At 44.3% G+C, this 210,931-nt stretch overlaps 8 protein-coding genes across 13 annotated transcripts; 4 read left to right on the plus strand and 4 right to left on the minus strand.

Annotated features, from left to right (window-relative positions):
• The first annotated feature begins 944 nt into the window (after positions 1–944).
• Positions 945–84,211, plus strand: LOC139105037 (CD151 antigen). The gene is made up of 7 exons (XM_070660887.1): positions 945–1,282; positions 24,000–24,095; positions 51,366–51,545; positions 64,856–65,047; positions 78,595–78,768; positions 81,211–81,372; positions 82,047–84,211. The coding sequence occupies exons 3-7, from the start codon at positions 51,426–51,428 to the stop codon at positions 82,191–82,193; spliced, it is 795 nt and encodes a 264-aa protein (XP_070516988.1). The 5' UTR covers positions 945–1,282; positions 24,000–24,095; positions 51,366–51,425; the 3' UTR covers positions 82,194–84,211.
• Positions 84,077–86,536, minus strand: LOC139105034 (transmembrane protein 237). Its single transcript, XM_070660881.1, has 6 exons — positions 86,326–86,536; positions 85,607–85,937; positions 85,045–85,373; positions 84,854–84,972; positions 84,586–84,763; positions 84,077–84,526 (listed from the first exon to the last, which is right to left on the minus strand). The coding sequence occupies exons 1-6, from the start codon at positions 86,524–86,526 to the stop codon at positions 84,356–84,358; spliced, it is 1,329 nt and encodes a 442-aa protein (XP_070516982.1). The 5' UTR covers positions 86,527–86,536; the 3' UTR covers positions 84,077–84,355.
• Positions 86,537–86,546: 10 nt separating this feature from the next.
• Znt49b (Zinc transporter 49B) lies at positions 86,547–90,435 on the minus strand. Its single transcript, XM_070660877.1, has 12 exons — positions 90,162–90,435; positions 89,496–90,012; positions 89,252–89,441; positions 89,083–89,165; positions 88,834–88,960; positions 88,625–88,763; positions 88,224–88,547; positions 87,950–88,162; positions 87,674–87,808; positions 87,491–87,604; positions 86,701–87,357; positions 86,547–86,633 (listed from the first exon to the last, which is right to left on the minus strand). The coding sequence occupies exons 2-11, from the start codon at positions 89,971–89,973 to the stop codon at positions 87,313–87,315; spliced, it is 1,848 nt and encodes a 615-aa protein (XP_070516978.1). The 5' UTR covers positions 89,974–90,012; positions 90,162–90,435; the 3' UTR covers positions 86,547–86,633; positions 86,701–87,312.
• Positions 90,436–90,526: 91 nt separating this feature from the next.
• Positions 90,527–91,696, plus strand: Prosbeta3 (proteasome subunit beta type-3). Its single transcript, XM_070660890.1, has 3 exons — positions 90,527–90,682; positions 90,886–91,451; positions 91,542–91,696. Exons 1-3 carry the CDS (start codon positions 90,680–90,682, stop codon positions 91,588–91,590), a joined length of 618 nt encoding a protein of 205 aa, XP_070516991.1. The 5' UTR covers positions 90,527–90,679; the 3' UTR covers positions 91,591–91,696.
• Positions 91,697–91,874: 178 nt separating this feature from the next.
• On the plus strand, positions 91,875–92,870 carry LOC139105038 (uncharacterized). Its single transcript, XM_070660889.1, has 2 exons — positions 91,875–92,013; positions 92,204–92,870. Exons 1-2 carry the CDS (start codon positions 91,959–91,961, stop codon positions 92,824–92,826), a joined length of 678 nt encoding a protein of 225 aa, XP_070516990.1. The 5' UTR covers positions 91,875–91,958; the 3' UTR covers positions 92,827–92,870.
• Positions 92,871–92,948: 78 nt separating this feature from the next.
• LOC139105033 (facilitated trehalose transporter Tret1) lies at positions 92,949–105,027 on the minus strand. Of its 2 annotated transcripts, none has more exons than XM_070660878.1 (3): positions 104,834–105,027; positions 95,347–95,669; positions 92,949–95,265 (listed from the first exon to the last, which is right to left on the minus strand). In XM_070660878.1, exons 1-3 carry the CDS (start codon positions 104,902–104,904, stop codon positions 93,977–93,979), a joined length of 1,683 nt encoding a protein of 560 aa, XP_070516979.1. In that variant the 5' UTR covers positions 104,905–105,027; the 3' UTR covers positions 92,949–93,976. The 2 variants fall into 2 exon arrangements, with proteins under 2 accessions (XP_070516979.1, XP_070516981.1); XM_070660880.1 differs by lacking the exon at positions 104,834–105,027 and adding an exon at positions 101,641–102,627.
• LOC139105036 (homeobox protein ceh-19) lies at positions 95,657–117,765 on the plus strand. 2 transcript variants are annotated; one of them, XM_070660885.1, is made up of 7 exons: positions 95,657–95,774; positions 104,715–104,924; positions 110,449–111,210; positions 111,466–111,588; positions 115,499–115,725; positions 117,294–117,430; positions 117,513–117,765. In XM_070660885.1, the coding sequence occupies exons 3-7, from the start codon at positions 111,045–111,047 to the stop codon at positions 117,709–117,711; spliced, it is 852 nt and encodes a 283-aa protein (XP_070516986.1). In that variant the 5' UTR covers positions 95,657–95,774; positions 104,715–104,924; positions 110,449–111,044; the 3' UTR covers positions 117,712–117,765. The 2 variants fall into 2 exon arrangements, with proteins under 2 accessions (XP_070516986.1, XP_070516987.1); XM_070660886.1 differs by lacking the exons at positions 95,657–95,774; positions 104,715–104,924 and having other exon boundaries at positions 108,955–111,210.
• On the minus strand, positions 117,163–120,382 carry Cych (cyclin H). Of its 4 annotated transcripts, XR_011546120.1 has the most exons (9): positions 119,959–120,382; positions 119,217–119,441; positions 118,959–119,132; positions 118,655–118,880; positions 118,466–118,577; positions 118,272–118,406; positions 118,110–118,162; positions 117,787–117,918; positions 117,163–117,714 (listed from the first exon to the last, which is right to left on the minus strand). XR_011546120.1 is itself a non-coding variant. In XM_070660883.1 (8 exons), exons 2-8 carry the CDS (start codon positions 120,073–120,075, stop codon positions 118,141–118,143), a joined length of 1,011 nt encoding a protein of 336 aa, XP_070516984.1. In that variant the 5' UTR covers positions 120,076–120,080; positions 120,152–120,382; the 3' UTR covers positions 117,948–118,140. The 4 variants fall into 4 exon arrangements, 3 of the variants coding, with proteins under 3 accessions (XP_070516985.1, XP_070516984.1, XP_070516983.1); XM_070660883.1 differs by lacking the exons at positions 117,163–117,714; positions 117,787–117,918 and having other exon boundaries at positions 117,948–118,162; positions 119,959–120,080; positions 120,152–120,382; XM_070660884.1 differs by lacking the exons at positions 117,163–117,714; positions 118,110–118,162 and having other exon boundaries at positions 117,817–117,918; positions 119,959–120,379.
• Between the last annotated feature and the right edge of the window lie 90,549 nt (positions 120,383–210,931).

Below are 210,931 nucleotides of genomic sequence, written 5' to 3' on the forward strand. Positions count from 1 at the left end.
GGCAGCGCGAAAGTGTTTAATGATTATGGCAATAATGATGTCGCGCAGCGCGCGTCATTATTAAATCATATGAAGTCGCAAATGGAAAATCATTATCAATCGGGCGCAATTGAAATATTCAAGACCCGGTGCACGCATGCTGAAAACGGGGAGATAAAGAGGCGTTCGTACAATTATAAACGGCCTTTCATGGGATGATAATTGTGCCGGATCATAAAATTGCAAATTACATATCGCGTACGTGTTTAACCTAGCGAAGGGCTGTCAGAAACGAAAATAATCGCGTGATGCCGGGAGACTGACGGGACGTCTGCCGGAAATGCATCGCGATGGAAATTAAAATTATTCCGTTTTCAACGTGGCCGCAATGTGGTTGAAAGAGTAACGCGCCGGGCGGTATTTAATACGATTACGACTTCTTTACGGGCTACTAATTATAGGCACGATTGAAAATTAAACAGTTTCGAAACGACGACGGTAGGAGGAACGTTCGATGTTAACTTGTAAATGTCTATCCTTAAAAGGACTGATCTCCAAGTGAGAGATATTCACGCTGCAACGGCTGGCATCGAAGTGTCGCGATCTAAGAAAATGCGGCGTCTTATATACGGATCCGGCAAAGCAACTGTGCACCAATCAGCGCCTCGTATTCGATGATGAAAAAGCATTAGGTTTTGTGAAGGTGCAGATCGCCCCGCTTTATTAAACTCGCCGCTCGAATGCGAGCAATGTGCCTAGAAATAATCGTGCGAGACCAGCTGTGAGAAATTGAAAGGTATACGCATGCATGTATATGCATACAGTCGTCGCGGGATCAGATCGCACGAGCTAGCCGTAGCGAGACGGGGTACGGGACGGTGGACCGTCCACCGTGGACGTAGTGCGCGCGCGCGCGCTGCCATCGCGCACCAATTGCACGACGGAGCCGCACTTCAAATCAGTCGCGCTCCGACCTCCGTAGAGTGAGGGTTACGTCGGTCGGTCACTCCGCGCTCTGCCCGCTCTCGGCCGCCATACCGTGTCCGCGTGAACATCGTCCGCTTTGGCGCTCTCGGTTGTCGTCGCGAAGTGACGAGGTTCACGGCGGTCTCCCGCGATACGTCAGTCAGTGTCGCGCGATCGTGCCTAAGTTCCTGTCACTGGATCAGTGAAGACGCAACCGCCATTACGCGAGTTCCAAGGAGAATCCAGCGGAGGTGACGCGGGTGCCAAGGATCATCGCCAGTGGATGCTGTTCGTACGTCGCGGCGCTACCACATCTTTCGCCTTCGAGGACCGTCCGGTAAGTACACATTCACGTACAATACATACGACGGCGTCGCCAAATGCCAATCACGCCGGCGGGACTCGAAGTCCCAATTGAGAAACGTTCGCGATGTACGATGATCATGTAGTCGCGTTGTTCTTTTGTCGGGCAACCACTCGCGCGCTCCGTGTTTTTTGTCAGCGCTTAAAAAACAGCTGTTCAAGAAAGGTTACGATTTTATCTCCGATTCCGCAAAATAAGATTGCACCGTCCAGACTCTGGACTCCGGAATTACGCCGCACACACGTGTGTCTACATTCGTATATATCCATTGCACTTGAAAGTCCACGCGTGATACTCCAAAATTTTATTTGCGCAACGCATTCGCCGAGCACGCGCGTACGCAGTGCAAACAAGAGACGCGCGTCGAAAAAACAATGGAACGTCCGGCAAAAACTGTTCGTTGAAACGCTCGCCTTTCTCAGATAAACATTGGCCAGGCGGACGCAACTTTTTCTTTTTAGTATTTTTTTTTTCCGTGCTGTCTCAGCTGACGTGCTGCGACAAACCCGGCAAACGGTTGTACTTAGAATCCCGATCAGCATTTGAACGCGCAGCGAATTCAAATCGTTTATTCGAAGCGTGCAAATTTTTCACCGTTTGTAGAGGGAAAATTTTGCCTCAAAAAAAAAAAAAAAAAATGTTGGTGATGCTGCAGCCAGCCTTCGCATCTCGGGACCGCGTACACGCACGTTGACGGGCAGCTGAACCCGCGGCAAACAGAAAGCGCGAATTCTATTTGCGTCCCGGCACCGGTGACCATTGAAACTGGCATTATTCGCGGGACCAACGCGCTTTTATTTTTTTTATTTCTTTTATTTTTTTTTTTACCGTGATAAAACTAGTCTGCGCGCTATACATCATTTCGCCGTATTGACGTGGAATTATTGACATACCGCGCTTTTGCTCCCTTTCCCTCTCGTTCTTTATATCAATAGTGCAGCTCTCTCACGATTATTTTCCCTGCGAAAAAGCGGGGAGACAAAAAAACATCAATTACGGCTTCATTTTTCGCGAGGCTGCCGGAGTGTACGTGTTTTCGGTATTAGAAGCGCGCACGTTGATATTGTTCGCCGAGGCTCGTTCGCGATATGAAATCCCCGTCGTTTCGCTTTAACGCCGGGGACGAAATGGAAAGGACATGTCGGGGCTTTCGATACTAAAGTCACTCGCCGTGTTAAACGTGCTCGCGCTTATGGGACGAGTTCCGGAAATAATCCCGGAAGCGCGAACGGGGTACACGTGGCTGCCGCCTCGTTTTGCGATACGATTTCCCGCCGGCAGCGTATTCTTGACCTTTACGCGAGAGAGAAAAAAGGGACACGAGAGACTTGTGCTCGGCGCGAGTCGATGTTTCCTGAGAGATTCGTTTCGACAATGCGTCGGGGAAGATGCCGCGAATCGCACGGAGTACTTTGCCGGCTCTTTCCGGTCGTACCGGTTCGTGTAGTTCGCAGCCCGCGAAGGAGACGCGTGGATAGACGAGCGAATGCAACCAGAAGTAGTTAGCCGACAAGAAATCCGTCGTGCACAACACCGCGTCACTTCCTCCGCGATGTCCTCAGGTACTCAATGATATCGACGTGCCGTAGCTCCGAGTTGAGATCTAATTAGTAAAATTAATCCTGCACGCCGCAATAAGTTAGTCGTGCATGCGCGAACGGTGTTACGCGCGCTGAACATCTTCGGCGTGCTTATGAAATTTTAAATTCTCAACTCCGTTTAGATAATTGAAACTGAATTATTTAATAAAAACTGAATGGGGTGTGTAACAAGGGCTGTAGGCTGCAACGACAAAAATGTAGATCGGAGAATCAATTTGAAAGTTTAATTAATTCGATCGCAGTCAGAGATAAATTATTTTTAAGGACGGTAATGTGAGAATTTCGGCTGCGCGGCGACATGTGTGAGATTAGCAAACTTGTTGCGTAAATTATGTATTTGTGTGGAAATTTAGTTACGTGCCCTTAAGTAACGTGTCGGGCTTGTAAACTAAAACATCCCGCGGGTGCGTTATGTCCCGCCGGGACGCCGAAATATTCCGCGCGCGCGAGAACGCCGGAGTTTCGCACACATCGGGCGGGAATCCTCGCGTTAAAGCAGACGTTTGTGTTACGCCGCGGCCCCACGTGTGTCTCAGTTCTCTCGGGATATTGCGTGACGGTCGGGCACGCGGCACAATTCGAGGTTTATTCGAGTCCCTCAGAGTTGTCGTTTCCCACCTTCCCTCTCTCTTCCCTCCTTCGTAACCGAGAGGAAGGCGCCTCCCTCCGTAATATCCGTTATTCGGTTCCGCGAGCTCGGAAGTTGCCCGCGAACGTTGACGGGATTTATCTCTCCCTCGGCCGAAGTTGCCGGAGAAATAAGGCGAGCCTTCCGGTCGACGCGTTGCTCGCCGGAGCGATGTGACGGGGTTCAAATACAGGGTCTTATGAAAGAGCTTAGGTATCCTGGCCCCGAGATTTGCCCGCGCTCGACAGAAATTCGCCGTCGCGCTGTTCCGGGATTAAAGCGAAAATCGTTTTACGGAATTGCAAACAGGCAGCTCCAGTTTGATCATCCCTCTTTCCCTTCCCCGTGGGAATAGTAAATAAAGAAATATATCGTGAAGATTAGCAGCGTTACAGTAAAACGTGCACGTGCGAAGAAAGCCTTTGTCAGTCACGGAATGTTTTACAGCGTGCGCGAAACCGGCGATAAAGGGCTTTGAACATTTTCTAATGATATTGGGTACTTAAACGAGGATAACGTAGCGTAAATCAAATCGCTTTAGAAATATATTAAAGTGCATCTGGCGTCGTATATTAGGTTGAGGAAGAGTGGAAGCGTGCGGCTGATGATTCCAGTTTGGAAGGCATTTTGCGGTTTTCGCGGTGGTAGAGTTAAGTGAATCGCACGAGGGAAAGAGATTCGGATTCAGGCGGAGGGAAGAGGGTTCGCGCCAGGAGTCATTTTCTCGTTATGCAAAGCACTACGGCGAAAGGATTTAGAGTAACGATTCAACATAGTTCTTTCGCGCATTTCATATTCATTCGCCCCGGCATTTCGCCGCCTTGAGGCTGCCCCTTAAAATAATCTCCGCCGCGGATCTAGGCTACCGTGCTGAATACGTCGTATCGCGAATACGTTTTCTAATTTGATTTACCTTGCCCGCCGACGCGACGCGGCGCGATAAATTTACGCCGACGCTAAAAGATCTGGGTTCGTCGGTGCCAAGCGTGTATCGCGAATTGCGACAACGGGCAGTAATTCCCACGATTTACGGGATTTATTTCGTCCTCTCATTTTCGGGAGCTTCGACATATTTTTTTTTTTACGATAAATTTCAAACGTCTCAACTTTATTTCTATTTTACGGTAATTTAATTTTGTGAAACTGCGTTTCTTTCCCTGCAAGCGATTCCGAGTACGTTTCAGTGGTATTTTCGAGTAGATTTACGCTTTTGTTAAATTCTTTATGTAGCGGATAGATTCGCGTGAGCTTCCCGAAGCGCGTTACGCTTTGGCTTTCGCGTATGTTGCTTAACAGTCGCTTTATAGGTGCGATACGTCGCGCTCGTTTTGGGTGTCAAGTGTCTCGTTATCGTTGTTATCTACTGCGCATTAGCTATACTCACGTCATCGGTTTACGGCACAGTAGGTTGACCTGCGTGCGGCTCGCAGCCGGGCTGCGACGTTCGATCTCTAACATACGGAATTATGCGTTGGAATACGCTCGACGTGGCCGATGCAAAACTCGCGGCGAAACTTAAATTAAATCCTAGACGGCCTTTCTTTACCTCGCGGCACCGTCTCCGAGAGATCCTGTTTAAAATTTAACTCCGGCGAAAAGAAAATGAATATTTCACGGTATAAAGCAGCGCGACGCGAGATCACGTTGCGCATCTCTCCTTTTATTTCCGTCATCGAACGTAACCAATTTCCGGTTCGGGAGAGACCATGGAAATAATAAAAAAAAAAAGACTCGATTTTTTTTTTTTTCGATGCATATTGATACCGCTGAAATTATTTTTGTCGCAAGGCGCTCGTCGGATATGAATATTATTATTTCGGTTGTATCTTTACTTCGATTTTAAATGTTAAATATAATTTTCGCTGGACAAGGCGCCGTTCGGATTGCGAGAAAGCGTTTTGCTTTCGTTGGTTTTTAAAAAATTTACAAGATAAAACACGTAGGAATTATTAAACGCGAACGGAAAACGCCGTGCGATCGTTTTAGAATTTATTTCCTCCATTAAGCGCGCATTGCGGGAACGCGTTCTAAAGTGATTACACAGCTGTTAAGCGATACGTGTCACAGCTTTGCAATTAGAGATACAAGCCGGGAGGCGAGTCTTTGCAATCTTTGGCCGTCGTCTCGTTTTCCTACTTTCCGAGGTTTTCGGAATCGTGACTGCGAAATAAACTGGAAAACGAACGCGTGCTACTCTTCATCATTTTATATGAGGTCAGGAAAAAAACTTTTAATAAAGATTTATATGAAATTCTTTTGGCGTTTATATGACGCGTCCTTTTCGGGCTCGGCGGGTCTGCGAGATAGAGTTTCCACCGCCGACTAGCTTTGAAACTCGTTCAAATCGATTCGCGGCTTCCCATTCTTGCGTTCGTATTTCACCGAACGTGATCCCGCGTGCAAGAAATTAATTCAATTGTCCTCGGTCACCTTGTTTTTGAGTAACATTGCGGAAACAATCTCGTTATCTCCGGTAGTCATATCGTGACTCGAGGCGCTATTCGGTTTTTACCTGTTGCGAGCGCGGGCTGGGAAGGACGGGAAAGCGAGCCAGCTAATTTGGCTACGATGCATTCATTCGTAGCTCTGCTGGTTTTTTTATTTTTTTTTTATTTTTATTTATTTTTTTTTTTGCGAAATAATTGTTCGACAGGTTGTACGTTTCTGCGCGAAACGCGGGAGAAAAGTCAATACGCGCCTCGTGGCAATGCACAATATTCATTCCGATATAACGTATCGACACGCGTGTTATGTATATGAATGAAGGTGAGGCTTGTACGAGAAAACGAGCCCGCAAACACGACGCGAGACTGCCGAGTGGCGGGATTGGATTAGCAAAAATCTAAACGTTCCCCGCGCGATTGTTTTTACGCCAGAACTCGCACACGCGCGCGATCGTGGACAAATAACAGCTTTTATTTCGAAGGGAAAAAAGAAAAAAAAAACGCTATCTATATCGATAACTTTTATCTATAACTTTTATCATTATATTTCGCGTAAAGAAGCCGGAGGGAAAAATATGTAGATAACAGACTTGGATAGCTGTCGCAGGCTGACCTACATCTCCGCGGGCACCGCGGCCACCGTTCGCGAGATGGTCCTTAATGTATACATTAAAAATAAAAGCACGGCACGGTCCTCCGGAGCTCGGCACACCAGTTACGATTCTACGCCCCGTGTTTACGCACCGACATTACGAAGGTGCGCTCTTAACCTCGAACGTCGGCATTCTTCAGTCGCATTTAATCTTCTAATTTGCCGGAAAATTACGCGACCCGTATAATGCCCCCGATCACTGTACTCTCCGGTCGATAACGTAATGAAGTTCTTCCCCCCTCGTTCCGCGGTGCGCGATCTTGCTCCTCGTCGTCCACGCGAAAATCTCGCAGCGCTAGAAAATTTTCATCAAACGGGGAATTTTTTTTCTTTTTTTTTATTTTTTTTTTTTATTTTAAAAATATCAAAAGCGCTTCCGCGTTAACCTTTCATCTTTCGAGATTAACTCTTCTGCAAATCAAATTAATGCCACTTCCAGAAACTTTGTTATTGATTGCCAGGGGATTATTCTCGAGAATCAAGATTGTTTTATCTGTAATGAAATTTTCGTCTTAAAAATGAAGAGGGAGGAGATTAGATGGAGGATATCGATCTTGTAATGTTCCGGGGACGCGAAGTGATTCAGATTGATATCTTTCGCGAGGAAGATGAAAAAGAGATACATTTTGCGGTGAGGGTTCCGTTGCGCGTGTCAGGTTAAGCGATTATAAAACAGACGCGGCGTGAAACGTTAATGGAATGCTCGCGAGGAATGTAAAATAATTAGTAGTCTTTGATCGGCTGCGGTTACGTGCGGAGGAATGACTCAGGGTGATTAACGCCGGCCGGACTTTGATATTACAATACAACTCTCTCGACATTCTTAACACTCTTCTCTCATAAAAAAAAAAGAAGCACAATATTTTTTTCAAACAGTTTTTAGACATTTATTTTTCTTTTAAGTAAATGAAAAATTACTTGGCGAGTCGCTGAACGAACGACCGGCTTAATTATCATAATTAAAATTTAAACAATCGCCGTCGGGCGCGAAGGCGTAAAAGGAACGTCGGAACGTAGCATTTAAAATCGCGGGGGTTTACGATCGAGAACGTATTGTATCAGCTCGTAGCGTGCCGTGCGTGTGGCAACACGGATTTAATGATGCATTATCGTGCACGATAAAGAAGGCGTTTGTAATATTGCGCCACCTCGCGCGGCGCGCATTCCCGTGCAGGTCGCGAGTAGATCGGTGCGTTAAACGCCGGTGAACGTGCGTACGCCGTCGATTGCCGCAAGAAAATTTCACGCGCCGGGCGAAGTGGCGAGTTTCCATTAATCTCTTTTTGTTTATTTCGCAATAAATTTGTTTAGGGCGTTGCTCACGGCGCGTGATGGATTTTGGCATGCCTGCGTGATTAAATCCATATATGCGTGTAAATCCACTAAAACGCAACGGTAACGCAATGCAATGCGATGCGATGCAATGCAATGCGGCGTGTCGGCGCGCGCAGTATCCGCTTTGAGCGAAACAGCGTGTTTCGATCAAAGCGCATTTATTTATTTAACGGCTGCGAGTACACAGAAAATTTGTGGTTTCCTGCGAAATAAAATGAATGTTCCGCCCCTCCCCCCTCGCCCCCTCTTCTCATTGTGCATGATAAATTTTCATTGGACGACACGGAACAGAATCGCGTAAGATTTATCGCGTTGCGTTTGTGATTTCGCTCTTTTGTTTGCGTTGCAAAATGTTACGCGCGGTGTAAATTTGCTAGGTGATTATCGACTCATTGCTTCATCCTAGCATTTAACAAATTTTGCTTCAACTAAATTTATCAATTTCGAATTACGCACGGCGCGTCCGCGATCTCTCGCTAGTTTTTTTTTTAATTCATCCATTATTAATTCGCAAATAATTTATGTCCTCGCCGGTGTACACAAGTATCGATTTATCTTACAATTAAGATTATTGGCTTTTGTAATATTTCTTGCGCAACATTACGTGCTCCTTGCGATATCCGCGCCTCATTAACTTCGTCGCGCTTTAGCGATCGTTTCTCTCGAGCCTTCGACAACGCGAATTTCCGCGCCGGCGACATTAATTAAAACATATCTCTGCGATTTACGCTCCATTAATTTTGTTTCTCTTGTTTCGATATTTTGCGTGAGATCGCGGATTGTTTCGGCGACCGCAGGTAGCTCGGGCTAATTACGCTAATAGTCTTTTGTGCATCGCTCGATGTCGCCGCGGCTTTCCGTAAACCCTTTAAATCTCGCTGATTCGCCGCCTTAAAAGGCAATCCTTCCGCCCTTTTCTTTTTTCTTTTTTTTTACGTGTTCCTCCCGTCTTCTCATGCAAATTTGCGGTATGTTACGTGCTCCCTCTAACTATGCCGCCAATTAAAACACTCCTTTTCGAGCGGCAAGGCGGGTTCAAGTGCAATGTGTGCGCCGCACGATGTGTGTACGTGTGCGTACGTATCGGATCGTCTAAAAGCAAATGCGCTCCCAGGCGCAATACCGTAGAAAGAGATTTCGAGAACTCGAATAAATATTTGACTCAGAGTCCAAAGATTTGTCGCTCCCCTTTTTTCTCCTCGAATCGAATAATAATTTAAACGTCACGCGCCGAAGATAAAACGTTCCTCGCTTTCGCGAAGGATAAGGCGAGCCGGAAAAAAACAATAGGATCGACTTTCGTTTGAAGCGTGTATCGCGGGGCTCGTTACGCGTGTACATGGGCGAGTTAATTAAAAATAGGATTACGGAAGTTACGGGATCTAAGTAAGGCCGCGACTTTTAAATGCCCGTGGCATTGTGAAATTTTATGAACAAAGTTAACGCGGGCGGCGTTCGTCGCACAGGCGGGCATGTTTCACAACGTATCGCGCCCTTTGTGCGCGAAACTTTTCCGCATTTTCCGATATATGCGCGTTACGGAGATGCGCGATACTAATACGACTTGCATAGTTTACATATTCATGTAGATTTACTCGCCATACTTGCGCGATTTCCACGTGAATAGACGGCGGAGAGGCTTTTTCCGCGATTTCCACTTCGAAATCGTTTAGACAAAATCAAGCAGCTTCTCGTTTCTCCGTCGAGCGAGCCATATCCCTTTGATGTTTATTTCTCGATTCTATCACGGCGGCACTTTGCGAGTTTTCGAAAAATGCAAATGAAAAAAAGAGCAATGATTGGCAATGGAAAGGCGTTTTTCCGTAGTTTTTACTTAAAAATCGTTTGCACGGGATTAAGTTGTTTTTTCCTTTTTTTTCCCATCGAATAAACCACATCTCTTTGTGACATTTTTCTTTCTCGGTTTTATTACAGTGGTAACTTTGAAAGTTTTCGAACAATAAAAAGGAATCCGTACGTGTATTATAAATAATAAAAGCTATTTAGAAAATAAAATTCTGCTTGTTTGGCAAAAGTTCAAGCATTTTAATAAGTCTTTTTTTTTTTTTACCATTATCGAGTCTCAAGAAATGCTGTTAATGCGGCGTTCCGATTATTCAACGCGAATTGTATCGCGATAATTGCGTGCCGTGAATTACAACGAGAATCCAATTAAAGCACTTAAATTATCGTTAATCCTAACGCAATATCAATTACACTTACGAACACACGACGCCGCAGTCCCGTTGGAGCGCGGCGAGAGATATGATCGCAATTAATGGGGCAGGTCGAGCTTACATCTCGTAAAGACGAGCCTGCATTCGGCAAAGGGTAAATCTATTAAGTGCCATGCGCGCACGTGGAAAGTGTCGTTCTTAATAAATGTATATGCATCGCTATTATGTCGAGGATCGTACACAGGTACAAATGTAAACGCGGGCGCGATAAATTTATACCGAACCGGCGATTCGCGCAGCCCGCGCGATGCTGCGCGTGAATTTAATATATTTTCGATCTTGTCGTCTCGAAACTTCATAAATAATTCCGCTGAATAATTCAAACCCCGGGACCGAACTTATCGAGCCGAAAGTGTTGTACACCGCGAGAGCCGTGCGTGGGCGTGTTAAACGAAAGTTAAGGCCCATGTGTTGTTCGGGCCAATATAAAAAAAAGAAAGGAAAAAAAAAATAGAAAAGAGAGAAGACAACATGACGTATCGTGATCGATCCTTTCTTTCAGTTTCCAGACGCCACTTTTTAAAACCGGAGTTTATTTAACGGGGAAAGTTGGCGAAAGGGAGGGGTTTTTATTTAATTTTTTTTTTTTTTGTTATTGTTAAATTGAAAATGAAGTCAATTAAACTCGAGAGATATCTCGACGCTGGGAATTATCCAGATGTACGCGTTTATTATGGCGGGATTGAATCAACTCCGAAGTTTTAATGATGTAAAAAGGCCGGATAATTTGAAGGGTTCCAAACTTTAATTACGATGCGCGATCTTATTGCAATTTCGCACACTTTGATCGTGAGTAATGCCATTAGGTGGAATTAATCTCCACCGGCGATCAAATAATCAGAGCCCATCGCGCCCGGGTCTCTCATTTTTATGCAAATGGTAGGGTCTGCCCCGCGCTAAAAGTGACGACGTAAAATTTAGAGGAAAAGAATGATGATTGGTTTAAATACATTTCGCGCATCGGCGACAATGAAAATTGAGTTAAACCGAAGTTTCACCGAAGTATCAGCTTCCCGTTTAAATTAAATAAAGTAGGATGAAATCAATACGGGTGGTACGGGGAAACGGGGCGAGGACGGTCAGACGAAATTAATTGAAGATCGGATGCGCTGCCAAAGTCTAATTTAAGCTCCTTTTTCATTCTGTTTATTTTAGTCACGGGCGGAATATTGTACGGGATTTACTGCAAAATTAATCGTTAATTAATGAAAGTACATTGAAGCTGCAGCGTGTAATCTCCAGGAAATTCGATTTTACATCCGCGGCTACTTTCGGTGATAAACGCCTGTGTAATCGGTCCATCAAAAACGTCACTGAGTATTAATGACGCGAAGTCAGTAAACTTGCGCAGCAACACGGTAAATAAAATTGTAGTCGCAGAAAAAAAAAAAATTAAGAAAAGAAAGACACGTACGATATCAGTACTAATTAGAATGTCGCCTCGCGAGTAGTACGCACAGCCATCAAGTTAAACGCCGCTCGCCAACGCTCGCCCGCTGATTAATTGCGCAGGCTAATGTTCTCTTCCGCCGTGCGTTTTCCCAGTCTGCAATTTCTCGGAAAACATCTTAATACATCTCGTACGCGTTCGAAAAGTGTTCGCAGGCCGCTAGCTGCCCACGCACGCGCGTAGGTGCGTGACCGGTTCTTTTCAATCACAAGGATCCGTTCGCGGAACCAGTGCATCGAGATTTCGCGTACGACTGCGTCTTGTGTGCTCACGCAATCGCGCTTTCGCGCTGAGAGCCGGCTCGGCGATGCTGCATGGCTAATAGATACGTTGACATAAATCCGGTCGCGTGTATACGTGTGTAACGGCGCGTGTGCGGCCGGCACCGCTCTCCTCTCGCATATCGCGGGCGGCGACCTGTCCACGTTGCATTAATTCGGAGCCGCGTCCTCGCAATGTTCTCGCGCAGATGTGTCAGCTGTTGTCACGCGTAATGAGCGATTGACCGAAAGTTGCCCTCCGCAAAGTTTCCAGTTCGAGAGGTAAATGATTGACAATCCCATTTGTCCGGCGCGCAGAGTCGCAGACGTGAATTACGTAACGCGTCGCCGAGATTTTTCAACACTGTCTATCGCTATGTTACGAAGATTATTATTATTATTATTTTTTTTTTTTTTTTTTACGCTTTTTCTTTTGAGCTGGCGGAATAAATTCTTTTGTAGCGAAATAAAGTACGCGAGAGGAAAATCTATGTTTAATAAGGTGGACACCGGTGTCTTGTTATCTTTATGGCTTCGTGTTAGAACGTTTATCGCGTGATCCCCTACGTGTACTTAATGTGCGACTGAATATTAACATTATGGCAACATGTCCGCGGGAAGTTCACACGTAGCAGCGGGCGATGAATATTAAAAGCATTTCCGCGAGGCACGAGATTGACACGCGTCTCGGTCGAAGACCCTTTTCCATGATTTCCGATAGACTATTACTTCCGGTCATTGGTTCTTGCGCTGGTTTAATTGACAACGCGTCGAATCGCGTCGCGAATCGGCGGATCGAGTGCACGAACGAGAGAATAGAGAGCCATTAAACAGAGAAGAATTTTCTCGCTGCGCTCCGCACGCCCGTTTGAACATGACGCGTGATTTTCCGTTTACGATGAAAACCCTTTTCGCGGATTCGAAAATATTCGTTAATTGGATGTTGCTAATGACGACAGGATGAAAGAAAAAGAGCAAAACTGCGCGAATATTCGGTACAATCAACGGTTCGTTTTCGACACGGCGATTCTAAGAGTCTCGACAAAACCCCTTTTTACTTTTCTCTTTTTTTTTTTACGTGGAATATTAATTTTTTAATTGTGAAAAGACTGTCATATAAATATTTTAATTGACAAAAAACTTTGCTCGTTTCATGTTTCCGCTCTGTGTGAATTAATAAAAAGTCCCTTATAAATTTCGTAGCTTTTGGTCTGCGATTAGAACCGATTAAATAACGCTAAATTAATCGAATGATCACATGATTATTTATCGCGATCATTATCGTTGCTCATTCACGTTGAAACGTGGTTCGCCTACAAGCGGACGGGCGACCCTTTTCCGCTAGGATTCGTGCGCTAGGTTCCCAGGTATTTATACCTGCTGGGAAATAAAACCTGTCGGGATTCTTCTGTGAAGGGACAGAATTACGTGGTTAGGCGAGGCCCCGGCATGCCGGTAGGTCTCGTAATCTTCAGGTAGAGAGGAGCACGGGTGGGGGGAGTGTCAGGGTTCCTGTCCCGCGTCAGTGTTAATTCCCTTGGCTGGCGCGAGAAATCATCGTGCAGCGATACACGTTGCTTTTCCTCAATCCATATTAAATGTGACGTCTGAGCGACGCGAAGCTCGCGAGGAGGACGAGGGACCTACGCGGTAATTCATATACCGAACTCTGTGAAACAACCTGCCCGATGGCACCCGGCATGCATGCGAACAATTTAATTAACACAAACGCATTAATCTGAACGTGCGACAGAACGCCGGTGAACCCTTTACGCAAGATGTATTTTTGTTTGAAAAAAAAAAGACTTTCTAATTTAATTTACAAACTCTACTTTGACGCAAGTATACATATATCATAATTAATTAATCGAAGTTCGGCGAATTAAAAGTTTCGAGCAAATATCTTTTTTTTTTTTCCTTTTTTTTTTATTTGTGAGATATAACAATTTACGTGTCTTTTGGTCGACTTTATTATTATTTCACGGAAGTATAAATCACCTTTTTCCACCGAGATGAGTAATGGATAGTTAAGTTATTGCTTTTTCTCGCTGATGTTAATTGCGATGCGAAGTATGTAAGGTCGTAGCTAAATCATATTTCAAAGTGCCACGGAGATGTCTCCTGCGATGAGGAAGAATCACCTGTTACGCCTCCTAAATCTGCGGGGAATTTCTTCCCAACCGTTTCGACTCTTTCAGAGACGTTACTCGCGTCTACGCCTTCGGGGTGCTCGTACCTCGGAACTCGAATTTTTCACTCGGAACGTTATTTCCCTGCATATACATATGTACACATGTGTACATATGTACACAGTCTCGCACACACGTGCCGTTCGTTAGGAGTTACTACGCCGTGTTGGCACGGCACTCTGTTCTTTCACGAAAATGGTTGTAACCTCGGAGGAGTACTACGTGTCTTCTATTTGGCATCCCAATCGTGGGAACGAACTCACGGCGCGGTTATGTTAAACAGCTGCCTCTCCTTAATAGTTCAATCTCTCAATTTTCCAATTCAAATTGTTAATTACTGTAACCCAGACGGTTCGTTATTCATGGCCCGGTCTGCCTTCTTCAAATCTACATACTCCTCTAAACGTTTTTCTTTATAAAAAATTATATGTATATATCACGTGAGAGCATTTTGATTGAAAAGAAAATAAAAAAGAAAAAAACGCCATTATATCACGTTAAGAAATATGATTGCGCTATTGATTACTATTTTTAAATCGACGCTTATATCAAGCGATCTTTTATTGATATCGTTTCTGATGTGTTCTATCCTCTTATCGCGAGTGGAAAATATTGATATATGTATCGAGAAATGAAATGTCTTTTAAAAGCGATACCTACTTAGTTATATATATTACATACACGTTAAAGTGGTCAATGCTTTTTGAAATTTATTTTTAACAATTTTTTCTATAAAAAAAAAAAAAAAAATTATTTCTTGAAAAATATGAAATGTTAATATTTATTAATACATTTTATATAACGGTATTATAATAAATTAAATGTTTCTCCGTGGTTTTTTGATCTTGGCGTGTAATATATGCCCTTTGACGGGTACTCGAAGGACGCGAATTTAAGTACGGTTATTAATTAGTGTTACATAGGCATCGCTTTGGCGTACGCTCATAGTGTCAACCTCCTGTTAAGCCGTTTATAGTCGCTAAAGCGCATTAAGACACATGGCAGGAAGCTCTATATCTCGTCTTTTGAGCGTAAAGTTACCTCGGTTATTCCAACTACTGGTTCCGGCGCAAACTTGCCACCGGTCGTTGAGCTTCATTAGTCCGACCGCATACGTTAAATCCTAATTAGCCTCATTTACTCCGACCTTGCCGATTAAGATCGCGCACCACGGCTCATAGGAAAAGCTGCGCCCAAACTCGGTCATAAAAGATCGGAGCGTGCCGTTTTTGGTCCACGAATCTTCAAGCGTTTGGCTTTTTCGTATTAAATATAATAACGTAATAATTATATAAGTAAATATATTTTATTCAAATATAATCCTTTTTTTTTGTCAGCTGCAAGAACCACTCGCCTCGAGTCTTTACGTTGTTCGTCGATATTAACTCGCTTTGATTTCTTAATCTTTCATTTATTACAAGTCGGCGCAGGGTTCGAAGTAGAAGTAATTGCGTCGACGAGAGCTGTCGTCGTTGTCGCATTAACCACGTCCGGGAAAATTAAACAACCGCTTTACTAGTCGTACTCGTTGGAAAATTAATTTTCTATCGCAGCCGCTTTTAATCGCCGCGAAAATTCTTTTTGCCCCTCTTATTAAAACTAGAGCATTCGAACGGAAAATGTTAATTATGCGGATACAACGTGTACGCACGCGTATAAGTACGCAGCTCCTTAGATAAATGGTTGGCCGAGGCTAAATTTATCGAGTTGTCTTCGGCATATCCCGCGGCTCCGTTACTTCATGTTTTCGCGAAGCTAAGGTTTATCATTAAGAGATACGTCGGGGACCAATTGCTAGTTGTTCCTTATGTACAGATCATGGGAAAACGAGCAGCGACTAATGATACATCGTGAGTCACGACGTGAATCGTGACACGAGCTCCGATATCGCAATGCACGGCCGGGCCCTTCATCGATTTTACGATTCCTCACTCCCTTTTTACTCGAAACATCTCCTTTATTTCGCGAAACCGACGTTCGGAATGCTGAAAAAAAAAAAATCTCGAGCACTACCTTAGTTCCCGGAATCATTAATTTCGCTCGCACAAATGCTAAGTACTTTCGAAGCGTCGACGTATTAATGAAAGAACTTTGTTTTGAGAAAATATTAAATTGCGCAAAAAAGGAAAAAAAAAAAATGCATAAATTACCGGTTTGCGCGTATCGCCGCAACCGAGTTCCACGTGAACCGGTTCGCCTGCTATTTTTGCGTTGCTCGCGGACAGCGGGCGACGTTAAATTAATGAAACCATCCGTGTCGATCGAGAAAAAATTATCGTCGCGGCCGCGTGGCCGGCGCGCGCTGGCACGTACTTGCGCTCGGTCGTAATTAAGAATTCTCCGACGAATCAATTAAGCTACGTCGGGGTAAACGATATATTTTATCAGGCGCCGATAAACAGCCGCACCTCGGGGCTTAATGGCCGCCTGCGTGCTAATGACAGCTCCTTAATGCAGTACAATAGGCATCACTTATTCGTGCATGCACGGGCGGAGATCCCGCTCTGAATGGACCGCGATTCGGGGGACTGAGCTTTATCCAATGCCATTTCCATTTTGCTAATCACAGTTGTCGGTACCGCTGCGCGTAATGGACGCGAGATCTAATCCGCTCGTCCCACTTCCCAAATGAATCGTATCCCTTTGCGCTTATTCAATGAAAGGGTCGCGCCTCGACAAAGTGGCTCCGATTGCTTCAATCACGCGTCCCGGTATCTCACGCGCTCTCGCACTCCGCGCCTGCGGATCCGTGAATTCATGAATGTTATTGTGAGCTCTGTCCGCCCGATCATTGATTCAGCCGATTAGGTAGTCGCGAAGATTATACGGGCTTCTCCCCGAGCGGACCAGACATGCTGAGTCTCGGTACGCCGGCTCGATTCCGATTGATCGCTTTATTGTGCTGTTGTGACAGCCGTTGTTATAACCGGTGTGATAAATTGCGAGTATAATGCGATGCGGGTGGGAATTTAATCAAGTCCGCGTCTCGCGAGATATGAATAATATTGAATTTTTTTTATTTTATTTTATTTTTTTTTTTTTTTCAAACTCCGCCCGTAGGCTAAATAATTTGTTTGCACTGTCGTTTAATTAAATATATTCGCGCAACGATCGTATCACGCGAAATTAGAGACAAGAAAATAAAACGTAAATCATCTTGTTATAAATTACGAAATTTATTAACTAGCGCGACAGGACCTCCTCATTAATACGAATTAAAAATGCGTGTTGTATGTCGCATTAATTTCATACGGGATTAAAAATCATCACGTAAAAGCGACGCTTATTTCCGACGCGAAAAAGCTTACGATTGCACGTCGCGGCGGCACGCATACTCGAAGCGATTCTTAAATTTCGCTTCTAGCGCGAATATTTTTGGGACTGACGTCGCCAAAGAGCGCCGCGATGTTATTAGAATACTTGCTACCCGCTGCACCGGCCGGCAACGGTGGATATTAGCTATGTAAGTGGGATTGCACCCATGGGCCCGCTTGCGCTACCCCACCGAAATTTCTCCCGCTTGAGGTAGGTCGAAATCCCACATAACGTAGTTATCTCCCTGCTATTGGCCGGCCAAATTACGGCGAAGTGTCCGCCGCATTGTTAGACAACGTAGCGCCGTCGGTATAGCCTCCTTTTCTGAATCGAGCTCGGTTATGACTTCGCAGACCTGCGCTGAATATGCTCGTGATAAGCGTCGTTTCTGAGCGACCGCCGCGAGTTTGGTTTATTAATTAAACGTTCTGTTTCCCGGGGAACCTCGGGACTGAATCCGACACGAGCGGATAACCCCAGTCGCAAAAATTTAATATCGAAAGTTCGCCCGCGTGATTAGGACACGGCCGGGACTGCCGGCGGTTTAACAGGTGCCGTTAAAGGGAAACGTATCTTAAGTGATAACGCGGCAAGGCATCGAATGGGAAAATGTCTGATAAAGAGCCACAGGGCAATCACGTTCGAGCCCGGGGTCGGTCCTCGACGGCGGATACCCGCGTTTACTTCATTAAGTGAAATTGTCTTCGAGTTTCCTGAAATGGAAGGGCAATCAAACGGCTTGGAAACACAGAAGCCTCAATTTCCGCGTAACGAAAGACACCGGCGGCGCGTCATAGGAAATTTGACTTTGTTTGGAGTCCACGTAGCGTCTCGGTAATCAAAATTATATCCGCGTGCAGCAAATTCTTTTTCCGGCGAAATTTGTTGTAGGTGAAACCAGCGGTCTGTCTGATTAATCACCTGCATTTGCGTCTTTGCAATCTTTCTCTCTCCCCGTCTCTTTATCTCTCTCTCTCTCTTGCGTTAATCTCTATTTTGTTATTCTTTATAATCTTATAATCCCACAGTGCGTCGTGTGCCAAACGAGTTTGCGTTCGGAAAATCAAATGAATAATAAAATGTAATCGGATTTTGTGCCGGTCCTTGGTATGGAAAGAGCGTTAACTCAGAATCCATCAGACATGCCCGCAGGTCGATAGCAGCACTCGTTTTGCCGACGCAAAATAAGAGAATTCCATTGGTTAAAAGCCGTAGGAAACGCGGCGTATACCACGGCGGCGATACGTATCGCCGTCTCCGGGCGTCGCGGAAAAATTGGAGCCGGTCCACGAAAGTTTCCTTCCCGTGAAACGATTGGCGACTCGTTTGTGCCGGATTTCGAAATTGCTCCAGGAATTTCGCTTAAGAAACACAATAGAAATCGCCCGTCAGAGGATCCGCGGCTTGGCGAGGATCTTAAAATCGTTTCGCCATTCACTTAAAAGCGATCCTTTCTGGTAAATCACATTACCGCGAGAATTTTCGTTAGTAAACGATTCTACGTTAAATTAAAAAGAAAAAAGAAAATTAGATTTTACTGACAGATCAAGAGATGCTATAAATACATACGTATCGATTAAGTAGAAGAATAAATTAGCAGACGTCGTAAAAGAAATCCTGTTAGATTAAATTACATTTATCGCGTTTGATTTACGCGTGTATTTTTCTTGAAAAAGCCCCCCTCGGTTTTGGCGTCCTTACATCCTTCGAACCTTGCTTACACAGCGAGTAAATAGCTGATTGATTAAAATGACCGTCGATCCGCTACCGAATCCATGCTGTGCCTCCGCCCGTTCTCCTCGCTCGAAACTGGGTGGTACGCTCAGCCGCTAACAGGGAAACTGCATTTCCGCGCAGCCGGCGGTCGAAACGATGAAAACTTTATTACTCGCTACGGACGACGATAAAACGGATCTGGCTGCGGCTTGCAGCACACCGCTCTGTGAAAGATCCGGCAGATTTCCGGATCGCCGGCGATGGAAAGTGAACGCTCGACACTGCTACGCGGGATATCTAATATTTGGGGATCCGCGTAGATTTTCGTCGACGTAACCGAGCGAAGCGGTCGGAAAAGTAACTACGGGTCATCGGTGGATCCTGATTTTACTCTCCTCGTTCCCGCAACGGAAGGGCTTGATGAGTTTTAACTGCCGTGGGTTGTTGTATCTCGATTAACCGAGTTTCTGTTTGCTTTTGCGAGATCAAAAGCAAGATATAATTAATATAAAATATGCATACCTCGTAAATTTCGTATGATTTTGAAAATACTTCGATCACGATAAATGAAAGGAATAATGTATTTTTAATTACCGAATTTTAACAGCGGAAAATGTTTATTATTGAAAAGAGCGTCTTATGTTTTTTTTCTTTTTTTTTGGGAGAAAAAATTAATTTAATTTAATTTATTTATTTATTTATTTTTTTTTTTTTCTAATAAAGGAACATTTTCTGGAATGCTTTCTATACTTTTGCGCTTCTGTAACAGCTTCTATTACGTATGCATGGAAAAATATTTGACCACATTATATTTTAACAGTATTTTAGCTTGAAATAGATATTAAAAAAGTTAATGAGAATTTTTTCGGATATTATGCAATATTGTTCGCAAATTGTATATTTAAAAAAAAAACAGAAAAACGAATGCGGATGTGTTCTTAGAATGGAGGTACACGGGCGATTTCTCCGCGATTTCCTTCCTTTATTTTTCGTTTTACGAAATACGAATTGAATTCTATCTTTCTCATCGAACGTTTTTCTTTTGCGTCTTTTTTATTTTCGCTATATTGATCCGCCCGAGCACGTGCGTGATGTAAATGCGTAATCGTATTTAAAATAACGTAATATTATTTTTTACATTTCCTCGTAATCAAACTGCACATAATGCATTTTCGAAAGCATATTTCACATATCTAACTGTAAAAAAAAATATATATATACATACACTCGCGTTGGATATTACAGATGAAATGCGCGCGATTATAAAATGTACATACATTTATCTTAATTAAATTTTACTCGTTAGTCTGACAAGTAAAATTAACCGCCGTCCAGTCTTATTTGGTTTTCGCGATATCGCTCGATCGGAAGTAATCAACGACTGCGGATTTTTGCCGCGAAATATTTTCTAAAACGTTCGCGAGGACGTCGTTGTAAATTTGGCAAGCCGCGGGGGAAACGCGACTTGTTTATGAGACACGACACGCCGCAGAAGATCGAGCGCAATTTGGAATTGCAAACCGATGAAACGCGAAACTGGCCGTGTCATAATATTTGAATATCGTTGAAATGACTTGCGCATCGCTCGTATAATGGAGACACTCGGAGCGAAACCGTTCCGCGGTCTATACGCGGATTACCGTTCGCGGCGGCCGCGGATTTTCGTTCTCTATTTCAGCTCGCAATAAACCGAACGAGCTCCCATCGAGCAGATTTTTCGATTCGCAAATGGCGAGATTGGATCGCGAAGTATCGTCCGAAACACTGGCAATTACAGTAAAGGTTTCGAATGCTTCCGCGATTAAATCTTTACCCAAAGATCGTCGCAGCTGAACGTAATAATTATTATTGCGAAGCTGCCGTTGCGCGAACCAATTGAATTATCTATATCGCGTGTACGTATTTATTTTAAGAATGTAAAAACACGAGACGTGTTTATCTTTGCCTCCCGGCCGTGGGTATCTACGGGAAAAGCCTCGCGTTATTTTTCTGAGGGTTTTGATACATCGGATATTGTTGACGACTCGCGACGAGAAGCGAGTCAAAGGGAACTTTCCGGTATTTTTCAACGGGAGAAAAAGTTTCTTTACGACGCTCTCGTCGGGTCCTGCTACATCAGTTTTCTTTTCCGTGCCTGATTCTCTCTGCTGCGTGTCCAGCGCTACTTCGCGGTCCTTTGATATTCAATTCAAACTTCCAAACTTTCGAGGATCTGAAAACGTTAACTTTTTCCTGTATATATGTATACATTTTTTTTCTTTTTTTTTCCTTTCTTTTCTCGTATTGCCATGGTTAAGGGAACGAGATGAGAACTCGTAGGCCCCGCGGGAGAAGCGCCTATCGCGGAAATGATAAAAGGCCTGATAATGGTTCGATAAAAGATACAAAATGCGTCGCCGGCATATGCCGATGTCGTGTAACGACAGCAACTTCTCTGGCGTGAATACTTGCGAAGCGTAGTCGGAAAAAAAACTAGCAATAATCCACGGCGCTTTTCGTGGATGATAAAGGTAGTACAATGTATGAACAATACGTCATTTATGAGTTTTCCGAGAAAACGTCGCCTTCAACCGGGCCGCCCGCTCCCAGCGGGAAGCGCGTATTCCGTTGTTACGATTTTTCATACCGTACAAAGAACATTTCGCGAACCGTGTTCCGCACGAAGCGGGAATGAATCCAGTTAATGTGTTTTTACTGACTATGACGCACGCCGACCTCTCGCGTCACGTGAGGTTGATATGCTCTCGCGTTAATTTGCTCCAGATGAGAGAAAGAGATTCCTCTCCGGAGGCGAGAATAAATATGTAACCCGGATATTAAGAATTCCTGGCGAGAGTTATGAAAACAGTTCCTCGCATCTCCGTCCGTGTGAGTGTCACGAAATTTCTCTTCGCTGATTTCACTCTTAAAAAAAAAAAAAAAAAAAAGAAAGGACAATAACTCAGCGAAATTTTTTTCCCTCGGCGCTAATTTTTGTCGTAATTATCGCAAAATTGTATTATTGAACAAGTAGGAGTAACGTAACTTTAACTTTAACTTTTTTTTTTTTTTAAATACATCCTTCTTCTCGTACAAATCTCCCTTATATTCCGTTGACTAATATTTTAAGGGAAAATATCTTTGCTCTCGGAGTGAAATATACGCTTCTGCGAATCTTCGAAGCGCAGAGAGTCGATTTGTTCGCTTTCAACGAAGTTTACAGGATAGTTTGCCTCGCTTACTGCGCCCATTTTTTTCTTCTCAACGGATCGGAGCGTTATCGTTTTTCCGCGCGCCTCTCGGAGAGCGCACTCATCCCCGGGCAAGTTTAATATTACAAAACGGAATTGCAGACGGTGCGCCGGAAGTCGACCGGCCCAGGAGAGCTGTCCCCGATGCACCGTCGTCTCTATTCCTTCTGCATCCCGGATGATGCACCGGTACCGGGGATTTGCAGTCGCAGCTGATGCTGCCGCCTGCCTCTGTCGCTGCCGCGCGCATATGAGACTCCGTATGACTCGTTGAAAAATGCAAAGTGCAACGCGGTGTCCCCCCCGAACGCGACGCGATATCCATCCGAAGGAAAACAATCCGTTACAATGCGAAATTATGCAGCGGTATAGTTCCGTGAAAATGTAGATATTAAACCGCCGGGGCGTCTCCTAGTTTTTGAAAGCTGTTTCATAAAACGTCTGCGACGTGAATTCGCCCCGAGACAGAGCGTAAACTTTCCTTAATTTAACTTCGCGTAAATAAAAATAGAGTTTTTCGTTCAACGGTGCATTAAAAAGGAAAAAAAAAAAAAAAGCGACAGTTGTTCTTTAAATGTTTTATTATTTGTACGTATTGCGAATTATTTAACGTCACGCTTTTATTCAACGTTTTTATTCCGAAATGTCATAAAAGCTAGCTTTTTTTTTTTGCGAGTGAAGATGAATTCGGATCTTTCGAAAGGAAATATTTTGCAAGTAATGCATCTGGTTATTTTCTCTTTTTTTTTTGTTTTTTTTTTTGAAAGCCGTTTTAATTGTTGCGCCCGGGTAGTTAATTCTCATCAGTAGATCGTGGGTTATTGCCGCAAATGCTCGTAAATCTGATCGCGTTCGCGCGGCGTATCCGAGTTAACGTTGTTCCGAGCATCATTTATAACTCGCTTTACTCTCGCGATTGCGAACGACGTAGGTGAAGAGTTTGCTGCATGCTTGTGTTAACATTACCCCCCCCCCTCCCCCCGGTATCGGGAGGCATCTACTTTTATCGCCGTAATCTTCACGTTATTTTGCTAATTCTCGGCGCGTACAAGCGAGCTGTGCGAGCGCACCCGGTAAATCGCCTCATTTGCGAGGATTATTCCATCCCTCCATCCGATATCAAATTATATGTACATCTTAGAACTCGCGAACAATTATATAATATTTAATTTCCTCATAATGCTGTATAATTAAATTTTCCGAAAGCAAAACTAATTAATTAAAATAATTAAAGGGTAAAAATGTGTACGCTGAATAACGTTGAGAGGAAAAATATTAATTGCTATTAACGAGGCTTCAATATTCATTCCGTTAACAAGATCGCGTTCTACGTTTCGTTCACTTTAACTTTTTTTTTTCCCCCCCGCGATAAATTCGACCACCCGCGCGAATAAAAATATACGCGACGTGATTAATTTACTCGCGCAACACGCTTGGCTTTAAAAGCGTTTGATACAAGAAGCACGTTCGACCGTCATCAAATATCGGATTTCTCCTATGCATCGATGCTATTGACTTTGTAGATAAAATTTCACATGGCATAACCGGTTGGCGAACGTCGGTTCAAAAGTGCGCGCTGCTCCGCGCGCTCAATGCGATCATTGGCTAAATATAATTAAAATTTTTGTTTCAGGTCGAGTGGCTTGGTGCAGCAGCAAGCAGCTTTGAGAACTTTCAAATAAACATGTGCGTCGAGGATCAACCGGACATTGTTCGCCAATGACGCAGGGTGAGTTAGCATTGCATATTTATATTATCCATTCTTTTCTTTTACCTTAAAAAAAAATGGAAAAAAGAAATGCTGATTATCTCGTGCACTTGACTCACTTACCGCGAAAGCAATTAAATGTCAGTTTAATCTTTATCGTTTTGTTAATTTTCATTCTTTTTATTACGAAAATCTGCGGGGGTGAAAGAGAATAATGCGTTTTTTAGTTTGTTCTATAATTATTATCGCGCGTACCGTTCTCGCGACCGTAAATGGTCACGTTGGCGTATGTTGGCGGATATGGTTTCTCAATAGTTTCTCAAACCACCATTAGGTGAAAGGCCCTCTTCCGCGAGGAACTCTCGAGCCTCGATCTTGATCTCCCTTTTCATCGGGTGTGATTAAAGCCGATACCACTCTCGGCAACCCACGCAATATATGTATATATATAATAACTTTCGGTTTACTTCGCTCTCCGGCAGTGCTGTCCTTATTACAGCGCGAGAAACGATATTATTTAACGATTCTACTTGTGAAAGTACTCGAATCGCAACGTAAACTTTTTCTACGTTCTCCGGACTCGATGCATCTGTAATGCGCCCGTTTATAATAATATATTGGATTAGCGTTATACGTTTATCGGTCTCGAGCGCTATTTTCCGCGCCGCGGGTGCCGTGCGGATAACTAATTGGCCGAAATAACAGTTGCGAGCGGCGTTATATCTCGCGGAGGGCCATTCGGGACTCGCCTTGGCGCGCTTCCACCGTGGAAATCGATTCGCAAAGTGATTTATCGATTGAATTCTAATTTCCGGGCTCGCATAACTTTTATCTGCGCCATAGCGTAACGAATCGGATCGAATGACACGGAAGGAGCGTCGCGAATATTATCGCGCGAATCGTGGCATTTTTTACGGACACCACGCGCCGCGATCCATCTGCGAAATTTTCGAATAAAAAATGGCCCTCGCGCCGCTACGCGCGGCAGACGCGTTCCGATTTGTTGCGAAGAGCGCCGCGACGCTAAATATTTGTTAAAGCAGTGAACAAAATTGTCACGTAAATCCAAAATTTTGTGCAGATGGCACCGGAATAGCGCGCTACAACTGTATTCGCGCGGAATAGTTTTCTGCAAATTCTACACGGGACAGCTTTAACGTCGACAAAGGCACACGCGTTGCCGCGATTTTTTCCGCCACATTTTTCGTATGCCTTCCGCGCGGACGGTCCCGTGATCTTTTTTTTTTTTTTTTTATTCCATTTCCGATATCGTTCGAACAAAAGCGATATTTTTCTCTATTTCCCCGCAACGTCATAGTGAAACACAAAGAGTGGCAGTTCTGGAATTCGTTTTCAATTTGCGGACGTCAACGGTCAAATTGGACGTAAAACTTCGCAATTGATTCGTTCTTTGTCTACGGTGAATCTGATTTTATCGGAAATACGGTTCACTTGCAATATTCATTGCCTTCTGCTAAATTTTATGCGTAATTTTACACGTCGGGATAAAAATACCAGCGGCATTTCTCTACGCGAATCCCGCGTTATTTTCGTAAAATAAAGCCGACAGTCGCTAAAATTCTTCAATCGAGTGTCACGTAATTTTATCAATTTATAGAGAGCATTCGAAATATCTTCTCTTATCATTCCGCGCTCGAGAGGCGAGATATGAAACGTTGGTCGCGAGAGGCACAATATAAACCCGGCGCCGGATGCGCTTTCCGTCTCGGCCAACACGCTCGCGTACGCATGAATCCTCGCATAGACCTGCACCGTTAAATTATAGACTGCATGGCGCGAGCATATTTTCTTCCATGCATATTGCATACGGGATAACGAGGGACACATCCTCGTCGCCCTCGCTGAGCGCCGCCTCGTGGAAGCAGTTACCGCGACGCAATATGTCACGATTCGCACGAGTTCTCTCACGTGCATGGAACTTGTGCCGCGCGCTTCGTCTTTCTCTCTCTTTCTCTCTTTTTCTCTTTCTTTCTCGCGCTCGATAGATCAAACCGCTCTGATTCACAATCTCGCGGCGCGAAAAAGAGGCTCAAAAATTTTTCGCCTGCCCGCAGACTCCACGGTCTCACGTCTTTTCAAGTCAAACCGTCGTTCTTTTTGTGCGCCGCGCGCGGGGTGGGCACCGTTTTTGCCACGCAACCTCGGTCTTTCTTGCTGACACGCGAACTCCATTTCTAAACGCGAGTCGGAGTTTAAAGTGCCTTAATTCAGAAACGAAATAAGATCTGAATAAATACCAGCGCTCGCGCTCGCCTTTAAATTGTTTGCTGTACGGAGAGCTTTTGTTATCTATTTCGTTTTTTTCTTTTTTTGTGAAAACTTTTCCGAAACACCAAAGAGTGAGTTAACTAGTTACAGATTCGTAATATGTTAAAGTAAATAATCGATACGATTTTTGGCTCACACGTTGTTTATATCGCGCTAGGGTGACACTCTTCGTTCGGATGACGTCGCGCGACTTTGATGTTACGTTATCACGAGCCGTATTGGCGCTAAACGCGATTCGTCATAATTTTACTTGATGGCAAAATAAGCGGTCGCGACCGGGAAAATTAATCATACGAAAGGGAGAAAGTGGTCCAAGTCAGATGTTCCTCCGAAGGGACCCCGTTTCTCGTTTCTTTCATTTTCTTTACCCCGAGCTTGTTACTGGGGCTCTATAGTTTTTGCCGCCGCCCTTCTCGCTGCTTCTTTGTGCCGTCCGTTCCAGTCATCTAAGTATACTCGAAGGCATCGCCGTTTGTACCCTACATAGTTAGCGCGGGGCAAAGTCTTAGACAAAAGCGAGTTGCAAATCCCCCCGTGTTTCTAGCCCGGTAATTGCGTGCCCGGAGGAAGTTTTCGATTGCTAATTTAATTGCGGCCGACTAATTTGATAGCGAGCAAACGAGAGACTGACTGCGAGTTAATTAATGATTTTAACGAGTATTTGCCGTATTCACATAGTTTATTTACGGTGGAAGCGACAGAGGCTGCGAGAAAGAGGGAGGATCATAGATCGGGCTGCGGATCAGAAAGTTCTTGCAACAATGGCACGCGCTGAAACGTTTAGAAGAAAGCGCGTCGCGGAAAAGACGCTCCCTTTGTTTATGTCCCTCGGTTTTCATTTGATCCGCACAACGGCCGCCTCGTTTTATTGTATTACGTTTTATTAAGGCGAGTTATGAAGTTTGCGAATGCCGCGTCCGCGGTATTGACTCCCGGAGAAATACGACTTTGATATACTTCCGGCGCGAAGATGAACCCGGTCGGGAGTTTGGTAAATAATGAGAATTCCATTCGACGGAGGCTGCCCGCTTCTCTCCTCCTCCCCCCCGCCGGCGTTTTCTTCCGCGTAAAGTGTAGCCGGCGCGGCTTACGAATGTTCGTAATCTAGCAAACCTCGCGTACATCCAGCAGGTAATTCGAAGTTCAAACTGTTTCTCCAGTTTTTCTCTCGCTCTCCTGGGAAGGGGTGCCGCTCGCCCCCGGCTCCTTCCCTCCGCGCTCACCCCATCCCCTTTCTTTTTCTTTCACTTTCGCGCGCTTGCATTTTTCAACGACGCCGGCGAATTCCGCGCTTGAAATTTCACCGGCAGCTTTATACACCTAGCTCCGGCGGTAGCTGCGGGGAGGGTAATGCATTTCCGCGCGTGGCAGAAGTGTTCCCCCGATTGCACAAAGCAGATTGCATAATCAAGCCGAGACTTAGTTATAAATAAGTAGAAAAAGACCGTGGGGTAAACGGAGGGAGGGCCGCGGGTAGGATTATGCTCCGAGCGATTTCGTATATTGTAAACTGTTGAAGAGAAGTTATCCCTGTGCGGCGAAACGCAATTGCGGTTACCGTAATTTTACATCGCGAATCGACCTCGGGTGCTCATTAGTCTCAATTGGTCGACAATACATGGAAAATTTGCGCGCCGCGCATCAAACCGCTTATAAATATTAACGATCGGAAGTAGACGCGGGGAATGTAACCGGGAGTAAAAACAGCTGGGATTACCCTGCGCTTTAATTAACTGCCGTGCCTATCGCGCCGTCCACGAAATATGTATTTGCGCGATAAGCCGCGAGAAAATTAAGCTGAAATAATTAAACTTTTATTCGAAACGTTATGTACGAACAAAAAGCGCGTGCACGCGTCCAGAGGTAACATTAGCCGATCCACTGGTATCCTCTTTCGGAATTACATAGTCGGCATAACTCGAGAGGAAATATTTGTTTTCCAAATGAATCAAACAGCCGTGAGATTCTCCGTCTATCTTTCTCGCCGTTTCTCTTTTATTCCGTCAGAAGCGGTAAACTTTTTTGCAGCTTCCGTTACAAAGATGAGGGGGGAAAAAAAAGCGTTTGCTTTCGAGCAACGCGAGAGAGTTGAAGATTCGTTGCCGCGCGATCAAAAATAAAAATAAAAATAAAATAAGAATAAAAATAAAAATAAAAAACGATGGGAAGAAATCGTTTTCCTTCGCGTCACCGCGCATATAATGATTCCGCCTTTGCTGCGCGTGACCGCTTTTCAGCGGTAATGTAAGTCGGCTTTTGCGATGCAGATTGGAATCGATCGGACGTGTTCTCGCAGTTTAAGAGTTGGAAATTACTTTGCTTTCGAGAGGTTTGCGCTTGCAGCGTTGCGCGCCGCGCGACCGGTAATAAACCGACGCCAGGGATTTCCGTGTAACCCCCCGCGGCACAATAACGTTACCCCATTGCATCCGCACAATGCGCGAGCTGCCGCACGTGCACAAGGCGCCGCTCTGTGAAATCGCGTCGGGCCGTGTCAAAGCGACGATGTTTCGTGCGATCTGAAGCGCGAGTTTGCGGTCGTTCGCGCACGCCGCTTCTCGCGCCGGCATCGATTCCTCACAAGCTCAGCTTTGTGCGAGAATATTCCGTAGTAGCCGCGTCAACACGAAGCTCTTCATCGGAACTAGCGAGCGCCGAACATAGAATCTTACCTGGTTCGAAATTCTTGCCACGTGCGATTATGAACGTCGCCAAGTTCTCTAATTAGAAAAATAAAAAGGAAGCCGGGAGATCTCCAATTGTCGAACAATAGACTCCGATCGTCAAAAAATCTACGAGCCGATCCTCTGTTTTTTTTTTCTGTTTCTTTGTCTTGCAAGTTTCGTTTACCTGCCTGGAATCGAGTGCACCGAAATTGATTCGCCGTTAAAGCAAACAGTTTCGCGCGGTATCAGGTGTAGTCTCATCTCGCAATTGTTCGCGAATAAATTGTTTCGCCCGTCGGAATCGCAGGTGCGGTGGAAGGCGAGCAAACCGCACGGATTTCGTCTCTAGGCATGCCGAGGGTGGTTTCTCTTCTCCGTTGAAAGACTTGAAGAGGGAGGGGGAGGGAATTTCCGCGGTAATTAAGCATCGATCTGGCCTTGCCGCGCGCGTCTTGGGCCCGCACGTCTGTTTTCGTAATCGGTAACGAGAGGCGGTTTCCGTTTCCGTTCTGTCGATTCGGGCGAGGCGAGATGTGTTTTCTCACGGGAGCTGTCGAGTTTTCTTATTGAATGTCAGCCACATCGTTCGAGTACGGCGAGAGGAGGCCCGGGAACCAACGGCCAGCGGTTTAAGTATATTGGTCTCTCCGATAAGTTTCTCGATTTCTTTCCGTACTCCTCCGTGACTTCTCGCCCGTTCTCGCTCGTCTCTTCTCGCCTTTCCGGTATTACCTCCTTTCACGTGTTCCCTCCGACAAAGGAGAGCCGCGGCGGAAGGAAGGAAGGAAGGAAGTTCAGCGCCTTTATCGCCGTAAACCAACCCCTTTTGTTTAGCGTACCGTGAAGTCGGGCTCGCGCCTGTCCGCAAACTTTAAATGTCCTTTCATCGCTTCTTCCTTCCGGCGGGACAAATTGCTGCTTACAGGCTTCCTGTCTTTTTCCCGCCTTTTCCCTCCGGACGCGATTAAATCTTGGCGCACGAGCACCATTGTCGTTCCCGGCTGGCGCGGGCGTTCAGCGAAAGTCGCCGTCCCGCGAATTTAAATCTCCAGAGCGCCTCCTGAAGAATATCGATATTCTCGGAGGGAGTTTCTTTTATTCCACCGCAAAGCTCGAGATATCTTAATCGCATCTGGTTAAATCAACAGGAACTCCCTCCAGCAGTGTAATCTCACGCGATTTAATTAAAGATGAAAAGCCCCGGGGCGGAATATAGTTATTGCGGAGTAATGTTTGTTCTCTCTCTTTTTTTATTTTATTTTATTTTATTTTTTTTAAGCTTTTTCTCATTTGTCTGACAAATATAAAACTCGTCGTCAAAACCATCGTTTCGTTGCCTGTTTTGAACTTTCTTTTTGCACCCGCTCAAATGAAACAGCGTTATCGCTCGATGGCTATTGGAGAATAAATTTAAAAGCTCTCTGTGATGGTTTCGTCACTACCAAATATTTACACGTTCGACCGATATACCAGTGGCCTCTGTAAATAAAATAATCGCCTGTATTAATCTCGAATTTCAGCTGAAGTTAATTAAGCCGCGCGTGCGGATGACAGTCGGGTATTTGTCGTAAATAAATTGTAAAGCGTATTGAAATAGGGAAACATTTTCTACACTCGAAATAAGTTTTCCTGTATCCCGAAACGTTTTCACGTTTCAGGAATCGTATATTTTTCGGAATCACAGCGTATACGAAAGCGTCAAAATTTTTCATAATCGTCTCTTATCTGAAATTTATTTAACTGTTTCCTCGAATACCTTTTTTTAGGGTCGCGCAGCTCCACCTTATCTTACAATAAATTTTTTCTGTCGCTTTCGTAACTCTTATCAGTTTCTTGTTTGCGCGTGTGTTTTGTTGGTCAGGATTTGTTCTATTGAAGAAGTCGAGATACAGATTCAATTTGAAATTTACCGTCGACTAGAGGCCGCTGCTAACGTAAGATGAGAGAGAGACGGGCAAGCATAGCTGAATCAAAGCAATGTTGACACACCGTTCGATGTCAGGCCGTTGCGACGAAGTTGATTGGATCGTACAAAGTGCAGCTCTGATCTCCCGAGGGGCCTATTCTATCGGGACGCTGTTGCGGCCAGTGCTGTTTGCTCGGTAAACATTTTTGCAGTTAGCGAGTGTTGGCGCATCTCATTAACAGGAAAACGCTTCGCTAAATACCGCGCGAGTAACAAGACAAAATCAAAGTATTCCCCCGAGTAAAACAAGATACATATTAGCGTTTTCCACGCAGTTAACCGCGAGCGGCTCGTGAATTATTCCGCTGTCGTTAATGAGACAATAATGATTGTGGTCGTTTGAAAAATTTGCGAAACTGATTAATTGATCCACGTTTTGATATGAGAATAATTCTTTGAATATAATTTATATATTTTTTTTGCGCCAAGTATAATACGTTGTTAAAAAAAAAAAAAAAAGAAAAAGATTGTAATGATTGCGAACAATAATCAAGATTTTACAGAAAAATAAATCCCGTCTATGGTAAAAATGTAGGTAAACCACACGTCGATCATTAATGTTTACAAAAAAATTTTAATTGTCCGCTGTTCGAAGAATAATCAACGCAGAAATGTAGACTTTTTGCGCCTTACTTTTCATATCTAGCGATATTATTTTTTTTTTTTTCTACTTCGGGGTGGGAAAGAGCGCGGTGATTCCACAATTATTTGTTACCCAGGAATTAACATCGTTGGAAATTGTAAAAACGGTTTTCACCGCGAGATGAGGATTAAACTCGAATTGAAAGTCAGATTGCGTTCCGCCCCGCGCAAGCGGATGGCAAGCCGGCGTTTTATCGACGCGCCGACTTCTTAGTGCATTAATCATATGCGCGGAGGACAGCTCCTCAACGAATCCGTTGAAATCAGATTACTTTTCGTCTCGCGCGAGCACGAATGCGACTCAGGGACGCGAGCGACGTCGTTAAAGAAAATAAAAGAGAAAATGGCCGCAAAGAAGACCAGCCGGGAGGTGCTTTCTGTGCTATACAATACATATATTCGCGTTGAATGCCGCATACATTCACCTACGCGACGGTACTCCTTCTCGGTATTCTCATGAATACGGTGGTTTAAGAGCTTCGCGGTAACCTTGGGGGGAGGGGGGAGGAGAGCAAGGGGGTTGAAAGGGAACGGAAGAGCCGGCATCTCGTTTGGAAGCCGCGGAATTATTTTCTTAGCGTTTATTCCGGCGCGAGGACTGGGTCGTCCGCGTCTTTATCTCCTCGTTTCCACGAGAGTGGGTCAAACTTGAGACATCTCTCTTGATTTTCTTTCCGCTGGCTTCTTCGGGGAACCAACCCCGCCGGAAGAAGCGTCGTCTTTGCATACGACGCGTAGATTCGCGTCTTTCGGAGAGCCCCGATGGCTTAGACGATTCGAGACGAGCCTCGCCTCGCCAAACGCTTTTAATTATCGCGGTATTTTAATGCCGCTGCTCGCGAGATTAACTGTGGCCCGATCTCGGCTTTACTCTGACAATTCAGCGACGCCGGGAGAGCTTGATTTATTTTAATATTATACTTATTAAAAATAATTACGTGTTTTTATATTTTTACACGTGCATATTATTTATTTTATAGTTTTTCTTTTTTTTCTTTTTTTAAGTAAAAAAAAAACCGGTGCAAACGATATCAATTTAATTTTGCAAACAATTTCAAAATTTACTAAGCAATATATTATAGTTAGTTTTGTTATTACTATTTTATTCTCGTGATCCAATTTATTGTCTACGTCAAATGTAACGTGTCGCGTAGATAAAAGTGAGATTATCGTGTTATATGGCTCCTCCGTATTTTGAGTATACAATAGAAATCTGTACAAACATATCGTGATTGGCTTGACAAAAATGTATATCAATGTTGCGCAACGGAGTGACCGATTTAACATCAATGAATTAGATTTTAATCGACGAGTTAAGCCGATTAAACACATCTCTTTTCTTTAATCCATGAAAAAAATTCAGAAACTTGTTATCGCGAAGAAGTGTTTAAAAAGCGTGCCGTAAACTATATTAAAACGGTGTTTTTTTATATTTTTTTTCCACGATTTGAGTTTTATATCAGAGTAATATTTATTTAATGCAACATAGCACGCGCAAGCGGCTATTTCCGCGTCGTTAAACGCACACGAATCGCGCTAACTTTAACATAGGTTGATTTATGTCCGCGGAAATCTTGCCCAGCGTGCGTCATCGTGGGGATGATTTCTTCCCCCCTTTTTTTTTCTCTCTTTTTTTTTTTTTTTTGCTCATACATGGCCCGAGCTCATCTGTCACAGCCAGCATGAGGCGCGCGTCGTTCTTCTCGCTTTCGCGAGTAGAACAAATTGTACCTGACAGCAGGACACGGTCGGTGAGTAATGGCTTTTTCGAGGGGTGGTTAGCCCTGTTTGTACGTTGAGAGTCACCGCCGGATCACTCTTCTGTTTTCGCCGCCGACACGCCCCTTGAATACGCACCTCCGCGTCTCCGCTCATTACGATCGGCATTGTGCACGCGAGCTCGAAATAAAACCGTCGGAAGGTGTAGGAGGGAACGGTTTCTCGTTTCCGAGGAATATACGATCGATTTGACGTGACACATTGAAATTAGTTTTTTTCAAAAATCACCGGAAAAATTTATCCGTCTATTATAGAAATTAATCTCTTCTTAATTAGATATCGAACTTCTTTCCTCGACTTTTCTTTTCAACTTGGTGGTTATAATTTATTTTTCTTGAAAAGAAAATACAACGCACCCGCAGAAATGCGTAAGTAATTAATTAAGATTAACGAAGAAAAATAAAGGTTAATGAGTTTTAAGAGAAGTAAATAGGACAAAGTTGAAGTACATCTGGATCGTTATGAAATTGTGCTCGCGCGGCCGCTCCGGCCGCGCGATTAGAGAAGAGGCGCTAAAAAGTTCCTTTCAGGGAGCTGCACAGGATGGACAGAGTGGTAGAAATTCTTTTCACTCGGTGTGATGTCTTTCTATCCTCGCGATTTTTGTAGCGTTTTAAAGGCTTCTTTGCAGAAGCGTGGACGGAGATTGATGGAAAGGTACACTCTCGAGTTTGCTGGCTGACGGATTTCCTAGGCTTTTGTGTACGGGCAACTCCATCTCTCCTTCTTTCTTATCTTTTTTTTTCTTTTTTTCTTTCTTTTTTTTTCTCGCTCTCAAGTCGAAACGCGCTCGTGGACCGTCAGGATGTCCAAACATGTGTACAATTAGCATTTCAAAGCCAGACAAGTAGTTAATACTATAGAAAGTGCAATTATTTTTTTGTGTCGCTGCTTGCGACTTTTAACATTGCTGTAATAAATTTTTGTTTAAATCGAATAAGTTCCGCTGTCTGAAGACAAACAGTTTTCATACTTAAAAAGTTTTACATCGACAGGATTAAGAAGAGATAAGCAGATCGCGCGAATAAGAAAAAAAAAAGAAAAATAAAAAAGAAAGAAAAAAAAAAAAAAGAAAGAAAAAAGGGAAATAGTCGCGATAAAGTTCTCGCTAGCTTCGCACCGATCCTTTCCTCATCCCGCCGGGACGCTCGTTGTACCGGAAGCGGAAGCTTTTGTCAGAAAATTCAATAAGGAGTTTCAGGCCCTTAGGGTTCCTAATTATCTGGGCATTAATACGCAATTGAAGTTCTCTTCGTTAAATTTGTCCTTGTTTTCGCTTAACTTCGGCACTCAAAGGGAATATATTTCCCCGCTAAATAAGAGAACGGCGAGAGATGGAGCGGAGACGACGGGGCGGGAAGCTGGCCGGAAATGGTCGGCGCCCGGTTCTCTCCGCCTCTCGTCTTCCGCCTTTAGAGAGACATTATTATTATCCGATACCGTAGGAACGCCACCAAGGTTTCTCTTCGTCTAATGGTGGCTTTCACGCTCTTATAATCCGCCAAGTTTCGTGATAATTCATTCGATCCAGTTTCCGTCTCTGCTCCGACACAAAGGCCGCGGGATTGAACTGACGGCGGCACGGAAATTCATGTTCAAAGAAGACGATACACAAGCCTGCTGGCTCCCGTCTAGCCCGTCACTAAAAGGGATACACCTTCGTGGAGAAAATTGACTTTTAAAGCGCGTGTTGATACTGCCGTTTTACTTCCTTTGCGCGGGATATTGCGGAATTCAGCTCGGCAGCTCGTAGTATTTTTCCACGGTTTAACATTCAACATTCACGAGCTCGGAGAGGCCCAGGTGACTTCTGAGACACGTCGTACATCATATTCGAGCATAACGCGCTACGGGGAAACTCGTAATTAATTGCAATCATTTTCGTGACCGTAGGGGCGCGCAGTAGGAAGCTCGGGCGATAAATTCCAGCCGTTTCCGACGTCTGGAATCTGCGATGCGATAATCGTTCCGAGGGCTAAATGTCGTGTATCGATCGCGAAACGAGATGCACTCGCTCTCCGTCAGCATAAACCGACGAATAATATCTACGGCTTCGCGGTATTACACAGTTTACTGCGGGGATCTCGAATATCCATTGTCCGAATACCTGCATTTCGGTCTATTTTTCCACCTCGAGTGGTCGACAATATTCCGCCGGGATTTAATAACGCTCATTCATTTCAACGGACAATTTATCATGGAAATCTTCGCGATCCATCACATCGATCGGGATATTCAATTAATACCTGGGCCGATTCGTTCGATTTCTGCGCGTGAGATTAATAACACTCGGACAAAATTTAATAACGTACATTCAATTCGCGACGTGTAACTTATTACAAAGATCCTCGTGATCTATCTGTCATGTTCTCTAGGTCGAATATTCAGTTAACGTCTAACCCTCACGGTCCGCCCTATTTTCCGGACGAGATCCATAATATCCCGACGAAATTTCCATTTCCGAGAGGAACCACACGCTGGCAGTGATGAAATGAGCTCGCTCACCGCCAGCGATTCTCCTCAAGGAGAAGAGAGAGTGAGAGAGAGAGAGAGGGAGAAAAGGTGAGAGACGCAAAAAGAAAAAAAAAAAAAAAGAAAAAAAGAAGCAAGTAAAAAAACCGCGTTAACCACCCTTCTCCACCCTTTCTCGCGTCAAGGACCGAGGTAAAAAACGGTCTTCCAGGGAAAGCCATGAGATTTCACACCACGTTCCGCGGACCGAGGACCTCGTTTTAGTCAGATTGGATGGTTTCTGCTCGCGCACTTCGCTATCGCGCTACCCTCGGCTTCGACTCCTTACTTCGCTTACTCCCTTCTTCCCATTTTCAATCCTTCTCCCGCAGGAGAACGATAGAAACGCGTGCTCGGAATTCGGCGGCGATGAGAAGAACGCGATCGCGCCATGATCGGATGAGATTTTCCGGTGGATGGTCGACATTGTTTGTGATTCTCCGAGGGCGGGATGAAGGGTGTCCCACGGGGAGTGTCGAAATCACTGGGATTGTTTTGTCTTGGACGATCCGTAGAATGCGGTAACCTTTTCTCACGTCGAATTTTGTGTAAATCTGATAAAAATAATAATTCAATAACTATCCAGTAATAAAAATTTCGCGTGATTTTTGTATTATTTCGAGCAATGGGTTGGAAATATTGCAGCTTGAAAAGCGGGTCCTTTTTTGTTTTTATACGCGATAATCTGGCAACCTCTTTTCGCTCTTTTTTTTTTTTTTTTCTATGGAGTTTTCATCTATTCCACGCTCATCAAGCTTCCCTTCGGTCGGCCGCGTCAAACGAAAAGCTCCGTTCGCTTTATCGATGAACGCAAACGAAACTCCGTTAACGGCAGCTTTAATCGAGCGCCGATTTACGTTTTGGTCGATATTTTATTAATCCCAAACGTCTGGTGGCACGCAAGAATCTTGCTTTACCCCGTGACCCGAAAGCCGTGCCTTCAACAACGTACTGTTCTCAGCCACATCGCGTGCAACGAAATCAGAGTGTTGTTATCGGAGCCTCGCTGTTACCCTGCCGCTCGCGCACATTTCTTACGCTGTAATTTTCCAATTTTTACGCGGGTTAATACGTCGGCTGATTGCCATCGGTGAAACGCTTACATAATTTTTTTTAAAAGTATTCCAACCTTTTTCCGACTAAGAGAAAATTGAAAATAATTTTACTTAAAATTTATAATTAAACAAAGAAAACTTTTTTTGCCAAATTAAAATCTTACGATGTCATAATTAAAACTTTAATATGACGTCTTTAATAACTTTAATAATTTTTGCGTTTTTATTTAAGTTTATAAACAAAAAATGCGCGCGTGCGAAAGGCGACGCGGTTTTCAGGAATGCAAACGCGGAGAGATCGCCTTTCTTCTTTTTTTATTTTTTTATTTGTATTCTCAGCCAAGTGCAACACAGAGTTTCTTCCCGATTACCAAAATTATTTCAGCCGTATGTACTACGTCGGGCCAATAGGCGAGTGAATGTGTTAAATAGCGTGGATCGCATCGACGCGTTTAATTCCAGTTTCCCCGACGCGTCTACTTCTCCGCTCGTAACGCCGAACCAATCCAACTTTGGTGTTCAGGGTATTCAAGGCAGAAACTAAATGGATTCGCTGAACTCCGCAGAAGCTGTCTTAGACAAACCCTTCTATCTGCGATATCGGTACCCCGGGCCGCGTTCTCTTTTATTCAACACGGGCAGGATTATAAGAGGCTAAACGTGTCTCGTTACGTTCGTGGAAACAACCTCGGCGGGTGGGCATGAATTTTTCAATCTCAACGCCTATTTCTACTTTTGAGATAAAATCTCTGTGCCACGCTCGCCCGATAATTCGGGCGGCGGTGAAATATCCTCGTCACTTGAGTTACGCGAACGTCACGTGTCGTCATTATTTCGAAAATGTCTGAGCGCCACAACGAGATATTGTTTCAACCCTGCCGTTATTTCACGGTGAAACATTGTTAAATATATTTTTACGGTTTTCCCACAGGGATCTCTTTCTTTCTCTCTCTCTCTCTCTCTCTTAACCGTAGCTCGGGCGGTGTATGCTTATCAAGTTATCATCTTACGCGTGTGCCAAGCCACGTCGGCTGTAATATCGCGACGCAGAATTCCAAGAAGCCAGATGACGACGAAATTATGTAAACGATACGGTGTAGATAACACTTGAAGGTGCGCTCAGGCAGCTTAACTGTATATAACGTTGAGAGCGACTTCATGACGATTTAAAACGTTTTAGAACTTTCCGCCGTGAGTTTTATGAAACCGCGCGAGTAAGCTTTGTCTCTGGCGCTTGGACATTCCGTTCCGGAAATCTAAAATTCTATTTTCGCGAGGAAACCGCGACGAGAGCGCGCATTGCAGCGAAGTGATTAGCAGTTATAACATTATGCAGCTTCGCGGTGTAAATAGCGAGCTGAGCTGCCGCGAAATATTTATATTTAGAACACCGAATTATTTTCATTTATTTATGTTGCGCGGCAATGTTTTTAAAAAGTCGGGAAATTACACAGGAAAATTAATATCACGGTTTATAAAAATTGAGATGTATATATATATATTTTTTTTTTTTAACTGATACAACGGACGAGAAATTTGATAAAAATTTTAATTTCGAGTTTTGTGGAGATCGTACGGTATTTGAAAGGTCAAAATATTTTACGATCGCTCAATCATGCGAGTCTTTTCGCGCCGCAAAATTCAGCGAATATTAATCTGCATAGTATTTACATTTGAGTCGCAGTGTCGTCGATGAGGTACAGAGATCAGTATGGATATTCCATCGGCAAGATATATTCGTTGGTTTGCCTTAATATTTGAGCAACGTGTCCGTTGCCTACTGACACTGCGATACCGTCGAATTTCACGTACTTATTTTTTTTTAAAGCTAATATATCGTTATCTTTAACTTCGATGGAAGCATATTTTTATAATTCATAGAATTATTCAGCTATTAGTACGTTCGCTAAAGTAGCACATTCTTTCTTAGCTTTACATTAAAATTAATTTGTTGTAACAATTATATTAAATTGTTAATCAGATTCGCAAATTTCTCCCATGCAATTTTCTTCGCACCGATACAATTCGTCGGTCAATGATAAATTAATCATCGCGAACTTACGAGCGGCTTTGTGCGGCGCGCGGCATCGATCTCGATGCAAATTTCTAGCAACGAAACGCTTCTAGGGTCGATTCAAAGATCATGTACCGGTTAAGAATGTCTAGACGCCTGGAGGTCGCCGTTCACACCGACCTCGGGACATCTCAGATTTCCGACAATCGCGCACGTGGACGGTGGAAGATTATTCGACGACGTACTAGTGTGCAGATCGCTTTAACGGGCGATGCTCCTTCGCCATAATCGGTCTCTTCAACATCCGCCGCTTTAACTTCCCTCACGGGTGCGACGTCACGAGTGTCTCCATCCTGAAGTTGATTGTCGTCCAGAGATCGCTCTCGTTGTATCGCGGTATCATGCCGGCGATCACTCGGTCGACGACCCCAGACGGCGTGTCCGCTAAAGAAATCGCCGTTTGTCTGCGGCAAATGACTCCCGTGAGTGTTAGCACCTCGAAAGTTTGAACCGTCTCGAGGCCCCACAATTTATTTCAATCCGAATATTTTAAATTTTACGTTCGCGCGCGCTAGAGGATTTGTCAAATAAAAAGAAGTCGCTGCGTCGTTTAGGCGGCGCGCAAAATTTTTCTAATCGCATTTTCCGACTGTCTCGCCTCGTAACATTTTACGCGGTTTCTCAGCGACGGTTCGCGTGATGGCGGCGGCGAGCAACGATAAAAAGAGAAGCGAAGGGGGGCAGGAGGGAGAAAAAAAGTGATTTCGGCCGTACGCGTACGATCCGCGCACTGATTGCGTAGGGAAAAAATTCGCGCACCAGCTGTTTCGTCGACGGGGGTGTTAACGTCCGCCAATTTATCGCCCCTGCGTGGTGCGGGCCCGCACGCGTTAAATTTACGGCCGTCCCGGACTCGAAAATGTATTAACTCGTCGTGAAACTGTCCGCGCGAGGTGAGGACGACGAAATAGCGAGTAATCGTCGACAATTCGTCGTTCTCTTATTTTTTTTTTTTTTTCCTCTCCTTTCCCGTTTTTCGAACTGACAGCAACATCGATGCGACGCGGTTGGTTAATTTTCCAACGCTCCGAGACGTTCCCGACAAAACAGGGTTTGATCAAACTGCGTTGTTCGTCCGCTTTTCTCCCGACACGCGGGTTATCGTCCAACTTTTTTACAATTCGAACAGACGCATATTTGCGACAAAGTTTTAATGATAACGTTTACCTTTCTTTTTTTATTTTTTTTCATTTTTTAGACGTAAAAAATAATCAAAATGTGTTATATATTTATTTAATTTTGCAACGATAAAGAATTATTTTCTAATTACGTACACATGCATATAAAATATACATTAATAATTTTTCTTTTAAAAATAATTATCCGCTGCGAAATATTCGATAAAAAAAAAGAAAAAGATTCTTTAACTTTTCTTCGAAACGCTAGGAGTAATTTTTCAAATTAACTTTTTCAATTTTTTTCTACTTTCTACAATGGCGACAATACTTTCTATATTTTACGTTATTTTTCATTATGATTCTTTATGTTGCCGTCGTGAATAATAGTGCAGTCTTTACGAGCAATAAAAGCGACAGTGCAAGCACGGCGCTGAAACGGCGCTCTCGCATTGTAACCGCAGTCGCAATACGGTTACACGCCGCCCATATACACATTTTTTTTTTTCTTTTGTAACGCGATGTCAAAGCGATCGGCCGAGCGCGAGGAGTTTGCTTGCAGCTTTAGAAACGGCCAGGGAATTCGGGTCGCTTAATTAAAAGGACGGCGGAAAAATTGGGACTGGCACGTTCGCTGCGGTTTCCGCGTGCGATAAATCGGATATTTTCCCCGAGAGAAGCAGACTCGAGGTCCACTAGATTCGACGGCGAGTAAAAGCACGTCGCGGTATCGGCTGCTAACACCCGGGCGGGAGTGGCCCTCTTGGCTCTCATTTCACCTCGGCCTCATTAATCTTTTCTCGCCGCGCGCGACGCCCGTAATTACGCGCACCGTAATTCAGGGAAACAAGGCGAAATGTTCTTTATTTGCGTACGACTTTCTTCGCGACGACGACGACAATGGCGTTACACTTTTCTCGAGTGTCCCGACCCATATCGCGGGACGTTAGAGCGGATCGCTCGACGGAGAGGGCATTAACAGGGCCGCGAGAATCGCGGAATTTTTACGACCTTTATCAAAATTTTTTTAATTCCCCGAAAAAAATTAAATACCTGCGCAAAGCTCTTGATACGGAAATTGCAACGCGTCGGCTGTATGAATACCGCTATCGTATTTAACAGAGAACATCGACTTCGCAAGGACAGTAGAAAAAAAAGAAAAAAAAAACGCACACGCGGCAAAAAGTATTCTTGATTAATAGTTATTGATTAATTAGAATTTCATACCTCGAGCCAAATGCGGAATGAGGACACGCCGTTGCGCGAATGCATTTTTTAAACTACACTCATTTATACATTTTTTTGAAAATGAAACATATATACTATATACATGTACAATGTATATAAAATACATTGCAAACGCGAATTTGCGGCCACGCCGTACATACCGCTTTACGGTCATTAAAGCAGAAAAATTGTAATTCTAAATGGAAAATATTGTTTCAACTACGGCCAGTTGCATTTTTCACGAGCTCCGCGAGGGAGAACTTTCCCCATTAATTTTCACCTCACACGACTTATGAAAAAACATCGTTAACAGCTTGATTAATTAAGACGTAGATTGCACTACGTGGCAATTAAAGCGGCCTGCGTCTGCTCTCGATTATTTTAAAATAGACAGATAATCGGTGCGATCTTTCGGTTGTCAGCGTCCGCCGTTAAATACCGCCGCCGTGTTTTGCCATTTGCGGAATTAATCAGGCCGGTAATTATGCGAGCAAACAGCGAGTCTCGCAGGCGTACACGGTCCACGGGTCTCGGTGCGGCTTGTTCCGGTATAGGCCCCGCTTGTTTGTGCCATGTGGCGGAATTTTTATCGCGGGCAACAACCACGGAGCGACCCCGGACTGGAAAGACGGCGTAAAGACGCGCGGCCCTTTACGATCGCATAAGCGCGCCCGCATTATTTCCGTATCGTGAACGACATTCGATGTGATAAACCGATAAATAACGGTCCGTAACTCGCTTAGATACGGCGGATGCTGCCACGCTTTGCATCCCGGCGGGTTTTCGTGCACTCTTCATTACCTTCATATCGCCCGCTTAATTCGCCACGGTGGCGTTCGCCTGGTCGCGTAAAATCGCCGTGACGTGGGACGAACAACGCTCTCTTTTCAACGGTATTTCTTTTGACGAGACGACGTAAAAAAAAGAAAAAAATAAAGAAAAATAATAATAAAAGAAAAACGAAAAATACCGAGGGCACTGGCCGGCTCGAAATTTCGTCGGCGCTCATTCGATACGGTTAACAGGGATCATTGTTCATGAAAATTCCACCCGCTTCATTTCTCAACCACCGTTAATCGCGCGATAAAAGCCGAGAATTTCGGGAATGTTCAGCATCTCGCTCGTTACCGGCTCGTTATAGCGCCCGAAAACGAAGCGTGGCGGCCCGTCGTTTTCGACAGCAAGGCGGCCGGAAAAATTTACAAAATCCGTGCGTGCCACCCCGAGAAAAAAAAAATTAAAAAAAGCCCGCAGCGCGCAACGTCCCCGGCACTGACGACCGATTATATCCGCGCCGGCCGCGGTATCAACTAATTTTCCGCGATGCAATCCCGGACTGCACGCGCACCGAGCGGACGGCGTAGGCGTTCGTTCTCTCGCTGCACTTCTGCATGTCCAAGGCTGTGCAGCTGCTGGCGCAACACAACGCTCGCCGATGCCAATCTGTAGATACCCAAGCCGCTATTACACCGTCAATGAGCCCGGCGAGCCACGATGATGACTTCCGATTACCATCGTCGCTATAAGGGAGAAGGCTGTGCATTTTCAGGCTCGGGGACACGTTGATTTTAATACCTTTGTCTAATTGGCGCGATATAAATCAAGGAATTCTAGTAGCCGACGAAAAATTCCCTCCATCGACGTAGCGACGGTTTTGTCAGTCTTTTTCAGGTAAAAGGTCTCTCTCGCGTTTTGTATTATTTATCGTTCGAGCTGATATCGCTGTCATCGATATCCGTGTCATTAATCGCAGCGACGGCAAAGGGGGACTTTTTAAATCCCCGACTATCCTCTGAATAATAAATTATACGGAGGTAAGTCGGCGATCGTGGGAGTGCATGGTGTGTAGCTGCGCGACAGAGACATCACGAATGCACTCGCCCGCCTCTATGCAGCCGGCCCACGGGTTCTCTTCCTTCCTGTATCGTCGATTATTTCTATCGCTGCGTACCATCACGTCTCTGCGAGACGTGACTGCGTTCTTCTCCGCGTTGCCGTAATATACTTTCCATATTTTACAATATATCGCGACGCGCGACACATACCTCGTGTCTTTATACGGCCATTGTTATTCAAATTCGTATTTCTATTTCGCTCTGTCACGCGTCCAGAACCTCGCACGGAGACACGCGGGAGGCCAATATTAAAAATCGCAGCCTCGTGTTTACAACGAGATCAAACCCTCTCGTCCGAGAACACTTTTATTGAAGCTCCGAGCTCTTTTAAGTGGCGTCGAATTATACATCCGTGAAAAAGTTTCTCTCCTTCCGTTCTCTAGCACAATTCTTAGACTCAGTGGCAATAAAGTTATAAATGTAATAAAGCTGTAAAGAAAGCGCGGGATCGTATATCAGGGATGGTGTTTGCAGCGGAAATAAATGCGGATCAAATTTCCCGGCGAGCGAATTAAGGTTCGCGAAACATATTATAACTTTATAGCCCTATGCTCTTTATTACCTTCCTCCTGCAACTGGAGTACTTTTCTCGCGCTGATTGAGAGGCCGCCGGCCTGTAAAATCCAACGGTCCGCGTCGGCCGGCGTGCCATTCCGCCGTTTCACGCTGAAATTTTACGAGAATCCGCGCGCACGCACGTCGAACGATTCTCGCAACAAGAAACGCGGCGAAGGGAGAGAATCCGGATTACGATTTCGTTTTTCAAATCCGCGCGTGCTACGGAACCTGGTTCGCCGCCTTTCGCGCGCGTACGCAAAAATTCGCGGTTCAAAATCGAAAGCCCCGCAGCCGGGGGGCCGCGTATTCCCGGTGCCTCCCCCGATAAAAGTGGCCGTCGCAAAAATTGCCATCGAAATGAGCACTCTGCCGGAATATCGTCGAGAAATTATTCATCACATTTTCATCCATCTCTATAATTGATTGCGCCGCCAAATTCCCGGGATGAATTCTCCGGACGAGCGGCGGGTTCCAATATATCCCGGTTTAATTATTTCTGATGGATATCCTCTATAAAAACGCGTAACGAATTTTGTATTTTACGAGGCTCTGCAGTTTAATGTTAAACAAACGCGCGCGAACGTTTGTACGTTTATCGCGACGTTTATTGTCATCTACCGCCCTCTTCTCCTCCCCCTCTTTCCCCCTCATCCTCAATAGCTCGAGCGTGACTAGTGGATGCAACTGCGTTATGCATTACCGCGGCTTTACCCAAGCATACGTTGAATTGCATTCGTACCGGAATGCGCAAGCTGACATTATTGTCTGAACGATCGTCGGAAGGCGGACTCGAAGCGCACGTACTCGCGATCGCCGCGGACGTACGACGAGGAGAATTGCGCAAGATGTCTCTTTAACGTCACGTTTGTAAACGGTAATTAGCGTGAGCTCGATATTTCTGGGGCGGGCAATTAGATCCGAGCGAGAGAGCGGCCTCGCAATCTGCGCCGACGGCCTCACGGTCCTCGAGGAGCGTGAATTTAAAATCTGTCGCAGGAACCGTCCAATAAAAACGGGACCGGGGTCTCTGAATGGCCGGCAAGGTTAATGCGATTGGATGATTGGCTCGATTAGCAAATTGGCCGTCGACGCACAGAACATTGGGATAAATGAGGATATGTCTACGCTGGGAACATGGTACCGCGGCAAATTGATGGGAAGGGCTCGAGCGACAGTGCTGATGTCGCTGCTGATATATTATGAGCCGTGATTTTCGATAGCATTCGATAGCATCAACACGTGCGTTAACGGTTCGTAAATCCGCGCGACTGACGCATGAAATCTTTGCCGAAGCTGTTAGAGGAAATTTTAATTAATCATTAATAATTATCTTCAATGCACTCAAAGGATTATTAATCATATGTTAATAACATTCGTTTTATAACACTTTTTAATCTCCTTTCAAATTTTTGATTTTATTATTCGCCTTCTGCAAAATACACAAAAGTATTTCTACTAATCACAGATATTCAAGTCAAATAATCGGAGGAAAATGGTAATCAATTTGAAAGGCATTAATATTAAACACTCGGATATTTCAAGAAAAGGCGGTCTATTTGACGCTTGAATTATTCCGGCCTCATTTGTCTCGTCAATATCCGTGGATATTACAGAATCGTCTCGGGAGGGCGGGTAATGTTTGTTTAATAATGTCGCGGGGATCGTGGAAAAATCGGAAACAGAGGCGCGTGCGATCGTTAACTCGAATCAAGCGAATCGATATAGCCGCCGCCGCATCTGGAAGATGAAGCGTTCCGTCGAGAGGACCAGGTCTCGGTGGCTTTTTCTGGCCCACCGGGGGTCTATAAAAGCATCGAAGGCGCGCATATCGATGCGTCATCCGGTGCGACGTGGGTCGTATTTTCAAGTAGGCGTTCAGGCGCGACTTCCTAGCACGTGGGACGCCATAAGAAACGCCGCCGTTGCGCAAACGGCGCGTGTCCCCGCGCTGACGATGGGCTTTTTCTCGCCCCGTGGGTTATTACCATTGCCGGTTTTTCCCTCAGTTTTCCGCGCGAAAAGTACGCGCATTACGCGGCTTTTTGCGGGCAACGCGCCCGCGAACCGACGTCCGCGACAGCTGCGCGGATATTCGGCTTCCCGAACGAGTACTATATCTGGATATATCGCTTTGACGAGCTCCCGCTGGCCCGAATTAATCCATCGCAATCGACTTATAAATCCGCCGCTCGTCCGCGTAGAAATTAAATTCATCGAAGCAATTAAGACCATTGTAATATCTGCAAAGGGTCGAATTTTGAATTTCAAGCGCGTTTGAAATTTAATTAAATGGGGAAGGAGGGGGATCTTTTTGAATCGCGCCGCGAGAAAGCACGTGCGGCTCAACATTCGCGGCCACTCTAATTAGATTTTGCTTCTTTCTTTATTTTTTTTCTTCTTTTTTTTTTTCTTGCAAGAAACAAGTAGCCAAGAGTTGCGCTCTCGCGAGATGAAAAGTTCTCGGAAGGATGGAAAAATTATTGCCGAAGAAAGTCGAGGCCGATCGCCTCGCGGTTTACGGATTTCGATCACTGTTTCACGGCGATCGAGCCTTCAAGTCGACCTCAGCCGCGGACAATTCTTCACGTAATTCGTGCTCCTTCGAATTATATTCCCGGCGCGGCCGTAAATTTTCGAATCGTAAACCATGCCGGGTGCACGTCCATAAAAAATTTAGCCACGCCACCCGCGGTCGTGACTTCACTCTCCGTGAGTGCCGTGAGTATCGCGCAGCTGTGCGACTTTTTATTCACAGTCCATGTTCACCGTCGACCATTCATTTCTCGGACCATCAGCGAGGACCGACCATTCGCCTCGGAAATGTTACCGGCACGCCCGAAGAATTCTCTCTTGCCCGAGACACGTTGCCGCGACCGTTCGCGAATTTCGCTTCTTCGTGAAACTCGACTTTTTTTCCCTCCCCGTTTGTATTTGCGGCGATGGGGATTGCAATGCTCTTGGAAACAAACAATAATAAACACCCCGGGGTTGTTGTTTTTTTTTATTTATTTTTTTTACTCTGCGCAAACGATGGATTATTGAGCGGCGGGATTGTCCAACGAATATTAAACGACGGATTGTCGATATTCCACGCGCGAGTTAAGTTTTACATACGCGTTAAGATTTATGAACCCGGACTGCGAGCAGTTAATACTCCGAAATTGCCGCGCGATGCATTATTGTTGCTGGATATTTAGCGCAAATAAATGATGTTTACTCATTAATTTTCAACAGAACCAATATTGACTTTCATAGCAATGTACATCGGTCGCTAATGCTTGTCAAATATCTGTTACATGCATTACTTAATGTACCAACATTTCTTCGCGGTGCATATATATATGATTTCACAATTTTCCCACTGGAAAATATCAGTGTCACTAATTTTACAAAATATTAGCATTTCATGAGAATGCATTACGATTTATCGAGCTGCGCTCGTGCGCGTATAATCGGCAACCTGAAAATATTTCCACTTTGATATTATTATTACATTCAGAGCACATTGATGGGATTTTAAATTTAGATATCGTAGGTACTCCCTTTTTCTCTCTCTCTCTCTCTCTCTCTTTTTCATCTGCAGTTTCCATCAAAATTTCTACCTTATCAAAATACCAATTTTACCTTTTGGCTCTTTATTTTTTTTTAATCACGTAAGATTGTCCGGCGTACGTACCTATTACATTTTATATTTAAGAGCGGTATACTCAACAAAATGATATATCGCTGCAAAATAACATCGTATAATTACACATCGGTTAATCAATTACCTTGATTTACGTGACGTGGGTTGTATTGCTATCTCTGTCGAAGATACGGTATACGTATATAGCGGGTCTTAGTATGCGTTTAAACCAAACGAGTGTATTTTTCGTGGCCGTAGTATTTTTTTGTTCTTTTTTTCTATTTTTTTTTTTTTTCACGCGAGGAGAGCGGAATATGTGTTTTCCGATGCGGAAAGCCGCGAAGTTGTTTACGCCGTTGTCCCGATTCGCGTCCGCGTTTTCCGCAGAGAGCATCGGGGGATAATGCACGATATTTCCGGGGAAACTTCGCAACCCCGTATCCCTCTCATCGGAGTAACGACGCGAGTAGTGAAATTTCCATAGCGCGAATTAACGCGCTCCTCTGAACCGGAAATGGATAACGAATCTGTTAAAATCGCGCGAGCCGCCGCCGCTTAGCGCAAACTTGATACACCGATTTAATCGCCGTTACGCGCGATCGACAAATCGCCGCGTCGGAGAAAAACACGCGCCATTGCCAGCGATAACAGGCGGTTAAGAGCTCGACAACGAGCAAACCCGCGAGAAAATTTAAAACAAAGCGAGATGAACAGTGGAAATCCAAAATAAATATCACCGTCCCGCTTCCGCGGAATTCAACGCTGTACCATTACTTTAAGCATTAATTAACATCATCAATCAGAATTCATTTTGCTTGATTATCACAAAATGCATACGCACGTGTAATTTTCGATGAATCGATAACGGCAATTTGCATATTTACGTATTCCAATATCGGGTACTTTTTTTCGAAAATTACCCGTCCGTGTGTTCAAGTCGAATGACGTGTTTCACGTAACGCGTATAGGGCGTTGCATAAAAAAAAATTAATTTATTTCCCAAGAGGGAGCTAATTGTCCGCCGGGCTGCCGTTGACGTATCGCTTAATAAGGACTACGTCGGCGTGATGTAATTGAGCGGGAGAACAACTGTTTAGGTGGCCGGCGATCGCGGTGCATCGAACTGTCCGCCCTGCGGCTAAAAGCTTTCGACCTTGCACTCGGCGGAGAGAAATTTATTCATGCACACGCCGGGGAAGTTTTGTATGTACGCGAAACAGCTTCGCCCACACGTGAAACAGGTCACACCCATTTAATTTCGCGGTTTCTCTTCTTTCATCTCTCCTTCTCGGGTTTCTTCGCCCGTCGCTGTAATCACCTCTGTCTTCCGCTCTCCATCCGCCACCCTTCCAGCCTCCCCGACGACGTGATGCGCGCACTTCCTCGTCTGGTCCTCATTATGCGCCATTTATCCTGCGCTCTCATCGGCTGAGAAAGCGCCTGAAAAGCGGCTGTCGCCTTTTTTTTTTCTCTCTTTTTCTTTTTTTTTCTTCCTCTCTTAACTCTTCATTGCATAGTGTCAAATGGCGTGATCACGATTCTTGATCCCGAACGACGTTTAATATTAAAATATTTCTGACTCTGTAAAAAATATTTTCACGTGTTTTTTTTTTTTTTTTAATTATCTTAACATAATTATATTTGAAAAAGAGAAACATATTTATTAATATAAAATTTCAGGTGCATTTAATGTTTTAAGAAATCATATAAATATTTCAATAGAAAGTACAGGAATCGATTGCTTCTTACGACATGAAATTCTTACTTTTCTCTCATGCGATTTAGAAGATTTCGCGTTAACATTGTGTGTGTATGTGTGTCGATCGAGCAGATTAAACGGTCGCCATGTGTTTCGTGTACGAGTTCGAATACAAGTCACGTACGGGAGTCGACCACAACAAATGTAATTTTTCTTCACCGAAATTGTAATCGTTCCGGATCGAAACTCTCAATGATGCGATGCTATAATTATACCGCGAGTTAATTTTCCACAACGTTTTAGATTTAAACAAATTAAAAAAGAAAGAAAAAAAAAAAAAGAAAAAAGAAAAGTTAAACGTAATAATAAATAAAAATAAATAAAGAGGATATTCCGTTAAATGGATTTGCGATAAATAGATTGCGTTAAATTGTATATAAATTGCCGGGCTCGAATTCGAGAGGTAAATCCTTTATGTCGCTTCGACATGTTCAACTTTATCTCGCCGTTCCCTCGATGCGGGCATAATCGTCGCGCGTGGCGGAGAACTGAAATATCCCGCGTGCAATCTGTCGCGTCAGCTCTCGCGCAGTGAAATACTTGGCGTTCTCCTCGCATTCTTACGCGGAATGCGACTCGCGTACGCATACGAGAGAATCGCGGACAAGAACGACGGAGAAATAGGCAGAGATAGAGGGTGCGATGCATTAGAGCGTAGGTGAGCCTCGGCGTTTCTTGGCAATGTAAAACGATATTCTGCGCCAAATTTATTGGATACGGAGTCCGTGACCCGTTTTCGCTAATTCACCGGCATTCGCGTTATCGATTCGGGAAGGCCATCGGTATCAAAAGAAAATAAAAACGCATTACTCGTTACGTTTCTCATAAATCATATAAATTTTAATTGTTAAGATTTTTTATTATCTCGAAATTATTACTATTACGTTGCGGACTATTAGACGCGAGCTTGATATATTGTTCGCGTAAGTAAAGGCTGTTCGTAGAAGTAGGCAACGGTGGGTCTCCCATGGCTACTCATAGTCCCGGATCAAAATCTATGGACGTCTTCGCTTGGGCTCGTGCCAACGTGTGCTCGCTCCCGCCTAGAACCGGCATGAAAGTTGCGCTCCCGGTGCTCGATCAACGTCCTACATCGCCGATTATTCCCTCGTATAAGCACACATCCACGTGCAACGAATGGGAGGGGGGAGGGCATTGGGCACGCGGTTATCGAATTACGTCAATTTTCCTATAGCTCCGCCGGCATTCGCGACATAACGACGCGGCGGGTGCAGCATCCCTCGCTCTCCTGAATTCTAACGACATTAAAGTTAACTCGCTTCTTCGCAAAGGAAGAAGCGCTTCGCCATTCTCCGCCGTCTGGAAGGTGAGGGTCGCTCCCGAGAAAGCGTTTCCCGAGCGCAATTCCGGTGCAAACTAAATTGCCTGGACGAGAGAGATCTTTTTCTTTTTTTCTTCTTCTTTTTTTTTTTTTTTTTTTTTTTTTTCGATTTTTATTAAGTCTCATCCGCGGCGGCATGCGGGCTCGCGTGATCAAATGATACATTCTATGTCTCTTTATCGCCAAAGGCATAATTTAAAGAGAACGAACGCATGAATATTTACGGACCAGAGGGTTTCGAAGAGTGATTTCTCGGTACGTTGATACTTCTTATATCGAAACCGTTCGGAGCTCCCGTTGAACTACGGTTAGCGTGAGGTCGCCGCGGATATTGCTCCGGCAAAGTTTACGTCGGGCGAGAGAAGCTTTAACTTTATCTCGCAGTGTCCAAGCTAGTATAAGCAGGCAGCTATGAAAATTCCAACGCTGAAACTAAAGCGCGCTGATTACTTTCTCAGGCGATAGACAGTCGAAAACTTGTTGATTACTTTCTTAAACACTTCCTTTAGGCAATCGTAAAACTGTTTCTTTATTTTCGTTTTATTTCACGCGGCTCAGAAGTAATCTCACCCCGCGGAAGTTTTCCAGTTACCCGACTAGTTAACGCCTTTTTAATTACCCGAAGGACGAGCGGTTCTCTCTTTTTTTTTTAATATTTTTTATTGCGCTTATTTAGTCACGCTTATACTCGGGGACTGGAATCTATTTTTTATCTTTGCGCACAAATTGTTTGCCTGTCTGAAATTACTCCCTTTCTCTGACGGCTTTTTGTCATTTCTGTTTTACAGCAACAGCGAGCAGGTGACAACGAGGGACCGTGACACACGCAGCTAACAAATCGACTGAAAATGGCCAAAAGCGCCGAGAGATTACCCGGTACTTCCACCAGACTTAGGACCAGAGACGACGGCTGTTGTTCCGTGAATTTCCTGAAATACGTCCTTCACATTTACAACGTGGTGCTGTTCGTACGTATACACACAACTATTCGCTATTTAACCGCCCGCGAGAATAGCGCGGAACGAAAGAAAGGCATATTTTATTTTCGGGGAGACGCCGCGTTAACGCAAATGAAAGACGCGAACTGCAAAATCCCGCCTGTCCCATTTCGCCAGGGAATATCCCGACCGACGGTCCTCTTTGTACTCACCGACGAAGTTACTTTAATCCAAGTCTCGTTTTTTTCCGACCGCTTATGCAGTCCGCGGACTTCCCGCCGCGAAGATGTGAAATCACTCGACGGACGAAGCGCCGAAGCGTTCATTTTTCAAACTTTTCACTTTTAATAGCTTATGACTCGAAACTTGGCGCAGTTTAATATCTTTAGCAAAAAAGAAAAAAGAAAAAAAAGGAGCACTGTCAATCTTATTAAATTTTAAATAGCAACGATACCGCGTCGCGCGAAATTTTTATAATATTAGACGGTTATTGCAGGAGTTACGAATCATATCGAGATTTAATATGAAAAGTACTAGTCAATCGAGAAATACTCTTTCACGCGTAGCTTTTAATATTCAATTTAGTAATTGAAAATACCTGCGGTAATATTTCACGGTTAAAGAAACGCGCCTTTCGCAGGAAACACAACGGGGACATTTCGTATTCAGCTGTCCGCCAACTGATTGCCACTGAAATAAGGCGAGGGAGGGAAAAAAAAAGAAAAAAAAATTGCGCTATTATTCGACAATTATTTCCGTCCGTCTTTCGTTCTCGCAATTTATGGGAGATTAAAGCGACGAGAGCAGGATTGCTCGTTGCGAGGCACATTTATCGCAAAGACGAGCCGGTTCCCGGCCGTCACTTCGTCGGATATCCGGTAAGCTTTCGCAATCACCGGCACTTGCTAACAGACGAGCGCGCGGTTATCTATCTTTAATTGCTACTGCGAATATCGTGCGCGTTTCTATCGTGAATTAAATTAACAAACGGGAGAGAAAGCGCGGCACTTTTCAGGCGGGACTTTCTTTGATCGCGTGCGTGCTTCCGATCCTATAAGGGAACTTTATTCTACGTGGCACGGAGGGAGAGACGGCGGATTAAAGTGCAGCGCAAGAAATAATCTCGAGCCGAAATAATCGCTTTCATTGCAACCGCCCGCGCGGCGAATAATTGGGGCGCGGAAGAGCGGATATTGCGCCGGAAGAACGGTGTTTCACGTTAATCGAAAGGGAAGCTTCACGCTCGTACGCGGCTAATTACATAATAATCTCGTATACGCGGATAATCGTACAATGCAACGCGCTCCGCGAGTCATTAATCTCGGGCAATAAATTAACGCTAATCATTCTGACGAAGGTGTATCGTGTTGCGCTCGGAGTGTGCTCGAAAAATCGCAGCGCCGGATCTCCGCGGGATTATGTCGCGCGACAAGATGCTCGCTTGGATTACGAGAGGTCTTTTTATTATTATTTATTTTTTTTTGTAAGCGCGACACCTTCGCCTCGAGCGATCTTCTCTTCTTCTCTTTCTTTCGTTCTCGATATTACAGAAGAAGAAAAAAAAAAAATTGAGTGTATACCGACATCGACGCTCGCGCGAGGTGATACATGCCATAAAATGCTAATAAAGTCCTCGTAAAATGCCGACACTTTGTACGTTGTGGATACAAGCGAGTAACGACGCAGGAGAGAAGAGTTTTAAAGTGCGGTTGAGAGGGGAAAAAAAAAAGGAAAAAAAAAGATAAAAGAGGAATGAGGGGAAAAATCGATCGGTCGTCCCGCGCCTATCGGCTTTATAATTTCGACCCTAAACGTCGGCACCTCGTTAAAAAGCGTGATGTCGATGGATGACTTTTTGCAACCGCATAGATGAGATTCCCGAGGTCGATTGGGATCACGGTTCGTCGACAGTCATGGTCGGCCCTCCCTTTTATTTTTTTCAGAACTATTAACCGATATTTTAAATAATTAAGAACCCGTGGACCGCATCTCGTCTTTTCTTTTCTTGTTAATTAGTTTATTTTCTCTAACACACGTAAACAGCACATTAATTAGCCCCGCATTAGCTCCCATAATTCTGAGACAGTAATTCAGGCATCGCTCAATATTAACTCGTATCAAAACGCGAACGTGTGAATATCAGTGCCAACGATACGCATTCCTCGCTTTCGGCCGGGCTTGTACATTACTGTAAGTCGCGCTGAATGTGCGGCCTTAAACGTCTGCTCGTAATAAGGCTCAATAATACGAGCATAATGTAACAATAACCCGCCCCGAACAATGCCGGTGCAACAATGCCGGCCGCTTAACACGTGCGTTTACGCCCATTGATTGCATTCAGAGAGAAGTGTAGTCATTGCCAGGCCAAAGTCAGTGAAATCAATGTTACCGCCGTCGATGCACTGAACGAGACTGCAAGTGCGCAATTACAGAAGCCCGTCCCACAAATTACAACATCGGGAAATAATTTTATTTCAATTTCAAGCGCGGAAGCGTAATCGCCTGTTAATCAATTAACAGAAATCACTCTAAGATAAGTCGCTTTAATTTTTTTCGCGTAGCACGTTTTTATTTTATTTTATTTTTTTTTTAGTATAAAAAGACTGCGACTTTTTGAGGCACAAGTATTTTCCCGTATCTTTCAAACTTTTAATAAGCCATAGGCAAACGTGAATCTCGTGGATTCACGTTCAACAAGTTCCACTTGTTCTCCCGATGCTTGAACAATCTCGCTCTGCTATATATATTTACGTTTTCCGATATAAATTGCGCGTCTTTCTTTCTCGCTTTCGACTAAGCGCGTATTTTTTTTCAGTATTCCTGAATCGCGTTCAGTATGCTCTTTACGAATGAAGGATCTATATTATTTATTATGCGAGCTCGCCGTATGAAATTGTACTAAATCCTGGCATGAGTAATAATATGGCAGTCTCGCGTGCGCGCGGGGAAATTCCCGACGGGAATTCGGATACTCAGCCGAGAATGGCTTAATTGTAATAATTAACCATATCGCCGGCAGGGTTGCTAATTACCGGCTAATAAGTACCCGCGGTACTCAAATGAAGCGTACGCCTGGCGCTCTTGTCGCAGTTTCTCTTACTCGACCTTAACGTCGCGCTTTAATTTGATCAGCAGCTTTTAGAGAAACGGCAGGCTTTTACGCAAAGTCGAAATATATTCGCTATTACATTATAGCCCTCGACGTATCGCGTCCTTAACTCGGCTGCTAATTAGTACCTCCGAAACGCGCGCGCGTCATTTACGAAGTCCGTCTATGGATACGCGTCATTGAGAAATTTTCATAAATTATTGCGTTAATCCCGAAGTAAAGGCGCGACGCGTGATTAATTGGATCGTTTAAAGGTACGCAGACGAGAACAATAATGTTTAGAGACGACGAATAGGCGTCTCCCTAGAGTGGGATCCCTCGCTGAAACGCGATACTCTGCGCCCGAGCGGGATCGTTCACACCTGCTCGTGGAACTTCCTATTATCTCGTCCTCGTATCGTCGCCGGGAGACGGAGGTGGATCGCGCGAATTACTCACTTCGATCGACAATTTCACCCGCGATTCGGCCGAGCCCAGGCGCATTCTCAAGAGGTGCCGCGTTCCCAGGAGCCACGTCGCGCGCTTCGACGTCGGTAGAATGCAATCGGTACGCCGATCGCGGGTATCGAAGCCGAAATCCCTTTCCCGTAGCGCGTCGTGCGCGGAATTATTTTACGGCATCTCGCTTAATTAGCCCGGCCGTCGCGTCCCGTAACGTGCGGCAAATAAACACTTGTTTCTGCGTTACGATCCGCCCGAGCGGACACGGGCTCTTTTGATTAAACACGCGCGTGCACGAGAGAGCAATCGCGGACGTGGAAATATCCCGATGTAAAGGCAACAAAGCGATGAAATGTTTTGTTACGCTATTTTTTATTTTATTTTTTTTTTTTTTTTCTCTCTGTTACATTCGAAATATCAGCGGTAATCAGCAGCTTCGAAACGATATTTCCGTAGCGCGTATTCGCGAACATAATATCTCGCCACCGAGCGTGCATCGATTCAATAATGTATGACGGCGCGGTTCAACGACTCATTTTCCGCAAATATCAATCTAACAGCGGCTGCGTTACTTTTATACATGCAATCTAACAACGACTTTGCTGCTTATCGTAGTAAATACCCCGGAGTGATAACGCACGCAATTCTTTTCCTTGTGAATTCGTAAAATCCGTCAAACATGAATTTTACAATTCGCTCATGAATAACCGTATATAATGAGAAATAATTTAACGTATCCTGGCATGCGTTGGCCGGCGATGTTTAATTATATGGGTCAATTTTTTCGCGTAACCGGCACGAGTGAATTCTCATCTCGCGAAAGCGATATATATTTATAAAGACGAGATACTCGGAAGGAGGAAAAGAGGATTAACCGGATCTCTCGCCGCTAAATACTCCCGAAAGAACGGAGAAACGCCCGCGAGATTTCCTTAAAGTCGGTCGAGCAGCAGACGATGGCAAAAACGGGCTAGATTACACGCGTAATTATTCTAATTTCGCCGCGGGATACACTTGCTCACTTTCCCCCGAAGGTTTCCTCGCGAGAATTTACGTGCCACCGCGAGATTGGATCTTGGAATATCCCGGGCAGCGGCTTAAGGCCAGTTTCACGCTCGCCATCGCGGAATAATAATCCTGTGCGCCACGAAATGACATTTGCGGAGCCGGGTATCGGAGGAGGAAGGCAACGAAGGGCGGGAGGGGGAGGGCGGCGAATGGATAAATGACGATGTCTCCGGTGACTTCGACATTTTTAAATAATTTCCGAGCGCGAATCGTCGGCGCGATATAAAATCCATCGGCGCTCCATGTAATATCAATAATACATTATTATTTAATTAACTTGTCGCAAAAAGAGCCGCGCCCATTACCCACGTAATAATTATTAACGTCTGCGTGATCCACTCATCTCGCTCCTCTCTTCCACCTCGCGGAGTTCTGTACTTCGTTCGCTTTAACATTCCCATTCGCTCGCTCGTCCATAAATATTCAGAGTACTGATTCGCGTACTTGCTCGTTCAATTCCCTTATACATTGTTCTCTCTCGCGTTCTCACTCGCCTACCATTATCTCTCTCTCTCTCTTTCTATTTCTCTTTATTACTAACATAAAAGAAGGTTTGTAATAAAAATTTACAGCCGCCTTGAAAAACGTGATAATTGCAGATCGTCGTGCGCGCGTTTCGATTCGAGGTGCCGCGTTTAATGATAGCCGACGTTACGAGCGTTCCGTAGCTCGTTTCGTATCACGCGGGGGAGGATCTGGTTTTTATCAGGCTCCCATTGTGGGGACGGACGGCTGATTGGTACCGACTATATAAATAACGACGGAGCCCCGGCTATCTTCGGCCGGGGATCTTCTCGAGTCTTATGCTAATGGATATCCACCTTCTTTCATACCCCACGTACGTATACGTGGGACGACGGCGAATCGTGGCATCTCGCCCGAGAGAGATGCCGTAACGGCGCGCCGATTAAATGCTGCCGTTGTTGCCGAAGCGAAATTTATCGGGCCGCTATCGCGGGCCGAGTTTTAATCGAAGACGACTACCGGTTTACGGCGGATCAATAGATCCTTTGTGGCGATAAAGCGCCGGTCACGAGGCAAAGTAGCATAAAATACGGGATAGATAGAGGATACACGGGGAAACTGCCGTTTCCGCTCGACATAACGGCCGTACTTTACCGCTCCCGGGAGATCTCGCCGTTAATTCGAATTAAATACGCTTTAACGCAAAGTGATATTAACGTACGAAAGTAAACGCGGGGCCACGGCCGGCGGATATATCACTCGTATCGATTGCGCGCCCGCTGTAATGCACCCTCACCCTTTTATAATTTGGTAACGGCGCACTTTTCCTATTCGCGCGGCGGAGTGACACGCCGAGAAGCGGACTTTTTCCGATTCTATCCACGCCCGGCAATGAACCTGACGCGATTCGCTTTAGAAAGCATCTAATAAAGATAATAGCCCGTTTTCTCTCGGTATATTTAGCGCCGAGCGAGCAAGCGTCCGGATTCTCCGCCGTTCATTCGTGCAAGGGAGACAAGTTTTCGTATGAAAGATAGCGTCGTAGAGTCTTAATTAAACCGGAGAAACCGAGAAAGGGCGGCTGGACGAAAACAATATTCTCGACACCGTGCCGTGGATTTTGTCGAGAAATGCGTGCCGCGTACTTCGGCGAAGAGCAACGTTGAATGTTACACGAGCAATTTTGTACGTACGAGAACCTCGTAGGCTCCGATTATTATAAAGCTTTCTTCGTAAACGATTCTATTAAATTACGCGAGGCGATTAGGCGCCCCTCGCGGTCTCAGAATCGCGAGTCCGCCCGCCGCATGTGCGCGCAACGTCGAAAATGTTTATCATTACGCGGTGGCGGCGCTCTTAACTCGTTTGTCGTAAATCATGCGAAGTTCTGCTCTCTCGCGCGCGCGCACACAAATGCAGGAAACTCACGTCGCGGTGCCACCGGCAGTCATAAAGAGGACGAGAGGCTGGAGGAAAGTGCACGGCAGATGATATCTCTCGACGGCGCGGCGGCTGCAGCATCCGGACTGTATCTTTGAACAGGGCTGCCACGGAATTACCGTGTCGTACGTAATCATTCCGGATCGTAATGCATACTTGCGAGTTCACGGCGGCGTTTTATTCGCGGGGCGCGATACGCGCGAAGGAGAGGCGCGGAAGAGAGAACGCGCGACGAAAGTTTACGGGGAAACCTATCGGGCCGAGTAGATAGGGCACGCTTAAGGAACGTTGCGACAGCGAATATTATAACAAACTCGCGACCCGATTATTTATGTGCCCCGCGGCGGAAAAGGGATCGCACGTAAGGGCGGCCTGGGTGAATTTAAATTATGCGCCCGACGTCCCGGGCGAAATGTCTCCCGTGGTAGAAGCGGAAACATTCTTCAAATGATTTTTGTTTCGCCGGCGCATATACGCGCGTAACAAACTCGCGTTTCGATTATTTATGTGTTCCGCGCCAGAAAAGCTATTATATAGTATATATCAAGAAGCGCGGAAATTTATATCCGCGGGAAAAGGCGCGTCGCAATTTTTCCTCGCCCCCGAAGAGCGGCGGCGGGATCGTTCGCGGAAATTTCGGGCACGGCGGGTTCCGCGCCGTCGAAAGCCTAAAATTAGACGTAACCCCGACATACTTCGGAAGACGCGCCGAGCAAAACGACCGGGATTACGTAAGTGTATATTCTGAAGCTGATTATGTCAGTCACAGTTGTGTACCGGGAAACGCAATGCGATTTAGACGCTTCACTCTGCTCCGACGTGCAATGTATCTCTCGATGTGTAAAACGAAGCGCGAGATACGGCGTAATGTATTAGCCGAGTACAAACGTTTCGTTCGTTTAAACGAGAGGAAGGAAAAAAAAAAAAAAAGTAATACGGACTTTAAATTTAAAAGCACGGCTACAAATATTTCGCGAATGCGTAAGCAATTTTATGTCCGCGAAAGAGCCGGACGAACGCTTCGCGGGTTGGCGAAATTCCGCTGTTTTTGGACATCCGGTGGGACGGCAGAGTCGGGGCACGGTTTTCCGATACCGGCGAAGATGAAATCGCCTTGCGGAAGCGCGTCGCGAAACGTTGCCGGCGCAATTAAAATGGAAACGAGTACATCCGACATGAACGGGCGGCGACTTTGCACGACCGGCCGCGCGCGTTACGCGGCACAGATTTCGAACGCTGCCCCGGTAATAGGATGACATTCGCGTGTCCAGCGGTGGAGCATAAAAATTTATTTCCTCGTCGTCCGGCCGTACATCGTCGAGATATTGAAATTCTGACGTATAATGTAACAAAAATGCCGGCCGGAGATCGGTCGAAAAGTAAATAAAGAAAAATAGTTTGCTGGCGTCTAGAATTCCTTCGCGGCAAATTCGCGGCGTACATATTCGCGCAAAGATGAGTTCATCGCGAAATATAACACAAGAATTTCTCGGCCGTAAATTTGTAGAGAATAATAAAATTAAAAAATCGCTTTTATCAATTTTTTTTTTCTCTCTCTCTCTTTTAAACCACTTTTAACGCAATTTGTCTTTCTAGTAATTGTCTAATTACTCCAGCGCTAATTTATTTTTGATAGACCGACAGCGCTGAGCTGATTGGCGGCGCGCGCTTTTAATTAACTTCGCGCGATGCCTGCTATAAATAACGTGCTATTAATACCGAACGAGACACAAGGGAAAGTAATTAAGTACCGAATCGAATTACATTGCGTTTATGCACGTAGGCGGTCCGACCGGTCTTCGACGTCGATCGGCGCCGTCCCGAGTTTCGACGGCTGCGTTCGAAATAATGTCTGTTTGCATGGCGGAGATGATTTAATTATTTAGAGAACGCCAGGCATTTGCAGCAGAATGTCTGCGGAAGAGCTCGCGTAGAGTACTTAACCCCGTTGGGAATGCGAAACGTCGTTTGAAGGCGCTCGGAATTTCGTCCAGTCTCATACCAAGGCGAAGATATTACAGTTTTCCTTCTTCTTTACGCGATTTTGCCTCCTCCCGGCCGACGCCGTATCTCGTCTTTCGTCCGTCCGGGCTTGTGTGCCTCGAATCTCATTTCCTAAACGCAATTATTGCACCAAGACAATCGCGCGACAGTTGCGCTTTTTTTTTTTTCTCCCTCTTCCTTTTAGCCGGAAAAATAAAGCAGCGAAACGAATTTTTATTAGGGAGACAAGGACGCGCGTAGAAAAAAAATAGAGAGAGAGAGAAAGAGAGAAAGGGGTGGTCGGGATACAAATTCGAAGTATCACGTTGCCTTTAATTCCACTTCGCCTTCGTTTCGCTCGATTCTCCGTTTTGGTGGCGTGGGCATTTATCCTGCTCCCGAACGAGAGGGAAACCCTCGGTATGCCCGGGCGGGAAACAGATGCTTCCAATTCCGACGATAGATCTGCGCGAAGTCCCGGGCACCGGGAATAAAGTGGAAAAAGTCGAATCGCGAGGAGATGCCGCCGCGTCGCCGCTTTTCACTTCGCCCCGTCGTCTCCCCCCTCGTACCTTTTCTCCGTGCATCGAACAAAATTCCTTTCGTGGAGGTTCCGTCTGCCGGCCAGGCGTTTCCACGGATCGGTCTGCCAAGAATTATACGGCGGAATGCAATAAAAGAAATAAAAAAAAAAAAAAGAAAGAAAAAAAGGCGTAGAGCAGCGCCGTTACACCTTAAGAACTTTATTTGTCCTATAGATTGGTAACGCCGACTGTAGGAGGCGAGATAAGCTCGCGGTCGATTATCCGCCGAGAAAATAAAAAGTAAACCGAGACGCGAGGGAGAAAGAGGCAGAGGCAGGAGGCGTCGGCGGAGGTCGCCGACGTCCCTCTGGGAATACCAGAAAACCAGTTCGAACGAGGTTTCTGTGGCAGTCCGGACCCGCGAGTGTTCTCGATAGACAGCCCGCTGAAAAGTTACGATCCGTGGCGGAGATCGTAAACGCGCGTCCGCGCACGATCGATGGGTTAAATTAAAGTTGCATAACGTTGCGTCTAACGTATACTTTTCACGGGTGCATTTTGAATGCGATCGTCGCGAAACGTATGCCTCCGTCACCTCCGTTGCTCTCCCGAAACACTCTTACGCGAATCTTAATTAAATCTTTCACACGGGGCGAAAGGTGCCCCCCGTGTCCGGAATTTAACGAAGAAATTTAAGTATTTCCTCTCGGCGAGTATTTCATTATATCGGGCTTCCGTCGTTTACGATTTACACAGGCCCGCGATAATTTTTTCGGGGATGCTTGCCCGCGGAGTGATGCACGACTTTTAATTCCTCCGTTTCCGCTCTCCGCGCCGCCGTTGTCCGGCGAAATTTAGCGGGTACGTGAATGGATTAGCATAACATTGCCCCAAGTTGCAACGTGGTTCAACCCGGAGCTGATCGCGCGCCTGCATTGGCTGGCACGTTCGGCTCACCAGCTGTCTCGTTATATCCGATGCAGTTCGCGCGAGGGTTGCACTATATGCATAAGTACATAGGCGAACCGCTGACTGAAGTGTACCTGAGCGGCGTGCCGAAAGAGATTGCTCGGGACGACGGTATTACGCGGGAATCCACGGAGGAGAAGGCTGAGGGACCGTTCGAAAAATAACGCGATAAATCTTTGCCCCATGCGTTCGCAATTTACTTCACGAGAAGCGCAAATACGCGCGACCAGAAATTTTTGTTCATTTAATGAATATCGCGTCGTAAGTTTCGTTTTATCGAGCCCCAGCAAATGAGATTTTGTTCTCTTCTTCTTCTTCTTCTCTTTTTTTTTTTTTTTCTCCAGATCGTGCGTACCGCGGATCACCTAATTCATGCTTAATTCATGCCGGAGCCCGCCCGATCAATTATGCAAAGCGCCTCCCGCCGATCGGCGTAAGCGAAATCGCGGGGTGCGCGATCGAGGGAGTAATCCCGCGATCGTGAGGCGACCTTCGACGTTTTTCCGTCGCCTCTGTTTCCCGACCGGACGAGGGACGCGAAAAGGCCGGCGATTTGAAATACGAGCACGTAGACGCGAAGAATATCAGCCGGCGCGATACATGCGATTTATATACGGCGTATCGGCGAACCCGGCAGCGCACACGAGCCACCCCGGCGCTCGCGCGCGTGTAAACATCCATGTGCGCCGTCGGGACAATGATAAAATAATAAATTGCGGCCCTCCTCCCATAACCCGTCCGCGGGGAATCGAATCGAGTTCCTTTTCGCGCGTGCCCCGTCGTACGACTCGAATACGGGACCGGAATATTACCCGGACACATCGCCGTCGGTTCCTTAATGGATACGGCGACACGTTTGTTATTTATGCGCGGTAACGTGCCCTGTGTCGGCGATCGCGTTTCGAGAAACCGCGCCGCGACGCTGTGGATATTGCGCGACCCGGTCGCATATCGCGATATTTGCTACCTAAATATACCGCCCGGCAGCCGCCTCGCGACGACGCGCCTGACGTCGTTTTTTTAGATTCTGTTCCTTAAGACGGTATTTTATCGAAGCGATTAATGAATGAACCGAACGCTTGTTACTTTCATGACTTCTCGCACGTTACGACGCTGCGTTATGACTTCATCGCGTAATAAATTACACAATCGCGAGTATACTCGACCGAGCTAGTTATTTGCAGTGTAACGATTACGCGTTATCGATGCGTCACGGGTTGATACCGCGACAGTGGTATTCATCCATGTCAAATAATCCACGCGCGAAGCCGGAACACTTTCGTATCCAGAAAACGGTACTTGTTCTAAAACAAATTACCATAGCACGCCGTTAAAACGTCGCGCGTCTGCATCCGCGTGTTTACGCCGCGAATTCCGGTTATTTCAGCGCAAAGCAGCCGTGAGCTTTGCCACTCGTTCGCGTGAAACCGCATTCCTCGATATCGTAAATATCGACGACACTCGCATATTTTTCAAGCGTAATCACATTATTATTATTATTTTTCTTCCGGTGGTTTATTATTTTCAAAGAACATTTTATCTCGCGCGAAGAGCGACGCGGAATGACGAAAAAGGATGTCTTACTCAAAATCGGGAGAACTTATTTGACACGTTAAGTACGGTTATTAGAACGCAATAAGCCGGGGCATAATCAGAAGTTTTCTAATCACGGTTATTAGACTTAAGACGCAGCTGGCACATTATCGATTATTATGCAGTAATTGGCAGAACGGTTCGTGCGTTGATTCCGTAATATCCGGGATGCCGGATAATAATCGCCGCTGATATTACACGCTGCAATTACACACTTCTGTCAATCAAGCCGCTTCGATATTAATTATTAGTCCGAGTCGATCCAATTGATAATTAAACAAATCAACGGTTAAATAAATTAGTGATCGGAACCAGAAAAATCTCGGTCGTAGCGGGGTCGTTTTATAGGCGGCATTCCTGGCGGCATCGCCGTCGCGATCTCATGTTTCTCGCCGATACCCGGCCACGATCGGTTGTCCCACGATAATATAATTATAAAATTAGATATTTGCGCTATTTGGGGAACGCTGGACGCGCTCATAACTTGGTCATTGTTCTCGGATGCGGCGCATGGCGACCTACGTGAACCGCATTCCTCCGATATCGTAAATATCGGCGAGTGTCGGCCGATATTTACGTCGACGCGGCTCGTATATTCCGGATTGCCTTCGACCCGCGGCAACCTCTGCGTTTGTGCGTATGTCAACCGACGGTGGTATCGCGCGGCAAGAAAAACGGCCGCGAGAGGCGGAAACGAACGCGAGATAAATCGCGGCGTTTAATCGGATACGCGACAGGTGACGTTCGCCGATGACGCGCCACGCGCGTAAAACGCGAGGAAGAGAAAAACTCTGGGCGTCGCTCGGAAGGTACTCCCTTTTGGAGAACACTCTTACGGAAATTAAAGACAGTTGCTTTAGGAGAGTTTTATCTGGAGGTGGTTTAAGTACTCTCCTAATCCTTTTAACTCCTCCTTTTTCCTAAATCGAGCGGAAAGCTGAGAGCGACGATTTACCTCAAGAGTGATTTTTAAATCGTCCCCTTTATTCCGCGAAATCTCGGAATTAAAGTTCTCGTCGCCGAGAATGTCGCTCAGCGGTGACGTTGTTTCCACACGAGGCGTCAATTAACGGACACTTTGTATGCCAATGCCTACGTGTATCGGTGCGTGCGAGTTACCGAGCCGATATCCGTTATTCATTATCTTTCTGCAGCTGTCGTGGGCGGTGACGATATCCGAGCAGTCATCGGAGCGACTTTGCGGCCGCGATATGAGATTGAATGAAACGCACTGTCCGTGAGGTCGATCTTATCGAAAGTGCCTCACGAACCCACAACTTTCGCTTCGCGTTACCGCTCTCCGGTCGATCAGCGGTGTCGATTATCTCGGAGGTTTTCGTAGACGAGAAGGTGAGATGGGCGGCATAATTGTTCCTCGAGTTCCCGCGACTTCGAGAGAACCCAATGAGACCTGGTCCTCACTTTGTCAATTTCCAGAGCGCGTTTCGTCGCGGTTAGAAAATTCACTTTTGCGAGGAAAGAAGGAGGAGCACCGTAACGGGCGAAGTTTGAACGCGAGGAGGTCAGCTCGGTGCCGTTCACGTCGGCGACGTTAAAAATTCCTCGTACCGAGTACCTAACGCCGGAGAAAAATCCTTATTTGCGTCGCGCATTATCGAAGCGCGTATTATCGGCGCGCCAAAGGACCGGTTAACAAGCTCCGCGTGCGACTCGTGAATTATTACATCGCGGCCGAGCGTTTTGCGGCGTTTCCGTGAAAATTAAATTGTGGAATTTCTGTGTTGCAGCTATCCGGACTGGTAGTTGGTGGCATCGGTATCTGGACGGTTGCGGCAAAGCACAGCTACGTGTCCCTGATGTCCACGTCGACATATCCTACTTTGGCCTACGCCCTGATCGTCGCAGGTGTGCTAGCTGTCATCGGTAGCTGGCTTGGATGCGGCGGCGTAACTTCCGAAAATCGATGTGTTCTCCTCGTGGTAAGTCTCTCTTACGCTTCTACGCCCTCGAAATAATTCCCGCGACGAACATCGATCTCGCGAGCGTTGCATGTGTGCAAAACACTCGCATGTCTATTGCTGATTAAACTATCTTTTTTTTTTTTTTTTATTAAACTCGCTCGTTTGATTAAACTTTTCGGGTCTATTTCGTCGTTTGCTTTGACGCACGGGGTATTTGCTTTTACGATTATTCATTAATCATCATCCCGTCCGAATAGCATTAATCGACTTTCAGAAGCCCACCCGTAGAACGTTACGGGGAGTTTGACGCGAAGTAATACGGCTGGATCGATTACAGTAATAATCCCGTTCCGACCGTCGGTTCTCGCGGGGATCTTAATTCATTACGTGATAAATGGCAAATAAATTACGTGATTCGCTTTGCTTTCATCCCATGAGTGGATGTTCCCCGTTAAAGCTGCGGGAAATAACGAGTTTGTCAACTCTGGTTTTACTATCACTCGTAAAGATCGGACGGAATCGCGCGGATATTTTTCTTCCGCGTTATCAATTTAAAAGAGGGGCCATTTATCAGCGCGATAGTATCGGCTGACTAATTAATTTCCCGGGCTACGGGCGAGATAATCGCGAGAACGCCTTCCTGAAGGAGCGGATGTCAGAATCGAGCGCCGGACACTGACGAGAGGTATCGCTCTTAAAAGTATCTCTTGTCTCGGATGCTGGATGCGCTTTTATGCGCGCGATCGCCCCACGATGTCGCAATACATCAACCTGCTGCTGTTTGCAATCGATATCACGTTGAACACTTTAGTCGGTTATCGAAAGTCATCTCGCAACCATCGACAACACGTCTCGTTTATGGCCCCGCTTGGTTATAGACACAAGTAAGACGAATGAAATTTCAGATTGCACGAAACTTGCGTCAATACATTTTTTTGTTTTCTTTTTTTTTTTTTTTTTTGTAACAATACGTATCGGGTAAAGCCGAAATTGCGAACGGTCGGAGGAACAGGAAGAAGAAGAAAAGATAGCTCGTGTATATAAATAAGTCAAAAAATAGGAAATAAGTTTCTACGTTTCTCTCTCTCTCGGTTGTATCACAATTTCAATCGCATCCCCGGCGCGGAGCGTATAAGCCATGAGGCTTTAGAAATAGAATGGACCAGATATCAGAGACTAGATATGGGATTCGCAGATTAAAGAGCGAATGAGAGAAGGAAATATATGTATATTTGCACGGAGCGACATTTGAACTGAAATTTCACTCGACGAATTAAATATATATATATACATATATATAACTATAATTAAAACAACTTCTGCGATAGCCGGATGCATAAAGTTCTCGAACAAAATTTAAATCGACTGTTTAACGAATGGTTTCGCATCAATATTAGCCTGCTCTAATTAACTTTGCCTTCTTTTATACCGCGATTTCGCTCGCGACGAACGGATAAACAAGAAGCTCAATTACAGCCATCGTTAGCAGGCATTTGAGAAGTTATCAATTTTATGCCTTTCTCTCAAATCCCCCTCCCTCTTCCGCCAGTTGTATTAGCATCGATTTATCGAGCGCCCTTTCATCTCATTTAACGATCATTTGCCAGCGATCGAATAACCGCGGGAACCCTCCGGGATTTCAAAAGAATTTATTTGCACTGTTCATTGTTAACGTCATTCTTTGAAACTTTCAAGAACAACTTCGTCAAAGTAGCTCAAGCACGTTGCTACAAGTCGAGTCGCTCTTCACCTACGGGTTTGAACATTCCTTTGACTTAGCCGGGCGACTTCAACATTATTGCCCGGGGCGGCGCAGTCTTTGTTGGAAGCCAGTTAGTTACGTGACCAGGGGAAAAAAAAGCAGATACTGGTACCGATATGAGCTGAAGATTATACGAATAATTTAAAAATTGTTTGAGGCATACACACGCGGGCGGAAATCAATCTTCCAAATCAAACCAATCCGGATGTGTTTTAATTTTTTTTTTTTCCTTTTTTATTTATCAATAAAATATTCCGATCATGGGAATATTTCGGATCCACGAAACGCGAGCCTGTTGCAATAAATATCGTTATTTTTATTAAAAAAAAAATTTATTTTCGCAGTAATGATAGTTGAATCAATAAATCGTTCATTTTTATTTTATTGCGCGGGCGAGCGTATTTTTACAAATTGTTTCGCGGCCTTTCGAGTGTACGCGCGTCGTTATAAATACTATGGCTTTGGCCTTCGGACGATGTCGTGCAAGGAACCCCTTCTCTCTTTCTCAGGTTATAAATGAAAAATCGATAGCCCCGCGGCCGATTACAATGAACCGTGATGTCGATATGGGATAATTCACCGCGCTGGCGGACGCGACTTGGGCGCCGGACTCGCTTTCCCCTGCAAGTCGCTACTAACAATGCCCGGCCAGGCTCCTTTGAACCTTCAGGTAAAGGGAGTTCTCCCCGAGATCGCCTTTGACCTTACCATAGTCTACCACCTCCGACATTATCGCCGTCGGCCGACAAAGTCTCTCCTCGATGCCGCCCGCGGCCAGAGCCGTGGCCTTAGGGAGGCAGTGGCATATTTTTGAAAGCGGCTTAACCCACGCGCCACGGAGGACGTTATTCATCGGGAACCGTGCATACGTGAGCACACACGCGGCTCTGATTTAATACGCGTTAATACGAACTTATGGATGCGAGAAATAATCTCGCTGCCCGAGAATTCCTTTACCACAGCGAGCATTATGCATCGTGTTTAATTCAATTTGTTTACATGGCTGACGAGTGTTATTTAACACGGCTGCTACTTCTTCTGAGAAACTATTATATATTGCATTTAGAATATTGTATTAGCCTATTTGACAAATTGGATCACCCATAGGCTTCGGTCGCTTTAAAAGTTTAAAATGTATACGCATATATACGTATATATATATTTTTTGTTTTAATTTAATTTAGTTTTATTTTATTTTATTTTACTATTATTAATTTTGGCAGACTATAATTTTTCTTAATTTTTTTTTAGATCGTTAAATAATTTTGAGCGCCTTAATTGGTTTTTTTTTTTAAAGAAATGTTACTTTATCGAAGGTTGGACTTAAAAATAATTTTTTTTTTAGTCGACAGGAAAACAAATATCTTCTCATGAACTATTCTTCAATGGCAAACTTTTTTATTTCCGGAAATGATAACTGTTACCCACGATAAACTTAACGGGAGGTATATTTAGCGGCCTTCCCCTATCTCCGTTCAAAAGGGGGCACCCTTCGCCGAGTAATAAATCGACCTTAATCGGGAGTTAGCGCGACGACCGTAAGTGGTAGCTCGCGCTTTCGCTATATCTCCAACGACACCGACTGGATTATCTTTAATCCCACCTAAATGATAGTTAAATACCGGTAACGAGCTTCGTCGATCGTTACTAACCGCGGCGTTTCCGCCGCGGTGGTTTTCTCTAGAAATTACGCCGCTACTTCTCCGCGCCGGTTTATTTCCACGCGCGCTTAAACGAGCGCGCGCATACATATTTCATTGAAGATGCAAATGTAATTTAATGCCCGCGCTCTCGGCGGTGCTTGGTAGAAAGTTTCTAAAGCCGTGTAGTATTTTTAATGATCGCGAAGATACGGGCGCGTCATTGCTGCCACTTCAATTATTTTTCCCGCGCGATAAATCGCTGTTGACTGTGTGTTAACATCGCCACTTCCGCGAGGTGTCTAATCAGAGAAATTGAATTATCTTTCATCCAATCTAATCGGGCAGTTAAAGTCCTTTTGCAAACGGCAATTGCCAATAGGGCTCGCTACATACGTACATTCAAATCGTGATCTCAATCGCGTAAGTGTTCGTCGTCTCGAGGCGCAAGAAGGCACGAATTATTTTCTTTTATTCCCCACGGGCGAAACGCGGATCTCGATCCTCTTTCTTTTGCGCGCCGGCGCGCCAATATTACTTTATTCATGTATAAGTATAATTAGCGCAAGTGCTTAAGCGAATAAAAATCTGTTTGAGCTGCTTACGTTCGAAGAGGGTTCTCTCTTTATTTACGTATTCCGTTCTATCTCATTGAGCGCGTAATATGTTTTTAATGTGGCGTCCATTCAAATAAAGATGAGGGCTAAATCAGCCGTAATAACCGTCGCTAATCACCAGATAATTCCACTTAACCCGCGCCACCTCCCGAATCATTAGTTGAGCCTTAATTGCGCGATTTTCTCCCCCTGAAGCCGCCCCGCGGTTATGAACTGCGCTTTTTAATCGCTCGCTTACGACATCATTACAGCCGTAATCCTCTTATTATTTTTGCACGTTATCGGCCGCCTGTTTCGTGCTTTCGCCAACGTGATAAATCACCCGCGCCTCGAAAGTGGCCCCTCGTACGCGGCGCAAAAGAAACGACCAAGCCGTCCGGTAACAACCGTCACTAATCACCGAGTAATACTACCGCTCGGCCGCTCTGGAATCACTGCTCTATCCGTCCGCTCGATCTTAATTACGTAAGACTTTCCCCCCCGTGAGCATCTCGCGCGCCAATCTACCGTGTTCCGTCCAGCGGTACGAAGCGTACGGGATGCTAAACAAGTTCGTTTACACGGCGCGGACGTCTCGCGGACGCTGATCTTTTACAACCGCGTCGCTCGTGCCGCCAAGCCGCGAATTAGAGTCGTTACCGTATCATTACCGCGACGCTGCACAGCAATAATGAAACATCTTGAAAAATAGATGTTCTTTTAAAAAAAAAATTTACCTCTCGACGGAGTTCATCGAGCCGGGCGAGATTTTCGAAAGTTTATCCGAAAAAGGGAACGCGGCACGATAATTGGTAGGTTTAATTGGACCGTTCGGATCTCTTTCGCTCGAGCTACTCGAAGATACTGAAACGCGCAATTGAAGTCGCAATCGAAACTGGCGGTCGAGTTTTTAGAGGGCGACGACTCTTCTCTCGAGCGGGCTCGTCGCCGGTCTATACTTTCGATTTAACAGCCGCGGGAGTGACGTATCACGACAGCGGGATCTACGGAACGGAGCTTGACGCCTCGGACTGGCTTCGAACCAGTTTAACATCTTCCGGACGATGCGATTCAACTGCTTCGGGCGGGACTGCATTACTTTCTAAGTGTACGCCGTGATCCGCGGCTAACTTACGCAAGAACAATAGTCGCGAGAAATATATAAAAGAAAAGAAAAAAAAGAAAAAAAAAAAATAGAAACGTGCATGTTGACTTGACGGGTTTCGCGTAAGACCGCAAAATATTATTTACGGCGTGTTTATTATCGACCGCAACCGTAAAATTATTCAGGAATCGCCAACGAAAGAATATTATCGGTTAATATTCTCTCAGATTCTTTGTCTATTTTATTTCTTATTAGAAATTTTAAAGCACGCGTTGTTAAATTTAATCATTTCAAACGTACTAGTACGAAATCTCTACGTCTCCCTTTTCTAAAATAAATTAAAACGTATAATTTATTTCCGTATATTTTTCCACGGCGACATATTCTTCCTCTTAATTATCGTGAATCTTTTTAATTATTTTAAGTAGACGAGATAACTGTATCAAATAGCTTGTTATAGATACAAAATATCTTGTTTCTCGCGTCCATTATATTTTAAATAATTGACAATCTCGCGAAGAACTCCGGACGAAGTTTTCTTTTCGAAGGCACATGCCGAAGCTCGTTAGTGTTACGCTAGAACGTAAACGGAGATCCTCGAAGTTAGATGGTGAGCACCTTGTTAAAGTGTGTCCATGTCGAAGAATAACGACCTTCTCGATTGCGAATCTTGATATCGATTCGACGTACGAAAAATATTCTTTGTTTCACGCATATCATTATCAATATCCCGTACGAATAATTATGGATAAACCAAATTAATTTCTCGCAATTCTTTTAATGAGAAAACTGGCAATTTTAATTATTCAAATAAATGCCTCAAGTGATATCGCAGTCTTTCACGTTGAAATTAATTTTTAAACATCTCGGTGGCACGTACTTTAATTCTCTCTCTTTACTTTTCCATGTAAAACAAAATGTCTTTTTTCACATAAGACACGCTCTCGTTTCTTCCCTTTCTTTCTTTTTTTTTCCTCTCGAAATGAACACGATTACGGCTTCGTATTGATAGAAGCAATCATCGGGTTCTCTCTCTCTCGGTCGCGTCTTACAAAGCGACGCGTCCAACGTAAAGAACATTTATTGGAAGTTTAACGGCAGGATGCACTTTCAGGTCGATAAATTTGCGTGATGTGCACCGTCACTTCGTCGGTCGGTTCAAACGGTATTCCTATAAAATTTCCCGCTTCGTCTTGGTGAAACCCGGTCGCCGGTTACAGGAGACACTCGAAGGGACGTCGAACGAACGCCCTCGGGTTACTCGTGACGAAATACTCGTAAGATGGACTTGGAATTCAACGTCGCACCCTCTCTTTTTTTTTTCTTTTTGCGGCCGTGGCAATCTTCGGCGGCGGTAAAGATTCAATGAGGCACGGTCGGCACTCTGCGGGCTCGTCAGGTTTAATGTCTTTATAATTGCGCGGTTCCCTCGTCGCCCGCGGACAAAACAAGCCACGGCGTTTTCTTGCGCCGGCTCGCTTGGCCGGCTCCCCTTTCGGTGTAATCGCGATGCGAAAGGGAAAACAGCGCGCTCACGAGATGAGCCTGTTCCTTATCGGTAATTAACCCGATGTTGTTGTTCTTCAGGGAAGCTTTCGTAGCGGCTTAATAAAATTCTAACGATCGCGCTACGTTTTTACGGCACGCGGACAGCTCGACGTACCTTCCAGTCGCGTCGCGGAGCTAACGTATTTAATAGACATAATATTTTTTTTTTTAATCGCTGCTCAACGCGAGCGACGTTTAAGAATAATTTCGTCTTGACGCGGAGTGCAATTCGTTAGCCGTGCGAACACGGTACACGCGCGGGCGAGGATTAAGGCAATACTCGGAGCAAAAACAGGTAAAATCTCCGGCGATTAAAGCACGTTTCTTCTAATTTATGACATCGCTGTTTTGCACGGATATAATAAATCAGGACCCTGTGCCGTAATTACTACGCGCTACCATTTTCTTTGTCCGGCGTATTGCATACAATCGAAATTTCAAGCAATTAAACTTTAAATGAGCGCGGGGTAGCCCATTGTTACCCGGTGATAACAGGCTCCTCAAGATTTTTCAGCTCCTCTCGGGTAAAGTTTCAATCTACTCGGAGGATCGATCTACGGAGTTGTTTTCCGCGTTGAAAATCCAACGTTTAACTTTTAATAACGGACTGTCGCGAGAAGAGGCAATATGTCGTATGCATAACCCGCGACATAAAAATAGACGCGCCGTGTCATATTTCTGGGCGCGTTCCATTCCTGAAAATAACGGCTGTATAAGTTCACGGTGTAATTTAATTTAAAGCATAAAGTCGAGTTTCGCGACGGGCCGAAAGTACTTTGCATAGTATTAGCCGTTGTTTCATTTTTATGCTCCCGCTCACTTTGGACGTCTCGGATCCACGAACGGTATAAAAAGACCGTTCTCTTGGCTTCCGGAGGATCATGTCTCTCTTTAGCCTTTACACAGTTATTATTTTATATACGTCTCTTCGATCTCCTGAAACCATTTGATGCTGCGATATACAAATCCATCGAATATTTAAAATCTCTAATGTCGCATATTAATACTGCATATTAATCCGAGTGAAAAATTTATTTAACTATTCTGATTTTACAGCTAGTGGTTTGATATATTTTTTAATTAATTACCAGCTTGGTACTAGCCATAATTTGTAAGGAGATATTTATTTAGTGATTATCTTCCAGCGTGGGTCATATAGCGAGACAATTTTGTTACTGGCTTAATATCGAGCTAGAAAAGCTAGATGTTTAAATCTTTTTTACCGCATACTAATTTACTACGCGTATTGACCTATGCCAACGCGCGCTCGAACGTCGAGTCGCCGCGAGCACGTGCGTGTGTTAACATCGGCCGATAGCCATCGCTTTGCAAGTCCTCGTGGCGCGGGATCCGGCGAACTCGGCAATCGAGTGTTACATTTCTGACTTAGGACTGGAACAGTATTGCTCGACAGCCACGAGATAAATCACGGATCAGCTAATTAGTCATTTAGATAACGGTTAGACTCAATTTCCACTCGGGTTAAGTTCCCTTCTCTCGTCGCGTCGCGATATTTAAACGCGACATATAGATAGGTAAGACGTCGGAGATTTGCCAAGCACAATGGGACGCGAAGCGAAATTGTCCGTCCGGGAAAATGAGCTTTTTGCATCGCGCCGTGGGAAATGAGACATGAAAAAGAGAATCCTTTTATAGTTTGCCGCGACACTTGCGACAAAGCTCGGGGAATTCACGTGGAAAATCGCGCCCAGCAATCACGGGGGCGGCGCGCGAAATTTTTCCGCTCCGCATTTCCGCCGTTCTCCCGGCGCGCATCTACGAAAACGTACAATATCCTGCTCGATTGCGGCCCGCCGAGAAGCATAATTTTCACCCCGCGCAAAAATTCCGCGAGTCCGCCCGCTGCTAAACGCGCCTGCCGCAAAAGCGTAACGATTTTACGCCGTCTTTAACGAAGTTATATCGGTGATCTCGGAGAAGTTCCCTGCCGGTGCGCTTTCTTAACTTCCCCTTTTCCTCTCTCGTTCAGTATCGCCCTATTGTTTCGCGCTGTGGTGTTTTATTTCGCTTATTTGAATACTCCCCCCCCCCTCTCCCGAAGTCAGTAATCTTTCTCCTAATTACATTTCCGACTCTCGAATTGTCGAGTTGCATAATTATCGCGAGATAACGAAGTCGCCTGTTGTTCGGCTACAATAACGGCAATAATCTGACAAAGTAGAAGTCTGCTTTTTAAAGTAACTTTTTTTTTTAATCTGATAATCTTTATTTCAGTTAGAAAAATTTGAATAAAATGTATTCATTTATATTTGCATTAAATATCTGTTGTCGAATTTTAATTCTCTTATCTTGAAAATACCGTCTTGAATCGAATTGAATTTATCAGAATAAAAAAAAGGAAAGTTAAAAAAACCGTCAACGTTTATTCTACGGTAGAAACTACATAATATCTTTCATGGTATTGTACGTGCTAATGAATACAAGTGTGATATCGAAATACTAATGAACGAAATAGTCTTTAAGAGCACGAGTGAGCCATTTTGTGGTGCTTTTTATCGTATAGTTAACTCGTTATTTGGTGAATTCCAATGCCGCTCTCTTTGGCGAATAAACCGGTAGTTTCTCTCTAAACACGGACTTCGCGGCAATAGTTGCTTTCGCAAAGTCCTCTCCTATGCCTTGATCATCATAAGATAACAGCCCATGTTGTTTCTGGGGAAACCATCGACAATCAAGGCAAGATGATGTCTTCATCGTTTAGGAAATTGGCGACTCGTTTCTCTGCTTTCTCCTCAATTATCATACGCACGGCTTTTACTCGATAATTTTATCCGGCAACGCATCCTATGATCTATCTACGCGAAACGTCAATTTACTCCCGAGCTATTTATCTCTTTTTTTTTTTTTTTTTTTTTTTTTTATTTATAGTATATTATTCGTTGCTAGAAATTTTTCTACGCTTCCCGAGCTATTTATCTCTTTTATTTTTTTTTTATTAATAGTATGTTATTCGTTGCTAGAATTTTTTCTACGCTTCTACATCATAATACCGATACTCTATCGCCGTTCCTTTTTATGATTCACAAAAGCTTGTTTTCTAATAACGGCGAAGTAACGAGCTTAATCCACCGTAGCAGCGATAAACTATCGACGATCCTCGAGGCAAGAAGGCCGCCTCCCTTCTTGCCTTGGCCACCTTTTGCCTCGGGTTTCCCGTTCGTCCTGCTCCCTTTCACCATCTATACGCGGATGGCACGAGCGAACCGTCTCATTAGCTGAAGCCTTATATGGCGCTCAATTAAGATTTTTACCGGTCCCGGGTAGGTAAATCCACATAATGAACACGAGCCACACTGGCGGCTCGCCGAAGGAGAGAAAAGACTTTACGGGAACACGGAGAAAGTTCGGTACGGTATATAATGCATGACTCGCCGAGGCTCTTTTTACCGCGAGCGACCGATTTTTGTATCAGCTAATCGCATTTCTCGAGCTTGCAATTCGGTCAAGTGCTCGAACGCATATATTTTGACGAGCGCAAATACTTTTGTTTGACGCGAAGCTTCGGAATTACACGTTTTATTTTAAATTACATTTTTATTTATGCGTATAGATATCTTGTCGCGCTTCTGGACGTTTTATTTTAGTCCGGCAAAAATATTTTCAGTAACAAATTTATTATAAAAAAGAAAATGGGAGGAATCTTTGTAGCTTTTTTTTTTTTTAATAAATTTAGTAAACAACTAAATCTGAGTACTGAACATGTTACGTCATCAAGTTATCGAACGAGTTATTTTATTACTTTGATATCTGCTACGTCCAGTAGTTGTAATTGGCATTCCGTCAAATATATCCGTTCACCTTCGTGCATTTATGACCTGTCTTCCGCACGCGACCTACAATCCGGCGCTTCCTCTTGCTTCCATCACGGGTTCGCGTTAAGTCCAAGAACCATGACCGGCTTAAACTCTATTCTCAATGTCTCGCGACGGTAATCTCAAGACGAAGTTTATCTTGCCGCGCTGTGCATAACGACGGACACAATAGGATGCGCCATTCGTGCTCGGAAGATTAAAAACATTAACTGAATTTATTGCAAGTCCCAGCATTCGCTGCAATTCTAAAATACGGCGGATATTACGCGCGAAGGAAGGAGGAAGCTAGTATTTTCTTGCTAATTTAATAAAGGTTTACGGAACGACGTAAAAATAATTTTTTCCCCCCTTTTTTTTTTCCCCCGCAATTTACATTACGCTTTTTTGTTATAAAAAATAATTCTTTAAGCGTATTATAGTACTTTATTGTACGCAGCTCGTGCATATAGATGGTCCCACACGTAAGGGATCAAATTTTAATATTTAAAGCATGTAGGAAATCTCATACACGCACTTTAGATCTTCGCTCGCGATTCTGTGTGTTCCGCACGTTCTCTTTTTTTTTTCTTCTTTTTTTTTCACGGATTATTGCATCTAGATTTCCGCTTCGAGTTCCGATTTGTGTTTCAACAAGCTTTACTCGACAGTCGTTGTTGCATTTGCGCGCGCGTTGGGCCCTCAACAAAAGCGCGTCGATCTTTAACAATTATTCGAGAACGCGGCTCACGTTCGACCGGTTTTCGTCGCCCTGGACGAAATAGCGTCGCGAGCTCACGTTTTATTTTACGCCCGCGTACGTGTGCGCGCGGCATTTAAAGCCGGTGGAGGAGCAATCGGGGCGTTTGATCTATCGTTTCTTGCCTTCGGTGTCAGCCTCCTCGGCAATCCCCCGAGCTGTCGATTGCCATTCCACGCCGTACCGGTTTCCGCCGTGACGTATATACATCTCGGACGATTTATTGACTTAGGTACTAATATGTACGTGGCACTTGGGCGGTATATACGGGTACCAGGCGGACGTCGCAGTTTCTCGATGCACTCGAATCGTGAGCAGCGGCCCCGACGCGAAGGAAGCGAAACCGCTGCAATCCGCGCTCATCTCAGCCCGCTCCATTTCCATCGCCTCCCGCTTTATTAACTGAAAAGACCACCGATGACTAATGACCGCGAAGATGAAAATCGACGCGGCGCATTCGCTTGCCCGCCGAGCTGATCCGATGTTACAAATTACCGGACGTTATTCCGCTACGCGTCGATAAACGAGTGCTACTTGACTCGGTGATCGCGTACGTTTACGCGGAAAATTCATTCGATCATTACCGACCCGCTGCTCCAATTTTTCGCGCGTACATTCAGCCCGAACGCCACGATCTTATTAGAGAAACTGAAAGAACACGTTAATTAGCCTTGCGGCGAAGTAAGCTCGCTCTTCCGCCAAGTCGGCGTATATTGATGCCGGTCGATGCGGCCGCAATTGGAGTTTGTCTTCGCGCTGCTTTACGTTACGAGTTTACTTATCAAAAAAGCGCAGCTTTCATTATTATTATTATTATTTATTAATTTTTTTTCCAACGCGAGCTTAAATGATTTAATTGCCGAGCTACTAATTTCTTCTATCTTTTCCAACATTAATCTCGCGTGCTCGGATATTAAACGTCCTGGATCAGGAATATTGGCTATTTTTAGCGAATCCAATAACATTCGATGTTCCCGCTTCGAAACGCTTGCAGGCACTGTTTGCTCGCATGACACAGCTTAATTCTCGTAACCGAGAATCGATCACAAATTAGCTGCCAGCGCAGGTTTCTCTGTGCTCTCCGCTGCGCGCTTCCTCTTCTCCGCGCGCATCGGCCAATATTTCATCGATCTAATGCACAGCCTCGCTCTCGGCACGACTCGGCCAAACTTCCCCCGAGAAGCTAAGCCCGAGATGCATAAGCCCGCCGCGAGACGGAATTAATAACCGTCGGAATTATTAAATGCAAAAAAGATTCCCCTGTGTTTCTCGGTTGTACACGCTTTTCTCCGGCGGGTCGCAGAATCTTTGCGAAAGTATACGGACGAGCGATAGTCACCGCAACTTGAATATTCATGGAAGAGGGGTTGCTGCGCGCCCTGTCCCTCGGCAGGGGTTTATATTCATGAAAAGTCTGAAAAGCTTCGGTGGACATTACGTACGCAATTTTAATACGTCGCGCTAGCTCTTACGAGAGAGAAAGAGAGAGAGAGAGATGGGAAAGAAGAGAGAGATGGGAAAGAAGAGAGAGGAAGAGAGGATAGCGGCTCCGAAAGAGCGAATCTACGGCTACATCCCGGCGGCTTTGCCCCGTAAATCCGTATTACAAATTACGCGAAAGCGCGGTATTAAACATCGTTCATTTAAAATTTGCGCCCTCGCGCAATCTCTTTTTCTCTTGCACACTCCTCGTTCTCGGCGTACATGCGCTTACACACACGCCCGCGTATAGGGGAAAATAAATGTACAGGTATAATTTATATAGAGAATACATCATTTTTACGCGAAACGTTTCTCGATACGAGCGAAATGCGGGACGAGAGAGAGATATTCCCGTGTCGAGCGAATCGATAATTTGGCGTGAAAAAGCTACGGCGGGAGCGGCGGCGAAAAATAAATACCGTTATATAACGCGTGCGGGGGTTTTCCTGTGAAAATATGACGGTAGATCTGACAGATTCAATCTCGGGCTTTATCGCGTTTGTAAGGAGTGCGCGCGCGTTAGAAATCGTTCCTTCGCGCTATGTCATTTTATTATTTCGGACGTAGAAGCGAGGGTGCATTCGCGCGAAGATAAGCCGGCTCTTTTTTTCCCCTCTTCATTAAAAGCTGTTCGATTTTGCCCTCTTTCCCTTTTTTTCCCCTCCTTCTCCCTTCGATAGAATTCATTCGACAGCTTTTATCGGAATTTCCATTCAGCTGGCCGGCGGGCGCTTATTGCCGGTCATTCGATTCATTAACCAAGATAAAGGTGTTAAACGCCAAACTGTAACCGTGTAATTACGGAAAGACTGTCCCGACATTGTTTTCGGACAATCCTAATCCCTAGCTTTCTTTTGATACAGTACGTTTTCGTGGTGATGGCCGTGCTGGTGCTGGAGGCCGGGGTCGGTGCTCTGGCGCGTCTCTACGAGGAGCAGGTTGGTCCCGAGCTGAAGATGAACCTGAATCGCACCTTCCTCGAGAACTATTCCGTGCGGCTTCGCGAAACCGCGGCCATCGACCAAATGCAGAAAGAAGTAAGTACGACCGCCCTACAAATGATCCCTTGTTTCGCACTTTGTGATACATATCAGTGTCGAAAAACTCGAACGATCGCGGCTTCTATCCGAATTAACGCCAGTATCTCGATCTCGCGAACTCCGAAGCGCAGCATTCGTTCCCATCGCATCTCCGTGGACCCGAAATAATATTTTCTATCTCCGATGACAAGTCGCGTTGCAGTACAAAAAAAAAGAAGAAAAAATACGGAACGCGATACCGGCGTCGAGTATTCACCGCAAACGTTTCGCGTAACTTGTAAATACGTAACACGATCACCTTCGGTAAATGATGAAATGGGAGAGGCGGTCCAGAATCGTCCTTCTAATCACGGATAATTTGGGCAGCTCGCCGGCGATTTTTTTCTCGACGATAACGTATAATCTTCTTGGACCATTCGGTCCAGTTTAAAGCGATATCCGTCATATTTTTTTCTTTTATTTTTTATATAAATTTCTATGTCGTGTACCTTTACGCGCTTCTTTGATTGGAAGTAAACTACGCCCGCGTCATCTCCGAAGCAGCTCAACCTTAATTTACGAATGCAGTTGAAACGGCACGGCCCCGCAGCTTTTGTCCCCGGCGATATCATGCCGGCGAGCACTTTTATTTATGTCTCCCGGCGACGATGACACTCTCTTACCGAGGGCCTTACGACGGTAAATCATCGTTATCGCGTTGGCGGAGCAGTTTCCGCCCATTCGCTATAAATCGATTAGTGCTGCGACGAGCTCGCGGCGAAAAACTTTGCTTTTCATCTCGCGGCGATGATCGTAGCGTCTGTTTCTTCAGCCGGAGACGCGGTCCAGGACAATTCCACCGTCGTGATCGAAGTCGCTCCTAATCGCAGGGGATTATACCTGCTCGTTATATTTGCGGGATCAAGTCGGCGGATGACGACGGCCGGGATTGCGTACATATTGCCCGTTTCAAAGGGCTGATGCTCGCCGTCGCGTAGGAAATTAATTGCGCGCGCGCGCTGCCAGCGTTTATGCCGAGAGTGCAGCATCTTGATTTGGACCCGGATTCGCAAGCGCGCGTACACGTGATGCGATTTACGGCACCGATAACGGGAACCGGGAGCTAAGTCGCTCCCGGAGCACCCATCGCGCCCTGATAAATCGAGCCTTCGCAATTTCACCCTTCCGTCGGATCCTATTAGCCGGCCGGGGATTTTCGTTTCCATTTCTTTGCGCCCGACGAGGTGCCCACGGCGGCGTTCAACCTCGACGAAATAGGCGAGAAATTCGGGACCCCGCATTTTATTTATACGCGGAGGATCTACGTGCGCAAGCCCTCTCATTCCGTACGGGAAATCGAGTTTTGCCGCGACAGCCGCGCGTTAGCCGAGAATCTTTCGCTCGACATCGGAAATAAATGTCTCGCGTATGCATCTACGCTGATAAACGCGGCTACGAGTTTCATCAATTTTTATTTTAAATTCTTCGGATTTAGTTAATAAATTTCCGAAAGTATTTAGAAATTTTCTGGGGACTTATTAATATTAGTTATTTTTTTTATTTTAATATATATATATATTTTTTTTTTTTTTTTTTTTTTTTACAGACGTCGTTATTAATAGATCGACGAGTTTTATGGTATGCTAATTCGCCGGTCGATTTCGCGGTTAATCCAGTCTTTGGACTTGTTTAGTGCTTCTGAGGCGACAGCACGTCGAATTATGCGTGCTTGAAAAAGGAAGGTTGAAACTCGTTGACCGTAACGCCTGCACGTGTAAAGGATCCGTAGAAGTGTTTATCGCGACTAATGGTTCCGGCGCGCGATGAATCCCGCGGGATTACGTGCCCGCATTAAAGTTACCATTTAACTTGCTGCCGCCGCCGGAACACGTTTCTCACCTCCATTAATCTGCCCCTCTTCATCCTTCCCTCGGTCCCCTCTGACCCCGCGTTCTCAATGACTCGGCGGTACCCCGGCGTATAACGCGTCCCGCTATCGTTATTATCGTACGCGGCTATTATCATTGCTATCGTCGCTATCATCGTCTCCCTTCCTGTCGCGCATACTTTATTACACTCGTCGTAAACGCGAGCTGGAAAAAAAAAAATTAAAAAAAAGGAAAATAGCCCGTTATTATTAACGCAAAACGTTAAGCTTTTCACGGTTTTTTTTAAAGCACTATTTTTATTAACAAATAATGGTTAGTGTTGTTTAAAAAAAATTATCACGGTCGAGAGTATTTTATTTTTGCCTCTTCGTAAATTTTTAATTCTACCCGATGTAATTAAAGGACGAAAAAATTTCTAATTATTGAACCCCATTTTTTTCTTCGTCGCGAGATAATTAAAAGTTCTCTTTCGCAAAGGTGGCTGGAAATGTATTTACGTAACGAAAGCTTGGCAGGGAAACCACTCGTCTCCCAATATTATCGTGAGAGACATTATTATTGAAATTTGCAGTTCAAATGCTGCGGTGCCTTGAGATTCGAGGATTGGCTCGTGAGCGAGTGGCATAAGGATGAGGAGGTCCTCAAGAACGGCAGCCTCGTGCCTGACAGCTGCTGCAAGACGCCGACGTTACTTTGCGGAAAAAGGGATCATCCCTCCAATATTCAGTACACGGTACGTCTGCTACGGCTTCGAACTTCTCTTTAGTCGATTATTAGACGCGACATTAGCCTGAATTGAACGCCATTCAATTTACTTACAAAAAAAAAGAAAAATAAACGTTTGCAACTCCTTTTTTTTTAAGTGAACTCCTTTGCTATATTTAAAATATAAAAGAATTATTTTTTATTTAATATTTAAAAGAAAAAACTGTAATTAGAGTAAATTTCATTTTTAATTTAGAATTTAACTAGAGATTACAAAGCGCGCGCGTCATATTAGATTTAGATATTAGTTAATTATATTAATTTCTTAATAATTACAATTGAGGGATCTACGATCGACGACGTGTTGCCGGGGTTCACTTACATTTGTGTCTTCCGGTTAGATTAGGCTACTGTCCATCCTTTCTTCCTTCCTTCCTTCCTTCCTTCCTTCCTTCCTTTCTTCCTTCCTTCCTCCCTTCCTGCCTTCCTTCCGTGGTAGTATTGTAGATTATCCTGAAGCATTGTAATACTTGACACTATATTAATTTTTCTTTTTTAAAATCTAGCACTCGAGAGACAAACAACCGAAAATATGACTGTAAATTATCACGACGAATTTTTACAATTAAACTGCGTTTTATAAAAATGTATTCGCTAAAAAAAATCACACGTAACATTTATAGCTGACGTTTGTTCTTTCAGGGTTGTATTTACAAGTTCCTGGAGACGACCAAGGACCACCTAATAATCTTGGGTGCCGTCGGGCTGGGCCTGTCAGTCCTCGAGCTCTTCGGCATCGTTCTCGGCTCTTGCCTTTACATAAAGCTCAGGCACGACTTTGACGACTGAGAATTGCTTCAATGCCCCGAGGGCAACAACAACGGCCAGTCGTGGTGCAGATACATGCAGAATAATCCGGAGACCATTTGATCGTCGGAATAGGGGCGGGAGGACGCGCGATTACGGCCGCAGGGTCGAACGGATGAAAGGGAGCCCGCCACGGACCCTCGTTCATCACTCCCTCCCCCCGACACGCTCAGAAAGATATCAACAAGTGAAAATAAGGGTAACGATAAAGATACGGTGCAGCCTTCGGCGATTGTTGCCTCGCTTTCCGCGGGCCTCGCGCAAATTACGTGATCACGGACAATCAAAGTGGGAAGCGAGGGTTACGAAGATAAAAATGCAAATTATAGAAATCGATCCGACGTCTCGGACATGACGGGTCCGAAAGGTGAACGTTCCCGATATACCTGTGCGACTAAACCGGGTTTTAAAATTCGCACGCACTGCCGACGGTATTAAACAAGTCCAGGTATCTCCCCGTCGAAGACGGTATCGCTGCGAAACGAAAATCGACGGGGGAGAAAATGAAAAACTGAACGTAGAGATCGAGTTTGAGATCGATCGGTTTCGTTCGTGCCTTCGTAATAATTTTACTTCTGAAACGACGCTTTGCAGTGTCGCTTCGAAATTCTCACGAGCAGTGCCGCGACGAATTTTTAATTCTGGCTTTAGTGCCTTCTCGAACGGCCGTTCCCACGCGAGAAGAGTCGCCAAGATGCGAGGCACAGTTTTGAAAAACAAGCGCAGGACCATTATAATTATCTCCCTCCTCCCTCTCCTCCCTTTTTCCGAATATGTATCTAAGGTCTTTCGCGAACGACGCGACCGAATCACGATTATCCGAAATTGCCCTCGCTATCAGTGGTGTTTGAATATTTTCTGTGGTATTTTATCTCCCGAACGCGCCTGGATCCTTTTTATAGCGCATCGTCGGCCCCGCGCTGACGTTCAATTAAACACGAGCTCTAAACCGCCGAGCGTAATATTTTGCAAGCCCGGCGGAATTTTTGCACGGCGCGGAAGCGCCGATCCGATACTGCCATTACGCAATCTGCACAATTTTCAATCGCGACGTTACCGTTCTAAAAGCCATGACAAAGAAAAAAAAAGGAACTTTTCACGCCGAGGGAGAAGCCACGCGACGTCCCGGCTTCTCCCGCGCGACAAAAAGATCTAATCGAGTCGAGTGTGTCAACGGTCCTGTGATCGGATCGCACGTCATCGGGTTCAATTACGGCTCTCTTTTTGTTTCTATTGATTTTTCTCACTGCACGAATAAATATTAATCGAGAAGGACCTGGGGTGTAGTAAACATGATAGCGAACCAATCTACGTCCGGCGGCGATGACGGGACAAAAATGGACTCGATAGAACTGTAAACAGTGCCTTGATGATATTGTTAAGCTCAGAGATATTTTAGAGTACGCGTTATAAAAAAAATGAAAAAAAAAAAATAGAAGAAAAATACGTGGCGGTGTAAATTATTATTAAAGAGGAACCAGCGGAGAGAAAGAGAAAGGAGAGACTTTAGCGTGTAATCAATTTCACACATACACACACGAGCAGCATGTATATATCCGTTGCTTCGCAAATAAGTACAAGCCTTTGCACATTATTTATGATAAACGCTTTCATCCGCGTCGAAAAAAAAAGAAAAGAAAAAAAAAAACAAAATTGGAGCGCGCCGCTCGAATCGGCAATTGTAAGCTGAATTCTTTCTACCGATTGATCGTTCGTTTTCTACATTTCTCCATTGTGTCTTTGCGGCGTTACAAATTTTGATACGAAGCTTAATTCGCAAATATCGACCGACAACCTTGCAATTGCGGATTCCACCGCGCTCGAGAAGGTCCAGACATATTTTACTATTGTACCATTGCGTCATATTTTATTTTAATCTTAATATTATTGTCTTCTCTTTGCTATCATGTATACATGTATTATCGATTAGCTTCTAGATAACTTTATACATATTGTACATATCAAACGCTATTCTGTTACAAATAAATGTTTAAATCGTACTTCCGAAAAGAAACCCAAGCGCCAGGCACTCTATAAAGAGTCTGAAGTATTCCTGCGCTCAGTTTGTACGGCCTTCAGTCTGCACGATCGTGCGGAAGAACTTTGTAAGTGTAAGTTTCGTTAGGAAATAGTTTTATCAACGTTCATCTCGAGGATTCTGCGTACTGCACCATCGACTCGAGGTGCGTCAGCAGCATGTTGTCCCGCGTCCCGAGAGCGATGAAAACCCAGGCGAGGACCGCGAGAAGATCTTTCGACATCGTCACCCTCTGCCAACCGTTCAGCTGCTCCACCAAAGTTCCTTGCGTTGCATTCTGAAAAATCATTACATGTGTGAGCGCAAAGAACTTTTTGTTCTCCGTGAAATTCTTACGTTCGGCCACGTTTCATTGACATTTTGATAATGCATCAGAGCCAGCTGGTCGTCCACCTTCGACGTCACCTGATGAAGTCCGAAAGTTGCCAGATACAGGAGAACGGCGATCGCGGTCTTCGCGTGGTCCATGTAAATTTCCCGCAAGTGCTCCATGTCAAGTCGCGCCAGATCGAATCTGAAACACCCACCGATACCTTTCTTAAAGCTAATGTCGTTTAAATGCGTGCGTTTGAATTATGTTAAGCTCTCTAAACGGCGGACGTACTTGTCAAAGATGGAGATGATGCAGAGCGCGACCAAGAACGAGAATATCGTCGTGTACATTTCGGAGAAAGCCGAATAACTCGACGTGAACTCTGACGAAGAGTTGAAAAAGATGTGGATCTGCAATCGCGAATAGGACGGCATTCATTCCTTGAGGTTTGCTATCGGAAGTCAGGGCAGAAAGACGTTTACCATTATGAAGTGTAAAAATGCCATGCCGCCCAGGAGGCCCTGATAAACGAGGCCTGTGCATTTCCAGAACTTCTGCGCCGTGATAGCCACCTTTATGAGCGTGAACGTCTCGGCGGAATCGCGGCTTTCTCCGTCGTTTGTTGCGCGTGCCGTATCACTTCCCAAAGCACGTCTCGATCCACCAATTTTCACGGCGCTAAAGCCGCTTCTGCCCTGAATATAAATCGTGTCCGTAGTCAATTCTGGAAGCGGCACCGGCTGCTCATATTTCGTCCGCGCATTCTCCTGAGCCTTCTTCAGGATCTCGGTGATCGGCACCTCGTCGTCCGCTTGCGTGGAAAATTGTTAATTAACATTATAAATTTTATCTTTACGAACGAGACCTTTCAAAATATGTAAAACTCTTCGATCAAGAATTTTCATCGGTTTAAGAACTTAAAATCTTGATCAATCAATCGGATAGTTTGACTTATATTGCAATAAAAAATTTTTGAACAATTCTAACGATTTTTAATTTGTTTATTTTACAGCGAAACAGATAGAAATTAATTTTTTTATTTACCTCGGGAAATATTTCTTTTTCCTTTTCGCGATTTATCAGCGAAACTATCTTCTTTGTCACTGTAGCGTTTCGCGGAAGATCCGGTATCTGCCCGATCGTGATCCGACGTGCGGGGCCGCGTTCCAAGCCTTCGTCTTTCAGTCCGTTTACTGCGCTTCCTCTTTCTTTCAAGAGACTTCGAAGAGATTCTTTCTTCGCTTGTGTGAATGTCGGAATTACGCGCTTTTTCACGACCCGAGTATAATTCAGCTTTGCGTGACTTATTATTGCTCTTGGCATCCGGTGACTCGGTCTCTGTGTCTTCGGTGTTATCTCGTCCCCGAGAGAGGCTCTAAGACGTCGAATCGTGCGCTCATTATATCTTTTTAATTCAAATAATTTCGCTGGTCTCTTATTCCAGCTTAACAAATAATACGTAAATAAAAATAACGAAATATTAATTACCGTGAAATTTATCAGGTTACTAATTAGTTTAATATGATATCGCGTTTATTTCGACAGACGAATGTGTAAATACATATGTAAATTAATCATTCATTTTTAATCGAATATCAATCATAAATGCGATATTTGACTGGGAAAATTATTGAAATTTGTAATATGCCGCGACTAATTAAGTGATTATGTCAATATAATTGTTTAATCGCGCTAATGAGGCTTAAAATTATACTCTCGGGTTTAATTTACTTTTAGCTTTAATTGAAAACCTCGATACTGACTGCTTTGACGTCTCGGGTGTAGGACCGGCTCGAATCTTCCGAGCTGCTCCGCTGTTTCTGCGACAGCGTGCCGCTGTGTTTCATATAGCTGTCGTTTTTCACGACGCGAACAGAAGTCTCGTCTTCGCTGTCATTTTGATGGACCCGTTCGCTGACCACCGTAGACCTTCGTTCACGAGAAGCCCGACTTCCGCGTGTCATCCTGAACGCTCCGAAACAGCAATTGTTCAGCTGTCCTGTTGAGCCGCGTCCATCTCGCGATTGCTTTCAAACGCGAAGCATTCTTATGAATTTCTCCTTTGAAGCATCTGCACAATATTGCTTACTGTAAAAACAATCTCGTTAGCAAAGTTTAACTGTGTAGTTGATAGTTACAGGATCGACTGTCTGAGACTTGGTAGCTACGGAGTATGGACTACCGGCTACGACGTTATGAGACTTATGAGACGCCCATAGTAACGCTTTGTTGTGATTACAAAGCTCTATAGCGACCAGTTCAATCTATATTCCCAATCACTTTACTTGTCCAAATCAAATAGGTACATACATTCGTTTACGCAATAGTTCAAAGGCTTTTTTTTCTTGCATATTAAGAAATAAAAAAAGAAATAAATTCTGAAATCGTGCAGTTACTGCGCTGACTGCTGCGTAAACGAATTCACCCAAAAATATATTATCTCAAGATTTATATTTTGATATAAACGATTTAATAATTATTCGTTTTAATATTTTCTGAAATATAGAATATATATTTAGTATAATAATGTACATATTTGTTTAAGAAATACGTGGATTTATTATACTGAGGAATACGTACTTTTTATAAGATCTGTACAGCGTTCATAAAATTATTACAAAAGTTGATTTACCTTTACAACTAAATACTTAATAAAACTTGTCTTACGATGGACGCATCTATCGAAGTAATTATATTAAAATAAAATTTACATCCAGCTTTATAGTTTTAACTTCAAATACTAAAAGTCTTTATAGAATTTCTAAATCGCAATGCCGTATTTCTGGGTGATTTTTCTGAAAGGAAAAATATTAATAAATTAATAATTTCAAATTATTTATATATAAGCTCTACATAATATATATTACTATTATACGTTTTATATAATATATATTACTGTATATTATTATATAAAACATATATATTTACCTTCAGCTTTAATTCTATTCTATCAATTTCTCCACCAAGCATATCTACAATATTTTCACCGTGTTTTAATAAAAATGCCTCTAATTCTTCGATATTTTCCATACGTTTTACTTCCTGCAAAATATTGCACGTTATTAATATTTTAATATCATAAAACTTTTTTAAAATATATAATATCTTTACCTCCAGCATTGCAATAAGATCGTGCTTATCCAGATATGATCTTGTAAGTTCTCGCCCATCAAAATCCAACTCGGCTTTATATCTCACTAAATTATTACCCATATCGATCCCTTTCACATCATGAATCGCACGAACCTAAAACGTACAAAAAATATAACGTAAAGACGGTACATCTATTTTATCTGTAGTTTATTGCTAAAAATTAATTTTAGGAAAAATTAAATAGTAAATAACGCGCGCTTTGTGGTGTCTAGTTAATTAAAATATCAACGTTACCATTATATCTGCTTCTAATTCAGCATTAATTTTATCAAGATTCTCTTGCGATATACTTCTGCCTACAAGTGCAGCAACGTTCGAGTAGATTATGAAAGACGCCACCCCGCCGAGCAATCCACCAACCAAAAGTGAACCGATAGCGTCGAACATTGGGTTTTCTAAATACGAAGTTAAGCCCATACATCCAGCCGCGACAATAATTCCAAGCACCTAAAAAAATAACGCAATAATTTTTCCGAACGCATATTTTTAAAAAGTAAAAATGACTTACAGCTGCGAAGTCTTCCATGAGTACAACGTTCACAGATGGATCCTGCCCTTCCAAAACGAACTGCTTAAGACTTTCCTTTTTTTCTTCCGCGCCTTTCTTTATTGAATGTAACGCTATCATTAAAGTCGCTCCTTCGGACAGTAAAGATCCACCCAGAACAAAATACGCCCAAAAAAGGGAATCTAGTGGAGCGGGAAAAAGAAGACCGTGAATTCCATGGTAAAAGGAAAGACCAGTACCAACGCAAAATATTCCCACGCCTGATATCAATGAGGAGACATACTTCATGTTCGTGTAACCGTAGGGATGATCGGGATTAGGATTCTGTAAAATAATTTGCATAAAATTAATTAGCATTGAAAATCAGATCCTAAGATTATTTGCGCGAATAATTAATTTACCTGCACTGATTTGTAAATACCATACGCTAAAATCAATTGATTGCAGGTATCCGCAGCAGAATGTACACACTCGGAAAACATACTATGCGAACCAGTATATAACCAAGCAAATAATTTGCAAAAGAAATTAAAAGCGTTTCTGAAAGGAAAAAAAAATTAATTAATCGAAGAAATATACGTACGTATAAAAGTATAAATTCAATACGTACATAGTGATCGCAGTCAAAACCACTTTGCCCGATCTTCCAAACAAGCCTTCTTTCTGAACTATTTCTGATGACTTGCTGCCAATTTCCCGTCTGTAGTCCCTCAATCTCCGCTTGACTGTAAAAACATCTAAAACAAAAAATGTACATTACAATTTTTATATTAATTATTATATTAATTATATAATTCTACTAAAAGTATTTCTATTAAAATATCTTGCAAGATGAACATGTTAAAATAGATATACATACTTTGCTGGTAGATCTTTCTTCCTACTTCCTTTCTTAAAAGTTCCTTCATCAAAGCTTCTTTTGATCCCCAGACTTCTAAAGCTCTAAAAAAGTAAAAATTTTTAATACTCTGTTTCAAATTTTTCACAATGAAACAACTTATAGAAATTTATTCAATCAGATTTCTTACTTAGCCTCGACATCTCTTCTCCAATACACTGTAATAGGTGGTTCAAGTTCATAGGGGGAACGTCTTTTTGTCTTCGGCAAAGTCTCCAAATCAGACGGTTTTAACAAAAAATCAGACATAGCCCTCACAGGTGTAATAAAATTACGTTCCAGAGAAAATGTCGTTTTATCAACCCTGACCTTTTTTTTCACTGTAAATTAGAAAATTAGTATTTAAAACAAAAACGGCATTTGGATTCTCATACCTTTTTTTGACACATCATCTTCTAATGATTCTTTTGGTTTCTGTTCTACAGATTGCTTCTCACCAAGCTTCACCACTTGATCCTTTTCTTCCTTCTTTTCATCAAAAGCAACTGGTTCTATATCTAATAATCTTTCTTTCAGTTTACCTAGCTTTTCTTCATTCAGCTCTATTATTCTCTGCTGAACCTCCTCAGTTTTTCCTTCAGATTTATCCTTATTAGATTTCCCATCATCAGATAAGAATTTTGTCGTGCAGATCCATCTACAGTCTCCAAATCTATCTACTTTTCTATTAGCAAAAACCTTTTGAGAATTCAGGAATGCATTTGCTTTGTATTGTGTACCATACTTGGGCACAATTAATATACTGGCATGTCTTTTAACTAGGCCAACATGCAATATGCACAATTGGTCGGCATGATATCGACATGTTACGCTACGAATAAAATTAACGAGATTGTGGGGCCGATGTAACATCCTTGTTCTTTCCCGTTTCTCAGAGACACATCACTTAATCTAAAAATGAATAAGTAGATCAAGAAAAATATAGCCTTTAAAAACCGGATTCTTGCCTTAATAATTATAGAGCAATAAACCGTAACAGTGTTACAAAAATTATCTTTAAATTCAAAGTAATTTAATGGAAAAATTTCGGATGTGCGTACCTGCGAGAACGTTAGCTACAAAACCACACTTTTTTTGCCTGTCAAGCTCTTTTACGACAACAAGCATATTGTGAGCGAGCTTGAAAATACTATTCCAGTACGGTCCAACGACGAACTAATTATAATTGATTTAATGATCTGACGACAGCCAAACTGACATAAATATATACTGACGTACGACAATTCCTTAGGACGATAAAACGTCTGACTTGGCGTCGAAGAGGACGAAAAAATGCAGTCGGCATAAATTAAGTGGCACTAAATTATCTACACGGGCACCGAACAGGCCGGGTAAAGTTAGTTATTGCAAAGCCAGCGAATCGGCGCCGATTGGCTGTTTTGTGACGCAATTTCTATTCCACACCGTGTGATTTCACCTTACGGCTCGCGATTGACGTTCCACTTTTTTCCATCTATGTCATTCGCAGTTCGTGGTCGTGACTCGCATTTCGAGTGAAGCGTCTCGACCGGACGGCTGACGTTAAGCATTTTGAACTGTCGGGTACCTTCACGAAAAGATGGTGAGTGTTTATCTGTTAAAAAGTAATTCTCGCGTCGTGTTGGTTTACGACGAGGGTTCTCTCTCGCCGGAGTCCGCGAAATAACGTGGAAGCGCGATTTGCGACTTGAGGTTATGTTGCCAGTTTATGACACAGCATTTGAATTTTATTACGGGTTAATCCACGCGATGGCACTTCGTTTTATACTTTCCTTACCTTTGTAGAGCATCCTCGCGTACAACGGCGGTGCCGTGATAGCTATGAAGGGGAAGAACTGCGTGGCTATCGCAGCTGATCGCAGATTCGGCATACAGGCACAGACGATAATGTGCGACTTCCAGAAGATCTACGAGATGGGCCCACACTTGTACGTAAGTCTACCTGGTCTTGCCACCGATACCCAGACCGTCATGGAGAGGCTTCGCTTCCGCCTGAATCTGTATGAGCTGAAAGAAAACCGAAAGATTAATCCAAAAACATTTACCGCCATGATCTCGAATCTTTTGTACGAGAGGCGATTTGGACCGTATTTCGTCGAGCCTATAGTTGCTGGACTGGACCCAGTTACGTTCGAACCATTTATTTGTAACATGGACTTGATAGGCTCCAGAAATATGGCTGAGGACTTTGTGGTGGGTGGCACATGTACAGAGCAGCTTTACGGTATGTGTGAGTCCCTTTATGAACCAAATCTAGGTCCTGAAGAATTATTTGAGACTGTCAGTCAAGCCTTGGTCAATGCATTTGATCGAGATGCGATATCTGGATGGGGTGCTGTTGTTTATATCATGTAAGTTTATATCATATTATATAAACATAATTTAATATTTTTATTCTTATAAAAGTTTTATGATATTAAGATGCATTTTTTTTATTTCAGAGAGAAGGATAAGGTCACGAAAAGAACTGTCAAAACTCGAATGGACTAAATATACATTTCCTCTTCGTATTAATATACGTACGGCGAAATTTTTATAATTATTATTGTAATAAGTTTAAGAATACATAAAAACTTATAAATAGTTATCCATTAAACCCATGATTCCGTTTTAATGTCTTAAAATTTTGAATTGTTTTTTTATTAATATATATACTTGTTACGCTTTTCATAATATGTTACTTTTTTTCTGTTTATTAAAGTTACTAATGCGTGTCGTCGATACGGCGTCGACGGTATCGCCATCTGATATTAAACTCGAACATTGAAAAGATGTCGAGATAATTCGTCGAATGCTTGGATCGTGTCGTGTAATTGTAAATAAATATATATATTGTCGACGATAAAATTGTCGCTGCAATGATGATCGACACATTGTGCGGTCTATTTCGTAAGATCGCGGTGAGCAGGACAAGTATGTATCAACGATAATTAAGATTTATGTAATCAAGCAAGTATAACCTATCACTGCTATAAAGATTAATATATTTGTCCGTAAAACTGTCGTTAAAATAAAACGTACAGTTTAATTTAATTATTATATATACATTTTACATTTACATATATGAGATATTTTATAGCTAACTTTCCGATTTTTTTTTCAGGTATTATTACTGTTGCAAGATATTCAACTCAGTCTTCTTGCTTAACATGTAATACTGGCAGTAGACAATATGAAACGACGCAAAGCATTAAATTTATACCGAAAACACTTAACATTGACTTTGGAATGCCTGCCAGTGGAAATTTAATAAAAAATATTATTCAAACACCTACCATTAAGATCCCTCCATTACAAGAGCCTGTGAAGCCTTTGTCCATTCAATACGATTTTCCCATACAGGAAAAGTCTGTAGACTTACCTACAAATGGAATAATTATTGACAAACTGGCGGTGAACATGTTGAAATTAAGACGTAGAAAAATGAAGAAACATAAACGAAGAAAGCTGCAGAAAAAGATGAAATTTATATGGGAAAAGTTGAGGATTAAGAGAGAACAAAAAAAGGAGAAAATGTTTCAGGCTGAGCTAATTGCCAAAGTTAAAGAAGCGCAAGCGTTCGACGCCAAAGAATATGTTAATGAGAGATTGACTATCTTGAATAAAACGTTTGAACCAAGGACTTTTAGAGGCGAAATTTTACCTCCTGAAATGATCAAGCAATTAAGAGCAAAAAAATATGAAAGAAAGGAAAAATTACGAAACAAACCTCGTTTAACTCTATAATTCATGTATTACGGTAATAAAACTTTATTTGAATAAAAGAATTATATTCCTTTTGTAATTTATACTCTGAAAGTGAAACTAATACGAAACTAAAAGATAGGCGATTGAAAAACAAAATAGGATTAAATGAGCAACAGATTTATTTTCTTATAAAAAAATAAGTCACTTGATGCATTCACTCATCAAAACTCTCATATATGTATTTATAACAATCGCGTTGAAGCATTTATTTAAATATATAAGAAATTCATGTTCATTATTATGATTTTAGGTCGCATATAAACAATGATATTTTATCTACTGCTTTACATATTTCAGATTGGTCAACAAGTCTTTTCGTATTTTCGCAAAGTACAAGTACCTCAAAATATGAAAAGACTTTTTGACTAGCTTATTAATAAATATATATTGAAAGATCTTATCAATTTCTGTTAAATATTAGCTATCGACGTGCAAGATATTTTTATGAATTTATAAAATAATTCTATAGAACGCTCTTTGCGACTTCATATTTGCCTTACGTTAGGCTCACAACTTTCATTAGCACTGTCATACGTAGAGTACGCTTTGTAGTTTAATACTACGAATTAATAAATAGCACCACTTTTTTTATTTGCATATACCTCGTTAATTAAATCGTTAAAATATAAATGGTTTTTCGCGTTTTACATTTTTATGAATAAAACTTTCTACCTAAGGTTTTCTATACTTTTGTTTTATCATTTTGTTCAAATATCTCGTACGATTGAGAAAAATGAAAATATTAATGCCTACTAGTTTCGTGTAATTAATTATTTTCATGCTTTGCGAACAAATACATATAATGTACAACATTTTATAGATAACAATGCAATATTATAACATTTTCATCTTAAGAACTTTCGTTAACACTTGACAATTATAACGCTCACATATTTTTTTATCTTGTCAGATTTGATCCTGTCTAAAAATATTTTATCGTATTTTTTACAATATATATTTGTCACAAAGCAAACGTCAACGTTTTAAAGTACTTGCCCATTTCATTGTAAAAGTAGATAACGCTTTTAGTCGCTAGGAAGCAAATGCTTTCCACTCTCCTAACTAAAATAGATGCTTTTAGAGTAAGCGACAATTGTAAAAGATACACGATTAAGAATGGTCCTCTCTTTCACGGTAATATCTGGCCCTTTTTAATCTCTAAAACCTTTGGCTTGTTACTTATTCTGCCGGTCATCAAGGTGTTGCTCCTACCAGAGAAATAATCCTCGATCTCTTGTAACGTTTTATCTTTTGTTTCAGGGAGGCATATGTAAAAGTATATCGTACCGAACAAAGATATGCATCCGTAAATGATGAATGTACCGTGGCGGGTGAGTGTGGTGGCCAGGAAAGGATAAGTTTTAACGACCATGAAGACGAAACTGTGCCCGCACATAGTGGTTAACCCGCCCATGATACCGCGAACCTGCACCGGATAAACCTCGCCTATCATCACCCACGGGACCACCAGGAAGCCCAGGGTGCAGGTGATGATGTAAGAGAATATGCACATGACCGGGACCCACGTGGCGACTAATGGGAGGTCGTTCGTGACCCAGTGATCTTTCAACCACATGTAGCTGCCCAGTCCTAACATGGACAGCCCGCATCCGATGGACGACACCATTGTAAGCGGTCTTCGGCCGCATTTTCGGCACAGGAAGCAAGCGACGATCGTAGAGATGAGCCTGACTACGCCGAGTATCACCGCTGCCAAGTATTTGTTCATGCTCGTCCCGGAGTCCTTGAAGATCTCGACGGCGTAGAAAGTTATGACGTTCGTGCCGGACCACTGATATATCAGGAAGTACAGAAAAAGTAGAGTGAACGGTTTCAGCGCGTTGGGCTTCATTAGCGCGCACATGATCTCTCGAAACCCGGTAAGGTGCTTGATGTTGTTTTTATTCGAAAACTCAACCAGCGTTTCCATCTCACGGTTTACGTTGTAGGTGTTGCCGCGGAACTTTTGCAGCGCTTTTTTCGCCTGGTCTGGCTTGTTGCGCGATATGAGGTAGGACGGGGTCTCCGGGAAGAAGAACATCAGTAGCAGCGCGGTGAATGGTAGAATACCGCTGATGGCGGCGCAGATGTTCCATGAAAGCATGCTTCCTAGGGCATACTCTATTAGCACTCCGGTGCTAACGCCGACGCTGGAGAGCGCGGTCAGCATCCCACGTAGATGCGGTTGCGTGACCTCGCTCGTGTACACACGGGCTGGCGCGCCGACCATGCCTGATCCTAGACCAACGAAGAAACGGCCAGCGTATATCAAGCGTATGTCGACGGCGAAGGTGATCAGTAGCCACCCAAGAAGCGCTGGGATTTCCGTGATGATGAGCGAACGCTTTCTACCGAACATGTCCATCATGTAGCCGGATAGCAGGCAGCCGATCGGCGTGCCGATAGAGTACATGCTAGCTGCAACGACAAAAGCCAATTGAGATTGCGTGATATACGTAAGAATAATCTCCTTTTCGGAGATATAAAAAAGTGTCTCACCGATCCATGATTCTTCTGGCGATCCTTCCTTGATGGGAATGATGCTGTCCGGTTCCTGAAGCTGCGGTAAAGCGATGGCCGAGAAGCCGAATGCCATGCCCGTGTTGATGGTACCGAGTTGGGCGACTAGGGCGGCCACTATTTGTCTGACGGCGCTACCCCTGGGTGCTGGGCCATCCTCAGGATCGCGACCATTCGCGACGGCACCGTTCGCAGCCAGAGTCGCCCTTTCGTCATTGAGCAGCGCGGACGGTTGAATCTTTGGGAGCAGCGCAGAGTCCACCAGCGAGGTCTTCTCCGGGTCTTGCACGCTGCTAGTTTTTCTGCAAGAGACACGATTACTTTATTATGGGAACGGACGATAAAGCCTGTTATCGGACAATTATCAACTGGACGACGTACACGCGCGGATAATCAACGACGGAAAGGTAGGATTTTTGCATACCGTATTTATTACCAAGTAATTATAACGAGATCTCTCAAAGCGCAAGGTTACGTTTATGCGAATCACGTAGCGGGAAAAGAAATTGTACAAGCGCTATTTATTAATTTTTTTTACGTAGCAGAAACGTGTCGGACGTATTTAAGTAATATATACTTATTAAAACATAGTTAATTATCGTATTTTAATTGCTAGGCGTATAATGACAAGTCGAGCACATTAACATGCCCGCGCCGTGACGAACCGAAAAATCCGCTCGAGCGGACAATACACGTACGATCTTTTAACGTTTGTCAAACGTCGAAATTGTTTCGAGAATACGCAAGTTCGCGGCAAACATTTTTCTTTTCGGCGGGTCGAGGAATCGCAAACAGAACGACATAAACACTGGTTTGTTACTATTTATCACTTCGACGGAGAGATAACAATTATTTTCGTTCGTCCGCAGATAACGCAAGCAAATGTCGAGCGCTTTTACAAGTATAACGCGCGGAAAGCTTTCCGCGCTGATCGACAGATAAAAAGAGATCATTTCGCGGCCGTCAATAATCGATCCTAACGAGCGTCGAACACCTGCGAAGAAAAAAAAAAAAAACTTGTGGCGTCGCCGCCGCCGGTTGCGAATTTGGCTTGGATTTGACGGTACTAAAATTAAATCCGACCTATATGTTTCCGCGTTTACTTTCGGGACGTTGCCTCACCGGCGCCTTCGAAATGAACCGTGGACCGATCCAGCGTGCGTGCACGCTGCAATAATCGCCAGGGAAATTGTTATTTCTCACAAAATTCCGCCGACATCTGCGACTGTAGAGAAAATAATAATAAAAAAAAAAAAGTAAGGCAGGGCAAAAAATATTAATAATCGTGCACGTTTTACGTAAATATCTTATACATATTTGCGATACGATTTACGTTCTCTTCTGCTCTGCTTATCGATTGCAATCGATTTGCGCGTGCCGCCTTATCGGAAAGGAGATTTTTCTCATTTGCGAAATTACGAAGGGGAGAAATTACTTGCCGCGGTGATAAAAAAAAGAGATTAGGTATTCGGGGGAGACTTTCGCCGTGTGTTGCGCAAGCGTTATCGATCTTCGGAGTTTTCCGGTACTTTTACTCGCACCTGTGTTAACAATTACCGGCGACTTCGCGGGAACATTAATTCGTCACTCGCGGCTGCTCCGCACGTGACGAGAGTTAATTAATGAAAGTCGTATTTGCGCGCCTTTATCGCGTTTACGTATTAATAATTTTCTTCTTTATCTTTGTACCGAGCTCGTTTAATTTATCGCGCCCGGCTTCTCTTTCCTCGGCGCTTTATTAACTTATCAAGCTAAAACGATGCCGTTCGCGTGCATGCACTTGCAACGTGACGTCGGTCGAATTATCATATAAAGAAGGCTGCCGATGGTTCTATGTCTATTTTTATTCAAACGGTCGCCGAATAATTTGCATATCGGATCCAGTATGTTCCGGACTTTGATAATTTGACCTAGCCGGGACGGTTGGACGAAAGCCAAGTGCTCGCATACGCGTTAATGCATGCGAGTACACTCGCGTGTTCACGTCGCGCAGCTGCGGCCTCTCCTGATGAATTACCTCGTATGTCCTCGAATTCTTTCCCTTCGCGGCATCTATTCGCACCGAGTATTATTAAAATTCCATCGCGACAAGGCGGCCGCGACTATTGTTTCCGCACGCAGTTTCAGACGACGCGAGTCAGGAAATAAATATAGCATCGAGCGTCTTTACCGAAATGCTATTCGGGAGAAGACGCTGGGTGAAGGTAAATTTTTCAAACCCCGCGAGAAAGTCGCAGTAAATCAAATCTAAAAGATAAGCCCGGTAGGCACACTGCAAATACGAGACAGAAAATGCAGTTGCGTTATTTGCGCTCCCGTTGCTCGCCAGTCAGCGGAGAACTAAGTAAACTCTCATTTACAAAGTGCAATATATTATTTCAAGTGCGGTATTTTATTTTATTTTTTTTTTTCTTCTTCTTTTTTCTTTTTTTTCCCTGAGCGAAGTGTTAAGTCTCCCTAACAGAAGGTATATTGTTTACGATAATTAACAGTAGCTCTCTTGAAAAAAAAACCGTGCGTGACGCAATCGTCGAGTTTTACGATCCTCGAGCGTTTGCGGTGCGGAAGAATACGTTCTAGACGTCAGGCCGACATTCTCGTCAACAAAGAACGCGGCTGCCGCCGGTTCTCCGCAAGCGAAACGGTCCCGAGACAATGCGACGCGTCGTTCCCCGAGCTGGTATCTCCGCGGCGCCTTGACTTTGCGCGCTTGAAGGCCGCGAGGCAATACCGAGGCACTTACAGGGTCTCGCTCGCGCAACGAAATTAGAATGCGAAAGGGATTTCGCAAGAATCTCCCGTCGGATGTAAAGCGCGACTCGACCATCCCCTCGTAGCCGGCGGAATTTTCCGCGATTTCTCGAGCGTTACACGCCGCTTATCCCGCGGACGCGAGCAAAACGACAACCGGAGATAGCCTTCACCCGCTTACGCGCTAGAAAAGCCGACTCGCGGATCGCTTTGATGACTGGCGAACTTAAAAATAAATATTGGCAGCCGAGAAGCGTTCGGTAACGAATTCTTACGAGTTTTCCACATCACGCTTTTCCTCGCGCTCTAGACATCCGTATCGCGCGGCGGTTTGTTATTCTCGTTGTTTTGCGCGGAGAGCGACGAAGATATTTGACGAAATAATTGTCGGAAAAAGGCTATCGAAGGAGTTCATGCTCTGGTATACAATAGATCGACACGTGAATGATTAGCGGCTTTATCAGAGGCGACCGACAGACGCGCGGGAAAAGGACAAAGGTAGAGATGATCGTAGGAAAAAAACGCGTGACGTTACGCGCGTAGAACATTTGGAACAGATGCTGCGCGAGGAGAGCCGAGAAGATCGAGGCCTGGCAGCGTTTTTCGGCTTACGAGCGTAAATCGAGCCGTTTGCCCGCGATTGTTATTACTCTACGCAATCGATATCGGACGCCTCGTGGCACGCCTGAACTTGAGAAGATATTTAAAACGTCTTTTAAACTCCAATCAAGCACGCACGAATAATTAATTCAGTCTGAAAATAATGCCGGCGAATGTTCGTCCACAAAAAAAATTGCCGTGGATTATTACGCGAACTTGAAGGCACCGAATGGAGATAAAAGATATAACGCGGTGTAATAATTGAAAGTAACGTTCGATCAAGTGGTCCAAGGATTCTCAGATAAACCTAACCCAGCTCCCAATTATTCATCGCGTAAACAATGCCAAGTCGATTCTGGCACGATACGACGCTATCTCGCCGGCGCGATTATTTTCGAAGCCGATTCGCAGATGAAAGTTCAAGTGTAACGTATATACCTACGCACATATACGCGCGCGCTCGCGTAAAACGCGCTAGCTGCATCTCTCTCAGCGTACGTTGCATTCGACGAAAGAGGAACGAACAGACGAACGCGTCCCTGGTATTAATAGTCTAATTACCTCGCGCTTCAACGAAGGTAAATACGGCCGAGGAGACAGCGGCTGTAAATCGTCTCAAAAAGCGACGGCGACGTTGCAACGCGTTGCAAAACGCATAGTATGACAGCCTCCGCATCGCTGGGTGCACCCAACGATCACTTTTACGAGCCCCCGCGGTGTCGATTACTCGTAAGAGAGAAATGTGCTGACGCATGCACCGTACGCCGCATTGTACGATCGCACGAATGACGCACGCGACGAATTTCTGCGGGCGCGAGAGTAGTTTTCCGATCGTCGCGCTTCGGGACGGTGTCACAAAAAAAATCAGCCGGGCCCATCTCCTTTGTTCGTCGATTCGTGTCATCGTGCAAGTTCAATGTCGCTTCGCGCATCGTAGATTACGATGTCGTCGCTCGGAGATAATTTTAAAACACGCCGCGGAAGAGAGAAAAGGCGACGAAAGGGCCGGTGGACGTTGAAAAAAATCAGCAAAGCGGAAAATCTGATCCCGCCTTGAGAAGGCAAAGGAAAAAAAAAGATAAAAAAAAAAAAATTAAAATATAATAAAATAAGCCGAGTTTTTTTAGCCGCGTTCAGCAGAAGATGCTTCGTTCGAAAAAGCTGTTGTTAAAATCGCGAACTCGATTGACGTGCGCTCGTAATTTTTGACTGGTTCTAAAACCACACGCTAATTAGAAATTCTACAGCAGTTGGAAGAGTAACGCTTTTACTGGACGTGCAGCCGCTACGAGTTAGAATTCTCGATCGACCAACAACCGTATTATAATGTAATTGATCCTTCAACCGTGATGCGGTTGAATAAAATGGTATCAAATGAGCAAACACGCCGGGCAAACACTTTTACAATACAATCTGCGGTTTCGCGATAACGGTTTTAACTGCGGATTAATAAAGAGTGGGCGGATACGTGTCGTTAAAAGTCGGTTAACATTGCGTTAATGACGTAGCGCTGCTGATGGTGGCGATAATATCGTAAGCCCGTAAACACGTATGGGCCGGCAGCTGGTCACGCATCGTCGGCTCCGACCGCAACATTAATAGATTAATTGCATCAGCAATATTATATTATACGCCAGCGCTATCGACCGTCGACAGTATTATCTTTCAATCGCGCTGCGATCCGGCTGACAAATTTGTCAAATGTCAAGCGGACATTTGTAATTCTCGATCACCGATGGAATCGCGGTGCTAAATATATAATAATCGCCTGGCGGCGCACGTCGCGAAACGTACCGCCGCGGCGGTGCGACGGGGACGACAACAAGATGACACATCCTTTTTATATATTCAATTACAATTCACGTGCCGTGTTCCACTTCGGACGCAGCAGAAACCCCGAGATTTAAACGCGCTGCCTCATGCTAAGCGGATTAAAATCGAAACGTCTGCGACGAGGAGACACGTCCGGAGACGTGTCTTCTGGAGGACGTCGATCTTATTTTCTTTTTTTTTTTTTTTCAAGTCTTTCTCGTTAATTGATCTTGTTTTTTTTTTTATTTTATTGTTTCGATGTAAAGCGAGTTTTGCAGAAGTTACTATTATCTGTTTTTATTCATTTTATTTGTGATTGATAACGCGACGATCTTCAATGTGTCGAAAAGCATGCACATTTAAAGAAAAAAAAATGCTTAATCACTTGAAATGCAATTAGAAGTTAATTAATTGTGCATTTAAATATTTTTTAAGAGAAGACGAAGACGCAAATAATCTCGGGGCAAAGAGTGAGAGCTATAATTTTCACTGTCGGGGTATTCCGACATCTGATCATCGTAAATAAGAGCTCTGAGATAGAATCACTTGTTGATCGTGCGGCTGCAATCGAATGGACTTTGCTCCGCGTTTTCTCACCTTGCCTCGAAACTATCGCAAGCTTACGGCGATCTTGGTTTCGCTAATACATCATGCGGAGAACGTGCTGAGTAATACGAAATGTGCCACAGCTTTCCTTTCGGAAAGAAGCAGCCTCGTTACTTCGAATTAGCAATTAAGAAAACTGTTTGACGGCCAGCTTGCTTCTAATGTAACGATCATAAAGGCAATTTTTAGAAACGTAAATACAAAAATTCGTGGAGACGTCAGAAGAAAAAGAAAAAAAAAAGAAAAAAAAACCCGTCCACGTTTTGAATTTCTGTCTCGCATTTTCGAAAGCCTTCTACGATCGGTTTCCCAACTGCGAACGCCACGTGTTGGAACACGTGCGACCGCATCGGTATCGAAATAAACTCGCGCTTTTTTTAGCACAGTAGCGTGACTCGCGTCGTCCAGAAATTCCGGAGTTTCAAGGTGAGAGAGCGCGAGATGAGGCGCATTGAAATTGAGTTCTCAGAGGAGAACCCGGGGATGCTGTATTGGTTTACTTACTCTGCCATGGCGCACGTCGGTTGACCTCTTCCTTGCGAGGTGCGATACGGTACGGGTACGTAAATAACGTTAACGCGTGGTACAGGTATATATCACAGTTCGCTGATCACAGTGTAATATCACCGCGTGGTGCGCGGCTCATCGCCCTCTTCGGGACGACTTGTCCACCCTGCTCGATGGCCGATGGCGATCCGCGTGCCACGGGGATGATTGGGTCCTTTCGAGGATGTCGAGGATCCCCGAAAACTTTATTCTCAGAGGCTGGTCGGGAGGCCGATCGTACGTCCGATCTCGTAAAAGCCCACGAGGGTCCTCTTCCACGTCCGATGCATCTGCCTGATCCTCGCCGTCTTCCCCCGTTGCTCTCGTACACCCGTGTGTTTCCGATAAAAAGTTCTCCCCCCGTTACTCTCCCGGTGATTGCGCGTTGTGTGCTTCAAAAGCCGATACCGTCAAAGCCCACTGTCTACGTTACGGCTCACGCGGAGCGAATGTACTGACTGCAACAGGTCCCGAAAGCTTTATATGCGAGGCGGTCGCCGCTCGTGGAAGAAAGAGAGAGCGAGAGAGAGAGAGGCCAGCTGAGTTGGTCTACGAGAACGTGATAGCAAGGCGTACGCGGACGTATACAGGAGAAATTAACTTAAATTTCGTCCGGAAAAAAGTTGAGGGCACGTATAGAACGAAAAAAAATTTTTTTTTTTATAAAATAAAATAAAATAATACAAGAAAATAATACAACTTGGACGAGAGACTTAACACTTTGAGACACCAGGTTAATTTTGGTAATAATTTAAATTTGATGTATTACGTTTAGTATTTTGCGGCCTTTTTTGCCGTCCTGGTAAAATTGATATTGTTCTTTGAATTTTAAATATTTAGCAGAATTACTTTTTAATTGAATAAACAAGACCATCATTCGTACGCGATGACGAAGGCCTCTTTGCGGAATACACGTCATCCCGATATGGATGGTGCTCAAAGTGTAAAGAGCGAAGATAGAACCGCGGGTGATTTGCCGAACCTTTTTGCAAAATTTAATAATGTAGAGAAGAAGTCTTTTTCTTTTTTAATCATTACTGACGCTAACGACAAGTCAATAAAACGAACAGATTGCATACGGACTACAGAAATATTAAATTCAAGTAGGCAAGTAAAATAAAAATAATTGCGTAATTAAAATTAATGAGAATTTGTAGAGTGCAGAAAATTGAAATATCGCAAACATTGTCAATATTTCTCGCTAATGACGACAATAAAGAGATTGAAAAAAAAAAAAAGCACCTCTGATATGGTAGCACGTGATTGCGCGATAACGACTACGTTCGCCGATAATGCAAAGTTTTTCGAATAACTTTTTACTGTTGCAACTTAAATATATATTTCTAACACCACGGTCGTCTCAATTTTGCCGCGTTTTGAAAGAGTTTCAGCTATTTGTGTAATTTAGCGCAGGCATCGATCGATAAAAGCTATCGACCGTGGGACGCACGGTCAGATCTCTAATCTGAAAAAAATAGTGTTATATCTCGCAACATGAAATTGTCACGATTGTTATTCGTGAAACACTCTCCTCGTATTTACGTAAAAGGCAATAAATTTCACCCACGTAAATTTAGAGGACACTTAACGCGGTAGACAATCGCCATTTGCTTTCTACAAAGTTCAAAAGCAAAAAAAAAAAAAAAAGCAAAGGGAACATCCGACTCTCGCGGAGCTCCCGACGTTTTAGAAAACTCTTTAAAATAAGAACTTGAGCTCAAATAGAAATTTGTTCTACGACAATCTCTTCGTAAAAATGTGCGAACCCGAGCGCATAAAAAATAACACGACGACGTAACGTAAGCACTTATAAATGCGTGATAAGGTCGAAGTGGAGATAATTATAACGACGGACGATCTCTCGCCTCGGAATCGCGAAGATGATTTAATATTTACTTGATACGCAGCTTTGACATATCGCTCTCGATAAAAGAAGGCCATCTCGGAATTTAATCAAACAATAAAGAAAGTGGAGTGAAGATTGAAAAATCGAAACGTGACAACTGATAGAAAACTTTAGGTGTATACAACAAATTTTTATTTAAATTAACATAATTTGTTCCGTGTAATTAAGCTAAGCTTTTACTGTTTAATACGTGCGTTTTGAAGGAGGCTCTTAATAAATACTTAAAATAATTTAATATGATGGAACAAAATTTTACGCTATTAAAATTAAATTCGAGAAATTCATTAAAGAACTCATTCGAGAGCTGCCTTGCGCTCTGGGCACGCTTCATCCGGTATTATCAGTCAATATCGTTGCGGTCGACGGTCATTACCGCAAATTCGAGCCTGACGAGTTACGCGTTTACGGTAAATGAAATCTGGCAGACGAGATAACCTCGACCTGCAAAAAAACAATCACGCGGATTTATGCAAATACTATAATTGTCGCGTATGTATGCATTTATATATATACGTATATGTCGTTTGATTATCCCGCACGAGCAACGTGAAAGCCTCTTGACGAAGCTGCGGACTTGTAGAAAAGTGCGGCCACTTTATAAATGCCTGCAGCTTTCACGCGCCTAATGCATTTAAAAATTATAGAACATCAAGGGCATAATTTTTTTTTCTTATCCCGTCGTAAAAAAAGAAAAAAAAAGAAGCACGAACTTGTACCCGTTCTCCGCTTTTTCTCGCTATGCCGAGGGGTTTAATATTTTGTAACGACGCTATATTACACAGCACACTCGCTCGTTCACAATCGCATCTTTTAGAGACAAATTCGAGATACAGCAGATAACACAGTCAAGTAAAATGGCTAAAATAATGGAGTTTTATTAATGAAAGTCGTGGATAAAGAGCGATTGTAGAACAAAGGAAAAGGAGGCGGCTTTTGGATGTCGAGAAATATTGATAGAGACATATCGTCGGTCAGAAGCGGCGTGCACTGCGGTCGCGGAATTACACAATGTACCGAGTAATATTTAATACCTACTTACCTTATTGACAGCGGCTTTTATCTTATCCGCATCGAAGGCACGTATAGCGAACGTCAATGCGTACACGCACGGTCGTTTCCGTTTCAGATAGACGGCGTTCACGGGCGGGAACGACATGACGCGGCGCGGCTCGACGAGGATGGCGACAATGATAACGGCGATAACGCAGCGAGAGGGTGAAAAAGAACGGTGCTCTGGGTACTCACCCGGGTGGAGGCGGCGACGAAACGTCTGCCGCGCTACCGCCGAACGTCTCGTAATTCCTGTTCCTGGACATGCCGGCGAAGGACTGAACACGTACGTCCGCCAGCTTTAGCCGATGAAAATGTTTCTCCGTGGTTATCACGAGTCACGAGTCACGAGTTTACCGCTATCAATCCGAGCAGTCATGTGCTCCTTCGCTTTACGCCTTGTTTTCTTTAATTACGCTTATTTTCGCGCCGACGTCTTACGTTCGTTGCACTCCGTCGTAGGCGCGGGGCAGACCGCGTGTCGCGCACTTTCCGGGGACAGATCGCCTGCTGATTTCCAGCTGATTTTTCCCTGATAAATTTTTTTCGGTTTGTTTCCGTTTCTTTTCTGCAAAATTGGGAAGCTTTTTATTTCTCTCATTAACGGCAATGGTACTTATTATCGCATTACCGCCATCGTCGTAAAATTTAATATTTTTTTTCAAAATAAATTCAGCCTACTCGAGACGGAAATTTAATATTACTTTATTAATTTTTTTATTCTAAAAGATACTAATTTACGTGGCGATTATTGCGATAAATATAAAATTTAATGTTTTAAATATCTTGGAACGAAATAAAAGACCGACCGGGTATAATTTCAAAAATTCACGACGTTGGCAGCATATAAAATGCAATTGAAGCAAATATATCGCGTTACAAAGTGAAAGAGTCAGTAAGAAATAGGAAGATGCAATGATTTATTGATATTTATTATTTGCTCGCAAGCACGTTGGCCAGCAATCATTGTAACATGCGCCCGCCCTCTTATCAGCACAAGTGATTACAGACGGCATGTGACCGTCGTCGATAGATTAAGACATATTACGCAAGTGACAAATCACATGCGATTTGTTTGGCGAACACGGTGAACGGAGTTTCGTAACGATAAAGTATTTTAGTCTTTGGTCTCGTCCACATAAAAACAAAAAGAAAAAAAAAGGAGAATTATTCTCTGACTTGCGTTTTCACCTCTCATAATTTTAGCGACATTCGTAAACTAAAATATGCAAATTAAAAAATTCCTCTAACACGTCGTTCGGTGGTCGTAATTTGCTTAAGGTAATTTAAGATAAATACTTATATAAGAAGGAAGAAAACAGTTTAAAAATTGATTAGATAATAAATCAAAAGAAAAAATAATAGGCAATTTGGGACCGAGACTCGCGAGGTTTAAACAATTTTTGTGGTGATAAGGTTTCCTATTATTACTGTGTTTTGTCACGCTTCGTCACACGATGGACTGCAATGTTGAAAGAAATCGTAAAAAAAAGCAGAACTATTATTAATATTTGAAAGACATTTTCAATCGTAAACTACGATATTCCCAGTTTATTCTAATAGTTCGAGGTGAATGATTCTTAATGATGAATCATCCACTAATTAGCTACGATGGTTGCGTAAGTGTTTATGAAATGATACGATTACTTAATTCTGCGAATTTATCCGCAAATATGGAATTTTATTCATCTCGGCTCCCCGATGACTTACATAACATTTTAGTGCAAGTTAATTCCTCTGTGTCAATGTGAAATAATAAATCTACGATAATAACGTACTCGGAGGATCTATTAAGGAATTTACGTACGTGCAAGTACATTTAAAAAAAGAAGAGAAAAAAAAGGACGATTCTGAAGGAAATCGTTCCGAGCGATTCAACAGCTTTGAGAAGAATCAGCTCTAGTGAGCCGAGAAGAGCGTCGCTTTTCAGAGCGGTGCTGATTGGTATCGTGAGTCGGCGAGTAATTAATCAATTGAGGGGCTTGTTAGATGGTCGCGTGCTACGAGTTAACTCGAGTTGATGCCCGCGGTACGTGCATCTCGATACCGATCGCATTTCGCCGCTCGCCTTTCTTTAAACCAGTCTTTCTTGACGCTCATTTTGCATCAATTAATACGACGGCGTTCTCGTAATTATTTACGTGCAAAAGTAATGTCCACGGTACAGGGAAGTCGTGAGATAAATCGGGGAAAGGAAAAGAAGGCCGATTTATTTGGCACGTCACTCGGTGACGCGGAGGTTGATTTCGGTAAAGATTTGCGCCTTCGCAATCGGCACCTATCAACTAATGCCGACGAGCAACAACGGCAGCCGGAGTGGAAATTCACCGATGTACGCGTGCAATTTGCCATATGTCAATATCGACCGGTTATTTACGGCTGCAAAGTAATCGAACGTGGATCGGCATCCGCGTGACGAATCGCCGGCCGCGGGCTTGACTTCGAGATTTGAATCTGAATTAATATACTGAATTACTGTATTTCTTTTTGCTTAGATCTTGGGACTATTTTTTATTTTTTTTTTATTTTAACTTTTGAAAATCGTACGAGGCAAGGTCTGTACTTCCTTCTTTCCGATAAGGCAGAGATAATTTTTTAGGAAGGAAAAGACTGGGCGACGGAAGATTACGTTTCACCGATTTAAACGAACGTTATTCGAATGGAGGACTTTGATCTAATATTTTACTCATTGTTAAAAAGAAGAAATGACGAAACGGTTATTTTTAACCGTGGTAACATGTGGCTGGCGATACGATTTTTTTCTTTCCCCGTAAACAAAGAATTGACAATGTCTCGCTAACAAGGATGTGACGTTAAAATCGGACAAGGAAAGAAATTATTTCTTTCCACTTCAGCCGGTGCATGTGATAAGTTTAGAAACGTTGTTTCAAAGTCCGTGTCAGTAACGAAATAAAAATTTCCGGAGGATGTACGTTTAATGTGTGCGATATTTCGTGAATTTATTGCATACTTATTTGACAATCAAATAATGTATTATATACTCGTCTATGTTTTGCACACAGATAATTATTTTTTTTTTTTTCCAAATTAATTGAAAGCTATACGCGAGTTTTTATCGCGAGTCCAGCTTTAACTGGCTGTGTAGATAAAATACATAATACATAATGTCTCATCCAGACATTTAATTGGGAATAATTGGTACTTATTACGCTCAAAGAAATAAATTAATCAACTGTGGGAAATAAATGTATTATACGGCATAATTTTGTAAAAAGCTTAATAAATGTGAACCGCGAGGAGAACGTTTTTCTACACGAATAAATAATTAAAAAGATACAAAGCCGTTAATTTCGGGGAATCGACAGAGCGGTTTGGAAAAATTACTTTACTATTTTTACTTCTTTTTTTTTTTTTTAATTCATAAATAAATTCACGATTGGTTTGCAATAGACGTATTGACGCGTATAGTTACTTTCGCATTAAAGTTTCGTTCTAATCGTTCACATAAACAATAAAACTTGGCGTGGCGATGAAATTCGGTGCCGTCCGTCTTTCTTTTCCGATCTTTAATCGGCGGAATCGACGCGCGCGATTGAGGATCGGCCGACGTTAATTAATGGCCCCGTGACAATCTTGTTAGCGCGATGACAAACAATTCGATAAAAGTATAGAAATAAACGCGCGTGTACGTGACTCATTGGTAGAAACACGATGGGGCCTCGTTACGGCAAAGCCACCCGCCGCGAGACAAATACGCCGAATGAAAGAGCGGAAAGCAACCGCGTGTCTCCGGAATGCGCTCGGTACCTCGACGTTATATCGGGTGTGAGTGGAACTGTCCGACGGAATCGTTCCAGGCCACTTTTATCAATCGCCCGAACGGAAAGAATTAGCGGCTCTTCCGTCCGCAGCCGAGATTCGAGCGAGTTTCCGATGCGGTATAAAACTCGCGCCGTCGATCGGATCGCTTGGGATAAAATTTGTGGAATTCGATCGCAAGGATGGTGTCCGTTTTACGTTACGCGGACCTTTAATAATTTTGCACGTTACGTAAAGTGTAAATCGCCCGCGAGAAACCGTCCGGCGACGTGACCGAGGGAAAACATTCTTTAACGAGGCGCTACGTAACCGCGAGAGAAAGACCGGCGTTGTTTTTTCCAGGCACCGGGTACGTGGCGGCACTAATTTGATTTTATTGACGTGCGCGCTCACGCGACATGCCTCTCGCTTCGCGAGCACGTGAGTGACACGTGGTGCGGGCATGTGCGTCCCGCACGTCAAAGGACAGCCACTGTAGCGTTTCGCTGCGAGTGAAAACCACCCGCGGATAAACGAGCGAGATTGCGAGAGGCGCAAAATGCAAAACGAGCTCGGTATCTATCTCCTACGAGCTGCCGAGCTGAGAAAAATTAATTTTATAAATTTTATTTGATGTGCCATGCCATATTTTTGATCGTGACGTACGTCGTGCGTTTGCGCGGTTGCTTTATTATCAATACAAACGGCAGTTACAGTCATCGTTTTTGCAGCCTTATCGTTATGGTTATTGTAACACAAGACATTACTGTACCGATTTGACAGTTTGAATTAGCGCTAACGATACGAACGCTATATAGCGTCGTGATACCAGCGGACAGATTCGGATAGTCGTATTAAAAATGCAAGATGCGCATTTTCCATAGGTGTGCTGCTATCTGTCGCTACTTGAATGTATTGTGAGACAAATTTTGATATAATAAGGAGAACGAAAAAATAAAAAGAATATTTTTACGTATACATATTTCTTGTAAAGTATAAGACGAGTCAAAGTAGATGAATAATTTTTTTACCATAAGGGATAAGGCATCGACTTCAACTAAAGATAATTCCACCGTGAATTTATAGTATTACGTGATGTAAACTGTAGATCTTTAGCTGATTGTAGTCGATAACTTATCTCCTGTGGTAGAAGCCTGGTTCATCCACTCTGGCTCACGCTGTAGAAAAAAAAGAAAAGAAAAAGAAAAGAAAAATATTTTACCGTATAATAAATAAATTAATAATATGGCAAATTAATCGAAGATAAATTTTATCAATTAGTAATGTTGCTCTTTAATAGATAGCAGCACACCAGCGAATTTCTTGGCCTGCGTAAAAATACGCGGCTGGTTTTCGACGTGCCGTACATTTGGCGCGAGAAATAGGTATCGCGTCTCTTAAAATTGAAGATTTAGTTTTTCGTATTTTCGGCAACGCGTTGAACCGTCTCATTATAATGCGCGATAATCTGAAAATGTGTGCATCATAAGATAGACGATATGCGCCACAATTGCCAACGTTAAATAATCACGCAAATAATGGTTTAATAACGTGAACACTTTGGCTCGCTGCATTAAGCGTGTTATCGAATTAATTAGATAAAAACATGTAGTTATTAAATTAACAAGTAACATATTTTCCATAAGATAATTACGTGTTTATTGTTACGCTTTAAATCAATTAATTAGTTGATGGCATTTATTTTCAGCATGATAATGATAAAAGTAGTTTTTTTTTATTTTTTATTTAAAGTTTATTCGATCATTACTTACGAAATTATTTTTTTCCTCTTAATTAAATAGATGTAGTTGGCAATTCGTGGCTGCGTCCTTTTCCTCTTTCTCTCCTCCCCCTCGCTCTCTCCTTTCTTTTTTTTTCTATCAAATTACATTAGGCTTTATAACTAAATCAGTTTCGCATCGCGTCTGCTACCTATCGTGATTATTAAACGGCGTTCTATGGCAGTGACAGAAATTTATAGTCGCCTCATTACCACCGTTTAGTGATCGCTACCGTTTCCACGATACGACATCATTAAAAGCTCCTTCCAGAAACGCACGTGCTTGCCAAGATCCGCCCAAGAACTGGTACGATTGGCCGATCTCTCGGTGACGTTGTGAGCACGTGGCTTCAAGATACCGCCTCAAGAAACGAAGAATTTGACTTGAGTGCCAAAAAAATATTGTTGGACGCCGTGAGTAACCCCGACAAAACAGTCTCTGGTTTCGGCTCTAATCTTCCGAACAGATCAAGGGAGTACCAATGCTGTTTAACCAGTTTCGTTATCGATTCTTTCGATTATTACCGCTATTATTGTAATTTTCTCATTTAACTCGAATACAAAATAAAGAAAAAAAAAATATATTAACCGGTAAACGAGGAATACCGCAGTGAAATATAAAACTCGTGCGATCAAACTCAGTGCAGTTCTACCGCCGATATACTGATTCTTGAACCCGCTGATTAGGCAGCGTAAATAAAATAATAAAATCTATCTTCTTCGAGTGCGTGATATTTAAGATTAATAAAGAGACTTTAAAATGTCGGTGAACGCAGCCCTGTTTATGGGATACACGAGAATTTTGAAGTTTTTTAGACGCTATTAGCTAAACATCTGAAGTACCGTATCGGCAAGATATTGTTCAAGATGTCCGATGAAGAAACAAGGAAATCGGATTCTAAGGGGACGAGCGGTGCCGTGGAAAATCCGAGATTGTGCTCCTTCAGCATCGACAGACTATTAGCACCGAACAAGATAGACAAAGACAATAAGCTTTTACAACGCACCGATTTATCTTCGCTTTGCCAGAAAAGTGAGTAACGCAAAAGTATTTAACGTTCGTTACGATCGATTATTACCTTTTAAATTATCTTCCAAACAAAGCAATAGATAAAAAGAATTTCCCGACTCGTGATGGTTTAATCTTACAATATTTTGAATTAATAATTAATCATTATTATAAATATGTAATTTTTTTCAAAGGGTTGCTTTCAGCCACAATAGATTTTGTATATGATATCGTTGCAATACAATTCACGGCGAAAATTAAATTAATCTCATTTGCCAGATAACGAATTAGAGACGAGAATGGTTGTCGCACCCGATTCATCCATGTCAATGGCGGAGGAAATCGAGCTCGACGATGTGGACATGGTATGTTCAACATCACCTGAGCCAGAGATGTATTATGGTGAGTTTCATTAGCATCATTACGGTCTATTACATTTTCAGACAATCGTATAAATATCTGCGATGTAATCTCGCTTCAAAGAGAATTATCCTCTCTCTTTCCCTTTACTTTCTTGTTGAATTTAAATTGAAGCAACAGTAAAGAAAACTATAAAAATAATTACGCGCCAAACTGCATTCTCGGGATATTTAAATCACAGACAATACCGATTACATAATTAATTAAAATTATGTTATAATTATACTGCATTGATGGGTTTTTTATATGTAAAATAATATTTATTTTGAACGCTACTCTTTCTCGGCTTATTTATTATAAGATGAATTTAATATTGGTGAATTAAATATACACAAGTGCATATTTCGATAATATAATGGATACATTTAATGCCTCGAGCAAGCTTGTTAAACGATCTTTAAATCTTAAAATGTCTTCGATATTTTCAACAATATTTCTTGTTACATAAATATATATGAAAATAAATTGCGCAAAGGCTTATGTGAATACTAGTACCAAAATCCATAAATTGCACAGGTGTAAAACACTTGTATTTATTTTGTTAAATCGCCTAATCAATAAAGACATTTTGAATAAAAACAGGCATTACAAAGATTTGAGAAATATTTGATTTCGCCGATAACAGTTATTGAAATTATTACGGTCAATAATGTTACACTTTATTTTGGTAAAAAATTTAATACACGTGTTTTAAATTCCTGCAAATCAAATAGAGCTATACACAAGAGTTGTAAGCATGATCGTAAAAAAAAAAAAGAAAAAAAAAGAAATATTACACGTTTAACAGGAAATAAATATACTTTTAAAAGCTTAAAACTTTCTTCAAAATTAAAGATATCCAAATTTTTATTTGCAATAATACGTAATGTATCATCCGCAGACTTTTGATAATTCTTAGAAAATAAAAATAATTATCGCGTGCTTGTAAGATCATCGAAAAAGGTCCTCGAGTCTTTAAACCAGTTAAGAATTATATCGCTATCCCACGGTACCGATTTTGCACCGGCTAGCTTGGCAACATTATTAGAGAGACAGCTGGTAACATTATACCGATAACTAAGGGGCACTAATTGTTATAAAATCCACACGGGGACTTCTCACGCGGCAATGAATCTGTAAAATCGTGCAAAGAGAACCGTCGCCATGAGTTTGATCCATTACTTCCTGCAGGCTCCACGCCTACTCAATGTTTCTGCTCTTCGTCCACTATTTATCTGTCTCCCCTGCTAATTCTACATGCGGTAACTCTCTTATTTAAAGTAAAAGAGCCTTTGGTAGAACTTCTCTGAAAACTTTTCTCGAGACATTACTCTCAAAATATGCTAGATCGTTTGTCGCGTTAAAGATTTATCTTTCTTTTTTTTTTTTCTTTTTTTATCGCAGATTTGTAGATTTTGAAAATCCGTAGGCAAAGCTTCTTTTTTTAAACACGATGGTTAATTTATTATTATTACATACCGTTTATCGGCGCGATAATTTGTTCGGCGAGTTGCTTTCCAAAAAAGTTATTTCTGCACGTGGCGTAATGGAGAATTGGCCGATGCTCGATGGATAATTAATACGAGAGCATTCTGCACGCCTACGAGGGTACGTAACCGCGATTTACACTCTGTAATGACCGATGCGATAAATTCGAGATCTAAGGAAAGGACAATTCTCTTTCATGCCGTGCATTAAGGCTGAAATATATCGAACGTCACGTCCAACCATAAAACTCATCAATGCAGTACGTAAATCTTGAAAAAAAAATTGTATAAAGAATAAAGGGAGAGAGAACGAGAGAGATAAGTTTGTTAGGAAGCTGGAACAATCGGTCTTGGCCAAGTAAATTAAATTCGTTTGCAATCGAAATAATTCCGCTATTCGCGTGGATTTCCCAACGAAAGATGCGTCGCGAAATCATCTTTCGGGGCAAGCTTGCCGTACCTCACGATGCAAATTAATTACACTCGGGAAGGGGATGATCGCGAGAGCACGAAATGGCCGGCGATGTCAAACGAGCGGGATTCGGACGTGCTTTATCGCGTATTTCTGCGCGCTCCCGTGCCATTCGTCACCGAATAATTAGGGGACAAGTTCGTTGCGGCTCGCGGCAATTAGGTAAACTAGAAGGCGTGGTGTTCTATTTCCGCAACGTTCAACGTGTCCCTCGAACTTCGCTTCTCTTTGCCCTCCGTGTCGTCGACTCCTTTTTGCGGTCGCTTCCTCTGCGCCCGGTCCTTTTCCCACTGCTTTCCAGAGCTCGTTCGTCAATGCAACCGAGTCAGAAACGCGACGACAAATGAGCCGTGCGAGACTCGCCCCCTTTGCGAACCCTTCATCCTCTTTCCGCGCGATTCTTAGCCGCGAGAGCGGGTTGTGATAATTTTACGTGCGTCGGATATTGTCGAGAGAATATATATCCACCGAGCTTTAATGTTCATTAAATATTCAAGTACGTTGCGAATTACATACGTATTACAACTAATAATTATTTTATTTTATCATTTATATTTAAGTAAGCGTAATATGCTTAAGAAAAAAAATATTTAAAAAATAATGATAATGTAATAATAAAAAACGCTTGATGTTTATCGGAATGAGTAATCTAAACGTTTTCGTAACGAGCAGACTTTTGGCATTTTGCAAGCGTGCTCAAAAGATGTACGGGTAGTCCGAGAACGAAATATCGCCACTGCTGCAACAGCTGACATGATTCTCTTTTGAGACATGGATAACTGCATCGAGTGCGCACGTCGGTGGTGTGTTTCGCGCGAAGTGAATTAGAGGTGGTACGGTTTTAGCCGACAATTCCGCCAGCACGGCCGTAAGCGAGAAAGCTGCGAAAAAGGCGCGAGAAACGCGACAATTACGTCGCCATCTGACAATTAGTAGCCAGTAAACGGCGCTCCTTGGCATAATGTCGCCGCGAATAGCTTTTTCGGAATATTTATCGTCGTCGCACACGAGAAACCACCTGGACCGTAAGTTAAACGGTTCTCCTTTTCCCTCCCCCCCTCTTCCTTTCCCCACCCCATTCTTTCTCCCGTGAGTTTAAACAGTTTTCGCGACAATTTATTAAGCCGAGCTTAAATAGCCACGAGTCAGGCGCTTCTTTTTTTTTTTACTTTCCGCGCTTTGAAATTTTTCATAACGCAAGCGAGATAATATTTCGGGCGTTAATCGCAGGCGAAGGGTGAGCCTCGGTTAGCTGTCGCGATGCCACCAGTTTTTCGTCGGATGACGAATGGGCAGATAATTAGAAGATGATCCTTCGGCGTTTAGAAGACCGCGGTCTCGTTACCAGCCGCCTGAAAGCAAGCTCGGGGACATTCTTCATGACACGCGGCGGCGACGTCGTGCACGCCGAGTCTTGTAACCCGGGATAAATATAAAGATAAACAACTCGGCGTGGAAGGAAAGAGAGAAAGAAAAAAAAATCCCGAGATTGATGAGAAAGAGAATCTTACGAGGGGTAATTGGAGCCCAGGCTCCACGTTCGGCCGAGTTTCTCTCACACGTCACTCGGCCCATTCGAAAGCAATTAAAGCGATGAAGATGTGATCTGTGACCGCGACGCATGCTGCGAGACGCCGGGTGATTTGGACGCTCGCATTAATTGCGGACGACAATTCTCGTTTCCACATCGGAAAATTTCGCGCATTGCAATTTGCCGTCACTTAATCGGCCCGGACTTGAGACGGTTTATTCTCGATACTGATGCGATCGTTAAAGATTAAAGAACATTTACCCGACGCGATTATTAAGACGCGATCGCACCCTTCGATGTCGTAAATATCGCCAAAGCGCGGTCGTTGTTAATTACTAAAAGCTTGCAGGAATGAAGGACTTATATCTCAATCTGTCTGCGATATTTAACCTGGTGAATAAAGGGCGGAATATATTCTTCCAGAAGCGTGCACCAGCAGCAGTGGTGCGAACTCGACCACGAGCGCGGACAGAGATGCCCAGGAGAAGAGCGTCGCCGCTATTAGCGACGACGAGAGGAAGAAGAGACCGCGCACGGCGTTCACCGCCACGCAGATCAAATCTCTGGAGGCGGAGTTCGAAAGGAACAAGTATCTGAGCGTGGCGAAGCGGCTGCAGTTGAGCAAAAATCTAAAGCTCACGGAGACGCAAGTAAGAATTTCTTTGTTTCGCGTTGATAATTAATTTTCGACGATTACTTTTTTTAAATTAACACCGTTGTCAAAAAGAGTTATTCTCTGACGAAGACGTAATTTCAATTATCTCACCAGCTGCGGTATATTTCGATGTCGCGTCGTAAAATTTAATTGGTACACGGAAGACGATACGGCCGCGTCCCTACCGGAATATATGTATATAATATGAAATACTATACTCGATAACTTAGGAATGCTTCTGGGCTTCCGTACGCTTTCGTCAGCGCCTGAAAGAGTTTAAGTCCCTTGTACTTCGAGTTCCTTAAAATCAACCGACTCTGAATTATGAGCCTGTGGAACACCATATGTGCAGGCGCCAGATCATGGCGCCATAGAAGAGGATCGTCCTTTAAAACCAATTAGCACTTCTACCCTTCTTTCTCGCGAACTGCCTTGGAGAAAAACCTTCGGCTACGCATTTAACCTTTACTAAAGTTTCTTTCTTTTTTTTTTCTTTCCTATTCCATGTAACCGGAACTCGATTATCTGCTCAAAATAGAATATACAAAATATTTAAGATAAAAATTTATTTTATAATTTTTTTCTTATGGAACGGCAGGAGCAGCGCGTTAAAATTTAATAGTTTTATAACGCTGGTCCAAATACGACGCTTTTCTTTTTGGCGTTATTCGCGTTATCGTACATTTCGCTTTTATCCCCGCATTATCCGTAATCGCCGCGGACTTCCCGCGAATATTATCCCCAATCTAATATTAACCGGTCCCGACGGAGCGCTCCATAATTTCCCGACATGACGATTCTCCCTCAAAGCTCGCGGAGTGCAACGGTTGCGTAAGTCTCGGCGGGCACTTTGTAGTGCGCGCTCTAAACTAATTAATTTACGGCCCGCACCCCCAGAATATTCGCCATCGCGGAGATTGCGCCACGCCGTCATCGCCGTCCGGCCGGCAATAATTGCCAGCGCCGGTCGAAATATCGCGAACGAGCCGGATAATTATCTCCGCGATCGCGGCCGAAAGGAGGAACGATCGGACGACGGATCGGAGGCAAGAAAGAGACGCGTCGTGCCGCAGACATAACTGTCACAATATTTCTCGGAGTTAACGAGCCGACTCGGCAGAGCCCCTATTTTCCCCTTCTCGCAGCCCATCTCGTACGTCCCGCCGTCGCGAGGCTTGCATCCGCCGCGCGAGCGAAATGTACCGAGCGACGGATGCTGCGCGCCGTCGAGGCGGCGAACCGGAGAGGCGTCGATTTTTTAATTAGAATATGTCGTCGGCCCTTTATGTACGCGTAACTGGCTGCCGGAGGCCCCTCGAAAGTCTTGATCTGTATACGAGACAATATTTTTCCGCAATATACTATCGTGTATTACTATCTATCCGACTTGGCCACCAAAAAAGACAATAGGACGCGGCAGTTTTACCAGTCGATGTAATAATTTAATAATATGGACTTAATTTGTATTATTTAAATGCTTTAATTAAACGATAAGTCACACTCCGCTCGTCGCGTATAAGTATTTATTAATCTTGATATTAATTTTTTTTCTTTTTTTTGTAGATAAAGATTTGGTTTCAAAATAGGAGGACCAAGTGGAAAAGAAAATACACTAATGACGTCGAGCTGCTGGCGCAGCAATATTACTCGAGCTTAGGAATCCCGGCACCACGACCCATTTTCGTTGGCGATCGCTTATGGTCTAATGAAAAATGCTAATATATACATTTTTTTTTGTTTGCTTAACAAGACATATACTGACGTAAGTTTGTTCTTTTTCAGGTTTTTTAATTATCCGGGACAACCGCAGCAATTGCTCCCACAACATTTAACGCCGTTACCATTACCTCCCGCATTGCCTATTGTTCAACCGCTGCCCAGCAATCTATCGATGCGACAATCTATCTTTCAAAACGTACCCGCCAGTCATATTGCACATCATCTAACTCAGAGGCTGGACTTCAGGCATCATGATCCTTAATTTCTGGATAATTTAAAACAATGGCCAGTTATATAAAACTTATGGATTGTGTATGCAATATAAAGCTAGATTTACTTGCGATATCATTCGCGTCGCCCACACCGATGATTATGAAACTGACTAGACGTTACAGAGCGCTCATTATTTACTCTTTTTGATAGAGCGAATGTATTTGCCATAAAGTTCAAAATTTGACACAAAATTTATCTAAAAGGTAAGAAATAAATTAAAAGCGATTAAATTTTGTACGTGCTATCTTTGATATTATGCATTTATAAAAATACTTAGAGTATATGTACAAAATAATTAATTTCTTAATCTTACTGTACAACATGCGAATTTAAGTACTATATTTGTGACGCAAGTTTCTAGAACACGAACAAAATAAAAATACTTACATATTTAAATCAGTGATAAATATCGAAGATATCATTGTAAGATTATATATTTACTGTAAGAGTGAACGACAAATAAAGTTGCAAAATTTTCAAGAAACGTATGTATAGAATTGGCATGTGGAATTACACGAGAAGTTATTATTATACAAAATTTATATTTACGATTGAAAGGCGGATGGAGATAACATTTCCAAAACTTTGTCATCAGAAACTGCTTGATCCTGTATAATCTTTGCATATTTCTCATTATCTTGCAAATCCTCTTCGTCCAGCATTTCCTGCATTCTCTGTTTGTATCTAAAAAGTGTCAAGCTTGTACAAATGTTTTCTATAAAAAAAAATAATATTATACTTACATTTCACTGTCGGGATTATTTTCTTGATTTCTACACTTATCTAGCTTCTTCTCTAAGGCCTTTACGAGCTCTCGTGAAGGTGGTTCTACACATTTAGCCATCGAGCGTATTTCTATAATCAGTTTTTAAATATAAATAACCTATGGAGCGGCATACGCAAATAACACGCAATACGCAAAATGTAATTACTTCGCACAGCTTCTATAATCCCACCCAACTGCTCTCTCGAGAAGAGTATGTCGGTGACATAATTGTCGAGGTTTGCGGAAGCTCTAGACGCCGCATGTAAGGTTGCGGCGAGTGCAACTTGGCTTGGAGCGTAAAGAAGAACGCTGTCTGTTAGGAAAACCCTCTCTAAGAATTCGTCTATATGTTGCCTCAACTTTTCGGGATTCTCCAAGGATGTGTATCTCGTCTACAAAGGTATGTGCAAAAAAAAGAAGGTATTTAGTTTTGTTCATGCATAAAACAATTTCAATAGAAAGCTATGTACCTTTATGTCGATCATCAATCCTTCCACAGGTCTAAATGGATTGTGAACTGTAAGATTGTAATTCAATTGTTGCATCAGAAGTAATTCATTATTAATAATGATGTCGGATGCTTTTTCTCTGTCCCCCTTAATGTTTGCCACAAATTGAAAGATGGAAACATTGAATTCTTCTACCTAAAATGTAATAGTTTTCACGTATGAATATTGGAAATTATGAACGATTGTAAAATGTCGTAAGTACGAACAGAGAATATTTACCTTGCATGCTAAGTACACGCATGTGACTAGAATCTCCTTTGGATGATAATCCATCACGCTGTTTCTAAGATAAAATCTTTTAAAGTAATGCAAAGCAGTGGCTACGGTAGCACGAGGCATTGGTGGATTGAATCGACGGCAGAAGTCTCTTAATTGTAATTCATAGAAACGGAGTAGCGTGCGCTCCTCGGTGTGTGAAAGAAAATGTTCCTCCTTTTCCTTTGCCTAAATAAGAATCGAACAGTCGTAATATTTCATATATTCGTTAACGTAATAAATTTCGTCCGAGATAAATACAGTAAAGGTCTAGTAAATTGAAGAGATAATAACAACGTTAATAAAAAAAAAAAGTATCTTGTACACCGAAGAGCAGATATGGCATTTTCTGCGGCGACAGCAGCTAGCATACGTAACTCTAGGCGGCAGAAGCAAGAGATGAGAGAACAGAGGGAAAAGAATCAGTCATCGGCAATCCGGCCGGCGCGGTATATAATACATGCGGCGCATGTGAAACTCGACAAACATTACGCTAAAGTTGCGTTCGCTAGCTGCCGTCGCCTCAGCAAATGCCATATCTTTTCAGTGTACACCTTATGTGTATCTTATGCAAAACATAACCTAGCTTTTTGTCGGCGGTGCTTAATTCAGTAAATTGAAAACTGACACAAAAATGAACATGAGAAAACAATATTGAAAAGATGCGGCGATTCCTAAGCAAATAGCTACGAAGAAATAAACTTACAGTCATATTGACACCGTGCTTTGTAATAAAATCGGCGTTGGTTTTCTCTCTCAAGGCGGTCAGATCGCTCTCGTCGCTAAATATCCAGTGTTTCTTTTGCGAGCTACTCGGGAACATCTCGGCTAAACAAGTGATGGAAACGAATAAAACCCGAAATGAAAGTAAATCGTGACTAATTGTTGAAATTGCAAACCGATATACTCCAAACTAAAGTAACCTCAGCTGATGTTATGAACTGGTGAGCTGAGCAAGTAACGCCACCGCGCAATAACTTTCATACTTAAATCAAGCTGCGAAGACTCGGCGGATAAAAGTGTTGCGCCTGCAATTTTTAATTCTGCTTTTATTTTATAAAAAAAAATATTTTATACTAAAATAAAAGAAAGAAAAAAAAGAAGTACATTAGCTCGTTATAAAATGTTTGAAAATGTTCGAGCTGTTGTGTCATTAAAATATTTAGACTTTTATAAAGTAATTTTTTTACAGTATAATTATTAATAAATAAAAAAGAAGATTCCCTTTACTCAAATCTCGTAAAACGTGTAGAACTAATTATAAATACAGTGCGTTATCTGGAAATATTCATAACTGCACGAATTCAACGTTTCACATGCCTAACTTAATACGCAAATTTTTACAAGTACCAGATTAATTTTTATTTAAAATACAAACACGTTTACTCTTAAACTGCTCCCTGATTTCACAACCAAATCGTTTCATACATATTATTTGTTCAATAGATATTACTTTCTGATGGAAGCGAGTTAAAAAGACCCATTCTAGATTGCAGCACGAGTCGCATCCTCGAGCTTTCAATATTTTATCAGTGCGATAATAAAATATTGCGTGTCTCTTCATCCCCGGCGTTATTAAATTATTCACATGTATTACGCGCGAGTGTAAGAACGAGGAGAGAAGGGGGAGGGGAATTATTCGCGGCTCGCGTTAGAAAAAAAGGGTTGCTGAGTTTTCTGGCAACCGGCACGCACGTTGCGGGTAATAAACAAGATCACGGGCACGAGTGGTAAGAGCAGGAGGGATGAAGGGAGGAAGGCGGGTGGCCGATTTTAATATGGACGCCCTCGCAAGCGGTTGTGCGTCCGATCTGAGGAGGCGTTCCTGCGACCCTTTGTCAACCGACGACGCCGCTGCATCTTATCGCGCGATCGTAGTCGGGGATCTCCCCATTCCGCCACGTACAGCCCTCGAGGCCATCGCTGTCGCTGCCGCTTGTTCAACCGGAGAGACGCCGAGTATCTCTTCTCTTTCTCTCTCTCTCATTTTCTCTTTCTCTCTCTCCCTGTTGCATCGGCGGTTATAACTCCGCGTCGTTTTTTCCACGCCGGCTTCCACGTCCCTGCGACGACGAACTCGCGGCTGCGATCGCGCATCGATCAGAGACGGAAACTGGTCTAGATACGCCGTAGGATTTACATACGGGGGTATCCCGCGGACAGAGGCGCAAGTCTGATTTACGGGTTACGATATTTTTCGAACGACTAATTGTATTCGGCGGCGGCGGTAAATCGGCCGATATTTATGGATCCGACTACCTGCGAACGTCGTTGATTTATGGCTAATTAGACATGAGGGATTACAGTTTCTCGACCTTCGCTGTATACGCGACGTGAACAGGACGGCGAGACGGGTGACGCCGGAACGTCGCGGACACCCTCTTGAGCGTTCTGATTTTAAATCATCCGAATGCAAAGTCGAGTTTAAGATCAACGGTTGAACTAAACTCCTCCCGTGCGTTTTGACTTCAATTGCCGAAACGAGATATCCAGAAATCGAGATCAAGGAGCGAACGACCCAGAAAAAAAATCTATCGGCCGCGCGGGCGGTTTAATTTCGCCGGAGGATTTCAGGACGAGGGAAAGGAGCGACCGGACGCCTTCCGAAAGTGAAGTACGTCCGCCATTAATCTAATATTGCGGTCGCCGCCACCCTCGATGTTGCGTGCTGCAGCGTCAAGCTTTCCTCCCTTTGAACGAACGAAGGGCACGTGAGGGCTGAGGCGAGTACTCGCGCGCTCTGTGTACACGTCGATATCGGCGGCGAGAAAGAGAGCAGGAGGAAACGGAACGGGCACGATGTGTCGGCCTCGCTAATGCGAAATCAATGCCCGGGTTAGCTCGCGAGGTGTGACGAATAAAGTGGATTACCACTCGCGCCCGGCCAGCCGCAATCGAGAGGGCACTTCCCAGCGAGTCGGAAAGTATATCAATAAATTACGAGCGATCGCGAAACGCGGACGTTACTTAGGGACAGACATTAATATCTGCACGGACGCTAAGAAATGAAAAAAAAAAAAAAAGAAATTTGTCTGACACGTTTCAGTTCTAACGTTCAAAATATTGTACTTGTCCGCGCTTTAAAATATTCCGCGCGCGGTGTGCGCCTTCATGAATAGATTAAAGAAATTTCAATAAAATACGCCCGACCGCGGTCGCGGGCGTTATTATTTAAGAGGTACCCCGTAATCGTAATATCTTTATCGTTAGAACGTAGCTTAATTTCCGGCGATGAGCTTTCGCCGATAAGGGCTGCTGAAGCTACGCTTCTCAGAATCAACGTGCAAACGAGCATGCGAGCTGGTAGCGGTAACGGCGTTCGTTAACCGGCAGGAGTACGGTATCGGGCTCGGTTTTTAATTCTCGTGATCTCGGTGCGATCCTAACGTTTGCACGCGAACCCGGATCGAAAACGCGTCGCCCGGCGTGACAGACGTCGTGTGCTGGCATATTATATTGAGCCTGTGATCACGGGCTGTCTGCCGAGCAAGTCCCTTTCAATATGGTGCAACGCTCGCGTTCTTTTAAGTCCGATGCTTTTGACGGTATATTTTTGCGGAGAAACAGCACCCGGCTGTATCGAGGGCTAAAGTGCAGTTTAAAAGTATGAAGGATATCTATGTCCTTCGATTAAAAAATTACCGTTTGTTGGCGAGACTTTTAAGTCGATTATACAAAAAAAATAACCGCAAAACGGTTATAAAATTTTTTAGATATTTAACATACGCGTACTTGTAATAAAAATTCATTTTGCAATGACAGAAAAGGATAAGATTGTAAATTGTAATCTGTAAAAATTAATCAATCGTAAATAAATATAAAAAAGAAATTAAATAATTAAATATAATTGGTTAAATCTTATGGCTTACAGTTTGTAATCTTTATCTTTACTGCCATTGTAGAACGGGTATGATAATGCATGGATTATTTAAAATTGAACCGCCGGACACTTTCACGTGACAGAAAATATATATGCTAATGCTGTTAAATAACTGATGAATTAAACAACGTAATTATAATAATGATAGCAAATTAGATTGATGCACGTAGATATTTTATCATTGAGCTCTCGGGTATTGCATTTCGCGTGATACGAATAATCACCATTTAATTTCACATAATTAGTAAACGGTCAATTAATTAATTACCCGCTGTGTGAAGGGACGCATTTAAAAAATATCTCGCGCGTATACATAAATAATGACGCCGCGGGGAAAGAATCACTGCCGTTCTCTCGTACGCGTGTAAGAAAATTAAAATCTATGGCCCGAAGAAACGTTTCTCACCAAATTACGGCTAATTGAGAAACTCGGGAGAGCCGGCAAGCAAACGCGTAAATACGTGCGAATAAATATTCCGATAAGAAGAATAACATAAAAAATAAAAAAAACAGAGAAAAATCAAGAAGAAAATAAATCTACGTCAGATTTATGACGAGATTGTGAGCCAGGAGATCTCCGTTAATTCTTTAATCCGTCGTTAGATTCGTGTTAAAAGGCAATATTTCACGGCAGTGGCAGACACCGCGCGTTATCTTTTATCAGGTGCCTCGGATAGCGTTAGTTTATTAGTAAAACGATTACGTAGGTACGTTATGGAGCAGCGCGTCCGCACGCGGCATCTCGGATGTGTGCAACGGCACATAAATCTTCGTACTTGCAAATGTATACGAAATGCACAGTCGAGCCGGCGCACAAGTATGCGTGCACGCACGTTTTTCACATGCATGCATTCTCATTTATTAATCATCCACATTTCTGATATATTCAGTTTAAAAAAAAAAATTTATCTCGATGTCTGAATTTGTAGTTCAGACTAAATGATACAATTTTACGATACAATTTAATCGCTCCCTTTGAAACGAATTTTCTTTTTAAATATAATTTTTTGGTGTATGCGGAGGAATTAAAAAATTAAGATAACGCACTTTTTACAGTAATCGATTGGTAATCACTTGTTGCGAGCGACAGTGTTTATACTTGTATGCCGCAGATGCATGAGAATTATACGCAAATCACGGCACATGCCCGTATACTGCCGATTGTATCATACGATATGACTCACAGCGTTTAACTGAGATTACGGCAATTTATCAAAGTAGCCGTGGACGCTCGTTATAAATCGAGCCGTACTTGACTCGTCGCGTTCGACTGGCGTCTTCTACGTGGACGTCGGCTTGCGAAAGCTGTGACACGAGTGAGGAATCTAACGTTTTTCCACGCCGAAGAACCTACCAGCTATAAATAAATATTTCTAGTTTATGTAATAAATATATTCCAAGCGTTTCATTTTTTTATTAAATCGCGAAAATAAAGTAATTAACAGTTTATATAATAAACCCGACACAAGTCAAGAACGGCGCAACGAACCCGGTCGTACCTTTTCTTTTCGTCCCCCGTGATTATATATACGGTGGCGCGACGCAGATGGCCGTCCCGATAATTTACAGAATAAATAAGCCGACGGAAAAACAAAACGAGGCGGATACCCGAAGGGAGGTTGCTCGCCCATCGGCCGTCAGCAGGCGTCCGGCGCGTTTTTCACGAATATTAAATCGGAGTCGCCATCGCGGCCGCCAGGGACGATGCCGCTAGATGCGTATCGAGATGCGTATCGGGGTGATCGCGCGAATGAAATGGCGCTCCCGAACCAATTATCTTTCTCTCGAATATCTACACAACGGGGGACCTATCGCTTCGGGCGGACGGGAGGGTTGCGCGGCTTGCCCTCGACGCGTGTATGCGTGAAATAATTGCTCGCGCGATTTTGCGTAATGCGGTAGATACAAGATTGCAAAATCTCGAGCATCAGAGAAGCACCTCGTGAAACACGCAGCTGAGCACGCACTTTTCTCCATGCCGTAAATCAAAAACGCGCGCACGCTCGCGTCACTTATTACTCCTCGGTGCTAATTACGCGCGCGTAAATTCGATCTCGATAGGACGATAACGAAATAATTACGATAACTTTATAGTCATGCTTTGGGAGTGTCGCGGCGGGAGACGAGACGCGCGACGACTTCGCGCTCCAGTCGACAGAGTTGTTTTTACCTCGGCGGGGCTCTCGTAAAAATAATCCGCGTACATCGGCAGCTTGTGTTTTAGTAGTTTTAGTATGTTTAGGCTGCTCTAATCCGTCGCCGAAGAAACGCCCCTTCATGCCCGGGACGTAGCGCGCGGCTCTAGCGTTACCGGAGGAAAAGGAAATGGGATTTAGTATCTTAGGGAAATCGTAATTTGAGCAATGACGTGTACGCGAAAAAAAAAATAGCACGAAGAAAAGGGAAATATTAGGTCTTGTTAAAACACACTCGGTCCGTCCGAAATCTGCCACGTTACTATTCCTTCTTTCATGTCTTTCACTTACAAAGACGTTACTTTATCCTATAAATGACTCTCGCCCGGGCCAACATCGGGCATCTGAATTGCAAAGGAGACGCGGAGAAGAAAGAACGCGACGGACAGAGGGAAGGGCGTAGCGCGGGAGATTCCTGCCAGTCCTTCCGCCGTTTTTCGAGGCGTATCCTATCTGCTACACCCGGGGCACGAATACGAATTAGGACCGAGTCGCAGCGGGATCGGGGGCCCCAGCCGATTTCGTGTATCCTGGCGCCTTGGGCAACTGTAAGTTGCTGCAGTGGGTCTAGCCACTGCTCTACCCTCTGTAATTATACCGCGTACAGCCCACCGCCGCTTTACTCTTTCTCCGAGAGCGTTACTCCTTTCCCTTCGCTCACCTCTCTGTCCACCGTATATTTCTGTTCCTCGGCGATACCTTGTGCCGTTCCAGCGTACATTTCGCCGTGGTCCCGCCGGGGGCGAAGGTTGCGCTCGGCCAGCCGTCTTCGAGTGCCTCTCCCCCTCCCCCTGACATCTCCCGCGGGTCCCCCGTCTGACTCCGACATGCCGATTTTCTCCCGATTTACCTTCGACAATTAACTGCGCCATGTTACCAGCCGAAACGTTTAAAGAAAAAAATTGATTCGAGAAACACAACATCGTTATTCATCTTAAAAGAGCAAGTGTTACGTAGTACTATCTTTATATAATTATAACCCGTTATTATAACCGCTACTAGCCTCGCTTTTACTAATTACACGGTGCTGCGATACTGCTGCGAACGGGAGCCGAAGGTCTCGCGGCGATAAAACCGGGCGAGCGACATTGCGAGAGCACGATTTGCGGATTCAAGTCGCGTGAGATGTTCCTCCGCGGATCGTCTACAGAAAAGTAATGCGCGTGCAACACGTACGCGTATAATATATAAATACGTTCGATATCTAAATACGATGATGGACGATGTGCGCCGGGAAAATTATAGAATTTATTACTGACAAACCCTGATTCGTATTCCCGAAATTGCCGGTGGGCAATGAATAATAATGATTTGTACGAGTTTGCAGTTTAAATCTTGCGTCGTACGCGCTTTTGAGTACGATTATACGCGGTCTATTTTTCACGCTTTCAACTTATTCCCGATGATCGAAAAGGCGAGGAATTTCTCCTTGCAGCGTCGAAATCTTTAATAGCATCCAGCTCTAGATCAGATAAGTTTTAACGACGTTACGTCATCTGAATCGCCTCAGAGGTTATAGAGGATCATCGACATCCTTCTCGAGGGGGTTTTTTTTATTCGCCGCAATAATTTCGATATCCGAAATTCTTGCGCAGGGTGGAGAGACGCTCACGGCTGAATAAACGATGAAAAAAAAAAAATTAAAAAAAATTAAAAAGAAACTTTGAGCACAAAGTGAACACCCCCGTGAGGACGTAACTTCCAAAGGATATAAATCTCCTGGGACAGTGATGCTTTCGCCGCCGGCAGGGAATTCGAGAGGAATTCATTCGGGGAGGCGCTACACGTTGAAAACGAAGAAGCCGTGCGAGATAGCGCATTCTTCCCGTCGCGACAACTAATAATTAAAAGTCGTCCATTAACGGCCGATTGTTTCTATCAACCGGATAATTCCACGCGAACCGTTTTCGAACGATTGATCAGATAATAAGTGCTCCGGTCTTTCGATAGAATAAAATAGTTTCGGTAACTTCGGGAAAGTAAACGTTTAATCTTTTTTCGCAAAGTCGTTCGTGAATAAACATGTGAATAATTCAGTTAAATATCGATCGCCAAAGTTTTATCGCGTGGGGTCTGATATTAAGGGTTTCTTCTGAGCAAACCTAAACACTGAAACAACATATCGTTGCGAGAACCACGTGGATATTAAACTATAAGCTATCGGGAAGACCGGCTGGAGTCACACGCGCGTGTTTTCCATTACGCCGAACGTACGAAGGCGCTTGGAAATAAAATAGCAGAGCGAGAGGGCGGGAAATATTTTTTGCGAGAAATCTCAGCCGGTCATTTCTCATTGTCACAGGCATGCCGGGGCCGCGTATAAAAATCATGCGTAACGCCTAGCGGCGGACAGATAAACGTTCTCCAAAATGGCGATCATCCGTCTGCGCCGTATACACTTGATGGCACGAGTAATCACGCACACGCCTCGAAGCCGTAAGATTTTCGCTGACGTTTCACGATTGATTCCCGCGCGAGCGTAGCACGAGCTGAAACACTTTACAATTATTACGTTACCGTCACCTGTCGCGATTCCGATGCGATTGCGAAATCACGGATCCGCGTCTGCAGTTTCCGCGTGGCTTGTCTCCCAAGGCCGTCAAAATAGCGACCGAGGCTTGGGTGCTAAAGAGGTCACGGAGCCACCCACCCCCACCGATCAAAGTGACATTCGGGAACACGTTAATCCCGTTGCGGATCGGAGCACACGAGGCAGACAGGTGTAACGCGCAGCGGCAGTAGACACCAACTGATCTCACATAACAACGGCCGATAAAATTGTTGCGTTTCCACCAAAAATTATCCTCTTTTTTTTCCCTCGCGGTATAAAAAGTACAAAATTGTGGTAATTTAACCCCCACCAGCGGCGACGATGGCGGCAGCGCGCCGCTCCGCTTGTTGCTCACGAGGAGAGGAGCGGTATCGGAAAGACCGCGAGCGAAAGAGAGGGAGAACGAAAGAAGGAATTCCAGAAAGGAGAAGCAGGAGAGCGGCAGCACAAAACGAGGAAAGAAACCACGGGGAAAGCGAGAGAGAAAGAGCGGAGGGGCTGGATAGAGGGATGGAGGCGAAACGGGGGCTTTTCGCCTGTGAATACACCGCACTAACAACGTGGGACAATTATGGTTCAATATAGCCGATGTTAATAGCGATAGCGGCTGCTTCGCACGCTCGGTATTCTTCGTGTTCTGACTTCTATTTTTTTTTTCTTTTTTTTTTATAAAGGAAATAAAAATTACGTGAGCTGCGCGGAATTTGCGTTTGGTACACATGTGCAGAGCCGCATGTAACTTGAATTCTGCGGAGTCCGTCCGACAATCGTCGCGTGGCCAGGCTCAAAGACGAAATTCAAAATCGGAACGCGACCGGCCGCGGAGGAGACTCCTCGTACCGCTCTGTATTTCGCGAAGACTGTTACTCCTGACTCGCGTCGCCGTTCGTGTGAACCCGGCCGATGCTTTAAGCCACCGAGAAGGGGCATACTATGAAATTAGTATAATCACGATCAAAATTACTCGCGCCGGGTAACGCTGAACCACCAACCGCCGCTCAAATAACCCGCCCCGTCGTCGCCAATCCGGACTCGCGAGTTAGCAACCATCTTGCGCGTTGCCGCATGGGCGTCGGAAGCCACGAATTACCGCAAAAGTGGATAATTCCTGCTTTGCGGGGTTGCGCGCCCGGTCGTCCATCGTTCGCCGCTCTCCTGTGCTCGATCCAGTTTTGAAAACTTTATACGAAAGAACTTTGATCGAGCCGAGCGAGCGAGAGGAATCGATCTCTACGAATAACCTCGATAAATTAACAACCGCACGAAATAGCTACGCTCTATGTCATTTTCTTAGGGAGTGATTACGATAAGAGAATAAAAGAAGTGGGGTGGAGGGAAAAAGAAGGGAATGCTTGAGTGCTCGAGGGAAATGCACGCAGAGGAAAAAGGGAATGAGCAAACACACGGGTTTGTTGGAAGAAGTAATGAATGGGGGAGAGATAAACATATTAAACTTGTCGCAAAATTGCAGGACACAAAAACAGGCAAGCGAAGGAATAAAAGAGCACGGCAAAACTATCCGCGGAAAGATAAAAAAAAAGGGGAAATAATGAAGGAAAGTTAAAGAAAATAATTAAAGGAAGTTTGAATTATTCTCTGAATAAATTTTACGGCGCTGAATTCTGTCGCGCAGCAGAGAGAAGCTTCATCAAAAAAGTATTTTATTTATGGACGTACCGACTCATTATGCGATCGAAGTCAGTCGCTGCGAGCTGAATAGTATTAATCAGCATTAAGGGACGACGGTTCTCCGCAATGACTCGCGGCGCTTTTCCGCCGCGGGCGCGCGAAACGTCAGAGTTGGTGGACCAACGTCGAAAATGGGGGAGAGGAGAGGCAATAAAATCGCAAGGGCGAAGAGGACAGAGGTAAATAACGGTGGAGGAGGCGTGGTTGGCGCGATGCGGCGCCCTCAAAGCGGCGGTCGGTTCCTCGAGGGTATATCCTTTAAGAGCTCGGGGTACGGCGACCGCCGAAACTGGGAGCCCTTGAGATAAGATCCTCCTAGTTATCGAACGGACTCCCGGTCTCGATCAATGTACCGAAAACCCGTTCACGGATTTTTCGACGGCGCCGCGAGCGAGATTCGGTCCGCCGCCTGATTTCATTTCGCGTCTGAAACACCTTCAGCCTTGAGCCACCACAAGGACGCTTAATCGCGATCTCGGCCGCGTGGATGTCCTTGATTGATTTTAAAAAATGTTCCTGATTGAACTCGCCGCGCGCAATATCACCGTCGGCGATTTCTTCCGTGCGCGCCGGCCGTCGCGAAGCGCTCATTTGTCTTTCCGACGGCAAAAGCATTTTGCACCTGCTACCACCCCGTCGGCCGGTCCTTGCGACAATTTTGCCGCGATAGTTTTATAAAAATTAAATACGACCGCCTCAAGAAAAAAAAAAAAATTACGAAATTCGAGAATGGAACGTTGCAGACGCGTCTGTCTAAAACCGTGCGCGAACAGTGACAAGCGGCAACAAACGTCTGTGCGTTTTCTAATCGGGCACCGAGTGTTTTTTTTAATCGAGAAATAATTGGATTGTTTCGTCGAGAAATTAATGGCTCGTGACATCCACCCATATTCTGTTTCTTCGAAAATGAGACAGCGCGCGTCCGCGCGGGGTAAAAGAAGACGGCCGAAAACCCACCTAAAGCCTCGGGGCTCTAAATGGGCACCTTCGACCCGGGCCGGCCGCGGAGGATCATTTTAACGATGATACGATGAACCCGCGGCCACGGAAACAAAGACTGAGACGTAAGAATGAAGGAATATACGTCGTTTAGGCCGGTAATTACAGCCTCTTTTTATATCTCGGCTCTCGCAACCGCGCGGCAGATGCGAGCTAATGATAGCCCGAACGTGCCGATGTGTCTCAGAGCGACGCAGGACGCGACCAGGTTCCTCGGATTGTAGCGCCGGCGATCAAACATTACTACCACCAATCGGTGTATCGCGTGTGATCCCGACGACGGAAATGTCCGCAGCGAGGTAACCCGCTGTCGAGTGTGAAAAGACCTGGCCCCGGCAAATTGGCGGGATTCAACGATTTTCTGCCGGGTCCTTCCGCGTATTCTGCGACGCGTGGACGCGTGCGCGATAATAAGTCGTCATTAATTCGCTGTTATTGGTCTGACGTTAATTACAAAGTGGCTTCCACGTTCCCTGCGATAAATTTCGAAATTAAAATTCTTTTCCTACCCACGGCGAGCCGATTCGCGCTGCCTTTGAACGCCGAGACGAGCCTAAAATATCTCAAAACGGTTCAACGGCGACTGCCCCGAAGCGTTGATTCAACTTACCGCGCGCTTGCTGCTTTCTCGCTGTATTTTTAAACTTATTATAATACACGCGCATGAATTATGAATCGACTAACCCACTTCGTTTAACAATTTGACTCGGGGAAAAAGAGCAAGGAAGTATCTTTTCCGTTCGCAGTAATCAATTCTACGAAATACGCCGCAGCGTGTGGAATTGCTAAGCGTCGGCGGGATAATTATAAATGATAACGATGTATTAAATTCTCTGTCTATTGTTCGTGATAAGAACGATCTCGCGCGTAACAACGCTATATCATTCGATCTGGGTAGCATCTGGAAAGAAATCACGCGGCGTCTCGGAACATGCGCTTCACGCGAGACCGGTGGAGTTCCGAGAAAGTCGAGAAACGGTTAAGTTTCGGAAGAAAAACTTGGAAACTCCACGGGGAATTTTTTCATTTTTACGTCTCTATTACGCGGGATGAGCCCATCTATATGCAGATCCGCCCGGGACCTGCCTAGGTTTTGCCGCCTCGCGGCGGAATTAAACTTACTCTACGCCGTTTTTGTACGCGATCCCGTTCACGGCGGTGTACGCCGTCCACCCGAAGAAACGATGTTAGGCCTGGTCCTGACCCCGCCCTGCGCCTCCAGCAGCCTCTAATTACCAAAAAATTTTACGAGCCGCGCTACGAGTTCTGTCATTTGTTTGCTCAGGCACACCGGAAGTTCAAGCTAATTGATTATCCGCTAATTTGTAACGTTGTCCGCTTAGAACCTTAGAAGATACCGATGCATAGAAATCGCTCCTGACCGTCACTTTATTTTCCTCTCGGCTTCCTATTATCTGTGCGATTCTAACGCGTCGATTTGTATTATTTTAATTTATGCGACGTTACTAAAATGTATTTATACACAATTTTTCTTTCCGTCGCTCAAAATTAAAGAGCGTACTTTGGAATCTCGGAGTAAAGCCAGCTATACCGCTTTAACTTGAAATTACTTATATTAATTTTATTTTTAATTCGAAGCCGTAAATTATTTTAATCACAAGGCAAAACGCACACGCGTGTTATTTTAGCAATCGATGGAATTTGTGGGGGGAAAAGAACTTTCGTACGTCACGATCCGGACAATGCATACGCGTGTTTTCAGACGGCCGACACGCGATCAATGATTGCGGCTAGGTATAGGCCAGGTGAATATACAGCTGTTCCGTCCATGAATTTCTAATGCCTCAAAAATCGCGGCTCACTCGTATGAATAATAAACGACCATGCAAAGTGTTCATATACAAGAAGATCGATTTGTCTTCTTCCATCAATGTTCGATGCTTGATAACTAAATAAACGATAAATTAATTAATACCCTCCCCAAGAAATCGCTCACTGATTTATTATAATCTATTTAACGCCGAATGACATTGCTGTTGTCAAGAATTATTAAAAATAATTATTTAAAGCGACGTAAGATCGCGACAAAATTTTCTGAAAGCTCGCGTCGAGAACATTTTATCAGGCGAGAAACGGCATTTACAAATGCATCGACTTCCATTCATATAAAAGTCGAAGAGAGCGATGTTTACCCATGTCTCATTAGTGGATTGGATAATTGTATCAAACCCGATCTGATAGGAACGATGTAATTTAAGGTCGTTGACTGCGCGTTTCTACGGGCAGTGTTACTTGCGTCTACGATAATGAGATTTGTCCGTCATTATACTATTTTTACCGTACGCTGATTACTTTGCGCTTCGCGGGAAGGGGAAGGGAAATAGTGTTTAAAATTGCATCTACGATGAGGCGTGATTAAATGTCGTTGATGATTAAATAATCATTACTTTTGAAGCATTAATCATTCGACGCTGGATACTTAAATGCATCGAGCGCTTCATTGAATGTACATTAAATGTTAATGTTCTGTTTTCATGGATATCGATTCCGTTCTCACGGAGATGAGAATTTTTTTTTTCCTCAATCGCACATTAATATTATAGAAACTATTGAGTTTTCTTAGCTCGGCTCCTCTTCCTCTCGCTTAAAAAAAAAAAGGCAACTACTTTCATTACCGTTCGCGAATCGTATATTTTCGATTATAATATTTTCTTTTGTAATGCAATTGCGCTCGCGCTGTTCATAAAGATTATCGGCAAGCATTTATATATTGATTAAGAAATTATGTATTCACGCAACTTTATTGAATTGACCGGCGAAGCGTTATCGTTACTGCATACTCATACGGTTATTACGTCTCGCAGGCATCTTACGTACTATCTACGCAAATCATCAGTGATATAACATGCTATTACTATCTTACTATATAAAATATATATAATTTGTTCATTACTGGTTATCTAACGGATTGCTACTTTCACCGTACCGTATGGCGCTCCACTAAAGACATCGGTCTAAACAAAATGGAGCGTCATTCCCGTCGATCGACGTCGCGTCGTCGGAGGAGCGCGACGGCGCGGCCAGCGCGTTGCATACAATAAGGCAGCCTTAAAGAAACGCCCGGTCTCGAAATCGCCCGGGTTTCGGGGTCAGAAGCAGCCGCGGTGGCCGCGTTTTCGCCGCGAAGCGGCCAGGGAACCCCGAGCGCTCGACGTTGACCCACTCTACGCGGGTCCGAGCTGTAATAACACGGCAGCACGAAACAAACCGACGAATTAGTACTATCGGGTTCTGCGAAAGCCGGTCGACAGACGGACGCTGCCAGAACGAAACGAAGGCACAAACGGACAGACGAACAGACAGCTAGCGCGAGGGTCGTGCGGGGCGAGGCGGCGAGAGATCGTGGGGAGCGCGAGACCTGGAAAGGGCCTGGTCTCGTGCAATTACGGGGCCTCGGCAACCCCGACATTATCCCCAATTATCCGTGTGCGTTTTTGAGGCTAGCTTTTCGGGGCCCCGAGGGGGCCAGAATCCGCGCGAGAGCCACCGCGAGGCATCGCGACGAACGTCTCGGAGATACGGACTACGGTACCACCGGGAAGGGGGAGAAAAAGGGGGGGTTGTTGCAGAGGGAGACTAGAGCACTGGCGATCCATTATGTGGCGTCTGCCGTCAGACACGGATCGATTTCACCGTTTCGGCGCGGTGTCTGGTCCGCAAAGTCTTTCTCCACAACCGCAAAAGCCACGCGATCGAGAGCGGTCGCATATCTCGCGGCGACGCGTCGCGGGGAGATTTTCCACGGCCAGGGTAAATTCTTTTCTTTTTTATTTCTTTTTTTTAATGCGCGAATCCTTTTTCACCGAGTTATTTTTATTCGTTGATTCGATCTTAGAAAAAAAACCTTCATACTTTGTACATTTATGTACGTAGATCTGTTCGTGCGGGAAGTAAAAGAGCGGATCTACAAAATTGAGTTTGACTAACTTCCTATTCGATCGTGCACTAAATCGGAATAGTGGCGATTCTATTACGCGAAGGCCTGACATTTGCCCCGAATCGATACGACGATGATTCGAGCCCGCGTATTTCTTAACCGCAAGGCATGCGACCAAAGAGAGCTGATGCAAAGCTATTTTGACGACCGCACGTAGAATGCCTCCGGTGTAATTGCGAGCGGAAGGACGAGCGAGGGAAGGTCGAATAGACGATTATGGCCGCTGGGTGAAAACCGTTACAAAGATGCAGTTAACGTAGCATGTCGATTATGGGATCCTTTTTTTTTCGGATTTGGCGCGTCGCTGGATGTAACGCGGAAAGATAAACGGGACAGCGATGCTCGAAACGGCGATAATGGACCGAGATAGGCGGGGGTCGGCTGCAATTGAAATTTATCGCGATATCCTAACGGTGAACGTTACAAAGCGCGATGAAATGTATCTCGGAAATAGACTTTGAAGGTAACAGGACTGAGAAAGAGGAAACGGCGAACGAGTGACAAACACCGGAGGTAGAAGCGGCTGTAAATGCATTTTTGCGGTGGGCTTTTTCAGAGCCCGGAGCGGCGTTCGCGTCGGGAAAACGACGCCGAAAGGCGAGGCGGAGGAGATACAGCGAAGGAAAGCATTCCACCGGCAAACCGTTATGACGGCACGGCGTTAATAGCGGATTGTTTATCGCGCGTAATTTTTTTGCACCGTTATTTTCTCACGAATATATTCACAATTATCGTGCTTATAAATAACCGGAAATCCAAGACTCTGACTGGTAACATCTAAATATAACGCCTGAGAAAAGAATAGAACAAATAGACTGACGATCGATTTCAATTAGTCATTAGGCTCATAATTATAGAAGCGACTTTATAGAAATTTCGGCGAGCGCGACGTTAATGCGGCTCGTGTACGAAAGTTCGGGCCCCGAGATACCGACGCAAAATTCTACACGTAATCCCTGCTCATGCATAACTCATAAACGTAAAGGGCGGCTTACGAATCTTCTATTTACGCGTAATTAAGTATGACCGATGAGCGCGGGATACCTGGTATTACAGCCGGGCTCTGTCTGCGCGAAAACGAAACCGAATAACACATTCGTAAGTGCGCCAGTCAACTTAACCACCGTATAGCTTACCGCGTTCCGGCGGAGAACTTCCTAGAGGCCCGGGGAGGGTGTAACCCGCCGGCGCGGTATCTCCGTAAGCTTTCGTCGATCGGCGGAGATGATCTAAGCCGCTCAATCATGGAAGGGCAGGGCTCGGGCCGGGCCATGAAAATAGCGCACTTTCGAGGACTCGAGTTCTGCGGAACGGTTGGCGTGCCACGGGAGATTTACAGTCTCCGCACCGGAAAAGGTACCGAGAGGGCGGCCGGTGGAAGAATGGTTTCCGGTGGCGGTAGCTCATAGCCCGGGCCGCTTATACACATCCACCGCGGCCGATATACCTGGCGTACCTGACGTCGGACCGCCCGGTCGGACACGCTTGGATACGTGCTCGCATGCTAGGATTTCTATCTAAAACAGATTCCTCGTCCGCATATATCAGAGCGCGTCGTATATGAGGGACCCTTCGAGGAAACGCGCGCGGTTTTTGCTCCGATGGGAGACCTCTCCAAGCGTTTCCATCCGTCGGAAGTCGCCAGTTCCACAGTTAGCACCACGCGATTCTTGCCTGCATACGCTTTGCGCTTTTCTGACGCGGCCTGTACTTGGAAAATAAACCGAAGATTTATTTGTAATTTTTTTATTTTTTTATATAAATTTAATACTTTTCGTAATATTCTGAAATAAAGTTTTTCTAAAAAAAAAAAAAGAGAAAAAATTACTTGCGCTCCGCCTGATCCTTTACTTTCCGTTTCCCTTTGCCGGTTCTTTTCCCGGGACGCGGAGTTACTAACCGACCCCTAGAATCATAACGCGCAACGGCGGCGCGAGCATTGTTACTTGTTTCGCAAGGCGTACGGTCTGTTTACGCCGGCGATTACACGCGAGGCTAGGAGTTAAAGTGTTAAAGGGTTTCCAGCTTTTGTTCGTTCCGCGTTCGGGCGTGAACCACGTGTTGGTTACGGCCGTGCCCGGCATTTCCCCGCGGACGGTCCCTTCAATCGGGAATTACACGCGGCACGCCAGCACCGCGGCTTACACCTTTCGAAGCACAATTTTCATAATGATATGCGAGAGGCACTCTTGCCGGGTCGCGCGCAGCCTGTTGGTACGGCTCCACCTGACATTCGGAGCAGACCGCGCAGCAGATGACCGCCGGTCCCTTTGCATCACATGCCTTCGAAACCGATACTCTTCGACGATAATGAGCATTTCGGTAAGCGACCCGCCCACCGCCGTGTCAACTGCGCGCACGATATTGACACTGCACGCCGTCCTTGTTGCTGTTACCAAAAATCGAGCGAGTAAAATAAAATAGAATAAAATAAAATAAAATAAAATAAAATAAAATAAAATAAAATAAAATAAAATAAAAAAGAAGAAGGAAAAGACAAAGAAAGAAGGAACCCCGACATAGCAAAGTGCAACGAACTCCGCCGGCCGCGCGCGGTCAAATTGCTACCTTCTTCAGCACACCCTCTTTATTGCGGTTCTAGTTCCGTCGTGGAAAATCACTTTGAGGCAGTTTCCGACGGAATTGGATTTGAGGAGCGACAACTATGATTGGACGAAAGTATGACGAGCTGCGCACTCGCGTGGTTCGAGAGAACGGTTTAAGAATTTAACGTTAAGATCTTACGATATGCTCGGCGCACGGTAATTCGCTCTTAAACCTTTTCCGATACGAGATTAATCACGATAAATAAAAATCAATCGATAAACGAAATATTTTATGCCAAAAATAATTTTGATAAACAAAGTCTGCCTAGCGGCGCAAAATAATTGTCAATACCGCGCTGGCATGCAACGTCTCGTTATCCATCGGCAGATCGAGAAGAAGATCGAGAAGCCCAGCATCGGCTCGGAATAAGATGGCGTGTTTACGCCTCGCGAACGAAATATCTGACTATCGATTTTTCCCTGTCCGCCGCGAAGCAACGCGGCCTTGATCGTTTCACGTAGGAAGTTCACGACCGTGATCCAGGAAGATTGCATCCGCGGGCTGACTCGGGGAGGCCGGGATACGGAGAGATTCTCACGCGAGTTTCCGCGTGCAGGCGTACCGCTCCTCGCATCACGACGGCTCTCTCCCGGCCGGTCGTTCGTTCTCTTGCCGGCGCGCGTGCAGCTTGCGAAATATCGTGGCGCTTCGCTCTACGGTTCGGTGCCTATCAATCACTTGACGCATGGTCCGACAATAAGACTCCTCGAAAGAGCCGAGCTATTATCCTGCCAGACTCTGGTGATGCACGACCTCCGGGCCTCCACGCTGGACCTCGCCGGACGACTCTGCGCGCCGCGAACGAAAAATTTCACGTCCTGCGAAATGGCGGAAATAAAAATTTCGACGTGGCGTAATGGAATGCCCGTGCACGTATTACGCTTCATTGATTAACTCCGAGGCCGAAATAACGTAGTCGTATTGAATTTTTAATAGTTAAGAAATTTTATTTAATTTAGAAAAAATAATACCGCGAGGATAATGCTGCGATGGATACGCGTAATTTTTTGAAAAATTCCTTCGAATCGCTTGGTTGCGAGATCGATATTGCGGGGCATATCTTAGAAGTCTCCTTAAAATGGATGGAGTAATATCAGTAAGAAGTACATGCCAGAGCCGAGGGGGAGGGAAAGAGAGTTATGACGGGCTCCCAGGAAGGCCTCGCGTCCGTATTAAATCTCAGGCCAAGTACGAGGGCATAATGAAAAATCCGACAGTAGACATAAGTCAGAGCCGTCGCGAGGAAGAGCGATCGGGCTCGTTCTCCTCGTGAATATTCATCGATCTCCGCCGCGTTATACAATGGCAAGGCTGAGAGCGGCGAGGAGAAAACGAGATTCCGCACTATTAACGCAAAAAGAACGTTCGCAACGATAAGATATTCCTCCGTTATTACAACATGCCTCGATTCTTGAAGCACGTTAGAATCTGCGCCGATTAACTATTTATGCGCACACAAACACTTGACGCAAATAATATTTTTATTTAATCTTTAAAAGTTATTAAAAATATTACTGTTAAATTTACGACGATTATTACTTTTTAAATATTTAGAATAATTCGTCGATGCTCTAAAAAATTTATGCAGTCTTCAACTTTATTAACTTTAAACGCACTCGTAGCAAGTAGCTGCGTACATTTATCTGTCATAATGCAAAATTAAACTGCAGTTTAAAGAATCGCGGCGTACTCGCCGAAGCAACAGCTTTACGAATAATTCTCAAAGTTCTCGAGGCGGGAATTCGATGCTGATACTCGAAGAATCGCGTGACAAGCTAGCATCCACGTAAGGAAGAAAACTCGTGATACGTGTGTCGACGTGTATGTTGAAAGACGTGCGCACACAGCACCGAGGCGGTTTATCGCTGCGTAGAGGAACGCATGCCGCGTACTCGCCGACGGTGCGAATCGTCACGAACGCAAGGCACGACGAAGGCCTAAAAGCCAACCGCGGGGAGTTGACGAATCACGCGACACGCGTTGCCTTCCCGAGATTAACTTCCTCCCGCGTACCTTCATTAATCCCATTAAAAATTCGCGGAACTCGCCTCACCGCGGAATTGCCGGCCAATTATTCGCCATTCGTCGCGCTTTATTGCGCCCTTGCGCGAAAGTATTTGCCGTTCACGCGCCAAGATACATCTTTAACCATAAACTTTATTTGCAATTTTATTCTAATGAGACTTCTTAATTAAACGCGAGGCCGAATTTTTAAGTCTAAGCCGCTCGCGCTGAAAATATAATACCGATGGTTGAAATGGGTTAAACTATAACTAAACTTTATTCGCGCAATGCGCGCGAGGAATACGACGACCTTTGCCGGCGAAGAGTGATTAAATGGCCACGCGTCGGGCGATTTTATTCCGCTTATCGTTCATTTTTATTTGTATTCGCCTCGGCGGTATGGTTTTCTTCGAAATCACATGCAAATGCAACGGGGCATTCGGGACGAGTCTGGTTTTTCAGGGCGTAACCCTTAGAAATTCTGGTCGGTTGGTTGGTCGATGCGGAACGTCGAGGGCGGTGCATCTGTCAGCGGAAGATTTATATCCCGAGGCCCGAGGTTCTACCCATTCTCGACTCCGCGGCCGTGCACGCTGGCAAAGAGCAAAAGTTCCGTTTCGAAATTCGCGGATCGGCGCTACCTTTGGGAAAAACCGTTTCCCATATCGCGCAAGCGGATCGGAACGCTCAGGATAAGATTTATGCGCGCCGCTACGTATGTGTAATTATCGAAGTTTGATCCCGATTGAATGAGGCTGAAAATGCAAACCGAACGGAATTATTTTTGCTCGCGCAAGAACGGGTGTGACGAGACACGCCGGGGGAGAAGGTTCAGAACGATTAAACGGATATTTATAACGCTTATTAGCAAATTGAGCGACGGCCTTTGTTCATTAGCGATCCCGGGAAAGTAATCAACTAGCGGTTAATTAATTATGTATTTACGGGTATCGTTATCGCGGCACGCGAAACCTGGCGACCTGTATTTTAATACCTTGTAGATTACGATGCAGATTCGAAGCCGGATGCGGCGCTGTGAAGTTAAATACGTCAGGCACGTCGGTATTAAATGTATTAATACACTAACTACCGGGCACCGAGACAAAATAACGAATATAAAAATAAAATCTTACTACCATCGTAAACCTTTCTATACGCGATTGTATAAATCGAGCTCGAGACGGTGCGAATCGTCGAGCCGGGCGAAGTGATCGGCCGCTGAAATTCGAAACGCGAATCAGTTCTCGATATACTCAAAAAAAAAAAAAAAATGTGCAATTAGAAAACACCTAGCGCGGTGTTCGCGGTAGGTAATAATCATAATTTCAGAAGTTGAAATCCAATGGTCCCGGCGATCCTCGCCTCGGTACGGAGACCGGATATTAGCGTTACCGCGGCGCGCATCAAAATGGAAGATTCCGGCTCGGCGAGAAAACGATGCCGCGATTATAACTCGGCCGCGAGGGCCGTCGGGTCTATCAAAACCCGCTCGGCCATACATCAATGCCACCTATACGTATAATTTCGATGTCGACTGGGCTCTTGCTTTTATTTGCCACGCGCAAAAGCGAAGGCGTACGCGTCGCAATGCGAGATTCGATGCCGAGCCGACGTTGCGCGCTCGGTTTCGTTCTTTTTACACAATCGATCCCGATACTTTCAAGATGTTGCATGCAGCGAGCCGATGGTAACGGTTTGTCTAACACATTTTGTATTTTACGTCGCTACGTTATAAGATTTCGTACGTGGATTTTTTTATTTCTTTGCCGCTGCAATTAATTTGTCATTGTCATTTTTTGGATTACAATACTCTATGCGCGATCTAATGACTGTTATTATTGTACAATTTGACCAACTGAAAGACCGATCGGTTAAATGTGAAAAATACACGACGCTCGATCGAAGAAGACATAGAACACTATTGGCAGTTAAATGATACGGTATTACCCGAAAGTAATAAATGTCACATTGCGGTTTAATAGCCGTGTAATTTCGGTCGTTTAACTGTCGTCGTCCTACGAATTATAAAGATACAAGTGACGCGATATCAATTGGCGTTTTGCTACGATTTTTATTTCTTCGCCGAAGTATGGTTATTACGCGTCATTAATTTCTCAAACAATTTTACTTTTAACAGCGTCAATAATTTGCAAAGGCCCCATGCGTTACCTCGAGAAGTGTCGTTACGCGCGAAGTTTACCCGCGAGCTTTCCGTCAAGCCACTCCGCCAGTCTATCTATCTATCGTTGCTGCATTCGTGGAATTTGCGTACGCCGAGCGATATTACTCTCCGCCGCCATTTTGACGAGAACCTCGAAGGACCAGGGCACAGGCCGAGGATGCCCATACACCACGCGTTCTTCTTGCGCCGAGATCGGTAATAACCCAATAAATCAGGGTACCCCAGCCGGTGCAATTACGTTCCGTGGCCGAGCCTGGCTCGCAGAACCCAACCCCTCTCGTAAATATTGCCCTCTGCGCACCGACGCAGCATCCTCTCGCAAGATTCACCGCCGTTTCTTCCCCCCTTCACCCTCTCTACCTTTGGTGTTTTTTTTTTCATTTTCTTTTTTTTTTTCTCTTTCTTTTTTTTGCCGCGGTCTCACGACCCTGGCCGCAACGTAGGGGATCTTCCTCGCGCGCATCTACGCCGGGGTTGTCGACGATACTTGCGCCTCATCCCCCTCGCGAGCATCTCGCTCGTGTTCTTTTATTATCGCCCGCCGTTCTCTTCCCGCGCACGAACACCGTAACGCGGCCATGGGAACTCCGCGCGGTCCGCTTGAAATCCCTTTTCGAGGGGTTTAATTGCCACTGTGCGATCTGTTAATTCGCGAGTGTCAGCTTGAGAAAGCGAGCCCGGTGGAAGCGGGTGGGAGAATTTATCTGCCCCGCCGTCAACGGCAACGACGTGAAGATTCTAAGGGAACGCGCGCTCTCGCGAAAATATCAGGGTCGAAAAAAATGCGACGAGAAAGAATGCCGTCCGGTTTGTATGGGAGAATCGCGGGCAGTAAAGATAAGAAAAACAAGGCCGCGGTGCCTTTATTACGAGATATACATATATTAAATAAAAGAAAATCTTTAATTCTACTGATAACATAGTTTACTTGATAGATAAAGTTACCAAGAAGTTCGTACGATTGGCTTTTAGTGCAGCTATATTTTTGTATATTAAAAGACGATTAAATTCGGGGTTTTTTTTTTTTTTCTGCCTTCTGACTTTGTCAGATACATCATCGCTGATGAACACTCGCATGATTATCTTTCAGGGTGACGAGGAGCTGCGGGAAGGGCCCTGCCAGTGACGTTTCCCGAAAATTGTCGCCGGCATGCGATACCGTGCAGACTTCACACATGGCACACGACAGGTATGCCATCACAGAAAGCACAATTCTATCAATTTCGTCATTTTCGAAAGGGTCGGGAGATGCGCGTTCGTTACTTTTGACAGTTGGCCTGCACCATTACGCCAATAATACATCATCGTCGAGCAACGACCCATTCGTTATTCAAAGGCGAGGCATTAAGTAGGAAAGCGTAAAATGACATGAGGTAAATTACACTGTTTGATGGCAAGTTTGCTCGAAAAAAAAAAAAAAAGAGGGGGAAGAAGAGACCGGTCGCAATACGCCCAAAACGGCCGCAGTATCGTCAATTATCGAGAGAAACGAGCGTGAGACGCAACGAGTAATAGTTACAATTTGTGGTACACCATGCAGGTTGACACTAAACAGCCTTAAAACAAATTTACTTTTCTGGCCTCGTTCGCGAAATTAAACGCTGAGTTTCACTAATTTTTCTCCGTGAGTTTTACCTCTTTCGTACTTTCCGCATTTATCGCACGTCTCCTAACATTCGCGCAACTTAAATTAATCTCGCTGCGAATTAAACGCGAAGATAGGTTCTCTTTTTTTTTATCGTACAGCCGGTTGGAATGTCGGACAACAATGGTGCCTCTGGAGCTTTAGGCTCGCCATCGGCGTTTTGGCGTTAGGCGATAAATTTCGGGACGAGTGGAGCCCCCCTCCCCCCCCTTCTCGCGGTGTTAGAAAAGAAAAAAAGTGGAATGCGAAAACGAGAGAATGTGCGCTGGCAATAGATTTACGAGGCCATCCGTCTTCGTAGTGCGCACTCGATGCTCACGCTCTCGCGATAAAAGCGCAGCTCGTCCACACGTATATCTTCACATGCGCGTCGCAAAGGACGTATACACATGCACGTACGATTCTAAAGGAACGGTTCGTTATTATAACCCACGAGGCGTAATTGTTTCCAAGGAACCGACATGGAGAAGACCTTGCCTGAGAACCCAAAGATATTAGCAGCCTTTCTACAGGACGTTTCAGCGATACTACCGGTAGTAATGCCTCGCTCAATTCTAAATAAATCCCCGGTGGCACGAAAAAAAACCTCGCATCGGCGTCGCGATCGCAATTGTTAATGTCACGAGACGAACTCGTTGCGAACAATGCGTATAATTGCGTGCGATATATATTTATAAAAATAAATTCGAGAACTGATCCCTCGATCTGAAATTTAACATTGCGACGAGGTTGCGACGATGTCGGAAAACTCTGTGCTTGTTGGGTTTAAGTACCTTTCGCGTTTAATTGCCTCTACTGTTATTAAGCTCAATCTCAATTTCTAAAATCTTGAAGGAAACGCAGGAGGAAAGTTTTCAAATTAGAGTGATTGATTAATCGACCACTCGAGCTCATTCATCTTTCGGTGCTTGTTTCAACTTTTATCAGGAGAAATGCGCGAGCACGGGCGGTAATTTAAATTCGACTAAGTTGTAGGCGCGTAACATAGTTCGAGATGAACGCGATTGCGGCCGGCGTGATTAACATAGCCGAGTGATAACACGGAATGGCACGTGAGTCCCGGCGGCATTTTGTTCGGGATTTAAATTCGGAAGGTCGCGAACACGCTTTCGACGGCACCGATATTGACGAGACCTCGCTCGAAAATGTCGTGATATTAGTTCGCCTTCGCGGGAAGCTCGAATGATAGTGCCGCTAGTCACAATCACCTCGGTCGATTGTAATCTCGCGAGCGCGAAGGAAGCCCGCGGTTGCATTTTTCTTTCTTTTTTTTTTATTATTATCAAAGCGATCATGCAAAGTTGCCTTTATTCTTTACGAGGCGCGCAACATCGGAAACCCGGGGCTGCTTATTGATGTCACGACTTTATTCGAACCCTGTATAAAGATAACACTCCTAAAAATAATGAAACCCGAAAAACAGCCACGATTAATTTTGTCTGTTTCCAGATTTGTCCACGAGGAAGATAAAAAAATAAGGCTTGAACGAAAGACGGCCGCAATTAGAAGATTACCCTCGGAAAAGATGTTTCCAACAGCAGTGACTGCGTAATTACTCAAATAATAATGATATACAAATGTAATTTTTTTTCTTTTTTATTTAAGCAATAAATACCGGACTTTAAATTAAATCCGAATTACCATTAGTTCCCATCGTAAAAAAAATAAGACACGAACTAAACGCGATTTACATAATTTTATGCATTTATAAAACATATTATTACGTATTTCAAGCGTACGCTGTAACAGAATTAATTACTTTAACAGGCGGAATAAATATTAACGGAGTAACGCAGTGCTGGCTTCGATCCGCGGATAGATTCAAAGTTATCCAACGTGATCCAGAACGTAACGCAGAGATAAGGCACAGAATCTTTTTAGTTTCATCTTCGTTATCAATTAATAACTGTTTCAGATAGTCTCGTAAGCTATTCTTTTTCTTTCCACGCGGACTGCATTTTTGCAAACGCAAGGTTCGTTCCGCGCACGTTTCACGGCGCGAGAAATCCGCGCGATGTTTATGCGCGAGATTTTTACGCATTTTGCAACGCTCTCGCGTGTTACGAGGAACTGGCAGATACATGCGTCAGCGGGGGAAGGGAAAAAATAAATTTTTTTTTTAGCGCGAGCCCAGAATGGCGCCGGCGGTCCGGTTTAATCTCGACACGCCCATTACACACAGCGTACATATTACATCACGATCGCACTCGATAGCGAGCATATCTAAGCGAGCCCTATTCCCTCCCCCTCCCTCATGCGCTACCTACGATACGTGTAAGGCGCAATTAAAATTCAAGAAAAATTCTCGAAACCTGTTTCGAGACCGAGCGAAAAATATTTTGCCGCGGGGTGGTCACGCAGGAACGCCAGTCACGGACGATCTTGTTTAATTGTCCTAGTTTACAGACGCTTCTCTTAAAACTTCCGTCGTCCCGATATTCCTCGCTGTCACTTTCGTTTGAAATATATTTGCTTCGAGATTATTATAAATATTTCTCCGACACCTCGGTATGAAAATTATATTGATCGAAAACGATTTCAACGGCATGTGTGTCTAATTTTCTTTTCATGATTTAATCTAGTTAAAAAAAAGCTTGTAACGGAGAAGAGTTGATAAAAATAAAAAAAAAAAAAAAAAAACGTTTAATAGTATATGATCTTTTATAATATTAGGGTTTAATAAATACGTGTAAAACTGAGATTGATATTTTACGATAAGTCTCTCGTTATTTTGTGTCTATTAAGATGATTTGTTACGCTGTAAGTACTCAATAACATAGCAGGTGAATATTTACGACGCATCTGCATATGGAAACTGGTATCATTCGCGCAATGTTAGAAACATTCCTACCGAGCATTCCGAGCATACCGTGTTGCGGTCGCAATTTTTGCTCGCTGCTAATCATACGATCGTCGATAAGGTCGTCACACCACGGCAGTCACGTTCCCAGGAAACAATATTACTTATCCGTCCATTTTTACACCTTGCCGATATTTTTTCTGCTCACCGTATTGGAACGTTACTGCACCGCTCGCGAGCAAGCCTATCGATTACGCGCAGCGTCGGGCGAGAGAGAGGAAATTTCTTCGTGGAAGTCATTTTCTAGCGTGAGTATCTTGATACTCGGAAAATGTTGCGCAAGGGGAAAAAAAAAAGAGAGAGAAAAAAAAAATGACGATACGCCCGCGTGTGGGACTCCGAGTATTGTTGCGATTTTGCGAAACGGCGTGCATGCCGCACGAGAGCGCGGCCGCACGAGAGACCCGCGGATCTCGAGAGGACCACCATTTTGAAAGATGCTGCATCTTGCGGACCGTGCAGCCCACGCAAACCCACGGAAGAAACTCATACCGCCGCAACCACCCACGTTCCGAGCCGATTGGTCGAGACGTCCTTATCCATTGGATACTATACCACCTACGGGCCCGTACCGTTTTAAGGTTCGTACGGAACGACGCTTGTGCACCTCGAGATGAAACGTTAGAGAAGCCAAAAATTGCATCGTTACTATTACGACGTGTATACGTATAATATTTTAATATTATTCGAGAAATCAGGGACGTAAAGTCTTATTACTCAAATCTTTGTCGATCGATAAAAACCTGGTACTTGAAAAAAATACTGCCGCACTCTTGCATTCAGTATTCAATTTTATATGCAATTTTTTAAATTTAGGATCTGCCAAATTCAAGCGAAACAATTGCCATATCGGGACGCCTTCTTTCACGGGCCACAAAAATTTCTTTATCGCGCTCTCAAGTAACAATGCGATATTGGGAAATACAAAAGCGATTGTAAACTGCGGCGAATAGAGTCGTCTAAATTTTATTCAACAAGCCGGACCGCGGCTAAGCCGTCACTCGAAAGTACTCGAGAGCCAGGCCGAGAACGGTATATCGAATTGAACAAAACACGTTTCGTCGGGCGAAGAGGAAGGTGAACTCCGGTGAGCCCCGGCACGAGAGTTCGCGGCTTCCCCTTCGCTGTTCGGATTACGGTGGGTTAGGCTAGGGCTAGATTATCTCAGTGACGGTAAGTATAGGTTGGATCGGCAGTTCTAGCCATCCCGCGGCCATACCAGGAGCATTGCTTCTCCGAACACGTAAGTCCGCCGCGCTGCGCCGAGCCACGCGATAATTCATGGGACTTTATGCGCACCTTGTGTAATGCCAGCTCCGTCGGCTTTTTCTCGGCCTTCGCTGCATCCTGAGAAAGGGGGGAAGGGAGCGGGCAAAACCTTCGAACCGTCGACTCCGATGGATTGCATAAAGCATAATGTAAGATTTCGTAAAAACAGTTTTTTTTTTTTTCTTTTTTTTTCTCTATAAACATCTAGAAAATCTATGAAAAATAAGAAGCCGCGAATACTAGAACGCGAGAAGGATACCCGAGGTTTGATAAATCTCGTCCGCGTAATTATATTTCCTTTCATTAAACCGCTCAACTGTGTAATTCGTTATTACAGCAGACTCATACGTGCCATGTGTAATTTAAATCGCTGATGTATATGTTTCGGCAGAAGTAACCTCAGATTATGCGCTTTATATTTTTCAAAATTAAACCTACTGCAATCGAGGCGGCGTATTTAAGCAGCGATTAATTGAGTACAAACTTTACTCGTGCGCTTTGCTTAAATTAATATTCGCGGCAAATTATCGGATCAGCTTCACCAGTTGGATAATTTAATATCGCGGTGATACCGCAGCTTTTTTTCCACCTGAAGAATTCGCGAAAGATCTATGAAAACGAACATCGCGTCGAGCAATGTAAAAGAACGAACAAGACCCGAGGCAAGACGAGGGAAGACTTTACTTAAAGTACTTACTCGCGCGGACTCCGACATTACTCCACGACGGTGAGATAATTTTTCCTCCGATTACCGGCGCGAAGCAATATTTCAATTAGTTGTCAATTTAGTTGTCGGCGCCTGACGGATACACGCGCTGTACGCGATCACCGCGGCCGGGAATAATTAACAATAAATTATCCGGGGGAGCTATCATTATGCCAACTAATCGCGGCAAATTGGCCGTTATATTATTAAGCAGCTCGTGGACGCTAATTGCGTGCCGCGCGCGAATCATTCTTAGAGACTTCGATGCCCGACGAGGGGTATCGTCGCAAACGACTTAGGTGAATAATTGAGAGCCGTATGTGATCGCGCTCGAGATCGTAGATCACGCTAATTGATCGCTGTGCACACGGCGGAGTTGAAATTGCCGAAAGAAAAGACGCCGCGAGGCTGCAACAGCGTTTGAAATCTTCTGGCGTCTACGATCCGTTCGCTAATTTTTCTCTGCATTTTATCTCGAACGTTAGAGATTTTTTTTTTTTTAATAAAAGTGGAGTTGATAAATTCCACGTTTCGATTCATGTTTTTGATATTTTTGTGGTGTATTTTTGTCGCGTCGTAATTAAATCGCGCTACAGTGCTATAATTATTTAATGTCCATAATTAAAACAAGTAGCCCTCCCAAATGTTATCTCGCAAATATTAATTTGCGATTAGCGTTAATTCTAGACAGTTGTATAACAAATTTTACAGGGGGATTATATAAATTTCGTCAAACAATTTAAGCAAAAATTAAAATTAAATAAGCATGCATTAATAATAGGACAGTACCTTTTTTTTTTTTTGAAGGCGAAAGAATGAATGCTTCCTTTCGATTTGTAAAGAGGCCGCCACGCTGCTCGAATGTGGTCGCAATGTGTAACCTGCAACACAAGATGGCGTAGTTAGTATCGCGAAATATATAACAAGTCGTTTATTGATCATAAAATTTTTATGCAAGTCGTAAAATATATCGATATACATTTTAATAAATATAAACTGAAACTATAACAGATTAGAATATTAATGTGTAGATAAAAAATTTCATAAAAAAAAAAAAAAAAAAATAAAGAATTATGTATGTACAATTAATATAATAAAACACAAATTAAAATAAACGAGAGATAAAAGTGGTCGCAATTACACCAAAGGTGGTTTAAATTATACAGCCGAGCATTGATCAATAAAATATTTTTTAGAATACAGATTATATTTTTTTAACGCACGAACGACGAAAAGCGATTGCAAGTTATTTATTGAAGAAAATATAACGGCATTAGATGATTAATTACTTGTCGTGCAACTTGTTTACGTAACAAAGTAATGACAAGCCTATCGCTTCCGTTCGCTATCATCGCCATTACGCCAAGTAAATGGAGAATTAAGTTGTGCGACTAAGTGGTGCTATTTATGACGATAGGCGCGAGTCAAACGGGCCCCCCATTACTCTGCACCCCGTAAACAGATACCCGCGAAAGATATTCATTCATATCGAACAACGGACATCGCGACTCCGTTAAAAATAAAGCGTGAGAGGAAATTGGCGGTCACGCGGCGGCAATTGCATTTCACGGCGTCGTCGCGGCGTAACCACAAGGCGATTTATTCGTTCGAGATACAATTTATTTACTCGGCGTAACTACGAATTTCATATATTATTTTAACGCAAGAGATTTCACGTTAAGAGTACAACCGCTATTCCTCTTAAATACCGTAATTCGCACCGAGTTACGTTCACTCGTAATATAATTTAAGCGATAATACATTTTTCTTATTACGGGGTTTATCTCAAAAGTGAAACACGCGCCAATATGCAAACCGCGTACGTTAAGATGAATAAAGAAAACCTCGGCGCGGTAAAATCCGCACTCGGCAAGTTGCTCTTCTGCCGATCCAGTAAACGTGAAGAGAACAAGGCGAGTCACGTAGACTAGCATTGCGAAATAAATGATTGTGAACGACGTGCAAGATCTCGCGGACGGAACAACAGCGGCGGCCGTCGCGTTTTGCGATGCCGTTGGGATGCCGCTTGTACTCGTCGACTTTAGCCGAGGGGAGAAGCGAGCGGATTTCAATTTCTTCCTCGCGCTCGTCGCGACTTAACTCGTAACGCGAGTCCTCCTCTCCCTCCTTGATCGGAGAACGCGGAGAGCCCGCCGCTCACGATCTCGCACAATCGCATATTCGAGCGGCTCGAAAGTGCGAAAGCGTTTACACCGGTATTTGAACTTCGCTGATGACGGTAATCACGCCCGGCTCGACACTTCAATTGCACGTTTCGTCGGGTTCCTGCGCCTCGGTTATTTTACGATCGAGAGTAACCCACCGCGGTGGTCAGGATTCGCGCGTCCTTCCCGGCCCTCCTTCGGTCACGAAGCTGAGGTTTTCCATCCGATTCCCCATACGATCCCGCCTGTTTTCGCCGGGATCCGTTTTCGCGGCGTGCCTCGCGGCGCACTTCGAATTTATCGCGCCGTCATAAACTAGTTCGATATCAACGTATTAGACGACTGTAATGACAGCGGCGAGCCCATCGCGTATCATTATCGTGTCGCTTCTATGGATAGTCGGCGGGTGACAAATGTCGTTCAAGGAAGACCGGGCGATATGTAGGTCATTACGGACAGTACACCGTCGTAATTTGCATTTTATCATGTTTCTATAGCCGGTCGATTTGAGGAAAAAGTAGATAAAGTTTAGTGGAAAATTATAACAATAAAGGCGCCTCCTCGATCGCGAGTGGCTTCTCGCTTGTTCGCTTATTTTATTTGATTATTATTTATTTTTTCTTTTTTTTTTTTTTTCTTTTTTATTTCCCGACGCGAAAGCTGAGTGCTATGGTTTTCTGTCGGTGAAACGCTGCGAGGGATCCCGTGCGCGGCCACATTGGCCATATTCGAAATGTTTCTACACGCGAATGAGTTATTATAGTGAATTGCCATTGTTGCGAGCTCCCACCGCGGACCGCCGTTACCTTTTTGACACGTCGCGGTACAATTCAATCAAAATGAAATTGAAATTAGCCGTAGTCCGTAATGTATCCTGCGTGTGGTTTTGTGGTTCTAATAGTCGGCGATAGATAATCGAAGAGAATCGCGGGGGAACAAATATTAATGCACTCGGACTCAGTCACTTAGTCAACTATTTCAAACAATTTTATGTAACATTAAAGAAATTATTGTAAATAGCGAAAGATGGGTAAATTATTCAAAATTAAATAACAAAATAATGCAACTCACAATTTCGCTCGTAAATGCTCAATATTAATATTATTAATTTCTCCTGCTTTTCTCGATAAAATAATTTTCATTTAAAAGTTCAATTAATTTCGGACTAATACGCGATGCTCGTTGTCGATATTATTTCCTCACTTCTCTAAAAAAAAAAAATTATATAACAGTCCTCGTGGACTCGCGCTTTTCTATACTTTATACATTTTCATTGTGTCTCTCGTTAATTACACTTCAGAATCCGCAAGAAGATCCTTCAGCGATCCACCCTGCAATTTACCACGAGTCCCGCCATCAATGTACTCCACGCTCTTCCATTCCGAAGCTCATATAGAAGCTTGACGTGCGCACGTATCTATCTGTAATTAATGACGCGCTCCAAGGTCCGATAATGGGAACCGCGCCAGCGTCCTTCCGCCAGCGCTCAAGGATACGCGCGCGTCCCGCTAAAAAGGAACGAACGAGCGTCCCGCTCGCACGGGCGTTTTCAGGCGGATGCTGCGACATTATCCCTTCCGTGTATACGCGACCGCACGCACACGCGCGCGTCCAGCGCGCCGGGATCGCACCGGTCCGACCGGAATCGAAGCGCGTTTCTCCCAGAGCCCGCTCTGGTTCGCCTCGGAGCACAGCGCCGGGCTCTCACGGGGGCACGTATCCGCGGGAAGACGCGCGGAAAGCCCGGGCAGTCGGTGGGCGCTTTGATGTGGCCGCCGGTCTGCTGCCACCGCCATCCCGAATACCTTTATATACGTCCCGCGCTCCGCTTTTTCAGTCCTCCTTTCTCTCCCCCGTTTGCTTCTTTATGCGCGCTAACGTATCCGCCGCGATCCGTCCGCGTTTACTCTTTTTCGTCCGCGCGATGGACACGCTGTCTCTTTTCCGCCCGCGCCCCTTTTCGTACGAGGCGGTAAGCGTCGCCTCCGCGATTTATCTCACCTCTCGCCCTAGCGATTGGGTGAACTCTTTTTGCACGTCGACGTTCAAAGGGTGCCCCCTCCCGCCACGCTGATGCGTGCGACACGAGAGATCTCGTGAGTTTGTTGAAAATTAGACGGATCAAAAACGGTGCTAAATTTGTAGAGAAAAGGGATTAGGCCTTTAAATTTCTTTATCAATCTGACGGACTGACTGTGCGGCCTTGGCGTTTATTTTAAAGGGTTAGTAATAATATGATTTTTAAGCCCCAGTTTCAACCACGTCGATTAATTCTTTTTAGTATACATTTGTGATAATAATATTTTAAGACAATATTTTTTTACATTTATAAAAAAAAAAATTAATTACTTAATAAAATTAATAAAAAAAAAAATTATTTTTTAATCTACACGTTGCGTTAAATAATTAAAAGAAAAAAAAAGTTTTAATTTCCCCATTTATTTACACCCTTGATCCCGCATATCCCTTCAGCAGGGCAGCAGCCTTCCCTTTTTCAGGATTCCATTTCGATCCAGTTAAACGAGTCTGGGACCGGCGTTAAGCCATTTTCAAATGTCACGCGTCGCGCACGAACGCAATAAATCGTCCCTTAACAGGAAAATCCCCGAAACGGAGCGGTATGAACCGGCGGGTTGGTGTTGCACGTCGATCAAGGGAGTGACAGAAGGCAAAATCCTATGCGATGAGCGGAATGTGGGGCGCAGAAAAACCGGCGTGACCCCTCGCCCACCGGTGCCCGGGGTCCAGGGATACCGTACGGCCTACGTTTCTCTCCTGCGGGATCAAAGAGAGTCAACCAGACGACTCTGAAGCTCGTCTCCTCTCTATGCAGCACCTGTGGCGCATAGCCGCGCGTCCATCTGTCCGTTTCGTGGCATCGGCGGGAAGACAAGGCCTGCTTCTTGCGGTGTAATCAATCGAGCCGCCACCACTGCCGCTTTTATTCTCCCTCCCGACCCCCTCCTCACCCGGCCTACCATGTCGCGTCTCTTCCAGTGACACGATTTGTACTCGTAGATCACGTGTATTTGCTTTTTTTTTTGTCGCATCTAGCGCTTATCTTGTACATCGACACCCATTCCGCGGGAAGGCGCGGGAATGAACTCTCGTCCCGGAAAAAAATTATCTTCGACGAGTATCGGAGGCGATTTGATCAGTTATTTGAACGGAACGCGTACGGTTTTGATGCAAGTTAAAGAATCACCTCTAATTATATCAATCGACGTTATCGAAAGTGTATCGTGGATATAGGCCATCAATCTCGAGTCTCATCTCTCCGATTTCAACAAGGATTCAAGCTAATATTTTATGTCATACATAAAAGATACTCATCATATATAAAGACTGTGATAAAGCTCTCTGAGATCCTCCCTTTTTACGTTCCGCGTTCACGAGTGATGTATTTGGCGATTCTATGTACTTGATATATAATTTTATAGTTCTTTTTTTTTTTAGATATAAATGTCGTGCGTATTTTTCATTTAATATACATTTAGCTGGATAAAGATAAAATAGGAATACGAGTAAATGGCGTAACATCTAGATAAATAAAAAAAAAAAAAAAAAAAAAAAAAATACAACAGCAGAAAACGCAGGTAGAAATCTGCATATCGGCCAACCTTTTTCGGATTTCCGTGTCGAATTATAGAAATGATGAATCAAAGAAATGAACCAAGTGACGGAGATAAAATGAGAAAAAGTCACGCTTTCAACTTTTTCTATCTCCCGAGAATTGGATTAGTTCTACGATTTTTTTTTTCTTCCTTTTGAGATTTAAACTATGAAAGCTTTTGCTCCATTTGATTAATATCTTAAAAACAATTTTAATAAAATCCGGATACTGTTCCATTAAAGCATTTATAATTAGAGACTTTACTTTGATCAATATACTCTTAACTGACAGTGCAAAATTAAAAAAAAAATTTAATAAATAATAAAATTAATCAAAATTCCACTTCGATTTATTCCTCGCGAATAAGTCCTTCGTTTTTATTCACGTATCTATATTGATTCCTTGAAAGTTTTGGTCATCTTTTTACAGCCTTTTTTTTTTATTAGAATTCATGTCTGAATCGACGTGATGCGGTGAGTGATGCCCGCCGTATTCCACGGCAGGATACACACAACGGCGGCACGCCATAATTAACAGTAGCTACGTTATACGATAAAGCACAATGGCGGCGCTACTTTGAGAACGGGACCCCCACGAGAGAGCGTTAATTTATTATTTTTTTAATATGCTATTCATCCCGAAGCTGTTCACCTCTCTCTTCAATTTGCAGTCGGCCTCGTTTGTCTCGGAGACCAAAAAGAAAAGACGAACGTTCGTTGCTGTAAGGAATTTTACTGTTCTCTTTTTTTCCTCGTACGAAGAATGCCCCTTTTTGCTTTTTTTTTTTTTTGCAATTAAGTAATACAGTGCTCGAATATTGCCAAAAGAAATTAATAAAATTAATAAGAATTTCTGAAGATATTTGTGACGTTTTATTGATTTATTTTTATTTTTTATTATTTTACTATGTTTTATTTTTATTATTGAATATAATAAAAAATTAAAAAGATCTTATAGCAAATTCAAGTCTAAAAGTTAATTTTTTTTTTTTTTAATTAATTCGAGGTAGAGCTGCTATAATTTTTATTAGCCAAAGTTATCTGCGCAAGAATAGCGATGCGGATTCAGAAATTCCTATTCAGAGAAGTCGCGCTTTGACTTTCCGCTGCAGACTTTTCGACGCCGCGACAATCAGCCTGATCACTTTGCTTTATTTGCATTTAAATGGGTCGCCACTGTTGACAAATGAATCCGATATTATCGAACAATCGATTGCCATCTCGGCGGAATTGCTTTGTAAGGGGCCGACCGACTGACGAATCTTTTAACTTCACGCGCCTTGTTTTGGGAAACGAGAGAGAAGCGGGAGGAAAGAACAATCGGTTCCTGCGACATGCCTGTACAAACGGAGCACCGTGTTCCTCACGTTTCTCAACCTTTCTCGCTCCTCTTTCTCCCTTTGTCGCCGTGTGATTTATTTCCTCGCTCGTTTGAATCTATGGGAACGAATGAAAAAGAGGCGCGTCCGTGGAATTCGGAAGTTGCTGTTTGAAAACGCAATCTCTATAAACGGAACTTTAATCCTAACGATTTGATAAATTATTAATATTTTAAATCCCTTCCATTGATGTCGATAAATTACATTGTTCATTTACCGTAAAAAAAAAATCCTCACAATACTTATATTTCAAATTTTTGCATTAAAAAAATTTTTAATTAAAAATCAAGCTTTTAGACATTAATAAAAAAAAAAAAAATTAATGTTTCAAAGCCAGTCAGGTGGACTTGCAGGCTGATACGTGGTAACGACGTATTGGTTTTCAAGGGCATGAGGTTTATGAACCTCTTGGGAATGAAATCGGGTAATGTTCGGGCGGCGTGTGTCACGGAGGAAACTCCACGCGGGGCAATTACAATATTTCCTACGTTGCGAAAGAGGATGGGCTTGGCTGACACTCTGACAGCCCGTAGTCAAATGTTCCACGCTTCCTTGCGCTCGCTTCTCGAGGCACGGTGGACGTGAAGATCTGCGTACGCACATGCTCGCCGCCTCAACGACGCGATTCCGCAAAAAGGGCACGGGCGCGCAACGCGCGCGATTCACAGTCCCCCTTCCCCCCGTCGCTCCTCTAACACGCCCTACCTTCGATAAGCTCCACAAGAAAAAAAATGCGCGAGAGCGCGATAACTCATGCCGTCGCGGTAATCGCGTAATTACGATGATAGAGCGGCGAACGTCTTCTTAACACACTCGCCAGGAACTACCGATCCTCTTTACCCGCCGCCACGAACGCGATTGATCGATCGCGGGGTAAAAACTATTTCCGCGATATCTTCGCATCCCGGCGTAACGAATGAGAGAAGTCACCAGCGCGCGCGGAACGGCTTTTCCCAATCGTCCGTTAATGACATCGCACTCCGGCGTCTCGTAATTCACCGAAGCCCCTCTGATCCCGCCGCTACGTTCTTCCCCAAGCGCTTTGATATTTCTAATAGCGAGCAGATCGTCGTCGCCGCGAAGGGCAGGCCCGTCGCCGAGGCGGGGAGGGTATCGAACGGATCGAGATAAAGGGCAGAGAAAGCGCGGCTCCCGCAGGTGGACGCGCGTTGCGCAAACCGAAATCTCATTATCGCGAGACAAAGGTGCGACGATTAATCATCGTCACCGGGTGCGGCGTGTAGCTCGCGGCGGAAGCGCGAGATGCGAGGCGCGGCGCGGAGGAACGCGATGGATGAACGGGCGGGAGGAGGGGAGGGCGAGAAGCGTCAACGCACGGTGGTCGTCAAAGGGTCCATGCGGAACTAAGTCGCGCGCCCTTTGTTGCCGGTCGTCCCCGTCCGCCTCCTCTCACCATTTTCTTTCGGGGCTCGATTCTCCCCGCGATTCGACGCGGTTCATCTGCGTCCGGAGGACCCGCGGCTTCGTGTATTTGCCGACTTCGCGGCGTCGTACGTGCTAAATTCGTAATTACGTTTATTACTCCCTGGAATCATGCATCTTTCGCGACGGCTTTCGGTCGGGATTAATCGATAGCCCGAGTTGTCGCGCGTCCTTCTTTGGCGCGAATGTAATTCCGTAGCGGGACACGCTATTCGTTGTGCCGGCTTTGTGGCGAGGAGAGAAGGATGAGCGCGCGTAATAATCACTGACGTAATGCAATTATTGAGTTAACTTTGAACGTCGGTTAGAAAATTGTTCTAAATAACGCTCGAGTTGTGTTTAAGTGAAAATTCTTTTGTTGTAAATCGCGCAGAATATATTTTCGTACAAGTTCTTGCGTGCTACTTTTTTTCTTTTTTTTTATTCCAGTCAGCAGTTAGTTTAAATCTTACATTTTTGTCACCGAGATAAAAATCTTATCTGTCGAGGAAAATGGAAATCGCCTGATTAAGCTCTCTACCGTCAATATTTCGACTTTCTTCGAGAAACGCGTGTATCTACGCCCTATTTAATTAACCGCATTATCATGGAATTCGCCTTATTACACGAGGTATCTTTTCGCGGCGCGAAGAAGGCGACAGGGCAAGGAGCCATAACGTCTGTCGTCTCGCCACCGAGGTCGAGCCGATCGAGCGCCGCGTAATTACCGGGTTCGGGAATGAACCGGTCGGTGTCGACAATGAAAAATCCCGGGAGAAGGATTAATCCTCGCCGGACGGCACCCCGACGTGTCCCGGCGCGTCCTCGGGAAGACCGAAGGACGTTTTTCTCCTCGCGGAAGTCCCCGCCCGTTCGAAATCCTTGCCGTGCACGTGGTGGCCATCAATCTTGTTTATGCATATTAGAGATTACGCGTATATGTAAGTGTACCGATACACGATATCTCGGCGGAGAAAAAGAAGAAGGATTAACCACGTTGTCGTGCATCAATCTCGGCGGAGGCTCCTTGGCGCCGACCGGTTCCACGGCGCGTCTCACAATGTTATTAACCACCTTCGTTTCCCTCGCGATAGTCCGCGCTAATTTCTTTTTGCTCTCGCGATAACTGTCTCCGTAATGCCACCGCCAGTCAGTATTCCCGCGCCTCGTAAGTTGTCATTTAAAATCGAGCCTTTCATTATCGGGGAAAATCGTCCGGTAAAAAGGACACCGGGGGTTTAAGAAAGAGCGACGCGAGAAAACACGTGTAGCGGCGTTTAATGCGAGAACGCGACAGTCTTCTCGTGAAAATATACATTCACGGGTAATTAATCCCGCGCAACTGTGAGATGAGAACGGAGAAACGCGCGGGGATGCGCAACTGGAATTTCGATAAGCGTAAGAAGGAGCTGCCGGACGCGGATGCCGCGTTAATCTCGATATGTCGTGTCACCGGAGGTGGTCCGCGATGATAAATGCGAGGCCTCGGGCGGACCTTGTGAGAGGATGGCAGGTAGCCGGGTAACCCGACAACACGCAGCGGGGGGCTTCTCTCATCTCGGCGATTCAGGCGTATTGAGTCGAACGGCGAAGTAACGTCGGCCCCCGTAACACCGAAGAAAAGAAAGCGCGGCGCTGCAAGCTCGGCCGATGTAACTCATAATGTGACGACAGGTGGAAGATGCATTACAGAATTAATCCTTTCGGCGGCGAATTAAATCTATCCCAGGATCCACGGGCGTTGGCAAGCTTTCGCGATGAATTTCTCTCGCGTCTCGATATCGCTTTTTGATTTCCCGACAAATAGCAGTTTTACGAGAAGACATCGGCGGCTTAAACGGAGGAGGATGTTATCTATCTTATTCTTTTAAGGAGTGCCCGCCTGTACAAATCGTGGGAGCACGGTCGGAGTGGAGAAAGGAGAAAAAATCGAAGTTAGCGACACGATCCGTGCGTAGGTGACTGCGCGGATCCCTTGATCGTTCAACGCCGAAACGGGAGTCCCCGCGATCTCTTCGACGCCGGAAGCGAATTAACTTTACGGGTGTGCTCGCGCGCTGTACGATTACAGATATTTAACGAAAGGAAACAACGTCGTTCGGATATATTTCTAATCGAACGATTGCTTATTACTGAGGCGACGAAAATGAAATTATATTCACCTGCTGATTTCCGGCGAACTTAAAATAACGAAGGCACTTCCTGAAATGGCCGACGAATCTATTCCATAATTATCACCGTTGTTATATTTTAATTTATTATCGAAGGTGAATGTATCGTGCGAATCTATGTAAGTTTACCGCATTTACTGTTTCAAACGGCCGGGTAATGTTAGCTCCGAAATAACAATTAGGGAAGTAAACGCGCAAAGAGAAATTTCGCGGCCATATATCTAAAGGAACTGCGTTCTCGCGTGTATTCGAGAGGTGAGGGAAACGGTTTTCGAGAAATGCGCAGGTTTGCATGGGGCTGGCATGAAGGGCGGGTCGCATCCCCATGACAACCGCTCGCCCCGCTGATGAATCGACTTCGTGCGCGGCACATCGGGGTACACCGGTGAAATGCGATTCCTGATTACCTCGCAAACTTGGGCCTCCTAATTAACAATCCACGAGCGCATTCGTTGCTCGAGTTACAACTTTCGTGGGTTCTTACTCGGCCGCGCGCGTGCAAGCCCGCTTTGTAATCCGAGCGCTGATAGGCGCTTTTTGAGGATAGACTCAATTATCGTCTGCCGTTACCGGGGTATGAACACCTAATCTGGAATTCCAATCGTATACAGCAAAACACTCTACAATTTGAAAACATTCTGATAATAAAAAAAAATTATTAAAAAAAATTACTTTAATTCGTTACGAAATTTTTTAATTTGTAATAAATATTTCAAAGTATTGTTTCGTAATTGTTTACTTATATTTTATTGAATGGAATTTCAATCGTATACAGCAAAACACTCTACAATTTGAAAACATTCTGATAATAAAAAAAAAATATTTAAAAAAAATTACTTTAATTCGTTACGAAATTTTTTAATTTGTAATAAACATTTCAAAGTATTGTTTCGTAATTGTTTACTTATATTTTATATTTATCGTTTACTATAAGGGATTTTTTTTGTACGTAATAAAAAAATAAAAGATATTAAGGGAATAAAAATATAAAATATATCGACGGTATCGGACGAAAATTTCATCATTCTTCGGGAAACTTTTCGTGGGGCGCGCCTCCGGCAAATGTATCGTAAATTGTCGTTGCGAAGTACTTAATGCGGTCGTCACGAGAAGGTGCGAGTCGCGATGGCGGAAGGGAAGAGCACGGGAATGGAAACGAGGTGGAGAGGAGACTCTCAGAAGGGAGACGAGCCATTTCGTCGCCTACGCTCCGGAATTTTGAATCCGATGACGAGTCGGTGTGCAAGAAGAGAGAGAGAGAGAGAAAGAGAAAGAGAGAGAGTCATCGGCTGAGCTCTAATGGCTTGATAATGCCGCCCGCGGAGATAATCGAGCGTGAGATCGTTCGGCCGATTTTCCTCCGCTTGGATTTTAAGGGACGAACCGATTTTCTTTGCCTCGAAAGTGCACCGCGCACTTCGCGGAAATGTGAACGTGGACGACATTGCGCTTTTAAGAAAATGAGAAATATAAAGTGAAGCAAAATTAACCCTGCGCTTCCCGCATATAAATTTTCAAGCGTGTTTGTACCATTGTAAAATAAAAGATTATTTTACTATTTAATTAAATTAATATTTTTATTTGCTTGCGCGAATTATTGGTAGATTTTCTAACTTACAAAAAACTTCAAAGTTCAATAAAAAAAAATAAAAATTGAAGAGCCCTAGATTAAATTTTTATTATTTTAATTGCAAGTGTTATTCAATTTTCTCATTCAATTTTCATTAAAATAATTTCCTAAAGCCTCGTGTTTACCGTGCAGATAATGTGTTAATTTTCGGCAAAGTATTTGGAAATTACAGTGCCGATTGATCTAACAGTGAACTTGACAACGAACCAATGCTCTGGCGATATAATGGATCCAATAGTCTACAAGTGTGCGAGGGGCCGGGTCGGTGGTTCAGTTGCCCTCAAATCATCGCGGGGGTGTGAGGTAAATGACGGTCGGCCATGCGGAAGTAATGCGATAATGGTTGCCATGAAAGGCTCCTACCGTGATATCTGTTGCTTTGATGTGTCCTCTTAGCACTTTTTTCTACTTTTCGCTTCTGAATCGATTTTGATTCTTCTCGCCGATATTTTAAACTCGTATAATAGTGTGCTATCGGTCTGGCAATATTTACTTCGGCAAATTTGTTCGTTACGTATATTTTATAATTGTAATTAATAACAGTTATCAAAAACTAGATTAATAATCGTGCGCGAAAAAGAGAGATATTTAAAATAAAATTCTAGAGTTGTCTAAAAATATATAAAACGTTTTGTATTTAAATTAATAAATTACTAAAGTTACTACGTTAATTTGGAAAAGTAGCAGAGTATATTTTTAAGAATTATAATGTCGAAAATTAATACGACGAGAACGATCATTGAATATCACTTATCTTGGGAAAAGGCTTTAAAATAAATCATCATAGGCCACCGGCTCACACGTTCATTATCGACGTGGAAAGAACCGATAAAAGCGAACATTACCGCGGATTCTGTGAACGCACGAGTCAGTAATCACCCATTCAGAAAAGTTAACCGGGCATCCCGGGTTAATTATACTCGCATTCCGCTCAATGGCCACGCGTGAGTGCCACAGATGTACCACTGTAATGAATGGGCGCGGGTCGAGATGCGAATGAGGGTTGATCTCGCGCAGAGAGGTACGTTACTCAAGTCACTTTATGCTTACGTGAATTTACATTGTTATTAGAAGAATTATATAATCGTTGGTATAATTCCATCTTTAATGCTTTACATTTATTTTTATAATTTTTATTTTTTACTAAAAGAAAGCATGCACGCGTTTATTACATTCGGAGACATTAGTTAATTATGATATTTTTTATGATAATTGCAATTAAATAATGTACAACTGACGGCGTGTCGCCGGTTCACTTACCTTTGTATCACTGGTTAAATTGAGAGGTAGGTCAGGTTATTTTCCGTCCTTCCATCCATCCATCCTTCCTTCCTTCCTTCCTTCCTTCTTTCTTTCCTTCCTTCCTTCCTTCCTTCTTTCCGTGGCAGTATGCTGGATTATCCTGACGTCTTTCTGGGTTATCCTGACGTCTGATAGCACTGTAAATCACTCGACACTACACTGCTCTGCTTTTTTTTTATGATTACTAGCACCAATCACTAACATTATCACTCGAACGACCGAAACAATGACGGTATCGCGGCGATTTCGTCCGATTAAAGTTAAGAAGCGCGACGAACGATTGTTCTTTGTAGAAATTTTCACTCTCGATATTCGCGGCGTTACCCCGTCCACCGAGGTATCTTCACTCGAGTCGTTCAGAGGCACTTTTTCGAGCGACGAAATCAAGTCCAAAACGATGAGCAGAATAACCGGCCGCTACACGAAATGTTTCTCGCGCACTTTTTCTTCCTTAAGTTCGTCGAAAGTCACTTGTTGTAAACGGGATGAGAGTCCCGGCCGCGACGAAGAAGGCGGGCGAGGTGCACATCCCGCACTCCATACTGGCGATCGCCGGAACCCGCCGAAGGAGATGACGATTATGGCGGCCGCGATAGACAACGTTTCCCGCGCACTTTTTCTTTCTAGAGTTCCGCGAGAGCCACTTGTAAACGGAACGAAAGTCTCGGCCGCGACGAAGAAGGCGGGCGAGGTGCAGATCCCGCACTCTGTCACTGGCGATCGCCGGAACGCGCCGAAGAAGATCGCGATTATGACGACCGCGATAAAAAACGTTCCCCGCGCACTTTTTCTATTTCAAGTCCTTCGAAAGTCACTTGTCGTAAACGGAACGAGAGTCTCAGCCGCGACGGAGAAGACGGACGAGGTGTCGATCTCCTGACACTCTGACTATGGCGATTTATCGGAACCCGCCGAAGAAAATTGTAATGGAAGCCCGGATGTCGGAAATGCCCGACGCGAGCAACGCGGCTAACATCACGTCGGACGCTTCGCGCGCTGCATCCGCGACGTAACTTTGTCGTTCCGAAGCACTTTTTCGAGCGACGAAACCAAGCCCAAAACGATGAGCAGAGTAACTCAGAAGTACAGATAATAGTCGTTCGTTCCCGAGTCGACGACGTCGACACTTATTCGGACGCGATACTTTCCTATCCGCGGTCGAAAATACGCGTAATTGCGGAGCGATTAACTACACGTCTACGCGCCCGGATCTCCGCAACTAGACTGACCGTCAGAGATTTCGGCTGTTGGAGTGAGCGAAAGAACCGCGGTAAAAATGTGAGACAGTCGATAGAGTAGCTCGTCAATTGCGCGCTGTCCTTCTCGCACGGAGTTCTCGGAAAAGCCGAGCTCGACGCCGAGCTCGTCTGTTAACATTTTTTTATGTGCTCGCCGAGCTCGACGCCGAGCTCGTCTGTTTACATTTTTTTATGTGCTCGCCGAGCTCGACTTCGTTAAAATAGATAAATCAAGCGAGCTCGAAGCATCCTTTATAGAGGATAAACCAAGCTAACTCGACGCTCGAACATGTTTTTTCGCTATTCCAAACTCAATCTTTACTTGCAAGCTCTGAAATCGTCGCCGTTAGAAAACTCGTATTCGAGCAATGCTCAAAAATAATATAATAACCGAATACATAACGAAATATTTTGCCAGTCTTTCGATGCATTTATCAAACAGAAATTTAAATACATTTTTATCTTCTCGTAAAAGAGATTGCGCTGATAACACCTCGATGCAGCGCCGTATCTTAACTCTTTAATCAAACTCCACCGCCCGTGAATCGGGAGAAAAAAAAAGAGAGAAAATAAAAAAAAAAGAAAAAAGAAAAAAAAAGTACAAAGCCTCTTTTTCGCTTCTTTTTTCGCGCGGAGCAGCAAAAATCGATAAACACAATCTTCATCGATCCGGGGTCCTCTTTGAGAGTACTTGCGGCCTCGACAATCGAAGCCCGCGATTACCGATCCCTATCAAACGGTGGATTCGTCCAAAAAAAAGGGGAATATTACTTAGCCCTCCACCAACCGGTGCAGATCGCCCGCCGAGGGACAGACGCGTCCCGTAGTCGCAGTTTGTCGGCCAATGGGACCAGACAGAAACGCAATCGCAATGCAGGCCAATCCCTCTGCTCCGTTCGTCCACCCGCTCTCGCTCGCCCTCCCGTGCCCGGTAATGACAATCATTACCGGGGAATGATTGCAGCGTCGGGACCGCCAGCGCGCCAGCCGCGCTATTGGGGGATGGAAACCACCTTATAGAGTCTCTCCTCGGTCCTCGATGCGAGCGGATTGTCACATGCTCCCGCTTGCACGGCAGAGCCGCGTTTCCTCTTCTTCGTTCGGGTTCGATTTTGCGGTGGCGAACTTTCTTCGTGGTGTGAGTGACCGAGGTATGGCGGTCAGTCAGTCGGGGCGAGCACAAAACAAAAAAATAAAGAAAGAAAAAGAAAGAGTCAGCGGTCGGAAGAAAGTTACCGGGGCCATATTGGAGTCGCACTATACCGGAATTATCACGCATCGCGCTGTCCGCGGTACTTCTTCCCTTCAAAGTGCACCGCGAACAAGTTTCTCTTCCTCGAATCCCTATAATCTTTAATTTATTCCCCGTGGTGTATTGTGCGATGGAATATGGCGACCGCTCACGTGTGTTACTCGGGACAGGTGTGACGTGGTGAAGCTATTCTTCAGATACTTTGCAGTCTGTTATTCGCGTCCAGCCGCTGATTGATTAAATATCATTGATTGATCGATCGAAAGAAAGGTCCGAAAAAAAAGAAAAAAAAATAAGAATAAAAACATCTCAATTGTCCAGAATTTCACTTCTGTAATATCAGTTCATGTCCGTACGAGAAATATCAGGTTTTTTTTTTTTTTTCACCAGTTGCGTTTCTGATGACTTATTTTGTGAATCGATTGCGGTGATGTATCGCCGACTGTGCGCGACGTTACGTAGCGTTGCCGGTGGCTTTGTTTAGAGTGGCCCTCGACGAGTTCCAGTAAAAAGGTCTCGTGCGTGTTGTACGCGGACGCCTACATACCGCGCACATGTCGCACCGAATGCACGTACGCTTCTGCGGTATTGTCGTCGCGGTGGAATTGACGAAAAACAAATTGTACACTCGGATTTGTCGATTCTTGAATTTCCACCGACATTCGTACTTATCGATCTGTTGCAGTCGCGTTTAATGATAGACCTTATCACGCGACCATAAAATGATCAAGTTCGTATAACTGTTAGACATGAAGAAGGAATAAAAAGAAAAGAAAAAAAAAAAAAAATACACGAAAGAAGATTGAACAACAATTGCATTTTTCAATGAGGAGAAGATATAGTTACTAGCGATTACGTAAAAGCGATTGTTCATTCAGCTTTCATGTAAGACGGAAATTATTCGACAAGTAATTATGGGAGTGTCATTTGATTGTATCGTTATAATTTTATATCAGAAAAAAAAAATGTACGTAAAGAATTCAATTACTTAACGTATAGATCTATGTATGTAACGTGTAATAAGTCACTTCAATTGCGCAAGAAGAGAAAACCCACGTAGCGTCTCTTAAATGTCAAACTTATGCGAATGTCATTCTCTCTGCGGCGCTTCAACGACTGAGATTTCTCTCTCTCTGCTGTGTTAGCGTTGCATGCATATTCACGAAAGAGCGTTTAAAAGATCTCATCGAAGCAACTGTGTTAATATATCGTCATGGCAATGGAATAAACGGTGAAATAACTGGGCTTGCCCGAATAACAGAATCGTTTCACAAACTTGTTCTTTTCCCCTCCGATCTGAATTTCCCATCCGCACGATCTCAACAATTAGTCGTAATAATTACTTTCGATATTCCGCTGCAGCTATTGGCGTCGCGCCGAGTTCATCGCGAAACTTAGAAATCCAGGCCGGTCGTTTTACGATACGAGAATAATTTGTCGCGCTTAAAAACCGACCGTTTGCGGGATACCTGCGAGTCACAAGCGTCTGCTCTGCTGCAAAGGACATCCCCTGAATTTTCAGAAACAGCTCCGAGAAACCATTTCGCAAGAACGGCGGAGATTCAGAAGGTAGGAATTAACCTTTTACGCAAAAAATATAAATACGTGGAAAAAAAACTAAACTCTTTCTTTTTAAATTTGTTGCGCATTCGAAGTTATCGCACAATCACACAAATGAAAGTATCGAGCAATAATTTCGGCATTGTTCCAAACTAAAAAAAATTTAATTAATATTAATTTACCGTAAAAAAAGTATCTTGTATTGTAAAATATCTATTTATCTGGACGAGAGTTATCCACGACTGATCCACTCCATTGATTGTATCTATTAATTATATTAAACGCAACGAAATCAGGTAACGTTCGTTTAAGGCTCTTCGATAGCGTGATTGGGAATCGAGTAATAATGGACTAACTGTATTCTAGACGAATAGGAAGCGAGGCCCGACAGAGATGGGAAACGAAGTGGAGCTTAAACGGAATTACGCCGGGGAAATAAATCACAATAATTATCGCGTACCATCGATTCTGCGGATGCGTCCGAGAAATGAAATTGCCGTTAGAATCAATCTCGCTGACGCATTAACTTTTAGATCGTGTCGTGATAACGGAAGCGATTTAAAACAAACTCGGCGCGTTGTTATCTTCGCGCCGGCACATCGCCGTGACGCCGATCGCCTTCAATATTATCTGATCCCGGATTATAATGATTCGCGCCCCTATTGTACTTAATCGCTATGCGCGCGCGTGATTTCGCGATCGAGCGTTATCTTGATCCTTTCTGTGAAACTGCGATTTCTTCCGGAAGGCAAGCAGCGGCGCGATGGCTCGGCTCGATATCGTTTTTTCGACGTAAAAAGGCGCCTGGTGTGCCGAGAAGTTCAGCGGAGCGAATTAAAAAGGAACAGTGACAGAAGCCAGGACAGCTTTCGCGAAGATTAACGCGAACAATTAAACGACGGCGCGACGCGTTAATTTTTATTTATTTATTTTACTCATAATCGACGAGCCTTTCCTTTCTACCTCTGCGTCAAACTAATTTTTTTTTCAAGCGAAGGGTCTTGTTTCCTATTCGAGCGCGAGTCGCAAAATTATTTCTTACTTTCAATTGCCTTCGTCTAATATACTTGCCCCGCACAAATGGCATCTAGAGCGTATAACTTTGGATGTTACGAAAGGCCGTGCTTTCTCACTAAATCTTGGGAGAGCAAACGTCAGCGTTACAACTAAACCGCTACGCTAAGCAACCATTATTATACGCAATAATGACAGACGTCCGCGCTTCTGCGGTCTGCCATTCCGGTCAGTCCAGTTTCTACTACATGCTTATACCTCGGCTCGCACAACTATCGATTACAAAGTATCGGGGCTCGCCGAGCTGTGTTTAAGGAAATGAAAGAACGTACGGCTGAATGGTGGTGACCGCGTTCTGGTCCACACCCAATACGCTCATGTCGCGCGGTCGCGTTGCAATTTCTGCAGTCGCAAAAAAAAAAAGGAAAAAAAAGAGGAGTTTAAGAAAGCGACACATATAAGTCGTCCTACAGCCGAGTTCGATTCAAATCTCGCGCACCGACGTCGGCGATAACGCCGTACTCGCCGAGTCATTACGCGCAAAATTCTGTCAGTAATTAAGACTTTGGACTTAAGAATTTAAATCGTACGGAAATTTTCGGCGTTAGCTTAGGATTCAAAGTGACTTCTTACGTTCTCAATTGCGACTCGCCGCTTTTCTCACGCTGCGAAATTTACATTCTTATGGAATTTTATGCGCGATGATCCTTCGCGAGCTCGCGGCTCTTCTGCCGCTGTCGCGAATAATCGCTCGCGTTTTTTAATATCGGAAATTACATCGGTATCGCGTCCTCAGAAATAACGCTTATCTGAGTTCTCTCCTGCGAAACTCTCTTTACTAGCTTACGAGCGTGTAAAAGCAATCGTGTTTTCTCTTTTAAAAAAATTCGCTACATTACTCGAAGCGAAATGCAAAATTTAGATGAAGCTCGCTTTTCATCTGGATGCTCAGGCCTTTCACCGAAGTACCTAAGTATTAACCGCGAAGCGTCGAAGACCGCGCAGTGCATTTGAAAATATAAAGAGAAAAAAAGGAAAAAAAAAAAACGGAGGGGCGGGAGATTCGATCTGACTGGTATCCACGCCCGTGTGCACGCGCTCGTCTCTCCATCGTAACGCGCTTGTACGTACATGCACGCGCTAGACATGTATACGGAAATGCAGTACCCGTTCCACTCTCCTTTCCTCTCCTCTCCTCTTTCTCTCTCTCTCTCTTTCTCTCTCTCAATGTGCGTTCTTGCCCGCCGCGGAAAACATAATGATGGCGAGCAAGCGAAGCTGCGAGCGAGCGTTCGTTCGTCTGGGACTCGTGCTGGAAACCGGCGATAAGGAGGGAGTGTCTACTGCCGCCATAATGATAGCCCTGAGCGCCTCTCCGACTCCGTTGCGCCGCGCCGCGCCGTTCTCCACCTCGGCGATGCACATGCACCGAGCTCGCGGTGCGTCGCTTCGTGGCTCGCACGGCGATATGCGTTCATGCACGCGCGCATGCAGCTACTTTACATGTCGCGTCGCGGTCACTTCGGTTCATCGTGGACCGCAGCGGCTATTCGCGGACCTCTCGACGTCCTCGTTCCCTTTCCGAATTTCTTCGCGCGCGCGGCGACTGCGGCTAGCGATTCCGAAAAGCGAGACAGCGCCTGATATCGGCGCAATTAAATTTGATAAAGCTGAAAGGACGAGCCGCCCCTCCGAAAAACGATCTCCATTCATTGACCTCGATTCACAAACGCGAACGAACGCTGGTGGTGCACGGCTGATCACCGCTTTCGGAGGAATATCTTAACGCGTGGGAGGCGAACGATTTCGACGTACGTCGGCGTTTAGATGAAATTTGAGTTTATTGCTTATGCATCGTTGCCGACGGGCGAGCATAATGTTTATGGGATAGGGGTGGGCAATAAAGAATTCATGTAGTCGCGTGAGTGCTCCAATGTCGGCCTACTGCGTACACCTCTAGGGCGGCCTTAGGGACGACGTGTGGTTACTTATTGATAGTGCGTATTCATTTTTAAATGATCGCTTGCGCCGCTGCACGATTCGCGGAGAGAGAAGCTACGCAGGGAAAAACTTGATACTTTAGTTTTATAAAAGGAGGCAATAATTATATTGGGAGATTGTTCCGCGATCAAGGTTCATTGTTTTTTTTAACGTCCGTCATTTTTACAGAGAAATGGATTGATTAAAAAATATTTATACGCACGGATTACAGGATCGACTTGACTATTTCGGGTTCATGCTCATCTCGGCGTAGCGATATTAATATTTTGACCCCCCGGAGCAGTTAACGTTATCGGGCGAAAAATCGTGCCGCAAGAAACTCTCCCCGGTAATTCGCGCTCAACCCCGATCTCGTGCGATACTCGGGTTCCCCGATCGAAGGGCACCACACCCTTCGCCGATTCCACGGTGTAGCTGCGAGGGTTACGTCGGGCACATAAGCGGGAACGGCGGACCCCCACCATTGGTCGGGTCGGTTCAGATTCATTAGCACGCGAGCGGCGATTGGCCGGCCGCGAGGCACTCGTCTTTTTGCTTTCCGCGCGCGTAATGACGTGCTGCGCGTCTCGGCCTATATGCAACCGAGCGATCGTGCATGGCAGATACGTTCTGCCCGCGTCTGGGCTGCATGTGCATCGCCCACCGCATAGGTATATAGGAAGCAGCCCGCCGAAGATATCTCGGGGGGTGTGGAATTACTCGCATCGCAAATGGGCCTCCACCACGCAGCTCTGCCTCGAGCGAGCGAAGGGATATTCTACGCCCTTTCTTCCCCCTTTTACCTCCTCGCCGCCCCACCGTTCACCCCCCGGACCGGGGCACGACTCTTCAAGGGCGGCTAAATAGTTCGATCGGGATTTTCGCTCCCCGCACGAGGCTGTAATCATAGCGGAGATAGGGTCGCCCGGAATATTGCAATTTTTTTTTTTTGCGGCGAAGGAGGAGCCCCGAGATTTTCACGTCTTATTTCCATCCCTCCCCGGTGATCGCTTCTCTCTTTAGCTAAATTAAACACGGCGGGGAATTTAATTCTGTCAATTTTCAGAATCTTAATTGTACGAAGACCACAAGTATTTTCCGTCTTCTAGGAAAGAGAAAGGGGGACTCCGTTCGGTTATTAAAGTTATCTCTTAATATGCGCGATAAACGATATAAAATAGTATTTTTCTGAAAGATAATAATTTTGTTATTTTTCCCGCCGAGAGAAGAACCAATTTTTTTTTTTTTTTTTTTTTCTTTCCGCGTTGTTTCATAATCGCAAAGGAAGGAATAAATTCGCTTTTTGTCATTCGTTTTTTCTCCCGTTGGCCATTACATGCGTAATCGAGCGCGAGATACGGTAAGGTATACTCCGGCACTTGTGAATGTATAAGAAATTAGATACACGTGTATGCAAAAGAAAACACATTAAGGTGCAAATTTTTGTCAGCGGGGAAACACCTACTTAAATCCCGGGGAGATATTTTTAAATAAGGATTTATGTTAATTCGCGCTGATAATTATGCGTAATATATTAGGTGTCTTACGGCGAACATGTGTTCCTCGTTTAACGGCCAATTTCTGATATATTGCGTGTCATCAGACTTTTTATCGTATATTAATAAGTATATTGATATTAAAATAATTTCCGATCGCACCGGAGACATAAAAATAGCTCGGAGCGATGTATAAAAATTTCGATAGCATCTCCGCGTCGCGAAATCCGCCGTGTGTCAGTCTGGTCTTCGGTAATTGTCCGCGTGATTATTTCCTCTTAATGTCGTAACAGGTTGTGAGAGCGTGACTCTTAAGATTGGTGCTCGAGGGCCAATGCAGGCGTATCGCGACAGAGCACCCCTATGCGCTTTCGAAAGGGTGTCGCGTTGAGTGCAGAGTGGCCTCGTAACGTTCTCAAAAGCGCCATTGAAGGCACTACGTCGAACGCTCGCGAGCGCGGATTAATACGCTGGAAACAATTGCTTCTTAATTATCCGGCGACGCTTCCTCGCCGCGATCCTTGCGCGCGAAGAAGTGCGAGCGTTGAGAAATAATTAATCACGTGGGACATTATCGGCGTTGACGGTCTAACTGCCGACGTACGTTCGTTTAATGATACTAGCGATGATAGCCACGAAGCGTAATTAATAATTACCGTTCACGGACATTGTGTTTCTCTCCAGATGCTATTGATAATCATCTGAGCAATCCAGCTTTAGCATTTTTCATCTCCGCGGCATTGCGGCGAAAATCTTAACGTTAATCGTAATTACAGATTTTTAGAAAATTTATCTTTTCTTTTGCGTATTGAATTTTCTATAATTGTGTGTTAATTGCAATCATATACGTGTTAGTATTTTTTTTAAATATTTTTTATTTTATATTGTTTAAATATTTAAATCGATAGAAATTCTGATTCTTCAAAAGCACGTTAGAAAATGTACTTTGATAGATATTGTTGCGCGGTCGCTAGAAATCGAAACTTTAAATGCTTGACTCGTGAAAAATTTAAATTTAACATTTGTTTCTCCCTGTTTTTATAGCCGCGCGGCTTCAAATATTAAAGACGTGTGGTGTGATGTGTATCAAGTGCATTAAATAATTCCTACTCGTTAGAGGTCATGTGCATCATCGCTGTGCAAATTCACTAAGTCTAAGCTCGGTGAAGATTATATAAATACGAAAACACACAATTACGCGACTACATGCAACATTGTTTTTAATCGCCGCTTCCTCGTTCTTTGTTTCAGAATTTTTCCCAGTCAACTTTGACACGCGGGTTCTTTTGTACGCACCATTTATGTGTGAAGCTTAACTTTTTGCTTTTAAGCCGCGCCTAGTATTATCGCACTCTATATTTATTCTTTATGTAGGAACAATTTGCTGGTTTATTTCAATGGAAACGACTGCATGGAAGTAACTGAATGAGTGAAACAAATGTTCCCTTTATAGTAATACCATTTTATAATAGTATAAGCCAAAGTACTGCTCTTTTTCTGCTCTTCTAAATTTTTAACAATTTTTGTAAAGCTTTGAACTATTGTACAATTTATTAATAAAGATTAATTGATAAATATAAAATAAAAAAATTATTTTTACAAAACAAACGTGTATCTTAATTAAAAAATATTAATGTTTTAAGTGGAATAAAAATTGGTAATTAATCGAGATCAATACCGAGTCTGTCAGTATTCAAAATTATTGTTCGACAGATGCAGACACAAAATGGCCATTCAAACGTGACTCCGCGTTAGCAGATATAGATCGCGCCCTCCCTGATGGTCGGAGGAATCCCTCTCGGGGGAGGAGGGATGGCAAACGACCAGAGGACGGGGTTGGTGTTACCATGGCAACAACGATCCCTCAGTAGCCGAACCCTCCTACACCCTTCATTCAACTCTGCCATCCATATAATCCGCTCGAACTCAAAGACAGCTACTGCACAATTTTCGCAAAAGGATACACGCTTTCATGATGTATCGCAAGAGGAAATTTTTCGCGCACGTCTGTCGGGAATTATAAAAATATGCATCGATAAAAGTATAAAATAAATTAATATTAAATATTTCGCTAATATTATTTAATCTATTAAAACATTTTGTTGCTTAATAATGTTAATTAAATTAATTAAAGTGGAGAATCGTCAAATTCACGTTTGCGCGATATTTTTCGATTGGCCAATGATATTTCTCACACGTGAGTTAACCAAGTAAATTGATTTGATTGAAAGAGAACTTCAATTTAATTCGAAATCAAACTCGTATCTGTTCACGATGAAAATAATAATCGGAATGTCAGTCTATCGACATTACTGTGACTTTAATTCACGGGGAATTGTTTCGTGCTAGCATTTGAAAATGACTGCGACTTCGATAATATTCAGAGATAACCAATGAGAGAGGCAATGAGGCCTAAAATTAGCTCTCTCGGCGGGCAGAGAATACAATTTGTGACGTAATAGTAAGTACAGATCGCAGATATATTTGCCGTAGCGATTACGTATGTGATTGCAATTAAAGTTACTTCAATAATTGATAGCCCCGTGCGAGAACGCGTTGATCCGCAGAAAGCGATGCAGAAAATCACTTCTAGGAATTTAACTTGTATAATCATTCCTCCACGTGATTGCGTAACAATGTTTCCATCTAACTTGTATATTTCTCCCCTCATCCCTTTCCTTTAAAGAATTTTCGCCCAAAAAAAAAAGAAAAAAATTGCTTCGCAATCAGCTTTAGAAAATAATATGTAGATCAAGAATAATTACGTAAGTATGAAAAAGTAAATCTAATTTAATACCGGTTAGAAAATGAGATAAATCGATAACCTTTAATGACATATTATCTAGTTATTAAAAATTAGAATTATAGAATAATTTAATTATACTAATGGACTTGGCGACAAGAACAATTTACTGCCGCGGGGCGTATATATATCTCGCAACTATCTTGCGACAAATAACTTATTAGAATATAATATTTTATTCAGTCGCCGATCGAGCGATTAACCCTTTTGGTACAGCAATTAGATTCCCCTAATCTGCAACGACGGGACGCGAGAGGTGACGTGAATTCGAAGCGACGTTTTCTCTCTTTCGCTCTCCTTTTTCTTCCTCTTACATCAGACTTACTCGTCTCGATCATCGCAACCCTATCGGCCTCGCGCATTCATTCCCGACTTCGGCGAAGCGGACGTCGCGAGCTAGGCGACGACTAGGTGGAACGTCTTCGCGACGTCTAATTACTCCGTGGAAGTTAAAAAGGGCACGGCCGGCAGACAGGCCCCTTTGTCGGTCGCTTAACGAAGCGTCAAAAGGCTACCCGAACAGTCCAAGTCTGACCCAAATAAATATTCATGAGATGCCGTTGCGCCGCTCTCCTTCCGTTTATTAATTATTTTCCTTCCCTCTTCTTTTTAATTTTTTTATTTTTTGTTATAATATTGCTTTCTCGCCCCGGAGATTACGCGCACACGTACACACACATACAACGTAAGCAACATTACACGTGGGCGAAAAATCTGAAAAAGGGCTCTTGTGAGAAGGGAGCAATGCGGCCGATCGCATATTGTAATATCGTCCGGCCGATTAACATAATATCTCTGCTCCTTTCGTATTCAAAACGGGCCACCGCCGCGGCACGGATAATGGTACTCCCGATCCGTGTTTATACTAATGCTAGGTTTGCCGGGACGAGGTCTAAGATCATAATGAGGCTTCGATCGAATTAGGCGCGGAAGGGTGTCTCTCGTCGCGCTCCCTCCCGATTCCGCCGACGCTCCGGTCTTCTTGCCCTCCGAGGCGTCGAATTCTCGATACTTTTTTACGGGACGCGTCGTCAGACGAGAGAAGGAGGCAGGGTGACCACTGGTATTGTTTAACATCGCCCCGCGCCGTAATCTTATTAAAAACGGCTCGGCAAAATGATAGTCGCTTCGACTTAAATGCCGTTTTCTATTCGTCCCTCGCGATACTTCGTGGAAGCCGATCGGCGGGCTTCGTAAGTATAACTTGCGCGTTCTATTAATACCTAATGCTCGATGTAACATGGCAAATAAATTTAAATAAGTGACTCCCTAACATGCGTGTTCGGAAAATTGATATGTCAATTTAAGTATCACAGTTCTTTTTTTTGAAACTGTATTAATAAAATGAAACAAAGTTAGTTTAATTTAATTTAATTTACGTATAAAATACGGTTCTTTTTTATTTATCGTGCTGTAATTCTATCGAATGCGAATTTCTTTCCAAGGCTGTAAACGTGCGTTCGTCAACCGATCGATGATTCGAGAGATGACGCGACGGGAAAGTAACTTCTCGGTCGGGGAAAATCAACAGTTTTCCCGCGAAACGAGCTTAAAATCTCCCCCTCGTCGGTCGGAGAAGTGCCATTAGCGGCGGCGACGGCGAACGGAGGCTTTAGAAGCTCCCGGCATCCCCCCTCCCCCTCGTTATTCTCTCGTTGTCAATGACGTTCGTAATATCGCATCCATTCCCACCCTCCGCCGGGGTTGACTGAATCGTTGCCTTTTAATCCTAAGTGCGGAACAATGCCGTTGGAGTCTCGCGATGACAAATGCAAACTTCTTCCCGCTGGTTCCCCGAAGTTCTCCCGTTAAAGAGGCATTTTCTTTTTCTTTCTTTTTTTTTTTAATTCTTTTTAGTTTAAGAATTATTCGCGGTACGAAAATATTAAATAATTTCGAGAATAGAAGCAAACGGTGCTTTCGCGTTTTGATCTCAAAGCGTCGTGTATCGCACGCGCTGAACTTACGCTAATGTTAGTTTTACGTATATCGCGCCACCCTTTTATCCGTGGGAAATGACACGATAACCGCACGCCCGGCGTGAACCCTCGCCGCGATGATGCGTTCGGCGAAATCGGTGCGGTTTTCTTCAACATAAGCGCGAGCAAAAACGCGAGTACGGTAATAGCGCGACGTCGGGCATTTCGCGCGGCGTTAAAGCGCGCCGCGATACGGGACCACGAGGAATTTCGGGATTAATGCGTTTTTAATAGTGACATAACTGCGGTCGCTCGCCCGGCGCTTTTTTCCCCCCCGCCCTCCCCGCGCTTCGCGGAAAGCCCGGGACTTACATTTGGCAAAGAAACGGCGACGGCGGAGTGGATTCTTAACGACGCCCGAAAAGGAATCGGGTACGAGCAGGAATCCAGAAAACTTGCGTGCATATATGAATCGTTATGGACGCGGGAATGCTCCACTTTCTTCCGGGCCGTCACGAAGGACACGAAAACAAGAGAACACGCATCTTGCTCGTTATATGCTACCGACCGCCGCTGATTTGACTGAGAAAAGAAATCATGACGCGCCGAGCGATTTCACATCCGTCATGTCCGAAAATGATTTTTTAAACCTGCCGGGGGAGGCGTAACTCCCTTCCGTTAATTTTCTCTGTTGTGCGCGGCTTTCGGTTTTGCCTAAAATAAAAGTGCGCTTTTATTTCTTTCGTTTTAAGATCGTTAGTGTCTCGAGTACCGAGGGTGTTACTTTACAGTCGCGAAATAAATCCTGTTATGCAACAACGCCGAACGAAACTACGCGAAACTTTAACGTTTGCCACCATTTTAGAAAGCAGCTGAAGGTGCTTCGTTACATGGCTCCTTCTCCGTCGTCTTCCGTTCGTTTTTTTATTTTTTTAATTTCTTTTTTTCCCCGCGGATTGCTTCGTTGTCCTAATCATTGTTATTATGAAAGGTCGCCCCGTTCGCACACGCGTTTCTTTTCTCTCGTTCGCATCCCCATGCATCCCCCGTTCGCGCAGTCTCCTCCACCCTCGACGCTAGATTTCGGTCAAGCCAATTACATTTTTTCCCCGATCGTGGAAAGAATAAAACCATAATACTCTCGGCCGATATCAAGCCGTTCTCCACCTGCCTTGAACGCTCGAAAAACCTCGAAAGCGCGCCCGCAAAATTCGTAGACGCGACAGACATGCCTAATGCTAATAATCATAGCGGCGGATCATCATCTCGTGATTTTCGTAGTATCGTATTTAAATTTCCAAGCGTAATTCCTCGACGGGAGAACGGGGGAAAAAAAAAGAAAAAATCCCGACGCCGAGTTTCTATCCTAATTAATACGCTCTTCTTAACATAATCTCCAGCTAAACCTAGTAATTTGTCTAACCTGAGCATACATAAAAAATAATTATGCGAGAGTCCTACGAGGTCCACTGGTGTCTCCGAACGACATCGACAAACGTGCGAGGCACCTACGCAACGTAACACAGTTGAATCTCGAGAAATCCAAGGTACATCGTAACGTGATCTCGTTAGAGACGATCGTGCGAGGTAGTTATTAAAAAAATCTAAGTAGCGGGGCGTATTATCGGGATACCACTGGGGCAATCGGGACTCACGAAGTCGTCGTGCTTCACACGCGAATCTTGTTACTCTCCGATTACCGAGGCCTAACGAGTGCGTCACGGCGTCCTCTTGCGATCCCGAAGACAGCTGGCCGGCCGGAGGAGGCAGAGAGGGCCTCGTCAATTTTCTGCCCGACAGATCTGCGAATTCGCGTTGCCAATCCCCTCCCTCCCCTCCTCTCCCCCGCTCTATCTAAGGCCCGCCACCCGCACCCGTCGGCTCTTCCTCTGACGCGTTCTCCATCCTCGCAATGTCTCCCTCGCTCTCCCTCGCCGGCCCAGTAATTGATATTATTATGGGCCAGAGGGGCCCTCCCATTACGTTATAAATGTTACACGGGTCGATTACCGCTCTTTGTTCCGGACATGCTTACATTGTCCGCGAACAATGCTGGGCCCTCTTCCTCCGCCGCCTCCTGTTCCCTGGACCCGGCGCATCGTACGCGAAGGAGGAAGAGGAGAGAGAGCGAGGGAAAGTTAACCCCGCGATTTAACCCGGGAGATACTAAGATATCGGTAACACGGTCTTTTTTTTCCCCCTTCGGCGCGATAGTGGTAGCGTTCCCTCCGATCATCCCCGAACTCGATATTTATTGGACCTATTTGTACTCGTCAGTGAAAGTCCGAGAGGGTCTACCCTCGTTGGGCAAGAAATACGAATTATTCGTGTGCTAAAAAGAAATTTAACAAATCTTGGGGGATTTTTTTTTAATGAGTATAAGGCGATCTCGGGTTGAACGGCGGCGTACTTGAATTACTAATTGTAAGTGAAATATGAATGGAAGCTCCGCTAGGCGAGTGCCATGAATTTTTCAAGACTTGCCGCGATGCGGTTATGATCGCGTTATGCTCCAAATGCGTCACGACCGGCTCAGCCGAGCTGCACTCTCAATCACGGTATAAGCGACGTAGCGTAAACAGCCTGGGTACTTGGAACTGTTGAGAATCGAACTGCAGTATTACCGAGATAACTGTTTTAGGCGGTTACGTAGTTAGTGCAACGGGGGTGCAACCCGACCGCGAGGTACCGCGTGGAGTATTAGAAATATATAAAATAAAAAAAAAAAGAATTAACTGATATTCGGCTCTTTTTCTCGGCCACGTGTGAGGAACAATTGCAGGTGCGATTCGGGTCGTAGTCAAACAAGCAGATGCTTGCAAAAGGAGCACGCAAACCGCAACAATGCCGCGGCAAGGCCGAAAACACGCGGCGAAGGGCCTGTGGCCCTTCGATTTTTAATTTGATCCCTCTTCGGGCAGCACGTTTTGTTTAATGGCGAAGGCGGTAACCGCGCACGGACCCGCCGACCAATGGCAGACCGGCTGGAAATCATACACGAGATCGCCGGCCGTGCAGCGGCCTCCGAGAGTGGAGGCGAGGTACGGTTAGACGAGGTTTATGCTCGTTCCCCACGTCTCCTTAACATTCGACGGGCCTGTCCCGGCACGGCATTGCTCTTGCAAGAGGTGGGGCTCCCTCTCTTCGATCGGCGTTATGCTATTTCTTCTCCTTCTTCCACCATCTTCTTTACCTCTTCCTCCACCTCCTCCTCCTCTTTTGCATTCTCTTGCTCTTTTTCCATTTCGCAACCGCGCGCCCGGTATCCGTATTATTCCAACATTTGTCGATTAAATCTTGAATTCGTCTTTAAAACCTTTGGTACCAGACGCGGGGTCCACCTCGACTCGCAGAAGCCCGAGAATTATTATTTATTTTTTTTTCCCCCCACAAAATTAATAATGATCACGTATCGTTAAAATAAAATCACAGTTGAAAGATCTCGATAAAAGTTTTGATAAATTTTTTTAATTCAAGAAACTGTATTTTACGTAATAATCGGTATTTTGTATGTCTTTATTGACCGTCGTTATCAAATACAAATGATTAATTAGCAAGATGAATGGAATCCTCGTCGATGAGTTTCCTTTTTTTTTTTTCTTTTCGGTTTTCGCCGCTTTACCCCGCAATTATCCCGCGGGAAATTACGAAACTCTTTTGTCTGATATTGTCGGCGGCCCGGGACGATAATTAAAACGCCGTGACAACATCGGCGTCCGATAAACCGATCATTACACCGTCGTGCGGCACGTAAAATTTAAATGACCAATTAGTGGAGGCCAACGGAGCCTTCCTTCCGTTAATCCGTTCGGGCAGCAATTTGCAACGCGACTATAGGATAACCGCGGTGACCGGTGTACAGTGAAAAAGGGGTTTCTCCGCGAAGGGTGACCGTGCGCGATCGCCCTTTACACTGCGAAGTCGAGTAGAGCCGCCTCGTATACCGACACTCCGGCAAATCACGCGCGGCCAGAAGTAATTTCTCTCGCGAATCGCTGTCGTTACACTCGACGCGCAATTCCGCCGCATTTCAAACTCAAGTGCACTTGACACCGAGCGATACATCGCTAAAAGAAAAGCGGGATACAGTTACTTTTGGACTTAACTACAATTTTATAATATTTTTAACATAAGATATTATAATTGATTCGAAGGCACTAATTATTGACTTAATCATACTTATTGTTAAAAATATTACAACGTTATAGCTGATTCCAGAAGCGACTACATCTTCCACTCAGTGCGCTGAAGTACCCGACGATGATCGTCGCGTTAACAATAATGAATCTCGCGAGTCTCGCGAATAATTAAATCCGCAATGTCTGAATAATTGCGCTTTGCATTTGGAAAAATGTGTCTTCTTAAGAAATTGAAGAGGCAAGGATTTTACCGGACTCTGAAACCGATCGCGTTGACTTTAATCTCGCTTGTATGCCTTCAGTGATTTTTTTCAGGAAAGAGCTCGGCGCGAATTTAAACGGGGTGTTTCTGTAATACAAACAAGAAAATCGGCGCCAGATTTTTGTTGCAGATAGTGTAATTTGCAACAATCACGTGACAATGCTTCGCTCGCGTGCTCCGCGGTTTCGATCGGGCCGCAATTTTCGCCCGGCCTATCGCCGGCGAGTTTAATCGTAAATTGTATATGAGGATAGAATGGTGTCTTTATCAGCTCTTCACCGTCATTTTGAATGGGCGATTTATCGCTTCCGCGTAATTACGAAATCGTTCCGAGCATCAAAGCGAGCGACGTCGTCGCGGATCTGCAAACCGTTCCCTCCTCCCGAGCGAAAACCCGCAGATAAAATGTAGGAAGTATCGTCTCATTATCGCTTATTATTATTTTAATTATTGCAAATTAAAAGTAATTCCGCGTAACCGGCAAATTAAAGGAACCGCACGTTTATTAACGCGGAGGGCCGATTGATAAATTCTACCGACAATTTGTTTAATTATTAAAGTGCAACCTTCGCGTGTTGTGTTGTCGCTAAAACATTCTAACCGCGATTCCGATCGAGGGGAATAAAAACAGCGCGTTTATCAACGGCCATTACAAATCTAAAAAAAAGGAGAGAGAGAGAGAGAGAGAAAGAGAGAAAGAAAGAAAAGCGTTGCCACATATTATAAGAACACGCACGCGGGCAGGTCGACCGTTGCTGGTTTCACTTACTTCTCCGCGGAATCTTTTTTTCTCCCTTTTTTTTTTTTGGAAGGGAAGCTAACACATGCGAGGCTTCTCGGTAAACGCTGAAAACGCCGCCGTGCGAGAGTGGTCGCTGGAAATTAGCATCGCCGCCATTGATGCGCCCGCTGTCCCTTTGTCGATTCTTGGCGCGTATTGATCGATGCCACCGTAATTTTCGTATCGCGTGCCATATCACCTGCCACCTCGCCTCTCCAGCGCGAACCATATCGGACGTTTTTCCCTTAAAGTCGCGTTTCCTTTTTGCTGCGACGCGGCGCCAATTTTCTCATGCGTAAGGTCTCCTCCCCTGTTTCTTTTTTCTTTCTTTTTTTTTCGATAACTTTGCGCGACGCAAAATTAAATTAATCGTGGAAATAAAAAAGTGCCTAATTACCGAGCGAACTTGCGCGACTTAATTACCGCGTTAAACACGTCAGACAAAATGTGACGATCGCACAGACATATATGTATGTACGTAATGATACGTTTCTTTCTTTGGTATCTGCGGGTTTGCCTAAGAAATGTGCAATTAACTGTACAAATAAAGATCCTCAATATAAGATCTCAATAAAAGACCTCAATATAAATATTTTACTTTATATGATTATAAATTATTAATATATTGCACCTTAAATGAGCTCGGCGCTTTAGAGGGCAGGGAAATATATTACGTTGTAATTGAAGAAGAGGTTTTTTAGTTGTACATCTCGATTCGGGATACTTCTTTCTCAGGAGTGCCCCCATCTTTTTCCACCCTTTCGCGCGTTTCGTGGTTTCTCTTATTGACGTCGTATCTGGGCAGCCCCAACATCGTAATCACGTTTCCGTGTTTTTTTTTTATTTTTTTTTTCACGTTGCAGGTGCAGCGCGCGGGGACGGAAAAAAAGTAAGGAACGAGAACCTTGAACCAATCGTAAATGGCGTGGAGTGAAAGCGATCGGTCACCACGTTTTTCCCAGAAGAGTGCGAGCCACGAAATTATCGGCTTGTAAATCGAACCGAAGGATCTCGTTCCTTTTGCGGCAAATAAGCGGCCGTCCAGTGATCCGGTAGCAAATCGCGCTCACGAAACGTCGAAAGTGAGGAACGCAATCCCTAATTATTAAATCGTTTCACTAGACAAGTGCCTTGCGTTATTCATCGTTTACTTTACGGTCGGAATTCCATTTTGATTTCTACGAGATTTATAAGCCATTTCGTCAACTTTAAACAAGCGCGCCGTTCGATGGAAAATGTAACCGCAACATTAACTTTTATAATTTGTAAAAAAACGTATCGAATGCTTTTATTAAATCAACGAACGTGCCAACGTGTTTCAAAGTCTCTGTGAGATTTTTCGTAATATTTTGCGTAAAGGAATCTATCGGATTTATTGCGAATCGCCTAGACGAAAGGGAGCAGAGTCTGCATTCGTGTGGAATACTTTTAAAAAGAGATTGCAGACGATACGTCGCACCTTCGTTCGAGAAACGAGAGGCGAGATAGCACGGCGACACTTCGCGGACAATACTCCGTGACTCGCACGATTATACGCGAGCACAGCTTAATCACCGTAATAGAGCAGCCATAATAGCTGATACGATCTGTATTTGCTCGTTAGATTCGAGCTATGCTCTTCCACGCGTGCGAAAGAGCGCTATCCGTCTCGCCTACGCGTATACAAATGGCAATTACACCGGGGAGTGATCCTGCGTATAAATTTCAGCGTAATGACACGTCACGATGGCGATATGTGAAGCGAATTAAACGTTACAATTAATGCAAGTGCCCATTTGCATTTTTTTTCTTTTTTTTTTAAAGCTTTATCTTCGGACGCTTTTATCTCCCTACGCGCGAGATCATCTACTTTACAAGCCCACCGCAGCGGTTTTAATTAAAAGAAATAAATTTCTGAAGACGTTACGGGGGGGGGGGGAAATCAACCCGAAGCTCGGCCGGTTTCGATTACATTTTCGAGGTAATGACCGGTCTTCTCTTCGATAGGTAAACCGAAGAGCGGGATAAGGCGCAGCACGTTACGGCGGATAAATTACGAAATTATTGAAGCCGAGGGCGTAAACGACGCGCGCGTGAGCGTAGGATTCGATTCCGAGGCGTCTGAATTCCGCGGGCACGTCGCCGCCGTCGCCTAATTGAGTCATCGTGTCATTAATCCCGTAATAATCGCGCGTCGCAGATAATTCACCCGGTCCCGATGGATCAAAGTCGCGACGCGGACAACGGGGGAAGATCGTACGCAGATCGATGTCCAATTAGGCCCAATTACACGCATGGATAATCGGTTACGGTCGGCGAAAGACGGCTTATCCCTCGCAGCAAAGCGGTACATCTACGGGCGACAGGTTTTGCAAGATTGCCCGCGCCGATCAGGACAAAGAGAGGACAGTTCTGCGACGAAAGGTGGCGTCAAACCCGAGGGCGCTTGCGAAATCCGAGTTTCGTCGGTGAAATAATTAGTAACTAAACAACCGACGTGGGCGCCGCAGATTGGGGAGATGTGCGCTAAATTGCACGCGGATTAAAATTCCTTTTCGAGATAATTTCACGATTTCCAACGAGTTTTTCGCTCCAAGAGACAATCATTTTTCCCAAGTAAAGCCATTATACGAAATTAAAATAATCTCCAGTGATAAATTATCCGCGCGCGTATAGGTTTTTTTTTTCCTCTTTTCTTTATTTTTTTTTCTCTCTTTTCTTTTTTTTTTTTTTATCTCCGCCGAGTGTTGCATTTATTTTCCTTTTGCCGAGTTATTTTCCGCTATGAATTGATTATTTCGTCGGAATTCACGAACGACTCGTACAACGTGCCAGCATCTGTCTGATTTTTAACAAAGTTCTCTCTCGCCGGAATCCGAGCGGTCGCGAGGCCGCGCGGGGCACGAGCGGCCGGAATATCGCGTGCTTCCGAAATATTCCGGGAATATGCTAATTACCAGTTAGTCAGTTTCTTCTGTGGCACTGCGACCGTTTCTACAACCGGCGATGCCCTCTTTAACCGCTGCCCGTTTCTCTGGTCTCGTCATAGCTTCTCGCGATATTGCCGCTCTTTGTCCGCCGCAATACCCGCCGGCTGCGCTTCGTTAAACATGCGATGGATCGCCTCCTCCGTCGTTACCTCTGACTTTTGTTTCGCGGCGACATTGTTTATCGAACGGCTTTCGTGCTGGATATTTGCGACAGTGCTGATTGTTTTAAGACGTCGTATTTTGTGAAAAATTCGACGACGTCCTAAACGTGACAATTACAAAGCCATTACGTCGTCGGAGGTTTTTATTCAATAAAAATCTGTCGCTTCAGTTTAAACGATTAATTAATTCAGCGGATCGTCGTAGTTTAAAGGCCACGTATTTAATAATAAAATGTTTTATCCGGGATTAATTCAGCCGAAAAAAATTCTCTCACAATTACAACGATACTGCAAGGTCTTTAATAAAAGATGATCTACACGCTACATATTCCATCCATCGGCGCATTTTCTAAGTTCTACTCTTTGTACTTTCGCGTGTCACGCAAACGACGAACTCTGCTGTCGAAGGGGAGCCGGATAAATCTTAAATTTTACAGATAAATGACGTTTAGTCGCGCGTAATCGAGGGCCGCGAATGGGATATATATATCGCGTGTAAATGCTGGCGTATTCAATTAATGCGGAGCGGATGTTGTCGAGCGGACGATAGGGACGCGCTTCTCATTCTCAAAACAGGAGAACGGCCGTGTACGCCGCGGAGTTAATTAATGAGAGCGAGGAGAGAGAAAGAGAGAACGTGCACGAGTGCGTACAACAAAGGGGCCGTCAGTAAAGAGCTCTTCGGGTGCTGCGGCGACCATCCGCAGCATCTACGACGAGCTAGTTCAACAACTGGCAGTCCGGTACCAACACGGACGCGTCCCAGACGCGCGGAGTGTAAAAAAAAAAATATATAAAAAAGAAAAAAAAGAAAAATAAATAATCCGATTGGCGGTGTTCGTTTTACGCTGTACGCTAAGGCTCACTCCATCGCCAACGCAACGCCCTGTGACGAATCCACGTTTCGATTCGCGGCGTAGAATCGTTACAAATACGCGCCTCACGTTCTACAAATAGTCTGCGGAGTATCCGGAAACCGGGGCGGTTCTATTATCGCCCGGAGGTTATACGAGCTAGCTGGAGTTCCATCGCCGCGGAGTTCCAGGTACGGCAATATGTTGTTTTATGGCGCAATCATCGGCGCGGTAATAATCATTAAATCCGGTGGACGGAGCCGAGCGGAGCCGCGGGTCTCGCCGGTGCCTGTGCTTCCTCTGACTATCTCGTCTCTAGCGTGACATTATCCGTCAAATTTGTCCCGTGGCTGTTTACTTATTTTTTCGCGTCGGCAGGTTCACCGACCTTAACCCCCCTCCTCCCCCCTTGCGGTAGGAAACAACGATAAAAATGTCGCGTACTCGCGATAATAATTTGAACGAAAATCTGTATGCTACGAGAAAAAGTATAAAATAATAATAGTAAATAAAAATTAATATAAGAAAAAAGAATCTATGTGAATTTTATTTTATCTCCTACGTATTTAATTAAAAAAAAAAAAATCTTTGGAGAAAGTAAAAATCTTATGTTTCATCATTACGACAAGCTTTACAACTTTTCTTTCGAACTATCTGCAAACTTTTTTCTCCGCAATCCAAACAAATAACCGTTGATCCGGTACCCAGATGCTTGCAAATTAATCGCGGGCCGATTAGTCGTTCGTAAAACATCATTCGCGCTTATAAGCCTTCTTTTTCTCCCCCGTCTTCCGGCGATTTGAAAAGGAAATAAGATCGAGGGGAGAGAAAAAAAGCCAGCGGGGCGGGGAAAGCGAGGAGTTCGTGATCCGCGACGAAGACGACGCGGCGGCTAGTTAGTCGGTTATGGTGGGCATAATTGCGGTTTACTGTCTCAATAAATATATACGACACGCACCGCTCTCAGATCAAGGTGAATAGCGAGGGCTTCCAAGGATTTGAAATCAACCGGGGCGTATACGCGGCCCGGCAGGAGTGTTTTACGGCCGCTGCTTAATACGGCTTATGGCGTTTTGTTCTGCTCACGCCGGCTCGCCGCGGAACCGGAAGACGCTTAATGATTCGACGAACGGTCCCCGAAGAGAAAACGCCGAGAGTTCAAACGGAACCTGACCTGATAACGAGATCTCGTTACCGGTCGCGACTCGCAATGCACTCGGCAACCGAAAGGGACACTTTGCCGTGTCCCTTCTACTATAAATTCATCACAATAGTTTGCCCAGCTGAGCTGCCAAGGCTAAACCGATACGCGCGATACTCGGTAATTAACTAAATGACCACTGTAAACGTTCTAGTTTCTTAATCTACCGTGCATTCGATACGGAGTGCATACGTGCACACGATACCTTATCTCCAGACACAATTGCAAGTTCGCTGTAATTGCGATTGCAACATTGTGTCGCTGTATGACGGTCGATATGGAAATTATCGACAACCCTATACACGAGCTATTAAATGCGACGAGCACATACTTTGCCAATAGTTTGGAAGGCTTAATAGTTCGTCGTGTGTAACTTCCCGTTTACGTAAGTCTTGAACTTCGAGCCGTAGATTTTACATTAATAATCACGTTTCAAATGTAAGAGTGAGTAATAATAAAAAGAAAAAAAGAAAAGAAAAAAAAAAGAAAACCATAAGACTAAAATTTAAGCTGTTAGACGCAGTTATACATTTTGTCATTATACAAATATCAATATGCGCCCGTCTTAATGGTCAACTCGAGATAAGAACAATAACGAGGACTTCTCAATTATTATAATACGCAGTCATGTAAGTAACGTTATAAATAGTACCCGTTATCGAAACTGCGCTGCCGAACGTCTCGATAAGTGTACACGATCCGCTAAATTCATGCAAATAATGCAATTGCCGTTTTTTTTTTATATGCGGTAACCATTTTAAACGACGTCGTTGGCGCCTCGTATAATATTAATAACGCGCATACTGATTTCGGAAGGTCGATAAAGGATGGGACTTTTAGTGCCTCATTATTCTTATTGCTTACTAGAAAAAAAAACCATGCGCACGCGAAGCGTGCGCTATTTTTCGAAACGTCCCAATTCTCGTGCGCGTTATTATAATTGGGAACTTTATTACGAATAAACTACTAAAAAAATTATGAGCCTTATCAATCTGTACGAACTTCAGCGGAATTATAAAGTTTTGCCGATGACTGGTGGTTGCAGGTGAGACGCGGGAAAATCGCGAAGACCGTCTTTGGCTGGACGTATTAATTAAATATTAAAATTAAGTTTTCAAGCGGCAACGATAATTATTTAAGATACTTAGAACGCGCTAATTAAATATTACAGCCGGAGTAATTAGCGGCATTTATTAACGTGTAGTACACGCTCGAGTTAGGCAACCATTTCATCGGCATGTAATATGTAAAAGGCAAGTCGATGACGTTGAGAATTCGCGAATTAACGGCCATTACACTCAAACAGCTGTCATAATAAACCTAATGCGCTCCGTTTGACATTTGTGTACTAACGATCATTCCGCCGTTGTACTACGTGATGTCGGCTGTGTGTTTTACGTGTTGAATGCCGCTCTCATTACAACTTTGACTATGTAATTTCGCTGGCCATATTTACTCTCGTCATTTAACGAAAAATGTCGTGCTTATTCTCTCCGGCGCGTTAACTTACGACGTTATTTGGCCCGCTGCACGCAGATCAATAGCCACATAATTTGCGAGACGTGCTGTACGAATCTATGAATATATTTATTATGCAAATTAAATTTAATCACAGTTTAAGAATTTTTTTTGCTGACGGTCCACTTTTTTTGCGCAAAAACGGTAATTCGTAACAGAGACAACTAATATTTAGCTTCTTAGATAAAAATCCAGAATACAAACGTTAATTTTATTTTTATAAAAATTAATTTTATCGCCTCTTTTTTTTTTTCTTGTACGTGAAGAGAATTATAATTATGTCGCACATAATGCACGATTATGGTTTCGTTTGAACCTCCCTCGTCCTTTCGAATTTTCGACAGAAGCGTTTGAGTTTTCATTTTCCAACCGGGTACAGCAATCTCGTGGCTTTAAGCGCGGTTTCGTAATACACTCCACCTGCGTTTCGTCATTGTTGGCGTGTTAATGTTCGCCGCAACTGTTCTTTGTTTCATCGCAGTTGGGAATTTCGGTATCGAACTAACTCGGGCGACCCTAGCATTAAAAGCCGGCTTGCTTTCCCGTAATGACAGTCCACCGCGGGCTGTACAAAGTTAAGAATATGGTTTCCCGACCAAAGGCCCAACTTCCAAAACCCCGTAACACCACAGCCGATATCAATATTTCAATCTGGCTACGTGCGTATATAATTTAAGCGCGACAATGACGCGAGTGAGAAAACGATTTCTCCAACGCGCAAAGGGTGCGCTTAACCATCGCCGAGTAATCGCAATACTCGTCTTCATCGCGGCGGTTTTTATCTAACATTTCATGAAACGATCGCAAGACGAAGCGTGACAAGAGGAATGCGGACGATGCGACAGGAACGCGAGTCGTGCATTCTTACATAATAATCCTAGCCGCGGCTTGTGAATCGCGTTCGTATTCCGGAATCGTACGTATGCGACGGTGAAAAACAGGAAGACAAAGGCGTGAGATAAATAAAATTTTATATTTCTTCGTCACGTCGTTAATCAGTACCGTGTTTTTTTTCTCTACTGAGTGACTACGGTATGTCATATAATAAAAAAGAAAAAAAAAATCTCAGAAAAAGGAACTCGCGCCGGTGCAAAAACTGAATGAAAAGAAAAAGGAAAAAAAAGAACATTCTTCGATAATATTAAATTGCTGAGAAGTTCTGAATATGGGTCCGTCGATCGCTTCGTTTTATTTCTGCTTCCCGTACGTGCATAGATAGCACCGGCAATGGCATTTTCTTAAGTTCGACTTACGTCGCTCGATATATTCGCGGACGTACACGATATTCGGTCGCTATTCGACGCATGTTCTTCTCGCGGTGTTCACCTACAGATACGCTCGATAAAAAAAAAAAAAAAGAAAAAAAAAGGAAAAAAGGAAAAAGAAAAAAAAAAGTTGCCACCCGTAAAAGGGCAACGTATCCGCAGCGCGTCTATAACCGCGGGGACACGTATTCCCGATAACTTTCCCTTCCCTCCCGACGATCTTTTTCGCGGTGAATGGAGCGCGATGCCGCGATCGACGCCGACGGGGAAAAAAATGCGGTCGATGTTGCAGGATGTGGACACGCTCGAGAGAGGGTGCAGCAGGACCGGGCGCTTTCCGTGAATGCCGGCGGCTCCGTTTGATGCTTTTTATCACGGGGTTCTGGATACCGTGCGTGCCCGCGGCGCGATTGGCTCCTACCATGTACCTCGAACGGGCATTGGTCATCTTCGGCGAATTCTTCACGTGAGATATGAAGCTCGTTCTCGGGCGAGCTGTCGCGAACGCTGGATCGCGGCGACGCGTTTGTATTTCGCGGCGGAGCGGGTTTATGTGTTTTAAAAATTGACCGATTAAGTGTTTCGATGTGTGCGGTTTCGAAAACTGGTACGCGTTTAATATTATATCACACGCCAGTCCAGCAACGAGGAAATTTAAGAGTTATCTATTAAAAGTCAGTGGATACGTAATTATTCATTTGAAACGTGATTACGTACTTCGCTTCATTAGGAAATTGTAAATCTAATTGTACTGATCGATTGTTTCTAGCCCCCGTAAAGTTTTTCGATTTAACGGAAGATAAAAGTGGAATGCGGAATACTTCGCACATGATTACTTTCGGTATTTGATTTACGAGACGTAATAATCAGTTAGGGGGCAACATTTCATCGTTTCTAACCGATCCTCGTGTCCACGAGAGTTTGGTTCTCCACTTCCTGAAGAGATGGCGCCAGGAGGAGCCTTCGATGTAATTTCAAACAAACTTTAAACTTCTCTTTTACTTTTTACTCTTTATCTTGTTCAAATGAGCATTCAATTAAAGAACTAAGACCTTATCTATTAATTAAATATTTAAAAAATCATAATAAATTAAGCCTAGCACTTTCTTCTTTTTTGCAAAGAAATACAACAACAAAAAGTATATAGATAAGAATAATTAAAAATGTGCCACTGCTTCGTTCCGTAACTTTTTCTCGCAGTCAACGTCCGCGGAGCAATTAACTTAAATTAATTAACAAATTATCCCCGGTAAAGTAACGTGCCGACAAAATCCCCGGGTGAGCCGCTATCGGGAAAGAAAGTTCAGGATGTAAATCATTAGGCGAGGGCGGTAATAGTCCTCTCAGTTTGTTTTTCAATTTTCATGATCGCGTTGAGGCCTGACGGCTCGGTTAAACGACCGCGAACGATAATCTGCGGGGCGCGATAACGCGGCTTGTAACGTCGCGCAATAAAATCGCAATCGCCTTGCCGGCGCGACGAATTAACCACATGCTATCCCTATTTGTAGCGCACTCGTCGGCATATCAGCGCGGCGATTAATTATGCATGTGGCGCTATTACGCCACGAGTGCCCGGGCCGCTTGAGGTGAGCGGCGCCCGCGGATTCGCCGCAAATTGGGCCGGCAGGTAGTTAACGCCAGCTCGTGGATGGGAAGCACCTTAATCGTGATTGCCGGCGTACGCTCGCACCGGTTAACTGCACCGCGACGTGATCCTCGAAAGAATTGGCGTGCCGGCCCCCGCTCGTGGGCGCGGGAGGGACGGAAATTACACGGCTCCGCGGAGTAATTAGTTTCGCGCGTACATCGTTTGCCCCGCCGCGTTTATTTCAATCTTTGATCTCGAGGGCCGGCGAAAAACCCACGCGCGTGTTATCTAGGCACGAGATATTATTCCGCGCGACGGAAATGTGACGAGCGGGCGGCGAGACGCGGTGAAATTTCGAGGCGACGTCGCCTTAGGATATTTGGAGCGTAGCTGGGACGTCGGGGACCAGAAGACGAGGGTGACTGAGACCTACGCGGAGGTTGCTAAAGTCGACAACGAGGTGGTTACAAAACGTCAGCCGGGTAAGCGATCGAGGAGGGCTCCCCTTGCCCGTTCCTTCAATTCAATTGAATTCTATTCCGGCGTGCAGTTGATATCATTGAGGTCGCCACTTAAATCTTCATTGTCGTCCGTCGCTTATTGTTTCACCCTTCGGGTACCGGGGCGTGCATACGCGTACGTTTCTCTTTCACATCCGTACCCGCACCTCTAACCGGCCTGAAGGAGAGCGGACTCGAGGGTTCGTCGCAGGGCATCGACAGCGAAATAGTAGCGGATACTTAAACGATGCCATTTCTCAATGAAGAGTATTATCGCGCTGGCAAGGCGCGGCTCTGCCCGCACAAATTTGTTTTGCCCGGTCAAAACTTTATATCGCTAAGAGAAGATGTTTCTATGTTTCTACAAACTGCCATTGGACGCTAATTATTTTTTTAATAAATACTATTCCTTCAAACGTTCAAGGAGCACGACCGTGCGCAATTAACGATGCGTTAGTATCCGCGCTTCCACAACGGAAAGTGGGCCCGCCAATCTCGTAACTTAATCCAATCCTAAATTGCCCACGTATCTTAAGTGTACAAACGAGGAAGTCGTGCAGGAGCATTGTCAGCGGCTAATGATCTTAAAGGTCGGCACCATAATTGGGAGGGCGACGGGGGAGGGTTAAGGAGGACGACGCGGAAAGACGAGATTAGAAGAAAAGGGAACGGCACGCGGGAAGAGGAAGAAACGGCCTGCCGGCGTTCCCATGTGCTCGCCGCGAGGTCGATCGGCCCGGTTTGTTCGAGCGGAGCATGTGGGCCAACAATGCCCACTTCGGGAGAGCCGACCGCGACGCACTTCACTCCAGCCATTATATTCCGCGCACGTTTCCATGCGGCCGCGAGTATTTCCCCTCTCCGTCGCGGCGTCGACGGCATCGAAGGGTGCTTCACTGGCCGCGCGGCTGAAAGACTACGCTAAAGTGCACTCGTGGAAATTCGCAACGTGGCAAGTAGCGTCGAGTCGCGCAACATGGGGCCCTACCTGTGCCTTATCGGCGACGAAGTCGGAATTCAAGTTCCCTAGGCGGAAGTCCGGCGGCGGAGTCTGCACGCGATTGATTTCGATCCCGGCGCTGAGTACGAATTTTAAGTCGGAGAAATATTTTACTACCTCAAACGCTTTTTTTTCTGTTAATATTTATATAACTAATTCGTCCTCTTTATTAACTGTTTCTGGATTTTTTTTTTTTTCTAGTGATTGTAGATGAAGATTATTTATCTTTGTTGCAGATATCAACGTGGTAATTATTATTAGCCGCAAATTTCTACCGACATCCGTTGGAAATAAGTAGTACGCGTGATTTATAAACGGATATAATAACAGCGTTGCTACAATTATAATTGTATCTCCAATACTCACTAACGCTTGTAAGTGCAATTATTATTACTCGCGTACTACTTGATAGAATCTTGAGTCTTTTGTATGCGGCCGCATTGATTACCGATGTGTATTAAGCAGTCGAGAGATCTCACAGCTCCCGTTGGCTGTCGCGCAGCGTTATTTCACATTATTGTCATCGAAACCCGATCGCAATCTTTCCGTTTCAGCTAATGATATCGTTAATTATTATTATCGTCCGTGTCTTTGTTATCGCCTCTTATGGATGCAAATAGCAGACGCGGCATAATACCAATTAATATTAGTTTCTGCTCTTTGATATCACGTCGTTACGTAAATAAATAATCCTTGGTGAAAAAAAAAGAGAAAAAAAAAAAATTAGCAACGTAATAAATTTTATTATTAATCTCGGAAACGCGATGGATATGCGACGTAGGAATGCCGTTAACCTTCGAAGCCGAGCTCGATAAGTATCAACGTGTCGGAGATCCCGCGGTGGCGATCATGGAAAGTGAATTATCTCATCAGATTATATCGTCGTTGTCATTAGGGCTCGATCTCCACCGCCTTCTCTTCTCTCAGCCACCTACGGTGCCCCCGTTAACAATTCCACTTGATTCCGTCATTGGCGACGTTGGAGTTCCTGAATGAGTTCGTAACGAGATGCACAGCCAGAGGGCTGGACCACGTCGGGGTTGCCAGCACGTGTCCTCAATGGACCAATCAAAGCTCACCCTCTTCCCTTCGAATCTCTCCCCGGCGTTCCCTCCGTCTCTCTCTTTCTCCCCCCCTTCCCCTCGAGCCATCGACAGCTTATACACATCGGATTAATAAGGCGCCCTGAATCTAATAAATCGAGAACTCGAATTTCTTCGGAAAGTCCCGCGCTCTTTGCTTGCCTCTGCGTGCGCGGAAAGTTTTCGAATTTACGACTCTATTATATTATAAACTATATGTTCGTCGATAGGAAAAGTTTCTTTAGAAACAACGTTAGCATTATTATAAAAGTCATTGTAACTTTTAGTGCTGGTTAAATGGTAAATCGTTTTACTCGCTCGCGTTGCGCCGTATGTTTAACAAGCCGCAAGTGACTGTGAAAAATAGCAACGAGGAAGCGCGACGAGATGTACTGGTCTTTAGAGCGTTTTAATTTACATAACGAAGACCCGGGTGCGCCCGAGTGTTTTCAAGTCGGTAAAAATCATTTCGAGAACCGCTGCGAAGCCCGAACGATCGAACGAGATCGCGGCTCGGCGTTTCCTCAGTCGGGAGGGAATTCGAGAGAGTCCGTCGCCCGGCGGTTAACGACTCGTGAAGTCGTCGCTCGCAATTAATCATCGTAATGCTAATGGCGTTCCTTAATGGTAAAATCTCACCGCTTGCCCGCAACGCTCCGGCTCGAAAAGCAGGGTATCGCAGATACCGATGATTAAGTCTTATCCCGCTCCTCGCGTTAAATCTCCCGCAATTAACGGCAAATAGTAACAAACGTGCGCCTCGGAGTCCCGTTTATCGATACGCCGGATATAAATTATCACGTCAAATTGTTTGCTTGCACGGCTAATTTAAATGTAACGTTACCCAATGGTGCAAATTACGCGCTGTGTACAATTTTGAGATTAAATGAAAACTAGAAGTTATACGCAACGGTATTTAAAGTCGTCTAAAGCAACTTATATTGAGATGTAAACAGTAAGCGCTTTATTAAATGCACGAATCGCTCGTACTTTTGTTCCCTTTTTCTTTCCTTTATAATGCGTGTAACGAGGGGTGTCTTAATACGGCCTGTTGAACGTGGGTGATTCGAGGATCGACACACGCGGTGAGGCGGACGAAAAAGGCGCGAATCGCGCGAGCGTGAACGAGTTCGATGGGACTCGGCCGATTTCGCACGCTAATCAACGGACCATTTAATTGCTGGGGTACATCGAGGCTCATTGTTGGAGCAACAGATTCTGCAGATTCGTTTCGATTCGGTGAACACCCACCCGAATGAATATGAGAGTTAAACGAGAATGAATTTAGCAATTCTAAGCTTGCTTTTGTGTACAAAATATATGTAATAAAATATATATACATGTATTAGAAAAAACCATGCCCGTGTTATTTTTTAAGAGACCCTAAACCACGGAAAAAAAAGCATGCGACTCACCAATCTGCATGAGCATCAGCGGAGTTGTAAAATTCAGCCGGTGTCTGTAACATAAAAAGAAATATATTATTATAGACATGTAAATTATTTATAAGATTAATACAAAAAAAAAAGTTAAGGTTTTTTTTTAAATAAAGATTTTATTTAAAGAATTGATTCTCACCTAAAAGTTGCTCCGCCGATGCAGGATGCCCGTCCCGGGCCTGCTCCTCCTCTCAGTTTGTGTGTCGAGTCATCCTTCCGCGCACAAGTAACTCGCGAGCACTCCGACCGTGATTTTAATACGCGAAAATTTACTATGATCACTTTCGCGCGTCCCATGCTCGGCACTCGCGTTCAGAATAATGCGAAAAAAATACGACCGACAACTTAACGAAACTCCCGGAACGGCCGACGAACCGGCTGCGGTTCGTAAAATAATTAATTTCGGCGGTGACGACATTCGTTAACGACCGGCGAATGCAGCTGCGTCGATCTGTAACAAAAAATATATATATATATATTAATTTTAGAAATGCCACAAGTATAAGCTATTAGTTCTGCGTCTTATAAAAGTGTAATTCTTACCTCCGGGGTTGCTTCGATGAAGCACGATGCCTTTCCGAGGCCTCCTCCTCCTCTCAGACCTCCTGTCAGAGTGGCCAGCTTCCTCTCAGATCGTCTGGACATTGTCCTTGCCCTGGTTGCCTGCAAAACAAGCCCAGACAAATCATTAAAACACGCGTATCTACGCAACACATCTGATATAAAAGGATTACTGCGGAGAGATAAACGCGGGATATAACTCGCTTTACGGAAAGGAGATGTACTCACACGTGTTCTCCTCACACGGATAATCGAGAGGAGAAGATAGTTCTCGTGCCGGGCGGCTTTCGTCAAACGGAAGTGCGAATTTCGGTACGGAGACACGTGCTTGCCGTGCTGTGCGTAATATGTGTATGCTCGCGCGACCGCTGGAGAAGGACAGAGCGAGAGTGGGAGTGGTGGGGAATATACCTAGCGCGCGGCACGTAAGGCTCGCGTTCGCTCTCGCTCCGTTCCTCTCACCACTCCCCGCCGCCCCCGCGTCTATCTATACGTTACTACCTATACGTTAGTCTCTTTCGATTTAATTGTAATATTAAATTCGTATGTCCAGAGAAAGACGGTGCTTTTTCTCGAAAATCACAAAGACCGTCTTTGCCTGGACATATTAATTAAATATTAAAATTAAATCAAACCTAAAAATCGTGAAGCAAGCCTTTTCTTTTTTCTTTTGCTTTGCTTTTTGACTTAAAACTTCAGCTTTAAATTCTCGAACGACGCCTAATGTTGCGGAGTCGATGGATTCTACGAAGCTCGTCGAACTGAGGAGAAAGAGAAGCAGCTACGCGCCGTCGTAAAAACACAGAATTATAATTCCACGCGGTGTGGCGGCAATAATTTCGTTTCCCTCGCTGACGGTCGCGCGTTCGCGGGAGTGTTAAAAGTGCAAGCGCGTATATAGACGCCGCGCTTAAGAGATTACAGAAAGACGCGAAGTTGCGCAGTCGGGCGCAGCCCCACGTCGGTGGCTCGCCGACACCGACGATTGCGACACGACTTTTAACAACCACTCTCGACATCCAGGAGAAACTTGTGACATCAAAACTTTGGCCACGATTGCCGCCGACTCGGCGATTTCTAAAGCTCGCCGTAAGAGCCGCCGCGCTCTGAATGTGCTCGGGCGCCAAATTGTCCTTCGTGAATAAACCATCGCATTCATTGTCTCGGGTTATATTATATGGGACTCACAGGAATCACGTACTTTACTCGAGAGTCTGATTAAGAAAAATATTCTCTGCTTGGAAATCAAAATATCACTCGAATCTGATTTTAAATATTGAGAAGTTTTGATAGCTTAAAGAAAAAAAATCATATTTATAATTCCGAACGGAAAAAAAATAGAATTTAAATTCAAGTAAGAAGTTTTTAAAAAAATTTATATTAGAAATGAATGCGTCTAAAATTAAAGTATAAAGTTTTAATTAATATTATGATATTTAAGAGAATTTATCCGCTTTCATCGACTGTTTCAATCTAGTAATGTACGGCGTTATAAAAATTCGACCTGCACGCCTAAAGAAATATATACACCTAGCGAACGAATACCGAACAATTCATAAAATAAAATAAAAAAATTAATACAAAAATAGTGCACCAGCAACACACATTGACAACGAATGTTCGTCTTCCCTGTGTTCGTTCGCCAAGTGTATAGGTGCACACCTTTACAATCGCGCACTCCCTCCGCCCGTCGTAGAGTATTAAACCGTCCAATTGGCCGCATCTGTTGACTGGTTACCGGGTGACCTCGGCTCTTATCAAATGCGTCAACGCGATAGGAGTCGAGAGAGCCAAACCGATAGAATTTGTTGCGTGACGAAACAGAAGAAACGAGGGAGTGCGCGAGGAGAGCCATGCAAGGGGAGAAATTCAATACTGATTGCGCGGTCGGTGTCTCGGACTCGACCCTTCCGAGCCCTTCTCTCTTCTCGTCGTTTCGGGCTCACGAGCGACCGCATCAATTAAACAATTAGCGGGAGAAAGTCCCTTCTGAATCTCCGCGGCTGACCCAGTCATAGACGGAGCTGCGAGGAGCGCGTAGGCCCGAGGTCGAACGAATTAAATTTGTCGGTCCTAACGCGCCAATACGCGCGGATAAGCGTCTCCGCGGGATTCGTGCGTCGCGGTTTCGCCGTGTGGGATTCAACGTGCGTCGCGGGAACTCGTTAGACGCGATGAGCTCTGCACTATTCGCCCGCCGCGCCGAGGCCCCCTCGCCGCCGTCGTAAAGTGGCGGTTTTGTTCTTGTTACCGCGTACCGTTTTATTGGCCATAATTTTGGAGATTGGGACGCGCCGAGTTGATAAAAAAAGAAAAAAAGAAAGAGAGAGAGAGAGAGAGAGAGTAAAGAAAAAAGATTCAATAGATGCCTTTTCCCAGAGCGCCGCGCCGTTTGATAGAGAGCTCATTTGCTTTCCCTGTCGATCTCAAAATGGAAATCGGAAATTAACAAATAAAACTCAACGATGATTTAGTTAATATTTAGCGCTTTATAAATGTATCGCTTTCTAATTGTGAATTTTGGTCTTTTAATAAAGATTTGTTACAAGATCTTTAGGTGGATCGAAGAATTATGAGAGTCGTATTATAAATATAAAACGTAATGCAGAAGCGTTGCTTTTTGCTTCGAGAATTTATTTTCCGGTTAGGAATATATATGCGGATAGCGTTGCTCTCTATAAAACGTAATTTGTGATTTGTCATTAATCAAGCTGTTAGCGCGGTGTTCGCCACAAAGGCGCGAGTGCCGGGAGGAAGCTGAGGGCAGTACGGTTAATCGAGGAAATTCAGTGAAACCGTAATTAGCGGCAACGATCGTCGTTATAGCGAAAGTTTGCCGGACCGGCAGCCTAATGAACTCGTTACATATTTACACGTTGTTCGTGCCTACCGAGCGGCCTGGTGAGCGCAGAAAACCACATCGAATTAAGAGGTCCTCTCGTAAATTGCAGACGAGACACGAGAGAGCGATTTAAGCTCATCGATCCACGACCGACCTCCGAATTCGCTCGCACTCGCCCGTGCTAAGAATATTCCGCGACATAAGGTCGTCTTTTCCCCTCACGCGGTTCAAATATATAATTTTTAATAATTTTACTTTATGTATTTAACATATTTACATAATTTGTAAAAGAAATAAAAAGTCGTTTTTGCTCGCGCAATTTTCGTCTATTGACTTCCCGTTTTATTTTCCAAACCCCGACGTTCGTTTCAACACGAATGCCTGTCCCCGCCGTCTCTCCATTGAACGCTCATTCAAAATACCTGTTCCCGTCCAACCCCGGCGACTACGGCGCGTAATGAACGTACGACTGCGGGCGCGCCATTCTCCTTAAACCGGAGGATCAATCGCCCGGGCCTCGGAGAAAAAGTCCACACGTCGGGCATTCATGCGGAGTGCCGCCTCTCAATCATAATTATCGAAAGTCCACTAATAATCGCGCCGGGGCCTCCTCTTCAATGAAACCGGCCATTTTTGCGGCACCAAGTAGCACGCGAGGAGTTATGCGGAAGTAATAGCGGCCGTGACGAGCGGACAGCTTCGACGGGGTGGTTTCGTGCCGTCGAAGTCGCCGCGGATCCACGACGTCCATCGTCCGGTCTTCCGAGTTCAAGGTCACCGGGTGCTTAGGGGGGTCGCATGTCCAAGAACGAGCGACGATGTATCGGCGTTCAGCGGCCGGCCGCATGGTGAATTAAGGGTCAGCCCATTACCGATTTGACCCCGGATGACCCGGCAGTGTATACAGAGCTGGTTGCGTGCTGCTTGATTCAATTAACCCCACGACACACGAACTACGCGCGCGCACACGCACGCGGCGGGGCCGCGTGTGCATACGCGATCGCGTTTACGCGTGTGCACCACATCGCGGATCTAAAGTCGTCGTCGTGTCGTCGAAGAAGAAAAGACGCGCGCGATACAATAGCGGGTAGCTTCCTTTCAAGGAGTCGAATAAACGCGATTTGTTCATCAATTATGCGGGAATCCAGTTTACTTGGATGGCTCGTTCTTTTTATTTTTTTTTCTTTCTTTTTTTTCTTTTGCAATCGATCCAGCGTTTTTAATAAAATTCCGACGACGATTTTAATCGAATTAAATTACGCGATTAACGAGTATCGGCTGATCCATTCTCTCTAGCAATTAATATTTCATATTTCTACCGTGAGGCCGTACTAATTTATCACATTTCTTATTGAACGTCGCAAAAATGATATGTTTCTTCTAAGGCGTCGATTTTGTTGAAAATGTACATGTCAAGTTTCCTAAGCCACGGGAGCTAAGTGTGACCAATATTTCTTGATTAGAAAGCCGCGCGGCACATCGGATGCGAAGGCGTTCGCGGAGAAGAAGAAGACGATGAATAAGAAGAAAACGTGAGGAGACGAGAACGAGAGAAAAAGAGAAAGAGAGAGAGCGGGGGGAGGAAAGGGGAGTAGCGCACGTTGGAGGAGAGGAAGACCCATCTGGTTCGCCGTGGACCACTCGTAGAGAGGATCCATCAATCACACGTGTCCCGCACCTTTTCCCAGTAGCAAGAACCTGCAGAACGTCTTTGCCTTTGCAGCACGGCGTCGCTGAGGAAGTCAGGCCCCATCCTTCGCCTTGATCGTCCTAGGGTCTCTCACGTCGCGCAAAAAGCACGTAATAATCCGCGGGCATTGTGCTTCAGCGGACGTGGAGAAAATAGTATGCGCATGTTCTCAGTCACCTATGCTCGCCCGCTGGAAAGCCGGTAGAGATTGTACGACTATTGACAAATGGTTCGGGCTCCCGCGTGTTCTTCTGCGTCGGAACGAGCGATTGTCGGTCTGCGCCGTACGTGGCTTCTTTGTTGAATCGTCGTTAAACAACGGCGTCTTACGTTCTAGCGGTTCATTATCGCGCTATTTCAAGCCCTCGTCTTCGTGATTCGCGGAGTCCGAGGGTTTCCTCTCGATTCCGCGGACCTCGCAGCGATGAATTTTCACGTCTGGAGCCGCGTCGGAGGCAGCGCGCGAGGAGAAAGTAACGAATACGAAGGAATCGGGAGGAGACCGGGCCAGGGGGAGAGAGATTGTCCGGCGAGGAAAGAAGAAGACGACGGCCCGGCTCTCTCGGAGGCGAGATTGTGTGTTAATGTATGGCTGGCATTCGGACGACAACCGTGACAAATTGCTTTATTAGGTTGGCAGCCCGGGAGCCTTTCCACTCGCAGCTCGCACCTCACGGCCGCCACTCATCGTGATTGTACGCTCTATTCTCCACCGCCTCTTGTTCTTCTCCATTCTACTTCGTCTTCTTCTTTCAACACGCTGCGGAAGATAACGTAACTCCCGGCTGGGATGAATGGATGAACGGGGATGCGCGCCGCGGGAGGGCGGTCCTTTTTTGAAATCGAACCGATCAGCCCGATCCCGCGGACCTACACGAGGAGATCGCACATATCGGCCCGACACTCTCGAGAAGTCAATTGCAATTTTTGTAATTAATTTCTATACCGTCCGTCGGAAAATTATATTGTCCGGGGGGGGTTGAATAATTCGCGGTCTCAAGCATTTGTATCTCGCGTTATCTGTCACTTGAATAACTCACTACATCTCTCGCATATTTTATATATATTTATATGTATTTTAATTAAATAAATAATTTTGCCAAAAATAATTAATACGTTCATTTAACGCACATGTAAAATTCTCCAATGCTCCTCTAATATTTATGCCTCTCCAATTAAATCCGTATCGCGTCGAGTTCAAACCTTTGGTCTCCCGCAATATCGTACCGCTCGCTCGGCGGCCTCACAAAAACCGGGCCCGATCCGGCGCGCCGTTCCCGAATCTGATTTATCGACGCCATCTGGATAAATCACAAAGTGCGATTAGCTTTGACGTGGTACAAAAGACGCGACGGCTACCGCGCGGGGCCGGCTTCAGGAAGCCGATATGCCGCGGATCGGCTACCATTACGTCACCCGAGCAAGGCTGCCGCCACCTTGCAGCTCGTGCGTCCGCGCCGGCAATCCGGGCGAGAAGGCGCGGATTATTAATGTTCGCGCCGGCCCGTTAATGGATCCGGGGCTCTCCCATTCGCGCACGGACGAGCGTAGTATGCGGGTCCAGCTGTGTGGACGCGTTATAAGATCCTTTTTTGCGAGGTACAATGTCCTGGCGACTCCCGGATGCGGCGTCATTAAGTCACCCTCCCCCCCTCTGTCCTCCTCGCCGCCGTCTACCTGCGATCTTCCTCGCTGTACCTCGCTGGGTTCTCCGTAGCTGGAACCGACGTTTTCTCGCCGGCGACCAGGCCGCCGAATACCGACCTGGCCGTTTCTATTCCCGGGAAGGTTATTAACTCCGAGAGATTAGCCTTCGTTACTTAAATCAAGTCAACTGCCTAATGATCTATCGTCACCTCCGTCGGACTCCTGCTATTCCTCGCCTCGGTAGTTCTTTGAGCCTCGTAATTAACGGAGACGTATATGCTCCGCGCGATCTTTAATTACGTCGTATTCGCATTAATTCGTAATTTGTGTTCGTCGCGGGCAAATATTTTTCGGCAACGGACGTGCACACACGTGGCTGGCGAAGGTTATTTTTTTTTTTTTTACGAGATCGCCGATTTAGACGGAGTTGTTACGCGCTTTCTGCGGCGTGTCCGTTAGCGGGAATCTAGCGGTACCGGCGGTGCCTACCACGAGAACGTTTAATGAACGTCAACTTGACGCGTCCAAGTGAACGATGCAAATACACTTGTGGAAGTCGCGGGAAGGGTTTTGACGGGGACGATTAGCGACGACAGTTTCGAAAGAGCACGTCCAGCTGCCCGCAGAGCTTTCAGCGTATAAATATAGAAATGTTTGCGCGCGATCGTTATCGGGAGTAACGTTGACGCTGCGGCTATCAGACGTCGTCTGAAGTCAGACGCGTGCGATTGGACCAAATGCTATAAGTGGAACATGGGAACAGTCCGGATTTCTGGTCCACGATCACGTCGCGCACGTCGGGCTCGTCAATGAATAGATAACGAAGGAGAATGAGCTAGTTGAGGCGGTTTGATACATCGGCGACATCGCCGCAACATTCATCTGCATAATTCATTCTTATCAGTACGATTCCCTCAAGCAGAGATTCTCAACCGGCAACGTTAGATACCTGGAAAATATTAACCCCACCGGCGCGGTTCGATCATCGATATTTTATTGAGTTCGTGATTAAATAATGTACCGTAGTGTTGATAGATATATTATCTGATAGATAAATGTGATTAAATGAACATCGATACGTTTCAAATTTATGTTATTAAATTTTAATAATTATGATATTATTAAAATTATTTATTGTACGACTTAAACCGTGATAGATAAAAAGATAAGTTATCCGCTGGTAAATATATATGGTCAGGTATATTCGAAATATTTTATAGCTGTCGGCAAATATCTCGTGACCAAGAAAAGCGACAGCTTTGACGCAATTACGCACATTATGTGATATATTAAACGTGGTTCACAGGTCGCACGGAACGCGTTCTCCACACGTAAGAATAAGACGCCCACCGTATTTACCCGCTCTGAATTCCTGAGTTGCGGTTCGCCCCCTCGCGAATTGTTGCGCAGCGCAAACCCAAACTCTTAACTCTTAAGCTCGCATGACTCGCCAACTTCGTCATGTACAAGGTGACTCGATATCGTTGCGCAAGAATTAAAACTGCAGAAAGCGGCTACCGAGTCTAAAAACATTTGGACGCGCGAGAGGAATTTAAATGTCACGTATATTAAAAGCTAAATAATAAAAAATAATTCTTGTGAATATTAATCGATTGGTTGAATCGGCTTGAAAAATAATAACGTAACAGCCGGAATTTTTAGAAGACAAACTTTCAGATTAAAAAAATAAAAAAAAAAAAAAAAAAGAAAAATAAGAGAAAAAAAAACGTAGTTTTCCCGATTGCGTAACGCTTGCGATCTTTTACGGCGATGCGCGAACCGATATCGTGAATATTTAAATAGGAGGTCGGAAGTCGACTGGCAAAGTGGACGGAGAGAAAACGAGATACTTTAAGCACACCCTGTACTTACACAGATGTTTAAGAGCTAAGCAACTACTCAGAGCGAGTGAGTTGATGCGAGCCGCGTATCACGAGAAGGAAGTTCAATTTAACCCAATAAAGGACAATCAGAGGCCGACGGCGACCAGAGACGAGTACCTACTACTCTTCTGACGGTTAAACGGATCTGCCGAGTGACTTCGCCTTCGGCTCTTTTCCACCCAGAAGACGAGAAACGCTCGCGAGATATCCCATCGTTGAGAAACGTAACGCGTTATTACGAGTTACTTTTGCGGACGATAATAACGGAAGTAAACGAACGCCGCGGCCGGTTCGATTTTGTAAGAATCGCGGCCGTGATTCGTGTTAGATAACGGCTACGGAAATATCACGAGAGATATCTCGTTGTAATATGTCTGTTAAAAATATGCGAGCTATCAACCGAAATGTAAAACAATAATATTTAAGAAACAGGCTGCTTATATTTTTTACGCAACGCGTGTCCCTGGCAAGCCTCCGCGTAACAATGAGGAGAATGTTCACTCGGCGTATCGCGAGGCTTCTCTATGGCTCGCAGAAACGTATTATGGGCAGGCACTCTGTGCGAAAATGGAAAAGGCCAATTCCATCCATTCTTCGAGCTCGGCCTCGTGCGAACGGCGAGGAATACGGGGCTCACGATGCACCGAGGCGTAAAACCGGTGACATGGACCAAGTGGGATTTTCGTGCAGCAGATTTCTCACAAAAGACCGCAAAAAGGACGTGCGCATCGCATTCTGAGAGGCCGCTAGAGGCAGATGGAAAAAGGGTGCGACAAAATGGCCCTTATAATCCGCGACTGCGTATCGATCACGAAATTGATGGCCGAAAAAAATCTTTGCCCTATATATATTTTTTTTCTACTTAAAACAAATCATTTTTAAAAATATTCTAAATTATCTGCGACACTATTTTTTTTTCTATTTTTTCGTTATAATATTGAAATATTTAGCAAAGCTTTTTTTAGAGCACTTTTACGTGTCGCGTCATGGAATTATCGGGCTGACTTTCGTCACGTAACGCATAGGCGTTTATCTCATATGCGTATGCACGAGAGCAGCATCGGTATCGGGATCTCACGAGGCCTATTTGGGAGCTGGTGATGAAAAGAGCGAGAGATACCAAGTAGATTAGCGGGGGTCCACCCTCTGCCCACCCCGCTGGTCGGATAAGGGGGTTCCAGCATTAGCGATTATACGCATCGCGACACCCATACATCGGGTGTCTCCGTGTGGAACTAAACAGACAAAATGGCCATGCTCTGGATTCACCCCTCAGATTTCGTTTTCCTTTTACAAGAAGCGTTTCTCTCTTTTTCTTTCTTCTTTTCTCTTCGCCCCTCCCCCCTTTCCTCCCGCCGTATCTCTCGCTCTCCTTCTATCGCTTTCATTTGTACCAACGAGAACAATTACTTTCTTCGTCTAGGAGATACCTTCGCGACCGGCAGGAGTCACGAGATTTTCGAAAGTGTTCCCTCGCTCTATGCCGGAGGGATATGTCTTCGCGAGCCGGTTAAAAAGCGTAATGACTCTCGCGCACCGCTGTTGTCCAACATCCTCAGTCACGCACTCATAACACGAAAACAATTTATGTCGGAATACATTACGGACGATACGAAGAGTGGATAAAGCAGCGCTTTGAATTTTTAATCAGAAAAAACTTAGAAATTAAAGAATTACTTTAGAGTTTAATTACTTCTTTTTTTTTTTGTAATTAATTGCAATCTGGTATTTTCGAATAGAAAGAAAAGACGTGCCGAGCGTTTCATTTCCTGTACGGCTCTGCGCGATCTCGAGCGTATGACAGCTATTGACCCAGTTTCCGGACCCACTTCACCTCGTCGCCGAGGACATCGTAAGGATGAGATCACGCCCTTTGCACACGGTATCGCACATGCCACCCTTTCCCCGCGGGAGACCGACGGAACACTTTCATGTGCAACGGATACACGGCGCGGTTAATCCTCTTTTCACCGGGGCCCGGTAAACATCGGCCGTTCGAGGCTTCCCTCCCTCCTCCTCCCCCCTCGGGCAAATCTCGGTCCACGTTTAACGCGATCGCTTCGGAAATCGGATTTGCCGGCATTGTCCTCGTGAAAAGGATGACACCGATCTTACCCTCCGCGCATTTTTAAGCTACTCTTCTCCGCTGATGCATACCGCAACATGGTGCGACAGTCCTTTTAGAAAGCGGATCAATCGGCGGGAAGCGAAGCGCGTTACGACAACGACGAAAATGGAAATGCCTTCTTTTCCAGTAATGAAAAGGTGAATTTTTCTCGAAAAAATACGCTTATGTAAAAGTTGGACAACTGTGATTGCGGCAGATACATTTTACTCGTTGCAGTCGGGTTTTTCTTTTTTTTTTATTATTTATTTCCGCGGCGATTCAAAGATAACGCTTGCTCACGGCATCCGCCGTCGCTTTGCATGAAAAGTGAGCCGCAAAAAAGAAGAAAAAAAAAAAGAAAAAAAAAATTACTGCCATGATTTCATCGTTTACGCAAGACACGGGTTTTTCTCTTCCGTACAAATGAATGCACATTCGTGAGCTAATGCAATTACAGGCTACTTTATAAGAGGTCGGCGCGCATAACGTCTGTCAAAGGACGCGGCGATTGATCAATTATAATACAGCGTTTAATAAAGTAGTTACAAAGTTTTCTCCGATGCCTATCTCTGTTTATTGATTACCGATCGATAACGGTAATAATATTTCATTATCCGCGCGCACGGCAAACTTTTTCCGCGCCTGCTCTTTTATTACAATCGCGACATTTCCGTGAGACGCGTGTGATATTAAATTTAAATACTAATCGAGAGAAGCAGCCGTTGAATAATAAATTATTGCATGGGCGGCAAGAAACACCAACGCAGCTGGCCTTCCACGTGTTCGTTCTACAATTGAATTCGCGCGTACATCGATCGTATTTGCGATCGGGTCTGGCCGAACGGAAGTAGAGTTTTATATACGGGAGTTATTACGTAATCGTTCCGTGTTATCGCATGGTGTGACCGTCAATTGCGTGGGCATCTTCGCAGGCCGACCTTCGAAACAATTACCAGCAATTAAAGTCGTCGCTGGCCGGAGGCTTCAATTTCTATACGAACTTTCGACGCGAAGGGAAGCATAAATTCGGAAGTGAAACTACGAATTAAAATATTCAACGTCTTCTTTTTTTTTTGGTTTTTTTTTTTTGTAATAATTCTCTTCTTCCGCCGATAAAATATTTCGGCAAAAAATCTGTTACGCGGCAGGAAGTATATTAAAAAATAAACCAAACAGACGATCCACGTAGACGAGGTATGATGATATCGTCGTTACAACCACCCGCCCATCGACTTTCAGTTATCACAGTCATTACGGCTTAAAGACCGCAAGTGTTTTCAAGTTTAAATATAGTAACCGTGTTATTATTTCGCGTAAGTATCCGAGCTCTTTAGACCCTAATAACTATATATGTGCGCGAGGTAGCGTATTCAGTTCGCATACGAAATAAATTGCGGTCAATGTGACTCCTGTCACGATAGGAAATTACTGTCTCATTATCGAGACGCGTAACGTCTGACGGCCGCCTCGATTCGGGCGCGGGAAGAAGAACCTCGCGCGCCTCTTCGGCGGGCAAAAAAAATAAAAAAAAAAGGCAGCCGGAAAGGCAAAAAGACATCGCATATGAAAAAGGCATTAGAACACTACCGACGTGCACGGCACCGCGGATTCTTTCGCTCGCTTTGATCCCATGACGACGGAGGCACCGAAGCCTCCAAGGCTGGCGCGTTTCGTGCGCCGCACGCAGATGTAATTTGGCTTTCGGCTATTGTAATATCTGCGCGAGCCGCCGACGGAATTTCGTACGCGGTGAACTTGCCTTCCGCTAAAGCCCGGAGGCAACTGCGACGAATCTTCGCTTCTGAGGCGAGAATAATTACCGCGGGGAGGTTGCGTCGCGGATAAGAACGCGATGAAATCGAGAGCCGCGAGAGGATCACGAACGAAAGTAGCGTCGCTTTCGGAAAAAGAAGTTCGCCCGCTAACGAACGTCGAAACAAGGCGCTCCACTTTTTACTGGCCGCTCGGAATTGGAGAAAACGTTTTCCCTGTCGTTAAAATGATATGCGCGGTGCACATGTAATAACAACCGGCCGTAGTTGGTAAGTAGCGCTAATGGCGTACGCTTAGCCGCGGCGGTCACGAAGGCAGGATCCGTCGACGCGGCTCGATACCGGCGATAGGGTTCGCGAAACGCCTTCGTGAATATTACGGTGGAAGAAAAGAAGTACGAAGTTTGATTTTACCGTATCATTAAGCCCCGCGGAATTACCAGCGATCCGTTCGCCGAGGCTCGATCCGGCAATCGAAAAACACCTCCTGCGCGAAATAAACACGGAGCGGGATGCAAAAGGCCGAAGGTGAACAAGACATCCTACTTGTGACGAAAATCTTTGGAAAGTTTTCCACGCGCCTACTCTTCTGCGCGCTAACACCGAAATTTCTTTTTATTCTACCGAGAAAGATTTATTCCCTGAAGGAATCGCATCTAATACCTTTTTCTTTCTTTTTTTTTTATTTTCTACATACCTATTTTTCATTTTCTGCATACCTATTTGTTTTAATGTAGTTAAAGAGTTATTAGCATAATAATCAATTGCAGATTTACATAGTACAATGATGCTTATTGTTAGACGTGCTTGAGGAAGAACAAAAAAAAATTACACACCTTAATCAGATACTAATCCCATCGATCGCACAATGAAGACTTCGCGGAACGCATGAGAACTTCATACGTGCGATGCGGAGAATCGCAACTCAGTAGTTTAATTATTATTTAAAGCGCGCTACGGAAACATCGCGGTATGAAAATCACCCATTGTTCGAGATTCATCAACTTTGTAGAAAATACCAAGCTCGCGCGAGAATCAATCAAGCTCCTTTTTTATCATTTCAATTTCAATTGATTCGCGAGATAACAGAGCGTTCCAATTTCTATTCGTCACAGTTTAATCGGTATTTCCGCGTTGTGGATGAAAGCAATCTGGGTTAGAATACGCGGGATTCATTCCAAAAAAAAAAAGAAAGAGAAAATAAAAAAAAAATAAGAAAAATAAAAGAAAGAGAAAAACCTGCGTGTGAAGGCCGTGAGACAGCAAGTTTCCTCGCTCGTCAGAGCGACGCGACGGCCAGGTATAAGACGAAGGGATTCTGGGATTCGTTAGCGTAATTAACGGGCCCTCATTAAGCGTATTACGGAATAAACGGTCTGTCCTTACAGGTCTTGACACCGGCTTTCTGCAAGCGTAACCTCAATTACATTCGAATCGTGTGCGTTCTTCTCGCGGCGCGCATTTCTCTACTACTAACACTTTACTTTGAAGGAAATTTATATGAAAGAACTTAAAATCAGAACCACGTTCTAATCAGATACTGTTAAAAAAAAAAAAAAATTCTATACGCAATCCCGATTTTTTAAATAAAAATTATACAGTCTTCTCGATGTTTATGCATCTCTTGGATAAAGCGAAATATTGTTTTTCCACGCAAAGAAATTATTTTCGATAATACTTCTCCGCTACGTGAGTAAGGCGCTTATGTAACGGCATTCCGTTGCACGTGGTTGTACGTTAACGATACATTATTCGAAGAATAAAAAACTGTGACCTTTCCAGGACTTTAGCCGCGAACGCTTCATACACTGCTTTATACGGCTTATTAATTAGCGTTTCTTCAATGATAAAATAAATCTGCGTGCTCATACGTAAGATTATTTATAGTTATCTACCTTAATATTCCGCGACGTGTAATAACGATTGGCGTTAATAAGTACATGATTACGCTCCCGCGACTCGTAAGATTACGAGTGAATGCAAATACCCATCTAGATTAGAGTTTGTCTTTGGAATGCCGAAGGTGAATCGAGTATTTAAAAAGCGCGGAGGTACAGAAAAGTAAATTATTACGGGATGTAATAAAATGAATTATATATTATGTACACGTGTGGTTAAGATCCAGATCCATTAATTAAAAGGATGCCGCTTCGACGCGCATCCGTAATAAGTAATAATGCTATCGTCTCAGATGCTTTTATTGACACCGTCGCGACGTTGCTTTGATCTCGTTAGCGTTTATATTCGAAAATACTGCTCCGGAGGGTCCGAATGTAAAACGAAGCGCGCGACGCGTGCGAGCAACAAAGGGTTAAGGGCGACGACTTCTTTGGGGTTGACGCGTGCCACTCAGCCCCTGAAATAGGAGGCGATGATAGGTTGAAACGGTGATCCGACACCATTCCTACGAATTATCAAGCTACCGTGAGGGTGTCTATTCCTCGGTCGTCTTTTGATCTCGCTCGGTAGCCCTCATATTTACGCGTTATCTCGTCAAACTCGACTTTTAAAAACGCGTAAAAAGAATCGACTCGTAGACGCGTGCAATAAATTCTACAAAAGTAATAAGAATATTTTCGCCTTCTGCTACTTGACCGAAAGCTGATCTCGTTACCTTCTGGAAGACGCTTTCAATAATGGGGCACATTCAATGGCAGGGCGAGGGGGAGGAAGGGGGGGGGGGTTAACGGACGGGTGTCGCCGCGAATATTTTATAAATTAATGACAATGCGCCCGGCCGGATCCGATTACACCGGAAACGCCGAGCACAATGAAACACGCGTGCGACTTGTGATCGGGTGCTCGCAAGGAAAAGATACGAGAGGGCAACGGGGCGGGAGGACAGGCGAAAAAAATGCTTTCGACCCGTGCATGGATTTCCTCCCACATTGTAAAGTAACCCCGTACACCCTCCGCTACGGGGCGGCTTTTTTTATCGGCAGTCTGCTCCGCGAGTTTTTTATTTTTTCTCTCTCCTTTGCCCTCCCTTCTGTGGCGCGACCCCCTCGCGATTGTGTTCGAGGTACCGGGGGGCGTGAACTCTGACTGCCACGAACAACCTCGAGGCGTTTTTCGCATTTGCAACTACCGCCGAAGTTAGGCTCCAGAAACGACCGTTGAAGTTAATATGCAATCCAGCTGGAGGAAGCTGGATATTTCTAATAAAAATATGCGCGTAACGTCGACATCTAATATTTATTCTCGCTTGATATAAAGCAAGTAGGATACGATTGTTCGCGAGCGGCAGACGACGTCGTCGCCGTCGATCGATAATTTTTTGCTTATTCTCTAATATGATAAAACACGAATTAGTGGACGGCAACCGTTCAATTACACCGTGCGTTCTGATCTTATAGTCTTTCCCGAGTAATTACCGATAAAAAAATTATTAGCCGTTTCCGCTGGTTTGTTCCCATCAATACACTCCCCCTAAAAACCGCCTTAACTTCCAATAATTTATTCAGATCTACCTACCGCACCGTTTTGCTTTCGCTTTTCTATTGTCCCCCCTAGCGGAGAGAGGTTTACATCTCAATCTTCTTCTACTTGAAAGGTATAACTTAAACTTTAGAGATATGTAAGTAAATTCTTTTTTTTTTTTTTCCCTCGCGCAGGGTATATAGCTCCGCTTGGAGAGAAAAATCCACAAGATTATATCTTCTGAATATACATTGAAATTGACTTGCAAACAACGCGTTTAAAAGATTGACGAATATTGATTCCAGATAGAATCGCGGCGTTCACTTACGTATCGTCGCATTATTTAAGCGCCAGTTTAACACGCGCCGAGCTAACAAATAAATCTGGCGTCCCAGAAATTTACCCCGGGCTCGCTTTTTCGTCTAACGGACAGCCGACTCGACCCGTCCCCGTGTTCAGGCATGTCGCAAGATAAGATCTAAGATTACGGCGTTGCTGTTAACGTCAGATTAGTGTCACTAGCCCTTTTCCAAAACGATTCGTTAGAGAGTCAGGCCCAAGAGTCGGGCGTGCGCCCGCCGTCTATCGGATTTCGCTCTCTCTTTTTCTTTCAACGGCGATGCTTAGCGACTTACCTTGTGACTACTGTTGAGTGAGGGCCGACCCTTCTGCAAATCTGTTTATTTTGCGCGAGTTCGCCCGACAGGTAGGTCCTTGAGAAGATTGACCCTCGGATGATCGACAGCCTGAGAGAGACATCGGACTCGTATTGCCTCGTTCTTGAGAAAGCTTACACATCCTTGAGATTTGCACGCCAATCCTTTGGTCCTTTTCGTTCGAAAGAGTCTTCCAAACTGTCACTTAACTTTTCGAGCTTGGGCTACAATCAAACGTATCAATTTTTAATACAGCAGCGTGGAATAATCGATGAATAATTTTTCACGTTTTTACATTAAATTCGTAAGCTTTAACGCGCATAAAAGAAACAAGTTTTTATTCTTTAAATTGAAAGATAAATTGTTCAACGTTTAACTAATGAATATACTATTGCGCACGTGTCTACATTAGAAGACAGATATAGCATGTGCTTCGACGACGTCGGCTAGCGTATGTGAGCTTGTCGTGGTGTGCATTGAATCTCACAACACAAGCAATACATGTTTCACGGAGCGCCGGTCGTCAAGGACTGAGAGAGAGCGCTCTCCCCTACTTCACCCCTATTGCTCGGTGGCCGCGGGGGGAAAACGAGAAGGGGGAAGTTACGCACACTTACGCACACGTACGATAATCGCCGCCGCCGCCTTTAAACGCTATATCTGTCTTTCATCGTACGTTCGATTATGAGCGAAACGCAAATGTCAGTTACCATTTTTACCCTTGCTTCTATACATAGTCGTTCGAGTTTCGTTACTGTGCGGAGTTTGTGTGCGTCTTTCCGCCACGTGCCTGCAACCCTTATGAGACAACCGATACGCTGGGCGGAGTTCTGCGCCTGGTTCCTTTCGAC

Source organism: Cardiocondyla obscurior, linkage group LG08, assembly GCF_019399895.1.
Source record: "Cardiocondyla obscurior isolate alpha-2009 linkage group LG08, Cobs3.1, whole genome shotgun sequence".
Lineage (NCBI taxonomy): Eukaryota > Metazoa > Arthropoda > Insecta > Hymenoptera > Formicidae > Cardiocondyla > Cardiocondyla obscurior.

What these genes read in the sequence shown, in the direction of transcription:
- LOC139105033 (XM_070660878.1), bottom strand. Translation starts at nt 104,904, where the DNA reads ATGTCCAGGAACAGGAATTACGAGACGTTCGGCGGTAGCGCGGCAGAC. An exon ending in TCGTCGCCGCCTCCACCCGG is followed by an intron (nt 95,670 to 104,833) that starts GTGAGTACCCAG and finishes TGTCTCTTGCAG; the next exon opens with AAAAACTAGCAGCGTGCAAG. An exon ending in GCCAGAAGAATCATGGATCG is followed by an intron (nt 95,266 to 95,346) that starts GTGAGACACTTT and finishes TTGTCGTTGCAG; the next exon opens with CTAGCATGTACTCTATCGGC.
- Prosbeta3 (XM_070660890.1), top strand. An exon ending in GGTGCTGTTGTTTATATCAT is followed by an intron (nt 91,452 to 91,541) that starts GTAAGTTTATAT and finishes TTTTTATTTCAG; the next exon opens with AGAGAAGGATAAGGTCACGA.
- LOC139105036 (XM_070660885.1), top strand. Translation starts at nt 111,045, where the DNA reads ATGTCCGATGAAGAAACAAGGAAATCGGATTCTAAGGGGACGAGCGGT. An exon ending in ATCTTCGCTTTGCCAGAAAA is followed by an intron (nt 111,211 to 111,465) that starts GTGAGTAACGCA and finishes CTCATTTGCCAG; the next exon opens with ATAACGAATTAGAGACGAGA. An exon ending in TTCGTTGGCGATCGCTTATG is followed by an intron (nt 117,431 to 117,512) that starts GTCTAATGAAAA and finishes GTTCTTTTTCAG; the next exon opens with GTTTTTTAATTATCCGGGAC.
- Cych (XM_070660883.1), bottom strand. Translation starts at nt 120,075, where the DNA reads ATGTTCCCGAGTAGCTCGCAAAAGAAACACTGGATATTTAGCGACGAG. An exon ending in GATTATAGAAGCTGTGCGAA is followed by an intron (nt 118,578 to 118,654) that starts GTAATTACATTT and finishes AACTGATTATAG; the next exon opens with AAATACGCTCGATGGCTAAA. An exon ending in TCTCCATCCGCCTTTCAATC is followed by an intron (nt 118,163 to 118,271) that starts GTAAATATAAAT and finishes TCACTCTTACAG; the next exon opens with TAAATATATAATCTTACAAT.
- Znt49b (XM_070660877.1), bottom strand. Translation starts at nt 89,973, where the DNA reads ATGTTACATCGGCCCCACAATCTCGTTAATTTTATTCGTAGCGTAACA. An exon ending in AGATGATGTGTCAAAAAAAG is followed by an intron (nt 89,442 to 89,495) that starts GTATGAGAATCC and finishes TCTAATTTACAG; the next exon opens with TGAAAAAAAAGGTCAGGGTT. An exon ending in AGAAGAGATGTCGAGGCTAA is followed by an intron (nt 89,166 to 89,251) that starts GTAAGAAATCTG and finishes TTACTTTTTTAG; the next exon opens with AGCTTTAGAAGTCTGGGGAT.
- LOC139105034 (XM_070660881.1), bottom strand. Translation starts at nt 86,526, where the DNA reads ATGACACGCGGAAGTCGGGCTTCTCGTGAACGAAGGTCTACGGTGGTC. An exon ending in ACACCCGAGACGTCAAAGCA is followed by an intron (nt 85,938 to 86,325) that starts GTCAGTATCGAG and finishes TCGACGTCTTAG; the next exon opens with AGCCTCTCTCGGGGACGAGA. An exon ending in CATTTTTACACTTCATAATG is followed by an intron (nt 84,973 to 85,044) that starts GTAAACGTCTTT and finishes TCGCGATTGCAG; the next exon opens with ATCCACATCTTTTTCAACTC.
- LOC139105037 (XM_070660887.1), top strand. Translation starts at nt 51,426, where the DNA reads ATGGCCAAAAGCGCCGAGAGATTACCCGGTACTTCCACCAGACTTAGG. An exon ending in ATCGATGTGTTCTCCTCGTG is followed by an intron (nt 65,048 to 78,594) that starts GTAAGTCTCTCT and finishes CTTTTGATACAG; the next exon opens with TACGTTTTCGTGGTGATGGC. An exon ending in CCTCCAATATTCAGTACACG is followed by an intron (nt 81,373 to 82,046) that starts GTACGTCTGCTA and finishes TTGTTCTTTCAG; the next exon opens with GGTTGTATTTACAAGTTCCT.
- LOC139105038 (XM_070660889.1), top strand. Translation starts at nt 91,959, where the DNA reads ATGATGATCGACACATTGTGCGGTCTATTTCGTAAGATCGCGGTGAGC. An exon ending in GATCGCGGTGAGCAGGACAA is followed by an intron (nt 92,014 to 92,203) that starts GTATGTATCAAC and finishes TTTTTTTTTCAG; the next exon opens with GTATTATTACTGTTGCAAGA.